Source organism: Ostrea edulis, chromosome 8 (assembly GCF_947568905.1).
Source record: "Ostrea edulis chromosome 8, xbOstEdul1.1, whole genome shotgun sequence".
In the NCBI taxonomy this organism is placed as follows: Eukaryota; Metazoa; Mollusca; class Bivalvia; order Ostreida; family Ostreidae; genus Ostrea; species Ostrea edulis.
In genome coordinates this window covers 24,310,012-24,598,369 of record NC_079171.1, presented here as the reverse complement: position 1 = coordinate 24,598,369, position 288,358 = coordinate 24,310,012, and the positions used below count along the sequence as shown (strand labels likewise).

General features: G+C 36.3%; 11 protein-coding genes and 8 long non-coding RNA genes across 38 annotated transcripts; 12 read left to right on the top strand and 7 right to left on the bottom strand.

Annotated features, from left to right (window-relative positions):
* Positions 1-7,768: 7,768 nt before the first annotated feature.
* LOC125667214 (uncharacterized) lies at positions 7,769-13,462 on the top strand. Its single transcript, XR_007367093.2, has 3 exons — positions 7,769-8,062; positions 10,158-10,281; positions 13,192-13,462. It is a non-coding gene; the product is annotated as an uncharacterized LOC125667214 (long non-coding RNA).
* Positions 13,463-15,928: 2,466 nt separating this feature from the next.
* LOC125662166 (uncharacterized) lies at positions 15,929-58,156 on the top strand. The gene is made up of 4 exons (XR_008798009.1): positions 15,929-16,072; positions 52,147-52,341; positions 54,015-54,122; positions 54,554-58,156. It is a non-coding gene; the product is annotated as an uncharacterized LOC125662166 (long non-coding RNA).
* Positions 24,131-43,435, bottom strand: LOC130049494 (uncharacterized). 2 transcript variants are annotated; one of them, XR_008798011.1, is made up of 6 exons: positions 42,844-43,435; positions 39,116-39,264; positions 35,391-35,539; positions 31,668-31,816; positions 27,945-28,093; positions 24,131-24,370 (listed from the first exon to the last, which is right to left on the bottom strand). It is a non-coding gene; the product is annotated as an uncharacterized LOC130049494 (long non-coding RNA). The 2 variants fall into 2 exon arrangements; XR_008798010.1 differs by lacking the exon at positions 42,844-43,435 and having other exon boundaries at positions 39,116-39,707.
* Positions 58,157-67,034: 8,878 nt separating the features above from the next.
* LOC130049493 (fused toxin protein-like) lies at positions 67,035-79,145 on the top strand. The gene is made up of 5 exons (XM_056147242.1): positions 67,035-67,163; positions 68,346-68,397; positions 69,319-69,492; positions 77,089-77,164; positions 78,955-79,145. The coding sequence occupies exons 1-5, from the start codon at positions 67,116-67,118 to the stop codon at positions 79,028-79,030; spliced, it is 426 nt and encodes a 141-aa protein (XP_056003217.1). The 5' UTR covers positions 67,035-67,115; the 3' UTR covers positions 79,031-79,145.
* Positions 79,146-84,105: 4,960 nt separating this feature from the next.
* LOC125662949 (PI-stichotoxin-Hcr2i-like) lies at positions 84,106-91,133 on the top strand. Of its 2 annotated transcripts, none has more exons than XM_048895284.2 (5): positions 84,106-84,211; positions 86,848-86,941; positions 87,612-87,785; positions 88,372-88,447; positions 90,958-91,133. In XM_048895284.2, exons 1-5 carry the CDS (start codon positions 84,167-84,169, stop codon positions 91,031-91,033), a joined length of 465 nt encoding a protein of 154 aa, XP_048751241.2. In that variant the 5' UTR covers positions 84,106-84,166; the 3' UTR covers positions 91,034-91,133. The 2 variants fall into 2 exon arrangements, with proteins under 2 accessions (XP_048751241.2, XP_056003215.1); XM_056147240.1 differs by having other exon boundaries at positions 84,107-84,211; positions 86,848-86,899.
* A 5,294-nt stretch (positions 91,134-96,427) lies between these two features.
* Positions 96,428-102,829, top strand: LOC125661020 (kunitz-type serine protease inhibitor Hg1-like). Of its 4 annotated transcripts, none has more exons than XM_048892862.2 (5): positions 96,428-96,532; positions 97,998-98,049; positions 99,212-99,385; positions 100,559-100,634; positions 102,648-102,829. In XM_048892862.2, exons 1-5 carry the CDS (start codon positions 96,488-96,490, stop codon positions 102,721-102,723), a joined length of 423 nt encoding a protein of 140 aa, XP_048748819.1. In that variant the 5' UTR covers positions 96,428-96,487; the 3' UTR covers positions 102,724-102,829. The 4 variants fall into 4 exon arrangements, with proteins under 4 accessions (XP_048748819.1, XP_048748816.1, XP_048748820.1 ...); XM_048892859.2 differs by having other exon boundaries at positions 97,998-98,091; XM_048892863.2 differs by lacking the exon at positions 96,428-96,532 and adding an exon at positions 96,646-96,697.
* Positions 102,830-124,907: 22,078 nt separating this feature from the next.
* On the top strand, positions 124,908-129,179 carry LOC125661016 (uncharacterized). The gene is made up of 6 exons (XM_048892856.2): positions 124,908-125,595; positions 125,759-125,956; positions 126,167-126,302; positions 128,053-128,307; positions 128,704-128,775; positions 128,948-129,179. Exons 1-6 carry the CDS (start codon positions 125,583-125,585, stop codon positions 129,012-129,014), a joined length of 741 nt encoding a protein of 246 aa, XP_048748813.1. The 5' UTR covers positions 124,908-125,582; the 3' UTR covers positions 129,015-129,179.
* Positions 129,180-132,977: 3,798 nt separating this feature from the next.
* LOC130049492 (uncharacterized) lies at positions 132,978-137,034 on the top strand. The gene is made up of 3 exons (XR_008798008.1): positions 132,978-133,137; positions 136,112-136,171; positions 136,771-137,034. It is a non-coding gene; the product is annotated as an uncharacterized LOC130049492 (long non-coding RNA).
* Positions 137,035-144,792: 7,758 nt separating this feature from the next.
* LOC130049491 (uncharacterized) lies at positions 144,793-165,418 on the bottom strand. 9 transcript variants are annotated; one of them, XM_056147239.1, is made up of 3 exons: positions 165,312-165,376; positions 145,116-145,821; positions 144,793-144,992 (listed from the first exon to the last, which is right to left on the bottom strand). In XM_056147239.1, the coding sequence occupies exons 2-3, from the start codon at positions 145,818-145,820 to the stop codon at positions 144,855-144,857; spliced, it is 843 nt and encodes a 280-aa protein (XP_056003214.1). In that variant the 5' UTR covers position 145,821; positions 165,312-165,376; the 3' UTR covers positions 144,793-144,854. The 9 variants fall into 9 exon arrangements, with proteins under 9 accessions (XP_056003214.1, XP_056003208.1, XP_056003212.1 ...); XM_056147233.1 differs by adding an exon at positions 159,159-159,228 and having other exon boundaries at positions 144,793-145,821; positions 165,312-165,353; XM_056147237.1 differs by lacking the exon at positions 165,312-165,376 and adding an exon at positions 158,087-158,390.
* On the top strand, positions 146,273-174,692 carry LOC125661025 (uncharacterized). Of its 2 annotated transcripts, none has more exons than XR_007364629.2 (3): positions 146,273-146,979; positions 147,103-147,181; positions 174,073-174,692. It is a non-coding gene; the product is annotated as an uncharacterized LOC125661025 (long non-coding RNA). The 2 variants fall into 2 exon arrangements; XR_007364628.2 differs by having other exon boundaries at positions 174,066-174,650.
* A 4,238-nt stretch (positions 174,693-178,930) lies between these two features.
* Positions 178,931-179,850, bottom strand: LOC130049490 (uncharacterized). The gene is made up of 2 exons (XR_008798007.1): positions 179,373-179,850; positions 178,931-179,278 (listed from the first exon to the last, which is right to left on the bottom strand). It is a non-coding gene; the product is annotated as an uncharacterized LOC130049490 (long non-coding RNA).
* Positions 179,851-181,482: 1,632 nt separating this feature from the next.
* On the bottom strand, positions 181,483-185,926 carry LOC125661013 (uncharacterized). Its single transcript, XM_048892853.2, has 2 exons — positions 185,329-185,926; positions 181,483-181,997 (listed from the first exon to the last, which is right to left on the bottom strand). Exons 1-2 carry the CDS (start codon positions 185,741-185,743, stop codon positions 181,552-181,554), a joined length of 861 nt encoding a protein of 286 aa, XP_048748810.2. The 5' UTR covers positions 185,744-185,926; the 3' UTR covers positions 181,483-181,551.
* An 8,881-nt stretch (positions 185,927-194,807) lies between these two features.
* On the bottom strand, positions 194,808-207,152 carry LOC125661012 (transmembrane protease serine 3-like). Of its 2 annotated transcripts, XM_048892852.2 has the most exons (8): positions 207,029-207,152; positions 206,301-206,447; positions 205,709-205,797; positions 204,701-204,789; positions 203,507-203,775; positions 201,002-201,141; positions 199,190-200,610; positions 194,808-196,338 (listed from the first exon to the last, which is right to left on the bottom strand). In XM_048892852.2, the coding sequence occupies exons 1-7, from the start codon at positions 207,099-207,101 to the stop codon at positions 200,398-200,400; spliced, it is 1,020 nt and encodes a 339-aa protein (XP_048748809.2). In that variant the 5' UTR covers positions 207,102-207,152; the 3' UTR covers positions 194,808-196,338; positions 199,190-200,397. The 2 variants fall into 2 exon arrangements, with proteins under 2 accessions (XP_048748809.2, XP_048748807.2); XM_048892850.2 differs by lacking the exons at positions 201,002-201,141; positions 203,507-203,775; positions 204,701-204,789; ... (1 more) ...; positions 206,301-206,447; positions 207,029-207,152 and having other exon boundaries at positions 199,190-199,552.
* A 7,935-nt stretch (positions 207,153-215,087) lies between these two features.
* LOC125661017 (coagulation factor XI-like) lies at positions 215,088-222,566 on the bottom strand. Its single transcript, XM_056147230.1, has 7 exons — positions 222,391-222,566; positions 221,396-221,584; positions 220,429-220,514; positions 220,189-220,277; positions 218,555-218,820; positions 216,124-216,278; positions 215,088-215,302 (listed from the first exon to the last, which is right to left on the bottom strand). The coding sequence occupies exons 1-7, from the start codon at positions 222,446-222,448 to the stop codon at positions 215,138-215,140; spliced, it is 1,008 nt and encodes a 335-aa protein (XP_056003205.1). The 5' UTR covers positions 222,449-222,566; the 3' UTR covers positions 215,088-215,137.
* Positions 222,567-223,269: 703 nt separating this feature from the next.
* Positions 223,270-235,963, top strand: LOC130049489 (uncharacterized). 2 transcript variants are annotated; one of them, XR_008798005.1, is made up of 5 exons: positions 223,270-227,331; positions 227,718-228,082; positions 229,081-229,226; positions 229,353-229,413; positions 235,822-235,963. It is a non-coding gene; the product is annotated as an uncharacterized LOC130049489 (long non-coding RNA). The 2 variants fall into 2 exon arrangements; XR_008798006.1 differs by lacking the exons at positions 229,353-229,413; positions 235,822-235,963 and adding exons at positions 231,818-232,006; positions 233,318-233,525.
* Positions 235,964-236,840: 877 nt separating this feature from the next.
* Positions 236,841-238,521, top strand: LOC130049488 (uncharacterized). The gene is made up of 2 exons (XR_008798004.1): positions 236,841-238,105; positions 238,191-238,521. It is a non-coding gene; the product is annotated as an uncharacterized LOC130049488 (long non-coding RNA).
* A 1,113-nt stretch (positions 238,522-239,634) lies between these two features.
* Positions 239,635-249,289, top strand: LOC125662948 (allatostatin-A receptor-like). Its single transcript, XM_056147505.1, has 3 exons — positions 239,635-239,675; positions 241,103-241,128; positions 248,439-249,289. Exons 1-3 carry the CDS (start codon positions 239,635-239,637, stop codon positions 249,287-249,289), a joined length of 918 nt encoding a protein of 305 aa, XP_056003480.1.
* Positions 249,290-258,211: 8,922 nt separating this feature from the next.
* On the bottom strand, positions 258,212-274,187 carry LOC125661019 (biogenesis of lysosome-related organelles complex 1 subunit 6-like). Of its 4 annotated transcripts, none has more exons than XM_056147228.1 (7): positions 274,092-274,164; positions 272,439-272,545; positions 270,654-270,749; positions 270,425-270,599; positions 269,488-269,575; positions 262,955-263,041; positions 258,212-260,007 (listed from the first exon to the last, which is right to left on the bottom strand). In XM_056147228.1, the coding sequence occupies exons 2-7, from the start codon at positions 272,491-272,493 to the stop codon at positions 259,885-259,887; spliced, it is 624 nt and encodes a 207-aa protein (XP_056003203.1). In that variant the 5' UTR covers positions 272,494-272,545; positions 274,092-274,164; the 3' UTR covers positions 258,212-259,884. The 4 variants fall into 4 exon arrangements, with proteins under 4 accessions (XP_056003203.1, XP_056003204.1, XP_048748815.2 ...); XM_056147229.1 differs by lacking the exon at positions 274,092-274,164 and adding an exon at positions 273,945-274,084; XM_048892858.2 differs by having other exon boundaries at positions 270,425-270,749; positions 274,092-274,187.
* Positions 274,188-274,470: 283 nt separating this feature from the next.
* LOC125661014 (proteasome subunit beta type-4) lies at positions 274,471-286,364 on the top strand. Its single transcript, XM_048892854.2, has 7 exons — positions 274,471-274,638; positions 276,780-276,986; positions 281,819-281,965; positions 282,229-282,310; positions 282,660-282,776; positions 285,173-285,261; positions 286,223-286,364. The coding sequence occupies exons 1-7, from the start codon at positions 274,514-274,516 to the stop codon at positions 286,233-286,235; spliced, it is 780 nt and encodes a 259-aa protein (XP_048748811.1). The 5' UTR covers positions 274,471-274,513; the 3' UTR covers positions 286,236-286,364.
* Positions 286,365-288,358: the final 1,994 nt, after the last annotated feature.

Genomic DNA, 288,358 nt, shown 5'->3' with positions numbered 1-288,358 from the left:
AATAATACATGAACATCGGGTCATACAGCTTTAAAAAGAAAATGTTTTCCAAGTACTTGTTTCGGATCGAACGTATCAACAGATAATCTACACTCACTTAATGATGACAGAGCTCTATATCGTATTGTTTTTGTAAGACTTCATGAAAAAGTGAAGATAACAAATAGTGATCGATCTCATAACTCGTATAAGGAATATAAAATAGAGAGTGACTTTGGCAAACACGGACCCCTGGATATACCAGAGGTGAGAACAGGTGCCTAGGAGGAATAAACGTCCCTTTTAGATAGGGCACACCCTCCGTGAGTCCTATTTCTTGATCAGGTAAACAGGGTAATCCGTTGTTGGAATCAGTGTACCAAGAGCGGCATAAAACACGCCAGACAGCATTTGAACCAATGACAGATTGTAATGGCAAACTAGATCATTATCAAGACCATATAATTTGCGAAATGCTGACCTTACACGAGAATGTTGAAACCCCTGTAACATCAACTTGTTTGTCAGTAGCCTGTCTCGATTTAAAAAGAAAAACCTGTTCATACGCAAAACAAGCTCTTGCGTATCGAATCAGTCGAGAGATATATCACCATATGCAGGTGATAATGGAATATTGCTACACAAATATGGGAAGTTGACGATAGAGAAGCTGCAATAATCCCGTTTGTCATAAAGTTGAGTTGTTGGTTTGGCGTTAATATCTACATGTATTTTCAGTAATATATCAAAGTAAGATTGCAAAATTGTCAATTTCAGGACTCCTGCACCCGTGGGTTCATAGGGACGGGACAGAAACTGCCCAAAGTTGACAAAGTGTCAAAAATCTTCTTCTCTACAATCGCACATGTGTAAAAAAAAAAAAAAAAAAAAAAAAAACTAAATGAAAAGTGAAGTAGAGCAGTAAGGCCTTTATTTCATGATCCTCGGGGAGGAGGTCTGACCCCCAGAACGGGGCCAAACTTGGTATATTATAGTGTACATGTGTAACACACTTAAATAATATCTCTTTAGTGCTATTGATACTAAATTAAAACTAAATACATATTTAGAAAGAGTAGATAGTCCTTTACCAATAAATATATTTTTGATGATCCCAGGGTATGGGGTTTTGGTATCAGGATGCGGCAAAACTGGTCAGTTAATATGTGAACAATAGAACATTTATAAATTCGTCCTGATAATTACCATTTCAATTCCTTTCAAATATAGTATGAAGCATCTTTGGGACAAGGCGGGCATAAATAAAAAAATTCAAATCAAGTTTTTTAAAGTGCAATGTTAGTCTGGGCATGGATATAGTAAATATTGACAGTATCGTAAAGTCTTCTTTTAAAATCTGAAGTCCCGATGAATAGATTTACACTAATAACCTCAAGTAGCCGTCAATTGTCTAAATTCATGACATCTGCATCTTGTTTAACGTCTCACTCGAGAATATTCCACTCATTTGGAATCCGTACTTAGTACCTGCTAGGAAAATAATCAAGAAGATTACTCATTTCACGGATCTTATGAAAAGAAGTCTCGCGGTGTTTGTTTTTATTACCGGTCGCAGAAGTGGAGCGGCTGATTTATTTGTTATTGCGCATGGGGAAATGAGAAATCATTTTGTATTGTTTCGCTAGAATATTTCCTTATCGATAACATGCATAATAGTTCTGAATATTGCTTTTTTAAATATACATACATATAAGTTTTGATTACTGTAATAAATACGTTTGGATTTTATTCATCATGAAATAGATATGAATTTACTATTTTATACGAAGTTTTTACAACAAGTACTTCCCGGTTTGTTAGTGGGAAAGGCGAAAATAACGAACAGTGATCAATCTCACGATCTATAAGGAATACAAAATAAAGAGATGGGCAAACATGGACCAGAAGTGGGAGTTAGCATCCCCTGTCGACCTGTCTCACCCGCCGTGAATCCTATGTCTTGATCAGGTAAACGGAGTAATCCGTAGTCAAAATCAGAGAGTTATCACGGTGTAAAATATAGAAGCAACTCCTTATGAGTTTCCATATATCAATTAAATAAATTAATTCACAAATTACTATTTTTTGGTTTGAATATGCTACAGATGTATTGTGTATATATGTATATTATTTGCTTATCACTTTCGTTTAAAATCCGCGACGTTGCAGACATGCACTTCACAGTCAGTCCATCAAGTTATATGTGACAAAGGAACGGAGTATGTTTTGAAATTAAATTTTATTTATAAAGTATACAACATATTAAACCAGTGGCGGATTTAAAGGGGGGGGGGGGCGACGCGCACCCCCTAAACTTTTTAGATTTAATGTAAATCGCGGTATCTTATTTCAAAAATGTACTAAACAATAAAAGAAGCAATAATTTCCTCCACTCTCGGAGAAATAAATGACAAAATCTTTTGATTTCTTGAATTAATTTATTGGAAGAACTTAATTTTTTCCAAAAACCCTTAAAATTTGCGTCATTTTACTAATTTCACCTTATCAAAAGTGATAGAAAATAGTACAAATGACTTAAATAGGAGACATATTCCAAGCCCTATAACATCTGTAAAATCCAGGAGCTTCCGGGGGCGTTGGCCTCAAGGCGGTCCCCAGCTTCATAAAGTGCCCCCCCCCCCTAACTGCAATTCCTGGATCCGCCCCTGTATTAAACACACTTTGGACGCATGTTTAATATCAGCAATCTACTACTATTGAAATGCTTCATTTGCTTCAATTACATACTATGACGATGGTACTTCAACATTTTATAAATCATTTTAGCTTTTTAAATGCAAAATGCCTTATAAGCATGGATGGATTTAGGGTTTCAATTTAGAGCGAATGAAAAGAAAATCTCAAAGATCGCTTTTCAGTCCCCAGTTTGCCCTGATGGGGGCACAGCTCCCGGGACGTCCAATGTTTAAAATGAAACCTTGTATAAAACTCACTGAATTTTCAAGTACACAAGCTGCAATCTAATATATAATATGAAAATATCGATAAAAATCTTGAATAAATAATGTTTAAGTTTTAAAACTTCATCCAATCTGTTGAATCAATGTCCCCAGTATTTGTGTAATAGACAGGCTTGGGTGAAGTCCGTATTTTTGTTTGCTTTCTCTAAACCTCCTTGATATACATGTCGTAGCACTTGTAATTTTAAGATTTTTTGAGACGTTTTTTTCAAAATGTGTTATTTTAAGATTTGTTTCAATTATAACCGGATACATCCAATAATTAAAACCTTAATTATGAATATTTGATACAATTAGATGAACAATTGTGTAGTCTTTGAAACCTCTTAAGTGTTCGTTACGTGTATATGAATGATAGCACGTGTAATAATGCTTTTTTTAAAGAGTGCGTGTTCAAATTAAATTACTTCCTGATTTACAATTTCCGTTTGTTTCTTTCGAACTAGTTTAGAATATTTAAAATTTTAGCGGCTGCTTTGATGCTCTGCATCAAAATTATTTATTTCTGATAAATCTTAGAATATTAAGTATTTTAGATACATTTAGATCAACGAAATACATATCAAGGAAAGCGAAAATAAAAGTGTTTTTGATACTTGATTTTATTCATCAAAAGAAATTCAGTAAATAATCACCGACATTTTCATTGTAGAGATCAACGGTCATTTAAATCAATGCATGTATGAGTTTTAATCAGCGGTAATGTATTGTAAGTGTAAATTTAAGTCTACATCCTTTAACTAATTCAAGGAAACGACACAGAGGATGAAATAAAAGTTTCACTCCTTGCAACATAGTACATGTGTTTTAAAAAGAAAATAATTACTCGTCTAGAAAGACAGTATCTTTATGACGTTAACGCAGTAGGTAAGATACATTAGTTACACCCACCCAGTAAATTCAAACTATTTGTCCTATTGTAAATGTCGGTTTACACCCACCCAGTAAATTCAAACTAGTTTTCATATTGTAAATGTCGGGTTTACACCCACCCAGTAAATTCAAACTAGTTGTCCTATTGTAAATGTCGGGTTTACACCCACCCAGTAAATTCAAACTAGTTGTCCTATTGTAAATGTCGGGTTTACACCCACCCAGTAAATTCAAACAAGTTGTCCTATTGTAAATGTCGGGTTTACACCCACCCAGTAAATTCAAACTAGTTGTCCTATTGTAAATGTCGGGTTTACACCCACCCAGTAAATTCGAACAAGTTGTCCTATTGTAAATGTCGGGTTTACACCCACCCAGTAAATTCAAACAAGTTGTCCTATTGTAAATGTCGGGTTAACACCCACCGAGTTAATTCAAAATTCACAATATGACCTAAGGAAACAAAGTAAATTTACAAAATGCGAAAAATATTGAGTCCGCGCATATACATTTATAACGTAGCTGAGCTCACCTTAACGACCCGGTAGCACCAGCAGCGTTCAAGAGCGTACGAGTAACGAAATAACGTGTTGCATGTTTCTATTCTGACTGAATGCTGATTACTTACATAGTTTGCGTATCAACAAAAATCAAGTGAATAAACTGTCAATTAAACTTGTAACCCCACTCCGCGTGTAAACATATTCCTTTATCGCGTTACAAAGTTATGAAAGGTCACTTATGGGAAATGACTCTTTTTGATATAAAAAGTTAAAATTGTAACTTTTAGAAAAATATTCTAGAAGAATCAGGGTACGGTAAATCCTATAAGGTCGATGACGTCGTTCCGAAAAAGCGACCGTCGGAAGATAGCGTCAGAGTTAAGAATGCAATATTGTAACGTTATTTTCTCAATATCAGCCACAAGTAAATGGTACATGTTATATATGAATGAAACGAGAAAATTATCACCTTTCTACCTGCAAAATATGATCGGTTTTTGAAACGCGGCCAATTTTGGCCAATAACGTCCCTTGTTCTTTGTCATGGATGTATGTAAATTTGTCATGGATGTATGTAAATTTGTCATGGATGTATGTAATACATATTAGAACACGCCATGTAAGAAACACGCAGGTTTCGAGGCACTGGCTTTACATAAACAATGGAAATATGTTTTTTTAATAAATTAAATGCAATGTACAGTATTGTATTTAACTATTTTCAATAAATTTTCATGTACTGAACCATTTTAAAGTGATGAAAATGCACAGAAACTGGTAATTTCCTCTATAATGATAATAGTATGGGTCTATACCATACCAATCCCTAATAAGGGGTAATAATAAGTTTATTAGTAAGTGATATGGTATAGGCCCCTAGTATAATTATTATAAAATCACCGTTTGAACCGTTCCTTTGGGCCTAGATGCTACACGCAGACGACAAGCTCGATAGTGTTCGTACGCCTAACAGATATTTGCAGTTATAGGCAAATATCATTCAAAATTCTATAATGCATTTTAATACAGGATTAAACAGTAAATGTAAAATAGATATAATTATCGAATCATTGTATAAATATCCCAGGGGTAGTGTCAAAATATATGATATATGAACTGTTACAAGTCAATGATCCTGATATTGCAGCTTGAGACGACCTCTTTGTATATACGTACATGTAATATGTAAATTCATTTTCTTTTTCATTTAAAAATCCAAAACAAATTAGAAAATTGAATATCTAAATAAAACATGCATGTGTTGTATTGATAAGCGACCATACCACATGTATTTGAAGCAAAACTGAAGAGGTGTAATTTATCAAAATGTTGACGTAGAACAGTCTTAAAAAATAATCCGGGTATCGATAACCGTCTGTGGGAATAGAAAGAAAGTTGCAAAATCAATATCGTCGGTTGTTGTTGATTCAATGCAGGGTTTAGTGATATTTTCTTGACGTTTTACTAAAAGGTCGAACAGTTTTTTAAAGATAAAATTTTCCCCACGGTGGGTTGTAAACTAAAATTAATGATATAAACTGTATTTAAAAGTACAGTTTTGATATTAGGTGTAGATTTTCTTTTATTTCGTTGTATATGTACATACAAGTTTTATTCAAGGCATATGAGCGGCATTATGCGCAGAAGTCCCAAGTAGTCCACCGTCAATCAATCTCGCAATGACTAACTCAACGCAAAGTGTATTAACAATAAAGTTTTCGCGTTTTCTCTCTCAGAATTACTTTTTTCGACTTGTTTGTAATATTCCGACTCGTTTTGTTGTTTGCTTTCAAACAATCGGTCCCAAGTGTCATAGCGGGCATAAATACGGTCTACAATATTCACTAAACTTTCATCTGGTTCGTTGAACGTGTGACAACGTTCGTGTCACGTGAATAACGTTTCTTACGTTATTTGACATAATATGGGTAATTACCTTAGATACTTATGTATACTATTATAAGCTCCCAGAATAAGTATAAGTAATAACTGTATGGTATGTTTGGACTAATGAAATAGGTACTGAACAAATACCTACATAATAGTATCCTGGATCCCGTGGGGATCCGGGTTAGAATAGGTCCTCGTTACCCCGTGCTTGTCGTAAGATGCGACTAAATGGGGCGGTCCTTCGCAGAAAACCGAGGTCCCGTGTCACAGCAGGTGTAGCACGATAAAGATCCCTCCCTGCTCAATGGCCTTAAGCGCCGAGCATAGACCTAAATTTTGCAGCCCTTCACCGGCAATGGTGACGTCTCCATATGAGTGAAATATTCTTGAGAGGGACGTTAAACAATATACAAACAACCAATCACTATAGCATCCTGGGAAGTGTTGCTCAAAAGCGGCAATCTCTCACCAGAGGGCGTATTACGCTGCGCTAAAACACCTCTGTCAACGATTGAATGTCAAGATTCTTGGCAAAACTTATTTCTACCCATTGCATTATAAAGTATGATTTTACAAGTTTTAGTGTTAAGCATAAGATCTTACAGTAAGTTCACAAAAACAACGAATTCCATGATTATTCTAGTATTATTGGATGAATGAATGAATGAATATTTATATAAAACCTGTTAGGTGTCTCATATTTACCAGCTACTGCGTTTATAAAATCCAGACAAGTGTTTGATTTGCTCAGATATGATCATTACAGTTTGATATGCTAAGTTAGTTTTAGTACGTTTTGATATGATTTTTAGACGTTGACAGAGGTATTAGTGGAACGTAGCGGGAACTATGGAAAGCCGTAGGGTACCCCCACATTATTATTATTTTTCCCTATATAAAATACCAAAATTATAATCTCTTCCAAAAATAAAAAGTTCCCCCTATTTGCCGATATTATTATTATATCGCAGCGATAATACTAATCTGTCCCGAATCTCCGACACCAAATTATAATTTCATCCCCAAAAGAAAAATTTTCTTAATTTATGACATTATTTCAATTATAAATACTGCCGCAATAATTATAAAAACTGACTCGATTTAAAGTCACACATTATCTTTATGAATATAATCTTTCCACCACAATAATAATTACTGAACATCGCCTATGGAAAGCCGTAGGGTACCCCCACATTATTATTATTTTTCCCTATATAAAATACCAAAATTATAATATCTTCCAAAAATAAAAATTTCCCCCTATTTGCCGATATTATTATTATATCGCAGCGATAATAATAATCTGGCCCGAATCTCAGACACCAAATTATAATTTCATCCCCCAAATAAAAATATTCTTCATTTATGACATTATTATATAATTATAAATACTGCCGCAATAATTATAAAAACTGACCCGATTTAAAGTCACACATTATCTTTATAGATATAATCTTTCCACCACAAAAATAATTACTGAACATCGCCAACAATAATTATCTTTTTTATTTGAACGCTACAAAATATAATCTGTACTGACAATAATAATTCTGGACCAGCCAAAAAGACAAGATTATTATTTGGACGCTTGAAACAGAAAACGTTTGTCTGACTCGGATTCACAATAATAATCTCCGACTTCAGATTGGCAGATATTATATGAAGCGTGAAGGCAGATATTATTTGAAGCGTGAAGGCAGATATTATTTGAAGCGTGACGAAAAGAAGCACCCCATTGAGAGAGATTAGCATGTGACGCAAGCGGCACGTATGATTACAGTACTTCATTGTCTGACAGACCTAACCGTTATTCAACTTATTGACTCATGGATAGAGGTAAGGCTACAATAACATACATGTGTGATTATGTGCAACGGTCAGATACCTCATCATCTGTTAGGAGCTCTAAAAAGCTTAACATTGGCCATATTCTCAGACTAGGGTCATAGGGTCAGGTACAGGGACATTATCAGTGGGTTTTAATGAATTCATTCTAAATTCCCTGTTACAACTGATGTCACCAGCATCTTCCTCTTGAAAGAGTGTTCAAGTCATTGTAGCCCCATCATTTATTTGTAGCTTGAAAATGCTCCGATAGATAAATATGTATGAATCACTACATGTATATTATGACCCTATCACTGATAGAAGTATAAGTGACACAACTTAGTCGCTAGTAGTAGTAGCCTGTTGTCCTCAAAATAAAATAAGGCAAGGGTATTCAGACTGTCGCAGTCATCCAGTTGCTTTCGGTGGGGTCGAAGAATGGGGGGGGGGGGGGTGCAAAACATCTCGGTACAATTGTCTCTCTGTAGATCTATATAGTATATTATGGAGACACAATGATGATATTTTAGAATGTAATTAAATTGTACAATCCCAGGCACATAGTATTGGGGGAGGGGACCCTCCTATAATTTTTTTAACATAAAGATTAACTGTTACATTACTATGAAAATGTTCATGGAACCCCCCCCCCCCCCCCCCCCCCTTGGCAGTGAATTGAAATGCAGTCATGTTAAATGGAAGGAAAATAACTTTTGTTCACCAAATAATACCACTATCCCCCCCCCCCCCCCCTTTGGTCTGTAATGTTCTATGGTGATAAATGTTTAGGAAAGTTCAATTCAATTGTAGATATACTGTAGAATTCATTTGTTGTATGTAACTGATATTGCTCTCTCCTATTGTAGTTGCTTGATCACATTATACAATTATTGACTTTTAATGAGGTCTACTCGTAACTATATTGAACTAGTCGGGTATTGGTTGACCAAGACAGAGTAGACTGAATTCAAAGGTCAATAAACATTTTATTGAATAATCAGGAATTTTACAACATTTTTGACACTATAGACTATATAGTTCCCGCCTCCAGCAAATATAAACACAAAAGAAGATGTGTTGTGTAAAAAAAAAAAACCCACCATAATTACTGGGTATATGTAAACAGTTTCTGAATCAAAACTGTTTTTAAAAAGTGGAAAAGAGTATTATAACAATAAATATTCCATCAATAAGTAATAAAGGTGTTTTGTCTCTTTGATACTTGGCGTCTGCCATTGTGTATCTTCACAACGACACATCCGTTAAAATGTACAATTTGGTTGGTTGATAAAATTGTAAGCAAATCTACAGTTTCTTAAGAGGGGAACCCGAATAAACCTCCTGGAACTTCATTTGAGGTGAACTCACTCTGAGTTACACCCATTTGGAAAGAGAGTCTGGACCAATCAGAGAACTTCAGTTCCTGATAATTTGATAAAGTATCATAATCTTTAACCTCATGTTACACCAATGGCAAAAAATTGCTTCAGTTTCAATTAACAATATTTACTAAATATTAATGTCGCCACTTTATTAGGCAGGCGGTCTGGGGGCTGTCTTGAGGCCTCCAGGGGGTCCAAAGCAAAGCCCTGGTGGGGGCCCAGAGGGCAAAGCCCCCGAAGCTCCTGGATTTTTACAGATTTTATAGGGCTTGAAATACATCTCCTATTTAAGTCATTTGTACTATTTTCTATTTTTAATAAGGTGAAATAAGTATCAGTTTTATCGTTTATTATACTTTTCTAAACAAGATACCACGATTTACCTTAAATTTGAAAATTTATTGGGGGTGGGGGGCTGCAACCCCCCCCCCCCTTAAATCCACCACTGCCTTTGGATCCCCCCTCCCCCCTTAAACCCACCACTGCCCTTGGATTTCATAAGATAATGTTTTATATCTATAACATATATGTTCAACTACAACAGAATATAATTATTTCTAAACACTGAGAACTTGTTTTCCTTTTGGACCTGGATATAAAATGTATGGAATTACCCTCGACAGTCCCTTTACACAAGAATTGAAATGAGACAGAATCTGCTCTGATGTTAAAATTCCATGCATGGAAGTTTAAAGTTTGAGATTTTGTCATATTTTTTTAAGGGTGTTCTCAAAAGATCTGTGTGGATCCTGGAACAGAGAATGGAATCGTTGCAGCATTTCATTGAATCCTGTTTAGAAGGAAATGGCAATTCAGTTACTTAGGGAAAATCTGGAGCAAATCAAGGTAACACAAATAAAATAGTATTAGTTATACAGTTAGTTAGTGACCTGATACGGAAAATTATCACGCCTCAGACAAAATTGTTGAAATCTGATTGGTCAGATCTTGGTCACATGACGCCGTGAAAAAAACCGTATCATGCGAGTAAAATCCGTATTGGGCGAGTAATTTTATTTATCGTCGGGTTCGACTTGCAGGCATTTCAAAAGGAAAGACATTTGACTAAGTTGTATGATATAGACTCCCACATATACAGTTAGAGGTCTTCGACGTGATAAATTCGTTACACAGTCATTTAGTGACCTGATACGGAAAAATACATGGTGTGAAAAGAAAACCCGTATCGGGCTCGGCTTCGCCTCGCCCGATACGGGTTTTCTTTTCACACCATGTATTTTTCCGTATCAGGTCACTAACTAACTGTGTAACTAATAATACATGGTGTGAAAAGAAAACCCGTATCGCCTAGCCCGATACGGGTTTTCTTTTCACACCATGTATTTTTCCGTATCAGGTCACTAACTAACTGTGTAACGAATTTATCACGTCGAAGACCTCTAACTGTATTTGCGGGGGTCTATATCATACAACTTAGTCAAATGTCTTTCCTTTTGACACGGCTGCAAGTCGAACCCGACGATAAATAAAATTACTCGCCCAATACGGATTTTACTCGCATGATACGGTTTTTTTCACGGCGTCATGTGACCAAGATCTGACCAATTAGATTTCAACAATTTTGTCTGAGGCGTGATAATGCTACATGTATATATCTATGTGAGATTTTACGCACACAGGGACATGATATATTTATTATTAGTAGATCAAGTGAGCTTTTCTGACCCCCTCTTGTCTGTTATTTGTCTGTTTGTAAACTGCATTTTATCTTCTCTAGAACCACCTGGCCAAGTTCAATTAAACTTGGCACAAATAATCCTTCAAAGTTGGATAATTGGGATGTTTAAATGGAGGTTCACCCATCCTTCAAAGGGGAGATAATCAAGAAAAGGCAAAAATAGGTGGGGTCATTTAAAAATCTTTATCTTGAGAACCACTGGCTAGACAAGTTGAAATGTTCATGAAAGCTTGACGACATAGTGTAGATTCAAGTTTAGTCGAATTGTGGCCCATGAAGTAGGTTTATGCATTCAGAAAGGAATATCTTTTAAAAAGGTTCTTTTCCAAAATAGCAAGGTCATGTTTGTCATATTGATATTGAGGCATACCCATGATACTGTAAACCAACTTTTATTTGCATGTGAGAAATTTTCGTGAAGTTTGCGAGAACTTTATCATTAATGTATTTTGTATTTGTTTAAGATTATCTTGGTCGCGAATATTGGTCACAGAGAACCAGTTGTAAATTGCTAAATTGTCAACTAATCGTCATGAATAGAAGTTGGTATACAGTATGTGAATTGAAGTTAGGTTATGTCATGACCCTTAGGTTGGAATTACAATGAAAGGTGATGAACGAACAGTGATCAATCTCATAACTCATATAAGTAATACAAATTAGAAAGTTGGGCAAACACGGACCCCTGATACTAAATTGGTTGTCGTCCGCTGTCATGTGTTAACAATTGAACATTTTTAACTTCTTCTTGATAACTACCAGTCCAATTCTTTTCAAATTTAGTATGAAGCATCTTTTGGACAAGGGGGACATAAATTGTAAATTTTAGGATTCCTGCACCCCTAGGACCTTAGAGGTGGGGCAAAAACTGTCCAAAATTGACCCATTTTCAAAAATCTTCTTCTCTAGAACCGCACGTTTAGGAAAAATTAATGCATCAAGATGTGCAGCAGGAAGTCTTTACCACAATTGTAAATTTCATGGTCCCTGGGGTAGGGGTTCTGACCCCAGGGTGGGGCCAAACTTAGAATATAGTGTTTATGTGCAAGTTTGCTGATACTGTAGAAAATCTAAATGCATTTATACCAAGGAATAGCAGAAAAAGATGTACAAAAAATGGTGAATTTCACAACCCAGGGTTTTGACTCTAGGATGGGTCCAAATTAGTATAATCTTTTAATGTTGATATACCTATTATGCCCCCCTTCAAAGAAGAGGGGTATTTTGCTTTGCACCTGTCATTCGGTCGGTAGACCACATGTTGTCTGCTCAATATCTTGCGAACCATTCACTTGATCATAATGATATTTCATATGTGGGTTGGTTATGAGAAGAGGACCCATATTGTTTTTCAGGTCAAAGGTCAATCTACTCTGGACATAGGAATATACTGTTTGCTCAATATCTTGAGAACCCTTTGCTTGACAGACATCAAACTTGGTACACTGGTACATCCTAAGGAGTAGATGACCCCTTTTGATTTTGAGGTCAAATGGTCAAAGGTCAAACTGGACATAGGAATACACTGACCACTTAATGTTTAGAGAACCCTTTGCTTAACAGACATCAAACTTGGTACACTGGTATATCTTCAGAAGAAGATGACCCCTATTGATTTTGAGGTCACATGGTCAATCCACTCTTGACATAGGAAGATATTGTCCGCTCAATATTTTGCATTGATGATACTACTATCAATTAAATGATGTGTGTGTATAACTCTTTTCAATTTTGCACCCTGGGGGCATATGTGTTTTACAAACATCTCTTGTATTATTAGAAGCCTTTCATCAATGTGTGCACTTTTGAGGGCATTGAAGTTGTAAGAACACATCTTGTTTTATACTTTTGCTGAATGTTAAAATTTAGATTAAATTTCAGAACAGGAAATTATTTCTAGATTCCATAGCCCTTGGGAGTAGTGATAATTTTTCACTAGTACTCAGGTGACCGATAAATTTAGGCCTGTGGGCCTCTTGTTCAATTTATATACTGGGTATGTTGAATATGTCTAGAGATTCATTGTACAATTATAATATATTTTTTTTCTATTTTAGGTGCTTCACAATACTTCTATGCAGTTCAACAAAATACAGCGCCTCATTTACAGAGACTCGTATTTAAACAATTTCCAAGATATTGATGAAGATTTTACATGTGTGGCAACATCTATTTTGCATCAGCACGATCTGCCTTTGCCTGACACCTTGAGAGACTGGACCTCTGCTCATCATCTCTACATATATCTGAGGGAGTGCATGATGGATTTGATGATTCTTTAACATCATAAGATGTTGTCGAATATACATTTGTGTCCATGACTTTGTACACTTGTTTTTATTGCCAGCTGATTTCTGTTCCATAGTTTTATGTATTTAACTAATCAGATACATTTTCATGTATTCACATTTTCTGGGGGTGTTTTTTTAATCCTTGAAATATTTTAAATGTGGAGCTTTACACAATTTCATTTGGTAAGCTTTCTCCTTGTAATCCTAAGGATATGTACAACAATATTTTGAAATTGAAAATTTTCAAATTTACTTCATTTTAATGTCAAAAATGCAGTTTTAGTAGAAATCTGGGGACTCGAACGCACAACCTACAGCTCAGCAGTCAGTTTGCTAACCTACTGAGCTACTTGGTTAGGTAGTACCAAAAAGGAATAGATGAATGTTGCTGATACTGATTTTTTTCATCCATGTTTTAAAAGGAAAATCAGTCATTATGACGATGTAAGGTACCTCCTTAATTATACATTGTATGCACCCTTGGATGGTTTTGTGAATAGCTGGGAAACAATTAACTACATGACGTATGTGTACTTAGTACCACCTTTGTGAATTATCTAAGCAGAAGGATGGTCTATGGCACGCCAAATTCACAAAAATGAGCTAAACATAGTTTCACAGTTGATAAACTATAGTTTACGGACCGTAAACTATAGTTAACGACGTTAATCTATATTTCACATCAGTAAACCATAGTTAACAGATAATCTATGTTTCACAAGCGTGAACTATAATTAACAATGAAAACGATCATTAGCGATTGCAAAACATAGTTTATCTGATAAATACGGTTTCACGATTGTAAACTACGGTTTACAAGTCATAGTTTATCTAATAAATATAGTATCACAATTTCTGAAACTAGGATTAACAATTGTGAACTATAGTTAACGAATGTAAATTATAGTTTACAAATGTGAATATGTATTTATCAGCAAAATCTATTGTTAACGTTTATTTAAAGACAGATAAACTTGGATTAGCATTTGTAAACTATAGTTTACAACCGTTAAATATAGTTTAACGGATGAAAACTATAGTTAACGAATCGTTAACTATAGTTTACAGTTCGTAAACTATAGTTTACAGTCGATAAACCTAGTTTATCAACTGTGAAACTATATGCTTAGCTCATTTTTGTGAATTTGGCGTGCCATAATGGTCATGTATACAAAATGATGTGGGATTTAGCGGTGGAGGTGCTACTTAGTACTGACACGCCCACTCCCCGGATAGGGTTGTTCCTGTACCAGAAATGGACACCTCATGTGATGACACCCTATTCAGTACATTAAGAAATCAACATAAAACACAGATTAAAGAGATCCATGAAAGGTGAAGATAACGAACAGTGATCAATCTCGTAACTCCTGTAAGCAACACAAAATAGAAAGTTGGGCAAACACGGACCCCTGGATATACCAGGGGTGGGACCAGGTGCCTAGAAGGAGTAAGCATCCCCTGTCGACCGGTCACACCCGCCGTGAGCCCTATATCATTTTGCGTAATTAAGCCCTGTAGTGGCCTGTGTTACGAAAAAAAAACTGCCTGTGCAGCTGGCCAGTGTGTTTGATAAAATTCCCTTTCTATCTATCATGTCACAAAGATATAAAATTAATGTTATACTCCAGTTCCAACAAAGATTTATTCATTGAATTATTCACATTTATCATCCTCCAAAAGAAACACATACCAGGATACCTTTTGGACAAACAATCATTTCCAAGTCAAAGTGAAACTACGTCACGTGATTTCCCTCTCGACCAACCGCTTGCACAGTCACGCATGAAATAATATCTGCCTTCACGCTTCATATAATATCTGCCAATCTGAAGTCGGAGATTATTATTGTGAATCCGAGTCAGACAAACGTTTTCTGTTTCAAGCGTCCAAATCTTTTCCACCAACAATAATAATCTTGTCTTTTTGGCTGGTCCAGAATTATTATTGTCAGTACAGATTATATTTTGTAGCGTTCAAATAAAAAAAGATAATTATTGTTTGTTGGCGATGTTCAGTAATTATTATTGTAGTGGAAATATTATATTTATAAAGATAAAGTGTGACTTTAAATCGGGTCAGTTTTTATTATTATTGCGGCAGTATTTATAATTATAATAATGTCATAAATTAAGAATATTTTTCTTTTGGGGATGAAATTATAATTTGGTATTTGAGAATCGGGACAGATTATTATTATCGCTGCGATATAATAATAATATCGGCAAATAGGGGGAAAATTTTATTTTTGGAAGAGATTATAATTTTGGTATTTTATATAAGGAAAAATAATAATAATGTGGGGGTACCCTACGGCTTTCCATAGGGAACGATAACTCTGGGTAGAGATTGCAAAAGCGGAGGAGCTAACTTCCTTAAATTTTGTTTATAGAACATAAAATCGGACTTCACATTAACACGTCTTCACCAGTTGTTTTGACGGTTCAAGTTTATATTTTACTTTGATCATTTTAAATGCCAAAAAAAAATAAATATCGATACAGATAGTCTCGTATAAGCTTGATCAATTGTAAGGTATATTTTTCACAAAGTAGCAAGACAATGCTGCTCGCTATCTCCAGGAATTCATGTATAGTTCACTATACCCTAAGGAAACTTTACTTAATACTACTACTAATCAATCCAGGTATGTTATACATATTTTTTTCGCGATGGAAATGATCTAAATTGAACAAGCAGTAACATGTGTATTGAGATTATGAATTTACTTTCGTTTTCCATTATGCGAACAGTCGAGTAATATGTCATTAACCGACTTCTTCGTCTCATAAAAATATATACAGCAATGAAATTATGTATCAACGCATAGGTAAATACATTTCAAATGCACATTAGATACTTTTGAGGAATTGAAGTTGTCTTCTGTTCGATTGAAAACCACCACTAAACCCGTCATCATATAGGTGATATTCGGGAATACTCATCAGTTGATGTCGACATTTTAGGGTTATCATCAACTATTATCATAAACAAAACAGCCTTCGATGAAGGAGTGTGCCAAGGTGACCCGATTCATTTAAGACTTGTTGTTGGATGCGACATGATTAAGACATCTGTCTATATTGACGGGGGACCTAGCGATGGAAACGAGATAGCATCGTGTTTGGACTCTGTTCATTGTCTTAACGGAAATTACAGCGAGGTAGGCAAAGTGCTACACGTGGATTTTGTTGTTACATGTAACTACCAGCAGCATATTGGAAACTTTCTGGTATCACAAATCACGTGTCAGAATGGAACACTCCTCGAAGACAGGGTTCGAATGGTCCCTTGCAGTAAGTCTGATTTTTATTACAATAATATGTAGAGATCGCTCATCAACAGGTCTAATCAAAATTCAGTTTACAATCTTTTTATAAAAAATAATTTCGATACACTTTTTATGTTCCCCAAACAAAGTTTGGGAACATATTGTTTTTACCCTGTTTCTTATTATGTCTCCGAACACAAAGTGTCGGAGACATATTGTTTTTGCTCCGTTTCTTATTATTCTTATTATGTCTCCGAACACAAAGTGTCGGAAACATATTGTTTTTGCTCCGTTTCTTATTAAGGTCTTCCGTCTCCTGCGGAAGACCTTACTATTATTGTTCGCGTTCTTCTTCTTCGTTAAGGTCTTCCGTCTCCTGCGGAAGACCTTACTATTATTGTTCGCGTTCTTCTTCTTCATTATTATTATTATTATTTTCCTTGGTAGTACACGCGTTTTTCTCAGCCATTTTTCGATCGATTTTCACGAAATTTTCAGGAAAGATGTCTTTTGGTAACGAGACTTTGCTTGCAAAATTTCGTGCTTGACGTCACTTCCGGTCAGGAGTTATCTCCCCTTCAATTAGGGATCTACAAGGGCTCAAAGTCTAGATCAAATATCTCAAAAATCGTTAATATTTTGGTATAAGTCAAAGAACAAAAAATGTTCATCTCAACAATCCAAATCTATTCATATAAAAATTTAGGTCATATGTTACGTAATAAGGGATTTTAAGGGCCAAAACCATAAAATTTTTACCCCTTGTATCTCGAAAACGACAAATATTTTGAAAAGCAATAAAGAACAAAAGTTGTTCAGAATGATGATCTGAACAATATGCATATTTCGTTATTACCCTATGTGGCCCCGTTAGGGAGCTACAGTTTGGCCCCTAAAAATTACTTCTAGAAATAACTCGAGAACGGTAAAGAATTTCTAAATACTTGTTGAACAAAAAATGTTTGAAATGTCATGACCTTTCTTACGATATCAAGCAAAAGGGGCTGACCCTTTAAATTAGGGGCCCAGAAGGGTCCAAAGGTTGATGAGAATATCTCAGAAACTATTAATATTTTGTAATAAGTCATTGAAGCGGAAATGTTCATCTAAACGAGCTTGTTCTTATCAAATCAAAAAGTAGGTCATATGTTACGTAATAAGGGATTTTAAGGGCCAAAATCATAAATAATTGACGTCTCATATCTTGAAAACGACAAATATTTTGAAAAGCATTATTGAACAAAAGTTGTTCAGAATGATAATCTAAACAATATGTACATTTCGTTTTTTCCCTATGTGGCCCCGTTAGGGAGCTACAGTTTGGCCCCTAAATATTTCTTGTAGAGATAACTCGAGAACGGTAAAGAATTTCTAAATACTTGTTGAGCAAAAAATGTTTCAAATGACAAGGCCTTTCTTACGATATCAAGCAAAACGGGCTGGCCCTTTAAATTAGGGGTTCAGAAGGGTCCAAATGTTTTTGAGAATATCTCCGAAACTATTAATATTTTATAATAAGTTGTAGAAGCGGAAATGTTCATCTCAACGAGCTTGATCTTATCAAATCAAAAAGTAGGTCATATGTTACGTAATTAGAGATTTTAAGGGCCAAAATCCTAAATATTTGATACCTCATATCTTTAAAACGACATATTTTTTGAAAAGCATTATTGAACAAAAGTTGTTCAATGTGTCATAACCTATCGATCAATATCAAAAAATGGGTCTGTGGGCCTCATGGCTCGCCTGTAGAGTCGATTTTTGTCGATATCAGTCAATTTCAAAAACTTGTAACTGGTAAATATTTTGTAAGGACATATTGAACAAAAGTTGTTCAGTTTATCGAGATCTATCGATTGATATCAAGAAATAGGCCTATGGTCCTAATGGCTCGCCTGTAGAGTCGATTTTTTTCGATATCGGTCGATCTCAATAACTTTTTACAGGTAAATATTTTGTAAAGACATATAGAACCAAAGTTGTTGAGTCTATAGAGGGCTAACAAATGACATCAAGAAATAGGCCTTATGGCTCGCCTGGAGAGTCGAATTTCAAACGAATTTCACCGCAACTTTGCTTCAGAAGCTTATGATATGAAAAATTGATTATATCTAAAGTATCTTAAAGTCGGAAACTAAATTGTGACTCATTTGTCTTTTTTCTTTTTTTAACTCCGAGTGCATCAACAAATCGGACGGAAGACCTACTCGTTGCTCACAACGAGATCGTGTCTAGTTATTATTATTATTATTATTTTCCTTGGTAGTACACGCGTTTTTCTCAGCCATTTCTCGATCGATTTTCACGAATTTTTCAGGAAAGATGTCTTTTGGTGACGAGACTTCGTTTGCAAAATTTCGTGCTTGACGTCACTTCCGGTCAGGAGTTATCTCTCTTTTAGTGACTTTTTGAAGGGCCTTGTTGTCCACGCATCTCCTCCGTTAGTTTTGAAGCTAGAGTCTTGAAATTTCTACACAAGATAGAGTAAACATTTTAGAAGATTTGTGGGGGATTCGATTTTACCGGAGGCGATTTGCCTAAACGCTCGCCTGGACCTGAAAAAATGGATGCCAAAAATTTTCGCCGATTTCGGCGATTTTTGACCTTTGATCTCCAATATCTTTTTTCTTGCAAATATTTTGTTAAGACATGTAGAACAAAAGTTGTGCACATTTACGAGATCTTTTCGAAAATATCAAGATTTAGGGGCTAGCCCCTTCAATTAGGGATCTAGAAAGGCTCAAAGTCTAGATCAAATATCTCAAAAATCGTTAATATTTTGGTATAAGTCAAAGAACAAAAAATGTTCATCTCAACAATCCAAATCTATTCATATAAAAATTTAGGTCATATGTTACGTAATAAGGGATTTTAAGGGCCAAAATCATAAATAATTGACGTCTCATATCTTGAAAACGACAAATATTTTGAAAAGCATTATTGAACAAAAGTTGTTCAGAATGATAATCTAAACAATATGTACATTTCGTTTTTTCCCTATGTGGCCCCGTTAGGGAGCTACAGTTTGGCCCCTAAATATTTCTTGTAGAGATAACTCGAGAACGGTAAAGAATTTCTAAATACTTGTTGAGCAAAAAATGTTTGAAATGTCATGACCTTTCTTACGATATCAAGCAAAAGGGGCTGATCCTTTAAATTAGGGGCCCAGAAGGGTCCAAAGGTTGATGAGAATATCTCAGAAACTATTAATATTTTGTAATAAGTCATTGAAGCGGAAATGTTCATCTAAACGAGCTTGTTCTTATCAAATCAAAAAGTAGGTCATATGTTACGTAATAAGGGATTTTAAGGGCCAAAATCATAAATAATTGACGCCTCATATCTTGAAAATGACAAATATTTTGAAAAGCATTATTGAACAAAAGTTGTTCAGAATGATAATCTAAACAATATGTACATTTCGTTTTTTCCCGATGTGGCCCCGTTAGGGAGCTACAGTTTGGCCCCGAAATATTTCTTGTAGAGATAACTCGAGAACGGTAAAGAATTTCTAAATACTTGTTGAGCAAAAAATGTTTCAAATGACAAGGCCTTTCTTACGATATCAAGCAAAACGGGCTGGCCCTTTAAATTAGGGGTTCAGAAGGGTCCAAATGTTTTTGAGAATATCTCCGAAACTATTAATATTTTATAATAAGTTGTAGAAGCGGAAATGTTCATCTCAACGAGCTTGATCTTATCAAATCAAAAAGTAGGTCATATGTTACGTAATTAGAGATTTTAAGGGCCAAAATCCTAAATATTTGACGCCTCATATCTTTAAAACGACATATTTTTTGAAAAGCATTATTGAACAAAAGTTGTTCAATGTGTCATAACCTATCGATCAATATCAAAAAATGGGTCTGTGGGCCTCATGGCTCGCCTGTAGAGTCGATTTTTGTCGATATCAGTCGATTTCAAACACTTGTAACTGGTAAATATTTTGTAAGGACATATTGAACAAAAGTTGTTCAGTTTATCGAGATCTATCCATTGATATCAAGAAATAGGCCTATGGTCCTAATGGCTCGCCTGTAGAGTCGATTTTTAGTCAATATCGGTCGATCTCAATAACTTTTTACAGGTAAATATTTTGTAAAGACATATAGAACCAAAGTTGTTGAGTCTATAGAGGGCTAACAAATGACATCAAGAAATAGGCCCGCGGGCCTTATGGCTCGCCTGGAGAGTCGAATTTCAAACGAATTTCACCGCAACTTTGCTTCAGAAGCTTATGATATGAAAAATTGATTATATCTAAAGTATCTTAAAGTCGGAAACTAAATTGGGACTCATTTGTCTTTTTTCTTTTTTTAACTCCGAGTGCATCAACAAATCGGACGGAAGACCTACTCGTTGCTCACAACGAGATCGTGTCTAGTTATTAGGGCTTTCCACCTTTCTGTGGAAAGTCCTATTGTTATTGTTCTGTTTATTAGGGCTTTCCACCTTTCAGTGGAAAGTCCTATTGTTATTGTTCTGTTTATTATTATTATTATTATTATTATTATTTTCCTGCCGTCAAAAAAAATCTTCGTCTTAAGACTTATCGAAAAACTTTATAGTCCATCATATAGTACTTCTTGAGAAACGAATACAGTTCACCCTGCGTAATTGAACTTTGACCCCTTACGGAGTTATTTGACCTTTCGCAGAAATCATTGTTAGCACTTCTACTTTGTAACCGTAAATGATAGGAGGATGAAACCTTTTCTAAAACATAGAGGGTAATTAGTAGAAGCGAAGAATTTCAAATGAAGGGGTTCGGTGTCCCCTAAGGGGAGTTAATGCCTCTTTATGTTTTGCGATTTATTCGTAAAACATGTCGAGCTTGAGCACGGTTTGTCGTAGAGACATGGGACCAACTAGAATAGGATCGGTGACCTTTGGCCTTGAAAATTAGGTCGAGGTCAAAGGTCAAGGTCATCAGAAAAGAGGAAAAAATAGCACTTTTTATACTCTCTTTCCTGCTTAAGATAGCGTTGAAATATTATATGGGTAAGTATTGACTTCTTGATTGGTTTTGATAGTATGCATTACAACTTTGAACTTTGACCCTTCTGTGAATTTCGGAGACTCGCGTCGAAAACCTTGTTATCGCTACTCCTACTTAAAGGAAAGTCATAGAGACACGAAACCTTCGCTAATGAATTCACAGTAAAACCCTCTTGCAAAGAAAAAATAATCAAAGGGATACGAAAACCCTTAAGCATAGTTATTGCCCCTGAAAGTCTCCAATATCATTATCTAAGCCTATAACTTTTATATTAATATAGATAGAGACATGAGACCACTTGCATTAAGACCGATGACCTTTGACCTTCAAAATGAGGTCAAGGTCATAGGTGAAAGTCATCATCAAAATTTTTTTTTTTTTCCATTTTCAAGGTCTTTAAAAGTATTTTTATCATTGATAAGTTAACCGAAAGTAACCGAAAACCCCTAAAGAAATTATTGCCCCTGAATATCTTGATTAACATTTTTTTAAGCTAAAAGCTTTTACATTAATATAGATAGAGACATGGGATCACTTGCATTAAGACCGATGACCTTTGACCTTCAAAATGAGGTGAAGGTCAAAGGTCAAGGTCATCGTGAAAATTATTAATGAAATTTTCTTGGTCATTTTGAGTTTCGTACATCATCTTAAATATTCTTAAATGTCTTTTTTAAAATCATTGCAGGTGGAAAGCCCTCTAATTGTTCGCGAACAATTAGGATCACTAGTTATTATTAGGGCTTTCCACCTTTCAGTGGAAAGTCCTATTGTTATTGTTCTGTTTATTATTATTATTATTATTATTATTATTATTTTCCTGCCGTCAAAAAAAATCTTCGTCTTAAGACTTATCGAAAAGCTTTATAGTCCATCATATAGTACTTCTTGAGAAACGAATACAGTTCACCCTGCGTAATTGAACTTTGACCCCTTACGGAGTTATTTGACCTTTCGCAGAAATCATTGTTAGCACTTCTACTTTGTAACCGTAAATGATAGGAGGATGAAACCTTTTCTAAAACATAGAGGGTAATTAGTAGAAGCGAAGAATTTCAAATGAAGGGATTCAGTGTCCCCTAAAGGGAGTTAATGCCCCCTCATGTTTTGCGATTTGTCCCCTACAAATTGACGACTCCTAAAGTCTTCGTCGTAGAGAGACGGAACCCACTGGGACGGGTTGGGTGACCTTGACCTTGAAAAAGTAGGTCAAGGTCAAAGGTCAAGGTCATCCAGAATGGCCAGAAAATGGCACTTTTTATACGCTCTTTCACGCTTCAGATAGCATCGAAATATCACATGGGTCAGCAAGGAATTTTGGACCGGTCTCGGCATCACGAATGTCAACTCTGAACTTTGACCACTCTGCGAATGGCGGCGACTTAACGTCGAAAACCCCGTTATCGCTACTCTCACTAGACCGCAAGTCGTGGAGAGGCGAGACCTTCGCCGATGAATTCCAGATGAAACGCTCTCGCACAGAAAAGTTGACCGAGGGAAACCGAGAACCCAGAAGCACGGTTCTCGCCCCCGAAAGTCTCCGACGTCGTCGTTCGAGCCCACAACTTCTTCACGGATGTAGATAGGGATGCGGGACCACTTAAACGAAGCCCCGTGACCTCTCTGACCTTCAAAATCAGGTCAAGGTCAAAGTCACACTTTCTCCCCCATGGGTTTTTGAGGTTTGACCTTGAAAGTGGGTCAAGGTCAAAGGTCAAGGTCACGCATCCAGGGGCCAGTCTCCACGAGTAAGGCCAACCCACCCATCACGCCTGTCGTCCCCAAGGAAGAAACCCCCCACCCTTCAAGTGATCTGTCTGTCCTCAGCTGTTTATAATACACTATTTTGACCGGTTTCATGCCCAACAACAGGATTTTTGAGGTTTGACCTTGAAAGTGGGTCAAGGTCAAAGGTCAAGGTCACGCATCCAGGGGCCAGTCTCCACGAGTAAGGCCAACCCACCCATCACGCCTGTCGTCCCCAAGGAAGAAACCCCCCACCCTTCAAGTGATCTGTCTGTCCTCAGCTGTTTATAATACACTATTTTGACCGGTTTCATGCCCAACAACAGGATTTTTGAGGTTTGACCTTGAAAGTGGGTCAAGGTCAAAGGTCAAGGTCACGCATCCAGGGGCCAGTCTCCACGAGTAAGGCCAACCCACCCATCACGCCTGTCGTCCCCAAGGAAGAAATCCCCCACCCTTCAAGTGATCTGATTGTGATCAGCTGTTTCAATACACTATTTTGACCGGTCTCATGCCATGCAACAATTACAGGATTCTAGCTAATCTGACCTACACCTACACATCTGACCTACACCCACTTCTTCCATTTCTTGACTGTCTTGTCAATCAAACATGAATTCCATTTACATTCATGAAAAGACATAGGCCAGATTCAATTGTCTGCCTGCATCAACATAAAGACTAAGTTGTTTTTTTTTATAATGATGATGCAACTTTACTTGACAGTTGAACTCATTGACATTCCATCCTGACTGTCATTGTAAACAAATAAACACTTACCTGCAGGATCAGATGGGATGCAGTACTCCTATTCTCCGTTCAGATATCCTACATGCACTCAGACACTTTCTAATTCACCGGCCGCCATTTTGGTTGTTTGTTGTCAAAGCCTATCAATCCGTATATGCATGCCTCCTTGGGTGAAATGACTGAAAAACATTGTCTCCGTGAATTAGAACACATAGGATGAGCCATTACAAACTGTATATTCAATTCCACAATCCACAACACACACGGTCAAATCCAGTGCATCTTCACAACATCTGACAACATGAGGCTTGTATAGACTCCCAGCATGCACCAGCAGTTACTACAATCTAGGAAAATGGCACATCCGGTTTCTTTGCACCTCCAAATATCACATCTAACAGGTCTAAAGTCACCCCAAACACCTGCACAAGTCCCATTACACTTTTACCTGATATGTGCATATGTGCTGGCTACCCAACACCCACACCCCTTTTCTCCCTCAAATTTGACGGGTACTTAATGCGAAACCAAGCATTGAACACACCTCAACACTCAAATTTAGGCGGCAAATTTGAATTTCTTTTCTAGCCAAATCAATTTTTTTTTTTTTTTTTTTTTTTTTTGGGGTGAGGGTGGGATGGGGTAGGGGGGGGGGCTTTTAGCATTTCAACACTACTGAAAAACCGCTAGAAGGTGGGAAGCCCTCTAATTGTTCGCGAACAATTAGGATCACTAGTTATTATTATTTTCCTGCCGTCAAAAAAAATTTCGTCTTAAGACTTATCGAAAAACTTTATAGTCCATCATATAGTACTTCTTGAGAAACGAATACAGTTCACCCTGCGTAATTGAACTTTGACCCCTTACGGAGTTTTTTGACCTTTCGCAGAAATCATTGTTAGCACTTCTACTTTGTAACCGTAAATGATAGGAGGATGAAACCTTTTCTAAAACATAGAGGGTAATTAGTAGAAGCGAAGAATTTAAAATGAAGGGATTCAGTGTCCCCTAAGGGGAGTTAATGCCTCTTTATCTTTTGCAATTTATTCGTAAAACATGTCAAGCTTGAGCACGGATTGTCGTAGAGACATGGGACCAACTGGAATAGGATCGGTGACCTTTGACCTTGAAAATTAGGTCAAAGGTCAAGGTCATCAGAAAAGAGGAAAAAATAGCACTTTTTATACTCTCTTTCCTGCTTAAGATAGCGTTGGAATATTATATGGGTAAGTATTAACTTCTTGATTTGTTTTGATAGTATGCATTACAACTTTGAACTTTGACCCTTCTGTGAATTTCGGAGACTCGCGTCGAAAACCTTGTTATCGCTACTCCTACTTAAAGGAAAGTCATAGAGACACGAAACCTTCGCTAATGAATTCACAGTAAAACCCTCTTGCAAAGAAAAAATAATCAAAGGGATACGAAAACCCTTAAGCATAGTTATTGCCCCTGAAAGTCTCCAATATCATTATCTAAGCCTATAACTTTTATATTAATATAGATAGAGACATGAGACCACTTGCATTAAGACCGATGACCTTTGACCTTCAAAATGAGGTCAAGGTCATAGGTGAAAGTCATCATCAAAATTATTTTTTTTTTCCATTTTCAAGGTCTTTAAAAGTATTTTTATCATTGATAAGTTAACCGAAAGTAACCGAAAACCCCTAAAGAAATTATTGCCCCTGAATATCTTGATTAACATTTTTTTAAGCTAAAAGCTTTTACATTAATATAGATAGAGACATGGGATCACTTGCATTAAGACCGATGACCTTTGACCTTCAAAATGAGGTGAAGGTCAAAGGTCAAGGTCATCGTGAAAATTATTAATGAAATTTTCTTGGTCATTTTGAGTTTCGTACATCATCTTAAATATTCTTAAATGTCTTTTTTAAAATCATTGCAGGTGGAAAGCCCTCTAATTGTTCGCGAACAATTAGGATCACTAGTTATTATTAGGGCTTTCCACCTTTCAGTGGAAAGTCCTATTGTTATTGTTCTGTTTATTATTATTATTATTATTATTATTATTATTATTTTCCTGCCGTCAAAAAAAATCTTCGTCTTAAGACTTATCGAAAAGCTTTATAGTCCATCATATAGTACTTCTTGAGAAACGAATACAGTTCACCCTGCGTAATTGAACTTTGACCCCTTACGGAGTTATTTGACCTTTCGCAGAAATCATTGTTAGCACTTCTACTTTGTAACCGTAAATGATAGGAGGATGAAACCTTTTCTAAAACATAGAGGGTAATTAGTAGAAGCGAAGAATTTCAAATGAAGGGATTCAGTGTCCCCTAAAGGGAGTTAATGCCCCCTCATGTTTTGCGATTTGTCCCCTACAAATTGACGACTCCTAAAGTCTTCGTCGTAGAGAGACGGAACCCACTGGGACGGGTTGGGTGACCTTGACCTTGAAAAAGTAGGTCAAGGTCAAAGGTCAAGGTCATCCAGAATGGCCAGAAAATGGCACTTTTTATACGCTCTTTCACGCTTCAGATAGCATCGAAATATCACATGGGTCAGCAAGGAATTTTGGACCGGTCTCGGCATCACGAATGTCAACTCTGAACTTTGACCACTCTGCGAATGGCGGCGACTTAACGTCGAAAACCCCGTTATCGCTACTCTCACTAGACCGCAAGTCGTGGAGAGGCGAGACCTTCGCCGATGAATTCCAGATGAAACGCTCTCGCACAGAAAAGTTGACCGAGGGAAACCGAGAACCCAGAAGCACGGTTCTCGCCCCCGAAAGTCTCCGACGTCGTCGTTCGAGCCCACAACTTCTTCACGGATGTAGATAGGGATGCGGGACCACTTAAACGAAGCCCCGTGACCTCTCTGACCTTCAAAATCAGGTCAAGGTCAAAGTCACACTTTCTCCCCCATGGGTTTTTGAGGTTTGACCTTGAAAGTGGGTCAAGGTCAAAGGTCAAGGTCACGCATCCAGGGGCCAGTCTCCACGAGTAAGGCCAACCCACCCATCACGCCTGTCGTCCCCAAGGAAGAAACCCCCCACCCTTCAAGTGATCTGTCTGTCCTCAGCTGTTTATAATACACTATTTTGACCGGTTTCATGCCCAACAACAGGATTTTTGAGGTTTGACCTTGAAAGTGGGTCAAGGTCAAAGGTCAAGGTCACGCATCCAGGGGCCAGTCTCCACGAGTAAGGCCAACCCACCCATCACGCCTGTCGTCCCCAAGGAAGAAACCCCCCACCCTTCAAGTGATCTGTCTGTCCTCAGCTGTTTATAATACACTATTTTGACCGGTTTCATGCCCAACAACAGGATTTTTGAGGTTTGACCTTGAAAGTGGGTCAAGGTCAAAGGTCAAGGTCACGCATCCAGGGGCCAGTCTCCACGAGTAAGGCCAACCCACCCATCACGCCTGTCGTCCCCAAGGAAGAAATCCCCCACCCTTCAAGTGATCTGATTGTGATCAGCTGTTTCAATACACTATTTTGACCGGTCTCATGCCATGCAACAATTACAGGATTCTAGCTAATCTGACCTACACCTACACATCTGACCTACACCCACTTCTTCCATTTCTTGACTGTCTTGTCAATCAAACATGAATTCCATTTACATTCATGAAAAGACATAGGCCAGATTCAATTGTCTGCCTGCATCAACATAAAGACTAAGTTGTTTTTTTTTATAATGATGATGCAACTTTACTTGACAGTTGAACTCATTGACATTCCATCCTGACTGTCATTGTAAACAAATAAACACTTACCTGCAGGATCAGATGGGATGCAGTACTCCTATTCTCCGTTCAGATATCCTACATGCACTCAGACACTTTCTAATTCACCGGCCGCCATTTTGGTTGTTTGTTGTCAAAGCCTATCAATCCGTATATGCATGCCTCCTTGGGTGAAATGACTGAAAAACATTGTCTCCGTGAATTAGAACACATAGGATGAGCCATTACAAACTGTATATTCAATTCCACAATCCACAACACACACGGTCAAATCCAGTGCATCTTCACAACATCTGACAACATGAGGCTTGTATAGACTCCCAGCATGCACCAGCAGTTACTACAATCTAGGAAAATGGCACATCCGGTTTCTTTGCACCTCCAAATATCACATCTAACAGGTCTAAAGTCACCCCAAACACCTGCACAAGTCCCATTACACTTTTACCTGATATGTGCATATGTGCTGGCTACCCAACACCCACACCCCTTTTCTCCCTCAAATTTGACGGGTACTTAATGCGAAACCAAGCATTGAACACACCTCAACACTCAAATTTAGGCGGCAAATTTGAATTTCTTTTCTAGCCAAATCAATTTTTTTTTTTTTTTTTTTTTTTTTTTGGGGTGAGGGTGGGATGGGGTGGGGGGGGGGCTTTTAGCATTTCAACACTACTGAAAAACCGCTAGAAGGTGGGAAGCCCTCTAATTGTTCGCGAACAATTAGGATCACTAGTTATTATTATTTTCCTGCCGTCAAAAAAAATTTCGTCTTAAGACTTATCGAAAAACTTTATAGTCCATCATATAGTACTTCTTGAGAAACGAATACAGTTCACCCTGCGTAATTGAACTTTGACCCCTTACGGAGTTTTTTGACCTTTCGCAGAAATCATTGTTAGCACTTCTACTTTGTAACCGTAAATGATAGGAGGATGAAACCTTTTCTAAAACATAGAGGGTAATTAGTAGAAGCGAAGAATTTAAAATGAAGGGATTCAGTGTCCCCTAAGGGGAGTTAATGCCTCTTTATCTTTTGCAATTTATTCGTAAAACATGTCAAGCTTGAGCACGGATTGTCGTAGAGACATGGGACCAACTGGAATAGGATCGGTGACCTTTGACCTTGAAAATTAGGTCAAAGGTCAAGGTCATCAGAAAAGAGGAAAAAATAGCACTTTTTATACTCTCTTTCCTGCTTAAGATAGCGTTGGAATATTATATGGGTAAGTATTAACTTCTTGATTTGTTTTGATAGTATGCATTACAACTTTGAACTTTGACCCTTCTGTGAATTTCGGAGACTCGCGTCGAAAACCTTGTTATCGCTACTCCTACTTAAAGGAAAGTCATAGAGACACGAAACCTTCGCTAATGAATTCACAGTAAAACCCTCTTGCAAAGAAAAAATAATCAAAGGGATACGAAAACCCTTAAGCATAGTTATTGCCCCTGAAAGTCTCCAATATCATTATCTAAGCCTATAACTTTTATATTAATATAGATAGAGACATGAGACCACTTGCATTAAGACCGATGACCTTTGACCTTCAAAATGAGGTCAAGGTCATAGGTGAAAGTCATCATCAAAATTATTTTTTTTTTCCATTTTCAAGGTCTTTAAAAGTATTTTTATCATTGATAAGTTAACCGAAAGTAACCGAAAACCCCTAAAGAAATTATTGCCCCTGAATATCTTGATTAACATTTTTTTAAGCTAAAAGCTTTTACATTAATATAGATAGAGACATGGGATCACTTGCATTAAGACCGATGACCTTTGACCTTCAAAATGAGGTGAAGGTCAAAGGTCAAGGTCATCGTGAAAATTATTAATGAAATTTTCTTGGTCATTTTGAGTTTCGTACATCATCTTAAATATTCTTAAATGTCTTTTTTAAAATCATTGCAGGTGGAAAGCCCTCTAATTGTTCGCGAACAATTAGGATCACTAGTTATTATTAGGGCTTTCCACCTTTCAGTGGAAAGTCCTATTGTTATTGTTCTGTTTATTATTATTATTATTATTATTATTATTATTATTTTCCTGCCGTCAAAAAAAATCTTCGTCTTAAGACTTATCGAAAAGCTTTATAGTCCATCATATAGTACTTCTTGAGAAACGAATACAGTTCACCCTGCGTAATTGAACTTTGACCCCTTACGGAGTTATTTGACCTTTCGCAGAAATCATTGTTAGCACTTCTACTTTGTAACCGTAAATGATAGGAGGATGAAACCTTTTCTAAAACATAGAGGGTAATTAGTAGAAGCGAAGAATTTCAAATGAAGGGATTCAGTGTCCCCTAAAGGGAGTTAATGCCCCCTCATGTTTTGCGATTTGTCCCCTACAAATTGACGACTCCTAAAGTCTTCGTCGTAGAGAGACGGAACCCACTGGGACGGGTTGGGTGACCTTGACCTTGAAAAAGTAGGTCAAGGTCAAAGGTCAAGGTCATCCAGAATGGCCAGAAAATGGCACTTTTTATACGCTCTTTCACGCTTCAGATAGCATCGAAATATCACATGGGTCAGCAAGGAATTTTGGACCGGTCTCGGCATCACGAATGTCAACTCTGAACTTTGACCACTCTGCGAATGGCGGCGACTTAACGTCGAAAACCCCGTTATCGCTACTCTCACTAGACCGCAAGTCGTGGAGAGGCGAGACCTTCGCCGACGAATTCCAGATGAAACGCTCTCGCACAGAAAAGTTGACCGAGGGAAACCGAGAACCCAGAAGCACGGTTCTCGCCCCCGAAAGTCTCCGACGTCGTCGTTCGAGCCCACAACTTCTTCACGGATGTAGATAGGGATGCGGGACCACTTAAACGAAGCCCCGTGACCTCTCTGACCTTCAAAATCAGGTCAAGGTCAAAGTCACACTTTCTCCCCCATGGGTTTTTGAGGTTTGACCTTGAAAGTGGGTCAAGGTCAAAGGTCAAGGTCACGCATCCAGGGGCCAGTCTCCACGAGTAAGGCCAACCCACCCATCACGCCTGTCGTCCCCAAGGAAGAAACCCCCCACCCTTCAAGTGATCTGTCTGTCCTCAGCTGTTTATAATACACTATTTTGACCGGTTTCATGCCCAACAACAGGATTTTTGAGGTTTGACCTTGAAAGTGGGTCAAGGTCAAAGGTCAAGGTCACGCATCCAGGGGCCAGTCTCCACGAGTAAGGCCAACCCACCCATCACGCCTGTCGTCCCCAAGGAAGAAACCCCCCACCCTTCAAGTGATCTGTCTGTCCTCAGCTGTTTATAATACACTATTTTGACCGGTTTCATGCCCAACAACAGGATTTTTGAGGTTTGACCTTGAAAGTGGGTCAAGGTCAAAGGTCAAGGTCACGCATCCAGGGGCCAGTCTCCACGAGTAAGGCCAACCCACCCATCACGCCTGTCGTCCCCAAGGAAGAAATCCCCCACCCTTCAAGTGATCTGATTGTGATCAGCTGTTTCAATACACTATTTTGACCGGTCTCATGCCATGCAACAATTACAGGATTCTAGCTAATCTGACCTACACCTACACATCTGACCTACACCCACTTCTTCCATTTCTTGACTGTCTTGTCAATCAAACATGAATTCCATTTACATTCATGAAAAGACATAGGCCAGATTCAATTGTCTGCCTGCATCAACATAAAGACTAAGTTTTTTTTTTTTATAATGATGATGCAACTTTACTTGACAGTTGAACTCATTGACATTCCATCCTGACTGTCATTGTAAACAAATAAACACTTACCTGCAGGATCAGATGGGATGCAGTACTCCTATTCTCCGTTCAGATATCCTACATGCACTCAGACACTTTCTAATTCACCGGCCGCCATTTTGGTTGTTTGTTGTCAAAGCCTATCAATCCGTATATGCATGCCTCCTTGGGTGAAATGACTGAAAAACATTGTCTCCGTGAATTAGAACACATAGGATGAGCCATTACAAACTGTATATTCAATTCCACAATCCACAACACACACGGTCAAATCCAGTGCATCTTCACAACATCTGACAACATGAGGCTTGTATAGACTCCCAGCATGCACCAGCAGTTACTACAATCTAGGAAAATGGCACATCCGGTTTCTTTGCACCTCCAAATATCACATCTAACAGGTCTAAAGTCACCCCAAACACCTGCACAAGTCCCATTACACTTTTACCTGATATGTGCATATGTGCTGGCTACCCAACACCCACACCCCTTTTCTCCCTCAAATTTGACGGGTACTTAATGCGAAACCAAGCATTGAACACACCTCAACACTCAAATTTAGGCGGCAAATTTGAATTTCTTTTCTAGCCAAATCAATTTTTTTTTTTTTTTTTTTTTTTTTTTGGGGTGAGGGTGGGATGGGGTGGGGGGGGGGCTTTTAGCATTTCAACACTACTGAAAAACCGCTAGAAGGTGGGAAGCCCTCTAATTGTTCGCGAACAATTAGGATCACTAGTTATTATTATTTTCCTGCCGTCAAAAAAAATTTCGTCTTAAGACTTATCGAAAAACTTTATAGTCCATCATATAGTACTTCTTGAGAAACGAATACAGTTCACCCTGCGTAATTGAACTTTGACCCCTTACGGAGTTTTTTGACCTTTCGCAGAAATCATTGTTAGCACTTCTACTTTGTAACCGTAAATGATAGGAGGATGAAACCTTTTCTAAAACATAGAGGGTAATTAGTAGAAGCGAAGAATTTAAAATGAAGGGATTCAGTGTCCCCTAAGGGGAGTTAATGCCTCTTTATCTTTTGCAATTTATTCGTAAAACATGTCAAGCTTGAGCACGGATTGTCGTAGAGACATGGGACCAACTGGAATAGGATCGGTGACCTTTGACCTTGAAAATTAGGTCAAAGGTCAAGGTCATCAGAAAAGAGGAAAAAATAGCACTTTTTATACTCTCTTTCCTGCTTAAGATAGCGTTGGAATATTATATGGGTAAGTATTAACTTCTTGATTTGTTTTGATAGTATGCATTACAACTTTGAACTTTGACCCTTCTGTGAATTTCGGAGACTCGCGTCGAAAACCTTGTTATCGCTACTCCTACTTAAAGGAAAGTCATAGAGACACGAAACCTTCGCTAATGAATTCACAGTAAAACCCTCTTGCAAAGAAAAAATAATCAAAGGGATACGAAAACCCTTAAGCATAGTTATTGCCCCTGAAAGTCTCCAATATCATTATCTAAGCCTATAACTTTTATATTAATATAGATAGAGACATGAGACCACTTGCATTAAGACCGATGACCTTTGACCTTCAAAATGAGGTCAAGGTCATAGGTGAAAGTCATCATCAAAATTATTTTTTTTTTCCATTTTCAAGGTCTTTAAAAGTATTTTTATCATTGATAAGTTAACCGAAAGTAACCGAAAACCCCTAAAGAAATTATTGCCCCTGAATATCTTGATTAACATTTTTTTAAGCTAAAAGCTTTTACATTAATATAGATAGAGACATGGGATCACTTGCATTAAGACCGATGACCTTTGACCTTCAAAATGAGGTGAAGGTCAAAGGTCAAGGTCATCGTGAAAATTATTAATGAAATTTTCTTGGTCATTTTGAGTTTCGTACATCATCTTAAATATTCTTAAATGTCTTTTTTAAAATCATTGCAGGTGGAAAGCCCTCTAATTGTTCGCGAACAATTAGGATCACTAGTTATTATTAGGGCTTTCCACCTTTCAGTGGAAAGTCCTATTGTTATTGTTCTGTTTATTATTATTATTATTATTATTATTATTATTATTTTCCTGCCGTCAAAAAAAATCTTCGTCTTAAGACTTATCGAAAAGCTTTATAGTCCATCATATAGTACTTCTTGAGAAACGAATACAGTTCACCCTGCGTAATTGAACTTTGACCCCTTACGGAGTTATTTGACCTTTCGCAGAAATCATTGTTAGCACTTCTACTTTGTAACCGTAAATGATAGGAGGATGAAACCTTTTCTAAAACATAGAGGGTAATTAGTAGAAGCGAAGAATTTCAAATGAAGGGATTCAGTGTCCCCTAAAGGGAGTTAATGCCCCCTCATGTTTTGCGATTTGTCCCCTACAAATTGACGACTCCTAAAGTCTTCGTCGTAGAGAGACGGAACCCACTGGGACGGGTTGGGTGACCTTGACCTTGAAAAAGTAGGTCAAGGTCAAAGGTCAAGGTCATCCAGAATGGCCAGAAAATGGCACTTTTTATACGCTCTTTCACGCTTCAGATAGCATCGAAATATCACATGGGTCAGCAAGGAATTTTGGACCGGTCTCGGCATCACGAATGTCAACTCTGAACTTTGACCACTCTGCGAATGGCGGCGACTTAACGTCGAAAACCCCGTTATCGCTACTCTCACTAGACCGCAAGTCGTGGAGAGGCGAGACCTTCGCCGACGAATTCCAGATGAAACGCTCTCGCACAGAAAAGTTGACCGAGGGAAACCGAGAACCCAGAAGCACGGTTCTCGCCCCCGAAAGTCTCCGACGTCGTCGTTCGAGCCCACAACTTCTTCACGGATGTAGATAGGGATGCGGGACCACTTAAACGAAGCCCCGTGACCTCTCTGACCTTCAAAATCAGGTCAAGGTCAAAGTCACACTTTCTCCCCCATGGGTTTTTGAGGTTTGACCTTGAAAGTGGGTCAAGGTCAAAGGTCAAGGTCACGCATCCAGGGGCCAGTCTCCACGAGTAAGGCCAACCCACCCATCACGCCTGTCGTCCCCAAGGAAGAAACCCCCCACCCTTCAAGTGATCTGTCTGTCCTCAGCTGTTTATAATACACTATTTTGACCGGTTTCATGCCCAACAACAGGATTTTTGAGGTTTGACCTTGAAAGTGGGTCAAGGTCAAAGGTCAAGGTCACGCATCCAGGGGCCAGTCTCCACGAGTAAGGCCAACCCACCCATCACGCCTGTCGTCCCCAAGGAAGAAACCCCCCACCCTTCAAGTGATCTGTCTGTCCTCAGCTGTTTATAATACACTATTTTGACCGGTTTCATGCCCAACAACAGGATTTTTGAGGTTTGACCTTGAAAGTGGGTCAAGGTCAAAGGTCAAGGTCACGCATCCAGGGGCCAGTCTCCACGAGTAAGGCCAACCCACCCATCACGCCTGTCGTCCCCAAGGAAGAAATCCCCCACCCTTCAAGTGATCTGATTGTGATCAGCTGTTTCAATACACTATTTTGACCGGTCTCATGCCATGCAACAATTACAGGATTCTAGCTAATCTGACCTACACCTACACATCTGACCTACACCCACTTCTTCCATTTCTTGACTGTCTTGTCAATCAAACATGAATTCCATTTACATTCATGAAAAGACATAGGCCAGATTCAATTGTCTGCCTGCATCAACATAAAGACTAAGTTTTTTTTTTTTATAATGATGATGCAACTTTACTTGACAGTTGAACTCATTGACATTCCATCCTGACTGTCATTGTAAACAAATAAACACTTACCTGCAGGATCAGATGGGATGCAGTACTCCTATTCTCCGTTCAGATATCCTACATGCACTCAGACACTTTCTAATTCACCGGCCGCCATTTTGGTTGTTTGTTGTCAAAGCCTATCAATCCGTATATGCATGCCTCCTTGGGTGAAATGACTGAAAAACATTGTCTCCGTGAATTAGAACACATAGGATGAGCCATTACAAACTGTATATTCAATTCCACAATCCACAACACACACGGTCAAATCCAGTGCATCTTCACAACATCTGACAACATGAGGCTTGTATAGACTCCCAGCATGCACCAGCAGTTACTACAATCTAGGAAAATGGCACATCCGGTTTCTTTGCACCTCCAAATATCACATCTAACAGGTCTAAAGTCACCCCAAACACCTGCACAAGTCCCATTACACTTTTACCTGATATGTGCATATGTGCTGGCTACCCAACACCCACACCCCTTTTCTCCCTCAAATTTGACGGGTACTTAATGCGAAACCAAGCATTGAACACACCTCAACACTCAAATTTAGGCGGCAAATTTGAATTTCTTTTCTAGCCAAATCAATTTTTTTTTTTTTTTTTTTTTTTTTTTTGGGGTGAGGGTGGGATGGGGTAGGGGGGGGGGCTTTTAGCATTTCAACACTACTGAAAAACCGCTAGAAGGTGGGAAGCCCTCTAATTGTTCGCGAACAATTAGGATCACTAGTTATTATTATTTTCCTGCCGTCAAAAAAAATTTCGTCTTAAGACTTATCGAAAAACTTTATAGTCCATCATATAGTACTTCTTGAGAAACGAATACAGTTCACCCTGCGTAATTGAACTTTGACCCCTTACGGAGTTTTTTGACCTTTCGCAGAAATCATTGTTAGCACTTCTACTTTGTAACCGTAAATGATAGGAGGATGAAACCTTTTCTAAAACATAGAGGGTAATTAGTAGAAGCGAAGAATTTAAAATGAAGGGATTCAGTGTCCCCTAAGGGGAGTTAATGCCTCTTTATCTTTTGCAATTTATTCGTAAAACATGTCAAGCTTGAGCACGGATTGTCGTAGAGACATGGGACCAACTGGAATAGGATCGGTGACCTTTGACCTTGAAAATTAGGTCAAAGGTCAAGGTCATCAGAAAAGAGGAAAAAATAGCACTTTTTATACTCTCTTTCCTGCTTAAGATAGCGTTGGAATATTATATGGGTAAGTATTAACTTCTTGATTTGTTTTGATAGTATGCATTACAACTTTGAACTTTGACCCTTCTGTGAATTTCGGAGACTCGCGTCGAAAACCTTGTTATCGCTACTCCTACTTAAAGGAAAGTCATAGAGACACGAAACCTTCGCTAATGAATTCACAGTAAAACCCTCTTGCAAAGAAAAAATAATCAAAGGGATACGAAAACCCTTAAGCATAGTTATTGCCCCTGAAAGTCTCCAATATCATTATCTAAGCCTATAACTTTTATATTAATATAGATAGAGACATGAGACCACTTGCATTAAGACCGATGACCTTTGACCTTCAAAATGAGGTCAAGGTCATAGGTGAAAGTCATCATCAAAATTATTTTTTTTTTCCATTTTCAAGGTCTTTAAAAGTATTTTTATCATTGATAAGTTAACCGAAAGTAACCGAAAACCCCTAAAGAAATTATTGCCCCTGAATATCTTGATTAACATTTTTTTAAGCTAAAAGCTTTTACATTAATATAGATAGAGACATGGGATCACTTGCATTAAGACCGATGACCTTTGACCTTCAAAATGAGGTGAAGGTCAAAGGTCAAGGTCATCGTGAAAATTATTAATGAAATTTTCTTGGTCATTTTGAGTTTCGTACATCATCTTAAATATTCTTAAATGTCTTTTTTAAAATCATTGCAGGTGGAAAGCCCTCTAATTGTTCGCGAACAATTAGGATCACTAGTTATTATTAGGGCTTTCCACCTTTCAGTGGAAAGTCCTATTGTTATTGTTCTGTTTATTATTATTATTATTATTATTATTATTATTATTTTCCTGCCGTCAAAAAAAATCTTCGTCTTAAGACTTATCGAAAAGCTTTATAGTCCATCATATAGTACTTCTTGAGAAACGAATACAGTTCACCCTGCGTAATTGAACTTTGACCCCTTACGGAGTTATTTGACCTTTCGCAGAAATCATTGTTAGCACTTCTACTTTGTAACCGTAAATGATAGGAGGATGAAACCTTTTCTAAAACATAGAGGGTAATTAGTAGAAGCGAAGAATTTCAAATGAAGGGATTCAGTGTCCCCTAAAGGGAGTTAATGCCCCCTCATGTTTTGCGATTTGTCCCCTACAAATTGACGACTCCTAAAGTCTTCGTCGTAGAGAGACGGAACCCACTGGGACGGGTTGGGTGACCTTGACCTTGAAAAAGTAGGTCAAGGTCAAAGGTCAAGGTCATCCAGAATGGCCAGAAAATGGCACTTTTTATACGCTCTTTCACGCTTCAGATAGCATCGAAATATCACATGGGTCAGCAAGGAATTTTGGACCGGTCTCGGCATCACGAATGTCAACTCTGAACTTTGACCACTCTGCGAATGGCGGCGACTTAACGTCGAAAACCCCGTTATCGCTACTCTCACTAGACCGCAAGTCGTGGAGAGGCGAGACCTTCGCCGATGAATTCCAGATGAAACGCTCTCGCACAGAAAAGTTGACCGAGGGAAACCGAGAACCCAGAAGCACGGTTCTCGCCCCCGAAAGTCTCCGACGTCGTCGTTCGAGCCCACAACTTCTTCACGGATGTAGATAGGGATGCGGGACCACTTAAACGAAGCCCCGTGACCTCTCTGACCTTCAAAATCAGGTCAAGGTCAAAGTCACACTTTCTCCCCCATGGGTTTTTGAGGTTTGACCTTGAAAGTGGGTCAAGGTCAAAGGTCAAGGTCACGCATCCAGGGGCCAGTCTCCACGAGTAAGGCCAACCCACCCATCACGCCTGTCGTCCCCAAGGAAGAAACCCCCCACCCTTCAAGTGATCTGTCTGTCCTCAGCTGTTTATAATACACTATTTTGACCGGTTTCATGCCCAACAACAGGATTTTTGAGGTTTGACCTTGAAAGTGGGTCAAGGTCAAAGGTCAAGGTCACGCATCCAGGGGCCAGTCTCCACGAGTAAGGCCAACCCACCCATCACGCCTGTCGTCCCCAAGGAAGAAACCCCCCACCCTTCAAGTGATCTGTCTGTCCTCAGCTGTTTATAATACACTATTTTGACCGGTTTCATGCCCAACAACAGGATTTTTGAGGTTTGACCTTGAAAGTGGGTCAAGGTCAAAGGTCAAGGTCACGCATCCAGGGGCCAGTCTCCACGAGTAAGGCCAACCCACCCATCACGCCTGTCGTCCCCAAGGAAGAAATCCCCCACCCTTCAAGTGATCTGATTGTGATCAGCTGTTTCAATACACTATTTTGACCGGTCTCATGCCATGCAACAATTACAGGATTCTAGCTAATCTGACCTACACCTACACATCTGACCTACACCCACTTCTTCCATTTCTTGACTGTCTTGTCAATCAAACATGAATTCCATTTACATTCATGAAAAGACATAGGCCAGATTCAATTGTCTGCCTGCATCAACATAAAGACTAAGTTGTTTTTTTTTATAATGATGATGCAACTTTACTTGACAGTTGAACTCATTGACATTCCATCCTGACTGTCATTGTAAACAAATAAACACTTACCTGCAGGATCAGATGGGATGCAGTACTCCTATTCTCCGTTCAGATATCCTACATGCACTCAGACACTTTCTAATTCACCGGCCGCCATTTTGGTTGTTTGTTGTCAAAGCCTATCAATCCGTATATGCATGCCTCCTTGGGTGAAATGACTGAAAAACATTGTCTCCGTGAATTAGAACACATAGGATGAGCCATTACAAACTGTATATTCAATTCCACAATCCACAACACACACGGTCAAATCCAGTGCATCTTCACAACATCTGACAACATGAGGCTTGTATAGACTCCCAGCATGCACCAGCAGTTACTACAATCTAGGAAAATGGCACATCCGGTTTCTTTGCACCTCCAAATATCACATCTAACAGGTCTAAAGTCACCCCAAACACCTGCACAAGTCCCATTACACTTTTACCTGATATGTGCATATGTGCTGGCTACCCAACACCCACACCCCTTTTCTCCCTCAAATTTGACGGGTACTTAATGCGAAACCAAGCATTGAACACACCTCAACACTCAAATTTAGGCGGCAAATTTGAATTTCTTTTCTAGCCAAATCAATTTTTTTTTTTTTTTTTTTTTTTTTTTTGGGGTGAGGGTGGGATGGGGTAGGGGGGGGGGGGGCTTTTAGCATTTCAACACTACTGAAAAACCGCTAGAAGGTGGGAAGCCCTCTAATTGTTCGCGAACAATTAGGATCACTAGTTATTATTATTTTCCTGCCGTCAAAAAAAATTTCGTCTTAAGACTTATCGAAAAACTTTATAGTCCATCATATAGTACTTCTTGAGAAACGAATACAGTTCACCCTGCGTAATTGAACTTTGACCCCTTACGGAGTTTTTTGACCTTTCGCAGAAATCATTGTTAGCACTTCTACTTTGTAACCGTAAATGATAGGAGGATGAAACCTTTTCTAAAACATAGAGGGTAATTAGTAGAAGCGAAGAATTTAAAATGAAGGGATTCAGTGTCCCCTAAGGGGAGTTAATGCCTCTTTATCTTTTGCAATTTATTCGTAAAACATGTCAAGCTTGAGCACGGATTGTCGTAGAGACATGGGACCAACTGGAATAGGATCGGTGACCTTTGACCTTGAAAATTAGGTCAAAGGTCAAGGTCATCAGAAAAGAGGAAAAAATAGCACTTTTTATACTCTCTTTCCTGCTTAAGATAGCGTTGGAATATTATATGGGTAAGTATTAACTTCTTGATTTGTTTTGATAGTATGCATTACAACTTTGAACTTTGACCCTTCTGTGAATTTCGGAGACTCGCGTCGAAAACCTTGTTATCGCTACTCCTACTTAAAGGAAAGTCATAGAGACACGAAACCTTCGCTAATGAATTCACAGTAAAACCCTCTTGCAAAGAAAAAATAATCAAAGGGATACGAAAACCCTTAAGCATAGTTATTGCCCCTGAAAGTCTCCAATATCATTATCTAAGCCTATAACTTTTATATTAATATAGATAGAGACATGAGACCACTTGCATTAAGACCGATGACCTTTGACCTTCAAAATGAGGTCAAGGTCATAGGTGAAAGTCATCATCAAAATTATTTTTTTTTTCCATTTTCAAGGTCTTTAAAAGTATTTTTATCATTGATAAGTTAACCGAAAGTAACCGAAAACCCCTAAAGAAATTATTGCCCCTGAATATCTTGATTAACATTTTTTTAAGCTAAAAGCTTTTACATTAATATAGATAGAGACATGGGATCACTTGCATTAAGACCGATGACCTTTGACCTTCAAAATGAGGTGAAGGTCAAAGGTCAAGGTCATCGTGAAAATTATTAATGAAATTTTCTTGGTCATTTTGAGTTTCGTACATCATCTTAAATATTCTTAAATGTCTTTTTTAAAATCATTGCAGGTGGAAAGCCCTCTAATTGTTCGCGAACAATTAGGATCACTAGTTATTATTAGGGCTTTCCACCTTTCAGTGGAAAGTCCTATTGTTATTGTTCTGTTTATTATTATTATTATTATTATTATTATTATTATTTTCCTGCCGTCAAAAAAAATCTTCGTCTTAAGACTTATCGAAAAGCTTTATAGTCCATCATATAGTACTTCTTGAGAAACGAATACAGTTCACCCTGCGTAATTGAACTTTGACCCCTTACGGAGTTATTTGACCTTTCGCAGAAATCATTGTTAGCACTTCTACTTTGTAACCGTAAATGATAGGAGGATGAAACCTTTTCTAAAACATAGAGGGTAATTAGTAGAAGCGAAGAATTTCAAATGAAGGGATTCAGTGTCCCCTAAAGGGAGTTAATGCCCCCTCATGTTTTGCGATTTGTCCCCTACAAATTGACGACTCCTAAAGTCTTCGTCGTAGAGAGACGGAACCCACTGGGACGGGTTGGGTGACCTTGACCTTGAAAAAGTAGGTCAAGGTCAAAGGTCAAGGTCATCCAGAATGGCCAGAAAATGGCACTTTTTATACGCTCTTTCACGCTTCAGATAGCATCGAAATATCACATGGGTCAGCAAGGAATTTTGGACCGGTCTCGGCATCACGAATGTCAACTCTGAACTTTGACCACTCTGCGAATGGCGGCGACTTAACGTCGAAAACCCCGTTATCGCTACTCTCACTAGACCGCAAGTCGTGGAGAGGCGAGACCTTCGCCGATGAATTCCAGATGAAACGCTCTCGCACAGAAAAGTTGACCGAGGGAAACCGAGAACCCAGAAGCACGGTTCTCGCCCCCGAAAGTCTCCGACGTCGTCGTTCGAGCCCACAACTTCTTCACGGATGTAGATAGGGATGCGGGACCACTTAAACGAAGCCCCGTGACCTCTCTGACCTTCAAAATCAGGTCAAGGTCAAAGTCACACTTTCTCCCCCATGGGTTTTTGAGGTTTGACCTTGAAAGTGGGTCAAGGTCAAAGGTCAAGGTCACGCATCCAGGGGCCAGTCTCCACGAGTAAGGCCAACCCACCCATCACGCCTGTCGTCCCCAAGGAAGAAACCCCCCACCCTTCAAGTGATCTGTCTGTCCTCAGCTGTTTATAATACACTATTTTGACCGGTTTCATGCCCAACAACAGGATTTTTGAGGTTTGACCTTGAAAGTGGGTCAAGGTCAAAGGTCAAGGTCACGCATCCAGGGGCCAGTCTCCACGAGTAAGGCCAACCCACCCATCACGCCTGTCGTCCCCAAGGAAGAAACCCCCCACCCTTCAAGTGATCTGTCTGTCCTCAGCTGTTTATAATACACTATTTTGACCGGTTTCATGCCCAACAACAGGATTTTTGAGGTTTGACCTTGAAAGTGGGTCAAGGTCAAAGGTCAAGGTCACGCATCCAGGGGCCAGTCTCCACGAGTAAGGCCAACCCACCCATCACGCCTGTCGTCCCCAAGGAAGAAATCCCCCACCCTTCAAGTGATCTGATTGTGATCAGCTGTTTCAATACACTATTTTGACCGGTCTCATGCCATGCAACAATTACAGGATTCTAGCTAATCTGACCTACACCTACACATCTGACCTACACCCACTTCTTCCATTTCTTGACTGTCTTGTCAATCAAACATGAATTCCATTTACATTCATGAAAAGACATAGGCCAGATTCAATTGTCTGCCTGCATCAACATAAAGACTAAGTTGTTTTTTTTTATAATGATGATGCAACTTTACTTGACAGTTGAACTCATTGACATTCCATCCTGACTGTCATTGTAAACAAATAAACACTTACCTGCAGGATCAGATGGGATGCAGTACTCCTATTCTCCGTTCAGATATCCTACATGCACTCAGACACTTTCTAATTCACCGGCCGCCATTTTGGTTGTTTGTTGTCAAAGCCTATCAATCCGTATATGCATGCCTCCTTGGGTGAAATGACTGAAAAACATTGTCTCCGTGAATTAGAACACATAGGATGAGCCATTACAAACTGTATATTCAATTCCACAATCCACAACACACACGGTCAAATCCAGTGCATCTTCACAACATCTGACAACATGAGGCTTGTATAGACTCCCAGCATGCACCAGCAGTTACTACAATCTAGGAAAATGGCACATCCGGTTTCTTTGCACCTCCAAATATCACATCTAACAGGTCTAAAGTCACCCCAAACACCTGCACAAGTCCCATTACACTTTTACCTGATATGTGCATATGTGCTGGCTACCCAACACCCACACCCCTTTTCTCCCTCAAATTTGACGGGTACTTAATGCGAAACCAAGCATTGAACACACCTCAACACTCAAATTTAGGCGGCAAATTTGAATTTCTTTTCTAGCCAAATCAATTTTTTTTTTTTTTTTTTTTTTTTTTTTGGGGTGAGGGTGGGATGGGGTAGGGGGGGGGGGGGCTTTTAGCATTTCAACACTACTGAAAAACCGCTAGAAGGTGGGAAGCCCTCTAATTGTTCGCGAACAATTAGGATCACTAGTTATTATTATTTTCCTGCCGTCAAAAAAAATTTCGTCTTAAGACTTATCGAAAAACTTTATAGTCCATCATATAGTACTTCTTGAGAAACGAATACAGTTCACCCTGCGTAATTGAACTTTGACCCCTTACGGAGTTTTTTGACCTTTCGCAGAAATCATTGTTAGCACTTCTACTTTGTAACCGTAAATGATAGGAGGATGAAACCTTTTCTAAAACATAGAGGGTAATTAGTAGAAGCGAAGAATTTAAAATGAAGGGATTCAGTGTCCCCTAAGGGGAGTTAATGCCTCTTTATCTTTTGCAATTTATTCGTAAAACATGTCAAGCTTGAGCACGGATTGTCGTAGAGACATGGGACCAACTGGAATAGGATCGGTGACCTTTGACCTTGAAAATTAGGTCAAAGGTCAAGGTCATCAGAAAAGAGGAAAAAATAGCACTTTTTATACTCTCTTTCCTGCTTAAGATAGCGTTGGAATATTATATGGGTAAGTATTAACTTCTTGATTTGTTTTGATAGTATGCATTACAACTTTGAACTTTGACCCTTCTGTGAATTTCGGAGACTCGCGTCGAAAACCTTGTTATCGCTACTCCTACTTAAAGGAAAGTCATAGAGACACGAAACCTTCGCTAATGAATTCACAGTAAAACCCTCTTGCAAAGGAAAAATAATCAAAGGGACACAAAAACCCTTAAGCATAGTTATTGCCCCTGAAAGTCTCCAATATCATTATCTAAGCCTATAACTTTTATATTAATATATATAGAGGCATGGGACCACTTGTATTAAGACCGATGACCTTTGACCTTCAAAATGAGGTCAAGGTCAAGGTCATCATCAAAATTAATTTTTTTCCATTTTCAAGGTCTTTCAAAGTATTTTTAGCATTGAGAAGCTAACCGAAAGTAACGAAAAACCCCTAAACAAATTATTGCCCCTGAATGTCTTGATTAACATTTTTTAAGCTTATAGCTTTTACATTAACATAGATAGAGACATGGAATCACTTGGATTAAGACCTATGACCTTTGTCCTTCAAAATGAGGTCAAGGTTAAAGGTCAAGATCATCGAGAAAATTATTAATTAAATTTTCTAAGTCGTTTTGAGTTTCGTACATCATCCTAAATATTCTTAAATATCTTTTTTTAAATCATTGTAGGTGGAAAGCCCTCTAATTGTTCGCGAACAATTAGGATCACTAGTTATTAAGGTCTTCCGTCTCCTGCGGAAGACCCTACTATTATTGTTTGCGTTCTTCTTCTTCATTATTATTATTATTATTTATTATTATTATTATTTTCCTTGGTAGTACACGCGTTTTTCTCAACCATTTCTCGATCGATTTTCACGAATTTTTCAGGAAAGATGTCTTTTGGTGACGAGACTTCGTTTGCAAAATTTCGTGCTTGACGTCACTTCCGGTCAGGAGTTATCTCTCTTTTAGTGACTTTTTGAAGGGCCTTGTTGTCCACGCATCTCCTCCGTTAGTTTTGAAGCTAGAGTCTTGAAATTTCTACACAAGATAGAGTAAACATTTTAGAAGATTTGTGGGGGATTCGATTTTACCGGAGGCGATTTGCCTAAACGCTCGCCTGGACCTGAAAAAATGGATGCCAAAATTTTTCGCCGATTTCGACGATTTTTGACCTTTGATCTCCAATATCTTTTTTCTTGCAAATATTTTGTTAAGACATGTAGAACAAAAGTTGTGCACATTTACGTGATCTTTTCGAAAATATCAAGATTTAGGGGCTAGCCCCTTCAATTAGGGATCTACAAGGGCTCAAAGTCTAGATCAAATATCTCAAAAATCGTTAATATTTTGGTATAAGTCAAAGAACAAAAAATGTTCATCTCAACAATCCAAATCTATTCATATAAAAATTTAGGTCATATGTTACGTAATAAGGGATTTTAAGGGCCAAAACCATAAATTTTTTACCCCTTGTATCTCGAAAACGACAAATATTTTGAAAAGCAATAAAGAACAAAAGTTGTTCAGAATGATGATCTGAACAATATGCATATTTCGTTTTTACCCTATGTGGCCCCGTTAGGGAGCTACAGTTTGGCCCCTAAAAATTACTTCTAGAATTAACTCGAGAACGGTAAAGAATTTCTAAATACTTGTTGAACAAAAAATGTTTGAAATGTCATGACCTTTCTTACGATATCAAGCAAAAGGGGCTGATCCTTTAAATTAGGGGCCCAGAAGGGTCCAAAGGTTTATGAGAATATCTCAGAAACTATTAATATTTTGTAATAAGTCATTGAAGCGGAAATGTTCATCTAAACGAGCTTGTTCTTATCAAATCAAAAAGTAGGTCATATGTTACGTAATAAGGGATTTTAAGGGCCAAAATCATAAATAATTGACGTCTCATATCTTGAAAACGACAAATATTTTGAAAAGCATTATTGAACAAAAGTTGTTCAGAATGATAATCTAAACAATATGTACATTTCGTTTTTTCCCTATGTGGCCCCGTTAGGGAGCTACAGTTTGGCCCCGAAATATTTCTTGTAGAGATAACTCGAGAACGGTAAAGAATTTCTAAATACTTGTTGAGCAAAAAATGTTTCAAATGACAAGGCCTTTCTTACGATATCAAGCAAAACGGGCTGGCCCTTTAAATTAGGGGTTCAGAAGGGTCCAAATGTTTTTGAGAATATCTCCGAAACTATTAATATTTTATAATAAGTTGTAGAAGCGGAAATGTTCATCTCAACGAGCTTGATCTTATCAAATCAAAAAGTAGGTCATATGTTACGTAATTAGAGATTTTAAGGGCCAAAATCCTAAATATTTGACGCCTCATATCTTTAAAACGACATATTTTTGGAAAAGCATTATTGAACAAAAGTTGTTCAATGTGTCATAACCTATCGATCAATATCAAAAAATGGGTCTGTGGGCCTCATGGCTCGCCTGTAGAGTCGATTTTTGTCGATATCAGTCAATTTCAAAAACTTGTAACTGGTAAATATTTTGTAAGGACATATTGAACAAAAGTTGTTCAGTTTATCGAGATCTATCGATTGATATCAAGAAATAGGCCTATGGTCCTAATGGCTCGCCTGTAGAGTCGATTTTTTGTCGATATCGGTCGATCTCAATAACTTTTTACAGGTAAATATTTTGTAAAGACATATAGAACTAAAGTTGTTGAGTCTATAGAGGGCTAACAAATGACATCAAGAAATAGGCCCGCGGGCCTTATGGCTCGCCTGGAGAGTCGAATTTCAAACGAATTTCGCCGCAACTTTGCTTCAGAAACTTTTGATATGAAAAATTGATTATATCTAAAGTGTCTTAAAGTCGGAAACTAAATTGGGACTCATTTGTCTTTTTTTTTTTCTTTTTTTTTTTAACTCCGAGTGCATCAACAAATCGGACGGAAGACCTACTCGTTGCTCGCAACGAGATCGTGTCTAGTTATTATTATTATTATTATTAGGGCTTTCCACCTTTCAGTGGAAAGTCCTATTGTTATTGTTCTGTTTATTAGGGCTTTCCACCTTTCAGTGGAAAGTCCTATTGTTCTTGTTCTGTTTATTATTATTATTATTATTATTATTATTATTTTCCTGCCGTCAAAAAATTTTTTCGTCTTAAGACCTATCGAAAAACTTTATAGTCCATTATCTAGTACTTCTTGAGAAACGAATACAGTTGACCCTGCGTAATTGAACTTTGACTCCTTACGGAGTTATTGGACGTTTTGCAGAAATCATTGTTAGCGCCTCTACTTTGTAACCGTAAATGATAAGAGGATGAAACCTTTTCTAAAACATAGAGGGTAATTAGTAGAAGCGAAGAATTTAAAATGAAGGGATTCAGTGTCCCCTAAAGGGAGTTAATGACTCTTTATGTTTTGCGATTTATTCGTAAAACATGTCGAGCTTGAGAACGGTTTGTCGTAGAGACATGGGACCAACTGGAATAGGATCGGTGACCTTTGACCTTGAAAATTAGGTCAAGGTCAAAGGTCAAGGTCATCAGAAAAGAGGAAAAAATAGCACTTTTAATACTCTTTTTCCTGCTTCAGATAGCGTTGAAATATTATATGGGTAATTATTGACTTCTTGATTGGTTTTGATAGTATGCATTACAACTTTGAACTTTGACCCTTCTGTGAATTTCGGAGACTCGCGTCGAAAACCTTGTTATCGCTAATCCTACTTAACGGAAAGTCATAGAGACACGAAACCTTCGCTAATGAATTCACAGTAAAACCCTTTTGCAAAGAAAAAATAATCAAAGAGATACAAAAACCCTTAAGCATAGTTACTGCCCCTGAAAGTCTCCAATATCATTATCTAAGCCTATAACATTTATATTAATTTAGAGACATGGGATCACTTGCTTTAAGATCGATGACCTTTGACCTTCAAAATGAGGTCAAGGTCAAAGGTCAAGGTCATCATCAAAATTCTTTTTTTTTCATTTTAAATGTCTTTCAAAGGATTTTTAGCATTGAGAAACTAACCGAAAGTAACCGAAAACCCCTGAACAAATTATTGCCCCTGAATGTCTTGATTAACGTTTTTAAGCTGATAGCTTTTACATTAATATAGATAGAGACATGGGATCACTTGCATTAAGAGCGATGACCTTTGACCTTCAAAATGAGGTCAATGTCAAAGGTCAAGGTCATCGTGAAAATTATTATTTAAATTTTCAAGGTCGTTTTGAGTTTCGTACATCATCTTAAATATTCTTAAATATCTTTTTTTAAATCATTGTAGGTGGAAAGCCCTCTAATTGTTCGCAAACAATTAGGATTACTAGTTATTATTATTATTTTTTCCCTTTCGTCTCCGAGACCGTTGGATGGATTTTCCTGAAACTTTCACAGGTTATAGGGAACGATGGTACCTCGAGGCATTTTTTTCATTTTTTTCAAAATTCACTTCCGTTCGTGAGATACGTCCGATTTTCCGGTTTTTGAAAGAAACTTTGTCCGGGGGTAAACTTGAAAACCACTAAAGATAATCGAATGAAACTTTCAGGGATGATAGATCTATTTTCTCTATGGTGCCTGCACGTAATATTTTTTGTCGCCGTCACTTCCGGTCGTTCTAATTCTCAAAAAATGTTGACCCCACCGGAAGTTGAATCTCCAACTTCCGGTTATATAAAAAAAAGACTATTCATTCTCTCATTTTTCAGTGCCATAAATCTCGGTCATGAAACTAGTTAATGAGTTGAGTTTTATATATATTATAGTCACTATAAATGTCTAGAGTAAGTCAAATATTTTTGTAAAATTCACTTCCGGTCGGCAAATACGGCTTATTAGCTGTTTTCGTTGTTCAGCGTTTCTTTCAGAAACGGTAAAAGATAGAGTCATCAAATTTTCAGAGTGAATAGATCTCACTTTGTAGGCGTGCAGTAGGGGGTTAAGAATGTCAGCCGTCACTTCCGGTCGTCACCGGAAGCGATTAAATGAATCATAAATTTCAAACTTTTTTCTTCCAAATTGAAACCTATATCGGTTTACTAGGTCTCGTTCTAATTCTCAAAAAATGTTGATCCCACCGGAAGTTAAATCTCCAACTTCCGGTTATATCAAAGAAAGCCTATTCATTCTCTCATTTTTCAGTGCCATAAATCTCGGTCATAAAACAAGTTAATGAACTGAATTTTACATATGTTATAGACACTATAAATGTCTAGAGTAAATTTATATATTTTTGTAAAATTCACTTTCGGTCGTGAGATATGGGGTGGACATATTCAAACCTTGTTTTTTCAGTTTCTCAATAATGAATATAGATAGACGCTTGAAACTTGTAGAGTTGATCAACTAACATTAGTCCATTGTACACATACATTCAATTTTTTTATCCGTCACTTCCGGTCTATACCGGAAATATTCGAAAAAATGTCGATTTTCCGATTTCTTCGAGTGATTTCTCAGAGATGGCTGGATATATTTTCTTGAAATTTTCAGGAATAATGTCTTATGATATGACCTTGCTATAATTATTTTTGTTTTTACAACATTCACTTCCGGTCGGAAAAAATGGCCGATTTTCTGTTTCTCAAAAGGAATTTTGTCCAGCATTTTTCTTGGAAAAGGTAAAATATAGGTTCATCAAATATTCAGGGGTGATCAATCTCCGTTTGTAAGCGTGCAGCAGGGGGTTGAACATGTCGACCGTCACTTCCTGTCGTCACCGGAAGTGATGGAAAGAATCGCAAATTTCAAACTTTTTCCTTTAAATTGAAACCTATACTAGTTTATTAACTCTCTTTGAAAGTGTCAAAAGAATATTGACTCTGTCGGTAGTCAAAACGACTACTTCCGGTTTCTTGATAAAATATCTTTTTACTTTTCGTACCTTTGTCCCCATAAATCTCGCTTATATTTGAAGTCTTTCATATGATTTTCACATGTCTTAATAAAAGTATCAACTTCTAAAGTTTTGATAATTTTGTTTTTCAAAATTGACTTCCGGTCGGTAGTAACCTACTACTTTTTCTTTCTTTAGTCTACTTCTTTTTGTTGAGAACTCTTTCAGATAGAGACGTGAAATTTTCAGGGAATATAGACAGTAAAGAGTCGCTGTCATTTATAGGAAAACGCATCTGAATAGTACTTCCGGTCGTCACCGGAAGTTACGAGAAAGGAGTAAAAAAATTCAATAATACATTTCTCATTCATTGTTAAGGCACATTTTCTGATACATTTAAATGGTTTTCATAGGAATAGAAAGCTCTTTGCCGGAAGTGGTCTAACGGAAGACATACTCATTACTAGTAATGAGTGTCTAGTTATTAAGGTCTTCCGTTTCCAACGGAAGACCTTCTAGTGATTCTACTGTTTATTATTATTATTATTATTATTATTATTTCCCTTTCGTATCCGAGACCGTTGGATGGATTTTCCTGAAACTCCTGCGTGCACGTGCATTACAATTTTGGTACAAAAAATGGAAAATCAGAATATTGAAGGAAGCGATATAAAACCTAAATAGGATGATAGTATATCATTTGTACATATGAAAAATAATAGTTATTTTGTCAGTACGCACACGCATGTGCGTGCACGCGCATTACAAAATTTGTACACTAACTTTGGAATCAGTCTAACTTTTTTGTTGTTCATTGAAATGGCTTGAAATTCAAATCATAGGTAGATATTGAGACCCTTAACTGATCTGCGTGGTCAAAATTACCAATTTGCACGCGCATGCACGTGCGCTTCATTTTGATTGGATAATACTAAAACGTTTGTAACTATCTTATTTATGAAGCGAATGAGATGATATTCACAGAATACGTAGACAAAATGAGTATCTATATATTGGTGTAACTAAAAATGCCAACGCACACGCGCATGCGCGTGCAACGTTTTTTAAATGTTCTATTTTTAAAGGACGATAACGTTTTTGTTTTTCATCAAATTCTATTGATATTAATGGTTTAGATGTGTCTTGGTACTCCTTACAAATTGCTTTGGTTAGAATTACTGCTCAACACGTGCATGCACGTGTTCTGAATTCTGATTGGACGATTTTAAAATCGTTATAACTTTCTTATATTTGGTGGAAACGTTATGAAATTCACACTATGGGTATATGATACAAATGCCTGTTGAACGACATCAACAAAAATTCGGAATCATACACGCGTGCGCATGTATGCGCGTGCAACGCTTTCTTTCATTTTTTGGTACTGAAATGACCATATTGAACGTACTACATGTAATTAAAGGCTAAAATAAAATGATTTTTTGCTATAGATTCACAAGGACATCACTTTTTAATTGGGGGAGGTTTGGGGAACATATGTAACGGTCCCCGTTACAATTAGAACTAGTTTAAACAAGTGATGATTTTAAAACTTTTTGTGTTTGTAAAAATGGCGAAAACACTTTTGTTGAAGATACCTAATGGATGCTGACTTTTGAAATATTCGTTTAGTCACTGATTAATTCTTGTGTATATTGCATTTTTCAGTATCGGTAATTAATTAAGAAGACTCTAAAGACTTTGTAGAAATATTTCGACCGTGGTACCGGTCTTCTTCAGTCGTGTTTATCTCTCATAGCAACGTAACGCAAGACTTCCGGTCTTCTCCAGTCGTGTTTATATCCCATAGCAACATAACGCAAGACTATGAAATTAAGTCTTGCGTTACGTTGCTATGAGAGATAAACACGACTGAAGAACACCAGTAAAAAGTCTTGCGTTATGTGTTTAGAGTTTTCTTTATATTTTATTTTGAAAAAAGATTATATATATATATATATATATATATATATATATATATATATATATATCCAAATTGTGTTTTTAAAAAAATCAGTGTCCGGTATAAAATATTAAAAGAAATAGAATGAACAGTACACAAAGTTAAAAATTTAACGCAAACGCTTTCATTTTATAATCCTCAGGCGTTACATTTTAAAATAGTTTTGAAATGGTCTGACGTCAAAACTATTTTAAAATGTAACGCCTGAGGATTATAAAATGAAAGCGCTTGCGTTAAATTTTTAACTTTGTGTACTGTTTATTCTATTATATATATATATATATATATATATATATATATATATAGATAGATAATTTTTCAGAATCGGGTTTTTTTAAAAGGGATGGAACGCGTAATGATATGCACGTGTCCATCTCTTGTGAACACACCTCCTACAAGCTGTCCAGCACCGGCATGATGATAATCGACAATGGGAACAACAACACATTGGCAACATGTAGATGGAACGACACTCTACACAAATCGCAATGTGTACAATTCTCAGGAACTGAATCCAGTTAGTGATTTTAAGTTCTATTTTCAAAGGTCACAAATTTGGATATCATTTTGGTCGATTTTTCTTTTTTTTTTCGTAATGTGATAAATTCTTGCAAACTTTCAGGTTTATTTCAGGAATACCAACCATGTCTTTTGTATTATCAAGCCTTAAATCCATAACGCATGCTGTTCTATTATCCTTTATGTTCACCACAACACTGCTTTCTCTGTTATTTATACCTAGGAACAATATAGGAACAAACGTGTCACACACTAAACTACTCAGCTTTCTATCACACCTCGGTCTTATTTTACCATTACCCTTACCCCGCCGAGACCCTGCTATATGAGAATGGTTGCCTGCGTGGGATTGCTACTTTAGCTCAGCTCAGAGGCAGTCATATCGCTTGGGTTCGAATATACTATTAACGACTCTTTAATAGTTAATGCGAACCCAAGCGATATACGGGGTGGGGAGGGGGGGGGGGTAATTTCCAGAGGCTCAGCTTATTACTGGAATATTGCATTGCAAAGAAGGCATTTATGCATGTCACTCACTGCCGAATTTTCTTTTTAAAAATCTAAAGAACTTTTAGTAAATTTGAAATCACAAAACATTTCTCAAATCACAAACATCAAAACGTATGGTTTTTCAACACTTTACACATCCATTCCTCACGATGAATTAAAGACTAGGCTTTTTTGACTATCAAAATGGAAAAACAATATTCATATTTTGTGTATCCAAAACATTATACCACTCTCTGTCTTTGCACACGTTCTCTCCAGTTGATGGAGAAAGGATGCTGGAGTTCCACGTTGACAATATTTTCGTAAACCTTAGTGATTATGTCTTCCAACAGTCTGTTGGAATTCCCAAGGGCACAAATTGTGCTCCTTTGTTAGTTGACATATATTATATTCTTACGAGTCAGGTGTCTACAAGAAAAATATCTTACTGTGGCCTTCAACTCGATATCTAGACATTATACATATATTTTATTGCCAAATAATGGGGATAAATATTGAAGACAGATGTTAACGGTAAACTACATGTAACAACTAAGCTTTATGAGAAAGGGGTGAATTCAGCTTCTCCATCGTCAACTTCTCATATTTATATTCCAACATGATCTCCATATGGTTATTGTCTCTCAACTGATTCGATACGCAAGACCATGCTCTGCGTATGGTCAGTTTTCGAATCAAGGCAGGCTACTGACAAACAAGTTGATGGTACAGGGTTACAGTATCGATTTAAAGTCAACATTTCACAAATTCTGTGGTCATTATAACGACCTATTTTACAAATATAACCTATCATTGGGTTAAATGCTGTCTGAAGTGTTTTATACTAATTGTTAGGTCGTTCTGTACACATTGAATTTGACTGCGGATTACTCCGTTTACCTGATCAAGACATAGGACCCACGACAGGTGTGACCGCTCCAAAGTGGATGATTGATCCTTCTAAGCACCTGAGCTCATCTCTGGTGTATCCAAGATTCCGTGTCTGTCTTACTCTTAATTTTGTATTCTGTATAGGAATTATGAAATTGGTCAAATAACTGTTTGTTATTCTCGCCGTGGATAATTACATACAAAATTAAATTTGAATGTCATATTCTATGATCATAATAAAATTTCAGTAATGAAATGTTTTACATAATGCTCACGCACATGTACATGTAGGTGCACTTAAGAATGGTACGCATGTTACGCTGCCCTATGAACCGGATATGACGGTACGTTGCGTAATGGATGGACAGTCTGTAGAAGTGAATATTACACGGAAACAAGGTGCGTACGCATTTATGAAACTTAAGATATTTGTACTATTTCGGAAGCTTTGTTGAATATGGAAATTTTATCGTAAAAGCAAGATTCTAGAAGAAGACATAAATCCCAATACTACATGTAGTTATATTTGTGTCTTGGGGTAGAGGATGGATACCGGAATAGGTATGTCTGCCCATGCAATATAATTATTACAAATAAATTGGGTGCACGCAAGCGCACAAATATACATATAGCTCATGAAAGCAGTATTTTTCTGCCAGAATCGTAGTTCTGGAGTGTGAATGGAATATATGATGATAGCTGTAGTGCACACGTGTATTGGCGTCAGCTGATTATGAAATGCACCCCCTTGTGTAAAAAAAAAGTTTCAGTATTAAAATAAATTGAGATTATGCGATTTTAAATATAGATTATCTTTTTTTAATTTGTAGTCGCAAACACTGGAGGTCAGGAGATGAAAATAATCAACAGCCCTATGCTTGTTATATCCGTATTTCTTGTGATAAAGTTCTATATCTTATAGCTCGAACAATTTACGAAACTTAACATCGTAAAAAAAAAAAAAGAGGTGCGTTAACATTTCCCCACATATTTTGGATTGTTATGCAATTCAGAACTGTTTTTATTGTACAGAAATCGGACTGTCATTTTAATTATGGTAATGGTTTTCAATGGCCTGTTTTAACACCAAAAATTCTTTGCTATGGAAAAGAAATCTTAAGTAGATATTTCGATTGTGCAAAACACAGAAAAAGCTCATCCAAGTATCAAGGCGAAGTGAGAACAAATCAGCTATTCACGGTTTTGTGCCTCTTGCTTTCGAATGATATTCAATTAAATCCTGGACCTACTGGTACCTACACCTGTATAGGTTGTGCGAATAATAACACGTCGGATGTTAAGTTTAATGGCAATGAAAATATTGAATGGATTTGTGATTCGTGTATCAACGACATAGCTGAAAACTTCTACAACACCGAGAAAATAGAAGAAAATGATATTAATCTCCCTAAAGGTACAAAATTTGCCCATGTGAATCAATGTGGTTTAATGAATAAACTGGACCAAATCAGAATTTTACTGAAAGATGGGATTTACGATATTCTGGCAATCTCTGAAAGTAAACTAGATTCAAATATCACAGATTCTGCAATACGGGTAAACGGGTACCACATTGTACGCAGAGATCGCAATAGACATGGTGGAGGGGTCCTAATGTACATTAAAGAGAAATGGGCAATTAAAAACTTATGCAAGTGTGAAATGTTTGAAATGCTTACTGTGGATATTAAATTAATTAACTCTCCAACAATAAATATTGGGGTTGTGTATCGACCACCGGATTCAAACACCCAATCGCTAGAAATTTTTTAGGAGTATATCGAAGATATAACAAGTAGTGGTCATGAACGTGTAATAATGAGTGACTTCAATATTGACCAACTGAAAACATTAAATGTCAAACGATCCATGGAAACTTTAGGTTTAGAACAGACTATTACGAAACCCACCCGAGTAACAAAAGATTCAAGCACGCTCATCGATCACATCTACGTAAACGTGCGTGAAGTTTACAGCTCATCCGGTGTAGTGCCAATAGATCTGAGTGATCATCACCTGGTGTATGTCGTCCGAAAGAAAAATAAGCGTGACACACAAACTGATCATATATATATGAAATACAGAGATCAGAAGAAATTTGACGAAAATGGTTTTCTCAGGGATCTGCGGGGTGTTGAATGGAATGACATTAAATCTTTTAACAACGTAAATCAAATGTGGTCAACATTTAAGAAGCTTTTTATGGAAATAGTTGACGTACATATGCCAGTCAAAAAGCGCCGTATCAGGGCCGATTCCGAAAAATGGATTAACGACGACGTTCTATCTGAAATTCGTCAAAGGGATTTTCTCCATTGGAAGGCTCTAAGATCCAGCCAGGAATCGGACTGGGCCTTATATCGATCAGCAAGTCGTTTTGTAAAAATAATCGGTGATGCTAAAAGGGAATTTGTTGACAATGCGATAAATCAATGCAGTGACAAACCTAAGGATATGTGGACAAGATAAAAGCAATTTCTATTATCTAAATATGCAGGCGCATCAGCATCCTACCTAGGAATTGATGGCGAAGTAATTTCAGACTCCCATAAAATTTCAAATGCCTTCACTGATTTTTTTTTGTGGCATAGGTCATAAATTTGCGACAAATTTTGATGATTCGCTCCCGAAAATTGAACAACTAATGCCGAAAGCCTCATTTACAATTGCAAATGTATCTACAGGATTTTTGAAGAAAGAAATTAAAAGCATGTCAAGTTCAAAAGCTACAAGTATGGATGAAATTTCTGTAAAATTACTGAAAGTGAGTATTGATGTTATAGCTGACATATTGTGTTTCATCATGAATTTCTCTATACAGGAGGGTGACGTTGTAAATGAATGGAAAAAGGTTAGAGTCACCCCGCTTTTCAAATCTTGGGACAATTTCCATGTTGATAATTATAGACCGGTATCTCTTTTATCTATCAAAAGTAAAATTGTGGAAAGACATGTTTTAACACTATTTACGAGTATTTGAATGCAAATAATCTTTTAACAGAGCATCAATCAGGTTTCAGACCAAAACATTCTTGCTAAACTGCTTTACATAATATCATTGATAAATGGCTTGAGAACATTGATAAAGGGAAACTTACAGGTGTACTTTTTAATGATTTAAGCAAAGCATTTGACATAGTTAATCATGATGTATTGATGCACGAATTTTTATCGTATGGTATATGTGAAAAAACTTTTAAATGGTTTCATGCTTATCTATATGAAAGATCGCAATGTGACAAATGGAAAGGGACCATCTCAAAGGAAAAAGATGTTACAATCGGAGCCACTCAGGGTTTTATATCAGTCCTCTGTATTGTATTCTGTTTGTAAATGACTACCCAACATGTCTCAAGCATCCTACAGTCAATATATATGTAGATGATACCACGCAAGATGTTTCGACAAATCTTTAGATGTTATGAAAAAAAGTTAAAGGATGATCTTATAAATTCTATGGAATGGATGCATAAAAACAAGTTGACAATAAATTTAAAGAAAGCATAATGTATTTTAATAGGAACGTCATAGAAATTATCGAAATGTAGAAACCTTTGTATTAGTGTTGGTGAATTTTTTATAGAAAATGTCAAATGTGCCAAACTTGTAGATGTTTACATCGATGAATGTCTTACGTGGTCTTACTGCACAGATGCCTTATGTAAAAAAAAAAAAAAAAAAAAAAAAAAAAAACTTAGTCAGAAACTAGGTGTTTTAACGAGATTGAGTACTTTTATGTCAAAGGAGGCACTACTCAAAATTTATAATACTATTGTTTTTCCTCATTTTAATTATTGCTGTACAGTATGGCAGGATACAAAGAAAAAGACAAATATTGATAGGCTTTTTAAATTACAAAAGAGGACAGCAAGGATCATTTTACATACCAAAGTACCTCATTCAGTGTCAACCTCTTTTCCATGCCATCAAATTTGAGATTGATGCCTTTGATTGACTATTTCATTTATCGAAATATTATTCTTATGTTTAAAGTTTTACATCATATGACTCCAGAGTATTTGCATGTTTTTAGATTTGTGAATGAGGTAAACACTAGAAATACAAGACAGAGCTCTACTAATTTTATTTATTTTAGAAGAGCCAAAACAGAATATTTTAGACGATCTTTTATCATTTCAGCAGCAATTTTATGTAACTCATTAGCAGATTTCATAAGAAAATGCACAACTACCACATCTTTTAAATCAGCCTATCTAAAACATTATTATGACCCTCAATGATACTCGTGTGTTTAGTGTCTCTTTTCATTTAGTTCTTATCTGTATGTATATAAATTGTGATATTTCCATGCTATGTGATATATGTTCTCGATATGTACATGTATATTTATAGACATGACCACAATGTAAACTAGTTCATACAACTAATTGTGTAATCATTTATAAATAAACGATATTATTATAACAATTAGAGATTGACTTGCTGATCAGTTGTTTGTTCATTTTCGATTCGTGCCCCTTTATCAGGGGAGATAAATAGCAATTTGTCAAAATAGGGCGGGTTAATTGTAAATTGTTCACAAGAACCACTTGACCAGCGGAGAGAAAACGTATGTGAAAGATTTATTAAAGAGTACGGATTCGAATTTGTTCAAATCATGTAGAGTGGGAATCGGTAGGGGATCAACGTTTTGAATAGAGATATCTAGGGGAAAATCTTTTAAAATGTTCTTCTACAGAAGAGAAGAGGCCTTCGTGGCCGAGTGGTTAGAGCACCGCGCTCAAAATCACACGGCTTCTCACCTCTGGTCGTCGCGGGTTCGAATCCCGCTCGCGCCGGTAAGTGAGAAAGTTTCCCAGTTTACTTTCGGAAGGTCGGTGGTCTCTTCCCAGGTACATTGTATCTGGGTTCTCTCTTCCACCAATAAAAACTGGGCGCCACATCAATCAATCTAAAGAAGAGAGGAGTCTTAATAACACATATTGATATCCAAACATCCTGTGGTAATGCAGATTCAAAGTTGCTCAAATCATGGTTCCTTGTTTGCCCCCCTCTTAAAGACCCAATTTTAAGTTGACACCCCCAAATTGTAAGCTGCCTGCCAATCAAATATATAACAATAGATCTCAGGTGGAGTGACATCTGCAGACAATGTGGTCTGGGGCTACCCCAGAGAGGTGTTCTGATAACAATAACAGCCAGTATCTACAGACATTCTTTACATCTTGAGGAAGCCCAGAATACCTGAGTTTTGATAGCAATAACCTGTCCACAACTGCTATTTTCTTGTATTTCAATTGTTTTTAAAAAGGCCCTGAACAATGCAATTTCAATATAATTGTAATTGTTCCCCTCTATATACCTGCATTATTTACACAATCAGAAATCACACAATAATTTGCACAATAATTTCTAAATCTTGTAACTTATTGAAATAATTTATGTCATCAATTTATGATACCTCTATATTTATAACAGAAATTATTCATTGAGTCAATGACAGAGAGAGAGAGAAAGAGGTGTGGGTGTAGAATGTGTGTCAGCTACCCTTAGGAATACAACCATTATTCAAACACTATGACCACAGAAACTCTGCAGAGGTCCCTGAGACAGGTCCTGTGTATATCAAAACTATATATAAAAAAAAGCGTGGACAGGTAGATTTCTACCATGTTCTGTCTCTGTGTATTTCTTTGAGTGTCATGGGATATAGCAATTAACACCTTGGTAGACCCTGGCCACTCCAAGTAAATAACATCTGGTTAGATTAGGCTCCGCCTACATTTTCACTGACCGTACGGTCATGAGATGGGTCTTTAACAGGAATCATGACATTGATCACTATTCGTTATCTTCACTTTTTTCTGACAACAACCGACACATTTCATGAAAATGGGTTCTTCATGGTATTGTTTTAACTGTTGAAATTATACAATATGATGACTGTTGCTGTTTTACAAATTTGTTATGTTCTGTACAATATTATTCAATCTTTTATCAAATTGACTGTTTTTATGCTCTGGTATACTTTGTATTACTGTTTATATCTAAAATGTTAGTGAAAAACGTAGTTTGAATATTCTCTTATTGTCTATTTATTAAATTATTAAAATGTAAAGAAGTATTTCATGACCAAGATTGCTATATGAAAATGTGAGTAATTTGCTTAGGGTGATTATATGACTATAATGGACTTCGATATTGACTTCGACTTGCATGATCGATATGTGTTGATCAGACGGACCATGTCATGTGATATTGACCGAACACCGGATGTGATCTCAACCTTGCATGCTCGGTCTATATCACTATCTGCTTTTTTCGTCAATATCGCTTGACCTGGGGTCAGTTTCACAAAACTAACTTACGACTAAGATCTAACTTAAGACATAATTTTTTCCTAAGTTCATTCCTTATCCGTTTCACAAAAGGTGTCGTGTATCTTAGGATTTTCATAAGTTCTTTCGTAACTTTACGACAGGTAAGTACGTGTCTCAAGTTCAAACTAAATATGGCAGCGGTCTTTATTTTGCTGTGTCGTCGTCAGGTTAGACGAGAAAGGCAGTTCAGACAGGGACGAATCCAGGAATTGTGGTTACGGGGGCTCCACTTTATGAGGCAGGAGGTCTGGGGGCAAAGCCCCGAAAGCTCCTTGATTTTACAGATTATATAGGGCTTGAAATATATCTCCTATTTAGTCTTTTGTACTATTTTCTATCAATTTTTTATGAGGTGAAATTAATAAAATGACGCAAATTTTAAATGTTTTTGGAAAAAATTAAGTTCTCCCAATAAAGTAATTCAAAAAATCAATATATTTTGTCATTCATTTCTCCGGGAGTGGAAGAAATTATTGCTTCTTACATTGTTTTGTACATTTTTCTAAACAAGATACCACGATTTGCGTTAAGTTTGAAAAATTTAGGGGGGAGGGGGGGACGCCTGCTGCGCCCCCCCCCCCCTTAAATCCGCCACTGTCAGAGATGGAAACAATCCTTTAGATTATATGAACGACATGGAAATTGTTTCAATATTTGAACTACCACTTCATTTGATCATCGACTTATGCCAAATGATGGAAAACGATTTGAAAAGAATCACTCGTAGGCCCCAATCATTGCCAACATCGTTACAAGTCCTGGCTGCCCTCAGGTTTTATGCCACGGGGAATTTCCAATTGGTGACTGCTGATCTCCACGGCATCAGTAAGCCCAACGTTTCCAGAATAGTTAGAGACGTTTCTTCTTTACTTTCAAACATGAGCCCTAACTACATCAAGATGCTTGAAGGAGATGTAGAGGGCTTAGTGGAACTTGAAGGTTCCTTATCGAGAGTATCAACCCCACCCGAAATCCCAGAAACGCACGTATTTCCAATTATAGCTTGGATTTTGTCCTCTATTGGAGTGATTTCTACTTCTCTGGGCAGGGGGCCACCGCGAGTTTTTCGCTGTTCTCACCTATTTAACGCTATCTCCCTTTTCGTATCGTTCGTTAAGCAGCTCCATTTCTTTTTAGCTCATCAACTGTCCTTTTCTGCGTTTACCTTTGCTGCAATTTCTTCCCGTTGTCTTTTTATACCCCGAGATCGAAGATCAGGGGGCATATTGTTTTTCTCTTGTCTGTCATTCTGTCTGAAACTTTAACCTTGCTAATAACTTTTGAACAGTAAGTGATAGAGCTTTGATATTTCACATGAGTATTTCTTGTGTGTTTCACAAACACATCTTCTATTTAGCTGAATTTGTAACGCTGGAGTACTGTTTGGAAATAACACTTCATTTCTTTTTTCTACCTCCTCAGTTAAATTTTCTATTTCTGCCGTTGAAATATTAGGATTTCTTTTTGACTGCAACATGTTTACATTTCGAGCATGGCATGGGTTGTGTGGCTCTATTTATTCGTTGAATTGGATAGTGTGTTGAACAATAAAATCATTGAAACATGACAGACCGTCAATTATTGGAAATGTGTTGAATTTGTACATGTAGTTGCAATATCGGGCTGAAACAGGTGACACCCCCCCTCCCCCTCTCTATGAAACCATGTACCAATGTCAAACTTAATTGTTTGTAGTGTGTATCTAATAAGGTTTTATATCAATTAAAATTTTTTAATGATTAATTTACACAAGCCATTCATTCACTACCGGTATTTAAACTGTAAATGCAAAATCTGAAAACACTGATTACCTGTTTTGATATACACATATTTAAGATATATCTTAGGAAAAGAGATTTCTTATGAACGTTTCGTGAAACTGTTGTGGATATTCTTAAGAAATTCGTAAGTTAGAACTTAAGAATATCTTAGGACATATCTTAAGATATATCTTAGGAAAGTTTTATGAAACTGGGCCCTGGTCCTTAAAACACGCTTTCGACCAACGTTGTAGTCCATAATTGTATGATCACACTTTCATGTTGTGTAATATATATGCATAAGTTAAGATTTATTTTTAAAGACTTCGTCATGTTAAAATTTACTAATGCAGGGTGAAGATAACGAACAGTGATCAATCTCATAACTCCTACAATATAATTCATGGCACCTTAGTGTATTGCAAATCTGGCCAACATGAAAGCATAACAGAAAAGCTTGTAAAACAAACCCTACATAAAGTGGGAAGAGGCACAACTATAGCAATAACGTCACACGAATAAATACAATAATAAAGATCTAATACCAAACAAGAAAGTAACCTTGATATATTGTTCAGCGTCTTACATGTTAGTAATCATTCTATGTTGTGTATAAATAAAGCATAGTGACAAAAATGCAGGTGAAAATAAAATGGTCTAATTTCAACAAATTATTTAGCATATAACTGCATGTGTGATTTTCCGATGTTGACATTTACTTCTGTTTTTGTATGTCCAACGACTTTAAAAGGTGGTGACATATACACTTTCTTTGGTTATTAATTAAATTAAATTACAACCATTAATATTGACAAGTCACACGCGGATGGAGCTACCGTAGATTTGCTATTTAAGTTATCATACACCGCCCATATAAAATGTCATTTTCAAATGTTGGTAACAAAGTCCAAAAACAGCTAGCATTTTTTCAACCGTGATTTTTTAAAAGCATTCTGCAACTGAATGTGTGAGAGAGGAGATATTTCTAATTTTGCATTGTCTACAGTGTAAAATACAGCAGACTTATATAAGTTCAAGGGAAACTTAATGTTAGCGTGGACTTTGAAACACAATGGAATTTTAATGGGTTTTACAGGGCAACTACATCCTCCAAATTGAACGTTCTGTGGGCATCATATACACAGCATCACATATATGCACTGCCTGTGATTGATTGATTGTTTTGATGTTTTCCGCCACACTCAACAATTTTTCAGTTATATGTCACTGCCTTTGTGTATATATATACTACTCAAAAATTTAATAAGGATTAATAGGTTATATGTGTGTAATTTACCACTAACATAACAAAAGACATAAATTTGACTCAGAGACGTGTTTACTCAGGTTATGAATAAAAATTCATGAACGGCATGAACTTTTATCAATACGGAATGCTTGAAATCTGATAACAACACCAAAAGGCATTTCATTACAAAAAGTTAACAGCGAACCAGAGAAAGAATTACACAGTTTTTGGAGATAGTCCATCATTACACTTAGTCGATAAAGTGTCAGTACCGGGTATGGCCTCCCCTTGTATCAATGACGGCTTTACAACGTCGAGCCATGCTGTCAATAAGCACCCGGATGTTTCCAATGGGAAGGTTGTTCCACCCTTCCACGAGGGCGTTTCTGAGCTCTGTCAAAGTCGTGGGTTGTGTTCTACGGCGTAAAAGGGCAACCTGCAGCATGTTACATACCTGCTCAATCGGGTTCAAGTCCGGCGAGCGCGCTGGCCAGTCCATACGGACAATTGTCTCCTGCTGAATGTACTGCTCCACCACCCTGGCGCGATGAGGACGGGCGTTATCATCCATCAGGATGAACTCAAGGCCAACAGCACCAGCGTAGGGTCTGACGTAAACATCGAGGATCTGATCCCGGTACCGCACCCCCGTCATTGTTCCTCTCTCCAGGACATGAAGATATGTTCTTCCATCCCTGCTGATTCCACCCCAGACCATGATGGAACCACCACCATAACGGTCATGTTCACATCATGGAAATGTTCACGCTGTCGTAGCCACACTCGGTGCCTCCTGTCTGTAAAGTCCTAACAATACCTGGACTCATCAGTGAACAGAACTTGAACCCAATCGTTCTGTGTCCAAGTGACATGATCTTCAGCCCAGTCCAATCGCTCCCGCCTGTGTCGAACAGTCAAAGGGACTCGAACACATGCCCTTCTCGAGTTGGGACCTGTATTGTGAAGTCGATTCCGTATCGTTTGAGTGGACACATTCACCCCCGAGGCGTTCAGGAGGTCGTTACGTAGGCTGGTTGCTGTCCAGAAGGGATGGCGTCGTGCCTGAAGAGCCACAAAATGGTCTTGGTGTTGGGTTGTCGACCTCTGACGACCACCCCCCATGTCGGCGTGCTGCTGTACCAAAAGTTTGCTGTCGGTTCCGGGCCCTGTTTACAACGCTCTGGCTGACGTTTAGTGCATTTGCAACGTCACGTTGTGAATAACCTGCGTCAAGCATTCCAATACATCTGCCCGTTCTGTCGTCAGGCGACGCCTTACACGTTGAGGGGGCATTGTGTTGATAAACGTAGTGTAAACACTCAAGTGAGTTTGAAATTTTAGAAAGAATCAGACACCGATGCCTGAGTGAAAATCGTGCAATGGTAGCAAAAGCATAAACTGTGATGAGAAACGCATTTCCCATGGCATGAAATGCGCGTGCAAGTTTGTTGAAGACGTTTTTGATTTCACTTGGACACAATATTGCCAGTTATGCAGTTATCGATTTTTTTAACAGAAAAATATCTATGATCCTTATCAAATTTTGAGTAGACAGTAGTATATATATGTATGTGAATCAAATGAGCAACATGGCTCACGGAAATAAAGAAACTGAAACAGAAACCATATCAATTATCCTTAGGAATAAATCTTTGTGTCTGGTAACATTTCTTTAACAAATGTTAAAACTGTCTACAAATAAAAACGGTATATGTGTTTTATAAACACTGTTCATGTAAACAATAAAATCAAACTAGTTTGTGTAATGTTATAATACGAATATATCTAGGTACGATTGATCCTAATGATGTACGAGTTAATATTATGTTGTGTCGTTGAATAAACGTTTTCATGTTGAACACACGTGTTATGAATCCGCAAGTTCCATCCCAGGAACTTACTATATAAACTTATCGTAAAACGATACAGTTTGCTTTGTGTAAAACCAAAATAGGGTTTTTATATTCTTGCAATCAAACAGAAAATTTCGCAAAACTTGAGGTAGTCTCCCCCATTCTCGTAAATATACACAGCATCGAACGAAAGAAATCCCAGTTGTAGCTTTAGGAGACTCGGACTGGCCGATCTATTAATCTGGGAGTAAATACTGCTTTAACTCCTCCCCCCACACACAGATGGCAGCACTTTATGTAATTGATGATAATCCTAAATAAAGAGAATGGTATTTGTAAATGAGAATAATAAAACATATATATAATATATTATGTTGAATTATTTTGTGATTTATTTCTAGATTTTTATTTTTTTATTTTCTGCACACGGCTACGCTTACAGGAATACAGCTGTTTACATCCTCCGACGTGCTGTAACCATTATATCGTAATTAGATAACATTTAAATCCGCCACACTCATTACTTATTCGGACATTTTTGAAGAATGGTGCAGCAACAGATGGAAATCACATATCCCCGTAATGAACTGCAATAAATGTGTCTCAATTTAATGTTTAAAAGAAACAGTGGGTTTAGTAACATTTAGGGTGAAAAACTAAAACAGAAACAAAACTCTGTAAACAGCTGAGTAAGTATCGATACCTTATATTAGAATCTACTGGCATTGATGTCTCTATATAAGCAATCATTTCTCGAATGTGACAAAAACAATAAACAAATTTTAAGACAACGAACAAAAATAAACAAACAAAACGAAAAAAAAAAAAAAAAAAGAAGAATTTTGTGTGTGTTGCACGCACACTCCACGGAAACCTAATTAAATAATTAAGAAGTCAAATCGAATAATACACGATGAAACTGACAACCCATGGAGAAAGCAGATGGTGAATACGACCTTAGTCATCTAAATTACAGATAAACACATGACGCGGTCGTTAAACCACCGCTCATAAAGTGCATGACAATTTTATAGAAATTCAGACCTTCATCAGAGGAATAAAGCCTATCAACAAATATTAAATATTATTTTAAAAGCAACAATTAGTGTTTTATTGATGAAAGCGATATTCGGACCTTGTAGAGGACGTGTCGCATATATCTAATAACACGAGTAATGAGTTAACCGAGCGATGTCCTAACTTGCGGTAGCAATATATCCCAACACCCTGCATGAATGGACAATTGTTTGTGCAAAAACCAAGGCGTGAGTACACAGAAATAAGGCTGTGTATGCATTATTTAAGCATCATAAGGTGTCACGTCACAGACAGATGACAAAGATTCAGATTCTTTATTTCCTCATTGGATATCATATACAAAAATACAATTATAAAACAAACAAAAAGGGCATTGTGGAGAGCGAGTAGACAACAATGTCACACCCATGTACGATTTAGATTAAACAAATGATATCACACCATATGAGAGGTTTTTTTTTTTAGCTTAGTAGCATACTGTAAAAAAAAAAATCCAACATTAATGACAAAGGAGGACAATGATAATATCTTTATTCTCTTAAACTGATTTACAGTGTAGAGAAATAAACAAAGACAACGTAATGTAGATGTACATGTAAGTCATGGGTAAAGGTACATTTTGAAAGAGAGAGAGAGAAAAAAAAAACACCTAGAATACAATGTTTTCAGTGGGTGGATTGATTTACCATGATTTTGATAAACACTTTAAATTGATTAATTTACTTCTGAACAGGATGCGTATAAGAATCTTCAATCTTATTTTTCGATGATGCTAATAATTACCTCCATATCATGAAAGTGAAATAGGAAGTACATACATTCTCCTTCTATAGTTCATGTTTTGTAAGAGCTCAATTACTCGAGTATATTTCCCACGAACAGCATCATATATGTAATTCATTTACACAGGGAACTAAAGTAAGATATCTAAACGTATTGTCATGTCTCGTAGACCTTCCTCTGTACTGAATACATTCCTCCATTGGAATTCCATAATTTAATTCCAATTTTCATAACACACCAATTTCCTCTACGCAAAATGTTGCATTTCACCGAACATATGTTCAATCACGTGATTTGTTATACTAGAACATATATAAAGTACGCAAGAGATTGAAAATTATAACAAAATACTGCAACACTGAAAGGAGATGATGGGGCGATTTCCTTTAATGGTGGCCATGCTGGTGTTATTAATGGTAAGTTTGTTCTAGCTAAATTGTACATGACTGGTCAACTGAATAACACATAGTTATACAAATAAACAAATGTTTATCATCATCGTTCGGATATCAAACGTTTGATTTTAATTATTGATTTACTTTTTTTAAAAAATGCAAGAGCTATAAATTAGCTTCTCTCATCTAAAACGTTGACAGTATTAAAATTTTCTAAAGACAGTTGGACACAGATACTATGCATATCTTTTTACATTCATCTATAAAATGGTCAAGGACATTTCAGCTGAAGAAAAATATCGTGTTCATGCATATCAATTACCCAGCAGGTGTACGTAATTGTAATTAGAACAATAACTCATCATAAGAAATAAACGAAGAATGTGAATTGAACTAATTATATATTTTTGTCAGGTAATAATTCAGATAGAATAGAATAATACTGACCTAAAATGGGGAAACATCTAGACATTGCATGGGGCAAAACAGGTATTGATTTATAATTTACTGTTGATATATTTGTTTTACATGAAGGTCATTCTCAATGAATGTGTGATATGAGTGCTAGCATTAAATTTTAATCTCGTTAAAATTAAAGTTATTTGCCTCTTAGTTTAACGGCATTTATTTCAAAAACATATACCAATAGAATTACATGTACTTGCATGTCCCAAGCTTGCACAATGGACCATTCTGGTCATATACAGGTAATTACTTACATGAAGATCGCGTTTATATACATATACATGGTAAAGTGTAATGTAGTTCATTTTATTTCGTTAGTTTAAATTGTCCGTGTTAAAAATAAACTTTTAATGGGGTTACTCAATGTCTCTTATTTGTGAATTATTTAAATTAGAATTCATGGCCGTGTTCATGTCACAAAAACAATAATAATCATCCAATTAATGTCCGGAAAATGTTTGTAAAAACTTTTTTAAATTACCATTGTCTTTTTAAAAGATAATCAAATTTGCATTCAATTAGAATTATGGACATTGTTGATTTTCTGCAAGCACTTTTAATTAGACAATTTACTGTTGGTCACATAAGTGAATACATTTCATAAATAATAAATGTACAACTGCAGTCAAAGGTGATTAATGAGTATAAAAGAACTCACATTGGCGAACACACAGCGTTAAATTTGCGATATCAGGAAGATTTTGAAGATTGTACCGCTTACATCTTAACTTGTTTTAGGTGGTAGTAAACGGAAGAACATATGGAGATCCGCGCCCGACTAACCCACCAGGTAAAGAAAATATACTCATGTTTATCATGCTAGAAATTCTGGTAGATGATAAAGGATTTTGTATTCACAAGTCTCCTAAACATCAGTATTTAAACAGTGATTGTAACACAGGACGAAGTTTTGTTAAACATCAGCTACTGACTAGTATTTAAACAGTGATTATAACACAGGACGAAGTTTTGTTATTTGACATATACAGGTAGAACTTATATGGTACCAATTTTGATACACCAGATGCGCATTTCGATAAATAATGTCTCTTCAGTGATGATCAACCGAAATGTTTGAAATCCGAAATAACAATAAACTTGCTAGAGCTATTTTAGGGAAAAACAGAGTGCCGAAATCGTCTAAGGATAAGTAAGAGCTATGCATGAGGGGGATAATCCTTAATTTTAAATTTTATCACAGCAATTAAATATACATCCGTATTTTCAAGCTAGTAACGAAGTACTAAGCTACTGGGCTGTAGAGACCCTCGGGGACTAACAGTCCACCAGCAGAGACCTCGACCTAGGAGTCATAATGTAAAACTTATACGGTACGAATTTTGATGCACCAGATGCGCATTTCGACAAATAATGTCTCTTCAGTGATAAATACATTTTTACAACAGTGCATATTTTTGAGGCGTTACAAATAAGGAATTTTAAAAACAGACCAGCAATGCGATTGTGTATATAGAACCCTCTTCTGCGGACAGTTTGTCAGTGGTATTTTACCTGGCTAACTCACAACTTGCATTGGTTTTATATTTCATTTAGGTAAGTCGTGTGCATTCAGATTTATCATACAGTTCTTGCATATTGAAAACAGGAAGCTGGAATTGAAATGAGAGTCGCGTCAGTACTGCTATGACCATGATTTATTGTTGTTGTTGTTTTTTGGTGTGTTTTTTTTGTTTGTTTTTTTTTTAAATAGCATACAACGTCTGCACACTGCCTCTCAGAGTTGGCCGATGTCGGGGTCGATGTCCACGCTATTACTACGACAGCTCAGAAAGAAAATGTCTCCGATTCAATTACGGTTGTTGTGGAGGAAATGCCAATAATTTTAAGACAAAGTCTCTTTGCCAGCGTGTTTGTATGCCGAGAAGTGAGTATAATTCACTAAGGTAACAGCTTAACGAGAGGAGATTCAGCTGTTCCACTGCTTTGATTAATATGATGAGAATGCCTTGAGTTTTGAAAATTCAAATCCGAATGAAATTTTAACCTTTATAGTCATTATTATTCCGGAGAACGATATCCTCCCACTTTTAGTATAAGAACAGGTAAACGGCATGTAACAGTGAAAACACATATAGTGCATGAGATTTATCCAAAAATGTAAAGTGATATGGTCATTCATCATGTGTAATATTTAATGAATTATGATTTAGAAATTTCAAATGATTTATATGAATGTTTCATTGCAATACTCAATTACACGACCTTTATGATTAATATCGGATATAAGCGCGCACGTGTAAGGAGATAGAAATGGATATTTTGGGATACTTGAGCGATTCAAATTGTAGTTTGTTATGCCTGTGTCACATTACTAGCGGGTACCGGGCGAGGTATAGGTATCGGGGGGGGGGGGGGGGACCTGTCAAGATCTAACACCGTAGGGACACATTTCCAAGTCTGCCGGGTGATTAGCTTTCCTCATATACCGCCCGCACCTCGGGCGGGACAAGGAAGGCAGCCGTATGTTTACCGGGCGGGGAGCGTATGGAATGATGGTGTTGGTGGCCGCCCGATATCCGTAAGGTTATCGGTAGGTAACCGGAAGGTAACCGGGAGGGGTACGTCCGGTACCCATACGGACATCGTACGGACTAGGTACCCCCGTGCGGTCACCGCTCGGACACCTGAGGGGTATCGGATGAAGCCAGGACGATGTCCGTTCTGAGAACATCCGGGTATCGTTCGGTGACCTTTGCCTTTTCATGCGTGTTAAGTGCAATTAAGGCAATTGCAAACTGGTGTAAATATACCTATCGTCATCGTCATCATCTCCAACATCATCATCGACGCTGTTGCCATCAACATCGACATGGCCAATCCTCCGAGTCATCTGAGACTGCCGTTCCTACGTCTACAACTCGCTGAAGCACGTGAGCGTTATCTTACTATCTTGGCAGCTTTAATAGCTGAGGAAGAAAGGGCAAGGAGACGTCAGAGACGTCGACGTCGGTGGTGGGTTAGACCATGGCTAGAGAGGGCGTCATGTATGGTCAATATGAGACATTGATGGGAGAACTTGAGAGGGAGCATGAAGGAGACTTCAAGTCCTTCCTCCGAATGGAACCCGCAATGTTCCATGAACTACTGCAGCGGGTGGGACCACGCATTGAAAAGCCAGACACGTAAGTGTTATAAAAATACTATTATTGTTAAATTATTGTTATATTTTTAAATTGTTAAATGGTTACATAGTTAAATTGTATTTGAAAGGTTCTATATTTCTGTAGTAAAATGTTATCTTTTTTTATTTGTTTACAGACAGCGGCCACCCTTGAAACCAGACTTAAAGCTAGCCATCACCCTCCGCTTCTTGGCAACCGGGAACTCGTACAAGTCGCTAGCCTTTGATTTCCGTGTTGCCCACAACACGATTTCCCTGTTCGTGCCAGAGGTCTGTCGAGCTATACTGGAAGAATACCGTGACGAGGTCTTCCGCACGCCACGCACACCAGCTGAATGGGCAGTGGTTGCTCAACGCTTCCAGGACCGGTGGAACTTTCCGCATTGTTGTGGCGCAATTGATGGCAAGCATATCGCCATAAAGAAGCCACCGCAGACAGGCACCCTATACTACAACTACAAAGGCTTCTTATCAATGGTCCTGCTAGGAGTGGTTGATGCAGACTATAAATTTTTATGGGCTGACGTTGGGCAAATGGCTCAGCGTCAGATGCAGGTGTTTTCAACGGATCTGTTCTGGAGCCCGCGCTTAGGGAAGGGAGGCTTGGGTTCCCCCAACCCGACCCTCTGCCAAACGATGACAGAGACACGCCATACTTTATAGTGGCAGACGATGCCTTTCCCCTGCGACCCTACTGCATGAAGCCATTCTCCAAGCGTTACATGCTCCGAGAGGAAAGGATCTTTAACTATCGGTGTTTACGGGCTAGGAGGGTGGTGGAGAATGCTTTTGGAATTTTGGCCAACAGGTTCCGTTGTCTGCTGACAACAATGAACACTAAACCACCAGCAACGGTATGGATTGTTACAGGCTGTCTGACATTGCACAATATCATGAGAATGCGATACCCTAACCTACAGAATGCCGACTTGGATATAGAAGGGGACAATCACAATATTATCCCAGGAGCATGGAGGGATGGCGCAGTCATAGCAGAAGTTGAGGCTGCTGGTCGCGGACCAAGGCAGACTGCAGAGGGGAAAAAGCAGCGCCATTACTTAATGAAATACTTTAACAGCCCTGCTGGGAGTGTTCCATGGCAGGATGCTGCTATTGATAGATAAGTTAAGGTCAAAGGTCATGTTTGAAAAAGAAAGATCATATATGATTTCCTAATAATCTCCTTGCTAGAGGAGTTTGCTAATCATTTGGCCTTGATATGAAAGTTAAAAGGTCACGGTATGAAAAGAAACATCATATATGACTTCCTATCTGTCAGTTGAAGTAACTTGTGTTTTTTTGTTAACACATTTAATAATCAAGTTTTGTGACCCGTTAACACCTATTTGTGTTGTGTTCTTGTTATTTGTATTAACTTTTAACAATAAAGTTATGTTAAACCTTAACAACTGTTTTTGTTTTTCCTGTTGTTTGTATCAAGTTAACAATACAGTTGTGTTAAAACCGGAACCCCTTTTTTTTTGGGGGGGGGGGAGAACTTTGGAGGGAAAAGAAATATAACCAGGCCATTCCTACTAAAATCTTATTTGTTTTCTCTCAAGAGTTCTAGAAAGAAGTCATGAGGTTTCTTGTGTGCAGAAGTTTACCACCCGAAAACACAATATTTCACAAATTTCACTCAAGAATATTTCAGAGAAAAGGAACAGAAATTTTTGTCACTTGAAGATTACTGTGCCTTTTCTCTAAAAAATTGTTCAAGGAAAGTTGCCAACCCAAACACATAACATTCTTTTCATCTGAAAGGAGCCATAAAAGCAATAACACATTTGGATAAATTTTCAAGACTTTATTTCCCCAACAACTCAAGACACATAGTACATCAGTGATAATGACCCAGTGTTAAATCTCACTGTTCAAAACTTTATTTTCCCCCTCAACTCAGGTACATAGTACATATTAGAGTATGACACAGCATAATGTCCCAGTATCTCTGTCATTTCCTATGATACATCCTTTTTCACACAAAGATATATCTCAGTCCGACCCGGTGGTTAATCCGGTATCACAGTTTCTCACACAAACACATATTATCACACAAAGCTTGTATCTCATTCTCATACACTAGACGTCCTCCTCTCCCTGACTACTTGACGACGAGTCCCCTGATGCGGATGGTTCCGGGTGTACTTCAGCCGGCACGTACACCATTTGTTCTGCACTGGGCTGAGACAGTGTGAGCTGTGCATCCCGTAAAGTCTGTGACACTGTCTCAGCAGAGTCTCTGGGTGCATAGGACGGTGGTGTATCCAGGGCATCGCCAAAGGTGAGTGACGTTCTCGGGCGAGGGGTGAGGGGGGTGAGGGGCTGGCGCTGACCCTGACTGCTCTGTTCACTCTGACTGCTCTGCTTTGTACTCGACTGACCCTGAGTACTCGACTGACCCTGACCCTGGCCCTGGCTGCTTGACTGGCCTGACATTGACCAGGCCTGGTTGATTAATGATGCGCTTCCAGCAGCATAGTTGCTTGCCAGGGTGTCCCATACGGGTGGCGCCGAGTGTGAACGGTGTTGGAAGCTCGCCTGAAACATAATCAAAAGAGACACTGCACATAAATGTTTTAAAAAAATATTATTTAGTGGCATCAAGTCTTAATTGTAAATAAAACATGTGTGGAGCATTTTTTTTAAAATAATGAACTACAGGAACAAAAGTTTTATGGAATAAAAATAAATTGTACCTGTTGAGGAGATGGCGTACTGCGTCTCTGCATTGGTGGGGTGGGTGCCAGAAACTGGGGCTGCTGCGTTGCTCCCTGCTGTGGCGTAAAGGAAGTCTGTGGCACAAACTGAGGTGACTGCTGCTGAGGATGAGGCATCTGCGGCTGAGGAGGCATCTGCTGCTGGTGGGCCATCTGCTGCTGATAGGGCATCTGCTGGTGGTGGGGCATCTGCTGGTGGTGGGGCATCTGCTGCTGATCGTAGCCAGCCGCTAGCTGAGGGGCGGTGAGGCAGTTCATGGCCAATCTAAAAGTCTGTTCCTGGAAGTGGCGCCACTGCTGTGGCACTATCTCACGCTGAACAGAAAGCAGCCACTCCCCCCACGCGTCACGCTCACAACGGCCCTGACTGGCACTTGAGAACTGCAATGCATAAAACATAAAAAATTGTCGTGAAAGGTGCATGACAGATACAACAGGTGGTCGGAATATGTAAGAGGCGTACAACCAGAAAATATTTTAGAAACAATAATTTGTACACTGTAATTTAATAAGTTTGAACTTGTGGAAGATTAGGAAATGACACTTTTTTACATTAACAAATTATGTATGTTACAGATTGTTCAAGTTTAGCATATAAAACATAACGAGTAAACTATAAATTCTTACATTTTCTCTGGCCGACTTCACTTCCTGTCGTGACTCCTCTAGCAGGTTCGCCAGCACGTCTGACACATCCCGGTGTTCTTTCTTGGACCTCTTCCTCTGGGCCCTGGATGATGTGCCTCCAGCCGCAGCAGAGGTGGAGCCCAGGGAACTGGTAGAAGCAACAGAGCGAAAGCCCGGCGATTGGGCCCTCTCACCACCCCCTCCACCTCTGGACCTCTGGGCCGATGAGGTCCGCGAAGCTCTGTCGTCCTCAGACGAGGAGTCAACCCTCCCCTCGGACTCTTCACCTGCAATCTGAAGCATAAGGAAGAAAAGTTGTAGTTGGATAAAGAGGACCAGCATAGCAGAAAAACTTGTAGATTGGGATAAGAAGTCATGCAATGCTGATAAAAGTAACATTGGCAACACAAAGGTAAAAGAATAATATAAAAAAAATGTATTTCCTAATCTTCCACAACTTTTAAACACATTATTTTGTAGTGTACATAATTAATGTCTTTAAAATATGTTTTTTTGGCAGATGCTTACCATGCCAAGAGTCTCAGTCTTGGTGGGGGGCTTGTAGTGGGCATCCAGGAACCGATAGGCATTCAGATTGAATGTCTGAAGTGGTGTCTGTTGCTTGGCCTTTGACCCACTTTTCCCGGTTCTGCCCTCCTTGACCATCTTGTTGTGATCTGTCCTCATCGACACAAAGCGTTGCCACACCCAATCAGCTGTACCCAAAAAAAAGTTAATTTTTAATAATTAATACGCTTGGTGGATTTTGTGACATGCAAACTTTGTAAATGTTAAATGTTTTCCTACAGTCAAATAATTAATGTACATTTTCTCAATTGTAATATTTTAATATTTCTATTTCAATTTTTCATTTCAGCTTTCTATTTTTGTCCAATGTCTTTGTACTTATTTTGTTTGTAAATTTGCCACAAATTTTTTTTACCCAGATAAATGCCAAATGAACATAGAATGATTTTAAGAATTTATTTGGAGAATTCATACGGAAAATTTGAGAAATGTAAATACTCACGATGGAGACCCTCGTCCATGCCAAAGTCTAGCAGTTTGGCGTTGCGGAGTTGTGTGTTTTTGTGGTTCTCGTGGGTGATGTCGTAATACAGGGGATGCCCCTCGAAAAATGCTGCCACCTTCTCATCCACTTCAATGGGGACCGTCTCCAGCTTTGTGTAGTACTTGAGGTGGCTGAGATCGACAGCGACTCCATGCCTGACCCACTGTGTGGCTACCCGGCTGGCCCCCTGGCTGGCTCCCCGGCTGACCCCCGGCCTGTTCCCTGGCTGGTCCCCGGACGGGTCCCCTGGTCTGTGTCCCCTCCCCGATCGCCAACGTCCTGCCCCTCTTCGTCGGAAGGGGTGGCGGGACATCTTCCCCCTCCTCTACTGCCACTGCCCTCTCCTTTCTGGGAGAAGTCCTTGTCCTCTTCCCTTTCTTATCCTTGTTTGCTTTCTTTGGGGGCATGTTAACTTTGAAACTTTGCTCAAAGTTTTCTAAAAAAACCTGTACAAAAATGTACAAAAAGTTGTGAAAGTTCTGTGAAAGTTCTGACATGAAACGACCTACGTGCTGTACAAACTCAAAGTGTGGGAAAGGGCGCTCGGGCGGTCTGTTTCATAGGGCCCCAGGTAGCCGTACGGCGTCCATCCGGGCACCTTTGCATCATCCGGGCATCTGCCGAGCACCGAATGGACATCGGTCGAGCATCGGACGGGCGCCGCCAGGAGATCGTTCGGATATCGGTGGGAAAGTTCCCGCCATTTTACGAACTGCCTATCACCGGCGTGCAGTGGTCACCGTTGGGTGTCCGGCAGGCCACGTAAGGCATACTCCGGTGAGCCTTGCGGTGGACAAACGATGGGGTTGACATCGCCAGGATTTAACTCCGCGCTAAAAGCTGCCGGTGGGGTATACGGGCCCTGAATGGCGTGTTCTCACCGCATGGTCCCCGGCCGGACACTTTTCAGATTTTGACATTCTCAGGCCGCTCAGAACCCGCTACCTAGTCGGATACCTAATCGCAGTGTAATGTGACACAGGTATTACTCTTAAGATTTACCATGAGATTCAGCACTGTTCGTTATCTTCACTGTTCATTATCTTCATTGTTTGTTATCTTCACTGTTCATTATCCTCACTGTTTGTTATATTCACTGTTTGTTCGTCATCTTCACTGTTCGTTATCTTCACTGTTTGTTCGTTATCTTCACCGTTCATTATCTTCACTGTTCGTTATGTTCGCTATCTTCACTGTTCGTTATCTTCACTGTTCGTTATCTTCACTGTTCGTTATTTTCACTGTTCTTTATCTTCACTGTTCGTTATCTTCACTGTTCATTACCTTTACTGTTTGTTCATTACCTTTACTGTTTGTTCGTTATCTTCACTGTTCGTTATCTTCACTGTTCGTTATCTTCACTGTTCGTTATGTTTGCTATCTTCACTGTTCGCTATCTTCACTGTTCGTTATCTTCATTGTTCGTTATATTCACTGTTCGCTTTCTTCACTGTTCATTATCTTCACTGTTCGTTATTTTACTGTTCATTATCTTCACTGTTTGTTCGTTATCTTCACTGTTCGTTATATTCTTTATCTTCACTGTTATTTATCTTCACTGTTCATTATCTTCACTGTTCGTTATCCTCACTGTTTGTTCATTATCTTCATTGTTCGTTATATTCTTTATCTTCACTGTTATTTATCTTCACTGTTCGTTATCCTCACTGTTTGTTCGTTATCTTCACTGCTCGCTTTCTTCACTGTTCATTATCTTCACTGTTCATTATCTTCACTGTTTGTTATTTTCACTGTTCATTATCTTCACTGTTCGTTATCTTCACTGTTCATTATCTTCACTGTTCGTTATGTTTGTTATCTTCACTGTTTGTTATCTTCAATGTTCGTTATCTTCACTGTTCACAAATCCGGTCTGTGTAATTTCGTTGCTGCATACTTTAAGAATTTTGTTATTTGTAGTTTGTCCAGCTATAGCTTGTTTTGCCTCTCCCTGCCAAGTGGAGACCTGCCCAAATTACCCAGAAGCTTCTTGTCAGTAAGTAAATAAAAATGTTGCCAGCACAATAAAACATAGGTGAAATTTACAGTAATGTAGCGACTTACGATCTTTTCAAAGTAAAGGTTTCGTCATCCCTTCCCAATGAAAATTTGTCCTCAGTTCGTCTTCTTTGTAAACTTTGCACTCCCGTCTTCAGAACCACTAGACCACGTTCAACTAACTTGTCACATGGAACTCTTGGGTAATCGAGGCTTAATTTCTTTTTATTTACAAATGAACATTTCTAAAAAGTCGTATGAATTTAGAAGTTTGGATTTGTGCTCGTTAAAATAATTTTACATGAACATACATTCTACCATGAAGCCGATGCTGTCTGATTTGTCTTATATCAATTGTTAGACCTTTCCTTACATACTTTAATACCGATATTGACTTTGGATTATCCCCGTTTACCGGATCAACACAGAGAGATCGGGGCAGGTTTGACCAGTCAACAGGGGATGCTTATTCCTCCTAGATACTTAATTCCACCTCTCGTGATTCCAATTTTGCCCTCTTCTCGTTTTTGTATTCTTTATACAAAATGAAAGTACTCACTGTTCGTTGTTGTCACTTATTTCTTAAGCATTTCTGAACCATAACAACCAAGACATGTCTTTAAACTTCTTCATGTTTGTTCAAACCATCGGTCACCTGGCCCAATTTGAAGTTAACCAGAGGCCTTTATGCCTTAACGATCGCCTGGATATTATGTGTCGAAACTTTAAACATATCTCGTTTGCAATCACAAAACTCCGTGTTATTTACAAGTTTGGCCCCATATCATAGGCCCACCTTACCCCTCTCCACCCCGGGGACTTGAAAAAACTTGAATCTATGTTAGGAAGCTTTCACATAAGTTTCATTTTCTGTTCCAGTGGTTCTTGAGATGAAAAGTTTTAAATGACCCCCACCTTATTCACGCCTTTTCTTAATTGCCTTTTGCCTTCTCTTGGCATTGCGCTTCATTTGAACAGTCATGGATCCCTTCACAAAGGATGCTTTGTGGCAAGTTTAGTTGAAATGGGTCCAGTAGGTCTGGAGAAGTTGAAAATATGAAAAAGTTTACGCACAACTGATGCCGCCGGACAAAAGCAGATAAAAATTAATCAGTTGAGTGAATAACAACATTCTAATCGAACTGGTTTTATCTGTATTTTGTTTGACTGATGCACTGATACATGCATTGGAGTCAGTATAACGAAACGGAAAGCTTTACATTGTGACGTCATAATAGAATAATGCAAAAAGGAAATATCAAGCGTAAACATTTCGTGGTGTATTTCATTTCACACGAAAGCAGAACTCAACAAGACATATATATATATATATATATATATATATACATCAATCAAGATGCTTAAATGGCATTAGAATGGTAATAAACATATTCTGTATTATTACATGTAGCTGCGACCGTTTATGTATCCGTTTTACTGTCACTTGTACAACTCAGTTTGCGCAACTAGCAAATGGGAAGATAAATGTTCCTTAAAGAGCATTTAGTTATGCCCCAAATAATTTCTAGTCACGATGCCATTATCTACATCTGGCGTAATATTACGATTTTCGAAAAAGGTGTAATGAATATAATCATAGTTGACAATCATACATTGAACATATTCGTGTTTTCTAGTTTCTGACCATAATCAGTAAAAAGTCTTCTATTTCACAAAATTAATTTTAATAAGAAAAACACCACGTGCTTAGAAAACCCACGATAATAGATTGTTATTATTTGAAGTGCAAAACTAATAAGTTTAATCAGTGTATGTATTTGTTTGCAGTCTTGTGTGTCCATGTGAGTCTATGTGGCTGCACGAGGGAGAAGACGTAACTGCCCGCTGTCGCGACAATTACTAGAAGACGAACGACAAGCTAGAAAATGGTTCAAGGAAATCTGTACAAACGTCCATGTTAATTACATAGCCCAATTTTATTTCCGGAAAGGACATAAATTAAAAGTAATTTCACTGTATATTTTTCAAGTTATATGTTGTATTTCATTCTATTTAGGACTATTTAGTATACTGTGGTAGGAATAGTTTTTTTCTGTCACCAAATACTAAATATTAGAAGTGAGAATCACAGGTCCTTCTGATATAACAGAAAAGGAGACCCCTTGTTAAGGTAGACGTTACATGTATCTCAATCAAGAATCCCCAGTGCTGAGGAACTTCAACTAAATCCAGTGACGTATCTACACATGTATATATCTGCAAATAAAAATATATCAAATGGGACATTAAACAACTCACAACAAGAAATGTTTGAGAAATGAAAATTTCAATCATTTAATTGATAGCAGTATTGATTGATTGATTGTTGTAATGTCTCATCGAGAATTTGTCACTCATATTGAGCCGTGAAACGTGATGGAGCCTCATCATAGAGGTATATGTTGCCATGAATGAAAGATGAAGATAGCGAACACGTGATCAATCTCATATTTCAGTTATTCCCGAGCAAAGTCCAAGAAAAGCAACATCAGAATTTGATTTCCCTGGGGGGAACAAATGCACCGCATGTAAAACAAATGCGAAGCATTTAGATCTGTAATAATGATAATTCAACTGTAAATATGCATTTTACAATCCTTGAAGTTTTCAAAACCAGATCATCGGTGGCAAGTATTCGGAAACGAAAGCAGAAACCTTTGCATACATTTTCATCAATTTGTATTTGAGAAATCATGGTATCAAATACGGTAAATTGTATTAATTTTACTTATAAAAACATAATTTAGTTTTCATCATGTTGAAAATAAATATAGCACGTGTCGTTAACTGCGGACCTACATTATAAAACTATAAAGTTAATTATGAAAAGATAAAGATAATGAACACTAATCAATCTCATAATTCCCATAAAGAATACAAAATTAAGGGTAGGAGAAACAGGTAATGCTGGATGCACCAGAGATGGGATCAGGTGCATGGGAGGAGTAAGAATCCTTGCCGACCGGTGTTGTAGTGTGAGCCTTCCCCCATAATAAGACTTCTCCCCGGAAGCCCGGCTCTAGAGTGAGCCTTCCCCCGGAAGCCTGGCTCACTCCAGAGCAGGAGAATCCTCGGGGAAGCCCCACTCTAGAGCCAGACTTCCCCGTAGGAAGACCTACTCTATCAGTAGTTGTAGAGTCAGACTTCTCCCCAATAGCAGGACTTTCCCCTTCATTCATTCCTGGTAGACTACTATCACATTATGGAGATTGTTTAGATACCAAGACATTTTTCAGCAGGGCATTAAATGATTTTGCTTAACTCGTTCATTAAACTCAAGAAAAGAAAACGGTGAATAAAACACATTGGAATTAAATGTCATTTTCTTTGACCCATAGACCTTGAATTGTGTCCCACACAATACCTATGCCTTGGTTAGTTTTAGAAGATTGAAAAATAAAATGAGGAAATTTCGAATTTATGTTTTTCCCATCTGCGTACAAATATCGGTTATGCTTTTAAACTTGTACAACTTCAGGTAGGTAGGTAAGTAGAAAGGTAGGTAGGTAGAGAGGTACGTAGATATAGGTAAAAATTCCCTGTCCGATAAACTAAAATTTATTTCCTAGTTTGCGCAGGAGGGGATGAAAGCGGGGGCGTCCTTCTAGAGCGAGACTTCAAGAGGGTTTTATGGCTCTAGAAACTTCACCATGGGAGTAAGGTTTATTTTAGAGCAAGTCTACTGGGGAAAAGGCTCACTCTAGAGCCAGACTTCCGAGGGGAAAGGCTCACTCTAGCGCCAGACTTCCGCAGAGGGAAGGCTCACTCTGGAGTCAGACTTCCGCGGGGGGAAGGCTGGCTCTGGGGGGAAGTCTCACTATGGGGGAAGTCTGGCTCTATAACATCGGTCAAATTCGCAGTGAGCCCTATATCTTGAAAAGGAGTAATCAGTAGTCAAAATAATGTGTATAAAACGGTCTAACAATTAGTATGAATCACGTCAGACATAAATTTATCCAATAGATGTTTTGCACACTCATGTGTCATGCTGGATCAAAAGGTTATAGAGGGAAAACTTACATCTGGGGTCCTTCGTCAATGTGAAACAGCGAACGACGACGGCTACTCAGCAACTTTTATCACTGTGGCGCATATTTTATTTTAGCTTGTAAGTTGATAATATTATAACAATCGCACAAACTACACATTACAGTTACCTCTACAAGTTGTAGATTATAAAGCTTCATTTATGTTTATTTTATTTGAGCTGTTGAAGTATAGGTTGCATGTGTTATGAAGATGTCTGCTCGCTACTTTCACTTGCGATTTTTTTTTATTGAATTAATTGACTAGCCCTCTAGAATTATCCCTCTCATATGTGGCATATAGTACCAAGGTTGAAATGCAAGTTTGAATCGATTAATTAAGCCAAAAATCCCAAGTTAGGATTAAAGAACGTTCTATGTGTTTTATTCTTTTTTTAATGAGTTTTATTTCTGTAGGTCGTAGTAGGCCTGATTGCCAATACATTTTGTCAGCTTCAACACCCCCTCCATTTTGAAAAGGGATGCTACGACGTGCCTGGATAATAATGCAATAATTTACATATTCATTGCGGTTATAATTTATTATAATTCATTTCATAGGTAAAATTACCATTGTTGATACATGTATATAGCTATATATATATATATATATATATATATACCCTCCCTCCATAAAAAAAAAATCACCACACAATTAGTATGTAGAGGGGTGTCACTGCAGTTTTATATTTTTGTACGATTCAGAATTTACAATTAGACAGTAAATGATTATTCTATTGTGAAGTGGGATCTTCATAACATGGGTATGAAAAGAAACTAAGTGAAAATAAATAGTTTCTCAAAGAAATTCAAGAAAGGAACTTTGCATAAAAAACCTGCTTAAGTAAACGTTTGGTCCTCTGTATCCGTTATGGAAACAAATTGTGTTAAACTATTAGGGGGGATGCTTATTAAAAAGTCTGAAAAGAAAGTTTATCTCTCGTTTATTTCTCAAAACGCTGCGTTCATGATTTCCCTCTTTGGCCTTTGATACATATATAATTAGGTAATTAAATATGCGGGCGCGGAGTGTACAAAACATCTGACAGGTGGTATCGCTTTAACGACCAAAATATTTGCGAAAAGCAAAATCGTCATTTCTATTTGATTACTGTAGTTTAATTATGGTATTTTTTCTGCGAATCTAAATGTTGATGTTATCATGATAGGGATCCGTATCTGAAATTTGTTGACTCGTAATATTGATTTTCGTACTGAAAGAAAAATTCTAATACCCTGTGCTCATCCTTCAAATTTTCGAATTTTATAGCTTTTAATTTCTATTCATCACACACTTTATTTCATTGGTTTTGTTTTCAATATCCCTTTGATTACGTTTCGCTTTCTTCCTCTGTTTTGGCAATATATTCATGTGTTCTTCTATAAACCAAGACATATCGTTCGCTTTTAGTACGCAAGTTTCAAGTGTATTTATCAATTAATGTCTTCAACTTTAAAGCTTTTGAATCATTAACTAATACAATTCCATTTCAGTTTTGTTTTTATTATTTGCATACTGGCTTGTTGAATGCATTTAATATTAACCGTGTATGCATGTCGTGTTTACAAGATATTTGAAAAGTTTGTGTTCTGCATTTTAATTATTGTATATTACTTGAATCACATTTCATATCTATATTAATTTCCCTTTAAACCTACCTTTGAAAACTATTTCAGAGGACTAATGCATTGGGTATTGTTTTCAATCTTCAAGAGTTATTACAATCGCTTAGTTACACAGACCCACGGGTTAGAATAGGTCCTCAGTACCCCTTGCTTGTCATAAGAGGCAACTGAATGAAGTGATCCTTCGGATGAGACCACAAAAACCGAGCCCCTGTCTCACCGTAGGTGTGACACGATAAATATCCCTCCCTGCTCAAAGACCGTAAACGCCGAGCATAAGCCTAAATTTTACAGTCCTTCACTTGCAATGGTAACGTCTACACAAGAGTGAAAAAATCTTGAGGGGGACGTTATGCAATCAATCTTAGTTACATATGTTAATAAATACACGTTTAACTAAACGTTTGTTATAGCTTTTGAATACTAGTGTCGGATCTAAAAAGATACAAGGCTAGAAAAGAAATTTATAAAAGCACTGAAAAGACTGTTGGTTATTTAATCCTCAAATTTTCGACCCAACCCGCGTCTTTATCGAGATACATATATTACATAAACACATAGCATACACCACCAAAAAAAAAAAAAAAAAAAAAAAAAAAAAAAAAACTAAAAACAAAAAAACATTACAAATTACAAATATTAAAAATCAACTTTGTTAACAAAAAATGATGCACTGATGTACGGAACTGAGAAAAATGGTTTCGTTGTAAGTGTCTACAGACGACGGTGTAGAGAGTTTGTACCACCACAGGGTCGGACTGAAAGTAGATTTTTTTTTCAAAATTATAGAAGACAGACTAATTTAGAGAGAAAATTTCCAAACAACGTGATTGTGAAATAAATTGGTGGGAAGATGATGATTTGGAGTAGTTAAATGAATTTATTTGGTAATCCGTACCATTGTGGATTCGGATATGGTAAACAGTGCCGACAACAAAAAATCAACAAATCCAAAAGGGGAGTGGGAGAGAAGACTAAGGAAAAGATAGGCTGTGTTGATTTTGTAATAAATATATGCATTGGATATTTTATGTGATGATCGGTTACATTTGTGTATATAAACACAAATGGGCGAATTTATATGGGTTGACAACTTATCAAGATTTAAGAATTAACATTATATACTTGATAACTATATGTGATATGGCTTACTGACTTCTGAACACTGTTTAATATTCTTTTTGCATCCGCATAGGGATTCCAGAATTGAAATATAATATATGTAATTCCTTGATTTACTGACCGCAAAATGTTACCTGTGTCCCATCACGTGATTTTTTCTGGAACTTACATAAAGTACGGAGAAGATTGAAAATTGCAATAACGCACTACAACACTGAGAGGAGACAATGGGGCGATTTCCATTACTGGTGGTCATGCTAGCGTTTTTAATTGTAAGTTTGTTCTGAATTTCCATCACAGATTTAATTACATGCATTATATTTTGCTATCATTGTATTCTATGGAGAAAGGACTACTTGCAAAAAAATTAAGCTTGCGTTGTGGTCGAAACAAACCCCTCCTCTTCAAAGAAGAGGGACATATTGCTTTGAACCGGTCGTTTGGTCAGTAGACGACATGTTGTCCGCTCAATATCATTCACTTCATCGTAATGATATTTCATAGTTGGGTTGGTTATGAGTAGTAAAAGACCCCTATTGATTTCCAGGTCCAAAGGTCAAGGGTCAATTTCCTCTGGACATAGGAAGATGTTGTCCGCTCAATATCTTGAGAAACCTTTCCTTGACAGACATTAAACTTGGTACACTGATACACTGTGAGGAGTAGATGACCCCTTTTGATTTCGAGGTCACATGGTCAAGGGTCAAATTGGACATAGGATTATACTGTCTGTTCAATATCTTGCGAACCCTTTGCTTGACAGACATCAAACTTGGTACACTGGTACATCTGCAGGAGTAGATGACCTTATCGATTCTTAGGTCACATGGTCAAGAGTCAAGAGTCATACTGGATATAGGAATATAATGTCTGTTCAATATCTTAAACCTTTACTCGACAGACATCAAATTTGATACACTGATACATCTTAAGTAGATGAACACTATTGATTTTGAGATCACATAGTCAAAGGTTAAGGGTCAAACTGGACATACATAAATATTGTCTGCACAATATCTTGAGAACCCTTTGCTTGACAAACATAAAACCTGATACACTAGTACATCATATGAAGTAGATGACCCTTATAAAATCTGGGTTCATATGGAAAAGGCTCAACCGTTAAACTTGACAAAGTGATATAATATCCCTTATATTTTAAGAATCATTTGCTTGATTGACCCAAACTTGGTACACTGGTCCATCATAAGGAGTAGATGACACCTATTGATTTTTAAGTCACATGGTCAATTCACTCTGGACATAGAAAGATATTGTCTGTTCAATATCTTGAATTGGTTTGGCTTTACTATCAATGAAATTGTGCATGTATGTAACTCTTTTCAATTTTGCACCATGGGAGACATGTATCTTTTACAAACAGTTCTTGTTTTATTAGACACTATTATTGACCTTAGTGAATCAAAGTACTTTCCTAGTTTCATCTTCCCAAAGAAAGATTTCAAGTTAGGTTCGTAAGATGAAAAATCAAAAGGAAATTTGTATGACATTGGGTTTTGAAACGGTTGGATGTAATACATCTGATTCGTCAAGCCTCTATGCTAATTATTTTTTTTTAATTCATACTGATTGCTCTCAATGACATTTTAATTGTTCAGCAGATACATGATATAAAATGGAAAATTAACATAGACATTTCAACACTGTTAGTAACCTATGCCCTGATCCAATAATATGCAAGTTCCTCTTTAGCAAGTTTTACTGTCAAATTATTGCTCTCTTAAATTGAATGACAGACTTCAGGGACTTTACTGAATATCTTTAGATAATGAATATTATAGAAGTAATGGTAGCTGCAATTCAAAATAACTACTTTTTTCAAATAACAGACATATTACAGATTTGTATAAGAATATTTTTGATTATATTGCAATAAATGATACCATTAGTTGATTGAAACTTAATGAAATCATGAAATTAGGCTAAAAGAAATAAATGTTAACGGGAAACTAACTCAACTTAATGACAAACAGGGTGATTGCAGCTTCTTAATCGTCAACTTTCCATATTTATGTAGCCATATTCCATTATCACCTGCACATGATGCTTAAGTCTCAACTGATTCGATACACACGAGCTCGACCTACGTATAATCAGGTTTTTAATCGGTGCAAGCTAATGACCAACATCAATTGGGTCAAATGCTCTCTGACGTGTTTCATACCAATTGTTAGGCCGTTCTTACCTCGTTTACCTTATCGAGATATGGGCCTCGCGGTAAACAGGGGATGCTTACTACTCCTAAACACCTGATCTCACCTCTGGTATGTCCAGGGGTCCGTGTTTATCCTACTCTTAATTTAACTGTTAGTTATATTTACCTTTAAATGTACATATGTATATCAATAACTGAATGAGGAGTTCCTGAATTAATGTGCACAGTAACAAGAAGAAAATATTATTTCAATGAGGGAACCAAAATTCAATTAATTCAATACTTTGATAATCAGTAGTGTAATCACTGGTATTGGATCAAAGTGAATCAATTGAAGAAAGGAAAACCCAAAGCATGCACAACTGTTAAACAATGGGAATGTATGCAAATTCTAGTAATATGTTGAGATTACGAGTACAATTATAATATTTTCATCAAATATAGACAATCTTCAATTTGTCCCTCTCCCTATTTTTCAAAATATCGGAATACCATTTTACTAGTAGTTTGAAAGACCTCTTTTTAAACTTTAACTTAGATTAACGGAATATTATACAAAAGTGAATATTTTATGAAAACCAACTATACAATTGTCGTCAAATGTAACACACAAATGGATATGTACAAGATTACTAAAAGTTCGGATATTTACGACATATAATCAATAACAGTTCAGTTAGTAATATTATATAGTAAACAATTCAAGACTGCAGTTTAACGTGATCTTTTTAGGTGGCAGTAAACGGAGGACAATACGGAAAACCACGCCCACCAAATCCACAAGGTAAACAAACATACTCAAAACCACGCCCACCAAATCCACAAGGTAAATAAACATACTCAAAACCACGCCCACCAAATCCACAGGGTAAATACACATACTCAAAACCACACCCACCAAATCCACAGGGTAAAGAAACATATTTAAAACCACGCCCATCAAATCCACAAGGTAAACAAGACTCATGTTTATTATGATAGAAGTACTGATTGACAAGAAATTATTTTGCTTTCTCACGTCTCCGAAACATCAAATATATATTTCATCTGTATTCACCTAGGGATGGATGTTAAAATCTAGAAAGTGCTTGTTTATTAATTATACTTTAAAACTGCATATTCCTTGTTGCTTTGGCACACTTACTTTCGTACAAAGATGCGACTCAAAACAAAATAGAATCAAATTTCTAGTAATTGGCTGTCTACTTACCATTTGTTTTAGTTCGTCCTGCGTTCCCCGGCTTCAATCTACCTCCTCCTCCACTGTTCACTAAGTTTCTTCACTATTCATTTGGGATTCTCTCCGCCTTTCCCACAGTGTTCGGTGTTCAACATCGTTCAATGTTCATTATGCTGTCCAGCTTGAGCAGTCAGTAGCTGTTCTATCACTTTTCAGTTCACTGAATGGCATATAGTTTCATCCTGTAGATGGATCTGAGTTTGATTCCAAGTCGCGACAGATCTGTTCTAACCATGTTTTCTTGCTTTCTGATCAGCATTTGGAGTCTGCGCACTGCCTCTCAGTGTTGGCCCGTGTTGGGGATATTGTCCGCGTTATTACTACGACGCCAGGCGAGGAAGATGTCTCCCATTCACTTACGGGTGTTGTGGAGGAAACGCCAACAATTTTCAAAGACTATCTCTTTGTCAACGTGTTTGTGAATCGAGAGGTAAGTCAATTCTTACAGTCAAAACGAGTCAAAGCTACCCTATAGATCTGATAGAATTGATGTAAATATGGTGAAAGTTCGGTAAATGAATCAGTCCTTCATTCACATACTTAAAACAAAACGTTATTTTTACAGTATTAGTAACATATAGCTGATAACTATGGAACAATGTGTAAAAAAAACAAAAAAACAAAAAAAAACAAAAAAAAAACAAAAAACAAAAACAAAAACAAAAACAACAAGCGAGAATCATCAAAAAAAAATATTGTAGTATGATTAGATGCGTTATAAAGCCTGATTTTACGTGAAAGATAGTCGGCAAAAGCTATTAAATGATTTCTCTGTGTGTTTTATTATAACGACAGTTATATATCCATCTTGTGTAAAACAGGATATCAAGTTAAGAACCATAGCCCTGCATTCGGAAGGGCTCCAATAACCCAAATGTATTTTTGTAACGCCAATTTAGGAATTAGGTCATGTATATATATATTTTTTTAAAAAAACACCTGATATGTAGCCATTCAGCCATTGTGCAATTCTCCCAGATTGATGCCTACTACTCTGATGATTCTATCATTCACAGCTTGTCCTGCTATAGCCTGTTTGGTGAATCCCTGTCAATTTGAGACCTGCCCGAATGTTCCAGGAGCCGTTTGCCAGTAAGAAAATTCAAATATCACACCATAATAACACACTTAGACGAATAGCACTTACTCCTCTTAGGCACCCGACCCCCTCCTCTGGCGTCTAAGGGATCCGCCGTTGTCCTGTTCTTGTCTTGGTTGTGGGATTATGAGATTGGTCAGTGTTTATTCACTTTTCTATGAAGCCTAAAATGACTTAAAATGCAATCCATGGAAAGGTGAAGATAACGAACAGTGATCAATCTCATAACCCATATAGCGAAAACAAAATAGCGAGCTGGGCAAACAAGGACCCCTGGATATACCAGAGGTAGGATCAGGTGTCCAGGAGGAGTAAGCATCCTCTGTCAACCGGTCACCTTTTCATTTAAATGATTTACACATACATGAAATACTGTATTTGATGTTTGACCCTATCCTAGAGTCAGAACGTCTACTCGAATATCATGAAAGTTACAATTGCGGTAGAGGCCTTCCTGCTCTACATGACTATGCATTTAGTTTTTCTTATATAAATGTGGTTGTAAAAATGGTTTCTACAAAAAGCAAATTGGTCATTTTTGCCAGTTCTTATCCCACCCCTAAGGCCCTGGAAGAGCGATAGCAAAAGCCCTAAAAATTATAATTTATGTCGACGGAAGGCGTACGATGACGGACGCAGGCTAATAACCATTGAGTGACTCATGTGACCAAAAAAATCTTCCGCATTGTCTGAATAACAACAACTAATACCGTGGTTTTCTAACTGTGGGTTGGGTATAAACTCTCGCAATACCTGGATTTAGTACATTGATTACAGTTATGGCATGGATTGAATTTTACATATCTTAGCGCCTGAAATGAAAATAAGAATTTTACGAATTTCCAAAAATAAGTGTGTTGCTAAAACGCGGAGCGGCACAGAGTTTAATAAAGAATTAGAATGATCAATGTAGATAAGATAGCACCAAAAATCGGGGGGATTCATTTTGAGTAAAATCAACATTTGGGGATGGTTTACAAGGGATAAAACAACTTTACCTTAAATTTGTACATCAATTGATTAAGCAAATGAAGTTAAACGTTTCTATCAGAATTTACAAAGCGTTTTACAAGGATTTTGAATTTTCGGCATTAACAGAGGTGTTAGCAAGCAGCGACACCTGTGGGAGAGAGAATGAAAAGAACACACGTGGTTTACACCCCCCTGGTAAAACATCATTAACGTACATGTACATGTATTAACACATCACACCGTGTATATGTGTACTTACAACAGAAAGTGTGATATGTATAAAACCATAATAATTCATCATCTTATTAAGTCAATAAGTTAAACATCTTGTGTTTGATTTATTATTTTTTACTAACAAAGTGCCCACTCATTCCAGTCCTAAATAGAGGGGACTTCTGGCAGTTCATTTCTAAACTGAATACATGGATCTTTACATTTAAGTTAATAATTAGATGACTTTTAATTTCATTAAATCTGCTGTGATTCATCTTATTATGGAGCGTATACTTTACCTTAGTTTTCATTGCTACTATTTCAATCTAGCTGTATCTCTTCAGGTTTAACACTAATCTAAAGGATATCTGTAAATGTACGAACGTTCACATAAATTCATCCCAAATGAGGCAAATATTTGTACACACTGGACTCGTTTGCTTTAGAATTTGATGTGATGCATGAATGTATATTGTACCAAGTGTAGAACTAAAGTCAAATTCAGTTCTCTTAAAAACATCTTGTACGATTAAAAGCACATTCGATTTAAAATAAATGTATTTGAGGAAAATTGTTAAACGAAATTATTTTATCTTTTATTATTGTTTTCGGGGGGGGGGGGGGGGGGGGGAGTACCTTTATTCATTGGATATGCTCATAAAATCTTTTTTAAGGTAGTAACCAAATAAAGATATAAAATTTGAAAGGGGTTAAATTATAATTCAAATCTTTTCCGTATGTTTATTTTTTTCTTCATATGCATCTTTAGTAACCAAACAAAGAAATAAAATTTGAAAGGGGTTAAATTATAATTCAAATCTTTTCCGTACGTTTATTTTTTTCTTCATTTGTGAAACAACATACTGTCACAATCGGGGGTGGGGGTTACAAAGCCGGAAAACGGATGGTACCCACAGGCGCTTGCTTAATATTTTTACTACAACTTACTATGGAAAACATTAAGCAGGCGCCATTTGGTTAATTCATCTACAAAATCCACCGTTTTGAAATACATATGCATTAGTATGAAACGGTGAATTCTGAGAACGATTTCCTGTTCTAGCTGTATTGTCTGCTTCCCTTGTTCATAATAAGCCTTTCTATTTTAAAAACAGCTGATCTCCTCACAATGTTATTGCATAAATTATTTTCCGTTCCGTTCCGCCTTCCGCTATGTTTTTCGTTCCATGTTTTAGCAACACCCCAAAAATAAAGTCCTTAGAAAACTAACAAAATGGATTATGTTTGACGCTATTCAGAATTAATAGTGAGGTTTTATGAGTAAGTGATTTTTGATGTATGGTTGGTTTTTTTCCAGTTCAATATGTGCCTGTCAGTCTGTTTGGCTGTACAATGGAGAGGATGTGTCTGGTTTTTGTCATCGCCGTGGCTAAAATGGGACGAACAATAAATTGGAATATATAAGAAATATCAATTAAACAGCCAAATGCTATTTTTGAGGATTTGTATTAAAAATTGTGTATCCTACTTTAATCAATGTCGTGTTGTAATTTTTTTTCTCTTGGTCTTATCGCATTCATGTCCTTAAATTCTGTTCGGGGCTAGTGAGGGGTTGTCATTACTACTTCAAAAACATTGTAGAGTTCTAAAAATGCAAAGAAAAGAAGAAAAAATTGTTTTGCAGATTTTGACAATGTCCACTGAATGCAAGTACGCAAGCAAGTCATCATTTTACCCCGTACATATGTGCAAACATCTGTTTCCAAGATGTGTCTAAATGTTATTAGCATATCAATGTTCTAACTTGATTGAAGGTGAATCTTTGGACCAGAAGAATACGGATTTGATTATCAATTCAAGTAATATTCAATCGGCTTCAGAATTTATATTTAAAGTACTGTGTTGTATGTTGTTTTAAGTCCCGCTCGAGTATTCTTCACTGATATGGAGACGTCACCATTACCGGTGAAGAAGGGCAGCAGAATTTAGGCCTTTGTTCGCCACTTGTGGGCTCTGAGCAGGGAGGGATCTTTATCGTATCACACCTGCTGTGACACGGAGCCTCGGTTTTTGCGGTCTTATCTGAAGGACTGCCTCATTTAGTCGCTTCATACGACAAGCAAGGGGTACTGAGGGCATATTCTAATCCCGATCCCCACGGTTCCCATGGGTATGTAAATATTTAGAGCACCAATGGAGATGTTCACGAAAATGTCTTTATATCCCCCCAGATACAACTTAAAACATATCCTAGTATATATCTTATGAATATTGTCGAGACATATCATCCGATGAAAACAAAGGGTATTTACCCATTCTTAACTTTATATTCCTTAAAGGAGTTATGAGATTGATCACTGTTCGTCATGTTCACCTTTTCATTTGAAACATACATGTATCATATCTGAAGATGTGTAATGGTACATGTATATCCTGTATTAATAAAACTAACTTTAAAACGACTTGCATGTTAAAATTCAACATAGAGTAACAAATTAACAGTTTCTTAATTAGAAAGGTATATAATTTATTTAAAAGTTCATTTTAAATAATTGTGCTTATTTACACCTTTGTAAAATCCGCCTATATAAACTTAGAGTTTGAAGCACCCCATCCATTATATTTGGTCAATTGGAACCCATTTCTGTTTGTGATGACACCCAGGATAAGGAATCACAATTTTTCTTATTTGGTTGCGTTTTTGGCCTCGTCGGCCCAGGCCCTACCCACTGACGACTCTTGAGCTTTATTCTCTGGCTCATAATAATGAACCCAAGTCTCATCTACATTCACCAGACGCAAAAGAAAATCATCTTTTGGCCTAAAACGCTTCAACAAGGCACTGCCTACTGGTGCTCTGGTTGCCATTTGTTGATCGCTAAGAAAGGGGACCCAACGGGCTGTTAGCTTGCATATACTTAAACGATCATGTAAGATTGTCGAAACGTTGCCATGTGAAATGCCTATTTCTTCCACCTGAATTCGCCTACCAGAGTATACCAGATACCGAACTTTCTTACAAATTTCTTCATCGGTGGCATCCAGTGGGCGTCCAGACCTGGCTTCATCTTCTAAAGACGTTCTACCGCGTTTGAATTTCCCTACCCAGAATTTAACCTGAGCATAAGATGGTGCGGGAAACCCATAAACATCGGCTAACTCGTCGTGTATTTCCTTGCCTGGTTTCCCTTTCGAATACAAGTACCGAATTATAGCACGGTACTCAACTTTAGATGAAAAGCACGCCTTTACATCACTAGCCATGTTTGGCATTCAATATCTTATTAAAGAATGACTCGATACGCGTGTAATTTTTTACCCAGGTATACAACATGTATTGAAACTAGGCACAAAAATCGTGAACGTCTCGGTCAATCGGAAATGGGATAGGCTGGTTACTTATTGACTCGCCCTCGTATTTCCTGTTAGTTTTGATAAAGGGAAATCAATAAAATGATGCAAATGTTAAGGGTTAAGTTCTCCCAATAAAGTAATTCAATAAATCAAAAGATTTTGTCATGTACAGCTGTATTGCTCTGAGAGAAGAAGAAATTATTGCTTTTTAATCGTTTCATTTGTCTAAACAAGAGACCCTGGAAAATTTAGAGGGGGGATTTCTCCCCCCTTTAACCGGCCACTGTTGTGTGGGTGCGCGCGCGCGCGCGCGCGCGCGCGTGTGTGTGTGTGTGTGTGTGTGCGTGCATGTGTGTGTGAAAAACATACAACTAAATCCTTATTCCAGAATGTAAGTTACAAATCCTACCTCATAATATGAACAGTGTAAGGCATGAATTAAAGTGTTCGGTAATCTTCGCTTGACTGATGAACTCGGTCACCAATACATAACTGTGGACTTGGACTGTGCGTGACGAGGTAGACATGCTGTTAGTGATACGTGATGGAGCCTCATCATAGAGGTCGATGTTTGTCGCTCCCTATGTTACCATGGATTTCAGTTATTTCGGAGTAAAATCTAAAATTAAAACCAAAAAAAAAACAACAACAGAAAAAAACATAAAAACGAAAAAAACATTAGAGTTTGATTTCCCTGGGAGAACAAAAATGTACCACACGTAAAACAAAATGCGAAGCGTTCAGATCTGTAATAATCATAATCCACTGGCAGGTTGTCGGAAACGAAAGTAGAAACCCTACTGGTGACCATGGTTATATCAACAGCTAGGAGGCGGGCGAGTTTTGCTGTGGATTTGGAAAGATGACGTTATTAAAGATACTTGATACCAATGAAATGGATGCATGGATTGGTATATATTTTGGCTTTGTTTCATTGTAATAAGTACAGATATAAAATTCCTTAATCAGTTAAACTTGTAAATTTTATGATGTTCAAAAGTTGAACTATGTTACACTCTTATAAATTTTCATCAATTTGTATTTAATTGAGAAAGCATGGTAATAAATACGATGAATTATATTCATTTTACTTCTAAAAACATCAGTTTCATCAGTTTGGGAAGAAGAAAAAATATTTGTAACACGTGTCCTTGACTGTGGACCTACATGTACACTATAGAATTATAAAGTGTATGTAAAGTGATATCAGTCTTTTGATTTTATTGACCATCTACTTTTTTTCTTCTAAAATGGCAAAGTACTTTGATTTATCGGGTGCCCCCCCCCCCTCTCTCTCTCTCTCTCTCTCTCTCTCTCTCTCTCTCTCTCTCTTCTGCGGCATGCAGTACCGAGATTGTAATGCAAGTGTGAACCACAGAGGCTAAGCCTGTTTTGGTCCGAACTTTGTGATTCCATAAATATAAAAAGGGGTCTAACTCTGACCCAGATAAAAACAAAACTACCCACTCGCTTGATATTCATAAGAAATCTTAAACTAGATGCAAATATGCGTAATTTGCCGGTCTCGTTGCATAGATTAATGTTTGAACTACATGTATTTGCCAAGTTTCAAGCTATAGGTTCGTAAAATAACCGCAAACGAACGCTGGGGGAAGTTTGGTTTTTTACGTTAAGCATATTATGACGTCATAGAAAAATCACCACACTACATGTAGTTGTCTGTTGAGGGGTATCACTGCAGTTTTACATTTTTGTACAATTCAGAATTTACAATTAGATAGTAGATGATTATTTTATTGTGAAGTGGGACCTTCATAGCATGGTTATGAAAAGAAACTAAAAGAAAATAAATAGTTTCCCAAAGAAATTCTAGAAAGGAACTCTGCATTTAAAAAAAAAACCCGCTAGAGTAAAGGTTTGGTCCTCTGTATCCGTTATGGAAACAAATTGTGTTAAAATATTAGGGGAGGGATTGATGATTAAAATGTTTGATAAGAAAGCAATACAAGTAAGTATATCGTTTATTTGTCAAAACGCTGCGTACATGATTACATCATTTCCCCTATGACCTTTGACACGCATATATAATTAGGTAATTAAATATGCGGGCGCGGAGTGTGCAAAACATATGACAGGTTGCATCGTTTTAACGACCAAAATATTTGCGAAATGGAAAACCATCATTATTTTATTACTGTAGTTTAATTATGGTAATTATATATACTTCATCACGATTTAGATAAAAAAAAAACGGGGTTTTTTTCTGCGAATCTAAATCTTGGTGCTATTTTCATAAAGATTCGAATCTGAAATTCTTCGACTTGTATTATTGATTGTCGTACTGAAAGATAAATATTAATACCTCGTGCTCATCCTCCAAATAATCTAATTTTATAGGCTTTATTTTCTCTTTATTATACACTTTATTTTATGCATTTTGTTTTTCCATGGGGATCCGGGTTAGAATATGTCCTCAGCACTACTTGCTTGTCGTAACGGGCGACTAAATGGGGCGTGTTACAGCAGATCTATCCCTCTTCAAATAGCGTAATCACCGATCATAGGCTTGCATTTTGCAACCTTTCACTGACAATAGTGACGTCTCCATATGACTGAAAATTTCTCTAGTGAGCCGTTATATAATCTACAACCCATTTGATTACGTTTTGCTTCTTCCTTTGTTTTGGTAATATATTCACATTTCCTTCTAAAAGCAAGACAAATTGTTCGCATTAAGTATACAAGTTTTAAATGTATTTATCAATTAATGTCTTAAACTTGAAAGCTTTTGGGTCATTAACTAAAACAATTTCATTTCAGTTTTCTTTTTATTTGCTTACTGACCTTAAATATTAACCTTGCATGTATGCATCTCGCGTACATTTGACTGCTTATCGAATGACTTAAACATTAACCTTGTATGCATGTCGTGTATAAAGGATATTCGAAGAGTTTCAGTTATGCCCATTAACTATTGTGTATTATTTGAATCACATTTCATGTTATATTAATTTTCCTTTAAACCGACATATATTCTTGAAAACTATTTCTGAGGGCTAATGCATTTGGGTATTATTTTCAATCTTCAAGAGTTATTGCAATCGCTTAGTTACACAGTCCCGCGGGTTCGAATGGGTCCTCCGTTACACTTGCTTGTCGTAAGAGGCAACTAAATGAGGTGATCCTTCGGATGAGACCGCAAAAAACCGAAATCCCGTGTCACAGCAGGCATGGCACGATAAAGATATGGGTATTTCATGTTATGATCGGTTACATTTGTGTATATAAACACAAATGGGCGCATGTATACATGTATATGTTGACAATTTACCAAGATTTAAGAATTAACATTATATAATTGATAGCTTTCTGACTTCCTGACACTGTTTAATATTCTTTTTTTTTTTTTTTGCATCGGGAAATCCAAAATTGAAATATAATGTATGTAATTTCTTGATTTACTGACCGCAAAACGTTACCTTTGTTCCATCACGTGATCTGTTATCAAACTGATATAAAGTACGGAGAAGATTGAAAATTACAATAACGCACTAGAACACGGAGAGGAGACAATGGGGCGATATTATTTTCCGGTGGTCATGCTGGCGTTATTAATGGTAAGTTTGTTCTGAATGGTTTCCATTTCTGGTGGTCATGATGGCGTTATTAATGGTAAGTTTGTTCTGAATGGTTTCCATTTCTGGTGGTCATGATGGCGTTATGAATGGTAAGTTTGTTCTGAATGGTTTCCATTTCTGGTGGTCATGCTGGCGTTATTAATGGTAAGTTTGTTCTGAATTTCCTTCACAAATTTAATTATATACATTCTACTTTGATATCATTGCATTCTATGGAAAAAGAACTACTTGCAATAGATTTAAGCTTGCGATGTAGTCCAAACAAAATATTTGTTTTATTAGACGATGATTAACATTAAAGAATTAAAGTACTTTCCTGGTTTCATGGCTAGGTTCGTAAGATGTTTTGAAAGATTTAAATAAAAAAAGTTTCGTATGACATTGGCTTTTTTAGATACGTAAGAGCGTGTCCTGCGTATAATATTTTTTTTAAAATCGAGACAAGCTAATGACAAACAAGTCGATGGTGCAGGAGTTTAAATAATCTCGTTTAAAGTCAGCATTTCGTAAATACTATGGTCGTTATCATGATCTAGTTTGCCAATGTATCGTGTCATTGAGTCAAATGCTCTCTGACGTGTTTCACACCGATTGCTTAACCGTTCTTTACACACTGGCTTTGACTGCAGATAACTCCATTTACCCGATCGAGATATGAGATTCACGGTCATCAGGGAATGCTTACTCTTCCTAGGCACCTCATTCCACCTCTGGTGTGTGGTGTGTCCAGGGGTCTGTGTTCGCCCAACTCTTTCTTTCGTATTGCTTAAAGGAGTTATGAGAGTGATCACTGTTCGTTAATTTCACCTTTATAAATACAGATATATATATATATATATATATATATATATATATATATATCAACAACTGAATGAGGAATTGTTAAATCAATGTGCACAGTAACAACAAGAAACTATTATTTCAACGAGAGAACCATGCATCATTTAAATTTAATTAATCCACTACTTTAATAACCAGAAGTGTAATCACTGATAATGGACTAAAGTGAGTTAATTAAAGGAAGGAAAATCCAATTCATGCACAACAGTTAATTGTAAAGCATGTGCATTCAGAGAATGTATGCAAATTCTAGTAATATTCTGTTCAGAATATATGTACAATTATAATATTTTGAACAAAAATAGCATCGTTCATATTGTTGTCCATAGATAACCTTCAATTTGCTCTTCTCACTATTTTTCAAAATATCAAAATGCAATTATACTAGTGGTTTTAAATATTACTGAGATTAACGGAATATTTGTCATGCAATTGAATAATTTATGAAAATCAATTATACAATTGTAGTCAAACGTAACACACAAATAAATGTGAACAAGATCACTAAAGTTTCAGATATTTAGGAAATATAATCAATAACAGTTCAGATAGTAATATTAGATAGTAAACAATTGAAGACTGCAGTTTTACTTGATCTTTATAGGTGGCGGTAAACGGAGGACAATACGGAAAACCACGCCCACCAAATCCAGAAGGTAAACAAACATACTCAAAACCACGCCCACCAAATCCACAAGGTAAAAAAAAACATATTCAAAACCACGCCCACCAAATCCACAAAGTAAATAAACATTTTCAAAACCACGCCCACCAAGTCCACGAGGTAAAGAACACTCATGTTTATAATGATAGAAATTATGGTTAATGAGATTGATTGATTGGTGTTTTCCGCCACACTCAACAATTTTTTCAGCTATCTGGTGGCGCCCAGTTTTTTAATGATGGAAGAGAGAACCCTGATACAATGTACCTGGGAAGAGACCACCGACCTTCCTCAAGTAAACTGGGAAAAATTCTCACTTACAGGCGCGAGCGGGATTCGAACCCGCACCGACAGAGATGAGAGGCCGTGTAATTTTGAGCGCGATGCTCTAACCACTCGGCCAAGGATGAGAATTGATTTTCCATTTTCACGTCTTCGAACCATCAAATATAGATTTCATTTGTATTCTGATATCTGTGGATGGGTGTTAAAATGTAGAAAGCGCTTTTGAATTGAGTATACTTTGGAACTGCATTTATTCCTTTTTGATATATATACTGTATGTGCTCTGAAAAGGCGTCAACCCTGCTCGCTATTTAAACTTTCAATTTTCAACGCAAACAGTCCTTTTAAATTTCATTTGGGCGTCGTATCATTTTAGATCCGACACTTTAAGAAGGGTGTTGTTGGGTGTTCATACCACACACACACACACACAGACATCTATTTATTTATTTATTTAGATGGATAGATAGATAGATAGATACAAAGGGTTGGGGTTCGAATCCCGGCCATGGCAGACCAAAGTCGTTAAAACAGGTAGTGACAGTTCCATCACCAAACGCTCGGCATTAGGTATGAATGTCTCGGGTCCTCGCAGATGACCTTAAAAACGAATGTCCCCTGTCACAGTAGGTGTGCCACGTTAAAGAACCCTCACTGCTCAATGGGTGTAAGCGCCGAGTATAGCCCTAAATTTGAAGCCCTTTAACGGTCTTGGTGACTCTGAATATGATTGACAAATTATCGAGAGGGACGTTAAACGAGATACATTTAATCAATATATCACTTAATGACATATAGTTTCATCCTGTAGAGGGATCCGGGTTTGATTCCAAGCCGCGACTAACCATACTTTATTGTTTTCTGCTCAGCATATAACGTCTGCACACTGCCTCTGAGACCTGGTCCGTGTCGGGGAAGTTGTCCACGCTATTACTTCGACTCCAGGCGAGGAGTATGCCTCCCATTCACTTACGGGTGTTGTGGAGGAAACGCCAACAATTTTCAAAGAAGAGTTCTTTGCCAACGTCTTTGTGAACCGAGAGGTAAGTAAAATTCTTAAAGTGACAAGATTGATACGCGTAGCCAATTCCCCTACCGTTTCAAAAAAGTTAAAGTGCAAAAGTTTCATACTTACTTACATAATCCTTTATGTGCTGGTCAGCACATAAGGCCGTCACCAGAGACTTCCATGCTGGTCTGTGTTGTGTCCATCTCTGGACCGACCCGCGTCCAGTTCTCTTTCATTTCTTTCTCCACCGATCTCTTCCAAGTCTCTTTTGGTTTTCCTCTATTCTCATAGCTCCTGCAAAATTTGTAGAATCAAAATTGCGGTAGAAAATGATTAACTACATATTGTGACCTACAGTTCTGTAAAATTTGAACAAAATCCGCACAGCGGTCTCTGGGGAGTTGCGCCTACAAAGTGTTTCTATAGTGTAGAATGTACAAATTCAACAAAGTCCCATAACACCTGTAAAATTTCTTGAATTAAAATGGTGGTGCAATATGATCAACTACATGTAAATATTGTGACTAAAATTCCTACCAAGGTTTAACAAAATCCGTTGACTGGTTTCGGAGGAGTTGCGTCCACAAAGTGTTCATTTAGAGTAGCACGTACAAATTCACCAAAGTCCAGTAAATGACGGCGCAGAAATTTGAACAAAGTCCGTATAGTAGTCTCTGGGGAGTTGCGTCTACAAAAGTGGAAAGGACGGACAGACGGGTGGAGTCACACACGGACACCAGTATTTCTGTGTTCCCTTCCACGTTGCGGAATTTAAAGTGGATGTAGTGAAAGCTTGGTGACTGCATCCGTCCTTTAATCACATGGTTAAAAAAACCACAATGCGCTAGTAGCAGATAATTATGCAACAATGAAAAAAAATATATTCATCGAAAAATTGTAGTAATATGCACAAGTATAATTAAATGGGTTAAAAATCCTTATTCTACGTGAAAAAGGAAAGACAAGAACTGTTAAATGATTTCTCTGTGTGCTATTCTATCTTTCATGAGTAGAACAGGATATCAAGATTAGACGCATACTACAAAGGCTACAAAACCCAAAGGTATCTTTGTAATACCTCATCATTTAGACAATAAGTTACATGTATAGGCTAATAAGTAGCCATTTGCCAATAGCGGGTAATTCAGTCACTCATTGATTCTCATAGATCGATGTCTACTACTTTGATGTTTTTTATCATTCACAGGTTGTCCTGCTATAGCCTGTTATGTGCCTCCCTGTCAGGTTGAGACCTGCCCGAATGTTCCAGGAGCCGTTTGTCAGTAAGAAAATACAAACACAATATCACACTTAGGCGAGGAATGCTTACTCCTTCTAGGCACCTGACACCATCTCTGATGTTTTAGGGTCCGTGCTTATCTTATTCTGATTTTCTAGTCTTTGTGGGTGTATGAGATAGATCACCGTGTCTTCACTTATCCATAAGGCGTATTGTGACTTACGATGTAATAATGCAGTTCGTACGTAAAATGCTTGCTCTATAGGAATGTCAAATTTTGAAGCATTATCAGTAGAAAACAGGTTTGAACAAAATTTTAAAGTTGAATTAATTTCATTAAACCAGGTTGTCGATCAAAATGAAAAGTATGGTACTTTGTGTAACAGGGACCATTTTGCCTTAAAATCCTGATCCAAGCGAAATTTATAATGAGATTAAGGATTGTAAGGGGGGGGGAATGCCCACAGACCTTATCATTCACCTGAGCATTAGTTAAAAGTATGACTAGTCACAAGAGCTACACAATCTCTAAAACAATTTCCTGCTCTGCATAGGTAAGCTAAATTCTAATACTCAGCAGAGGTATCACCACAAACCCCCCTATAGTACTCATACTAAGAACTTTACATAATATAATAGTTACATGTACAAATGAACATTAACACTATATCATTATTTTGGACCTGCCTTAGGGGCAGAAGCCCAGGTTACGAAATTCAAAATTTCTGCTTGTCATAAAGCGCATTTAGTTTTTATTCATGTATAGTATCAAAATCAAACAAGTATTTCAAATGATAAAGATATTCAATCTCTATGACCTACTTACCAAAACCTCTACCCCTAGTCTGGGGACATGAAAGTTACAATTTTTGGCAAAGGGCTACCTCCTCATTGTCAATAACCCATTTGGTTTTAATTTATTATGAATAGCAGTAAATTAGATGAACACATAAATGCCATATTTCATGCTTGGCCCCCACCCTGGATTCATAACATCGAGGGTCATGAAATTTACAACTGTGTATTTAGTTTACGTATATATGGTTGTAAAGAATATTTTTGAAGAAAGAAAAAAAATTATTATTTGGCAGTTTTTACCCCGCCCCTAAAACTCCGGAAGTGCAAGGAACCTGAAATGTAGACTCCATGCCCCCAACGATGCTTCCTACCGAAAGAATAGGAGGCATGATTCTCAAGACGAAGTTTAAAATGGATGACGCATAAAACACGGTGACGGACTCAATAACAATAGGTCACTTGAGTGACTCGGATGACCTAGAAAAAGCTTTTATGCATCGCATTAATATCAAAAAGTAAAACTAACGCTTTCTGACTGTGAATTCAGTATAAACGCTCCCAGTCCCCGGGTTTGGTATATTGAGCATGGAATTTTATATCTTGTAACCTCTGAAATCAAAATAAGAGCTGTTTTATGAAAAGGTGAAGATAACGAACAGTGATCAATCTCATAATTGAAGTACATACATACATACATACATACATATACACACTCTTTTATCGGGGTAAAATTTAACACCAAAAAAAAGACTCTAAACCTTCCTGAAATATTTCGACCGTGTTACCGGTCTTCTTTTGTCGTGTTTATTTATCACTAATAATTCACTGTAATGATACTCATAGTGATGTCATGTAATGATACTCATAGTGACGTCACAGTACTTTTGTGTATGCAGTCTTGCGTTACGTGAGCACTATGATAGAAAAAAAATCACGAGTGAAGAAGACCGGTATCATTCTCTCTCTCTCATTCTCTCTCTCTCTCTCTCTCTCTCTCTCTCTCTCGCTCTCTCTCTCTCTCCATGTATATTACTTCACGAGAGTATAGAGAACAAAGAAAATGAATTCTGTTTTATGCTGTTTATAACTAATTGTAAGCTTTGTTTTTAAAGAGTCAGTGATTTTAAAAGAGTCAGTGATTTTAGAAAGAGACAACGATTTTAAAAGAGTCAGTGATTTAGAAAGAGACAGTCATTTTAAAAGATTCAGTGATTTAAAAAGAAACAATGATTTTAAAAGAGTAATTTCTTTCTTGCAGTCATGTATGTCCCTGTCAGTCTGTCTGGCTGTACAATGGAGAGGACGTTTCTAAGTTTTGTCGTTACGACGGCTGAAATGGGGCGAACAATAAACTGGAAAATGCATAGAAACCTTCATAACAAATAAACAGCCAAACCCTATTCCAGAGGATTGGTATTAAAAACCATTGTATTCCATCTTTTACTTTTGTCAATCTTGTGTTTTTGTCTACTCTTGTTCCTTTCGAATGTAGCCGATAGTCAGCGCCACGGTTGGAGAGAGTCCACAACAAACGTGTCACTGAAATACTCTTAAGCTTTATTTCCCCGAACACAGGCAATAAACAAACTAACAATATGGCGCCAAGCGGGCGAAATGAATGCCCGTATTCCGAGCCCGATCATAACTCAACCAACACAGCTGATAACCGTGTTGGCGCAACTTTTTCTCTTAATAATGGGTTGTGATTATACAGTAAGACAAAGAAAATAAGCTTTAAGGAACTGGCCAAAACAATTATAAAACACACAATGCAATGTAGTCATCATAAGACAGACTATCCTCTGACTGCTTGGGGATTATTCTGCCCCTCAACACAAATAAGGTAATACTTATACTACAACTGATTAAAAATAACACTGAGAAAGTACAACAGCTACATTTCAAAATCTTGGTACCGACTCGGTAGACATATAGAACAGCGGGGGCGAGTAGTAGGTTTGCTTGTCGGTGCAGAACATGATAGACTATCTGATGGGTCTAAAGTACCGGTACGCTCCAGAATATTTGAGTCTGTGGGTTCATCCTCAAGTGTGTTATTATCCGGTAGGGGAGACATAATCTCTAAGGGCGTTGGAGGAATGCTATAAGGATAAGAAGCATTGTCCTCTTTTTTTCTATGGTGGTGTAGTATCTCACAAAACTCTTCCTTCTCAGAATCTGAATCAACGGCATATGATGGGTCATGAGATGGTGAAGGAACGTGATAGCACTCAGACTTCTTAACCTTGTATGATGACTGTCGTAACTGATTGCCCACACATTTTCTTATTTGACACCATTCTCCATCAGTTGACACAACAAGATAACGGTTCCTGGCTTTGGACTTGTTTCTATCACAAAATAGATACACTAAGTCTCCAACCTCAACCGTGGGTGTGGGAGGGTAATTCTGACAAGGGGCCTTAGACTTCTCACTGCTTGGGTGCTTTGCGTTGCGAGATAGATGTTTCTGCAAAATGCACTCCCGATCTGATATAGGCAACTGACGGTTGGTGAACTGATCTCTCTGAGTTAGCATCTCTCGTGCAGATAGTCCACCTTGACGAATAGTACAGTTGACAGACAGCTAGTGATAACACAAGAGAAGAAACTGCTCGTGCTGTAGGGTCAATTCTCAGTATGTGCTCACGTAGTTCTTGGACTGCACGCTCTGCAATTGGGTTTTTATTGGCATTTTTAAAACGTCCAATTTCAACTGAAACACGGTGGGACTGTAGTATCTTGTCATTCACAAGAGCCTGAAACTCTGGGGCTGGGTCAGTGCGGATGACTGTGAAGGGTCCATCCATTGGTCTAAGCTCTATGCAGGACTGGATAACTGCAGTACGGAGAGTGTCCGCTTTCTCATCCTCAATGATTCGTGCGGTGGTGTAAGAAGAAATGCACTCACGCATAATAAAGCTGTTTTTCTCGCTTCATAACGTCAGCAGCAAATAACCCTCCTATAGTCTCAGGAGGATCTGATGTTGTTTGCTCAATAATAAAATTTGGAACCTTCTGAAGTGCAGAACACTGTGAGCATGCAGAGGTGATACAGTCAATCGCTTTGTCCATGTCCAATGTGAAGAAAAACTGTTTCATGATAGTTTTCATTTAGGTGGCACTGGGGTGGGCGAGCTGTAAATGAATCGATGTAAGTAGTCCATGGTGTACTGATCGAGGGATTATGATTAACTCTTTAGATGACACAAATGGGTCATTCCGCTTAACTACTAGTAATCCGTCAGAAGCTATATTAGCGACACTGAGATGACGTTTAATATCTTTGATGTTGGTTGCTTTACGGGAAGGACGTGTACCCTGGCGAAGGTGGGAGCAAGTCCTCCTCAAGTCAGAGCACTCTGGTTGTATTGCTAACCAAGCAGATCTCGTTGTGAATGGTAACTTTGTGGAACCATTAAGAATGTCTGATACGGATGTGCTGCGGACAACAGAGTCCATAGACTGTGCGACAAAAGAACAGATTTGGCAGTTAGGTTCTATGCACTCAGGGGCGTTGCGACTTGAGTGGTCCGAGGGTAGGATGGCTGCCCCAGCAACGTGACGAACAGAAACCTGGTACCTGCTAACTGTTGACAAGAATGTGTACACACGAGGACTGGCAGAAAACTCTCCACGACACAATTTGTCATACGCCATCACACATTGTTTACTGTCTATGAGAACACAACAGGGTCCTAATGACTGAACTATGTAAGGGCTGTAATGTTTGACAGCAGTCCCAATTGACAACGCTTCTACCTCACATGGAAGCCATGATACTTGGCACTCCCGCAGTTTGGCACTGAAAAATCCGGCAAGAAGTAGCTTGTTGTCACCTCGTGAGATGTACAGCGTGGCACCAATGCCAGGCTTGTGCAAAGCACCGTCTGTTACTATCCAAAGAGTGTTCTTTGGATGTGGTATGTGAATGGTTTTGGTAGCCTTCAGGGCTTGTTGGGCTAGGTGAAAAGCATGGATCATATCATCAGACCACGAAATGGTGTCTTTGGAGTCTAAGCCTGCAATACACTCCTCCAATGGGGCTAGCAATGAAGAGCAGCCTGGTATTACTCGAGACAATACTTTATAGGCACCCAAAAAGCTACGCATGGCTTTTACCTTGGAAGGCATTTCACAGGATGCTAGAGTGGCTGTGCGATGCGGGCTAGCACTAAGGGTTCCTTGTTGCCAAATCCATCCCAAGATTGTTGTTCTGAGGGGTGCTATAACTGTCTTTCAGGCTGATAATTTGAGGTTGCATTTGTTCAAGGCTGTAAGAACCCTGGAAAAATTCTCAAGGAGCTGGTCTGGCGTGTCTGCTCCACAATAAAGATCATCTGCTAGCTTGTCAACTATACCCTCTTCAAGCAGGTCACCCAAAACACGGCATGTAAGCTCTTCTAGAGCTGTCTCAGATCCAGGCATTCTCATAGCTGAGCGGGTGTAGACACGGACGCCTCGGAATGGTGTAACAACTCCACAGTATTTCATGGAGCCTCTGGCAAGAAGGATTTGATAGAACGCTTTGGTAAGGTCTGTCATAGCAAGGTACTTCCATTGGCCAATTTTCCACAGAATAGAATCAACATTTGGCATCAAGGAGGGTTGTGGCTTGCAGTAACGGGCTACCTCAGAGAAGGCAGTCACAAGTCGGAATCCACCAGATCCTTTCTTAACAAGAAATGAGGGGTTTAAGTACTCAACTGTGATCCCCAGCTCTTCGGGTTTCTTAAATACGCCCATGGCTTCAAGTTCATTAAATTGGGTCTGAAGTAATTCGAGTTGATTACGAGAATGTTGCGGCAGTCGACCCTTTCTCTGTGGGGGCATGACAGGTCCAATGTTTACCTCAGCCTTAAAGGATCTAGCGTATCCATTATAACCATCTGAGACAGGGCTAAAAACCAAGTCATTCTCTGCAAGAATATCCTTAAAGGCTTGAACGGTCTCTGAGGGAAGAACGCCATCAGGATGTACTGTGACTAGTGATGAGTATGGTGTTAAATGTCTGGAGTTGCTCTCAGAACTAGCATAGGTATCTGTCGACATGATGGGCACTGGCTCTGTTGATGGAACATAAACCTGCCGGACATCACAAAGGTGTTCATGCTTGCGAACTGTTACAGGATCACTGCTAGTATTCTCAATGCGAATCTTGTTACCAACACTGTGTACAATGGAAGGGGTAACAAGGGATCCTGAAAGGTGAGGTTCAATGGCAAGTAAACTATCACGCTTAAGTACAGACCCTGGAATGTCTACCTCTAGATAGTCTCCTGGCCACACGGTTGTAGAGGCCACTGTACGAAGAACATGTGCTTTGGTGCTGTTTAGGGCAGTTCTGTTAGCAGTGGTAACTGATCCATAAGTGTAAATAGTGTCATTTCCAATCAGTACTTGACGTTTGGATGGTCGAACAACTATGTCGTTTGCCTCCATAAAAGGAATACCCGCAAGAACATTTACGTCTAGATTCTCGATCACTAGTACTTCAAATAAAAAAGAGTGGGAATCTCTGGAGAAGAACAACTTTGTTTCACCCACAACCTTTAATGGTGAAGAGCCATCGGCTTGATGAGCTGATTGGTTGGTGGGGCTGACTTTTCCATTCAAGTTAGTCACAGTTGATGCTCTTATCATGTTCCCTGTAGCTCCAGAGTCAATTGTGAGACGAACATGAGTGTGTTGAAAGAAAACATCTAGGTACGGTGACTGTCGAATAGACACACGGTTGCTAACTAAACTAACATTAGGCTCAACATGGGAATCCTCATCAAGGTTATCAATGTCAGAGTCAGTGTATTGATCTGCATCAAGGATGCCAAGGATTTGTCTCGCTTTTGCCATGTATCTTCGGTCACTGTCTGGTAGAAAACGGCACTCGCTGAGGAAAAAAGTACTGGTGTGCTTCGCTTGTTTACATAATGGGCAGGAACGGTTTTATGATTTCATCGGTGGTCTCTGACTATGTGAAGTACGAATATCCTTATGAGGTTGAGTGAATGTGCGGAATGATCTGGCATCCTCGTTGTTGCGAATTTCCTCAAGAAGTGAGGGGAGAGCCTGAGATATTTCAGGCTTTATTGATACCAATGTACGCACCCTAAGCTCTGTGCCATAGCGCTGCTGGACAAGTTTAGGCAGTGAAGGGTTTATTAAGCGAAGCCAGGTCAGAACGATGAGGTTCTCAACTGTGGGCGACATTTCATCTTCGTCGATGTCCACGCCATGGTGTGTGATACCACCTTCTCTTTTGAGCAGGTTGTCATCAAAGAAGGCTAGAAGTCTCTGATAGAGATCCTCAGGACGCTCATCTTGGCGCAAAGTGATATCATTAAAATCGAGGATATGGGCGCCGGATGACTGAAAACCAAAGTGTAACCTTATGGACTGCCATATTTGCTCCAAAGAAGTCGAGTTCTTCACTATTACATTGCGGGATATTACAGTACAGTAATTGGCGATCTGACCAAGCATAAGGTCTAGAGTGGCTGACTTTTGCTGTGCTGTCCGGCGTTGGTTCTCTGGAATCGGGTCATCGTCATTTACAAAATCCCGATTCGGGTTAGCTTTCGATTTTTTGGCCCATTGTGCGTCATGAGATAAAAATGCAGCAAAGTTTGGATCAAGGGATAATGAGTATATTAAGTTTTGCTTCCAATTCTCGAAGGAATTTACAGATTCAGTTTTGGAAAGACACCATTGTCTGGGTGCTCTGTTTGTGTTTGCCATACTTGTGCCAGGTAAACACGTTGTCGGGTGCGTGTAGAACTACTTACACGAGGATCCTTGTTGTTTACTTCCGGAGACGTAGGGTCGAAGTCGCTGCCACCACGCCACGGTTGGAGAAAGTCCACAACAAACGTGTCACTGAAATACTCTTTATTTCCCCGAACACAGGCAATAAACAAACTAACAATATGGCGCCAAGCGGGCGAAATGAATGCCCGTATTCCGAGTCCGATCATAACTCAACCAACACAGCTGATAACCGTGTTGGCGCAGGTCCTTATTACGACTTGGAAAAAAACCTTTGTACGGTTCTAAAAGTGCAAATAAAAGAAAGAATTCGTTTTGTAGAATGGAGGTACGCAACAAGTCATCATTTCACCCTTTCTGTATGTGCAGACATTTGGTTCCAAGAAATCGTTAAAGGTTACTGGTATATCATAGTGAATTTTCAAGCTTGATCAAACGTAAACATTTGATGAGCTGGATCGCTGTTCGTTATCTTCACCTTTCATCAAGCAAAATTAATTCGTTTTTGGCCGTCTGGATAAGGATGTGATTATCAATTTAAGTAATATTCAGTCGGGATCAGAATTTAGATATGAAATACCAGGTTTCCATGGTTATGTAAATGAAATGTCTTTTAATTCTTTTCAAAGATACAACATACAACGAGTCTTATGATATACATGTATCTTATGAAATTGTATTGACATATCGCTACAAAATTAATTTAGGCCTAAACTCAGCGCTTATAGCCTTTAAGAAGGGATGTATCTTTATCGTGTCACATCTGCTGTGACATGGAGCCTCGGTTTTTGCGGTCTGATCCGAAGCCCCCCCCCCTCCCCCCGCCATTTAGTCGCCTCTTACGACAAACAAGGGGTACTGAGGACCAATTCTAACCCGGAGGACTCTATCAACAGTAGGAGTAAAGTCATAGCAGTGAATACATGTAAAAGTTAACAAAAGGATAGCTTTGTCAAGACTTAGACAGTTTGCCATATATTGAAGTTTATTTCTAACCACTGTTGTAAGCGTGTTTAAAGCGGATTTTAACAAAGTCAAATTGACCAAACAAATCCTGACGTTAATAACTTACTACCGGCAAATACAGGTATTTAAATTTCGGAGGCTCGGGTCACTAAGTTTGCTGAATGGGTTTCCAGATGTTCGGTTTTTGAAGATATATGCGCTGTGATATTTTACAACAAGGTTTTGCTGTTGTGTAAACTCTTGAAGGGTAGTCAGACAGGAGTCATGTTTTGTTTGGGTTTCTGTAAATGTTTTTGCACATGTACATTCTCCAGTGATGTAACATACATCAACTGTAAATCACCCCCTGTGTTTCGATCAGCAAATTCGTCATCGTAAGAAATGTTCGTAGTGATGTTACAAGACATTTCTGTAGGACTACAGGGGGTTGTGAATTGATTGGTGGTAAAGAAGGAAAATTTGTGTCACCAAAGTCCTCGTTGAAAGAGTTCATATTGGTGTCACAAAACAGAAGAGAATTTAGATTTTCAGTAGGACTGCAGGTGGGTTCCTGTTTCACGGGGCGTAAAGGAGGGACATTTGTGATGTCCAGATTAATGGCCTCTGACATTGGAACGAAGTGATGTGGTGTTTAAGTTCCTATTCCTCACGTTCATCCACCCCACATAATTGTTATGAATTGTTTTCCCCCCTTTTATATGGGGATGAAATGTTCTGTGGAACAGAGCTACTCAATTAATTATCCATAGGTACATCAAGATCTGGATCAACTGACAGAATAGGTTTCCGAATGATTGAGCATATAGCATGCATGAACCAAGCTGACTACTAAGAGCCAGTTACAGCGCAGTCACATATATATGTGTCAATACTTTTACAGCATAACTCAAGATTGGCATCTTAGTTCTGCATGGAACGTCTTGTTCTGTACTAGTTCTCTTGCGGTAGGAAGTCACAACTCCATGGCATGATGTTTGTGACAAGCGATAACTACGGATATTGCATTGTGCAGAGAATTGCCATCTCGTCCAGAAACTGGAATGAGGTTCTTGCATTTTTCTTTTAGTAGTGATGCTGTAGTCAGATCCCTCATCAATGTAGTGATGCTGTAGTCAGATCCCTCATCAGTGTAGTGATGTTGTAGTCAGATCCCTCATCAGTGTAGTGATGCTGTAGTCAGATCCCTCATCAGTGTAGTGATGCTGTAGTCAGATCCCTCATCAGTGTAGTGATGCTGTAGTCAGATCCCTCATCAGTGTAGTGATGCTGTAATCAGATCCCTCATCAGTGTAGTGATGCTGTAGTCAGATCCCTCATCAGTGTAGTGATGCTATAGTAAGATCCCTCATCAGTGTAGTGATGCTGTAGTCAGATCCCTCTTCAGTGTAGTGATGTTGTAGTCAGATCCCTCATCAGTGTAGTGATGCTGTAGTCAGATACCTGATCAGTGTAATTATGTTGTAGTCAGATCCCTCATCAGTGTAGTGATGCTGTAGTCAGATCCCTCATCAGTGTAGTGATGCTATAGTCAGATCCCTCATCAGTGTAGTGATGTTGTCTGTAGTCAGATCCCTCATCAGTGTAGTGATACTGTAGCAAGATCCCTCATCAGTGTAGTGATGCTGTAGTCAGATCCCTCATCAGTGTAGTGATGTTGTAGTCAGATCCCTCATCAGTGTAGTGATGCTGTAGTCAGATCCCTTATCAATCAGTGTAGTGTTGCTGTAATCAGATCCCTCATCAGTGTAGTGATGCTGTAGTCAGATCCCTCATCAGTGTAGTGATGCTGTAGTCAGATCCCTCATCAGTGTAGTGATGTTGTAGTCAGATCCCTCATCAGTGTAGTGATGCTGTAGTCAGATCCCTCATCAGTGGAGTGATGTTGTAGTCAGATACCTCATCAGTTTAGTGATGCTGTAGTCAGATCCCTGATAAGTGTAGTGATGCTATAGTCAGATCCCTCATCAATGTAGTGATGCTGTAATCAGATCCCTCATCATTTTAGTGATGTTGTAGTCAGTTCCCTCATCAGTGTAGTGATGCTGTAGTCAGATCCCTCATCAGTGTAGTGATGCTGTAGTCAGATCCCTTATCAATCAGTGTACTGATGCTGTAATCAGATCCCTCATCAGTGTAGTGATGCTGTAGTCAGATCCCTCATCAGTGTAGTGATGCTGTAGTCAGATCCCTCATCAGTGTAGTGATGTTGTAGTCAGATCCCTCATCAGTGTAGTGATGTTGTAGTCAGATCCTTGATAAGTGTAGTGATGCTATAGTCAGATCCCTCATCAATGTAGTGATGCTGTAATCAGATCTCTCATCAGTGTAGTGATGCTGTAGTCAGATCCCTCATCAGTGTAGTGGTGTTGTAGTCAGATCCCTCATCAGTGTAGTGATGCTGTAGTCAGATCCCTCATCAGTGTAGTGATGCTGTAGTCAGATCCCTCATCAGTGTAGTGATGCTATAGTCAGATCCCTCATCAGTGTAGTGATGCTGTAGTCAGATCCCTCATCAGTGTAGTGATGTTGTAGTCAGATCCCTCATCAGTGTAGTGATGCTGTAGTCAGATCCCTCATCAGTGTAGTGATGCTGTAGTCAGATCCCTCATCAGTGTAGTGATGCTGTAGTCAGATCCCTCATCAGTGTAGTGATGTTGTAGTCAGATCCCTCATCAGCTCCCAGTTATTGAATGTTCGTTGGATTCGTTATATTGGAATTTTGGTTGTTTTCTTAGAAAGATACATGTATGTTGCATTTTAACGAAATCTTGTAGTTTCTTTTTGTCCATTCTGTGCACAGCCAACCCGCAAAGTGATAAAGTTAAAACCAACATTTTTACCCAAGGTACATTGCTAGTTAAGAATTTGAAGTCTGAAGATTGTAAACCTAATCACATGTAATGCAAGTATTGCATTCAAAGGCTAGTTGTATTCGGAGCGCCCGAGCGTCAATCGTGGCCAATGTTTTCCAGTATAATTTGTTGTGGTGATCAACACTCAATTGAACTTGATTTTCTTTACTTTTTAGTTGTCTCACAACCAAACATATTTCAATTAGTTAACCGCCATAAAATGATTGAAATATTGCTAAAACGGTATAAAGCCATAATCGATCAATTTACTTTTTAGCTTTATCGCTTTTTTTTACGGAAATATCTTACGCGAATATTGAGCCCTATCAAATTTTTTTTTCAAAGATATTAAACTAATGATAATTAGTGTCATTTAGATATCGATATGTATTTTGCCCTCAACTTTTTATATTTATATTAGAATTCCAAATTTTAGGTGCTAGGATACAACACACAGTGGTTCCCAATTTTATGACAAATAATTATTTACTAAATAGATAAGAGTCCCTCCCCAGTGTCTAATATTAATCAGCCGTCAGATTTCCATCAATTGTTATGTACATAAATCCTACTCAAATTGTTAATATCATATTTTCCAACATATTTACCTTGCCTAGGCCCATTTGAAGCTAGAGCCCCAACCCCTTCGTTCCTTCATTACAATTTCTCTAAATACCATAATATTAAACAGAAACCGCGCATATAAGATCCTAACTGGTACTTGGTATATTCGGAAGGGAGTGGTACAATTTTAGATAAACTGGCCACTAACTGCATTATATATGATAATGGATTTGATTTATACATTGACGTACAATTCTTTAGAATTAATCCATGTTGAACCTTAGACCTTCGGGCATGGATTATACACCTCCTCTGTCTTATTTTGTGGCTGATGTGGAATTAACACTTTTATTTTCTTTTTATACTTATTTGTAAATATACAAGATGATCGAAATCTGTTACGTATTAGTGAATATCTCGTTATCGGTGTTGATCTTTCTGTTTACAATTTTTTTTTTATCTTTTATTTAATTCAATATCAACAAATATATAAATAATTCATCAACATAATGCAATTTCATGCAATAAAGTTTACAATAGTTAGATTGGATTGTCAAGTCATACTATTCATAAATACACACACACACACACAAACACACACACACACAAAAAACACTATTATTTATCGCATGGAAGGCTACCCTTGTTTACCTGTTAGGCACATTACCACATACACGAAGAGTCCAATTGCCTCTAGGTAAACAAAATGTGAAGGAGCCGTCTCCCTCCACATCGGGCCTCTCATATACAAAATTCAAATCAAGAAGTATCAAAATTTGTACAAACTTTCTTAAATATATTTTTAATACATACATTTGAATACGATTTTTCTGCAATGTATTGATATGTATTTAAAGCCCGTTTCACTGAGATATATAAATTTTCACTGTTTCAGTTAGTCTACATTTCATTTTATATTTATAAATCTTCAGTGCAATGAAAGAAATAAAAATATTAAGAGCCTCTGATAGATTTGTTTCATTATAAAAGCCTATGACGATATGTTTCCAAGAAATATCAAGATTTAGTACATTATTAATCCTTTTTCATATTCTTTTAGACGATCTGCAGGCATATATAAGGTGTTCTATGTTTTCAATTTCACTGCAGTTTTCACAATATTTTTGTATATTTGGATTAACATTCAGATTATTATTCAAAAGTTTATGTAACAATTTATAGTTAAACTCTGATATTTGTTTATCTGAAATTTTTGCGACTTTTAAGAGATAAATTGTCTTCTATAAAGATTTCGGAATGTCAAACTTTTCCGTCCAAAAGTTTTCTGTGATTGGTGTAATGAACTTGTTATCAACTAATATGTTATAGAAGAAAGATGATTTGATATTCAATATATTTACAAAGTTATTTCCTTTAAATAATACATGCATGGTGTTCTGCAGTCAAATATACGAGTAAAGCGGTTGAACATTGTTTTTAAAATATAGTATTCACAGAAAATATTGTTTCTATGAGAGATTGAATCTTGAAAATATTTTTCTTTTTACAATTGTTGAAAATGTGATTTATTACATTTTAGATGATATTCAATGTTATTTACAATGCATAAGTAAAAGAAGGTTAGGAGGGGGACGTGTTGCATTAACCATCATGCCTCAAGTGCTTGTCTATATATTGAAACTATCTCTATTGTGACCTCACCACGTGCGACTTCTGGTTAATTATCGAGCCCGAAAGGTACGATTACAACTAAGCGATATATTTTATTCAGAAAAATTGTGACACGCAGGCGTGCCGAATACAACTAGCCCCCTCAGATATTTCGTCACAGATTCCACAAAGAGGTTCAACATTCCGCAATGCCTGGGTGGGTGACATTTGTATGGAGGGCATTTCATATGTTTAAGGACAAACAAAAATATTGGATACATGGATGATTGATGTATGAAAGATGAAGATAACGAACAGTGGTCTATCTCAACTCCTAAAAGGAATACAAAAAAAGAGAGAGTCTGACAAACACGGATCCCTAGACACACCAGAAGTGAGATCAGGTACCTAAGATGAGTAAGCATCCCCTGTCGACCGGCCACACCCGCCGTAAGCCCTATATCTTGATCAGGTAAACAGAGTTATCACTAGTCAAAATCAGTGTGCGAAGAACGGCCTAACAATCGGTATGAAACACGTGAAACAGCATTTGACCCAATGATAAGTTGTACTGGCAAAGTATAGCGTTATAACGACCATAGCATTTGCGAAATGCTGACTTTAAACGAGACTGTTGGAATCCCTGCACCATCAACTTGTTTGTCAGTAGCCTGCTTCGATTTAAAAACTGACCATACGCAGAATAAGCTCTTGCGTATCGAATCAGTTGAGATATATAAACAGCACATGCAGGTGATGATAGAATATTGCTACATAAGTATTACCATACCCCATTCTTCATGTTCGTATCTTTTCAATGAAACAACTTTCAATGTAACTGATACAACATTCGGAGTTCCATTTATAGTTAAAGTTTTGAATCGAAGAGCCCCATTTAATCCATTATAAGCATTTCAAGAATCTTTGAAAATCACAAAAAGTCCACTTTTTCACTTCAAAACGCAAAGGATACAAAATAACGATCACTAATTCCAGCATCGGAAACGGCAAATTGACATGTGTTTTTCCGGAATCTGTTCACAGATTTATTGAATTATTTTTCAAAAAAGTTCGTTTTTTAATCAAAACCACCGTTGTCGGCATTTGTAGCATTTCTGCTAAGAGACATCTACGGGGAAAATTAAGTTTAGAAAATGCAGTCATGCCCATGTATTCATTTTACGAATAGAAATGTCATGTTTCTGTCCTTGACACTTGTACTGGCGTCATGAGGCTCTCTAAAGGGATACCTACAAAATGTTTAAACCAACATTTATGTAATATGATGCTTTATGGAAACTTGATGCATCTTCAAAGCAAAGGAAACGTTTATGAGTGAATATGTATTCGTACCTGCAGTTAAAATAAATATCAATACTTGAGATAGAATTGCCTGGTAGAGGTGGGATCGCCCGATGGTGTATGTTGTTGACTAAGGGGGGTGTGGGGGGGGGGGGGGGGGGGCTATGATATGTGCATTGACTTATCGAACAGGATCCTCTCTGTGTAATTACAAGTGGACAAATAGTATATTTTGCTTTTAAATTCATCTTGTGTTTCAAATACTGTGTTATAAAAACTTTTCAATTTTTTAAAATGAATTTTTACACCACGAATTGCCATTAAATATACGCGATAAAATAACTTCTGATAAAGTTACACGTTTAATGAATATTCATAACCTCAAGATCACCTGATATCATGCATCCTCTGTTTAATCTGAATCATTTAAGCGCTTCAGGTATACTGAATAAGATGTTATAACAAGTACAGCTTTTTAACAAAGCTTGCCGTCTTTAGGACCAACCTTCTACAGTAAACTGATATAAATGAATCATATGCTTTAAGTATTTATATCTTTTTCAAATGACCAGATAATCAAACTTTTCTAGAATGGTAAAAGGTTTTTAAATAACATCAGCTAGAATGAAAAAAAAAAGTTTGGAATCAAGTGTGTGACGTCATTGTTGATGTACGTCAAGTCCCTGACTACCAGGGGTTAGATATACTTCTATGTTTACTGTATTTACATATTCATGTGAATGATCAATGTACCGTGAATCTGTCGACACGGAACACGACACGGTCTATTGATTTGACTGGTTCCTTGACGGCGGAAGGTTGACAGGTGTAAAGTAGCTAGAGGAACTATTCGGCGTGTGTGAGAACAAGCTTGTTAACACGTGTGTGTATGTACCGGGAGGAAGTCATAGCAAGGAATTTACTACAATTCATGTTCTGAGAACAAAAGTGAGTAATAATATTAAACATTGGTTTTCTTTTAAGGTTTTATGCGTAATATGCCGTAATATCAACTACACTATACTAAAGGCTTTAGATTCCCCCTTAATTTTTATACATGTTTTTATACAATTTATGAAATGTACATATCTTTTATTTTATCTATCACGAATGAAATCATAAAAAAAAAATACGAGCATTTCATATAACCAAACTATTGTATAAAAATAACAAGTTATAGTATAAAAATAACGCAATTTTGTTTACAAATTATATTATTGTATGGAAATAACCAAATTTCAGTAGGATTATTTTATCAAAATCTCCTTTCCGAAAAGAAATCTATTTTAGGTTGGTTTTTTTCTGTCTTCTATCCTCGAGTAAATTAGTGAAACATTGTCATAATCTGTATTGGTTTACTTTTCTTCTTTGGAAATAAAATACCGTGTAGTATTACATGTAGGACGGGTCCGCCCAGTGCATGTACCCCGCGGTCGGTACACCTCACCCTAAACCAAATACAAAGTCAGCAGTATGCCTATACATGAATATTAAACATATGACAAAAGGAGGGGCGGGGTTTTACCCAGCAACATTCAGGTATTTTATTCTAGTAGTTTAATAGAATGAGGCACCAGGCAGTGTCCGTCCGTATATAAACGAATTAGAGTGGCGCGCGTTAGGATTAACTGGACACTGTATCGATGCATGGTGACCATGTTTCATGGCATATATTTGATTGTTAAATGATATTAACTAGTTTGGGTACCAGGAATTATCATTTTTCTTTTATCTTTGATTTACTATCTAAAATAAATTGTTTCCAGATATCGGGTTTTACTGTGTAAATGCTAGTGCGTAACATGCTCGCGACGTCCTAAATTATGTGCATTCTTGTGTATGAAAACTGATATATGCACTTATTTATTAGCTGTTTTTTCGTGAAATGCCTACATTTAAACATTTATCAAACCCTGCAACTTTGACCAGAAGCCGTTAACAGGCTATGATGAATGAGACTCGCCGGGGGCGGATCACAACACGACCGCCATTTCTCACCCTAATCGGTTTTGTCAACGCTAAATAAGTGCTTGTGTGTCCATCTCTCGCATTTCAACAAACTGCACGTTCATCTTCTGTCATGTCTACGGCAATGTCCGAGGTCCATTTTCACACGCCACTGGCAAAGAATTTCCGGTCAATACCTCTGGATTCTTGAATAGGTGCGAGATGACAGGTGTTTTGTCAGTTTATCAAATACGTACTGATTATGTATACTTTGCCATGTTTACCTCTCACGAACCTGCATTGTCAAATTAGTACTGCTTCCCTCCAGTTACTTTGACAAGATTTTAAGTGAGGGTCATTTGTATGTTATATGCATGTATAATCATTGATTTCTGTCCGTTTTTAATTATGCTAGTCTAATTAATTAAAGTCATCACAGGTTTATAATTCTAAGCATACTGTTTATATATAATGATTTGAAATGAATCCGACCGAATTCAAATTCGGCGATATGATTTTGTGAGGGACAAATTAGGCCATTATAATTCAATGTATACATTTAACATTTTTTTATCTACACGCGTGCGTACTGTAAACATCTATTGCCCATCCCAAAAATTTACATCAGCTATAAATAACCTGCCTTGTTCTGTAAATAATTCGTAAACACAAAACAAACAATCACCACCCCCACCCCACAAGCTTTATAAAAAAAAAACGTTAATCCACCTCCCATCCCACCCCCAAAAAAGAACCCCACAAGCTTTACAATAAACGCTGATATCTGACCTGGGCCCTTATTCACAAAATATCTTACGACTAAGATGGAAAAAAGAATTCTGTTTGATAATCACAAGATCATAAGTATGTATTCAACTTTTATCAACCATGGATGTACTTTACATGTTAATTAAGAAAGTCTACAAGAAATGAAAAATAAGAAAATTACAGTGTTTGTAAATTTTGAACTTAGTCGCAAGACATTTTGTGAATAGGTGCCCTGTTCTCTAATGGGATAACCTTTCGTAAACGTTAATAAAATGAATGAGTAATATATTAGCCAGAAATTGATTGATACCCGATCGAAGTTCGTTTTTTATATCTTTAAGATTTTTGATTTCATAAAACGAAGAGAGGTGAGAAATAGAAAAGTAACCAGTCCAGGCATTCAGAAACATAATCATGCTTTGTACGACGTGGTCAGTTTTTCATCATATAAATATTTTCATAAGAAACAGTAAGTATACCTTATGTTTCCCGGTCTGGTCCCCCCCCCCCCATTTCAATCCATGGATATCTGGTTTCAAGAATCTCATGGGATTTCGGAAATAGCGCTAAAACTCTTGAATCCATGGATCGATTGATATCTGGTTTCGAGAACCTCATGGGATTTCCGAAATAGCACTACAACTCTGGATGTACAGCTTAAAACGAATATACATGAGAGGGGGTACAGCGGTCCCCCTTTCAACAAATCGACTATTTGAGTTTAGGTAAAGTACTAAAATAGTTCTCATGTGTATTTAAACAGAAGTTAAAATACGCCGGAGCCTTAAAATACATGTATTTTTAAACATGTTGTAACTTAATGACATTACGTGTAAGGCACACGGGCGGGAACTTCGTATAGAAAGAATGAAACCTCAATTCTAAACTGAAATCCTTGAGAGATTTGATAATACCAGTAAAATGAGTTGTTCATGCTATTAAAAAACCTAGGATGCAATAGGGGGGGGGGGGTGATATATGTCCCATGTAGGAAATACGGAATACAAAGAACAATGGTTATCTTGAGATTGCGTATGATTTTTACACATGGGACAAAAACAGATAAGGAGGACTTTGTCCCCAGTACCCGGATTGCATGTCGCATTCAACCCTCAAATTGTTCTGTCATATTGTGACTCAAAACCATATCATTTATCATTTATATTACTAGTAGATACTCTGTAGGATATACATGTAATAAGTTATATCAATATAACTTTAAAATGATATCGGGGTTACCATTAATGTTTCATTACCATACATGTAGGTCGGAAGTGCAAACTGCTCTCTCTCTCTCTCTCTCTCTCTCTCTCTCTCTCTCTCTCTCTCTCTCTCTCTCTCTCTCTCTCAACCATCCCCCTTCACACCTCAGCCTCCGGTATAAAGTGAAACTTTTATGTAGTCTTTGAAATATCATTTCACGTATGATTAGGACATGTAAATACTACCGCTCCGATAATATCGTGTCACTTCGCATGATCGAGCGCGCAAATTTCTGGCGAGGCTCTTCATATATTTCAACGAAACGAGCCCAGTGATCAATCGTAGCGTAGTCATCCAAATCTCAAATTCATTTTTAGCTCACCTGAGCTAAAAGCTCAAGTGAGCTATTCTGATCACCCGTATTCCGGCGTCCGTCCGTCTGTAAACTTTTAACATGTTTGACTTCTTCTCAAAAACAACTTGGCCAATTTCAACCAAAGTTGGCACAAAACAACCTTAGGTAAAGGGAATTTTAAATTGTTAAAATAAAGGGTCATGCCACCTTCCAAGGGGAGATAATCAAGAAAAGGTAAAAATAGGGTAGGGTCATTAAAAAATCTTCTTCTCAAGAACCACTGGGCCAGAAAAGATGAAATTTATAGATAAGCTTTATTAGGTAGTGCATATTCTAAATTGTTAAAATCATGGCCCCCAGGGGTCGGATGGGGCCACAATAGGGGGTCAAATTTGTTTGGTTTATTTTTTGTTTTTTTTTTATATAGTGCAGATTCAAGTTTGTTAAAATCATGGACCCTTGGGATCGGATGGGGCCACAAGGGGGATCCAAGTTTTACATACAAATATATAGGAAAAATCTTTAAAAAAAACCTTCTTCTCAAGAACCACTGAGCCAGAAAAGCTGAGATTTATATGAAAGCTTCCTGATATAGTGCAGATTCTAAATTGGTAAAATCTTGGCCCCCAGGAGTCGGATGGGGCAACGAAAGGGGGTCAAAGTTTTACATACAAATATATAGGAAAAATCTATAAAAATCTCCTTCCCCAAAACCACTGAGCCAGACAAGCTGAGATTTATATGAAAGCTTTCTGATATAGTGCAGATTCAGTTTGTTAAAATCATGGCCCCCTGGGGTAGGATGGGGCCACAATAGGGGATCAAAGTTTTAAATACAAATATGTAGGGAAAATCTTTAAAAATCTTCTTCTCAAGAACCATTGGGCCAAAGAAGTTCACATTGACATGAAAGCTTTCTGACATAGTGTAGATTCAAGTTTGCAAAAACCATGGCCTCCAGGGGTAGGTTTGGGGCCATGATAGGGACTACGGTTTTACATGCAAATATATATGGAAAGTCTTCTGATATGGACCAAGGTGACTCAGGTGAGCGATGTGGTCCATGGGTCTCTTGTTTCAAAACTGTACAGTCAATCAGTGAGTGAAATTTACATGTTCAATCAAGCGAAGTGACACACTGTAAAGTGACAATAGTACTGTGGATGTACTGTGGATGTACATTCGCTGATGTTTACGGCGAAGAAGCACTCCGCAGTTTTAAAATAATGCGATTTTCATCACGAAATAGCTTTTCAAGAAATACTTCATGACAATGTTCCATAGAACGAAATCATAAACTGCAAAATGCTTTTACATGTAATAATATATACATTTCCATTGGTTTTACCTTCGATATCTTTACCGATTAAAATGAAAGCCATTTCCTCATGAATATAAACAACGTGTGTATGAATCTTTATAAATATACATCTATTACAACTATTTTAACGGCTGGGAATATTTCGACAGAAATGAAAGTAAAGAAGAATATTTTTTTTTTCAATTTTGAAGATACACAGTGGTATGGAAAATGACGCTTCACGCCAGCTAAGATGAGCATGCTGGCGTAAAGCGTCACATTTCATGCCCTCACGTAGTTTTAAACAACATGACACTTTCTTCCAAAAGATATTCGGTGTCAAAATATAAACAGTTCCTTTTTGGTCTAGAAAGTACAGAGTTGCCTACCATTTATGTAACAGATAAATGTAAATTATATAGTTATACAGCCCCCCTCTTTTACTGAATGCACTGTAGACAACACATGGAATTGTTTTTCTTCTACAAATTAAAATTTTCCTAAATTTCTAAATTTAAATTTTTCTATCTGATGGACCATAGTGTTATCATTACTCAATCTATCTTTTATATATACTCTGGTCTCAAATATTGGCATTCAACTACACAATAGATATATATACACTGGTCTCAAGTAGTGGTATTCAGCTACACACAATATCCTCTCATTAGTGAGTCATTTGTTATGTATGCCTTAGTCGATCGTCTTATGTCGTGGTTATGATGTTATGATCACAGGGAAGTACGGACTGTGAGGCCCGCGCCAGGCACACGGAAGTTCTGACACACGGTGCACAGGTAGACGTCACTCTCTATAACACAAAAAAGATGCTTCTTTCATTTTGTTTGTTGATAAATCATTTATAAAGCGATATTCAAGCATTACATGTTCATTTTTCTTCTTCTGCACATATATTTTGCTATTATCACGCAATAATGTGCAGGCGAATTGAATAATCAGCTCATTATCAGCACAAAGAATTATATAAAAAAGAAGCATTGAATTTCTTTATTTAAATTAACTTCAGCTGTAAGTGTTTTTAAATTTTAACATTTCCTTGTATGAAACTCTTTATGCTTGTCAGTAAACAAATTGAAAGTTTATTCGGTATATACATATATACAAACCCATGATAGCTCGATTCAAGCTTGATTTCCACTGGCGTCATTTGATGCACGGATGTTGATGTTCAGGGTCATTGTGTGGGAGGAAACTGAAGTACCCGAAGGAAACCCACGTGTCCGAGCTGGCGACCACCAAACCCTCTCACATACCACCACTGCCGTTCACGGGGACCGAAATCATGTCGCAGCGGTGAGAGGGGAGAGTGTTACATCTGTGCTTGCCAGTAAACAAAGAACTATCCATGTTAACTCTGGATTCTCGCCTACATTTTTATTTGTATATTTTCAAAAGCTTTGGAATTTTGCCAATGAGATTTTTTATGCAAATTAGAATTCATCCCACAAACCCAATATCTAACCCGGAGCTCGGTATCGCACACTACCCGATATCTAACACAAAACTCAGTATCCAACGCTCCCATTATATCTAACTCAAAGGTCGGTATCCCATAATTCCCTATATCTAGCCCAAAACTCAGTATCCCACAATTCCCTATATCTAACCCAAAACTCGGTATCCCACAATTCCCTATGATTAACCCAAAACTCAGTACCCCACAATTCCCTATATCTAACCCAAAGCGCAGTATCCCACAATCCCCTATATCTAACCCAAAGCTCGGTATCCCACAATCATCTATATCTAACCCAAAGCTCGGTATCCCACAATCATCTATATCTCACTCAAATCTCAGTATCTCACACTATCCTCTATCTAACCCCTGGATACACTATAATCCTGTGTGTATCCTATGCTACATTTCCCACAAATACTTACCTTCCCCTGTGTATCAGTGCATGGTATAAACCTGTCCAGCATCACCTGAATTTCACCTGTCATAAATATATATCCAACTAGAAGTATGTCCATAGGACATGGATGACCCGCCCAATGTGACATTTGTAATGCAATATGAAAAAAAACCCACCAAGGGTTTAGCGGTGCATGCTCAAGGCTCGGTATTCTAGCAAATTCACAATGGAAAATATATTATTTTTAAATTAATTGTCCTTTTGATTAGGGGGTAAACAAATCTGTTCTGATTTATTTGTATCTATTTCTGCGTTTCAAAACCTGTTCAAAGGACAAAAATTTCACTCTAAATCATTTATCTATGCTTCTTCATGTAACTGTGTTTTTCTTTTGATATGCAATGACGATATCATGTTTTATCGTGACAATGACTGGACAATTTCTCATGAAGCCTCTGGTACAATCGTTTTTCCTGACCATTGCACTCATTCGTTGGCGGCCAATCGGTTTTCCCTGTCAATCAAGTAGAACCACAAATAGTTATAAATAGAAATACTTATTGGCAGTTGTTGTTAGTAATAACTCTCTATGTGTACCTGTCTAAAGTTGGTTGTATATTGTTTCACGTTCCGCTCGAGAGTTTCTCACTCACATGGAGACGTCGCCACTGCCGGTGAAGAGCTGCAAATTTACGCCTATGCTCAGCGCGTACGACCTTTAAGCAGGGAGGAATATTTATCGTGCCACACCTGCTGCACATGAAATGGGACCTCGGTTTTTGCCGTTGTATCCGAAGGGCCGTCCCATTGAGTCGCCTCTTACGACAAGCAAGGGGTACCGAGGACCTATTCTAACCCGGATACCCTACTAACTACATTTTGTAAAGTCTTGGATATGATGCGCTCAAATTAGATACCAGAGGTGTATCAATATTTCACACACTTCGTAAAGTTTGTATGATCTTAGTGAAAGTGACAACTCTTTTAAAAATTGCAAATTTATTTATTCATTTTCCTTTAAAAATGACTGTCTATTAGAAGTTCGAAGAAATAAACTGCTAAGACGTAAGTTTACGTGTAAAAACCACAAAAATTGAAATCCCAGCTGCGTTGATTGTATATTATTTAACGTCTCACTAGAGAATGTTTTACTCATAGAGACGTCACCAAGACCAGTGAGGGGCTTCAAATATAGGCCTATGCTCGACGCTTACAGCCATTGAACAGTGCGGGATCTTTAGCGTGTCACACCTACTGTGACACGGGACATCCGTTTTTATCTCCGAGGACCCGTGACATTCACATCTGATGCCGAGCGTTTTGCGATGGAACTGTCACTATCTGTTTTAACGACTGAGATCTGTCGCGGCCGCCGGGGATTCGAACCCCAGCCTTCTGCATGCGGGGCGAACACTCTAACCTCTAGACCACCGCGGCGGTCAACGGTCCGTTGCATTGAAAGTAACATTTGTGATTATAGTGTTAAACACATTGTCAAGGTTTTAATTTACGTACATACTTGTAAGTTTTATAAGATGTATATCCAATTATTTTAGTTCCCCTGAGCTAAATTTGAAGTGCGCGTTCCTAATTAAAAACTGTAGCAAGAATTAAGTTTCTATCGACTTCTGAAAGACAACAAACAAAAACTGGTACAAATTAGTCGTCAGTGACTGGGCAGATGAAATACATCTTACATTGAATATTAGTACGCAAGCATCCGGATGTAGAGTAAATTCAACTTTCTTTAAACTATGATCATTGGGTTTGAAGGTGGAGTTACAAAAATGGGTAAAATAATTCAGCGGCTAAAGTGAGAGATGTGAATCACAGGCCTCATCTTTTAGAATGCTGTAGTTTCTGTGTAACTGCTCAATATCGATCAGGAAGATGACGTTTTCCAGCATACAAACATTATCATCTCTATGTCACGCTTAGTACAAGTGCACTGTCTTCACATTCTTCCATTTTAACTCCATGTTTTTAATCTTTCAGGTTATGCATCATTGATAAGAAGTGGTGAAAACTCCACACACAGAAGGCGTAAATGATTCAACATGAAGAGGACTGACTTGTCGAACATATAGGCTCTGCTGAAACTTTAGACGTTACACGGCTGTACTGAAACTTTACACGGCTGTTCTGAAACTTTACACAGCTGTACTGGAACTTTACACAGCTGTACTGAAACTTTACACGGCTGTACTGAAACTTTACACGGCTGTACTGAAACTTTACACGGCTGTACTGAAACTTTACACGGCTGTACTGAAACTTTACACGGCTGTATTGAAACCTGTACAGGGCTCTGCTAAAACTTTACACGGGTGTATTGAAACTTCTACAGGACTCTGCTGAAACTTTACACGGCTGCACTGAATCTTTACACGGGTGTATTGAAACCTCTACAGGACTCTGCTGAAACTTTACACGGCTGTACTGAAATATAACACGGTTCTACTGAAACTTTAGACATTTCACGGCTGTACTGAAAATTTACACGGCTGACATTTTGAAGCATAACACGGTTCTGCTGAAACTTTACACGGCTGTACTGAAACATAACACAGTTGTACTGAAACTTTAGATGTTTCTCGGCTGTACCGAAAACTTTTTACGGCTGTATTTAAACTCAACACAGTTCTACTGAAACGTTACACGAACTTAACATTAGTGATTAGGCGCCATGAGTATTTTAGGTGGGTTTCATCTTTGAATTCTGTTTCTTGTGCAACACGTATCTACCAACGTTGTGTTAATCATTTGATGTTTTCACTGCCAGTACTCAGTTATTAGTTTAGGTTCTATTTTCGATTAGGATATTTTTTATGTAATACTTCAGAATATTGTTATTTTTTGCAGAATGCCCACCATTGCTAAGTCTACCAAAGACGGAAACATTACATGCGACACCAGAGATCATCCTCAATACACGTGATCGATATTTTGGCGCGGAAGTGACAATTTCCTGTCCAGACGATTACCACGTGGTAGGGGAGCACGCAGCCATATGTTTAGAATCTGGAAGCTGGGATCTCGAAACACTGCCTCACTGCTCAGGTAATTTTGACTTTCCTTCTAGTCCTGTCCAACTTCACCACTACACCGGCTTCAAACAAACTTATCAATAAATATTTAATTACGGATGCATTTTGATCGCAAGAGTTTCGCCCACTCTCTCATAATCTTGACTAAGAACAGAACCAAGTACACATACCGAAAACAGCACCATTCGCCCAATATGATTAAACACCGATTTCAATCTTGTAGATGTAATGTATGGGGTCCCTGATTCAACAAAGATCTACATCGCTGTCTTTGCCAGCTGCGGAGTCCTGGTCATTCTCTCTTTCGCCATCCTCATTGCCAGAATACTGTGTGTTTTTCGAAGGCCTTTAGCACAAAGGTAATACATTATTATGAGTAACAGATAGTCATTAAGTGGAGTTCCATTACTCAATTTTTTAAAAACGTTACGGGTTATTGTGCATTGTATGGGATTTGTTCTGCTGAAACGTTATAATAATAATAATAATATCCTTTATTTATACAGGATTGCGCAATTACTTATATAAACTAGTTTACATATTATTCCTTTATGTTCTAATTCGTTACACTCAACCGAACATAAATAATTTATACTATAAATAAACAGTGTGTAGGTACAGAAGCGCTCTCAAGAGTGCAGTTTATTGACATCAGAAATCAAATATTGTATATAATATCTTCTTAGAAAAATTACATCTTCTGTTTTCTACAATGAGAAAATAAGATCGGTAATAAAACAATTCATAAATGCTTTGTGGGTGGGTGGGTGGGTGGGTGCCATGTCAAAACGCACAGGAAGAGAGCCTTCGAATGGGGCCAATTCCTTACTTGCAAAATCACGAGAAGCCGTGCTTCACTAATTTAAATACCTGTATAACAGGTAACAGAAACTTCAATAGAAACCAATGGAATTTTGTTTTCGGTATAAATATAAAAACAAAACACGTGTTCGATAGACACCCATGTAACTATAACTACAATAAATACATGTCTACGTTCTTTCAGTTCTTTTGTTCGTTATGGTATCAATGTCAACCTCACGTGACACAGGGTCAAGGTTTTAACGTAAATCAAATTTACAAGACCCGCGAGTTTCATATTTAACGTCGAAGGGGCAGGTCTTTTGAGATAGGGAATAAAAATTTAGCCCATAACCTAGAGACAGAGAGAGGGAGAGAGCGCCTTTGAACTACCATGGCTGTGTGTCATAATACTGTGTATTAAGTTAATCGATTTCGTCTCCATGCGGACGAATTTATGCGTCTAGAAAACCGGTTTCCTTCGTATTTGTAAGATACCGTTTCAGTTTGACATTATTAATCTTAAATTCTATGTAATTGAATATTATCGTTATCCAGTTGCAATCATGTCATTTTATAGACGATGTTTGTAAGAGTTGTCCCGCTTTGTACAAGTATCAGAATGCTTGAAAGAAAAAAAGAGTCTATTTGATTTATTTCACCTAATGAAATTTATACTAATTTTATTGAACATGTTATATTACTCAGAAGCTTTGAATTGTGATTATCATTTTATTAATTTACATTTTTGAATTTGCATGTACAAAAACGATGCATTGTGACATCACGTTACTTAAGTTACCGACTTCAGCGGAGTGAACACAAAACACCGACTTGTTAACCAATCAAAACTCGTGTTAAGAATTACATATGAAATGCATTGTTTTAATAATTTGTGACCGGTTGTTCGTGGGTTCGAGTCACGCTCGTATTTTGATGGCGTTAAACGTAAGACATTGAAATAGGTAAGGACTAATCATTGACCAGATACTCAAACATTTGGAAGTGCGAGTCACGAGTCTTTCCGATGAAACTTAATAACCACGACTTCTTGTCACAGCAGGTGTTAGCACGAGAAAGAACATGAAGGGACATAACACTAAATGGAAAAAAACCCAAAATGCAATGATGATATTTGCTGCTGTACAGCGATATCAGGCCTCCAAGTTATAGGTTACACTCCTGAGCACTAAGCCTAGGTCTAAATTTGTGACGCCTCACCTACCGCAGATGAAATCTCAATATGAGTGAAAATTTCTACAAGTGACGCAAAGGAAGTAAAAAACTGTCCATCTTTATTTATTTAAGCTCCAGAGACGAGTTGGGTAAAAGCACGGAGTCCGTGGCGTCCATTCGGTACTTCCCACAGGAAGCTCAATACCAGGAGACCGTGGTAGACATGCCGCATAAAAACGGGATGTTTGAGAGCTTCTGTAATCCCGGCTACGTCAGCAACGAAGTACATCCACAGACACGCTGGTACAACGAACAAGCACACAACGGCTGGACGGGCAGACAGACAAGTTACGACAGTTCCTTTGATGGGGAATCTTTAGGCTACATGTAAGTTACGACAGTTCCTTTGATGGGGAATCTTTAGGCTATATGTAAGTTACGACAGTTCCTTGGATGTGGAATAGTTAGGCTATTTGTAAGTAATGACAGTTCCTTTAACTTATATGTAAGTTTCAATAGTTCATCCTTTGATGATCCTTGGGATATATGTAAATTACATGTACGACAGTTCCTTTGGTGGTCTTTAGGATCTATGTACATGAGAGTTACATGTACGCCAGTTCCTTTCATGAGGAATCTTTAGGCTATATGAACATGTAAGTTATAGAAGCTCAACACCGAACATTTTCTATTTCAATGTATAGAGCTTTTGGCATTCGCTGCATTACAAGGTGTAAAAAATTCAACATATTTATTTTTGTTGTGTTTAAAAAATATTTTCAGAGTGGACGAACCGGATGACGGGCAGCGAGCGTGGAGTTCTGCCGGAAGTACGGATATGTATGAGAATGACAGGTATCTTGTATTTCTTTGCTTTATGCTGAATTTCGTGGGAATTCAATCTTTAAAATAGAATCAGATTTACTGTTTCGGAAATTATATGTGAACCTCGAATTGGAATGTATGCTTAACGCAATCTGTTATTGACATCATGTATTTACTTGCTTGTATTCGTTTCTTATTTCAGATACAACAGATTATCTCGTCAGTCGCGAATACAGGAAGTGGTGGAGGATGATAGGACGCCATTTTGATGTATTTTAACGATTAGTAGAGGAGATCCCCATTGAATTATTTATTGTATTTTATGTTGAACTGTGATATTCCTAGAGAAATTGTTACATACATGTATATATTGCAAGACAAAACTGATTGATGAAAATAAAAATGCCAAATGAAACTTTGATGAGTTACAAATATTGTCCCAATACATTCAAACTAAAATAAGTCACGGTGATGGATCTAGAGGGGATAAGGTTGTCCGTTTTCCGAAGCCAATTAGATACAGTTTATTCTGAATTTACAATGTACATGTGTGAAAAGAAATATTTCTATTTGGATGAAAACAGTTCGCTCTGGATATCAAATTTGAATGAATAGAATTCACTCCGCAATATGATGACAAACACAGTTCAAAGCTACATGTAGCTTTAGCTTTAGATATATATTTTACTTTTCGTTATCGCTTATTGGTTAGGAGACTCGCTCCGCCAACGAGGGATCCTTGTTCGAATGTCGATATTTATTTATGACGTCACGCATCTATGATCCCAGATATTTTTATCTTAGATATACCAGGGTGTCTTTTATGATTTTCTTTTTAAAAAGTACATGTCTGCATCTACAATAAAAGTACAGTTTATATATAATTCTGTTTTATAAGTAGATATCACTTTTTAATTTTGTTGGCTTTATGTAAACGTGTCAGCCGTGTACACGAACAACCCCACAACCGTTTCCGCTCCTCTTCCGTTGTCAGATTTAAACCTGTAAAGGAAACAGTAAGTGTTCGACTTAATTGTTTGTATGTGTGTTTGTGAATTATTACATTCTAATGATATTTGGTCAGTCGTATTGATATAATATTTATTTACATTTCTTAAATGATACTGTTACATTTATTGTTGTGCGTGTATTCAGTTTTAATTTTTCAAAGAATTGCCCATTATTACGTGAAGTAGAATTTAGTCTTATCTCAACATCGGGTGAGATTTTCAAGAAGACTTGCAGTGGCAAATTTAGAGGGGGTGGGTGGGTGTGACCCCTCACGTTTTGTTGAAAATTCTTAGAAAACGTTATCAGCTGCTCGCTTGGTCTCGTCACGTCTCCATTTTGCATGGCGGATAAGGTACAGATATGGGTTCCGTTTGAATATTTTCTGGTTTCTCCTCTGATCTACATCAGACATGCATTAATACACATCGATATCAGAATTAGTATTAAAACTTCAAAATGAAAAATTACCAAAATGAATCTCAGTATTTTTGTATGCACAGCGCTGTAGCCTTGAACAGTTTTACAGAATTGTGAATTTTAGACCATATGCTTACACTATAATACTATACGATTTTCATTAGGAAATATTGTCAACACATCTAACAGAAATATTACAATTATCCACGTAAAACTGAAAACATCAGAAAAAGTTAGGAAAACTGTTTGTGTTTTCTGAAAATACTGAACTAAGCGCTTTAATATATCCACCTAGATTCATACTATAAATGTGATCCATGTTGCAAAAATAATCCGCTCGGGTTGAATAAAAGATGCTTCAAAGGTAAAATAGTTTGAACGAATATCTTTAAACCCTGCTCTTGTTCTGTTGATTTCTTCAATCAAATCGCAAGATTTGCCATTCAGTACACTGAAAGGTCACTGAATGGTTACTGAAAGGTCACTGAAACGTAACTGAATGGTTACTGAAAGGTCACTGAAACGTAACTGAATGGTTACTGAAAGGTCACTGAACGGTTACTGAAAGGTCACTGAACGGCAGAGCTGTACCGTTCTGTCACTTGTCCAGACACATGTCAGTCGACTGAATGGCACAGTTTTATTTTGTGAATGTCAGGAGTAACATGGATTGCTTGAAATCTTGATTTTGCAAAACTACTTATATACATGTACATATCGCTTGCGTAGCAGGCATGTTCAGTTGTGAACAGCTGTGTTAAATCACGGACTTGCCCAGATGAATGCGCATTTTAAAGGAGCATAATAAAAAAAAAATTATCTAAGTAGGATGATTGATAAAACTTGAACCGAACCATGTGAACCGATTGCTAATATAAAAAAAGTTCTACTATATTAAACGATTTGGTCAAAACTGAACCTAAGTGACAATAGAGAAAACTAAACAAATAGCTCATTTTCGCATTTCCAGGACGACAAAGTAAAGATAACGAACAGTTATCAATCTCACAATTCCCATACATAATACAAAATTAATGGTAGGCTAAACACGAACCCCCAGACACAAGTAAGCTTGAATCAGATGCCTAAATTGAGTAACCATCCGATGTTGACCGGTCCTACTCACAGTGAGCCGTATGGCTGATCAAGTAAACGGAGTAATCTGTAGTCAAAATCAGTAGATATTGTTAGATATTCGACCTAATGAAAGGTTGTGAAATTCCTGCAGAACAATCAAATCGCAATCATTCAAATCTGAAGTCGATCCACATTATCAGTCACATTCAGTTCTCTATTTCTTTTTACATTTATCCAGTATTAGTTGTCAGTTATATATAAGTAACTTTAGTGTAACATTTATCCAGTATTGGCTATCAATTACATACAACTAACGTTTGGGTAACATTTATCCAGTATTAACTGTTATTTACATATAACTTACTTTTGTGTAATATCTATTTAGGGGTAACTGTTATTTACATATAACTTACTTTTGTGTAATATCTATTTAGGGGTAACTGTTATTTACATATAACTTACTTTTGTGTAATATTTATTTAGGGGTAACTGTTATCTACATATAACTTTCTTTTGTGTAATATTTATTCAAGGGTAACTGTTATTTACATATAACTTACTTTTGTGTAATATTTATTTAGGGGTAACTGTTATTTACATATAACTTACTTTTGTGTAATATTTATTTAGGGGTAACTGTTATTTACATATAACTTACTTTTGTGTAATATTTATTCAGGGGTAACTGTTCTTTACATATAACTAACTTTTGTGTAACATATATCCAGTGTTAACTGTCAATTACATTTAACGAACTGTTGTGTGGTTTAAGTGGCTTTTCAAAGTCCACTGCAAACTAGATATTTGGCTATTTTACCCGAACATCATCAACTGATATCATTTCAGAATGACAGAAGTGAAATTAGTCGAATGAGCTGTCATTAAAATATTTCAGTAAGTAAATTAGTCAAGTCAAAATAAAATTTTAAAAAAAAATGCCCAGCCTCGTTTCGTTTGGGGATTTTTTTCATGGCACCTCGGAATTCTTTGAAATTAAGAATGACATTTTTTGGTATCGAATTGTTAACACATACAATGATAAATGGAATTTTTTTTTCGTTTGTTGAAAGAACATCTGATATTACTGTGATTAATCCCTGGTTGTCGTTATTTTACATCCTTGCTTAAAGACAGAAATCCATGAGGATTTTTAGTCCATAATTACAAGCACCTTGTCGGACTGGTGTGGTTTAAGGTTACAAGCAATGGATAAGAACAGGCCTACAGACTCGGAATATATTGAAATGGCCAGCCACGGTCTTGATATCAGTATGGACAATGATTATGACGTCATTCCCGCAGATTATGGTGTTCAAGCGCAATCTACCTCACGTAAAATTGCAGGTATCAATTATTATAGTGGAATGAAATCATATAAAGTTAGACACATTTTCAAATATTTAAAATTTACTTATTTACCTGATGAATAGAAAATTGGTTTTGAAGTTGGTTTAATTTTCTGATGAAGTGGAAGCGGTTTCATGTGATGAATCAAAAACAATCGATAATTGATATAAGCAGGACTGATCAATCATTTAGCCAATTCATCCAAAGACAACTCATCCATTTTAAAAGCAATATACTGTGTGAATATCGATCTCATAGTAAACATACGAAGGTTACAATATCAGTGCCTCGCACACATTCCGGAGAATCGTTAGGTCATATTGTAAATTTTGAATTTTCTGCCAGATGATGGGAGTTATCTTGCTCCCGTCCCCTCCAATTCCCCTATTGGCATAGAAACAGCACAGAAGAATGTTGACGGAGGCCAGAGAACCGTGAAACACGTGGGAGGATCTAAATGGAGAACATATTTCCGGTTGGGACTCGGAGCGGCTCTCGTCTGCCTTTCTGTTGGTGTAACTCTCGTGATCATTTATACAGGTAAAGTGATATACTCATAATGAAATTCTAAATATTTTGTGACTGGAAAAAATATGCGTTTCATCCATTTTCATTACGTGATACATTTTAACACACGGAGCTCTAGCGAGGGGATAGCAAACGCGTGTGATATCCATTCAAAAAAGTTATATTGACCACTTGCTTACAGATGTATTGTCTTGTATGGTGGTTTCTATTTCTATTTCCACATTATTCACATTCGGATTTCAAAGATTTCGGTTGAGCATCACTGAAGAGACATTATTTGTCGAAATGCGCATCTGGTGCATCAAAATTGGTACCGTATAAGTTTTACATTCAAACATGCAAGTACAACATTTCAAAGTGTTTAGAGGAGGTGGGATGGGGTCAAAAGATACACTTCTTATAAAAAAAAAATTAAACGTATGTGAATTAAAATTAAATATCCAAGCGTTAGAGGTGGAACAGGGTAGAATACTACGTGCCTGCCCATCGGTAATGTTTCTGCATCTAATAAACCACATTGATAAAACATCACGCCTAATGTAATACCGATAACATGCGCGGATTCGGTACTATTTTCCAGGTCGATGTGTGTCGAACGTTTCGGGAAAAGCGCATCCCTCTCGAAACAATGAGTCCATGATTCTACAAGAGTCAACCCGGTCCTGGTGGTCTTCAGAAAAAGATTCTATATATCAAAAAGAAATGTCATCCTCTTCATTTCAACGATCTCATGCCCCCACCCAAGCTAAACGACTCCATGCGTTAACTCGACTTGAATCCGTACAACACAGAGGTGCCTTATATTCATGTAAATTCTTATCCTCGATTTTAGCCCTTAGCACCATGGTCCGTAGTTTGTTAAGATAAAAAAGGAAGATTTACGAAATTTTCCCATCCTGCTGAATTTGAGAAACATGTAACATTTTTAAAGACATATTCTTACATAAAGTCAAAATCGGGGAGAGGAATAGGTCATTGATTGATTGATTGATTGTATCTTGCTTAACGCCTCTCTCGAGAATTTTTCACTCATATGGAGACGTCACGAAGACCGGTGAATGTCTTTAAATTTAGGCCTATGCTCGGCACTTAATGCCATTGAGCAGTTCTTTAGCGTGCAACACCTACTGTGACACGGGACGTCCGATTTAAAGGTCATCTCCGAGGACCCGTGACATTCACACCTGATGCCGAGCGTTTGGCGATGGAACTATCACTACTGTTTTAATGACTTTTGTCTGTCGCGGTCGGTATTCGAACCCCGGCCTTCCACATGCGGGGCGAATGTTCTAACCTAGATAGGCCACCGCGGCTGCAGCGGGGTGAGTGGGTGGGGATGGGGTGGGTATTTCACTACCTGGAATTAATTCATTGGTTCAAACTTAATTTCCATGATCTTTTATTGCATGTAGTTGCCAAAAAAGGGGGATAGATGGGTGTTTCAAACTCTGTATGCACATATAATATATAAAGGTCTTTGCATGATGAAATAACGGGAAAAGTATATTGTCCGATAAAGTGCGTGTCTAATTTAGCCAAAGAGACTTGGTTGAAATAATCCACCCTATCAAAAGATTGTAGAATTTCTTTCCGATCAATTTCTACTGATGATTTATGTAATGACAGTTTATACTCTATCATCTTCTCTGGCTACGCTTACTGAGTCCGAGAGTACCTACCCTACCTCAAACCTTGACTGTTTGATCTACGAAACCATCGATTCCAATGAATATTCATGAAGTCACACATTCATTTATTGACCAATCACAGTTACAATGATAGATTTTGATATGTTAATGGCTACACCCATGGCTAAATCGTGTAATCTTACACATGACTATTTTACAAGCAATTCAAGGATAAGACCATATGTCAAATGAAATCTGCCTTGAAAACAGAGGCTAAACTTGTAAATTCTATATCATTAAATTCATTTCAATTAGCTATAGTATCAGGGTTTTTCCCCCAAATCGACAATCCTCGGATTATCCCGCTACATACTGTACGAGTCACGCGGTGATTTGCGAGGCTGCATCCTAAAAAAAAATATGGTTGACGCTTTTTCTAAATAATATAGCCACGGCTATAACGTAATGTGAACGGAGACAATTGGCCTGGTGTATGACGATCAAACTATACCGCGGTCAATGGCTTTAAGAAAATGTTGTAACATACAATTTACATTGTACATACGTTTATAATGAAAGGTGCAAACTTTAAATGAAAGAAGGCTATAAAAGCATATTGCTTCAGTTTAAATTCCTTTGAGAACATTCTGTGAATGCTTTTTAATGGTAATTTTGTTATTTTGGCTTTTTCCCCACTACTTAAAATAGCGCACATGTTATATTTATGCAAATTCCAAACCCCTCCCTCATTCTCTAGACATGCGCATGGATAACGGGCTAGACAATTTTCACTAAGCATTTATTGAACTTTTAAAAGGGTTTGTATATAAAGTTTATGACGGATCTATGGTAGTGTATTTCTGCCCCGTTGCTAGTAATGTCCCGGCAAAGAATGTCGACATGCAAAATGTTTATGTCGATATATGTACATGAAAGTTGGATATATGATTGAATAAGAATACAAAACAACCGAATAATTGAATATCGCCCAGATGTGCATGGAATGGGAGATGTTGACATGCAAAATAGTTAGGTTGATATGCAAGATAATAATAACAACCACATTTATTTACAAAACTTGTCAGATATTTAAAAAACAATAACAACATGATATCACATTTAAACTGCTACACTTTTTACACGTGTGCTCTAAATGTCGCCCTTTTTGGGTGTATAAGTGAAGATAAAATATCATCAGGAGGTTTCATGACGGTAAGTCCAGTTACATCAACATTTACCATACATGTACATCGTAAACAATTCTTAATTGGCAATAAAGATTTTTTTTTTAAAAATCAAATACTGTATACAAAGGTTTGATTTAAGAATATTTTTCTCTTTGTTTGTTTCCGGTCTAGTGTATGCCGAGGTGGACTACTGGCAAGAAGACCAAAGTGAACCGTTTAATAGGAACTCAGGTAAATATATTGCGTCATTTTTTTAGCATGAATGAGAGAGAGAGAGAGAGAGAGTTTGAGTTTCTGTCTACAGACACAGTCTGAAACACTTTCTACACGGTATGCAAGAAAAGGTCTCCCACTCCATGTTTTCGCCCCACTCGGGAGAGTTCAATTTGTCATGAAAGGTGAAGATAACGAACAGTGATCAATCTCATAACTCCTATAAAAGCGAAGATAACGAACAGTGATCAATATCATAACTCCTATAAAGGCGAAGATAACGAACAGTGATCAATATCATAACTCCTATAAATGTGAAGATAACGGACAGTGATCAATCTTATAACTCCTATAAGCAATATAAAATTGAGAGATAGGCAAACACGGATCCCTGGATATATACGTACCAGAAGTGGGAATCAGGTGCTTAGGTGATAAAAATTGTAACACATATCACAAAGGCGCGAGTCCACAGCCGAGGCCCGGGACTCTGAACCCATGCGTGATACATGTAGTGGTTAAAATACTTATACATACAGTATAACGAAATATGTTTTGATCCGCTCAAGTAAAGACTGTGCAGTAGACCATTGTCATCTTTCTTTTTTTCTTTGCAGGGACGTTTGATACGTTCTCCTCGACCCTGGACATCCGGACACGAGTTACAGCAACATTGACTACTAATGCTGAACAAGGCTCTATCGTTCTTCGCCTCAGTCCAGCTAATGGCAATCCGTCGGATTTTAGTTACGTCATACTGGATGGAATTCTGTATCCATTTCGTGTGAACAAACGTGGTGTCGTATCAGTTGCCGGCATATTGAAAGCAAAGAGATACAAGTTTGTCGTGAGAGTTACTGATCCCTGGACGGATCGCTTTGTGGACGTAACAGTCGTGATTATCTGTAGAAATCCTTCAATTTCCATTACGCCGTCAAAATCAGACAATATTGGAATGAACAGTGTCTCTGAAATTTACACGCATTCAATTTTTAATTCTTTCACAACAATACATTCCCACTGGCAAGTGTCTGAAAAAGCATCCATCACACCAACCTCCTCATCTTCAGTCCTGGTGTCTGGTTTCCAAACTCCTCCCAACAGGGACGCGTCCTCAAAAACCATGATCCACACCCAAACAGGGAAAGACGTTATAAAGACATATTCCGTTATAGATTTAACTCTCGCTCCGCAGGCTTCCACAGACCACATACTATCCCCTGGAATCTTGTCATCGTCATTTCCGGATTTTTCGACTGCGTTTTCATTAGTGAAGTATGTTTCCACGGAGCATGTAATAGTATGCTCAAAATGTTATCATTCATCTTTCTCGTCAACTCTCAATACACCAACAGAATTAATAACATACTCTTCTTCCAACTCTCTGACACCGGTGCTCTCTAGCTCTTTCCAAATTTGATTTCCTTGTATAATTCAAGTTTATCCAAGAATCAACTAAACTTGTCGGGTAAGGAGAGCAAAATACAATCATGCAGGATCTAATGAAATCGTAACGCACAAACTTACTCGCTCAGAAAGGGCGTACTGGATGTCGGTTTGGACAACCTGACACCGAAAGTCATTATCGATCCGTCTATAAGCTAAACAAGCTTGAATCTGGATAAAGAAGACTACGAACCGGTCATATATCATTATATTGTCTAATTGTTATATCTGTGTCACATATCACAGGCATTGAACTATCTTAGTTGGTCCAGTATTGATATATTGTCCTATTGTTATATCACTTATCCCAGTTGTTTAATTCTATTGCATTAGATCCCCGGCCATTCACTTTTATAACCGATTTACGCTTTCTGTATTATTTTCCTGTAGCAATACTTTTTGTTTTAACGATTTATATGCATGTACTTACAATCTAAAATGACTTGTTCTTAACTATGTGTGTGTGATTATCTGTGTGGTATCTTTGTGTTGTTGTTTTCTCGGATCAATTGATATACAGTTTTCAACACAATGCAATTTTGATTATAGTATTCCGGTGTATTTTCCCGTTTACCTGTTAGTTGTATATCCCACTGAGGGGCGGATCCAGGAACTAATGTTAGGGGGTGTGGGGTGCAACGTTATAAGGTAAGGGGATTGGGGCTCCTGGATTCTATAGATCTCATTGAAATATCTCTTCTATGTAGTCACTTTAAATATTTTTGTCCATTTAATGAGGTGAAATTAATATCATGACACATTTTGCCCTCGAATAAATATGTTTTCCAGAATGTATATATTAATTTATTAAAACTTTAATTTAGAATCGTGTGAAGAAGATTGGATAATGATTGAGTACACAAAAGCTATAGGACACATGGTGTTGCAGATTTACTATAAATTATGTAATTTCTTTATCTGGTAGAATTCTCCCAAATTCGTTTTAAGGAAATATCATCATATAAAAATAATAATAGTGGAAACTGCATACCACACAATTATAGATTTAGTACTATTTTTAAAATCCACTGGAAAACCTTTCAACACAGTTTTAAATCAACCACTGTTTGACCGTATTTTCTGATATTGATGGGGTTCTTCAAGAAAAACAGGCAGGATTTTTATATATAAAAGAATATTCAACTTTTGACAATTCTTTTGTACATAACTCTTGAAAACAAAGAAACGGAAAGTTGTACATTAAAAAAGCATCTGATAATGCCTTCAGAAATGCTTATGGTTTAAGGTATGTATAGTTAAATCAAGTCCCGAATTTTTTATGAAAATTAATACCAGATTTATTCAAATGTGAAGACGGCGTTCGACAAGGTCAAAGTATGTGAGCGTTTTTATTCTTAATGTATCTAAATGATTTTCATGATTTGCTAAATGTATTGATATTGATATAATATACATGTATTAGCCAATTCAAATTCCGAACGGGATCAAAAGTCTGATAAATGCCGACAAATGAACTATACGTGATAATCAACAATTAGTATCAGTTCGAATCAAAGTATCATTGTGATAGTTAGAAATGAAATGACAAGAATGGTGTAATAATGATAAAAGTGTAAGAATATTGGTTGATATTTTCCTGACAACGATTATGACACGAGTGGCAACTATTTTTGTTTAAATTTGGAAGCATAGATGTGAATAAAACATCGACACATTCAATGCTTTCATATTCTTATTCGGCAAATTTTATTCAAAGGCTTCTATATTATATGAAGAAAAAAAGAAAAATCTTCCTGGGTCCTTCAATTTGACATATAGAGACATCAACTTCGTTTTATTAACAATAATCGTTTTCATTCATATGTCGATTCCATGTATCCTAGTCAACTCATATAACACACATCACAGATTCCCCCGCCGTTAAATGGCGGCAATATTGCCAAAAACGGCGTAAAACATCATTCAATCAATCACAGACGCCTTCATATCTGCTTTGTACTAAGATGTTCTATTGAAAATAGATATCAACGGCACCTAACAACTCCACTTGTAGTAATATTGAATTATCATCTACGTATGGTGTTTTTTATATCTCCCATCTGATTCGATATGCAAGAGCTTGTTCTGCGTATAATCAGTTTTTAAGTCGAGGTAAGCTACTGGCAAACATATTAATGTTACAGGCTTTCAACAGTTTCGATTAAAGTCAGCATTACGTAAATTATATTGTCGTTATATCGATCTAGTTTGATAACAGAACCTGTCATTTGGTCAGATGTTGTCTGACGAATTTCATACCAGTTGTTATACCGTTTTTTTGTACAACGATTCTGGCTGCAGATTTCTCTGTTTGCCTGATCAAGATATAGGGCTCACGGTGGGTATGACCGGTCGACAGGGTATGCTTAATCCTCCTAGGCACCTGATCCCGCCTCTTGTGTGCCAAAGTATCCGTGTTTATCCAACTCTTTATTTTGTATTCCTTATAAGAGTTATGAGATTGATGACTGTTCGTTATATTCACCTTTTCATAAAGTCCCGCAAGATAAAAAAAAAAAGCTATGGACTGTACTTAATGTGTAACATGTGTATCCGTGTGATTTTTATACGGTACTCCATCTTGTACTTTCTATTAGGTGATAAGTATATAGGTCAGAATAAACCTTATCGTGACCTGCAAAAATCAGTCACAAAGTTGAAACATTTCAAAAGATTTCACAATTTAATTACAACTATATACAGAAAAACATATCAATATATAATATTACTAATCTAATCAACTTTCATAAAGTGTCCGATGCTGGTTTAACACAGAGCTGAATTCACACACAAAAATATAAACTGTCATTTAAATCAAATCAATTCAAAGATGTCAAAAAATCCAAAAATAATTCTTTAGAGCGCCTATAGAATGATTTACAGGTGCGTATCACCAAAACTATTAGCAGTTTTTTACACTAAAATGAGGTTTCAGGACCTGGATAAAACACCTACAACATCCTTATGATTTGTGTACACCGTTGTACGTCGGTTTACACCTCATAATGAATTGTAAAATTTTTGGTGTAGTGTAATATTTTCAATATGGACGTTCAGCAGCTGAGGAGATCCTTCTTTTAGAATTTAGGCAAATAATTTATAAAATAAATGGATTTTTTCAAAAAAGAAAATGTATGCCTACATAGATCTGAAAAATATCAAGTCATACTCCAAAATAGTTGTTGAATATTTTGCGACGAACTTGTTTTTTGTTTGTTTTTTTTTTTAGGATTGTACGAATCGTTTTCATTTATTCTCTAAAATACATTTTAAACTCTTGTAAATAAATAGATACAGTACACCTCATATAGTTAACAAATTAAGAAGAGAAAAATCGGCAAATTTACCGCCTCAGCATTTTTCAGCCCTATTGAATTTTTCAATTCATTTATGAACACATGCCCCATACAGGGTGCAAATCCTTTTCACTCGATTACGGAAAGGTGTACACTTTGTGATCGCTGTATACAAATCAAGCGCCCCCTTTTAAACTCTGCCAAACATCGTTCTAATAATAGAACGTCTAGAATCGTTTGTAGGTCACAGGTGTCAATCAAGGACAAAGTGTTACACAACAGTATACAAACACAATTTTGAATTCATTTAAAGGTAATTAAGTTTTATCACATCACAGCAAAATGCGATTTTCTATTTGAATGCAATATGCATTTTAGGGTAGAGGAATTTTTAATTTTCAAAGAGGGGTCATTGCTCAATATACATAATTATATAGCCCCTCTCAAGGGCCTGGACCCTAAACCCAAAGGTCATGAATTTCACAATTTTGGAAGAGGATCTATATGCTGGGGTTCTTCATTGACACTATCTTCGTGGTCTTTGGTGATCAAGTCTTCCAAAATTATGTTGGAATCCCCATGGGCACGAATTGTGCTCCTTTGTTAGCTGACCTGTTTTCATATTCATATGCAGCAGAATGTATTCAAAGACTTCTACGTGAGAAGAAAAAAATATCCTGCTGTGGCCTTCAATTTGGACATTTAGATATATCGACAATGTATTAATTATGGATAATAATAATTTTCATTCATATGTTGATTCAATATATCCCATACACCACGGAGTCGTCCACTTCTGCTTCATATTTTGATATTTTATTGAAAGTAGATATTAACGGCAAACTAACAACTCAACTGTATGACAAACGGGATGATTTTAAGTTCTCCACCGTCAACTTCCCATATTAATGTAGCAATATTCCATTATCACCTGCATTGGTGTTTATATCGCTCAAAGGTTATTTCTACTATATGTACAACAAAAAGAGAGATATACTATGGTGAGATTACTTTTGTTGATGTTATAGAAAGATTGCGTTTTTCAGTTTTTGTGTTCATCTTGAAATCAAACATGATCAAATCACTCATTTAATACAGTAGTTTGTCGTTGAACGGTCTATTCAGTAGTGGTTATTTCTTCTCCAAGTTGCCAAGACAGTCTATTCAAACACACTCCATTGTAGTTGTTATTTCCAAAAAATCAACACTATATGAAAGAATCCAGGTTACCTGAAAAGTTGAAAACATTTTGCGCAGTACATATTCTTACAACTTTTTGGGATGGGTGGGAAGGGAAATTAAAATGGTCTCAATTTTTCTCTTACCTTTCTTCCGGTATTTAAAAGTATTCATGCTGCCCTCTTTTGCAGATTGATTTTTTCCCCTGAATATAGTTGATTTTGTTTGTTACACCAAACAGTATAGAAGTAAGTAAAATGTGGAAAAACAATACTCTAAAAACCTTGATAACTGCATTTGGTGGCATAAAATAACCCACTCTCTTAAGTACAGCAAGTTTTCTTACAATTTTCTTTAAAATAAACTCCACGTGTGGATGCCATGATAAAGTATTATCTATATGCATGTAAACACCTAATAGTTTAGCTTGCTTCACAAATTCAATTTGTACACCATTAAAATCTATATTTGACATTCGACATTTCCGTAACCTCTGAGTGGTAAAATAGAAACTGTATGAGTACATTATGATTTTTGAAGATTAATACTGAGTTTATTTTTAAGCATCCATTCTGCACCCAACTTAAGGTCCTCTTGCAATTTTGATTCAATTATATCAACACATTTATCACTCACGTCCTGTCAAGTGTCGTCTGCATACACTGTAGGCGAAGAGTGTTTAAGACATTTTGGATAATCATAAATGTACAAAAATATAAAAACAAAGGATCCTAAATTTGACCTCTGAGGAACTGATAAGGATATACTTTTTTTCTCTAGATAACACATCTCTCCAGCTGACACATTGCTTATGATTTGTATGATATCATTGAAATCATTTAAAAGTATTGTGACAAATTCCTAGACATTAGTTTATGCAAAAATACTTCATGGTTGACTGTATCAAAGGCCTTTTCATCGTGCATGTTTTTGAACCATTTATCATTAAGACCATTCAACGCAGTCTCACATAAATGAACTTGGCGTAAATTCAGATTGACTATCTGTAATTGATTTGTTTCTGGATAAATATTCATAAAAGGAATTGAAGATATGTCGTTCAATAATCTTACTGACGACTGGTAAAATAGAAACTGTAATTACAGTATTTACCGAATGTTCGTCACCTGCTTTGTACAGTGGGACTACCCTAGCTCTTTTCCAAGCATCCACACATGTGCACGAAGATATGATTTGTTAAAAATAAAATGTAAAATATCAACTATATGATTAAATGACAACTTTAAGAGTTTCACAGAAAAACATCAACACCTGTGGCTTTCGAAGATGACATTTTGATAATTTTATTTGCAATAAACTCAATTGTAATTTCTGGAATTGCAAATGAACCTGGCGGTTTTAGATGTTCGACATCCGGTAAAGAAGAATCAAAATGCTTTCCTATTGCATGTCCTATATTACAAAAGAAATCATTAAAATAGTTACTAGTAGCCATTGATTCAAAAGAGGTAAAGGTACCGTTGTCAGTTTGTAAATGTGTACATGCTGTCGAATTATGCTTCCATGCTTGCTTCCTTTGGTCGAGTGGTACATTGATCAACTGCCTCCTCCACTGATCTTAAGAGTGACACAATTTCTGCTTGCTCTGTAGAGAGCCCAATCACCCTCTGATTTAGACCGTAATGCTCTTTCATGTACAGTAGGTACTCACGATTATGCATCTCATTCAATATTTCGTCATTTATCCATTCCTCTGATTTAACCTTTATTCGTCTATCTTTAAAAGGAATATGTTTGTCAATGACTTTGACGAAACAAGAGTTGAATTCACACCACATTTCATTGACATCACTAAAAATTTTGGTATAATTCCAATCGACAGCATCGAGGTCACGATAGAATTGGTCCTCATCTAAATTCCGGAAACTGTTGTATTTTACATCAATGTGACATTTTGCACAAGTTTTTATTTTCCCACGGACAGCATAAACTAGATGATGGTCACTGTTGCCTATGTGTATTACGCCAGATTTACAAATATTACTTGGTTCAGACACATATATATGGTCAATGAGAGTACTGGAGTTCTTTGTTACTCGTGTGGACTCTTTAATTATTTGAAGAAGTATGTACGTATTCATTAGGTTTTTATCGAAATGAATTGCAAGAAAGTACATGTTATGCACACGGATTTCAATGGCCTGTAATTAAAAAGCCTACAAGATTCGAACTGGATTGATTGATTGTGATTGCATACTGTTTCTATTGAGAATTGTTCACTCATATCCGGACTGGTCCCGAGGGGATCCGGGTTTAGAATAGATCCTCAGTACCCCTTGCTTGTCGTAAGAGGCGACTCAATGGGGCGGTCCTTCAGATGAGACCGCAAAAACCGAGGCCCCGTGTCACAGGAGGTGTGGCACAATAAAGATCCCTCCATGCTCAAAAGCCTAGACCTAAATTTTGCAGCCCTTCACCAGCAGTGGTGATGTCTCCATATGAGTGAAAGATTCTCGAGAGGGACATTACACAATATTTAATTAATCAATCATATCCGAGACCGGAGAACACTTACAACTTGATAACCTGTATGCAGGTACATTACGTTCTTGTTGTACTTCCGCCATTTCCTTAATGGGTTAATTAAAAACTTAATTGATTACTTTAAAGTAGCAAGAAACATACACCTTCCGGCAAATTTGAACTGGACGAAATTACTTTTCAATGTGCATGGGCAAAAATAATACGGAACGAAAATTTCACAAAATGAGCATAATATATTTTTAAACAAATTACAATTCAGTCACGAATCCCAACTCTCAATTTATTTTTTTCCTCTTCCATGCTTCCCAGATGTGGGGGTATTCGTACTCTATCTCATGTGTTCGCGCCAGAAGTCCACGTAATCGACAGTAGCGGCATATGTAATTCCCGACCGTTGGAACGTCATGGTGCGGCTGGAATTGAATGTGATCAAACTTTTCAATAAGATTAGTAGATATTACTGTCTCTAAAATATCGAACTCGCACCCCTCACAGTTGATGGTCAGCAGATCAACAGTATTACAACCCACCCCTACCTGTACGAAGAAGTCCACGACATTTACAATCTTAATCCTCTCGGTCTTTTTCGATGGTAAAGTCTGAAAAATGGAAGTTCCGTCTCCCCGGATATCGACAGATATTTCTTTGTAAGTTTTCCCGAGACCAAAGTTGTACGTTTTCACTATTGAATTTAAATTCAACATATCAATGTGCGTGTTTAACTTGTCAAAAAAAGAAGGAACTGGTTCCAAAACAGCGTAAGTCTTCGCTCCAGTTATGGGTACCAGTTTCTGTAAAAGCTGGCCAGTGAATCCCCCGATTTCAACGACTACGACGTCGGATTTTCCTTTGAGGAAGGAGAAAAATTTAGACGTGATATTTCTGTTTAAACGTTCGAAATAGTATTTCAATAACCTTTTGGGATATGCATTTTTCCGGATACAGTGTTTGAAACCGTTTTCTTCCGCTTTTGAAAAGTATTCAAGAAATTTCCATTTTACAGTTTTTATGCATTTATCTGTTTTCGTTTCAGGAAAGATTGGTGTGGCTTGTAAATCTGAGTCCATAATCTGGGTCTTCTCTGTTCTGAAAATATTCTCTAAATTATCACACGTGGTAACTGTTCCTGAATATGTTTCAATTGCAGGCGAATGCATATATTTGACAAAGCAATAAATTGCAATGATCAAAGCCAGAAGAGTTCCGCCACATTTCCAATGCATCCGTCTTTGAGACGTCATGCTGTAAAGAAAAAGAATATGAAACAACAGGCGCCGGACGTTACAAAACCTATCACATCAGTTAGAAATCATGGACCTACGAAAAATACTACAAGGGGTACCACCGACTAAAGGGCTACCACGAATCAGAAACGTTTAGAATCGATTTCAATTCATATACACCTTGGTTCTGATTAATTTCATGTTGATCCTATGAAGTAGAAAAAATATCAATTAAATCTTTCAAATTTTTCTAATTGACATCTAGCATGTGCTACTATCTATCTATCTATCTATTGTGTCTGATCCACAACATGGATACAAGGTCAAATACAAAAAAATTATACAAAGCACTAAAATGACCAACGACACGAACAACGAGATTTAAAATTTTCGGGACGACCCCTCCCTTCTTCAGGACAAACGAAAAGAATTACATAATGTGGGCAATATCAACAGAGAATAATAACAAAAAGTACATATAAATACATCTAGCACTACAACTACACTTATCTACAAACGTATTTTCAACGCAGACTACATGTTTGTTTTTTGTTTGTTTTTTTTTTGGTTTTTAGGCTTGCCAATCAATGTTAAAAGTGGAGCGAATTAGGACATGCCTTATTCGTCCAAAGAGCTGAACCAAAATGAACGAAGTGAACACGCGGTCACACCAATGAGTCACTGGCCTTCGCGCCGACAAGCAATGCGAAGTCACGCGGACACACTTTTACACATTGGGAGCCAAATAGAATCTCAACCGGCCTTTTCCGTTAAGAAGAGAACAACTTCTCAACTTAACGGAAGCCTTTTAAATGTTTCTAAACAAAATTTGTCATCATCTTAATAATATCACATATTTGTCAGTTTTCTTTTCATAAGGATCGTGATAAAATTCATGTTTAGAAGCTCTAAGGTCAATAGGTCATGGGACATAGTCCTCGTGAGATGACAAATTTTAGGCCTCATGCAACACATTACATATTCGTATGATTTTGTACGAATTACATGTGAAATGCGAGAAAAGGGTCGATATAATCATTAACAATCATGGTATCGGGAAATACATACTCTCTAGCAAACAAATCAAGTAGGCAAAGAGATGAAATGACCAAGAAAGATGGGTTTAAATCATCAAATTCAACACTGTACACAGACCTACTAGTGACACGTGTTTGGGGTAAGTACGGGTTTCTGAAATTTCGTGACATTCGATTGATCAAGATATATCTACCACACTCTATGCAATATGATGTTTTCAGAAATATTGTGTATTTCATGAGGAAATTGTTTTCATTCTCAGTGATTCTGCGTTTTGGAGCCGAACCCTCGTGATCCACAGTGACGACTCATCGATTTCGACGTTGTATACGATGAGGAAGGTATTTTGAGAGAACTACTGATACATTTAGAGCTCTTTGGTAAAAGTAAAAGTAACAATATTACAAATTCCACTCAGGATGGTGTTGCAAGACTCTCGTAAGTTCATGCCTTACTTCTGTACAAGTGTTATGATAAGTGTGTAATGCTCATATAAGAATGGGAATAGCTTAACGGAACTCTCATTTAATCAGATACGTACTACAAGAGTATAACATGTTGCCCTTTAACCTTAATATCCCCTTCCTTTATCAAGAAAAAAGGGAAAGGCTTGCAGAAAATAAGGTTAGCGGATGTTTAGTCAAAACATCTCAAGAACGTTTTAAGTGTCATTGTCTGTAACCACTTTAACATTTATACATGGGTTCCGGTATACAATACCACCGATTTTTATTTATTTTTTAAATTCGTCACATCAACTTAATCTAACATAAGTAATGTAAAACCATCATAGTTTCGTTTCTATGCAACTCTGTTGTCATGGTAATACGAGCATGCAATTCAGGTAAATAAAAGAGTCAATTTTTACAGGGAAAATGACATTTTTTATTCAACAATGCTGGATTTTCTTGTTAAATCATCATAAATTTATAATATGTAGCATTTTTATTATTTACCTTTTTTAATTTATTTCTGTCTGAAAAAGAGGTGTGTTTGATACATTTTGAAAAAATATATTTTAGAGGCAAATTTGAGTAATGGATAAAAATTCCCTCATTCAGCTTGAAGTATATGAATAAAGAGACATGTTTGGGAAGATACCTTCTAAGTTGTATTTCAATGGCAACAAACTGATGTATTTCGTCATGACAGTAGAGGTGCATTTGTCAATGTAATTTTCTCTGTATTTAAAGAATATAATTTTGATAACTGACTGCTATTGATTTCAGACTTAAATTTCAACAAATGTAATATGAGAATTAATGTTGGTTGGCATGTCACATGGTTGCTATGATAACAAAATCTTACAATACATCAAACTTATATATCACATTCTATTTCAAGTAAACGTCATTTTATTACACACCATACATGTTCTTCGATAAAAAAAAAAAGCTTTTTTTTTCACTTCAAATGTGGATGATACCTTTATACATTGTCGATATCTTAATTAGGAGTTGTATCGATATTCATCAAAATTACACCGTACTACCATATTTAGAAAATGCATATTTGAATACGTATAGTATCTCACTTTTTTTAAACTATCTCTAGATAAAACCCCGCGCAAGCGCGGGAAATCAGAATTAAATGACATTGCAAAGGGGAAGGACTTTTGAATGCGAGCTTGAATTGTTGAGCCCATTATATTGAATGAACGATATTTTTAATTCAAATGAATTCAAAAATAAGAAAAAATATTTGAATAGTTGCTTACATTAGTGATGTTGTATTTATTGATATCTTATACAGTAAATAAAACTTGATTATAAGGAAGTCACTCGGAGCTCCGAATCAAATATTCTTTATGTAACATACCGGGATAATGGATCTTTTTCCGTACTGAAAATGAGATAATGATTTTACGAACGCAATCGTAATCCATCATGCCGAATAGTTTACCAAAGATAAAATGAACGGTCGCTAATAATTTTAATATTTGAACCTTAGTTTTGTGAATGTGTTTATACATTTGGTAGTTTTTGTCCAATTTTAAGGGCAAAATCATAAATGCACATGTCGTTTCTTCTCGTCTAACGCGATAATCGAAAGCGTAATGCATTATATGAATGACAAACAGAAAAACTGCTATACTGTAAACAGTGGCCTGATTTCTGGGACATTGTCAGGTAGTGTACAACCTAATTCCGGTAAGATGTTTTAACGTTATACCTGTGTCACATTACACTGCGATTAGGTATCCGACTAGGTAGCGGGTTCTGAGCGGCCTGAGAATGCCAAAATCTGAAAAGTGTCCGGCCGGGGACCATGCGGTGAGAACACGCCATTCAGGGCCCGTGTACCCCACCGGCAGCTTTTAGCGCGGAGTTAAATCCTGGCGATGTCAACCCCATCGTAAGATAACGCTCACGTGCTTCAGCGAGTTGTAGACGTAGGAACGGCAGTCTCAGATGCCTCGGAGGATTGGCCATGTCGATGTTGATGGCAACAGCGTCGATGATGATGTTGGAGATGATGACGATGACGATGGATATATATACACCAGTTTGCAATTGCCTTAATTGCACTTAACACGCATGAAAAGGCAAAGGTCACCGAACGATACCCGGATGTTCTCAGAACGGACATCGTCCGGGCTTCATCCGATACCCCTCAGGTGTCCGAGCGGTGACCGCACGGGGGTACCTAGTCCGTACGATGTCCGTATGGGTACCGGACGTACCCCTCCCGGTTACCTACCGATAACCTTACGGATATCGGGCGGCCACCAACACCATCATTCCATACGCTCCCCGCCCGGTAAACATACGGCTGCCTTCCTTGTCCCGCCCGAGGTGCGGGCGGTATATGAGGAGAGCTAATCACCCGGCAGACTTGGAAATGTGTCCCTACGGTGTTAGATCTTGACAGGTCCCCCACCGATACCTATACCTCGCCCGGTACCCGCTAGTAATGTGACACAGGCATTAGGCGCAAACTTCCCAGACCATTCCCGGACCATTCGATATCTGACATATTGGACAGTTTTCGACTTGTTACTATTACTCTCAAGATCTGTGTCGTCACAAAACATGTTCAACCCAAAATAAAAAAAAAAACAACCTTTTTGTTTGTACATATCAGCAGCTGTTAATAAATCATAACCATATGTCGCGATCGTAACAGTGACTTTTATAATCATGGAAAAAAATAAGAACATTGGAAATACGAGATGAATATTTAAAAATTCATCAATATGTCAGATCGGTGGTCTCGGGAGGGGTGGGGTGGGGTGGTGGTCCTTCGTTGAATGAGATATATATTATTAAAATAATTATGAATCTTCGTAAAATGATAAATATGGACCTAGTCAAAACTATTATAAGTATAAGTATACTATCACTGAAAAACTACACAATTTTATGCTGATCATATTGTAAACCAATCGCATAGTCTCGGCTTGCCTAAAAGGCCCGAGAATGTGCGAATGGTATGACGTGGCCGTGCTTCGTTCCATTCTCTCACCAGAGGGCGCGTTATGAACGGAACTCTGGGTGGAGAATGGTTTCGTTCTGTAAATTTCCACAAGGCTGATTCAGTATTAAAACAAGTAAAGCTTTTTAAACAAGAGGTATATGTGCCACATCACTCACCTGAGTCACCTTGGTCCATATCAGAAGATTTTCCATATTTATTTGCATGTAAAACCGTAGTCCCTATTATGGCCCCAAACCTACCCCTGGAGGCCATGGTTTTTGCAAACTTGTCAGAAAGCTTTCATGTAAATGTGAACTTCTTTGGCCCAATGGTTCTTGAGAAGAAGATTTTTAAAGATTTTCCCTATATATTTGTATGTAAATCTTTGACCCCCTATTGTGGCCCCATCCGACCCCCGAGGGCCATGATCTTAACAATTTATAATCTGCACTATATCAGGAAGCTTTCATATAAACCTCAGCTTTTCTGGCTCAGTGGTTCTTGAGAAGAAGATTTTAAAAGATTTTTCCTATAAATTTGTATGTAAAACTTTGATGCCCCCCTTGAGGCCCCATCCAATCCCCGGGGTCCATGATTTTAACAAACTTGAATCTGCACTATATAAAAAAAAACCCAACAACTTTGACCCCCTATTGTGGCCCCATCCGATCCCCGGGGGCCATGATTTTAACAATTTAGAATCTGTACTATATCAGGAAGCTTTCATATAAATCTCAGCTTTTCTGACTCAGTGGTTCTTGGGAAGAAGATTTTTAAAGATTGTCCCTATATATTTGTATGTAAAACTTTGATCCCCTATTGTGGCCCCATCCGACCCCCAGGGGCCATGATTTTAACAATTTACAATTTGCACTATATGAGGAAGCTTTCATATAAATCTCAGCTTTTCTGGCTCAGTGGTTCTTGAGAAGAAGATTTTTAAAGATTTTTCCTATATATTTGTATGTAAAACTTTGATCCCCTATTGTGGCCCCATCCGACCCCCGGGGGCCATGATTTTAACAATTTAGAATCTGTACTACCTAATAAAGCTTATCTATAAATTTCATCTTTTCTGGCCCAGTGGTTCTTAAGAAGATTTTTTAATGACCCTACCCTATTTTTACCTTTTCTTGATTATCTCCCCTTGAAAGGTGGCTTGGCCCTTTATTTTAACAATTTAGAATTCCTTTTACCTAAGGATGTTTTGTGCCAACTTTGGGTGAAATTGGCCCAGTGGTTGTTGAGAAGAAGTTGAAAATGTGAAAAGTTTACAGACGGACAGACGGACGGACGCTGGAATACGGGTGATCAGAAAAGCTCACTTGAGCTTTCAACTCAGGTGAGCTAAAAAACTTGCCGTCTTTAACAGCAACTCTATAGAACGAAGTTGAATTATGTCCCTTGTCTTCATTATTGAATTGAGGTAAAATAAATAATCTCACGGACACTATGCCTACAAAGCTGTGTCCTGACTCCCATTGTAAAAGTTTATATTTATGAAGGGTATATGTACTGGAAATCAAAATCACTGTTCCCTGTATTAGCACTGATTAAAGCCTCTATATCAAATGAAACTGAGATTTTCAGTGTGTATATCAAAATATTTATTTTTAAACAAAGTTATGAAACAAAACAAACTAAAAAGATTTAAATTGCTCAAATTTGCATAGAAATTATTCTTGCATATTGTACAGTACAACTGCTTTAGAAATTAACCAGGATAAAGACCTGAGAATATTGTAATAGTTTTGCCAAAAATTATATCATAAAATACCTAGAGTTTGATGGAAAAGATTAATAATTGTTATTCAAATTTGAGCAATTGTAAGGGGAAAAAAATATTCTGAAGGAATAGGATAGTTTTAGAACAGATGTGTAAAAAAAAAAAACAACTTTAAGTTTACCTGATACAGACAATCTAAACTTACAGCAGGGGTAATTTTAAGCAACATAATATGTAATGAAATGTTACTATCCTATTCCTTCTTAAGATTAGCAAAGTTCTCAAATGCCACTGATAATACAAACAAAAATTGTTACATTGGAATCACTGATTGTCAATTAAAATTATTCTAAATGTCTACTTGCAACTTATTTTAATAATATGACATACAAACTAAAATGACAAGTGAATATTGTAATTGTCTAAGATTAGACAGCAATTTTTTTTTTTAATTTGTGCATGAAAAACTTACAACATAATCTAAATGTATGCAAAAATGAAAACATTGCTGTAAATGAAGTAACCATAGAAATGTTTTGTATTAGTTGCTTTAAAAAAAAGTAATGAGTCAATTTCATGAATTGCATTTTTCTTTTGTTCGTTTTGTCGATTTTTTTAAGATTGAAAATCTTGAAAAATTGTTAAGTCGTACGAAAATTAGAACACCAGAAAATTATCTCCCTTGCCTTGAAGAGCATTTCAACCAATGAAAGAATTGAAAATTTTCACTTCATACACTTTCTACCAATGAAAAAAGAGAGGAAGTGCAAAGTCCGAAGACTGTAAAACACTTCAACTCTGTATACCGTCTTTCAAGACGGTAATCACGGATTGTAGAAACGAACAGGCATATTTTTGTATTCAACAATTATTAAAACTTCTTTCTTCTGTAAGATCAAAATCAAGCATCGATAAACAACGAATTAATTTCATACCATTAAAAAAACAAAAGGACGAAAACTGCTTTAGATCCGCCACCTGTCTTTCATTTTTGCAATTCCAGGGTAGTTTATCGAAAACGAAAGTACATGTAGGTTTTTAATTAATATTACAATATTTACTAATCAAGTAAGATTCTAATATGTATACGGTGTGACCGTTGGACCGAGCGAAGCATGAATTGACCATTGACGTGTCCCAAGTGATAATCATAATTCCATTAAGTACGCTAAATCATAATTCATTTAAAAATGCATTTTATTTATGAAATTCCCCTTGCACTAAACACCCAGTAACATCTAAATATGAAAGGGGGCATATGAGGATAGACTAAGGATCCGCCTATTCATTTAACACGGGGAATATAACGGCAGCAGACGTAAACCGTGCGTTCTGATGTCACATTTAGCCCCGAATTTTTTCTCTCTTTCAAATCAAACAATTATAAACAACAATTCATCCCGTTTGCAAAGAACTAGAGCCACGAATAGCCAAAAATGGCCCTTAGTCAAAACTTGATATTATTCTCGGGGACAGAAGCCAAGAATATCTATTTTTCAAATATGTTATCCTTTTTCCGATATCTTTTCATTTTTTTTAGTTATTGACGTTCAAAGTACCCATTGTTTTGGCCAGATCGTTATTGACGCCGCAATTTTGCTACGTAACGTCACAATTTTACAACGTTTCATGTACATTTACGTGAAAGTTCTCTAGCTATAAAAGTGAAACAAAAACACTATTCAGTTAATTATAATATAGTAAATATCTAAATCTGTCTATATTAATTTTATATTAAAACACACACCTATATAGTATACTCGTACATCTCTTTCTCCCCTCACTGTTTGTCTCCTTCCCTCTCTTTATATTTTTTATTTTATTTTTATTTATATGCAACCATTCAACAGTTTTAAAGTGATATTAATTCCATACCTCTTTACTTAGCTTTGTTATTTAAGTATGACATGAAGATAAACCCAGTCCCAATATTTTAACTGTATAACCATTTATAGCACATACCGATAGTTTTCGGGGGGGGGGAGGGGGTGTTAAAATGTACACGAAAACATGGTGGATCCAACCGTTGACTTACGAATAAGATCTATTGACCTATGTATGTGCGTTTCAATATTACATGTAGTTTATGTTGCATATTGATCACTTCTTTTAACAATCTTTTATAAGTTTGCGGATTCTTATTTTTATTTGTTTGGGGGGGGGGGGGTTATTATCCCGCATGTACATGTAAAGACGCCGAATACAGTAGTAGCCAGGCTTCGGACAGCGGCGTTATTTCAGACGCACGTTGCTACATGTACAAGTTTGATCCTATGTTTCACATTTTTATTTTGTGTCTTGCTATATAGGGAGTTACGTTTATGATGTGTGTGTGTGTGTGGGGGGGGGGGGGGGGGGGGGGGGGGGGGGGGGGGGGGGGGGGCTGTTACAAAAGTAGCCGTACATGTACAGAATAACACATGGACATTTAGTTTAGCCAAATGGAGATAATTTATTTTACATTAGGCTAAGAAAATGTTCACGTGAACTCATCATCAGGTAAAATATGTTCCATTTATCTAATTTCATTAGTTTCCTATCCGGATCATTTATTACAATAATATCTAGACCTATGTGTATTTCAAAATGCCTTAATTATTATCATTAACTCCATAACATCTATGAAACGAATTCATTAATTAAAAAATCTTATTCTGATACTGCTACATATAATAGAACCAAACTCCATCCTCGCATATTAGTGTGCAAACAAAATTAAGCGGATGTTATTTTCACATAAATATAAACAAGAATTTTATCAATCAAGGGGTTAACTCCATGGTGAATTAAAACATCTGTAGTTTGGCATCCACCATAAAATTTGCTTATTTTAACACTTTCACATTTCTTCCTGTCATTAGGTTTAGTTTTTATCTTATATAAAATACATGACGGAAACATATTTCCGTTTTCAGACACTTCCTCCATGTTACAAACACTCAAACTAAATTAAGTAAGACAGTGTAATTTAATAATGTGTTCAGTTCTTCCTTCTATAATGCTTAGTAATATTTTACTTAATTATGTAGGATAATATATTTGAAAAATAAATCCATCAACTTTTACTTCAGGAACGAGTGTTATTCATATAATCACCTCTATTTTAAACAGTATTAATGATATCTTCTTCTTTTTTTCCATTTGTCATTTTTATTTTGTTATAAGATTTGTGTTTTGAATATTTGCTGTTGAGACTTAATTTTCAATGATAAATATAATTGAAACAATGAAATATACACTATTTTCGTTAACATTCTTTTTGCATTTTTTTTTCATTTTCAAATTATTCATTATTATTATCCCTTTTTATTAACTGCCTTGTATTTTTGCTAATTAGATCAAACCAGGGACCTATATACAATGAATTTCATTTAAAAGAAAAACAAGATCCATATTGCTAGATATATTTTTCGTATTCATATTTGTATGTATTTCTATATATTGATTTCTGACAGATGAAATATGCAATGGACCGGAATAGCTGTGTGTCGAAATATAACGGTACCCGATGACGTATGTTCAAATCGGTTGACACGTACACAACCTAACGAATGTTGTAGATAGCTCAGAGACTTGTACTACAAGTTGTAGCCTACAGTCTATCCTTTGTATGTTTATGTGGACGCCTAATTTTTGACTGGTACCCATATATTGTACTATAACTTTAGAAACCATTAAACAATAAGGGATAGGCCAATATATCTTCGCATCTAAGTAGACTATCGAGTTAGGCACCCCTCGGCTCTCCAAGTCTTTTTAAGGAGGTATGCTACACCAGAGAAATTTGATGTAGATGAAAAGTGGAGGACATGTACAACAGTATTTTGAAGTTAAAAATGTTCAAATTTACTTTATTTTGTCAAAAAATACAGTTTTAGTAGAAGGTAATCTGAAAAAAATTTAAAACCCCTGTTGCACTCGAACCTGCGACCTACAGTTCAGCAGTCGGTATTCTAACCTACTGAGCTACTCGGCTAGGTATTTAATTGGAAATGGAAAAGTCAAATATTGCTGATATCGATTTTTTTCATCCATGTTTTTAAAGGAAGTCAGCCATTATGACGATGTAGAGTACTACCTTAAGTACTGCGACAGCGATTTCAACATGCTTACCAGTGCCAAGAAAACTGAATGCATGGAGATGAAACACATGAAGCCAGATATTTATTAAATTCAACGGCCTTCGGATAATTAAAATATATATAGTGTGATAACGTATATAGAAAATGTGTGGAAGTAAAGGCGCGGGCAGACGATGGGTGGATCTCGATTGTATCTGGAGTGGATTGGAGGACTTAGCTTCGTAATTGTTTGATCAAATAGCTAAAACTGTTAACTAGTACAAGGGTTTTGTAACTATCCCTAACATGGTTACATATATATTCAAGTTCATAAATTGAGCATATAATCTATTTGAAATTTTGGGGGCAAAATCGACTGATGTACGTAGCCCAATTCCGACGATGGCGCGGATCCGGTTTTATTTCAATAATATTGTTTGAAATAATCATATTTTATTAACTTTGAATAATTACTGGTTTCGTAAAAAGACAATAGAACAATCCCCAACTATAATATTCAAATATTACGATTTATATTAAACCTAGTTTGAAAAAGTATTCGGATTTCGTGCATGGAATGTGAAATTCCGGTTATTTGCAGAACATAAAAAGTAAAAATTCACTTATCCCCCCAGGCCTCGATCCAAAAAACCTCTTAACTTCTATGCAGTATGTAATATACTAATTTACAATATTCATTAATATTTAATGGATCGAGGCCTGGGGGTTATACACATTTTTGGTGCATATTGTTGGATATTATCAACTTTTACAAAAATAACACAACTGTTATGGGTTCTGCATGCTATAATTTCTATATGCGTGAATTTTCGCGGAAAAAACACACTGGATTTATAAAGTCGAAGGTCTAAGCTATTTCATACCATGATGAAATTTTGCAGTGAAGCTATTTTATTTTACTCAAAATTACAGGGCCATTTTTGGGTATTCGTGGCTCTTGTTCTTAAAAGACAGTTAAAACTAAAAAAAAAAAAAAAAAACAATTCAAAGGGGTAAAAACATAACGCATATTTTTTATTTTAAAAAACTCGTGAACTCGTTCATCTATTTAGTCGTATTACTCTTTTCCTATTTGACGATTGACTAAAAACTGTAACAGTAATCAGTATCCCATTCATTTTTAACAAACTAAGTGTTTGAATTACAAATTGCACGTTAGTCTTGTATTTTTTGGCATTCCAAATTAAAACACGAATAATCGTAGAAGCAACTAATGAGCAAAACAATATGGCGACGCCCATATGGATCACAAAATTTTCAATAAACGTATGTAGAGATAATCTTTATTCCTTTGCTAATTTTCTCATTTTTTTTTCTTTTCCATACGTGTTACCTTTACAGCCTTGCTTCGCGGGCGGGCCTTCGACCCGTCCGAGCTTCGCTCGGTATTATAGCTCACATATGAAACAATATTAAAGCAGTAACTCTGGAGCAAGCGTTTCGGAGTTTATTAGCAAAAATGGTTAATTTATAAGTATAGATGTTCATTTTTATACGCCCGTCAAAGACCTGGCGTATTATGGTATAACGTCATGTGTCGGGTGTTATTTTATCTTTTTATACGGCTCATAAGAACAGAAAATTCGTCGGTGAATTAACAGCGAGGACGATAGTAACGGAATGAATGATGATAGTAACGTAAGAACTTTCGTTACTATCACCCTCGCTGTTTTTTTTCAACGACGAATTTTCTGTTCATATGAGCCGTATAAAAGATAAAATAACACCTGATCGTAATTGTTGCTAGTGTATGATATTTCTTACCTACATATCATTCGCAAATAAACAATACAAATAGATATAATAAGTAAACCTGGTCTTTCCAGAATTTCCTTCCGCATATCATTCGCAAATAAACAATGCAAAATAGATATAATAAGAAAACGTGGTCTTTCCAGAATTTCCTTCCGCCATCTTGGAATGAGAGTAACGATCGTTACTATCATCAGTTTAATACCAGTGAAGATGATGGACTAAAAAAAAGATTTCACCATGCAAAAATATACTGCTTAGATACAAACCCTGAAATGTACCACTACCTTAACTTCGCTTTTTTATGGTTTCTTGGACAGAGCGCTGTACGATTTCACCAGCGCAGTGAGAGGCACGCTGATAGCTACGTTTTTCTCTAGATCTCAAAATGAATGTCCGCGTTATGTAAGATTTACACGCTGTGTAAAGTATTTCGAGCGGTTTGCACTCGTCTTCTTTATGTTCGGCTCGATTCGGATTTACTCGGGATTTCCTGCTGTCAATTAAAACTAATTGAACTTTCCTTAAATAAAGTTAATGCAAACTCCTAGTGCCGGTACAATGCTTCACTGCCCAGATAAAAAAAAACTTATAAGGAAAATTCGAGAATAATTTGATTGCATAATTTAGATTTTTTGTAGAGATATGTATGATATATGGTTTGGAGCGATTTTAATAAGGAAATGGTGTGTAGTATTATTGAATTCATTTTAGAAGTACTGGCCGTGGTTGTAATTTTTTTCCGGTTCATGTTATTTATCTATTACACTCGATAGAATGGATCAGAGTTTAAAGCTGATATGAATTCTTAAATAATTGCGCTGTTCTCATTTTACCTGTCATCTCTCTCTCTCTCTCTCTCTCTCTCTCTCTCTCTCTCTCTCTCTCTCTATATATATATATATATATATATATATATAGAGAGAGAGAGAGAGAGAGAGAGAGAGAGAGAGAGAGTGAAAGCGATTATCCTAGGTACACAGATGTGCGTGTGTTTCCTTGACGACCATGTCTTGCGCATTACTAAAGCATCATTTTATACAGATTTGAATATTGCTTGAAGTGAGAGATGTTAAACTCTGTGTATCTTTTTATTAATTACCAATAGATAATTGTTAAATGATAAATCTGTGTTTATTTCGTTATCTATATGTTTACTGCCAATATTTCCATACACATGTAAGTATTCAAGAAAAGCACACACACACCCCACCCCCCGATTTTTCGTCTAAAACGTTTTAAATGTTTTACTAATTTATGATATAAAATATAATATTGAACGATACATGTTTGACATGGAAATATCAATTGTTTCTCTTGCTCTATACATCTGTATATTACTTGTGGAGATGTGCACAGGTCGAGTCTGCCTAGGAAATCACTCTAACAGATGGAAAACATTCTCTTTATTCTGTAAATGCATAAAACAAAACCTTAAACACAATCCTACAGCAAACACGTTGTCACTCCATACTACAGAGTGCGACACACTTAGCTCGCGTCAATCAGGGGAAATATAATTTAAAGTAGAATATTTTCTCTGCATTGCGTGTGAATACTTTTACATGTACTACATAATTTCCAGATCAGGAAACTTGATAATCCACAAATATGTACACAACTGTGTATCTTATCTAGATACAAGACAACACCGGTCCTTATAATTGATTTTAATTTGTTTAAAATACTAACAGAAATTAATTTGTTTGGACTTGTAAATACTCAATTTTAAATTACCGAAAGTCGATCACTTGCATGACATTCTAATTCGGACAATTCATTCTTGATATTCACTCATGTCAAGCGCTGTGTTAAAATAAAATGCTTCTGAATGACACTTAATTTCTAACCATTCTCATAATAGAGATATGATATTTATTGGCTTCATGACCATATACTATCTAGTACATGTATATTGCCATAAGTAGTATGTGGTCAATCCATAAGTAGTATGTGGTCAATCCGGGAAACATTAAATTTAAGGTTCATTTGAAAAGTTTCGAATATTGCTTAATTATGCTTACTATTATATTAGTAATTAGTCCGTAATGTACCTTGCGCACTTGCACTCAGTAGCAGATCCATCGCGAGAAGAAGAAGAGGGGGTGGGGGTGGGGGTAGGGGGGGTGGGGGGTTGGACTCCCTTTACTTCCTCTAGAGTTTCTGAAACCCTATGTTGGTATACTGAATTTTCCTCGACTTGGACTGGACTCCCTGGATTAAGTGCTGGAAAGATCGGACGCCAATTCGAAAATTACTTGATCCGCGCTTTCCGTATATGTACAAGCTTGTATTTTATTGTTGTTGATTTTTTCTCAATGTTAAAAGAGGGGTGAAACACACTTGATCATGGTTCACACTTTATACCTCGTAAGGAGGGTTATATCATCCTTTTTAGATGCGTTTCCATTGCAAATCAGAGTCACTTCAGTACATACATGATATGTTGAGAAGACATCATCTATAATTGAAGAGGGTGGTAATTTTGATGGTTGTTTGTCTCTTGTTGAACGCTCGAGAATTTTTCACTGAAATGGAGACATCACCATTGGTGATAATTTTGATGGTCTCTTGTTGAACGTTCCGCTCGAGAATTTTTCACTGAAATGAAGACATCGCGATTGCCGGTTTAGGGCTGCAAGATATTATAAGCCTATGTTCGGCGCTTACGGCCTTTGAGCGGAGAGGAGATATTTACCGTGTCACACCTGCTGTGACATGGGGCCTCGGTTTTTACAGATTCATCCGAAGAACAACTCCATTTCGTCGCCTCTTACGACAAACACGGAGTAATGAGGACCTATTCTTAACCGGATTTCCACGAGTATAGAAGAATTAAATGGACGAAAATGTAGTTACTTCCACTAGTGTTCTGGTATATTACAGAAAATTTGAAATATTTTATGATTTTATCTTGAAGGAAATATAATTGACTCAATTAACTACCGTTCAAGCTTGTGAAAGATTTATGAAGAAGCGAAATAATATAATATTTTGAGACAACTCATATGCTTGTTTGTTTGCATTGAAGGAGGTTCTAAATATTTTTGTACTTGATTTATGTAAATTTCTATAAAAAAAAAAAAAACCCACAATATTCTAGTCTTCCAGAGACGCGAGTCCCCTATTGCACTTTACAAGCCTCGTGGTGTCGTGCGAGATGATGACAAAAAGCACGGACAACATAGAGGTGACGGACCGTTGCACGGGTGCCTGCAGTGTAAACGAGACTTCCGGACAACCCTAACCTCTTGTATTTTTCATCTTCCATTGTCGTGGGTATTTAGAATATAATTTCTTTTTTAAAAAACTGTTTTTATTCCACGATGCCGGGCATATCCCCTTGGAATGAGGGGTGATGTTAAAACGCGGAACGGAAAACGGAACGGAACATATTGTATGCATTAATGTTATGAGGAGGTCAGTATTTCGCAAAATAAAAGGTTTATCATGAACAAGGGAAGTAGAAATTACAGAGAGAGCGGGAAGTCATCCAAGAATCCACCGTTTAATATACTTAATACTAATGCATATGTATTTTAAAGTCATTACATTACCATGGAAAATATCAATGAAGAAAAAAAAAATAATCACACTGAAAAAGACCTGAATTTTCAAATTTTATATCCAATAAATAAAAGCCCCCCCCCCCCCCCCCGAAAACCACATTGTTAAAGATAAAATAATTTTTTCAACAATTTTACCCGAATATAGCCTTCTTAAATCGGACTTACTTTTATTCGTAATTTAGTTCTACACCAGGTATATTACATATGCGTATTTATGTATCACATAAAAATTTTAAGCGAACAAGTCCGTTGTGTATAAAATATTTGCCTCATTTGGGATGAAATTATGGGAAAGTTCGTACATTTACCGATATCCTGCGGTTTAGTGTTGAACCCGAAGAGAAACAGCGAGAAAGAAAGATTGAAACAGAACCAATGAAAACTAAGGTGAAGTTTACGATTCATAATATGAGGAATTAACAGATATGAAATAGTTAAAAGGCTAACAGACAATTTATCCTTGAATGGAATTAAAAGGTCACCTCATTATTAATCTAAATATCAAGATAAACGTATTTAGTTTAGAAATAAATTGATAGAAGTCCTCCTTGTGCCGCGGCCACAGAGTGTCTGTTACTTAAAAAATAATATATCAAACACAAGACGTTTAATTTTCTGACAATACGATCACGAATTGTCGTTGTTATATACATATCACACTCCCTGTTGTACATGAAAGTTTACACATACACGGTATTATGTGTAAATTTACATGTAAATGTGCGTTAATGACGATTTGTCACGGGGGAGGTGGGATATTTAAAGTACGTGCGTTCTTTGCATTCTCTACTTATAGGTTTCACTGCTCGCTAACACCTTTGTCAATGCCGACCATTCAAAATTCTTGTAAAAAGCTTTGTAAATTCTTCAATGGGATTAAAATCAGCTCCTCGATCCGCTCCTCTTTTTTATCCCACTACACGTGTAGCGACATAAAAAAGAAAACAGGGTTACACGATCGGGCGACTTCGGTTCGTACTCGTGTCCGAACTCGGGCTACCCGAACTGTAACCGAACGGAGAGAGTTTCAACTTATATATGGTGTATTGTGACATTTGAACTCTACTCAACTAGCAACTAACCCTGCCTTCTTTGAGGGTTAGTGTGGTAGCAATATGTCGGTCTTGGAATCATACTGTGCATGTGTCAGTTTTCAAACGATGGATGTGATTGGCTGGAGTATTATACATGGAAGTAAGAAAGAACATTGGAATATTTACTTTACTAACTCGGGTATGAACCGAAGTCGCCCGTTGTGAATGTCACTTAATGAATGGTATAAAGTTTATGCCGTGTACTTGTCAAGAATATCATACAGGTAAATCGTAAACAATGATGTTAAGTGAAGCGTAGCAACCCCAACCCCCACCCCACCCCTTTTATACAAACCTGATACTTATAACAAGCAAATGCTCAAATAATATGGCGGATAGATAAAGATACATGTTGATGACGGACACTGAAAATTCTAGCATATCCATGAATTTATGTTGCACATGTATCCGAAATATAACAATATTCCGATTTCTGTTAATTGTGTGCAATATATATCACAGGGGCTTGTCTTCCGGATTATGGACAATAAAAAATGAAATAAAAGTATGAATCCTCACCAAAAACCCCTATAAAGTCGTTTTGATGAAAATGCCGACACGTTTCGGCAATTCATGCATCGTGTAAGTCCCCCTCCCCCATTTTACAAGTAGTATCATATAAATACAAGGGACGAAAGTCGCCATCTTGGAAAAAGTACCCCCACTCAGTTCAACACCCGTTTCTGTACTCTAAACTAACAAGTTATTGGAATATCGTGGCAAAATGTGCCGAAGTGTTAAAGCCATCTTTTAAATTAATTAATGCTCTCGGTAACCTCGGAGTACAATATTTCTGAATATGTGATATCAAAGAGCTAGATCCAAGAGTTCAATGCAAGTAAAAAAAAAAGGGGGGGGGCATGGAAAAATTCTTGGGCGAGCGTTTAGGGTGACGTCCAAACATCTATACTGAGCCCGCTGTCCCAACGACTAGAGCGCGCGAAAAACTCCCGAGTTGAAGCTGCGCATTCGTATAGAAGGTTTGTTTGAAGTCAAAATATCTTACATACATGTATAGTCACATATCCCCCATGCAGATAGCAATCTAATTAAAATATGAACCTATGATCCGCTCATCTACTATCGCTACACATATGGATCATAGGATCTAATTTTAATTAAATTGTGTAGATTACGAACTTGTGGTCCCCATACACAATACAGTACACCGCATTAGGCCTGTAATGTTGTATAATGAAATGTAATACCATGGCAACACGATGTGTGCGTGGCGCCATGACCTTCGTTTTGGCGCTGTGGCGGATCTAATTAAGGAGTAAATTTACCCACAGGTATCTGAATTTTAATCAGTAAATAAATTTTAAGAGTTTTTACTCTTTTTCTATTTATATCTATTTGCTGATTAAAATTCAGATTCCTGTGATTTACCAAACACACACATGGCGATTAAAAATTTACTATGATAAAGAAATTGATTATTGCATACGTGTCCAATTATTGCCTATTTGAAAGCATTTGACAGCAATTAAATGATCGTGATCAATGTTATTGATTCAAAGCTTGCGAATGGATTTAACTGTTTCATTTATACAACGACAAAAAGGGGAGAGGGGTGTCAATCATGCAATTTAATAAATTTACTATTACAACGATTGATGAATTATTTGATTATTATGTGAAATTCAAATATCGCATTTGCACAGGCGGATCCAGGAATTTGTGAAAGGAAGGGGGGAGGGGGCAAGCACTTGATCTTTTAGGTACTTTACACAATCTCCACCCCACACCATTTACACCTTTGCTTTTGTTCATAACAGCCAATTTCATGAATGAAAATATTTACTACTTGTTCACCAAGATCTAGTCATTCTTATCGTCACACTTAAATCTGACTTTGAATAATTAATAAAGTTGATCTAAGGGTTACTCCTAATAGGTCGGGGGGGCGGGGGAGGGGCTGGGGGCAGCCTAGACTCCAGAAGCTCTGTGGTAAATGATGTAAATTCTTGCATTCTGAGCATTGCCTGGCACTTCCTTTTCACGTTTAAATTGTTTGCTTCTTAAACAAAACTTTTATGTTAAATACATTTTTTTTAAATCATACTTGTATCTGACGAAAACATCGTAAATATATATCAGTGTTTCGTCTTCTTTATCCTATAAATAAATGATATACTGGTGTTAATAAATTGAATAATGCAATTACTTAAGGAATGAAGCTAATTTTGACCTATGTTATACGATATAATGTAACTTGGTGCAGTAAACTAACATAAGTCAAAATTAGCTTCATTCCTTATAATTTAATGTAAAAAGAAAACAAAACAAAAAAAAAACCAAAAAACAAAAACTACTCTGTACAAGTCTTCATTTATACAAAAAAGTGAACAATCACTTAGAAATTTATAGAAATCACTTGAATCGCACAAAGATTCACTTAGAAACAGACTGAGGAAGCTTCGAATGAGAAAACCGCCATCTTGGTTCCATGCATAACCGGAACATGTACATTATTAATCAAATTTGAAAACGCAAGGTGGTGTTTTGAACGAATCCTGATATAGAAGATATGTGTAGGCTACATATGTAGGCTTAATGATTACTGCGCAGCGCAAGACCGACTTTTGGGAAACTACAACAGAAAGTACTGGAAAGTTTATATATATATATATATATATATATATATATATATATATATATATGTGTGTGTGTGTGTGTGTGTGTGTGTGTGTGTGTGTGTGTGTGTGTGTGTGTGTGTGTGTAAAAATCTAAACCGACATCACATGAAATACGTCATGCGCCAGAAAATGCTACATGAATTGCGGTTCCTTGACTTTATAAAAGTTTTAAACTAATTTATGATAACTTACAATTTCAGATGCGGAATTGTCGCCTATTAAATCCGACACGGTAAAATGTAAACAATAGGGGCTGTAAGTCTCATTTCTTGTTACTTCCGGTGAAGCGTTTCCGGTGACAAGCAAATCCGATTCAGGGATTGGGCCAACTACACGTCCGAAAAAAAACAAAAAAAAAACACGTATGCGTTGATCAGAGAACGCTGTGTACCACAACCATTCATTATGTCCCTGTTTAACAACTTCAAGTACATTGTCAATGCAGTGGTTCAATTGTCGATGGAGAACAAGTTGTATATAGTAACCAGGTAACTGTGAGGATACGTTCATCTTCAACTTCATAAATCATTTATATATTTAATTCAACTCACTTCTTCTCTTTTAATTCAAACAACTCGTCCTATTATTGTTGATGATTAGACATACAGATGTACAATGTAACTCAAGTAGATAATTTTGTGATGTGGTTAAAATTGAGGGGAGGGGTGTTGTGGTTATATTATGGCCTATTACTTCAGTGTTGTTGTTGTTTTGTTTTTTTTGTTTTTTTGTTTTTTTTTTTTTTGTTTTTGGTTTTTTTTTTTTTTGTAAATTATCATGAATATTATTATACATGTATAAGGTAATTCCCCATACCACATCTTAATATTGAAAAAACCTACAGATTTCTATCAGCATTTGCATGTATTTTGTCGAGGATGAATATTGACCAAATTCCCGAAGAAAAATATGTTTAGCGGCCTTTCCCAGAGTACAGCCACTTCTAAAAATAGAACACATCACTTTAAAACAAGCAGTGTTAATATACATACATTTTAAGGCACTATCTTTATTTAAACGATAGAAATATGTTTCTTTCATATGAATTGAAGAAAATGTATTGCATTTGACTGTTTTCAATAATTTTTCATCTACTGAACCATGCTTTTGGTTTCAAGGTGATGAAAATGCACGTATAGTGGTCAAATTTTGACTAATAATAGCCTACCATATCTGGAAAATTGTGTTTTCAAAAACCTTCAGATTTTTTAAACATTTCAATATGTTTTACCTTTACACTCCAGCAATCATTTGATATAAGAAGTAGATAGGGTATCGGATAATTTGAGAGCCCAATGACCCCTCTAGGTTCAAAACCTTGAAAAAACGCATATTGGAAAATGGTGTCTAAAATTCCTATCTCTGCAAACATGTTTCATTCATCATTTACATTATTATATTACCATTTCAAGAAATATTACAGGGTGGAATTTGAAAAACAGTTTAAAACATTAAAGCTTCAATCAGCTAAAAACCATTTTCATTGATTGCCGTAAGCTTCAGGGATCGGGCTTGAAGTTAGAAAAATCCTAACTTTACTATGGATCTTACTAAATCCACCATCGGATCACGCGCTCGTCATTTTCCGTAACCGGTAAGAAGACTCGGACGTGGATCGGCGCAAGAATTGCATCAAATCGATGCATTTCTTCGCCGGAAGCGCGCCCGTGGATGAGTGTTAAAAGGCCAGAACCAAATCCTTGAATAATATGTTATTTATATTTTCACCACAGATTCAGTTTTGATATCATTAACGTCTTATTCACTCTAATACATAAACATGTAAGTGGAAATTGATAGTGGTACAATACCTTAGATGTGTATAATATCTTGGCATTATCCTGTTATTAGCACCGCGGTGCTAATAATATTTGACGTTGTTGACGTTATTGACGTAATTATGAATAAACTTTATTGATTGTGTTTCAATGAGAATTAAGCATTTATTTTTTTTTTTGCATTTGTTCCGATGCACTCTCTAGTTATATTTTTAGAAATTACCTTATTCTCAATGAAACTGATAACGGAATAAATGTATCCATAGAAACTAAAATTTGGCTTGCAGGAAAGTACCATTTATTCCGTTATAGACAAGAAGAAAAGTATCTTTAGAATTAATTTCGTAACGGAATAAATGCCATATACTTAGATGAGCAGTAATGAGTATTTCTATTTTATTCCGTTATAGGCCATGTAAAGTAATGTTTCTGTAGAGTAGATTTGATAACGGAATAAATGCCATATATTAAAATGAACACTAATGCATATTTTCACTTTATTCTGTTAAAGACAAGAGGGAATGTTTTTCTTCAGATTAATTTGATAACGGAATAAATCGCATGTATTAAGATGAACAGTATTGCATATTTGCATTTTGCTTCGTTATAAACAAACATAAATGTTTCTGTACAGTTTATTTGATAACGGAATATAAATTCAAGTTGAACTTTAATGCATATTTGCACTTTATTCCGTTATAGACAAGAAGAAATGTTTCTTCTAAAATTATTGTTACAACTGAATAAATGCCATGTATTAAGATGAACAGTAATGCATATTTGCATTTTACTCCGTTATAAACAAAAAGAAATGTTTTTGTACAGTTAATTTGATAACGGAATATAAATTCAAGTTGAACTTTAATGCATATTTGTACTTTATTCCGTTATATACAAGAATAAATGTTTGTCTTGAAATTAATGTCGCAACTTAATAAAGACCACGTATCAAGATGAACAGTAATGCATATTGCATTTTATTAAAGGGGGAGGGGCGGCTTTGACTTAAATTGCGATGAATAAATGAAGTCCTATACACTACCTGTACCTTTGATGGAAGGCATTCTATTGAATGAGTCGCAAAGCATGACCCGTCTACTACGTGTTTACATATGGCTTTCGTACATTTGAAGCTCACAAGAAAAAGTACATTTTCTTCTTTATCGTCTCTCTATATATACTCCTGTGGCATAATCATGTTATTCACTCCGCGGGATGAATTCCCCCACCCCACAAGATTGTTTTAATTTATATTTCTTTCACCTGTGCCATATGCAAATGTTTGAAAATTTGCATATTCCTATAGTAATTTAACGGAATAAACCAAATTTAAAGAGCAAATAACTCTTACTAAAGGAAAAATAAATCTTACACTTATCGCAGAGCGAATACAAGATTATGCCTGTTTTTCTTCAGATTAATTTGATACAGGAATAAATCGCATGTATTAAGATGAACAAGATTGCATATTTGCATTTTGCTTCGTTATAAACAAACATTAAATGTTTCTGTACAGTTTATTTGATAACGGAATATAAATTCAAGTTGAACTTTAATGCATATTTGCACTTTATTCCGTTATAGACAAGAAGAAATGTTTCTTCTAAAATTATTGTTACAACTGAATAAATGCCATGTATTAAGATGAACAGTAATGCATATTTGCATTTTACTCCGTTATAAACAAAAAGAAATGTTTTTGTACAGTTAATTTGATAACGGAATATAAATTCAAGTTGAACTTTAATGCATATTTGTACTTTATTCCGTTATAGACAAGAATAAATGTTTGTCTTGAAATTAATGTCGCAACTTAATAAAGACCACGTATCAAGATGAACAGTAATGCATATTGCATTTTATTAAAGGGGGGGGAGGGGCTTTGACTTAAATTGCGATGAATAAATGAAGTCCTATACACTACCTGTACCTTTGATGGAAGGCATTCTATTGAATGAGTCGCAAAGCATGACCGTCTACTACGTGTTTACATATGGCTTTCGTACATTTGAAGCTCACAAGAAAAAGTACATTTTCTTCTTCATCTTTATATATACTACTGTGGCATAATCATGTTATTCACTCCGCGGGATGAATGCCCCCACCCCAAACCACAAGATTGTTTTAATTTATACTTCTTTCACCTGTGCCATATGCAAATGTTTGAAAATTTGCATATTCCTATAGTAATTTAACGGAATAAACCAAATTTAAAGAGCAAATAACTCTTACTAAAGGAAAAATAAATCTTACACTTTATCGCGGAGCGAATAACAAGATTATGCCTGTTTTTCTTCAGATTAATTTGATACAGGAATAAATCGCATGTATTAAGATGAACAGTATTGCATATTTGCATTTTACTCCGTTATAAACAAAAAGAAATGTTTTTGTACAGTTAATTTGATAACGGAATATAAATTCAAGTTGAACTTTAATGCATATTTGTACTTTATTCTGTTATAGACAATAATAAATATTTGTCTTGAAATTAATGTCGCATCTTAATAAAGACCACGTATCAAGATGAACAGTAATGCATATTGCATTTTATTAAAGGGGGGGGGGTGTTTTGACTTAAATTGCGATGAATAAATGAAGTCCTATACACTACCTGTACCTTTGATGGAAGGCATTCTATTGAATGAGTCGCAAACCATGTGTTTACATATGGCTTTCTTCTTTATCATCTCTCTATATATACTCCTGTATATACTCCGCGGGATGAATTACACCACCCCCAACCACAAGATTGTTTTAATTTATACTTCTTTCACCTGTGCCATATACAAATGTTTGAAAATTTGCATATTCCTATAGTAATTTAACGGAATAAACCAAATTTAAAGAGCAAATAACTCTTACTAAAGGAAAAATAAATCTTACACTTTATCGCGGAGCGAAAAACAAGATTATGCCACTCCTGTTATTAGCACCGCGGTGCGAATTAGTTTTGGCCATTCCATAGATGAAAACGTGCCATTTTTACAGTGATAACCCCCAAAAATCTCCAAACCCCATTTTTTGTTGTTAATGAAATCCCCCAAAGAAACCCTACTCCCGGGAATACTTCCCTTCGTAGAGCTTATAATCTTGATTTTTAAAACATCGTCTCTCTATATATACTCCTGTTATTAGCACCGTGGTGCGAATAAGTTTTGAGGTATTTATATGAACGTCGTTTCTCTATATATACTCCTGTTATTAGCACCGCGGTGCAAATTAGTTTTGCGCATTCCACAGATCAAAACGTGCCATTTTTAGTATGGGATGACCATTTATTTCAAATACGAATAAAAAATTAAATTTTAAATTTTCTCTGGATTTTATTTTAAACAGAAATTTCATTAGAAATCATCAAATAATGATATATCTATAACTTTTAACGCTTCTGACGTTACGTAAAAAAACGTCAAATATTATTAGCACCGCGGTGCTAATAACAAGATTATGCCAATATCTTAGATGCATTTGAGTGTTCACGTTTCATAGTGTAACGTTCGACTGTGACGTCAAAGTTACGTTTATGTATGCGTAGCAACCAACTCTGATGGCGTCGATCCACATACGAGGTTCATTTGCGGTTACGGAAATAGCCGAGTAGTTACGATTGACTAAATCCATAGCCTACGTCACATGACAGGGTTTGACATTTACTTTTCTGAGCACTAGACCAGTCGGGCTACTTCAAACGATTTTTGCTAGACCTGACCTTAAATCCACTAGCCCCGACCAACTTTCCAGAAACTGATAGTTTTTCCATATTTAAATGTACTTAATTCAAATGTCAAACATTAAGTTTGCATGAACGAAAACGTACTTAATTGTCTCAAAAAAAAGAGCTTTAGTTTCGTCTTTCAATTTAATACTCTCTCATTTTGACCTGAACCGTTTTTTAAATTCCTATTTCATAAGCCCTGCTTTATTTCTTCCCAACCTTTTACTTTTTTTCTCTTGGGACATCTTTTCTTGAGGACGAGAAGTCGTATTTGAATATAGAGACATTCCCGCACATATGTCAACACCGAAAAATGGCTGTTTGCGACGTAATTTATTAATTTGATAAACACTTTCTTATATTTGATTCAAATAAATTGGGTTTTTTTAAAATGAAAATAAATTCGTCAAAAGCATAACTTTACACACATTAACATCGAGTAGATGTCGTAAAACATCACTTCCGACCGCGACTTATTTATTAGAACTAAAACTTGAGATTGTGTCATCATGCGGCTCGCAAACTCTACAGTTAATCTTTTTAGAAGACCAGTCGGACTAGTAAATCTACATTTAGTAGACTGAGTCGGTCGGACGTGCCTTAGTGTCAAACCCTGCATGAACACTGACATGACGTCACAATAGATGAAAAAAATAAATAAAATTATGTTGCCAGATCTAGTTGGAACAAAGTTATGTAGATCAGAATGAGTTGTGCATTTTAACGCTCATCCAGAGAATGCTAACCTATGCTGAAGTTACAAATTTTGGGAAATTCGAATATTCTAAAACATCCGAGTTCTGCATTCCTTTGGTAATTTTTATTTCCTGGTAGTTTTTAACAATACGACACAACCATGCGATGCGAGTCTTAACAACATGAAATTATCGCGTACATTCCGAGACGTTTTAATCAAAACATCAGTAAAGGTCATGTCCGGCTAGAAAAAGAAAATTACATTACAACACCCATGATCTATACTGTATGTACAAGAGCACAAACGTACGACACCTAGACATAGAAATAGGTCCTACACATATGTGATAAATCTGTCAGCGTCTGATCTAAATTGAACACCCTGATATCATTAGACACAACGGAGATATGCACATACATGTTCATGTAAATGCACATTTATTATGGATTCGGAGGGCCCCAAAAGCGATTTTTGTCGTGTAAATAAATATTTAAAGAATTACGAGGGGGGGGGGTACAATGTCAGTATAGCTTTAGATTATCCATATATTCTATTAAGATCTTGACGATATCGATCGTATTCTTTCAGGTTTATATAAATTATAAGGAAAACATTATATAAATATTGCATGTAGTTGAGGGTAACATTGAAAATTTTCACCCCGAGAAAACCATTGTCAACCGAGGCGTAGCCGAGGTTGACAATGGTTTCTCGAGGGGTGAAAATTTCAATGTTCCCCTCAACTACATGCAATATTTGTTTTATCATACCGAGCGAAGCTCGGACGGGCCGAAGGCCCGTCCGCGAAGCAAGGCTCTAAAGGTAACACGTATGTAAAAGAAAAAAGTCAAAATCAGCAAAAGAAAAAGAGATAATCTCTATATACGTTCACCGAAATTTTCGTGATCCATATGGGCGCCGCCATTTATTTTTTCATTACCTGCTTCAACATTTATTCGTGTTTTATTTTGAATGCCAATAATAGAAGACTCTGACGTGCAATTCGTAATTTAAATACCCAATTTGTTCAAAGTGAATAGTATAATTATCATTGTAACAAGTTTTAGGAAATAAATACATATAAAACCGTAATACGACTAAATAGATGAACGAGTTCATGAGTTTCTTTGAATAAGAATATACGATAAAATTACGGTTACTTTTTTACGATTTTGAATTTATTGGTAAATTTTGTTTAGTTTTAACGGCCTTTTTCATTGCATACGGAATGTATTATTGTTGTTTATAATTGTTTGCTTTGAAAAAGAGAAAAAAGTCGAGGCTTAATGTGACGTCACAATGCACAGTTTACGTTGCGTTTTATTTCCCGCGTTCAATGAATAGGCGGATCCTGTATAACTGTTGTCCCCAATATTGAGATGTTACTGGGTGTTTAGCGCAAGGAAAATTTCATTCAAAATATATATTTTTAAATGAATCATAATCTACCATACTTAACGGAATTATGATTACCACTTGGGACACTCCAATGACCATTACATGCTTCGCTCGGTCCAACGGTCACACCGTGTACATATTACTGAATGTTATGTTAACTGGAAAGCAGAAAAACTTACGTCTGTTGACATTTGATCAATCACTGCCATGCGATATTTCGTACTCGCGTTTGTTACAAACGCTCAAACGACGTCGTCTAGCAATCTACGGCGAACCGTACGCGCATAAATTTGACGCATGTGATAATTTTTTATAATATCACCCGTTGTCAAGTACTGTTACCCGTTGCTAGATACTATCACCCTGGGGCGCGTGTTTTTTGTTCTCAGAGGGTAACAATATGTTTTTTCAAATGCTTCTCGACCAATCAGGTTCGAGTATTTTACATGAAAGTATAATAAAACAAAAATATATGACTGTCAGTACATGTAGCACACAAAAATTTGCATTTTGTTGAATAGGAGATTCGATATTTCTACCTGTCATTAATTATCAGAAATCACACAAAAGAAATGGCCTACAATAGATACAATGAAAATTGGCAACACGATTTAACATCATAATCTGAAATATATGCAGAAATCTCACGGAAATTACTGAACGACTGTGTGTCATTACACAATGTGTATGGAGAGTTTACGACTTCGCGATGTATATAACTATTTATAAGCATTTTCTCTCCCGAGCGTTTTCTTGTATAAAACCGGCTTGTTTGCATTATTGCAATTCGTACAATGTATGTTGTTTTTTAATTCTAAATTTTTGTTATTTGCTTTCAAACAATCAGTCCTAATACGGTCTACAAAATTCACCAAAATACCATCGGGTTCGTTGAATGTGTTATAACGTTCGTGACTCGTGAATAACATTTCTAACGTTATTTGACGTGGTATGGGGAATTACCTTAATATGTATAGCATGCCTATTATATATGATAAAGAACTGTAGATTACTTGTTTTACATGTCGAGTACTCTTGAAATGGCTCGTATAAGTCAAATTGTGAGAGCATAAATTCATGAGTGAAATTGGTAATATTAAGATAACTTGATTATCTATGGCTTGATTAACTTTGTATATATTTAGCAAGAAATTACAGGGCGGGAGGGGGGGGGGGACTTCTTGTCTACGGATATTAGGAGGCAAATGTCGGAGAGAGTAATTTCAGTGGTTCCAATAGTGCGATAGAGAATTTGTAGAATGTGTATCATCTGTATAATTGACGCCTGTTTATTGTGGATTTTCTTTTTATAGTCTTCACTGTACATTATATTATAGACCTTTTGTTACATTTAGAATACAGGAAGAGTATTTTCTCCCTCAAGTCCAGCCATCCTTACTATCACCAGAGGGCCGCTTTTGTGCAATATGAATTATTGTGTTTCGATTGTTGGGACTATAGCCGACTGCATGCAAAATTATCCGGATCATCAAGAATTCTTAGTGGACAAAGAACATTGCATAGTGATAGAATTTTATTGCTGCAACTTTATTATTTGGACAACAGCTGACTGCCGAATTATCCGGGATCACAAAGGACTCTGAATGGACACATAACATTTACAAAATTATACTTTCAATATTTTCATTCCTGTATGAATTCGAAATCAACATGTATTAATAAAATATACTTACTAGTAAAACAATAACAATCAGTAGTGCATTTTTATTTATACTAAACTATTTGACATACAAGTTTTATTTTATTCATAAAGGTTTTGTATGGCGTGTAAAACGTTGCACAATTATACTAATCTTGTTATTCATATTCGAAAACTTGTAATTTATATTCTAAAGCATATCATTCATATTCGAAAAGTTTTATTCATATTCGATAATTTTATCATTCATATTCAAAAACATGTTATTTTTATTCTAAAACGTGTTATTCATATTCAAAAACATGTCATTCTTATTCAATAAATTGTTATTCATATTCTAAACTTTTCATTCATATTCAAAAACATGTGATTCATATTCGATAATCTTTTCATTCATATTCAAAAACATGTGATTCATATTCGATAATCTTTTCATTCATATTCAAAAACATGTGATTCATATTCGATAATCTTATCATTCATATTCGATAATCATGTCATTTATATTCGAAAATTATGTTATTTATATTCGACAATCATGTCATTCATATTCGATAATTTTGCTATTCATATTCAAAAGCATGTAATTCATATTCGATAATCATGTCCTTCTTATTCGATAGTCATGTCATTCTTATTCGATATTTTTAGAATTCTTATTCAATATATTTGCATTGTGGGTAATATTATCTCTTTGTAAAGTATCTGCTCATTGGGTACATGCATGTGAAAACAAAAGTAGATTATGGTGTTACCATATTTGGTGGTAAGTGTACATTCTTTATGTTAGTTAGTGTAATACGATGAACATTTACCAAAAGTTTATCAATCAATAGACATTCATTAACTATCAATGTGCTGCGTACACGTGGTCCAGATCGGTACACAATCTCGATGAATATAAAACCATGAAAATATTAAAATTGATTTATTTCACAACTGTAAATAAAGCGTAAGGAAATTCGAACTCGATCTGTAGTTTGCCACTCTGAAACTACACTGTAAGTTTCAAATAAATCCTCGAAAGCATAGTGGAAAAATGTCTGGAAAACCAATGGTACAGACTGACTGACAGACAGAGGTACGAGCAGACGAAGAAACCTATAGTCCCCTTCCGTTTTACAAAACGCTATAGTCCAGTCAAAATGACCCCAAAAATGCCAAACCGTGACAAAATTGCAACAGAATGTTTGTTATTATAAATCAAATCTACATGTATCGAAGTAACATATATAAAAAATCTAATGATTTCTGACTTAGGGAAATATTATAAATTATCATATAAAGTTTTCGTATTTCAAAGGAAAAATCGTTGAAACCATACAATGACGGACAAAATTCTGTGCTGAATAGTTAAACAAATGAAATTGTCCCGATATCTTTTTCGAAACACACATATTTTCTTCAAATATATTTTATCATAATATCAAATAAATAGCAATTGCAAGAACATTTAGAAACAGTAATCTGAATTTCCTCTGCAAAATGAAAATATTTTTAAAATCTTTGAAAACCACTTTTTAAAATTGCATCAACTATGATGTATTTCTAAGTTACGTCAAATCTTAATGAACACTGTTGTGAAAAGTAATAACACCTTGAGTGTTCGAGGTCATAATTCACAAGCAAGGTCAAACTCGCATGTTGAGAAGCAAAATAATATCCACAGCGTCTAAGTATCACAATGCATCTGAAATCCTGTGTGAAACACAGGGCCAAGGTTAACAGAAGTAAAAATCTGCAAGGATATTTCTCGATCCGTTTATAATTATATTACAATAAAAATATATTCAAACCAATGATATTACCAAACTGATGATACTTTGCAGAATATTCCAGAAACTTGCAGTATCCACCTTCAATGGTTTTGATACCAAAAGATTTACCTCGTTTTAGAAGTTAACCTTCTGCAGAAGAAAAAAACCCATAACTGAACAATACATGTAGCCTAGACTACGTTCAAGATACTAGCAGCTACGTAATGCTAGATTAATGTAGTGCTACTAAGTTGAGCATACGTCTATGCTACCTCAAAGTATGGATAGCACTAAGCGTTCATTCATACAGTACGTTCAATAAACCTAGGAAGAAATCTAACTTAGTTACGATCTTGAATGCCACCTTGTTATAGGTATATATATAGAAAAATATTTCAGTTTTTGAAAGTATATCAGATACAGATACCCCGAGCCTCTTAACACTAAACGCGCTGTGAAGAGTCTCGAGGTATAAATGTACAGTCATGCATCTCATAAACTTTCAAAAACTGAAATTTTTCTTAAAGTTCTTTTTTTCTCGAACTAATATGTTTAATTAATGCATCCATAATCACGTTATATCATAACGTATGGAAATGTAAACTATTTGATTTTATCCCAGGTGAAAAAAATGATTCTTCATTCTTGATTTATTTTTACTTTCTGAATCTTTTTGTAATGTATGCATTTCGCGTACCTTCTTTACATGAGGTCAAAAAGAAAACAATGGTAAAAAGAAGTTGGATTTGCACAGATCCAAGGGTTGGTCAATGGTAGAGCGTTCGCTTCATAACCGGGAGATTGTGAGAATTCGAGCCCCATTCGAGATAGGGCCATATCAGCCTTATAGAAACATAGACATGGGTAACTGATTGCTCTTTTGCCAAACGCTCGGCATCTAAAGGTGAGAATCACGGCTGGTCTTTCGAATATGACTTTAAAACCGGAGATCCCGCGGTGTTGCTGCATGTTGGTACGTTAAAGAACTCCCACTGTCATGGCCCTGTGTGCTAACCATATACATGTAAAGGTCTAACTTTGTGATACTTCACCTACCGCTGGTGCATGTCGTGACGTGTGTGAAAATTCTCGATGAGACACAAAACAACCAACCAATCAAGAGTTGGTGAGAAAATAGCACACCAGTGGTATTGCTGATAAAACAGTCACGTGGTCAGCACTCAGCAAAGAGTTGTTCTTAAAGCTGTAACATTTATGCAAGTATATTCAAGCATAATCATTAAATGCACATTGCACATTTCCCAAAAAGGATCTCTGAAAAATAGAGATTCAATTTCAACTTTTGGATTTCTTTTTCTTTATTTTTTTCCGTTATCTTAAATGATTATGAAATTCCATGCTTTTCAATTGGCCAAAATCGAACTGAGAAAAGTTAAAACGTTACTTGCATTCGAGGTGAATTTAATTTCTCCAATATCAGACCAAAAATAAATAGAGAATTTCAAAATTAATATGATTAATTTTCTTTTTGGTAACTCAATGCAGACTTTCTACTCAAACTATCTTGCAATAATTGTAAGGAAATGGTGACTTGACTAACTACCTCTATGACGAACCGGAGTAACAGTTGTTGATTTCTGGTAGTACTTATCGAGCCCTATCTAAAAATGACCGAGCATAGGAATCTATGACAACCGCACATTTCTAATCACTTTCGACTAAGTTTTGCGTTTAGATGACGAACCAGGTGTAGTTTGTTTCTAGGATCTAATAACCAGTTTGGATATTTTGAAAATTATTCAGTAGAATGATAAAACAATTATTGACATTTTCTCTGTCTATAAGATGCTTTACCTACTTTCGAAGTACAATATTCATATATATATATATATATATATATATATATATATATATATATATATAAATATATACCTCAAATAGCAAGAATAACGTACTGATCTAAAAAAAAATATATATATATATATATGCATATTTACATTTTTTGTGTTCTTGCCTTTGATATCTCTACATATTGTAATGATAGCCATTTCCTCATAAATACGATGTAGTTGTGACCAATGCGTGTATATGTATCTTGATAAATACAGGATGTCTATTTTAACACCTGGGAATTTCTACAGATATGAACTAAAATGTAGATATAAGAAATAAATATCATTTTTTTTTTTATACATGAAGGCGTGAATTGCAACACATTGTTTCAACATACTTTTAATACATGCCCTAAGTATGCCGCCTGGCGTAAATATGTCCTTATGTATTTTTAAAATTAAAAGAATTTTATTTTGTAAATATCTCAATCCTGGCTCAAGACATTTAGTGTAAGTACATGTACATGTAGTAGTTGTTATTGTTAACGTCCAGTTTAAGAATTTTTCACTCATATGGAGACGTGACCATTGTTGCTGAAAGGCTGCAAAATTTACGCCTATGCTCGGTGCCTTTGAGCAGGGAGGGATTTTTATTGTGCTATATATATTTACATTTGCCAATGCACTTCCTTATATGACAGTACTATTGAAATTGATGTTCAATTTCGTGTAACATGAATTTGGTCATGTGATCAGTTTGTTCTTGCGTATGAATACAATCACCGCTTCAATATTTTCACCTGGCTTCTTGCTTATGCAATGCAGTGGAGGATTTTGACCCCCTCCCCCTCTCGCCACAAATTTAGATAATAGAAACAGTGTGAGTAAAATTCCAGATGGGCACCCAAAATGGCTAAGCATTTTGGCTAATACTTGACTTTCACACACACTCTTTCGTAAACCCTGGATCCGCCACTGCAATGACATCATAACAGAAATAAACGCAGCAGGATATTTATACAGTTTATTTTATAAACAAACAAGAATTTCATCAATTTATAAAATAGAAACATTAAACATATATCGTTCTGTTGTTTCATTTTATACAGTTTTAAACACCGTCTGCAACTTCTGCATGGCGAATTTATAAAATAAAGTTCTATGATATTGGAAGCGAAAACATGTAGGCAGAGTTATAAGCCTACATGTATTTACTTCATGATGGTAAGTTAACCTGTTGTTTCCTGGCAACTTCCATCACGGCTATGACTCGGCATGATCATAAGCGAGGCTGGTTTCGAGGCTCGAAAAATTTACATGTTCATGTCAGGGTACCGGTGCGAGTCTTCATTAAAATCCTACAACAGAAATCTCTCAAGTGAACAAAAACTCCGTCAGTTCGTTTTTATTTTAATTTACACACACTGAAGGTAAATAAAAGACGCATCCTACCTGCACTTGGTCTAAATCTGTCCTACTGTCTTGAATCGTCTCCTGCATGGCTACAACCACGAGTCCTAACGATGAACATAGCGTTGTTTCTTTCCAAAAACCTGACTAAGAGCTTCACGGTAACTTTACCCATCATATCCACCATCAATTCTCTCAAATCCTTTGAATTTCTGTCGAAATCTGTGATCAACAATTGCGTTTTCAACTTAGTAAGCTAGACCGACGCCGCGCCAGTTTCTCCATCGCTGATCGCGACCAAATCACACCACAGATTTAGTTTACTCCGCTCTTCTTGTCGTCATTTCAGTTAACTTTACGCTCTAAATTACCTTTATTTTTACACATGTTCGTCTTTTTTTCTTTTTTTTTTTTTAACATTTTCAATTAAATTTCTGTATCTTATATTTTCTTTGATATCGTTCCTAATTTTTTATTCGATAATACTCTTACGAACTATATTTTGTGTTATACGATCGTTATTTTGGTCATCTGCTACATAATCATGGAAGCTCGCTAAGAACAAAAATCAAAATAGAGAATATAAATATAAGAAATAAAATATCATTTTTGAATGTTATTGGGATATGACAAGAAGTTGGTACGTGATCAAATCTACTATAACGCCCTTCGGGCGTTGTAGGATTTGATCACGTGACCAACTTCATGTCATATCCCAACAACATTAAAAAATGATATCTTATTTCTTAAGTGACACGGGGTCTCATCCGAAAATACCCGCCCCCATTAGTCGCTTCTTACGACAGGTAAGGGGTACTGAGGAGCTATTCTAACCAGAATCCTCACGGGGTTAGTGTAAGTAGTGACTTTCTCTTTGTCACACTCCTGGCATTAGAAATGAAAGTCATGTGCCGGGATTTTAAAAACGGAGGTCCCATGTTATGGTCAAGGCGATGGCCGGATAAAGAACCTTCACTCTAACTGTTACGAATACGTATGTAAACAATATTTTTTTCTTTTTGCATGATTAAAAATATTGAAATGCATTTTATGTTTGAATCGTACCCGTGAAGAACTACATAAAGTCAATTAAATAAGAAGTCAAACTGTGCAGGTCATGTCTACCGTTTTGTGGAACATCGTGCAGAGCATTCACTAGGGGGGGTGGAGGGGGGGGGGGGGGTGCCCGTGCATGCAAACCGTTATTTCAACTCATTCTATGTAAGTGGTGAGGTATAATTGCGTTTCAAGGCTTACAATTTTATGCATAGAACATTGAAAAAAAATTGATGCGCAACTTCATGAAGATTTCCTTGATAATTAAATCTGACAGTCAATTTTTCCAGTTGCATGGCTTTAGCGAGACTGCTATTTAAACTGTTCTCGGAGACCAAATGATTTGTTATTGACTGATTTTACTGTTTTCAGATGTACAAATCAATTTTCAAATTATTTAAGTACAAACATAAATTAAAACGTTTGAAAGGCCAATGTTGATATTATTTTGTTTCTAATTATTTAATTTTCCTCCATATGGGCTTCCATAGCAATGAAATCGCAAGCGTAAAATTTCGATAAAGGTCAGTCTTAAATCGAAAGTAATTTTAAAATCAATCTTCCGGTCATTCTCTCAATTCACGTCTTATAATGTTTTATGTCTGCTCGTATTACAATCTAATGCGAAATTGTTTAGATTTCTGAAGGAATCTAAATTCTGAAATGGGCTTAGCAGACGAGAAGTGTGTCATACGCAACACCTTTATTTTGATGTACATGTAAGGATTCTTCAACAAACCTACTATGTTGATATTATGATGTGAACTAATATACCCTCGCCACATACCATGAAAAGTGCGTGGAGCATGCAGAAATTGCGGTTTGTTGTGAAATGTTGGCGTGGTAGCCAAGTTAACGTTGTCTGTGGAAGCCTGAAATTGCAACGGTGAATTGTTTTGGCATGCGATAAATTAAAACACGATATTTTGGACTTTCCCCGCTGTAGATTTCTTTAGATTTTTGATATGTTGTACAGATATTTGTATCTATCATCATGTATAATGATATGTGATAGAAATAAATTCTTTTGCAGTTTTGTCCCGGTTATATTTATTTTGACTGGACTACTACGGGCCTAATAACATATGATAAAACCTTTTGGTACAAGCAATTTACTGATTTTCAATGGCTAACCCATTGGGCGTACAGGATTCCAAGATGACCTCTAACCAATCATCCAACCAGCAAAATAAGATCTACCTATATGATCACTTATAATGTCCCCAAGATTGTCGACATTGGTCGTTCGAACAAATACATCATCACTTTGGTCAACATGGACAACCACCGTTCCGCCCTCATTTCCACCAACACCACCTTCAGCATCGAAATAAATGGCACCTACAGCTAAATCGTTGATGATTAGTTCAGTGGATATATGCGCATCATTTTGAATCCTAAAGGACCAAGTGAATGCATAAGTTCCAGTACGATGAGCGAGGAAAACTCCGGAATGATGATCGTAACCGTTTCCAACATTGGTAATCACAGTGTCAAAGACCAAGACATAGTGTATACTTGGACTAGGGATTGTACGAGATAGATAAGCGTAGAAAGCTACCGCGTTCTCCGAAGGCTGTGAGGATAACCGCTGTGGTGCCAGCAGTATGTCTGTAACGATATTGACAATTAATAAAAAATACTTTCACATTGAACTGACCGGTAACGGCAGCCTAGTGGTAATAGAGTGTTATGCCCACTTTACACTGTAACAGGAAGGGAGATAATGCAATTAACCAGACGGGGATTATATATCTGTAACCTCGTCCCCAATCGGAACTCCTCGAATGTCTCGCTCACTCGACATATATCTCGGATGTAATACGGTGGCATCCATGAGTGAATTTGATGCATTGTCAATTGGCAATGCATCAAATTCACTCATGGATGCCACCGTATTTCATATTCAAGGAAGGAAGAATGTAGGGTCAGACTGATTCGATCGCCGGTGGCCAGATAGCTCAGTGTGGTAGAACACCTGACTGGAGATTCAGGGGGCCCGGGATCAAATCCTAGTCTGGTACGCTCTAGTTTTTCGCAATCCTAAGGGGTTCCGGGTTAGATCTCCGATCCCCTCGTGATTGTGCCTTTGCTAAACATCTGTCATTAGAAACGAGTCATTGGCCTTTCAAATGAGACCTAAAATCCGAGGGGCATATGTCACGATAAAAACAACCTACTGCTACGGCATTGAACATCCTGCATAGGTCAAAACTTTATGGCACTTCACCTACAGCTGGTGACGTCCCCCGACTGTTTGAGTGAAGTAAATCTCGAATAGGGCATAAGCAACTCTACGAGATGTCTTGATGGAAATTTGTGCATTGTCCAACATACTAAACAAAATCGTTCAAACGCATCAAAGATGCGTATAGCCGTGTTGCAGTCTACGATATTATGCAAGCTTGCATTCTCGAAGTAAAAACATGCACGAATTTAATATAGTTTATAAGTATGAAGCTTTGAATGGCCACAATATATATTTACTGTGATAATGACCTTGATCTTTGGCCTTCGGATTTACAAAAGTTAAAGGCAGGCTCAAATCTACAGTATATAGTGAAAAGGAGACTTTGACCTTTTGACCTCAAAATAAATAGGAACCTTCCTCTTTTGGATGTGATCAAAATATGCAAGTCTGACAAAGACGCACCAAGTAGTATGAAAGTTAGAGACCGGTGTAGCGGTGATCGCTGTCGCTGGTGATCAGGGTCGCTCTAAATATAGCGGTAGCCCTGCTGTTCGATGCTCGCATAATTCGACCCATAGGTAATTGTAAACATTTTATATGGTTGTAATCAGTAATTCTCTTGAAGTATGGTGATGAAAAAAAAGATAATAAAACAATTTGTATTATTGAATTATTTTGTTTTAAAAAACCAGAAAATGCTTTGGTATTCTACATTTGAAAATGTGATCGGCATATGAACTTCATTTATGTACATATTTTAATGAGAAGACGTGCATTTTAACTAATATATTAAATTATATAACTAATGCAGCTCCTTTAGAAAAATAAAATCAACAGAAACTTACTAATAATTATTCATTTTACATGCAAGAATCATCGAGATCGACATCCCACCAATGCCGTCCTGTACTCGAGTCTCGACTGATTTATTCCATTATGATTATGATAACAATACCTTGAAAGTAAGATAGTGGTTTAAAAAGAAAAAGTAAATATTATTGTTTATATTGTCGATGATTTAATTGCTAGTATGAATAAATGCGAATCATGATCACACTCTACCAGTCTAATTCTAAACAAAGTTTTGACTCGAATTTCCTTTATTGTGTTTTTTAATATGGAAAAGCAATTACCTTTTTCATATCAACTATGTCAATGAAATATTGTTATATAGGTGTTGAAATGCTTAGGTATTTACTTTTAATTTTTTGCGTAATTAGTTATGAATTTAAAGCAGATTTTCGGCATAGTTTGTGGTCAGAATAATCGATGCACCATGGCTAATTTTCATTTGTAATTAAATGAGCTCAAAGCAGAACTAGCCAATCCAATAAACTTATCATAGTTATGTAACACTAACCTGACTAAGAATATAGGTGCCTGTTTTTGACCGACTCAGGTTTACATTTCTAGGTAAACATCAAATCTATAGATATCTAGTGTTTTTCAATGATGATATCAGACATTCAGTATTCTAAAATGTGGATAATTCATGATGAATTAATGTTAAGAATGGATCTGTGGAGTTCATACTCCATTAAACTAATTTACTTCACGTAGTTGAAAACACGTGAAATTAGTTTAAATTCATTTCTTTGAAAACATGCTAGAAAAAAAGGTATACTAATGCAATAATCAGTTATATTTGGAATGAACAATATCAATTATTTACCCTGTGAAAAACGAACAGAAAACATCCTATATATTGGACATTCTCGAGCATACATTAAAAACGTGCATAATCATTTGCATGAGATTTATATATGGTAGAGCCCTGATATTTAGAAGTCAAAGGGCAAGTATTATGACATCATTTGCTGATCCTTTTAATTCTTTCTGCATTGAACTTGTCAATTCTCCAAAACATCCCAATTTCCCTCATTGTGACACATTTTAATCTGTGATCCATTTCAATCAGTCTGTGATTTTTTGTTGGATTTGAATTATACATTTTTTTTCGAAGAAATTTTTAGTGTAGCATAATTTCATGTGAATTTGCAATTCTTGAGCTACGTCTGTTCTATTATAACATCAGGTTGCACTCGAATACAGTGGCAGATCTTTACCTTACTGTGGGATTGGGGGGGGGGGGGGTAACCCATTTGAAAAGAATGCTTTAAAATGGTGCATTTTAATACATTTTAGACTGAAATTATTGTTCTTTCTTCCCTTCATTTGTAGTCACCACATCTTTTATATGTTTGGGTGTGGTAAAACAAAAAAGAAGACACCCCCAACCCGCCACTGAAATATACTGGTGTCAGTATATTTTTCTGAATTATAGTAACAGAAAAGCAGTGTTCGAAATTGGTTTAAAACTTAGTACAGACTGGGATGAACTCCGACTGAAAATCCTGAAAAAGATAGAATGCTGGAGATGATTTTTCAACCTGGAAAGAAAAGGGTGAATTGCCAATGAGGATGGTTGGCTGTGTTGGCAATTCATCAATGGCTAGCCGAAGGTCCGAGTTTGGCAAATCCCTGTGTAAAGAAATTAATAGGAACCTTCCTCTTTTGGATGTGATCATGTTATGTTACTTATGTAAGTCTCACAAAGATGCACCAAAAAGTATGAAAGTTAAGAGACCGGACAAGCTAATTGTGGACCCCGCCCGCCCGACTGGACGCCCATCCTTCGCCAATTTAAAAGCCGAGATTTGCTACGCAACTCGGCTAATAAATTTCGATTGAAATCCAGTTGTAATTTCGTGAAGGCTCTCGTTGAACGGTATTTTTTAGCTCATGAAATACCTTTTCGAAACAGTGATGAGGAATCTGGTGTGTGAGTCACGGTCGGGTGGATGGAAGAAGTATTCAGGTCCGATGGCTGTCCTCCTATCAACGTTTTAGTGAAACCGAGGAGATTTTCGAATTTCCTCGCGTTTTCTTCACATACGCCTTTCATCTTAATCAAGTTTAAATTCTCCTCCTCTTGTTCCTTCATCTTCTGTGTAAGTACTGCGATATCTTTTGACTGTTTTTCGTTCATGTCTTCTAATGCTCGTGCTCTGTCCTCATTTCTCCTTTTCTGGTATGATATGGTGTTCTTCAGTTCCAGTACTAATTCTCGCAATGACAAGTCCTCATTTTCGGTTTGTAGATCCTCAAGACCGGCACAAGTACCAGACAAATAGCCCAGTAAAACCACGGACAGAATCAGAACCATCTTAGTCAATGACAATGCTTCTTATCAGTAATTACTTAGTCAGGTCAATAGGACAAAACAGTTTACATCAAATATTAAAGAGGTACCTCAACCGCCAGCTTCAATTTTCAGGAGAAGTATATTTTGGCACTATTACTCAAATGAAACTACACACAGTATCCAAACATTTATTCTCGCTAATTCAGTGAGGGTTACAAAAACTGGAACACTGTGTCTTATCTGTATTCAGTACTTTTTAGGTAGACAGGACAAGTTGCACGTAACAATATTTACAAGAAAATTCTTCGTGAAAGACCTTATAAACGGCTCTCTCTCTCTCTCTCTCTCTCTCTCACACACACACACATTCCACACACACACACACACACACACACACACTCCTCTCGCACTCGCATCCGTTTGCTTCACGTATGGAAGTTTTGATCTACACATATCCAAACAGATGACCTGATATACGGGATATCGATACTCTGGTACACCAATACTGAAACAAAACAAAATGCAATACATGGACCATAGGCATTTGTTTTTAACAGAAAATTAATATCCTTATTACAGTATATTTACATTTCCATTTTTTACCTTCGATATCGTTATCTAATAGCTATTCCCTCATGAATGTGAACAATGATTTTAGCGAATTTAAAGCACTTCATAATGTACAGTGTATGCTGGCGTAAAGCATCGCAGTTGAGCATGCCCTAATGTATTTTCAAAAATGAAATTTATTTCTTAAATTAACCTTATTGCTAGTAATGATATATATACATTGTATATATAGGCCTAATGGATTTGAAGTAGATGTAGCTTTGATCTTTAACCTCATAATTAAGGGTCATGGGATATGTGTTCGATCTGGATCTTACAAATTCAACAGGGGACACAATCGGTCTAGATAATAATGATCGAGTTTCATACTGTGATGATTAACGGTCGGGCTCGGAAAAGTTGGGCTCGGGTGTATCTAGCTATTACGTAAGCCGGGTTTTATTGCTGTGCATTACGAAAGCGCCCTAGGTTAGTTCGAGTGCACATCAGTATATAACGCGGCGATAAGCGATATTTGCCAGCTTTTGAAGAAATCTGTAATCTTGAAGTAAACGTTGTATGGACATTCGTACCTAGTATTGTCATGGATATAATATATTTTATTCTTTTAAACTTTGCTTCACTATTGATTGTCACATATATAGTCTTCTTTCCATCTTTGTTTTTCATTTAACAGGCAAACTTTGTAAAAGCATATATAGCAAGGAACGCAGTATTGAATAGAATTATCTCCCCTTTAATCATTGGCTGATTATGTAAAATAAAGTTTATTTCATAATTAATATGTCTTACGGCATGACCGTGTTTGAGGGCGAAGCAAAAAAAATATTGACATTAGTCTCTAGATCCATAACAGGGCAAACATATCTCGAAAAATTAGAACCTAACGTGTGAGGACAGAGCTCAATCAAAGTATTCTAACTTTAGACATTTTTGATCCGCCTATTTATTGAATGCGGGAACCGCTATGCAACTGATGTAAACAATGCATTGTGACGTCATATTCAGCGTCGGTGTGTAGCAAATACACAAACATAGGGAGACGTTGCATTGTACAATCACGTTTCAAATCGAGGAGTGATTATACATGATTTTTTTAAAAATAAGATTTACATGCGTTTACGGATTTCATGTAACATTTCAGAACGGCGTTAACTTGGGTACATGAGATTCAAAATGGAGAAATACATGTCCACGCGCTAGTATTCGAATCGACGCCATTGGGGCCAAAATTTTCAAGATCCATAGGTATGGTTTAATTTTTCATTAGTTTTCCATATTTTCCTTTTAAACATGTATATACATGTACCTATAGGGAGAGCTCCGCCGTGAGAGGGCTTCGCCCTTTAATATTTCAGTGACCTCGTCTCGCAAGAATTGGTATTGTGCATTTGGGTGATTCGTGAAAGTAAAACAAAGGGTTGTACGGGTATTATTTATTAATTATGAAAGGGATGTTGGTATGTCCTTGTACTTAGCGTTTGCGACAGGTGTTGGTATCCGCTAAATATGTCTCTGTAGACTTGGTGAGTTTTAAGTGAGGTTTTGTGACCGGAGAGAAGCAAACATGAAGTTGACATAGCGAAGATCATGCAGACCATTTATATACGTTGCGCATATTTGAATATTTTGAAGGGCACCAAGTTATCCTGAAGATCAGTTAGACCTATTGAGAATACGTTTCGCCAAGCTCTCTGAGGTCTGCTACTACGCAGACTCGGTGCCACGATATAAGGCAGATAGACAGTCTGACACCCTAAACGTTACATATAAATTTGGTGACAGCGGTGGGATACAGAGAGTAGTGATACACAAGCCAGTGACATTTTGCGTTAACATCATGGATGATTTTTAGAGAGATTACCATAATTGATGCAAAACTCAAGGAGCTGCAACAAAGTTTAGTAGTGAAAGAAGAATTTGACCATTCCTTTCCTATGCACCAGACTACTACAAAGCAGTCATCCTTATATAATTCAGGGATTGAGACCGGACTCCTGTCCATGTTTCCAAGACAAAGTGCATCATCAGTACCAAGCTCATATCCAATGTTTGAAGGTAGTATGCTTGGTAACAATGATGACAGAGGCTCCAGGTCTAACGAAACTATGTTAAAAAGACAGTTCACGATGATGATTATTTGATATCAGGAGTAACGACTATGAGGCCATCAAGAGTGAAGTTTTCTTCTTCCAAATGTTCGGAGGTAGAATTTAATCGAACCCTCCACAAGCCCATGGGGAGCAGAATATTTCTTGTGCGTAAGAAGGATGAGACAACACGCTTTTGTGTTCATTATAGGAAACTAAATAAGTTGACCATCCAGGATTGGTATCCACTACCTGACATTGACGAGTCGTTGGATACCTTGTCTGGCAATGCGTGGTTCTTGACCCTATATCTCTTCTCTGCATATTAGCAGGTATCACTCAAGCCAGAGGATCTGGTCATGTACTCTCTTCGCAAGGAAAGTGTTGTACTTGGGTCATGTCATATCTAATAAAGGGATTGCAACAGACCCTGAAAATGTGAAAGCTGTTAAATAGTGTAATGTCAGTGAAGTCCGATCGCTCTTTGGTCTATGTGGTTATTACAAGCGCTTCATTCCTGGTTTTGTTGAAAGAGCAAAACCATTTACAAAGCTCACAGAGAAAGGTAGTGCAATGGTATGGACAAAAGAATGCCAGAAAGCTTTCCTTGATCTCAAGGAGAAGTTCTTTTAAGCAGGAGTTTATTCTGGACACGGATCCAGCAATTTGTCAGTTGGAGCTGTTTTATCTCAGAAAACGAGGACAGACCAGTATCATATGCCAGTTGCACAATCTGGAGAAATGTCCTTGAAAAGTCTTCATTAGAGGGACAGAGCATAAGCTATTGTTAAAACATGGGTAACAGAAGGAAAGAAATCTCGTTATTCCGCAGCGAAGGTCGAGTTCTCAAGTCCTATGGTCTCAGTTTGAATTACTGAAAGTGGACAGGAGCATCCTGTACCGAAAAGGGATAAACGGTAGAGATAAAAAGCTTCAGACAGTGGTACCATTAATGAGAGGCGTACGATCTTAGCCCAGTATCATGCCAATCGATCATCTGGACACCTCGATGTGTCTAAGATCAGCCAAGGTTATAACTGGCCAGGGCTTCAGGTAGATGTCCGCGCACATACATGGCTTGATATGACAAATGTAACAAGAGAAATGGATTCGAAGTAAACGCGCCCTTATGCAGCTAATTCAATCCAGTGCTACAATGAAACGCATAGCCACCGATATACTTGGAAAAATGCCCATAACAGATAAAGGGAACATGTATATCTTAATTGTATCAGACTACTACTCCAAGTCACTCACTGTCTGACCAGTGTTTTCCCTAAGAACCGGCCGCCGGCCAAATTGACCGCTTCAAACGATTTTCTGGCCGGTTCAAATATAAAAAAATCAAAAAATAATATGTTGTCAATTTCAGTGATGTTGATTTACTCGATCGATCTTTGCAAAGAATGTATGCAATAGCAATTGGTTGGCTATAAATATCTTTCATATTTCTTCCTTGTTTATGTTTTTATCGAGAGCTTTTTGAAACGGCGATTTTGATTGGACGATATTTTAAACTCTCATCTTGCACGTATGGCAGTGAAAAATAATGAAGCGTCGAACGAATACATTACATGATTTCTTCCAGTCAAAACATCGGAAAGGTGTGTATTTCACACCACTGTGACTAACTTGTCTGAGGTAAAAATGTTCAACCCTTTGGTATATATTTAAAAATGTAGGTTAAAAAGTGGCATATGACACTGCATGAAATTTGGCGTTTACAGATATTATATTTCATTAAACTTATATTATTCGTGAAGTCTCAGATTTAATTGGAGTTTACAGTAAATTTATACGTGTCCGTAAAATGAAATTTAATTTCCAATTTTATTCCATGTATAATGCAGATTTAATGTTAGTAAATTTCATATATAATATGAGTTTAATAACCATTTTAAATTTTATCCCATATGACACAAACGTATACGTTTCTATCAAATATGTATGATTTCAAGTAGATCTTACACACGCGCACTGCTTGTACAATATTCATATTCTACTGTCCAGGCAGTCCGACCTGCACTACGCAAATGTTGCGAATAAGTTACATGTACCCCCGCTTGATAAATACAAGAATTTAAAATATTTTAAATACTACAGAATGTATATATGAACTATACACAATATAAACGAGTATTCAAACCCTGTTGTCAGTTTATAATTCTAGCAAGAATCCAAGTACAGATTTTCTATATCAATTTCACAATGAACAAGCCTTGGTTTCAGTGTTTATTTGCAACGTGTGTTATTCCTCCGTGCAACCGATCAAGAGGAGATACGTGCTCCTAATTAAATAAGCACCCGCCCTTACCTCTGTTGTGTCCAGAGGTACACGTTTGCCCTACTCTTAGTACTCTTTGTGGATTTATGAGAATAATCACTGTTCATTACATTAACTTTTTCATGCACCATATGCTTTAGCAATGGGTTCAGCATTAGCGTTCATATTCCTAAAAAAAATTCACCTTGCTAGTAATAATCACATCACAACAAGTATAAACAATGGTTTATTGCACATTTTAATAGTTTTTAAAAGTATATATATCATAAGTATAAATTACTAATCGTTAATAATCACAAGTGTAAATGTTCAAATGAGTTCATTTGAAAAGTTTTGTATTGATATGAAAAAATCTCAGAATACATCCTTCCATTCAACTGGCAAAGGACGAAACATCCTTCCTAGAGACATTTGTCAACCGGCATAGGACGAAACATCCTTCCGAGAGATATTTATCATCTGGCGTAGGACGAAACATCCTTCCAGAGATATTAGTTAACCGGTGGATGACTATAAATGAACATCTTCAAACATTACATTGTCAATTACCACAAAATGACAAAACTAACTTAAAAAATCTTTCAAGTACTTGCTAAACAAGTATACGTTACTGAAATGAACACACTACATGTACATTATGAAATATTGCTTTAAAACATCATATATTCACACCTTTGATATTGGGACAAATGTAAGAAACATCTTTATTCTGAACCCTTCCATCTGCACAAATATATTTACAGTTGATTCTCTGTACAGGAATAAATACAGATGGTCCAAAAGTGTCATATAGGTCAAGGGGTATATTTATTTATTAATCTGGTCTACAGGGAGGATAAACAATTCTAATAATTAAACATTATAACTCATGATACCATACAAATGTATATCCTTTATGCATATGATCGTATAAGGATTTCTATATTGACATTGGTCTGGACATTGCTCATAATAATACCGATGGCAAATGCATTGCACAACAAGTATGCTATATATGGGAAGTGAATTGAAACAGTATAAAATGTCCCGAACACAGAGGGTACCAAGGGTAGTGCCTGTGCCAACTGCCAAGTCAATCAGACTGGAAGGCTTGTACATGTACCCTAAGTATTCAAGACAGCTTATTTATAGTAAATAGGCATGCATGTGACACGAAAGTGAACCAATGGACACAGATAATTCGTAAATTACTTCTCTCCATTTATTTTCATTTGAACCTATTCTATTGTATAATAGAGCTACATACAAATGGATTGGATACGTACAAGTCCTTGCAATTTAATGATTCTCTCCAATATACTTCAACACAATGCGTCTATAAACTAGAAGACTGCCATTTATTTTAATATTGTATGTATCACCAGCTGTACATAGCACTGCATCACGAGTCTCCTTTATTATCCCCCACAATATTTATTGTGAGCGGGGAAAAGGTATCAACAGGACTGATTCGATTGATTTGATAGTTCACATTTAGTTTTATAATCAAGTGTAGGACAAACCAACTAATAAGCTTTCGCAACAAATTTTTGTGAAATTCGAGAGAACTTTAATGTGACAAATATTTCTCTTCATATTCTGTCCTTCATTTGCAAATAAAAAATGGTTACCAGTATCATACAGCAATTTATATATTTATGAAAGTGTTTCACTAAGCTTGCATCAATTTTTTTATAGAATGAAATCATACAATATTTATGCCGATTGAAAAAAAAATTGATGATCTGGCAAAGGAAGTTAAAGAAATTAAGGAGCAGACAAAACAAAAACCCGAAAGGACCCGAAAACAAGAGTCCAGCCTCTTTGTACCTCCACACATAAGAGTAAGTGTGTATATATATATATACATGATACCAGTACTTTTATAACAGAATAGAGGTTAGAGCTAGGGGAAAGTCTATACAGTAGGAAAACCATTTTTATACTAGTCAGATAGCATGACTATGTTGGGCCAACGTTGGTAAATGGTTGTATTGTCGGCCGATGGTTGGCGTTGGGCATACAACGTTGGCCCAATGCTAACATGCTGCTTTTTAATTTTCATCACACTTAAGTCGGGAAGACAATGTTGGCCCAACAACGGCGCTATGTTAGCAATGTGCGCCCTAGAGTATTTTTTTTTTTACGTTGGAATAGTTGTGTTGGGCCAATGTTGGCCCAACGCTTGAAATGTTCTTGATAACTGACATTACACAGGATATCGGCATACATCTATTTTAAAAATCGCATATAATAGCGATAAATTAACACGTAAATAATTTTTTAAATACATATATATGTGATATCACAAAGATTGGATATCTTTTATAAATATGCTAGAACATGAAATAAGTTGGGGGGGGGGGTGTTAAAATTAAACAAATGAAAAGACGCCAACACTTAATCTGTTAATAGACCTGTAAAATCTTAGAAATATCGATTACATAATTTCGCTAAAGTGCAGATTTTAGGGGGGCATATTCCGAGATAAGAGAAAGTTTCTCTGTTTAAGAAATTAGGTCAACATCATCAGTGCTTCTCACAGCAGGAGACTGGCCAGTTTCCTTGGTAACTGCGAAATCTAATATATCGAGATGGTCAACACGTGTATCCATTTCACAAATTTCGCATTTGAGCTGCTTAATTGGTGCACACGGAAATTTTTGTTGGATTAAAGAACGTTGGATATACTACTTCGCAAGACAATATGTAAGTACATCTTGTTATTCAATGTGTGATCTTTCTAACTTTTTTTTTACTGAAATACACGTTCCGGGCTGTATCTACAGTATATATCACAATATATATATATATATATATATATATATATATATATATATATATATATATATATAGCTTTATGGCAATATCTTGTCAACAATGATGTTTGATTGGAGTTTGACCTGGTTTAAAAAAAAACCTGAAGTTTTTATATTTTATACATAGATTCTTTATGTCAAGACCTTGTTATACTGAAAGTTTGACCCACTTTTAATAAAATTCCTAAACTATTCAAGGAATTAAAAGCTTCTGTGTTTTATATATAGATTTTTATGGTACTTGAATGACTTCAGTGTTTGACCTTGTGACCATGACCTGGACTACTTTTGATAAAATGCTTTCCTATTTCATTTCTCCTGAACTATTTGAAATAGAGTTTTCATAGTTTGCATATAGATTTCTAATTGCAAGGTCTTCATATCATACCACGATCTATGACCTGCCTTGGTCTTATCTAGAACAGCAAGATCATGTTGGTGAGATTGGTGTTGAGGCATCTATGTGTCAAGTGATTCATTTTCAGTTATTTTATAATCGCATGGTGCTAATTTGGGGCCACAATATGGGATCAAAATTTTCATGGGAAAATGAGATTAATAAATAACAATTTTAAAATTCACAACAGCTGAACCACGACAGGATCAAGGTTACTCAGGTGAGCGATGCGGCCCATGGGCCTCTTGTTCTTTTAAACTATATATGTAAAGAACACAATTTTAAACTGAGGTCCACCTTCTATGGTAGATTTAGGAGGGAAATGATTTAAATGGTATGAAACCATTATTTTCATGTAAAGATGCGGTATGATTGGATTTCACTGACGTCATTGTCATCAGTGGCGAAGTGCAGCCGGAGATAGGCCGGATAGTTTTCTTCCTTGGAATATTTAAACCTTTTAATTAGATGATACTGAATCATTCATGAAAGAGTTCTCATTTCCCCATGCGCACTTCCTAAAATGAAAGCACAAATGAATCGACCGCACCCGATAATGACTGCCAATATCTTGTTTTCAAAATACTACACTGCGTGTTCGGTACATGCATAAACGTGTCCTTGGAGCAAAGGGTGATCACTCCTAATGTGTTTCTAGTGTTCAGTGGTAATAGTACATGGATCAGCTAACTCAATGTCGGATTTAAAGATGCAGTTATAGGGGTGGTCGTCAAACATATTTGGCAAAGAAAGTTTTTTCGCCATTTGCGTCTTCATCCCCCCTCTTTGAGCGGCAAATGTACAAGCACAGACTTTGTCCCCCCTCCCCCCCCCCCGTCTTTTTTCTGGATCTGAGTCCGACCCTGGCATAACGGGTTTTGATCATGGCATACACCTTTCTAAAACCAACAACAATAACCGATAAAAGAAACACACAAAGAAAACACTGGATACAATATTTATATAGCATTGGAAAAATTAAACTGTTTAGAAATAAATAAAAGATATTTAATTTGGTGTTTTCACGATTATCGACAATACTTTTAAAAACATTCAACAAATACCACTGCTTGAACTGTGAACGTAGAAAATGATGGTCGTCTGGGGATATCTTTGCGATGATGGATTTATGGCAAAATTAAACACTACACAAAATACAAATTATCGTATCATATGTAATCTGTATGTAAATCCTTTATACTGTATTAGCAAAACGTACATGTATCTCCTCTCCTTGCGAAAAGCGTTGATGTTCATACTTGAAATTAGTAATTGTTGTTTATGAATACATCGTAATAAGTACTAATAAATAATTAGTTTTAATCTAAAATTGAATAATTTTCAATGATCATTTTGAAATGTACGCGTAAAATTTTTCAATTCCGAAAATGTCAATACGAGTTTCTTATCAGTATTCCTATTTTTCAAATTACATCGTGTAATTTGCCGCCAAGACATTGTCATATGATCTAAATCTTCTTCATGGATTATGAGAAATTCGTTATGGCATCCTTTCCCAGATAAGTTCTCCCCAACAAATTTGACAATATTCCGCGGAAGAATTTTAAGATGGAACAAAAGTTGTCCAACGTAAACATCCTCTAGACGGAAATAAGGGACCTGATCTACAGCCTGGAAAAGACTTCGCGCCACATCAACACTCATGACGTAAGCAGCGGTGGAACACATGGGCGGGTAGATATCTAAATTGTATTCTCGTCGTGTGACGTAAAACGGAGAGACTTTGTTCCGGTTGGGTTTTGATACGCCCATGCAACTTCCACCGAAGAAATGTGCATCCGGAAGTGCCGATGGTAACATGTTAAACCGTAAAGTATTCACAAAAATATCACCATGCACCTTTGTTATGTACTTAATGCCTTTGCAATTCTGGATAACCCATTCTAGTCCGAGAAGTAAAAGCTCAGACGTATTCTGTATGCTGTACTTTACACTGAAGCTTAGAATATCCATGTATTGTAATACCTGATGTTCGGGATTCCAAAAATCTTCCCCCGTTCCAATAAGGAAAAGATAACCGATATTTGAGTCATTTTTCGATAAGTCGGATACCCAACTGTTTCTGACAACACTTCGGGCGTAATCTTCCAACGGTGATGTCACGATAATTATCACATTTTGAACCCGATCGGATTTACATGCGGTAGTTGGAGTATCCAACGCCCGATATTGTTTTTCCTGAACCGAAATAACCTCGGAATTTTCCGCGATGAATATTAAAGGGGTGTCCATGTATTCACCTCTCCATGGTTGTGTTGTAGATATATCTGCTTTGTTTAATGTTTGAGTGATGTACAAGACATATAGAAAGCACACACTACCGAACAGAATCACCAATGTTTCTGTTTTTAACCTTCGATAAAGGCGACTCGCCATTTTGGTCAAATTGTTGTCCTTTGTCTCACAAGACTGTGTTCCAATGGCACTGCTCTTTTTGCGATCATTTTCAAGGGAACCTGCAACACAGAATTAACATCATCAATACAGTGTATCGTTTGATATGAAATGCACCTTATGTCAGAAACTGTGTCAACTTGTTTCCTCAGAGGACGAAGTTGTTATGATTAATCATCTAATTAGAATGACTGGTAATTTGTATTTTACTGTGCAAACAATCTGTCTGAATACGATCACTTCCATGTCAAATCAATTCCAAACCACATGTCAGTTGCAATACGTTGATCATGATCACATCCACGTCATCGATATGTTTGGAACTGTAGCAGCAAAATCATTTCCTCCTTTACTTTACACTTTATGTGGATTCCATGAATGTTCAATATTCATGCAATTTCATTCAGGAACCTTTGGCCTTGAAGCTTGGACAGGATTCTTCAAATATCGAATATCAAACTCATCTTTACAGAGATCTAGTTTGTCAGTAACAAATTTAGAGGGGGGGGGGGTGTCAATGGTTATGTCCCCTCTCCTCCCCTTTATTGAACATGTTCAACAAATGTGGTCTTTATGACATTTTGAGCACAATTTCCACGCATAAAACTTATTTCAAAATCATTTATATATAAAGCAAAAAGTATAACACTTCACCTTGCATAAGCCCAGTTTCGTTATTGAAATATTCACTCAAAAATCCATCGAATTTAACACATAACTTAACATGACTGTAAAGCGACTTAATGACTGGGAGAAAATTTCCCCGTATACCAACATTACATAGTTTGGACCAGAGTTTTGACCTATTCACAGAATCGAAGGCCTTCTGGAAATTTACAAAGCAACAATACAAACGCTTTTTATTATTCAGAGTTTTGTTAATCAATGATTGTAAAACAAACATGGCGTCAACTGTAGAACATCCGGATCTAAAACCAAACTGCGCATCTGTGAAAATAATGTTCTCTTTCTCCCATTCCAACAGTCTGTTATTTAAGACACCAGTAAACAATTTTCCAAAGCAACTAACAATAGAAATGCCACTGTAATTATTGACATCATTAATATCACTTTTTTAAATAACGGAACAATACAACTTTTTGTCCATACCTCAGGATATAAACCGGACTTAAAAATTTTATTAAACAGCTTGTATAATATAGGCATCAAAATATCTTCACAAACAATAAAAACTTCGTTCATTATAAAGTTCTCGCTACAACTTTTGTTTAATTTCAACTTTCCAATTTTTTTTTTAAATTTCCTTACATGTGATTTCTTTGTCCAATTCCTCATACACAACTTCATTATTATTTGCAGTGCTAGTGTTATCCGAAGAATCATTTATATTGTTTTGGATAAGTTCCTTGAAGTGTGTGTAGAAATCTTCATTAGTTAGGTTACGATTTTAAACGTTTGGTTTTTCTCCTTGAAATTACACTATCTGCTTTGGATTCCGTTTCTTCAAATACTCTTAACATATCACCCTCATGCTGTTTATATTTCCGTTTGAGTTTGAATTCGTATTTTTTATACTTTTTCTTGGCATTCAAAAAAATTATCCTATTCTCATGAGATTTACATATATTATAATTGTACATACGTTTATACTCTTTCAAAAGGTTCTTACACGTATCATCAAACCAGGGTTTACCTCCCTTACCTTGATTACGAATAACAATGTTCTTATTATTACAATTACCTATTGTATCTTTAACTTCACCATAAGGCAATTCACAGTCATTTAGGACAATGTAAATATTAACAATACATGCATCTACATCTGTAGAACAATTAAAATCAACATCTACAACGCTTAATTACAGGTCACGATTACGTGAAATTTCGTTCGAAATGCAATGCGAGTTGTCTTGTGTCCCAATTTGTAAAGGACAAAGACTACAAGTAATTACAGAACTGTGTAATTCGAATGGATTGTCGTGGGCAAACTGAAATGTTATTGCCACCCCGTAAAATCAGAGTTGTGAAATGTTCGTGTGACAGTTTCATGTAGACTTTACTCTGAATTTAAAAAACCTTTTGAAAGTATTCAATAGACAATCTTCCCTTCCTCTCTTTTACCTAATGTTTCTAGTGGTCAAAACTATTGATCTAAATTATATGATCGGGGTCAACCTCTTGCCGTTAATACAACCCTCGATAAAATGCTTCATCGCATGTACTGAATCTTCATTAAATGTGCGGCGCCTGGTACAGACGTTTTTAATCAAAGTCGCTCAATTTCACGGTCATGTAGGGATGTCTCGTATTATTTTGGATATGACGTTAGGAAGTGTTTACTTTAAAAGTGTTTAATATTTTATAAGATACAGTAAACTGAATTTGCGAAAATCCTATTTTACGTTACAAAATATCAAAGTATTTTCACACGTTACAAAATATCAAAGTATCCTCACACCTATGAGGTTACGTGAGGGTGGAACTACCTTAATTAAGTTAGTATTGGTGTGTTGTTCGTTTAATCGGAATTTAGATCTGAAAGCACATGTACACTTGTTTGGCCGTGTATACGTCTTTTAGTCAATATTTCCTTTTCAAAAGCTATTTTTCACTTGGAATTTACACTCCTTTGAAGAATATTTAGATCCACCTATTGATTTCATGAATATTGATTTGCAATAGAAAATAGGACATGAAGCATAGAAGACACTTCACAGAACCTGCCCAGTGCATATACTGTAACGGCCCACCGCTATTTCATCACACGGTAGTTGCATTTTATTGTCGAATGATATTATCATCTCTACGAGGCATTATCAAATATTATCCACATTCGGTCTCAAGACAACGCATAGGGTGAATATCTAATATGTAATCTTTATTTAGATTTTTTGGTTGTACAATATACCACAATACAGTAAATAATTATTAGAGAAACAAATATAACATTACCTCCATTGCGTTTCATATCATCCATCGATAGATTTAATTAACATCCAGAATATGCCTTTCAAACATATTTGCAGGTGCCCGGTTGGAAAAAGAACCCACAGTCGATAAAACGGAATTATTTTGTAAACACGGGTCTATAAAACTGATGCATTGCTGATTTTATACCCTTATTTTTAAAGGTGTGTCTAAATAAACAGCATGTTAGAGTACACGCAAAAATCAGCGATTGCTTTTATGCAGGGTTCAATGATTTCGACACTGACGCACACAGGCATTAAGAAATCAATTCTATATAGATTTACTTTAGACGATTATTTTCATTTAAAAAACACGTCAACATGCCCTGTATGCATGTCTAACTGTGTCTATTCGTATATCTATTCATACAATCGGATTAAATCTTACACTGACGTTTAGTCTTGCTGTTGCTTTTGAAATTAATTAAAAATTGAAAACATGAGAATTCTTCTGCGATCTCATTCTACTAAGTTGATTCTTTTATAAGACTCAAATAATTTTCAAGATTTGTTTAAACAAGGTCTATCCACTGCTGCCTTCTATAAAGAAAGTGGACGCTACCTTGTTTGTAGCATTTTTATTAACTTCCTGATGATAGATACTTATGTAAGCATGCACAGGATGCAGGGTGGAAAATGCTTAGCTCGCTTCAGCTGAATCTACATATCTGTCATCAACTTAGCTGTCTGACGTAATTTCGACTTCTTTTGAAGGACAACTGGACTAATTACATCAATGTTCACACAAAATACCTTTGTTTAAAGGGAATTGAACTTTTCTTGAGTACAAGATATTTTACTCTCCCAAAGAGGTAAAAATAACAGTGGTCTAAGGCTGAGGTCTTTTTAAAAATAAATTTCAGGACTCACTGAACCTGAAATATTTCTTTGTATGATTAAGATTGAAGTTTGGTCAGCTTTTCATACCCTGACCTCGGCGGGTTGTACACAAGTTGTCAAAGTCTACAACCCGTTATATAAATTGTACCTCAATGTGCTTCCTCGTTCCAAAAAAATCAATCTTAGTCATAACTTCCACCGGCAGTGGTGACGTCTCCATATGAGTGAAATATTCTCGAGAGGGACGTTAAACAATATTCAATCAATCAATCAATCTAGTGTAAAAATCTGAACTTTTATTTGTAATATTTAACACATGTGATTTCGCGTTTTTCCACCGGGCAACTCCCGTTACACGTAGTTGATGACATGTCTCTTCCCGACGACGGACGGAGAAGGTCCCCCATAGTACGCCATGACCTGATGAATCCAGTCTAGATAGGACTGTACCCTGGTGTAGACCCCGGGCTGGTACGCCTCAGCACAGGAGTACCCCCACGACACGATGCCCACTATATTCCACGTGCCGTCTTTGATGCAAACCATAGGCCCACCGGAATCCCCCTGAAAGTGAAAATCCAGTGTAATGTGTATTGCGGGTTACAATCATTAAGTGAAAATCCAGTGTAATGTGTATTGCGGGTTACAATCATTAAACAAAGTCTAGTAGTTTGTCAAACGTGGAAGATAATTGAGTTGATGGTGAAAATAATTGAGTTTGTGGTGAAGATAATTGAGTTGGTGGTGAAAATAATTGAGTTTATGGAACCAGTTGTGGTTTATTGCGGACAATTGTGGCAGAAAATCTCTGGAATGAAAAAATTCATATCAAGCCATTTCAATGGAAGAAATAGGCTGGTTATTTTGAAGTAAGCTTCAAAACAGTTCCAGTGTACAAAAAAACCCGGATACCACATAAAATGGTAGGTATTTTGTGTATGTGTTTACACTCTACCTGACAGGAGTCCACACCGCCGTGTTTCCTTCCCGCGCAGACCTCAGTGTTTGGTATGGTTCTATCCATCAGATAGGAGCAGACGGCATTAGAAATCAGAGGAACGTTAGCTTTGTACAGGGACCGCGTCCCATGGCCGCCTATCAATAGATATACATGTATCAGAGATGTTTTTAGGGTTTCTACAGGTACGTGTACGTATTTATGGCCATCTTAATGAATGGCCGTAAATTAGAGTGGACAGACACCGCGAATTCTATGACGAGTTTTCCCCCCCTTTTTAACCGTTTTAAAGTAGCTCATTACACCGAAATTTTATTTAATGGCTCGTTAAAACATCTCTTATGAAGTATGATTTCACCATCGAAAGAGTGATACAAGTTCTCAATCATTTTTTTTATATTTATTTTTTGTTTGTGATTTTTTTCCAGAATGATAAAAAGATACTTTAATTTTGTTTGCAAATAAGATATTCTAGAGTCCAACTTTCGCTGTTATTTGTCGCATAATATGAATATCTACTGAAACATGCCTAATCGACTCAGATAGACGGTCTAATTTTTTAAAAAATAAAACGATATTTATGAAAATAGAAAAAAAAATATATTGATATTTATTTTAATCTATGGATAAAATTTTCGAAAATATGTCAATTAGGAAAAAAAAGATACACTGGAGAGAGATAATCTTAAAAGAATTTTTTTTAAAATTTGAACTAAGCCCGATCGAAATTTAAAAAAAGAAGTGATAGAGAACATTATAATCAGAAAACTTCGTTCCCTTGATGTATTTGTTCTGATTATAATGTTCTCTATGACTACTTCTTTCCCTTGATGTAATCCCGTGGGAGTCCGGGTTGGAATAGGTCCTCAGTACCCCTTGCTTGTCATAAGAGGCGACTAAATGGGAGGTCCTTCGGATGAGACCGCAAAAACCGAAGCCCCGTGTCACAGTAGGTGTGGCACGGTAAAGATCCCCCCAGCTCAAAGGCCGTAAACGCCGAGCATAGACCTTAATTTCGCAGCCCTTCACCGACAGTGATGACGTCTCCATATGAGAGAAATATTCTCGAGAGGGACGTTAAACAATATTTAATCAATCCCTTGATGTAAAATCAGATGGTTTACAAATGAAACACAATTATAAAGGAAACTAACTTCTCCAAAGAAAAGTGCATGCAATTCGTAACAATATGATTATTTTAGTAATTTCTATCATTTTTTTTTATCGGAATCGGTACTTTTTCTTGTTGTTTGATTCAAATCTAAAATATAACGACATATGTGAATTTTTTTTTCCTTTCATTTCAATTTCTCTTTAAAATATAGTCACCTGATATATCTTTTTTCCTGATTGACAGGTCTTTTGAAGATTTTATCCGTAGACTTACAAAATATTGACAGATAACGTTTTCAATTTTCAAATTTGTTTGTTTAAAAAATAGAACGTCTATCTGAATCGTTTAGGCATGGTATATTAGATATTCATATCATGCACCACATCACAGTGAAATTTGGACCCAAGAATCTCTTACACCTTTTTTATTATTCCGGAAAAATTACAAATAAATATAAAAATCAAATAAAGTATATGACGCGCTTGTATTACCTTTTTGATGGTGAAATAATGCTTCATATGAGATGCTTAAACGAGTCATTAAATTTTATTGTAATGAACCACCTTAAAGCTAAAACCAGTTTAATCAACACAAATCTAAATTTACATTTATAAGATATCCTGTATATTTAGTGAAAATTCAAATGATGTCGATTCTGCTTGATGCAAATTTTTCCACCAACAGACGCACATACAACATAAACAGGCATACTGCAACACAATCCAAACAGGTACTTAACAAATACATGTGTCTATGAGTGGCTAATGATGGATACTGCATGGTGATGAAAAGCGAAGATAACAAACAGTATACAAACCATTAAAAACTTACAACACTTAAGGTAGTTCAAATGCTTATTTCACTGTTATTCACACAATCTAAACTGGTAGGATTTTGTTTTGTTTGTTTCGGGTTTTAGAACGAGGCTGGGATATTTCAATCACTTTTTGGTCTTGAAGTGGGATCCGTATCTGGTTTCCAAGTTTTAAGGAGGTATATTACATGTATGTCGTCATAATGGCTTCCTACCTTTTAGAATAAATATCAGCCAATACTTATCTATTCGTTGTAGATTTCAATACCTGAGTACCTCAGTATGTTATTGTGCTGACTACAAATCTGTAGATCACAAGTTCAAGTCCATCAACGGTTTTTCAATTTTTGTTTTTAAATTTCAACTAAAACTGCATTTTTTAATGAATAAGGTAAATCTGAAATATCTAAATTTTTAAAATATTCTAATACACATCCTTCACTTGTCATCCATACCAAACTCTAGTGTAGCATACCTCCTTACGTCGTCGTGACACCTTGTAATATTAACACAATGACGACGGGTCCTAAAGTTGTTCCCATGCATATACAAGTGTATGTAAGAAGATATTCACCGCTATATGCAGCACCCCACCCAGTAATGGTACAAATTAGTCCATCGTAGCTGTCATTGGATGAGGGTAGGCAGACTGGTCTCACGTATTCGGTGTAGGCAGGGACGGGATTCCCTAACTTAATGACGGCAATGTCGTTGAAGTACTGACTTGGGTTGTAGTGAGAGTGAACGAATAGAGTGTCCACTTTTTCTAGAATCTCGTGACCCTCTAACACCGCACGGTCATTCTCTCCCACAACCACCGTCCACGCGTAGGGGTTTTTGTTTCTGTGAAGGACAAACGTTATGGAATAATTACTTATGATTTAAGAAACGTTGAATACCGGTAATTGACAATGTATGACCAAATACATGTAATTATTCATTTTGTCTGTCGGGTAGATTAACTCGAGTATCAAATATTCCTTGTCTTTGTTGTACATAGTAATGTTCGTCGCTCAGTAACTTAATTGTCTAGTTCCCGGTCAAAGGCTGTGATCTCAGTATTTCAGTGTTGATTGACTGTTAAAACACCCGACAAGAAAAAGAAACTTTAAAATGCTATTGCATATTTATCGAAACAGGTGTTTTGAAGGTTATCGGGTATGTTAGAGCGCACATTTCAGATATTTCTATTGGTCCCTAGGCCTGTTTCAGAGAAAAAGCTCGTTTCTGTCTTCAACAGCAAGATCAGTAATAATACTACCTCAAAATCACAGGAATATCTTAAAAAGTGATTATTTGTAGTCCTACTGATCCCCTGAGTTGTCACCAGAATAGTGACGACGTCCACTAAAATATCATTGAGTTCACATTATTACTCATGATTAATTTAAAAGCATTCAGCTAGTTATAAAGCAGCATCATCTCTCCCTTATCAAGTCTTATTTCAGGAAGTCTCTTTCTCATCTTGTTGGCACAGACCGCAGGCGCGGATCCAGGGAGGAGGGTAACCGTTAGCCCACTCCTCCGTGTCCCTGATACTGATCATCATACATATTTGTGTCTAATACAATTTCAAAACGAAATACTAAATTATAGATCTATTAAAAACTAAACGTTAAATTCCTAGATCGGAAGACTTTCAATGCCTGGGATGGATCAACATACGCAGAATATGTGTGATCAGAGTCCTTACCCTTTAAGTTTCTACAGCTACACATAGGGTCCATATTAAGGATTTTTGAAAAAAGTGTTTCGATATGAAGCTTACTCGTTGAAGCAGTGAGCAGCAGTCAAAACCCATTGGTCAGCGATCAGAATTCCTCCACAAACGTGGTGTCCGTTAGATCTCATCGATACCTAAGAATTGGAATAAATAATGGCCCATATCAATATTCGTGAGATAGTGTTTGACTAAAAGCACATTTCATGTTTTATTTGGGTAACATGGTTCATCAAAAGTAGCATGCGGTATCATATCGAAGGATTTATTAAAGTTTTTGGTACTGCATATTGAATACTTATATGGCTCTATTTCACCTGCAGTTTAATTATTGTTATTTTTATGGTGAAATAACGGTTGAATAAAAATTAAAGAATTAACATAACCGTAACTTTATATTGCATGGACAGAAAAGTACATGGGAATACGACAGTTTCGAGATACGAACTCTTCTGTATAGGAGGTGAATTTAGTGGAACTTTGAAGGCCTAAGTGGGACAGAGTGGATCTACAGTCAACGAGGAAGATGATGAAAAGTATTAAAAGCTGCTTCTCTTTAAATATATAAATGTGGGAAATACAAAATACGATCGAAAGAAATGTTTTACCGAAGTGGAAACATAAACAATGTCATATTCCATATTATAGCAAAAAATATCTTAGATATGGTACTTATGACCAACGAAATAACGTGATAGGATAAGAATTCTATGTATTTAATTACTCCCTAAATACTTATCTCTTACTTAGTTTGTGTATCAGTCGAATTCGGGTGATTAAACATCGTATGAGAAACTTTCTGAGTACATTCACTTACACAGTGGTGAATATTTGTCCCACCCCACTCCCGCGTGTAAACAAAATCTTTCGCGCCTTACTATGTACGAGAGTTCTCCAAAGGGAAATAACTCGGACGTATTTCGAAACCAGTGTATTGATTCAGAAAGAAAACAAAACACACATATACCATGAACATATTCTGAGGTGAATTCAGTCACTGCATATAGTTTTCAGACTCAATTGAGATGCCTCTTGAAAACAATTACAATTATGTACCTGCCATGGGAATTCGCCAGGCTGAGCCCTTGTGCCGCCTACTATTTTATACTGATGTGTAGTCACTGGTGTACTCAGTCCGCACTGACCTCAAGAAAGAAAGAAACGAATCATGACATTATATACATGTACTAGTATATACTCTAGTGCCAAAATACTTATCATACTGGTGATTATGTCTTGTTCTACTCGGAATTTGACCCAAGATGGTGATGACCTTGGTACATACCTACAGGCAACCCTGTATGATTTCCACAGGCAAGCACAGACAAGATGGAATTGACAGTCTTAACTTTCAAAAGTGTGTCAGAAAACATTTTACCATTTAATGGGGATGTATGATAATGACAATTTCATTGGCACATGATGACTCTAGTATAAGCCGAATCCAACCCTGTCCGGTAACCTACATTTCCATGACTAAATATCATAAGATCAACATGCACAGGTCAGAATTGTGGTTCGTCACCTACAGCTGATGACATCTCATGATGAGTAAAAAAAATTCCCAAAGAAGCGTAAAAAAAAAAAAAAAACAACCCAACCAAACACAAGTTTGTTTTATGTCAGGAAAGTATTAATCCAAACTCACCGGAGTGAATGGGCGGGGTCAGTTGGAACTTGGGAGGAATGCAGCACATTTCCTGGAGGCCACACCCATTCCTTGTGTAGGAGTATCCAGATAGACAGGAGTTGTAGTAGTAATTCACACACGTCCCTCCATATTTTGTGTGACATACTGGAAAAGACCCGCTTCCACGTCAATAGTAATCAGATTACGTGTGGGTGTTACAATTACTGAACCCATTGATTGTTTTGTTTAAGTTTTATTTCTCTGCATGAGTCTTGAAAGTTCTTTGAAGTCTATGTTAACTATTCAACCCGTATAACGTGTTTCATCATCAATGGTTCTTTTCAAAAGCAATACTAACTGTCATATTGCTGTCGAAAATGTTTTGTTGAACAATTTTAATTTACTATCACAATGGTTTTTGTTATTAATATTTTGTCTTATAAAACCTATCCAAACGCTCTGCATGAAGCAAAGTTACATTACCGTCTTTCCGTACAAAAATTGATTTCCATATAATGCTGTATATTCAACAGAACCAACATCTTCATTTTGATAAATTCTTAAACTTACTTTCAATATCAATGACTATGGTCAAAGTTACACACAAAACTATAATAATTGCACCTTTTTTTTCAATATAAGAAATAAGATAAAATTATCAGATTTAGAGCTGATATTGCTTTAATTCGTGAACTGTTTTATACAGAAAATCATTATATAGTAAAAAGAGAGAAACTTTTACGTACAGTCTTGCAAGGCCACTTCTTGTATTAGCAAAAACAAAACACCAATAAATGAGCTCACAAACATGACAGCCATTTGTTACGAACACTCCTGAGCGATAAGATCTTGTAATGGACTGGTCCTCAACACCAAATGATATAATGGGATTGTCCAACAGCGTGACCTGAGTACAAATCTGATAAAATGTCTATACATGACACACAGAGGGACGATGTATATGCATTCAGTGTCAGTTGTTTAAGTTCACCTTATCTGGCCCATTGATCTGCAATGGGAAGACCCTATCGGACGGAAGGTTCTAATTTATATACCATATAATTCCTGCAATTTTTATTGATAAAAAATCCTAGGTACAATGTTTGTCAGCATATAATTTCACCAAAGCTGAAATCGACAGGATGAAAAAGGGCCAATAACGCACTCATAAATCCTATAAGGTATACAAAATTTATAGTAGGGCAAGCGTAAAAGCTAAAGGTGGATTCAGTGCCTATGGGTTGTTGATCTGTCACAACCACCGTTAGCCATAATCTTAATCAGGTAAACGGAGTAACCCGTAGTCAATTTCAGAATGTAAAGAGCGGTCTAACAATTAATACAAAACACGTTTCACTATTTTGTTTGTTTACATAAAAAGATTTGAGTCTTTATTTACATAACACAGAATCAAAGCAAAACTATTACTCTTATCCCTGCATTCAGACGGTCCAAATTTTGGTTGTTAACATCAAATGAGTCATATTTTTAATTTTGAACATAAAATATGAAAAATATTTCTTTCGAAAAACGTGAACAGGACAGCTGATAAAGCAGCACGATTCGCGCCCAAAGGAAATCTCAAAGATTGTTGGAAGACTTGACCACCAAGGACTACGTAAATTTGGCCAATGAGAAACTAATTAAAAGTATCTTTGTAATATCAGTGTACTTGTGGGTAGAATGAAAGTGATGTCTAATAATGTGACTTTTTGCATGATTCCTCATAAGAAATGAATATCATTGTATTCCATTTTTTAGATAAGCAGCTATCTGTGATTTCAAAAAGTTTTGATAGTCATTATTAAACATGTATGTCAGCCTGGATAGAGTGGTTAGAACATCTGACTTCATATAGTTCGGTTCACGCTCAAGTCAAACATTTCCTCTTACATTTAAATATGGAAATGCAAATACACTGCTAACAGAGCATGACTAAACAAGGTACCCACAGACAGCGTGCCATCGTACGATGGATACGTCCGATTCTCAATCGCTATATTAATATATAACTGACGTTTGACATACTCGTCAGTAAAAACAGGTGATCAACAATTATATGAATACTCAAAAGAGTGCAAAAATAATAGTAAGACACACGAACCTATAGAAACATTTGACGTTGGACCATGTATCTTGGAGGATTACGCATCCCCTGTTGATTCGCCACATCTACCACGAGGCCCAAATCTAATTCATCAGGTAAACGGAGTAATTCGTAGTCAAAATCAGTACATAAAGAACCGTCTAATAATTGCTATGAAAAATGTAGCTTTACTCTCATTGTAGATTTTACGCTTGCGTAACACTTTTGAACTACCAGTATGCACGGGTTTTCAAAATACAAGGTTTTGATTAGGTGTCACAATTGTGGCCTCTTACGTGTAGCCATGCACAACACGAAATTTAGCCTCGTGATGCGTGTTTAAGGGGAATGAGTCATCGTAATAATGGCGGTAATTCCGGTGAAACTCCATTGTCTTCGGTAAAAAAAAACTTATTTACTCGTGTAACATAATGGCTTAGGAACCTGTAAACAGAACTCTTCTTTTCAAGAATGTAAATTTAGTTGAAGTTCTTTTCAACGCTTGATTGAAGGGGATACATCTGAAGGAGACATGAACGCTAAAATAACTTGTTCATAAACAAAGCGATACCGTTAGAAGCGCAGGAAAAACGTGAAAAACCACAGGCCAAGTGCTAAGTTTCTTTACCATACCAACGTCTGCCGTGACACGGGACCTCCGCTTTTAAAGTCATATCCTAAAAAACCGTGGCTCTCGCTTCTAAATGCCGAGTATTTGGTGAAGGAGTAATAGATCTAACTACCAAAACTTTACATCTTATGTTTGACGAGGACATGGCATCAGTAGAGCTCAAACACACGACCTCTAAGTTACGAAGCAAGCGCTCTACCCCTGAGCTACCGCGACCGGTCAAGAAACGAACGTAAGCTCACATGATTTTATAATGCGGTGTATTTTAAGCAAACCTTTTATTTTATCATTTTTATATAGAATAAACGAATGGTTATCATAAATTCATTCTCAATATCATTGCTTAATTAATTGAATTCTAAAAATATACATACATGTATCATGTGTAAGGAGAGGAATACGTATAATGCTACATGTATGATTGTCGCCGTGTCCTTATTATTGAAAGTACTTGCATATGAAATAATGTTTTTGATTTTGAAAGATATATTTTGTACGTGCTTGTATACGAATTTCAATTCTGTTTATATCATAAAAGGAAAGAGAGATTGTCATGACAGATTAGAGTGCTACATGTAAAAACACTCTGTTTCATTTCAAGTTTAATGGCATAACATCAAAATCAGGTAAATAGTAATGCTGTAAAATAGAAAATTGCAGTCACTTAAAGTTTCCATTAAGTAGTCTTTGCTTTAGTTTGTTTGAAATATTTGTTGCTTGCATAATTTTTCTATTTCCTCAATTTCTTTTAAAAGTATTTATACTACTGCTGTATATTATGTTGACAATATCATACATGCACATGCATTTTATTTTACAGCTTTGCTCATATGCAAATGTATGAATGAATCAATTCCGATGTGCAATAAATTTCTGTACAAAAACTTTATTCTTATAATAACATTGTATAGTTTTCTTCCTGTATCATTTCTCACTTATCTGAGAAAGATTGTATGACTTTTGGACGGAAAGTTATGCCAACTGTATAAATTTCTTTTAAAAAGGACCAGGTTGTTTGGATCTTGCTATTTTAGGAAAGATAACTCTTCCATCCGGAATTTCAAAACAAACAATTTTTATAAAGTTTTTTTTTTTAATGTATGGCTGTAAAGAAACTGTTTTCAATTTCACCTTTTCATATCAATTATATACATGTGTATTTTCTATTTACAGATGTTGGTACATATTTAACCAACAGTTTTCACGAAATTGAATTTTGATGTTGAAAAACTTTCTTCCCTGAAATAATAATAATAATGAAAATATGATGACTAAAAATATTGTTTTGTTGTATTTTAATTCAAACATCGCAAACAGGAATATCTCAAAAGACAAAATGGGGAGTTCTGGAGTATGCAATTGTGGACTGATGAAATTCAATTTTCTTAAAACAAATGAATTAAAAATTGTGAAATATAAACGACAAATACTATTACAGATGTTTCTATAAATGTTTGAGGAATTGGTACAGGAAAAATAACCCGGTGCATCAATCCACCTTAAATCTATACTCACTCTCATGTTATTTTAAGGGGGTATTCTACATCGTTATAATGGCTGACCTCCTTTATAAACATGAAGGAAAATATAAATATCAGAAATATTCATTTAGAATACCATCGCCTAGCTGAATAGCTCAGTAGTTTAGCACGTCGACTGCTGAACTGTAGATCGCGGGTTCGAGTCCAGCAAGGATTTTAAATTTTGTTTCAGATTGCTTTCTACTAAAACTGCATTTTTCGACTAGATAATGTAAGTTTTCAATTTCAAAATATTGTTGTACATATCTTCCATTTTTCATCCATATCAAATATCTCTGGTGTAGCATACCTCCTTAAGATATTCCTCTATATATTTCCTTTAAATCCGTAAAAAAGTATCTCACAGCAGGTGGATTGAATGTTTTTTAATGTCCCTCTCGAGAATATTTCACTCGTATTAATACGTCACCACTGCCGGTCATTGAAATAATGAGATTAATAGAATCATTCATTATTACGAGTGTGCGATAGTGAAATTCCACCTCGGGGACAAGATTCACGGTCTAGGACGAAGCTATGCCGCGGGGTGGAATTTCATTATCTCACAAGAGTTTATAATGAATGATTATTTCTCTCACTCCACATTATTTGACCCAAATTAACTGCCTCCCACCAGCATTTAAAAAAAATACATATCTTATTTCAAATCCTATCTTAGATTTAAGTATTTCATCATATAAATCGTACTTGAAAATAGTTTACACCAAGATGTAAACTTCAAATTCTATTTCCATCTATTCAGATCATTTTAATTTAGGATTAGATCATTTTAATAATGTCAACACGGGCATGATCAAATTCCCCTTCGGATTGTTATTCCGCGACCTACATATAGTGCTAGTCAAGAAGTGAACTATAGCAACAAATTTAAGAGAAAATATAACTTAAATTTTAATCAGTTGAGCAATAATATTCGGAATACATTGAATAATTTCAGACATGATGAGACATTTTTAATTTGGATGGAAATTTGACGTCAGAAATTGATCTACATAGTGTAGGTCATTCACATTCCTTTGTGTGACGTAGTCATGCCTGTTTATGTAACATGTTTTAGTCCGAGTCCGATTCAATCAGACGGATTCGTTTCCTGGATTGATAGGTGTTGTTCGTTATATTGATGGTTACAGTGCCATAAAGTCCACCTCTAAATATCGACCCCGTGGAATGCTGAGCATTCGTTGATGTAGATTGGTGTGCGACCTGGTTTGTTTGAGTTTGAATGGCGGCATTTTCTGAAAACGGTGTGTCCAAGTCGAAGGTTGGCTGGGATACTGTGAAGCTAGGTAGGGCCCTGACTGCCGATGCTGTTTCAAAACGAGAGCTGTTTTGTGTAGAAGAGTTTGGGATTTGAACCAAAGAAGAAGTATTGGATGAGGATGTGGATAAAATGTTGCTGATTGCGAATTTCTGTGAATCATTTATTGTGCAGTAATTGTTCAACGATTGAATGTTTTTTAAGGCCCGTTACATACACTTGCAATGTGTCAGTGACATTCGAATTCGTCATTCTCTGGACGAGGGTTTTACGGGCACTTGAGTTGGTGATTTTCTTATTATCAGGTAGGCCAGCATCTTTTGACATTCTTTTCATAATGTCATTGAGTTTATTGACGCCGATAGGACTAGATATAAACCATCGGCCCTGCATCCTCAGGCGTTTCTCGTTAGTTACAACAAAAATGTAGAAGGGGTCTTCTTGTTTGGAATATCCCTCGGCGTTTAGCTTTGTACAACATGTAGATTGATACCGGACATTTTTCAGGGTCATGAGGGGTTGCATATGCGAGGAGGGCACGCCCAACTATCAATGACATCGACACCCGTTCTAGTCTTGGTGGCCCTCTCATGATACTCTAGATAGTCGAGTTGAAATCCCTCATCTCTTTTCAAAACAACATCACCCCATTTCATTGTATGATGTTCGGTCCCCCCCCCCCCCCTCGTATGCCAAAATACAATGTGTTGTTAAACCACAACGTGTTTATCAAAGATGTTGGTGTAGTTTTTCCTAATTGTTCAGTTGTGTAGAGTTTTTCAATTTCGTCAGGTGTTAAAGAGTCAGACCTTCGAGGTTTATTTCCACGTCCCTGTGCTTTTAAATCTTTTTGTTCTGCCTTCAGGGCGTCTCTGCACTGAGCAAATTCGAAGCTAGTATTTAACGATTATTGATAACAGTAACGTTTTAAGTGCCTTTCGAAACTCCCTAACATCCCTCCTCGAGATGAGGGCTCCATTCTTCACCGATTTGGTTCTAACGCTCACAATAAAGTTTGCCAACAGAGGGTCCAGCTCAATGGAGAGGGGGATATCACGAATTTCTCTTGACTCCCCTTCCAGTTCAAAATACTCACGTAAAATGTTCAAATGACCCATTCTTTTTCGTAGTGTATTGGAATTTTCCTTAACCTCAATGAAAGTAGATGTTTCCACACGTTTAAATCTAGTACTAGTACCATTTGCACCCTCCATGATTTATTAGATCTATTTAGTTTTTGCAGACGATTTTTGTTTACGTTTTAAAAGTAAAAGTGACTTTTAAAAGTAAAAGTCACGTTCGCGGCGTAGTAATGCACATTGTAAGACAGCAAAATCTCACACTGGTGATAATTTGAGAAAAAATAATCAAAACGAAATAAAGAAATCCTCGACCAGTGAATATATACTCCATTCCTAAGATAGAGTTTTAAATCCTTCAACAATAAAATTTGGGGAGATAACTGGAATTTATTTACGTTACAATTTTGTTAACGCGACAGAAACAGGTAACCGATAGCCATCCCGCGGTAGAAACGCGGGTTACCGGGTATACGGTGTACCTGTAAAATATAATGTTGAATTTTCCCCGGGAACGCAGTAAACAATGGATGTGCGTTGCCTCTATTGTATTCTTATATAAAACTTTGATTCCCTATTGTAGGGACTACACCTGCTACCAATATTTGAAGAAACCTTAATCTGTATTATCAGAGCGTGCTTACATGTCATGGCAGTGTAGTTTTAAAAAAAAAATGATTTTTATTTCCTATATACTCATATGTAAAACTTTGAACAATTTAGAATCCTCAATATGCCAGGAACTTCATATATGTGTAATCTTTTATAGCCCAGTAGTTCATGAAAAGATATTTAAATGACTCCATCCCATTTTTAAAAAAAAAAAAAAAAATATCTCCCTTTTTAAAATTTGACTCCAAATATTTACCAAATGATGCTTCCAACCAAGTCAGGTTGAAATTGTTGATTGATTGTATATTGTCATAATATCAGGTGGTCAGGTGCCTAGGAGGAGTAAGCATCTCCTGTTGACCGGTCACACCCGCCGTGAGCCCTATATCTTCCTAAGGTAAACAGAGTAATCAGTATTTAAAACCAGTGTGTAAAGAATTGCCTAACAGTTGGTATGAAACAAGTCATACAGTATTTGACCCAATGACAGGTTGTATTGGTAAATTAGATCGTTACAACAGCCATGGAACTTGTGAAATACTGACTGTAAACGAATCTGTCGAACCCCTTAAGACAAATGTAATATTAAGTCAACGCTAATTTAACATTAGAATAACGTTAGCTGAACGTTAATTACTTTTAAAATTCATTTATTGATAAATTAATGCTAGACACAGATGGCTATTATTATTTTTAAAAAAAATGAAATCCATGTTCGATATTTCCAGATATGGCAGTTTGACTATAAATATAGTTCATTTTTCTGATGGCTGCTCATGACTAAAATTGTCCAATAGAAATAATTTCATGGTAGAAATGTATGATTTGAAACATAACAGTCATTGCATTGCTTGGGACACTCCTACACATCTTTGACTAATCTTCCTTTTAAATTTGTTTTTATTGATTCATTCAGAAACAAAGCTGATTGACATCCTCCGTATGCCCAAGACACACTTTTGAGTTTTGATATATTGATTTTCTATTCCTTATGAAATTGATCACTGTTCGTTATCTTCATCTTTTCTTCAACACGTTTAGCAATTTTGTTCGTACATAAGTAATTAGGTATAGGACTTATTTTATTTCATCATGAACGTCAAATTTAAACTGTTATATGCTGTAGCAAAATTCCTCCATTCATCACTTTTATGTCAATTTTCATCCAATTTCTTTGAGCGTTCAATGCATTTTTAAATCGAGGTAAGCTACTGACAAACAAGTTGATGGTACAGGGGTTTCAACAGTCTCGATTGAAGTCAGCATTTCGCAAATTCTATGGTCGTTATAACGATCTAGTTCGTCAATACAACCTAGCATTGGGTCAAATGTTGTCTGACGTGTTTCATACCGATTGTTAAGGCGTTCTTGGCACACTGATTTTGACTGCGGATAACTCCGTTTACCTGGTCAGGATATAGGGCTCCCGGCGGGTGTGACCGGTCGACAGGGGATGTTTACTCCTCCTAGGCACCTGATCCCACCTCTGGTGTGTCCAGGTGTCCGAGTTTGCCCAACTATCTATTTTGTATTGCTTATAGGAGTTATGAGATTGATCACTGTTCGTTATCTTCACCTTGCATAACAACAAACAAACATTAACTCGGAATCTTTATACCAGAAAATATTTAAGCACATGATCAGAGATCTAGGGGTGGGCGGCCTTTTGTTGACTGATCCAGGAGAGGAACGATGCCACCCGCGTGTACACTCCAGGGGCGTTCCTGTCTCCACATCCATAGCCCCAGGAAACGATTCCAGCCAATTTCCACACTCCGTTACTTTTACAAACCAGAGGACCGCCACTGTCTCCCTGACAAAAGTTAGTACCACTTGTTTTTATGAAGCGATCATAAAATTGTATTCATCAAGAATGCATCTTAATTAGCGTTACGGATAGGTCAGATTCACTTGCGAATGATTTTCAAATCGTATAACATACTAATGTAAAACTTATACGGTACCAATTTTGATGCACCTGATGCACATTTCGACAAATAATGTCTCTTCAGTGATGCTCAACCGAAATGTTGGAAATCCGAAATAACTATGAAGTTTTAGAGCTAAATATAGCCAAAAACAGCGTGTCAAAAAAGTGGAGCCAAATTCGTCCAAGGATAAGAGCTATGCATGAGGGAGATAATCCTTAATTTTGAAATGAATTTCTAAATTTTATAACAGCAATTAAATATACATCCGTATTTTCAAGCTAGTAACGAAGTACTAATATATTAAACTATGAAAAGTAGCATATAACAGTGTATACATCATTTTTTTAAAAACACAATTGAACTTGAGGGGTGCATATAGACACACGAGCAATTGTTATTATTAACGTAGTCGAATTATGTCATGCATTAACAAACGAAATTTCAACATCGACAGATATATACACAATTCTTACCTGCTCCTATACACTTATGAAAAAGCCCTTTTTCAAACCATTTAATAAAAATGAAAGCAATCATAATCTCGCAACTTGCAAACAGAATACTAGTATACACCAAAACCTAATCACAGAAAGGGAGACAAATCTTCAATAACCGTCCGATTAATTTGGTTCACACAAGCTAAAGAAAAGAGGCAGAAATCGCAATATCACAAACAAACATTTCACCACAAGATCCTACAAACCTGACAGGCGTCTTTTCCGCCACTGCGCAAGCCTGCGCAGATGTTACTGTTGTGCACGTGATTTCTACCCAAGAAGTACTGACACTGGGAGTTTGTCATTGTAGGTACATCAACCTTTCTTAAGTACTGCGAACCAGGGGCGTTACCATTCTGATCTGAATGTCAAACGAACTTATTAGGTAGAGTGTTCTAAAAGAAGTCATTTTTAAAATAAGGAAGCTGGACATCAAGCAGGACAGTGACGAAGCATGGTCAGCATGGTGTGTCCCACAAAGAGTGAGTGAATTGTCAGATTCTGTTAATGAAGTAGTATATGATGAGCCACACTCGAATGTACGTACATGTATACAATTTATTTACATCATAAAGGGATCCATGTGATCAATTCAATGGATGCACAAACGTTTTCTTGTTCCCAAATTGGCCATCTATTTTTGCAAGCAAAATGGAAGGAAGCATTCAAGCAAAAACATAAAGATTAAATGTTGAGAATCCAGCATATGTATCACCAAACACACCAAAAAGCACGTAGAGTTTACAAAGCTAAAATCAAAGCAAGGAGAACAGAATTTTCAGTAAACCCCTGCATCCTTTCACAAAGTAGAACCACAAAACAGTCGCATGCCATCATTTTGCTTGAGATATTCCTTGATAAAGATCAAAAGGTCAATAGTGAAAATTGATAGTGTATCGATATACCAAATAAACATTTTCTTCATTCATATAGATATTAAATACGATAGAATGTAACAGACTAGGTATGATGTACATGTAGCTAGTCCTGTAATGGGATCTATAGTATACAAACTACCTATTACCTTAGATATTCATCAATAGCACTGCACCTACTACGTACCCATAACTAAAAAGACTGGTTCCCTCAGTAATCAACAGATAACTAGTTTATTACCTGATAAGCATCCTTGTCACCCAGACGTAACCCTGCGCAGCTGTAAGGCATATTTGTAAATATTGCTTTCATACTATTACCTGACAAACATCTTTATCACGCTGACGTAAACCTGCACTGCTGTTCCTTTTACTATAAGAAGTATTTGTAAACACTGCTTTATACACTGTTACCTGACAAGCGTCTTTGCCACCTTGACGTAAGCCTGCGCAGATGTTGCTGCTGTGGACAGTGTTACCGAGGAAATATCGACAGTTAGAGTTTGTCATTGTTGGCACGTCTACTTTGTGTAGATATCTGGTTCCTGGAGCTCCATTCTCAGCTATGTGATGCAAGAGAGTTTTAAAGCGACGGAAAACATAGTGAAACCTTATCTAAAAAGAGTAAGTCGTCCCTGAATGGGACTCTCATCTGATTCATTTTTATATGTAATCCAGGCACCTGTAGATATGTGGGATGAACAAGGGCCCCATCTCTTCCACTTACCCTTTCTTCTTTTTATTTCTCTCTTCCCGTCCCCCTCTCTTTCTTTTCCCTGCCATGTCGCATCTTATTTCCTACCCTACCCTTGTCACCTCCTTCCTCTCTCAATCCACCTTTTGAATATCATAACCCTATCATTGGTTTTCGCATATTATACACAAATATTAATTTATCATGTCTTTCTTTTACACAGTAACGTTCATTTTCCTTAAAAGCACTCTGATTTTTCAAACACGTATGCACGGAGAAACAGAATCATTTACTGTTTCAGTCTTATTCAACCGAGTCATGCTTATATGTGATTTCTTGGAAAAACATTATTGGTCATTGTAGGGATTATATTAATAGAATTTTTACTTTGATTGTCTGGTTTGATATATTATATTTTGAAATACAATATGCTCTGATGAGACGGGTTTCACTGTAATACGTATCTTAAAACTACACTGTATATCATCAGAGGGATTGTGAAGGGTTATTACGTCATCGACCCCATGTCCTTAGAGAGGATCACTAAGTAATCATCACGATGACGCTGTAAGACATTTTAAAGCGAGAATGTAAAAGCGAACAATAAAAGAATGCTTACAAATACAAATCGTAATGAGCAATATCTCGTACATACATTTAGCAAAAACAATGAACACAACACAGTGATTTACTATTCAATATCATGTACCATATTTAGAAAATAAAAATAGATGTCAATGAAGATAAGAAAGCAACTATTTTCGTACACTCAAGATTCAAATTAGCGCAGTTTTATATAAGGGACATCACGATCTATTGTGGACGATAGGGGATAACGATCTACTTATGTACCATGCACGACATCGCTGTATAAGGAATTCACAGTATGTAAAGCATAGTGTTGGCTTTAGTAATAAATCAAGCGAATGTTGCCACTACCCAACAAAGATGCCAAATATAAACTCCAATCAAATAGTACTTATAAAATCCTTATAAATTGTATACTTTTATTATATCTTTCATTGAAAAAAAAAGATACGAAAGTAAAATAGTTCTTCAGCAACGTACCAAAATATGTCGCTCCCCATCCAGTGACCGTGCAGGTCATTTGATCGAAGTTATCGGAAGTGCTAGGTAAACATGCGGCCCGGGTGTATCGAGTGTTGATGTCCACCGGTTTATCTAGCTTCATCAGAGCGATATCATTCAGGTTTGTTCGCGAGTTGTATCCACTGTGGACGATGAGGTTTCTGATGTGATGGACCTGACTCGTGTACACGTGGTGACGATCTTGCAGGCCCACGCCTACCGTCCAGTAACGGGCATTGTTATAACTTCAAATAGAAAATGGCACCTGCAGATTCCTCTAACGTGGTGCATTAATGGGAGTTTAATATCAACAGCACATGATGTACTGTTAATTACGTCACACAGTTAAAATATCCCGTTTTCGAAATCTAATCTCGAATTATAATTTCTTTTATTAATGTTGATATAATATGCATATGAACACTTCATCGCGAGTTACGTCCCTTTGTGAGTTCAGCCAATCAGTGAATAACTAAGTTTTCCTTATTTACCTTACCAAATGTAAGAGACTACAATTATGAATTATAGTTATTGATTAAGTTTTCTTACACGTTCATGGATAGACTAAGCGTAGGACATTGTCGCTGCAATGATGTAGCCCTCTCTGATTTGGGGGTGGGGGTGTAGAACTCCTTATGATATCCGTAGTGGTGCAAATGCGGGAATGATTCACTCTTGAAACACTTTCAATCATTAAGCGTAGGACATTGTCGCAGCAATGATGCAGCCCTCTCTAATTTGGGGTGGGTGGGGGTGTACAACTCCTTATGATATCCGTAGTGGTGCAAATGCGGGAATGATTCACTCTTGGAACACTTTCAATCATTCTAAACATTCGCTAACCCTTTTTACGGAAATAAATTGATATTCTGTTTCTTAGTCAAACAACCTGCAACTTACGATTTGTAAGGCTCTATTCTACCGTTATCAACAACTTATATATACATGTACGTATTCTAATTCCTCGATTCTTATTTGGGCACCATGTTTGATGTGCTGAAGTTTCAACTTCCGACTGACAAGTTATTTGTATGTGTCATATAAGGTAGTATTTACATCAATGTCAATTTCTGACAATTGTTACCAAAGGTATTCGCCGCAAGATGGCTGGCAAGGGACGTAACTTGTGCGAAGTGTTGATACCAGTATTTGGTAGTGTAGAATCCAGAATCATAGGGATGTTATAATGATGATAATTCTAGAGTTTCACTCAGAGGACGTCGAAGTAAATCATTTGCTAGATAGATTTATTTATAATGTCTGTTTACAACAAGTATGAAGGAGAGAAGATTTATTTGAATAATTTACTCTTCAACTATAATTTATCTATAGTTGTGAATTAAAATCCTACTCTAGATCGACAAATTTCCGGGGGTTGTTTTTGTTAGTTTTATTCTTTTTGGTGGGAGGGGAAGGGTCCTATTCTACATAAGCGGTATCAAATAAAATGTGATCTTTAAACAGATGTCCTTGCTTTGCTAGTTTAAGTGTGAAAAACACTGCTAATTTTCAAGGGACCAACGGCAAGGAAAATACATCCCCCTTATCGAAATTCTGCAGTAGGTATATGTGTACGTTTATATGAATAATGTATAATAAAGTTTAATACTCACTCCTCGAAGCAGTGAGCGGCAGTAGCAACCCATTGTGAATCAATAAGAGTACCACCACAGACATGACTTCCGCCATACATCAGCGACACCTGCAAAACCGAAAGTTTCATGAATTGTCATCTGTTTGATGCATAAACGACGTAACTGTATTGATAAGACACTGCTGGTTGGTTCATATGTCATGATGATAATGAATTATTGTATAAAAGTAATTTTGTTATATCGAAGAACTTGACGAACCTGCCAAGGGAATTCCCCATGTGATGCAGTAGTACCGCCCACTATTTTGGTATGCGTGGATCCAACCAATGATGTTCCGCATTGTGCTGTCAATCAAAACATGACACGTATTTAGAATTAGAAATAAGGTTTGTTTTTTATTTACTTTATTCTTAATCTTGTACAAAATTTTTATGAAGAAGATAAATGTTTTTATATCCTATATTTTCTCTTTCAACGATATGAATAGCAGAGGTCATAGCTACTGCAGATTCATTTAGCATGCAATAGAATGATTATGGGTAGACCATTAACGCGGACAAAATAAAAATGTTCATTTTTCAATGGCATATTTTAAAATGGAACTTAGAGGGGTATGAAGCCTGAAGCCATTGTTGCAACGAAACCACAAAACACCAACAATTTAATATGCAGGGTCCAAATTTGTTTACAAGGTTCTGTCAATTTTCAAGTCATATGTAAACTATTTGAACTTAAAATATAGTTGTGCATAACAAGGTGAAGGTGCAGACATATTCTGACTAAATAGTTTGTTTTGACTTTGTTGTTCTTGATTGGCTTTGACTAGGGTCTGTAATGCCACTAGTAGTATACATGTCTAGACACGTATAGTACTGCCACTAATATAATGTATATTACACCATCTAATACGTCACATATCGTATATAATTTCCCCAATATTAGGAAATCCATGTCGCCTTCTAAATGACAAGATGCTGATTTCATGTAATGCACATGTGTATAACACAATACAATGCAATACAATACAACACCAGCTTTTATTTCCAATCAGATGTCCAAGAAAGACAACGCGATCAAAGGCAATGATGCAGATATCAATTCGCATTACTACAAAGTGTTTGACAAAAGGAACACGAACAAAATATGAACAATTTAGTTAACAAATTTCAGACACATTGATACACCATCGTTTATAGCACTTTGTTCCAGAGTAACATACACCCACCGACATTATTGGTGGAGACACTTCCGGATCCGTGGTGAGGCGCCGTGGTTGTTTGGGTATGTGATGATGTATGCTGCGGAGGGATACAACATTTCTGTAGGAAACCGCAGAAGTTGTATGTGTAGCCTTCTCCAACGTTACATTGGTTATATATAGTCACACATCGGCCATGTAATGCCGTGGTGCATGCTGGGAGATAACAGAAAGTGCACGTGTACGTAAAATGTAAAAGAAAAATGCACATGACGGTAAAAAACCAGTAGAGTGAAAGTTGGATTACATGTAGGTGGACATTAATATAGTTTGTTTCTACTTTCAACCATTAATAATAATAATAAGTAACATGAGAGTGATTCAAAACCGTCTGTATAGAGTGTATCATCCTTTGCACTAAAAATGTTTAAACTTCGATTGTTCCCTTCGCAAGGTTAAAAAAAAATGCGGTTAAAGACGCATCAGTTAGGTTTAAATTTCATAGTGAAGAAAAACAAATATATATTTAATATATGGTTAAAAAAATTAAGGTATCTAATATGGATTTTAAAGTTTTCTGATATATGTGTGCTAAAACTGCATTTTTGACTTTAAAAAACTATAAATTTTAAAGTTTTCAATTTCAAAATATTATGATACAAATCCTCCACTTTTCATCCGTATCAAATTTCTCTGGTGCAGCACACCTCCTTAAGCTTTACACAACAATGTTCATGAAGATATCAGCAATTGGTATAATCCCCGACGTTTAAATTAACGTAACTATATCTAACATCAAGTCCATTAATTCTGTCGTAGTGTTCTACTCAGCATTCAGTGCTGTAGATTTCTATTGAAAGAATACCACTCTTATGAAAAACTTCTAAATTCCGGATAGTTACATTTCTAAGGTCACCAAAGTTTAAAAAAAAAAAAAACAAATACAAATCTCGGAAATGAGCGAGCTACTGTACATTATATGATTATAACACGGATATATTATTGTTATAAGAGCGTCTTACTTGATGCCGCTGTGTACTGAATTCCTAAAGCCAGAAGACAACTGTAGAGAACCCACATTGTGACTCGCGGTGTAACTGAACGGGACACTTGTGATGATATACGTGAGAATGAACAGCCTTGTCTCTCTACGATAACGGGACAATCAGATGGTCGAGCACTAGTTCAGGATTAAGGAATGAAATCTAAGGCCATTTACAAGGAGAAATTACAATATCTTGACAATATGTTTGTGTGAAAATTTGTTTTTGTTTGTATATACAGATACACTGTTCCTATTCTGAGTGTCCATATTCGTTCATAAAGCGTCAGATGACTATAACTTGATTTCAACGCGGGAAGTTTATTGGCAAAATTTGATGTAAAAAAAAACCCCACCAAAAGTAACAAGAATATATTTAGCTAGTACTATTCTTCGATATGATATTAGTAAAAAATGTACCGTTGACACAAAAACAAAAACACTGTGAAACTAATTAAGTAAACCTATATAATTTAAAGACGGACTAGTAAGAAAAAGCCAGTTTACAGGGGCGGGTCCATTTTTTTAAAGGGTGAGTTACGTCACCCCCCCCCCCCCCCCCCCCGTTATCACTGTTATAAAAGTGTACTTAATAGAATGTTACATGTAGATCGACATTTCATGGAAAAGTGTTGCGATGATTTTATTTGCAATCGTGTACTGTAGGACAAATTTTTTCTCATTTTATTTATGAATGCTGGGTCATATTCCTAATGTGTCTCACTGTACATTTTTGTGTGTGTAGTAGCGCACTGTAAATGCTAATGGAAACAAATACATAAAGTTCTCCAACCAAGATACGGACCGGTATCTGATTTACGCTGTGTTTCTGTGGGATGAAAATGTTTTCTGCGGGATTTGTTAATACGTTTTTTTCGATGGTAAAGGAAATTCTGTTCCGTCTGATTAAAGTTCATATTAAATATCACTAATCAATAGCAGTAACGTTTTAAATAAATATTCAAGGTGTATTAAATGTTACGGTAATTCTATATACAGAATCAACAACACTGCTACTGATGAACCCACATATGGCACAACAGAGTGGGAACGCTCATCTAAAGCGTGATGGGCTTTATCGCGAGTAGCATTTCAATCACAAGACAAAAATGAGGATACTGTTAATTTACCTAGATAATCAAATAATGGTGAAAAGTAAGAAGTTATTATCAACATTTTTTTTTAATTTTTTTTTTTTAGATTTCTACAATTTGTAAACAACTATTCGGAAGTGACTGGATACGTTCATCCTTATTTATAACAGCTTGTATCGGGATCTGCCTTCAAACAGTTTGTTGCCACGTTTTCTTGCAGACAAAAGAATAGTTTAGATAGGGCCATGGCAATTCATTAAGCCGTCTCGCTCATAGATTTGCAGAACCTGCAGTTACTAGTGATATTTTTTTCCGGCCTACATGTATTTGACGCTTGTGTCAATACGTTTTCTGGTGATGTAATTGATGTAGACTTCGTGTGTGCTTCGTGTTCAGACCACAGTACTTAGACTAATGCACTCCGTGACACAGGACAGGTTATCAGTATGTGAGGTGAGGAGTTTAATGTGACAACGTCCGTATGGAGATTAGGCAAACCAGGCACCATGAACAAGTTACAAAAACCGTAGAGAGATTAAATTGTATATAATTTTTTGTTTGCAAAATGGGATCGCAGTGTCTTTCGATTGGTACAATTAGTAAGCTGTCAAGGGGCATCATATACAATTGTACTTTCATTTTTGAATCACTATGTATCAATGAAACCAGGTTTATGGTTATGTATACAATCAGACGGAAATCGACACACGAGGTACATGAAATGAGATTAATAAACCCCAGGATGTGAAACCCGGAAGCAGTTTACTCTGTGATTGCGCAGGTGTATAAATATCTAGCTGTTGCATGCATATGACTGGCTAAAACCAAGAGTGAAATTATTAGGAATGAAAAGAAATAGCATAGGGATTTGGATTAATTTTTGGGATGAAAAAATATCGCACAGAATTGAGAAATGACTGAGGAAATCACTGTAGTTGGGATGTGTTTGAGAGGAAACAATGGGACCCTGTATATTCTTTGTGGTTTGAATTCTAATTTGCGCTTGGAATGAATTTTCAATGGTTGGCGTGGATTTGTCTAAAATCAATATAATTAATAAGTGAGAGGTTGGTATTAAGGTCTATGGAAATGAATTGGTACTCTTTCCCCATATGTACGAGACACACGACGAGCTCCCAGTGATCAGGCTGAGTTACAATGGGAACCCTGAAGAATATAGTGCAGATCATCAGAAAGTGTTTGGTTTGCTTTGTGGATTGAATCTCGGGTTAATTCTATAAAAATAAGGGGAAACTCTTAAACTCAGCAATCCGCCATATCAAATACGAGAAGACATTACTTTGTATCTATCAAACTGCCATCATCATAACAATATATTGCACGCAATAAAATCTAATTTACATGTTAACTACAAAATTGTAACAGGGTGTTGATTGCGAATAGTTAATGATGACCAACTCCTGTTGAGGTTCTGAACAAGGCGCTTATTCAGCAAAGTATATATAAAGTTGCTTGAAAAGAAAGCCCTGTAACAATTGTATAACAATAATCAAACATATGTATAAATCATAAAATACAATATTATTTTTTACAGACTAATTGATATCAATATTTTCAATTGAGCGTTAACAAGATTTCATTGACGTATTTACTCATGATTAATTTTTCTTCATAAACGTTAATGTAAAATCAATGATTTATTTAGATTTATGCATGATAGGAATATAAATTTTGTTGGAGTCTTTTCCTATAGTTATTGTAAAAAATCCTGTTAAAAATAAAATATTTCAAAAGTCTAAGTTGTAGATGAATAATCAATGATACGTTTCAAATTATTGAATCCAAGGGCAATAACTCTGTTTCTATTGATTTCTTTATCAAGTCTATTATGCGATGATTTCCTTAATTGTTTACAGAAATTTTGTATATTTTTGTGAAGATACAGTTTCATGAAATTGTTATTAATGCTACTATATCGTCATAACCAGTTGGTATGGAATTTTAATAACGCTGTTTAAGGAAAATTGCAATTTTCTGACAGTGATATATGATTTTGTTTATGTACGTCTCACATCTTAAAAAGTGTGATGACCTATGTATCTTATTTATTAATTTGTTAGTTTTAACTCTAATGAATGGAAATAAATACAAATTTTAAGCTTGTATCAGACAAAACTGCGAATATGGAGTTACCTTAAATTACATGTACATGACGTTTCCAACGAGAGTTGGTACTTTCTGTTTAGCATAAAATCGATGTCCGTGAAATTATATTCTAACAATCCATGATTATCAATCACACCCATTGCAAAGCATAAACTACTACAATTTATGATAATTGATGTAATTGTATGCAACATTTACTATTATTATTATGTGACTATCTCTACATGAAAAGGCCAAACCGTTTCCCTATTGAGCAGGTTTACGCGGTAAGCATCAAAAGATTGCACGGACGCCTCGATCGTCAGATTAGGTAGATAAGGAATATACAAGGACTAGTAACTAAATGTCCATCGATTTCTAGCATCTAATCTTAAGCTTGATTTTTCCTGATTGACAGGGGTTAACCGACCAGGTAAATTTGAAGGCGTTGCTTATTTTCTCGGTCTTTAATTTCCGCAGTTCCCGCTGTAGCAGTGGAAATTGCCACAAGACTGTATTACATGTATTATGGAGTTAAAAACAACAGATGTTCTCAGAGTCATTACAGACAAAACAGTTATAAATCTAAATGTATCAATGTCCTGTATTAAAATTAACAACATATGCACTGCCTGATTTGACTGCACGACTGCCGTTACACAAGGATACCGATTGTCGCCTACTTTATTCTCAATATTTGTAATTTGCTTGGTTAAAGAAATCATTTAATATCTTTTTAAAGTGATGACTTAACAATGATGCTGATTGAATGAAAAATTCGCTTGAATTCGTAGTAAAAAAAAAATAACCTTCCGGTGTTCATCTGCACTAACCACGCGGGACTACTTTTCTCTGGAATGCGTCTTCCCCGTTCTAATTTTAACACTATTTATGGAATGGGAATTTCCAACACAAGCATTGTAAACGAAATGTATTCGTTTGATTTATTTCATTGCTACCAAAAATAAACGCAACCAAAGATATAGATAAAATACAAAATTGATTTAAAGAAACAAATCACATAGTGATTACGTGGCAGAATAGTCAACTTGATGAAGTAGACCACTGACTGGTAGAAGCAGAGATATACACGAGTTCCCGGTATGTATCGTCTGCTTTACGGATTCGATAACATGACGGGGGAAAGGGCGACTTTTGATCTTGCATCGTCGGAAACCCACGGTTGATTACACTGCGTTCCTCTCTACATCACCCATGGGTCCATTCATTCCTACTCGCTTGTTCTCATGAATAAATATTTAAAAATATCGTCCAATCAAAGTAATCGTTATAGTAACGGAACTTTTCTACTTTTCTGCTTTTAAAGGTACCATCAACTAAACTTTGCTATCACAAGAATTGTATACCGAAATTGGGCTGAAAGCGTCTTGTTGATTGGACAAATTCGCTCAGGGATCACAGTCCCCCATGACACCTCATCCATTCCCCTCTCTTTGGCTACACCAATGAATATACCCATTTTATGTTTGTAAGGTTGCATTGTACATAACTTTGACACATTGGATCTTTAATGTGTCTTTTGATTATAGTAATAAATATTACATGCTATAAAATGTCATGTATTTTAGGGCACGCTAGTCTTGTAGGAATACAAACAGGGAACATTGTTAATGCAACGACCAAAAAGTGCAGCACCTGCCACTACTACTCCGGGAGGAGCGAGACAGTCCCTAACCACAATTGTAACTCAAACTGGAGAGGTATTTTATTGTTTTATTTGCAATATGCATTGTAAACATATACATGTATTGACATATTTTGGTAGTGGAAGGTCAGGGTTCGAATCCCGGCCGCGACAGACCAGGTTGTGACAGTTCCATTGCCAAACGCTCGGCATCAGGTGTTAATGTCACGGGTTCTCGGAGATGACCTTAAAAACGGATGTCCCGTGTCACAGTAGGTGTGGCACGTTAAAGAACCCACACTGCTCAATGGCCGTAAGCGCCGAGCATAGGCCTAAATTTGAAGCCCTTCATCGGTCTTGATGACGTCTCCATAGGAGTGAAATATTCTCGAGAAGGACGTTAAACAAGATATAATCAATCAATCATGAAAAGTTATTCAAACCATTTTTTGTATGATCTAGTAAACCCATGGAGCCAAAGGTTATGAAGTTAAAACTTTTCATGGGGACAGTGACTCTACAACAATGGCCAGAATAAAACCAGATTTCAAAGAATTGAAGAAGAAAAATTGACAAAAATTACTTTAAGAAGAATATTTCCAAGTACCTTTATAAACTTTCTCACAAACACAAAGAACTGAAGCCATGCAGCAGGAATAATTCCTTATTTAGCCCGTTGCTGTATGTACCCAATATCCAGCAAGTGTGCTACAGCAAAGGGATCTTGTAGAAGAGTTGGAGATAATTGTACCACATGTGTATGGAGACCACTCTCATTGTCATTCTGCATCCTAGTGCACTGATCACAAGTCACCATTAACTTACAGGTTAGACTATTCATGTTTTTATACTGTCCCTAAAGGTGACGTACGGGTATTTTTCTGTCTGTCTCAAACTGCATGTGGTCTGTAGATGTCACATGTCTATACATGTATTCATTTATCACACAATTAAATATAATTTCTTTTCCGTGACGTTCCATGTTAAAATTTCTGATCTTGCCAGTTTCCGGAATGATTGATTGTATCTTCCTTAACGTCTCTCTTGAGAATTTTTTCACGTATATGGAGACGTCACCAAGACCGGTGAAGGGCTTCAAATTTAGGCCTTTGATCGGCGCTTACGGCCATTGAGCAGTGAGGGTTCTTTAGCGTGCCACACCTACTGTGACACGGGATATCCGTTTTAAGGTCATCTCCGAGGACCCGTGACATTCACACCTGATGCCGAGCGTTTGGCGATGAAATTGTCACTTCCTGCTATAACGACTTAGGTCTGTCGCGGCTGGGATTCGAACCCCGGCCTTCCGCATGTGGGGCGAACGGTCTAATCTCCAGGGTTTCCGTAATGTCACGTGGTAAAATAGTCTTATATTTGAATAAAGTGATCTCTAAATGGAATACATTTTTCACAATGCAACGCGAGTTATTTTCCCCTGAATACAGGGGACACACAACACCATGCGGTCATCAATTCATAGCGTCAATATAACCAGTTCAGGGATTTTTCTGTAATTAATGAAACTGATATGTGACTGTAAAACAATTTTAGTCAATGATTTTATTCATGGGTTCATTGTGTGATTTTTGTGTAGGAAATATTGGGTCATGATGTAACAAATTCTGTAAATATTAGTCATTAAACCCATGAAAACAATATGCTCGTATCAATAATAATAATAAAAATACACTTATATAGCGCCTTATCTAAAAATACTCTAAAGCGCTGTACAACATACTAAAATTTACAATTGATAATTAAAAGAAAAACCATAGAATACACAATCAATGTTTTATTAAAATATACAACTGAATTTGTTATTCAGGTACAAGCATCTAACACAAGGTAAACCATTCCATGAGGAGGCATTGGAGATTGGTTGGACTGAGATCACCAAAAATTCCAGAATAGGACATTAGAGGCAAATGAATATTTTAGCTACATTGTTGCAACTTAAACACCAAAGAATAGGTATGATATACATGAATCTTGAAAAAAATCAATCTGTGTCTTACCTTAAAGATTTCCCATTATATGCATGGCACATATAGTTATCTAATTTTATTGTCATATTTTCAAATCTTATGGAAATATTAGGGCCAACCGAGTGTCGGCTGCAGTTGTACAAAAGAATATTGAATTTACATGTGTCACCAAGGTATAGCAATATATATGTACTTTTAGACACTTTTCTTTTAAAGTTGCTCAAATTTATGGCATTACAATTAATGACTGAAGGGTTGCTGCCCTGTTAAGATTTACATCAGACTATACAGCTCTTTCCGAAATGTCAAATCATATCAGAGCATGTGACAATACAACAATTATAAGTAATTTTGTGCATAAGTAGCGAATTTATCACGTCGAAACCTCTAACTGGAGGGGGGGGGGGGGGTTCTATATCATATCACGGCTGCAAGTCGAACCCGACAATAAATTACTCGCTCCACACGGATTTTTCTCACAGCGTTATGTGACCAAGATCTGGCTAATTTTAAATTCAACAATTTTGTCTGAGGCGTGATAATAAGCTGTATGAGAGTAACCGCCACTACTGGACGAAAAATATTCTGAAAGTGTTTTTAATTTAAACATATTTTATTGAGAAACGCAATATGATCGGGCAACAGGCATAGCCTATGTAGGCCCTCTCCCTCATTCTGATAAGTTCTGCTAATTAGTGATATTTTTACTGTTGGTACTGATAATTGCTGTTGGTGCTGAGAGTTGCTGATATTCCCTGATCAGTGTTGAAGAAAGTACTCTTGGTACTGAGAAGGGCTACGGCTATTGGTCACCTTGTAGGAGGTGTGAAAATGGGCTGGGGGCGAAAGAAACTTGGTAAGGGTGGTCTTTTGTTTAAAAAAAACCCCAGTTTTATTTCAAAAACAAACTTTCTTCATATGTGTATATTGATTTTCAGCTTATTGAGACATTTCAGCAATGTCCAATACTACAAAAATGTAGATATGTGTATGAGAAAACCTGAAATTTCTTGCTTAAAGATATGTTCATTCACATTTAAAAAAAAAAATAACAACATATATCTAATTACCATTCTTTCTTGTCTCATTGATACGAACGAAATCATATAATGAACTATAATGTATCATATGAAAGATTAAGAGTCAATCTCAACTCCTATAAGTAATACAAAATAGATAGTTGGGCAAACACGGACCCCTGGACACACCAGAGGTGGGATCAGGTGCCTAGTAGGAGTAAGCATCCCCTGTCGACCTGCCACACCCGCTGCGAACCCTATATCCTGATCAGGTAAACGGAGTTGTCCGTAGTCAAAATCAGTGTGCCAAGAACGGCCTTACAATCGGTATGAAACACGTCAAATGGCATTTGACAGCATTTGACCCAATGATAGGTTGTATTGACGAACTAGATCGTTATAACGACCATAAAATTTGGGAAATGCTGACTTCAAACGAGACTGTTGAAACCCCTGTACCATCAATTTGTTTGTCAGTAGCTTGTCTCGATTTAAAAACTGACCATACGCAGAACAAGCTCTTGCATATTGAATCAGTTGAGAGATATATACACCATATACAGTCGATGATGGAATATTGCTACATAAATATGGGAAGTTGACGATGGAGAAGCTGACATGATCCCGTTTATCATAATTATAGTTGATTGATCAGTTTGCCGTTAATGCCTACTTTCAATAAAATATCTAAGTATGACGCAGAAGTGGAAACTGGCTGAATTTTGCAGTTGAATTAGTCTTCAAAGACTGTTGTCGGTGTTCATGACAACGGATAATAGAAATTTGATGGTGGGGTTAGAATTTTGGAAGATAGCTCAAGTAAAGTTATACTATGAAAATCAAAGAAATCCGTGACATTGAATGACCAGACCCCATCTGATTTCTGTGATTTTTACATAGAATTGATATTCAAAAAATTCATACACTACACATCTTAAATGGATACTAACAAGTATACCTAAATTAACGATTTAGATGTATATTCTTTTCATTTCGTTTTTGGTAACACCCTACGAAAGCAATAGAATAAATCAGAATATGTTAAAAGGAGCTTAATCAGGGCCCCATCCAGGCACCTCACTTGACCTTTGTCATGGTCCCATCCAGGCACCTCACTTTTTCAAAGAGTTCTTTAAGAATTCTATGTATTGTTATTGTATAAGGAAATTTGGAAATATATTGATAAACAAGGATTCTGAGATTATTGCATGGCAATACATAGTCCCCTACCGGTCGCAAAAATCACTGTACCACAACAATATTCAAAGTTCATTATGTAGGTTATGGTAAAAGGGAATATTTGGGGAACCAGGATAGGAATGGTTGGAAATCAACTACTATTCGAGTAGAGACTAGACCAAGAAAAAGAAGACAAATTTATAATTAGGTTTAGGTCTTTAACCAAGTCAATAAACTGTGACATGTAGATGATCATGAATAATTTAGCTATATTTTAGTGTTACTATGCTAGAAGTTTTATTGAGTGTAGTATTCTTAATTCTTATCTACAGAGATAAGAAACTTGGATGTAAACTAACAATTCATGCTATTTTTCCAGGTCCAAGGGCCATAACTAAATGAAAAATCAACGGACCGAGACGAACTTCAAACTTGATCTGTAACTTGTTATGGCAAAGCCACATACCAAATATGAAATAGATATCTGCAAGAACAGAGAAAAAAGTGCGGAAAACTGGACTGACAGACAGAGCGCAAACCTAAAGTTAAAGTCCCCTCGACTTAATCGGTAGGGGATTAATAAGAAATGAAAATATTTTGACATCAATTAACACCCGTTGCTTCTATAGAGGATGGGTCTAATTTGTTTGTGTCAATGTAGCAGAGGCACGTGGTGAACAGCGCGTTCTGTTTTGGCTTCTGTAACAGATTGAGTTGTTTGTTCGCGTCGCAATGAGATCACTCCAACGGTTGCACATTTGAGACACGTAATTTGCTCTCCATCAGTTGAAAAATGATGAAGATTGTTGTAAGAAAAATTTCCTTCATGCCAAAAACATAACATAAACAGGATTGAACAGCAGGCACAATGCCTATTATTGCTCTCTACTTAAAGATCAAGTGTAGTAGAAATAGAATAATTTTATTGAAAATAAAGTTTACAATTCATTAAAACCCGTTTTGAAAACTTTATTGCTGTGTTTGTTTGAAATATCCAGGTAAATGCGCAAAATACCTATTCAAAAGTTGTTATTTATAGAAACGAATAAAGTAATTATCGCCCTTTCCTATGACGTCATCTGATACAATTGTAGTTGCTTACGCATATTACACCTCTATATTGTCGTTTTTACTTCTGTGAGAAAGTTATACTATGAAAATCAAAGAAATCCGTGACATTGAATGACCAGACCCCATCTGATTTCTGTGATTTTTACATAGAATTGATATTCAAAAAATTCATACACTACACATCTTAAATGGATACTAACAAGTATACCTAAATTAACGATTTAGATGTATATTCTTTTCATTTCGTTTTTGGTAACACCCTACGAAAGCAATAGAATAAATCAGAATATGTTAAAAGGAGCTTAATCAGGGCCCCATCCAGGCACCTCACTTGACCTTTGTCATGGTCCCATCCAGGCACCTCACTTTTTCAAAGAGTTCTTTAAGAATTCTATGTATTGTTATTGTATAAGGAAATTTGGAAATATATTGATAAACAAGGATTCTGAGATTATTGCATGGCAATACATAGTCCCCTACCGGTCGCAAAAATCACTGTACCACAACAATATTCAAAGTTCATTATGTAGGTTATGGTAAAAGGGAATATTTGGGGAACCAGGATAGGAATGGTTGGAAATCAACTACTATTCGAGTAGAGACTAGACCAAGAAAAAGAAGACAAATTTATAATTAGGTTTAGGTCTTTAACCAAGTCAATAAACTGTGACATGTAGATGATCATGAATAATTTAGCTATATTTTAGTATTACTATGCTAGAAGTTTTATTGAGTGTAGTATTCTTAATTCTTATCTACAGAGATAAGAAACTTGGATGTAAACTAACAATTCATGCTATTTTTCCAGGTCCAAGGGCCATAACTAAATGAAAAATCAACGGACCGAGACGAACTTCAAACTTGATCTGTAACTTGTTATGGCAAAGCCACATACCAAATATGAAATAGATATCTGCAAGAACAGAGAAAAAAGTGCGGAAAACTGGACTGACAGACAGAGCGCAAACCTAAAGTTAAAGTCCCCTCGACTTAATCGGTAGGGGATTAATAAGAAATGAAAATATTTTGACATCAATTAACACCCGTTGCTTCTATAGAGGATGGGTCTAATTTGTTTGTGTCAATGTAGCAGAGGCACGTGGTGAACAGCGCGTTCTGTTTTGGCTTCTGTAACAGATTAAGTTGTTTGTTCGCGTCGCAATGAGATCACTCCAACGGTTGCACATTTGAGACACGTAATTTGCTCTCCATCAGTTGAAAAATGATGAAGATTGTTGTAAGAAAAATTTCCTTCATGCCAAAAACATAACATAAACAGGATTGAACAGCAGGCACAATGCCTATTATTGCTCTCTACTTAAAGATCAAGTGTAGTAGAAATAGAATAATTTTATTGAAAATAAAGTTTACAATTCATTAAAACCCGTTTTGAAAACTTTATTGCTGTGTTTGTTTGAAATATCCAGGTAAATGCGCAAAATACCTATTCAAAAGTTGTTATTTATAGAAACGAATAAAGTAATTATCGCCCTTTCCTATGACGTCATCTGATACAATTGTAGTTGCTTACGCATATTACACCTCTATATTGTCGTTTTTACTTCTGTGAGAAATGGCCAGTTTTACCAACACCGTGGAAAGTGACGGTGAAATACCGGAGGTAAACTTGAGTTTACGGATTCCACCTTATATGTTTGCACCTGCACCCGTTTCGATATAATCAGATAGTAATACATATGCATGTATATGTTCAACACATATCTCATCGGAATCTCAGCTAGAAATTATTTATCGGTCCAGCCCATAAAAATTGAGAATGATATTGGAAACAAATGTTCTATCAAAAGATGACCTTTCTATTTTACAAGGAAATAAACCGAACAGTTGCCAACTGTTGGCATGGAAACCGTAATCTACGTGTAGCGATCGCGGGTGCATGAGCAGATCAAGGAATCTAATTTTAAATAGACTGGGAAAACCAACACCTACAAAAAAAACTTACAAAGAAAGATACATTCCTGGATCCAGTAAGTGCTCTACCAAGCCTCTATCTTTGATCCTCTCGAAAATATTAACAGCTGTGAAGGAGAAACTTCAAATTCACTGTGCGACTACATATGCCCGAAGTGATGTTAATCAAATGTGGATTCTAAAACATTCTAAAGAACTTTTAGTAAACTTGAAATCGCAAAACGTTTCCCAAATCAGTAACATCAAAACCTATGACTATTCAACACTATACACGACCATTCCTCACGATAAATTAAAGACTAGATTTTTCGAGATCACAGACAGTTGGTTCTTCAACAAAAATTGAAAACGGAGTTATTCATGTCTAATGATCAGTCGTAAAAAAAAAAAAAACTACTTTGTGCAACACCACTTTGATCCCACGCACAGGTACTCTGAAGTTGAAATAAAAATATTCTAGAGTTCCTCAGTGACAATATCTTCTTGGTCTTTGGTGATCAGGTCTTCCAACAGTCTATTAGAATTCCCATGGGCACGAATTGTGCCCCTTTGTTAACTGACCTGTTTCTATACTCATATGAAGCATAATTTATTGAAAAACTTCCACGTGTGAAGAAAACGTCTCTTACTGTGTCCTTCAATTCGACATTTAGATAAAGCGACGACGTTTTGTCTATAACAATAATAACTTGAAGTAAATAGCTCGTAAAGGTCATTGCTTTTTAATGTTTTATTTATTTTTCTATGTATTATGTGTATAACATTCTGTTGTAAGGTATATATGCATTGTAAAGCACCTTTGAGCGTACATAGTGTATGAAAAGGGTGCTATATAAATATGGTTTTATTATTATTATTATAACTTCATATGTAGATTCGATATATTCGTATGAGCTGGAAATAAGACGCCACAGAGTCGTCCACTTAGATATTTCGTTATTACGATCTAGTTCGTCAATACAACCTATCATTGGGTCAAATGCTGTCTGACGTGTTTCATACCGATTGTTAGGCTGTTCTTGGCACACTGAAATTGACTACAGATAACTCCGTTTACCTGATCAGGATATAGGGCTCACGGTGGGTGTGACCGGTCGACAGGGGATTTTAATAAATTTCTAAGAATTATCTAAAATCCTATGCATTTTGTAGTCTTGGTATCCATGCAGCTTTTAATTTGCATTCTACATCTACTATTGATAGACCTCTTCTTGTCTCCATTCAGAGTATTTCGCTTGAATCTTTCTGTTTCATCCCAGATGAAGTTGAAAATCAATCTTTGTAATTTTTAATCTTTTTATCAGGAACGATACATGTATTTATCTTGAAATGAAAAGTGTTTAGAATATGCATGCGTGTGTTCATTTTCTTCTTTTCCAGGACTCAAACAGTTTTTCCATTTCATCAGGATGTCGGGATATTTCAACACGTATTATACATGTTTTCAAACCAACTTTCACTTTGTAAATTGTCAGTTTGTCAAGTATCTTATTCATACATTGGACTCTAAAGACAAAACACTTTAACACTTTATATCACAATATATATATATATATATATATATATATATATATATATATATAATTTTAGAGCTTGTATCACACTTTTGATGGGGGATACCATGCTCTATACGATGTGTTTTAATGCGCCATTAAGTTATAGTTTGGTGTAATGAACCGTCTTTGTAATTAGATGGATTAAACGTTACTTATCCAAGTCGTTCAACGATTAATGATTGTGTAAAGTGTAGCGGTCACGCAACCAACTGCTGATAACGCTCGCCATTGCTTAACATGTGTGATAAAAAGAGACACTTTACCACATCACTAGAAATTCTACCTCTCACGTGAGGCAATATAAGTCCCCACTTATACTGTCCTCTACAATTCCCTCCGAAGCTTAGTATGAGTCCTCTCTGAGTATTAAGCACCTGCTCAGTAATGACATCATCCGCTCCCGACGACAATTACCGTCGTCCCCGTACGAATCCACAACCTGAATCAGGTATCCCGCTAAACATGGTAGTCACTACGCTGCCACCAATTTAACGTTAGTGTGACGGTTATTCAGCCAAGTGCTGATCATGCTCGCCATTGCTCAACTTGCGTGATCAAGAGCGAACCTCTACCACATCACTAGAAAAGCTAGCTCACTAGCGAGGGTGTATAAGTTTCTTCTTATATTGCCCTCTACAATTGCATTCTGGCACTGGACTGAAGGAATGTGCAGTATTTATCTTGCACTATTTCCCCCTCTCCCTGGAATCAAGTGTAACGAACCACTCTTTTTAATAAGATTAATATACAATTTTTCACCACAAGAAAGCAATACGCCCCGTGTCGTAAGTGTAGATCATGACAGACAAGTCACGCTTAAACATGTTTCTTAAAACACCTCCTCTGATTAGCTATTATATTACATGTACATATTAGTCAAGCATGAAATATTCTGTTTTTAAAACGTTTGGACATCGTCTGAGAAAAACGTAGAAAGTCCCTGAGAATTATGTTGTTTGTGTCGCCGTTATTAGGGATTATTTGTACACTCATTACAATAAGATTTAAAGTTTCTCCACAATCATTCTATAACTATCACTTTGCTAAATCAATAATAAAGCTGATCACCAAATTTACATTGCTTGAGTGAGTATACATCATAAAGTCAACGTTACCCTACCGACGTTTTTCCAGTTTATTCCGGTTTATAGACATGTTCCATTTACGTTTTCTTAAAAGTTAGTTCTGGCAATGTTCCCATTCGGCAAACATCGGCAGATTCCGGTACCCTACATCTGAAGGTGGAAAAGTCGTGTTCATTATCAAGAAAATAAATAAAATGTGCTTCCCTGTCGAGAATGTCCATACTTAACATGTACTTATACTGTAGACATTTAATCCGCCTATTCAATGAACGCGGGAAATAGAATGCAGTCGATGTAAACAGTACATTCTGACGTCATATTAGTTGTGGGTTTTTTTTATACCCCCCGCAAATGAAGTTTGGGGGGTATACTGGAATCACTTTGTCCGTCCGTCCGTCCGTCTGTCCGTCCGTTTGTCCGTAGAAGCAATTTGTCCGAAGTTTATTTCTAATACCGCTGGACATATTTCATTCAAACTTTATGCACATCTTCTATATATTATGTAGTTGTGCATTTCCTATTTTCATTGAAATATTTTAACAGTTATAGAAGTTACGCACATTTTCTTTTCATTTTGGGGGTTGCGCACTTTGTCCAGAGTTTAATTCTAATACCGTTCAACAAATTTGATTCAAACTTTATTCTCATCTTATATATATATAATGTAGTTGTGCATCTTCTATTTTCATTGAAATATTTTAACGTTTATGGAAGTTACGGACATTTTCTGATTTGGTTGTACATTGTATATTGCTATCGGAGATGTGCACTGGTCGAGTCCACCTAGAAAAATTCACCCAGGTGTGACAATCACATTTGGGGTGCATACGGGTAGAGTAAATTAGGCTACCTGAGAGAAATATAGCGGATAAGATGAGAAATGTGTACGTATTTATTAATTCATGTTAGCTTTTAGCTCTTCGTCAGGTTTTTGCAAGTTTTGGATGGGAACAACGTCATGTTCCTCGTTAGGACTCGTGGTTGTAGACATGCAGGACAGAATTAGACGAAGTGCAGGCCTAGGTAAGCTGCTTTTTCACCTCTAGTAAGAGAAAATAAATATGAACTGAAGGATAGTTTTTGTTCACTTGAGATATTTCTGTTGTAGGATTTTAATGAAGGCTCGCAGTGGTGCCCTGGCATAGTTCTTCATAAATTTTTGAGCCTCAAAACCAGCCTCCCTCATGCCGAGTCATGGTCGTTGCCTGGAAACAACAGGTCGTCATCATAAAATCCTATAGATATAGCTCGTCTCCATTTCTTTGCTTCCAATATCAAAATCATTGTATGAATTCGCCATGTTGCAGAAGGCCTAGTTCTAGTAGTTGCAGACGGTATCTAAAATGAAACCACGGTTTGTTTAATGTTTTTGTCTTATTGGTAAATTAAATCCTTGTCTGTTTACAAATTAACCTCTGTATATATATTCTGATGCGGTTCTTTTATCTTGTTTCTGTTATAATGTCACTGCAGTGGCGGATCCAGGGTTTCCGAAAGGAAGGGTGTGTGTATGTGTGTGAAACTAGGGTAAATAGCCAAAATACTGAGTCATTTTGGGTGCCAATCTAGACTTTTATTCACACTATTTCTATTTTTTAAATTTGTAGCGAAATGGGGTAAAAATCCCCCACTACATTGCATAAGCAAGAAGTCAGGTGAAAATACATGACTTTTGAAGCGGTGATGGACTTTTGCGAGAAGGGCGGATACTCTACGGAAACCCTTTCGTGACATATCTGTATACATGAATAAGTGATGAACCGATGCAATGTACATAAATGTTAATTGTCTAGACAGTATTAAGTTGTTCCGGTGTTGTATAGTAGCCTTTTCCCCATAGTAGAACCCCCCCCTCCCCGAAAAATGGCTATATAGTAGCATTTTCCCCTAGAGGGAAAGACTACTATATAGTAGATCTCCCAACATAGCAGGGTTACCCCCCCCCCCCCCCCCCTCATGTTTTTGGTTTTGATTTTAGAAAACCGACAATGGAAAGGCAGTCAGGCTTTGTACAACAAATATTGATATTGCAAAGATCTGAGTATCAAAAAATGTATGTTGCCGATAGTTTGAATGTAGATACATATGCATTTTCATAGAGAATTTTTTTTTTAGAGATAAGCAACCCCCTCTCCTCCATATATATATATATATATATATATAGAGAGAGAGAGAGAGAGAGAGAGAGAGAGAGGGAGTTCACAATTGTAATTTGCATTCTCATTGAAAATATCTCTGTATTAGAGAGTACATGTACAATTTTAATTTAATTTGTTGGTATTTCTAATGTTATATCCATATTTGAACACATCTGATGAAAAACGCATAAAATTATTAGAATTTTTTAATATCCTGAATGGACAAAGTTTACGGGCCTCCACGAGGCGGTCGGTATGGATACGCAAGTTTTAAGTAGCTGTGCTTTTCAACTGCGCTATTTTAACACATCGTTTTTGAATTAGAAGTGTTTCTTAGCAAAGAATTTGTTAATGTATTAAGAAAAACTTACAAGTAAGAACAAAAATAAAGAAAGAAAACGTTTCCTGATAACCATGGTAATGTACAGTCTGAACTGCGGAACAAAAGACATTATGTAAAAAGAAAGATTGTATGTACCATTATTTTACGTACCTTTTATATTCTCATGAGGAATCATTTTCAATGTTTTGAAATAGTGAATGCACAATGCATTATCATTATTGTGTAAAACATGTTTACTTCGAATTTTTTGATGGAACAAATGGTTTGAGGCCGTTCTTTTGACACATTGATCATTTTGTTTTTTCGTTTGTATATGTTGATCATTAGGGCATCTGCAAAACCACGAAACGAACTCGAAACGAGGCTAGGCCTAAGTAGGAACGAAACAAAACCAACCTAAGCCAGGGATGGATCCAGGCAATATATCCAGGGGTCCAAATATTTTAGGTATAGACCGAATTTGCCCTGGTGGTCGAACATTTTTGATGGTGCAAATATTTAGGAAAAATTAAAATTTCAAAATTTCCATTGGGGGGGGGGGGGGTACTGCGCAATAGAAGGTAATACAAAATGGACGAAATATTACCCCGAATCTTTGTTTTCATTTTTAAAACAATATAGGATCTTTTAGGATAGCAGATATATTGTATGTAATATACATGTATGATCATGTACATGTAATAAACTGAGATGGCAAAATGAATAATAGCTAAGCTTTCAGCTCATGTGAGCTAAAAAGTTTTAGGAGTGCATGTTAAAAATCAAAATTTTTCCAGAATATTCTTCATATGGAAATAAAGTATGCTGATGTTGTCCATCTGTCAGATTCAAAATAAATTCATCTTTGGAGAAAGTTTGTAAACGAATACATGTATGTATAAATCAGAGTACTGACAGTACAGCTGGGAGTTACACCGCCTGGAATAGTTACGATTATATGATTATATCGATAACATGTTCACATCTATTAATCCACCAATGACCCGAGAACAGTGATTGGGGGGTTGGGGTGGGTGGGTGGGGGTCTCTCTCAAAAACCTTTAATTCAATTGAAAGATCCCACTTTCTCCTAATGAGGTTTTAAGAATTATGTCTAGTGAGAGAGCGAGTTGATTCCTTAGTAGCGGCAATTTTGAATCAGGGGTAGACAATCAACAGAGTTGTAGAATTCAAGTTTTACTCCACTATCTGTATGAAAGTTTCTGTGTTAGTCAAATGGAGAGAGACAGTTTTTATTTCTCGTACGATAAATACTTATTTGTTAAACTAACAAATTCTGAGTTGCCTAAATAGGTGCTGTGTTACAAGCACGAAATATTCTGATTTTACATTCTAAATATATCATTGTTTTACATAACATTTGACTGAATGAAATGTTTGTTGAATAATAAATATTTCCAAAAATCCCAATCAAGGAAATTCGGAAATTAACTCTCCATTTAGGATATATAAGAAATGAATAGCCAGAAAAGGATTAATTTCAGGATGGAAAGAATATGTATGGGAATTGTCCGCCGTAAACGTAACCGGAATGTAAAGAAAGGGGGAAATCTACTATATAGTAGGTTTTCCTGGGGGGGGGGGGGTCATCTGGCTATAAAGGGGGACCCTACTATATAGCCATTTCCGTGGGGGAAGATCTATTATATAGCCATTTTTCCGGGGGGGGGGGGGGGGGGTGGCTATGTGGAAAGGCTAGGGGTCCGTGTTTTGCCCAACTATCTATTTTGTATTGCTTATAGGAGTTATGAGATTGATCACTGTTCGTTATCTTCACCTTGCATATAACACCGGCTCATTTCCATACTTGTACGGTTTCTGGAAAAGTAAAGTCTATGTGACCTAATATCCCCATAAATATTTTAGGTCACCTGACCTATTGCAAATGGTCAGCATCCATCGTCGTGTGCCGTGCGTTAACAGTTGACCATTCTTAAATTCTTCTTGATAACTACCATTTAATTTTTTGTTCAAATTTGGTATAAAGCGTATTTGATATAAGGGGGCATAGAGTATAAATTTACTCCACCACCCCTGGGGCATTAAGGATGGAGCAAAAATTTACCAATGTTATATCTTTCCTACAACCTCACATCTGTAAGAAAAACTAAATGCATAGATCTAAACATGTAGAGGTTGAAGGCCTCTACCGAAATTGTTAATTTCATGATTTCCGTGGTAGATGTACTGACCCCAGAGCGCGGCCAAACTAGGTGTATATAATGTTTATGTGTAAACCATTCTTAAATAATGTCTTAATGTTATTGATAGCATAGATCTTCTTTAATGCTCTGTCGTGGGCCTCTTGTTAGTTAAATGTTTTAAATGAAATAATGCCAGTTCCATCCCCACTAAGTTCTGTCAGTATTGAAAAGATTAATCGGGAACGGGAACCAGACTGATGGCTTTCATAACGTACTAGGATTACTTTGCAATATTTACATCCAATATTCGTGTTTATTATAAATGAAAGGTGGAGATAACGAACAGTGATCAATATCACAACTCCTATAAGCAATACAAAATAGATAGTTGGGCAAACACGGACCCCTGGACACACCAGAGGTGGGATCAGGTGCCTAGGATGAAGACCGCATACGTACTCCATATTGGATAGAATGAATAGATATAAAAATCAACGGGGTTCGAATTCACTGCTACTTGTACTTAACACACGGATAGCTCTACAAACGAAACCATTTAAAGTTGTGAGTTTTCGGTTCGCATGGGACTTTAATAAATGTTTGGACAGAAATATACTGGGAAAATATGTTAGAATTATTTTATATCATGCTGCAAGAATACAGTGACCTGCGCCGTAAACCAAAGGTTCTTATAAGGAGTACAATGTATTTTCCCAGAGAGCTACACGTCCGCATTAATGCAGATGCACATGTATTTCCGAATTGTCGGCACGCTTCGCATTCTCTGTGTTGTATGTGTGTGTGTGTGTGTGTGTGTGTGTGTGTGTGATTGAATAGAGCTGTATAAGATATTCATACATTTTGATAAAAGAAAACGCAGAGCTCCTGCATAATAAACTTACATGTGCATTCGATTTATCATTTTACGATGACGTTTTGTAAAGTTTAAACATGAATTAAGGTAGCTGTGCGAGTTAAGATTTTACACCTAGGTATGCATGAAAAAATGAAATGAATTAATAGCATTGTTTTTTTATTTTTTGATAACTGTCAGATAGATGGAAGAAGCTCAGGTGATTTGAAACATAACAGACCTACTATAATAATATTGTAACGTGCAGTGATCTGAACACGATCATTGTTGCTTAGAGAAATACTACCATATCACTAGAAACGCTAGCTCTCTAACGAAGCAGTAGAAATTCCCTACATACTGTCTGCTACACTTTCCCCGCTCAGGGAAGCTTCGTCCCGTAGCTTAGCATGAGTGTTCTCTGATTGCAAAGGCATCTGCCGTTCCCGACGAAAATCACCGTCGTCCCCGGACGACATCACATGCGGACATAAAGTCCCAGAGTTTCAGATACACTCTACCTGAAGCAGGCCTCCCACCAAACATCAGTCACTACGCTGCCACGATTTTGTGATGGGCAGCGGTTTGAACACGCTTGCCTTTGCTTTACTTGCAAGATTAAGAGAAATCATCAACAACAAAAAAAGCTCGTACATGTAGCTCAAGAGCAGTAGAAGTACCATACGCAGGTTTAAATGTCAAAGTCAGTCGTTGACTGTGAAAGTCTGCCCTTCTCGCAAAAGTCCAGTATTCATACGCAAGGAAAGACTGATTGCGTGACCCACTTCATGTTATAAGAAATTGAATGTCAATTTCATTAGTATTGTCATATAATGACGTACATTTGGAAATATTAATATATAATGATTTACACGAATGTCGACATTTAATCCGCCTATTCAATTAACGCGGGAATTGGAATGCAGTCGATTTATAAAGTACATGTACATTGTGACGTCATATTAGTTGCAATTTTTTTTCTTTCGAACCAAGCAAAATTATACCCAACAACAAAACGTATCAGACAGCTTGCCTGGAATTAAAAAAATAAACGTTGGTGATATACTTTCCAAACAGTTTATCATTCATTTTATCTACGGGGTTTTCAATGAAGTATACAACAGTGACGGCGACATTTTTCTAGAGAATGATGGGTAATCTTCATCATTTTTTACCTGATGAAGAACAAATCACATGTCTCAAACATGTAATCATTGGTCCGCGTTTTATCGCGAGCTTTGCTCGCTAATATATATTATTAACATACAACAAACTGAGAGAAACGTAGTGTGTGGATCGCACTGCTCATCACTTGCGTCTGGCAAACTCATACAAACAAATCAAGTCCGTCCTTTTAAGAAGCAGCTGACGTTTGCTGATGTCAGAATAGTCCTTTTATTTTCTATTTTATATTTTCAGCATATTATTTCCAGATTACATTATACAATACAAACACATCTTTAAAAATCTTTGTAAAATGAACTGCAATGGATGGGACCCTGATCAATATCCTTCTAATATACAATAATTTAATTCTTATTGTATCCTTGTCTCTGATTGGTCAAATTCCAATTGAGGAACACAGGTTATTTTTGTATAACCTGGTTTGGTCAGCTGGTTTGGTATGGGGACACACTCCCTTGACAACCAAATGTCGGAACTATTTTTTTCTCTCTCTCTAAACTTCTATGGAATAGAAAGTCAACGTACACAATAAGATACTTCGGTTTGATACACATGTTGTTTTCTCGTTGTCAATATTAGCATCTAGGCCTACTTGTACGCAAATCACTTTTGTTAAACATCTTTCTCTGTATGTATGGTCGAATAATACTATTCATAGATTAAAATAAATATATTATATTCGAATTAATGATTTGCCAAGTAAGCATTACCCTGTTCATTTTGAAATACATTTCTCACTGGGGAAAAGAAGGGGGGGGGGGGTTGCGTTGTTTCATTCCTTGATCCGTCTTTCAACAAAGCAAGCAAAAATTCATACGTCACATTTTATCACATGACGTCAGACACATTGACATGTGGGTGCTATTTGCTACTTGCTTACATATTTTCTTGTGTCGGATTTACTATTAGCGATAGCATTGCATACAAGGGTAAGTTTTCATTTAGTAGAAGTTTTCACAGAGTTAAAAGCCATTAATTATTGCATTTTCTGATATTTGAAGATTTATTTTGGGTAGGCCTAAACAATGCAATTTCCCGTATTTTCTCAATCTGTCGGAGATGAGCGACTTCAATGTCGATCTCTATCTCTAAAGGGCAGCGAAATACGCATTACATGGATAGTCTACACATATTTTCTATCATAATAAACTTCACTTTCGATACAATATTTTGATAAATGGCTAGGCTCCGTAGAACTAAGATTAAAGATGGCGACCTTTGGCTTCGCAGCTAGATCTAGACGCTTCGTGTCACTGTTGCTAAGTAAATCATTGCGCGGCTTGGTTGACTTGTATTTTTCTGAGTGTATGTACATTTTGATAAACGAAGGTTAGCATCTTTGTCTCTTGCATTAAATTATAAGGAATGACTTTAATTTTGGGGCAAGTTATACGAGTATAACATGGTTTGGGTCAGTTTACGATTTTTTATAATCCGCTACACCACGCAGTTGATGTAAACAGTACATTCTGACGTCATATTAGTTGCGATTATTTTCTTTCAATCCAAAGCAACATTATCAACAACAAAAAGTATGAGAAAGGTAGTCTGGAATTTAAAAACATTTGTGGTACTTTCCGAACAGTTTATTTATTCTATTCACGAGATTGTCAATAAAGTATACCATAGCGACGGCAATATTTTTGCAGTGCATTGTGGGTAATCGTCATTTTTCATGTAATGAAGAGCAAATCACGTGTTTCAAAATGTGTGATCATTGAAGCCGTCTCGTCGCGAAGATTGCTCGCTAATATGTAGAACCTAATGTGTAAAACGTGCTGTTCATCCCTTGATACAAACAAATCAAATATGTCTTTTTAAGAAGCAGCTGGTGTTAATTCATGTTAAGATATTTTTTTCCCTATTTCATATTTTCAGTGAATCATTTCCAGATTACCTTATACAATACATACATATCTTAAAGAATTCTTTGTAAAATGAACTGCCAAGGATTGGACACTGATCAATCTCCTTCAAACATACAATAAAGTATTCTTTTACACCTTGCAGGGTGTTAAAAAAAAACGAAATAAAAAAAATATACATACACATTATTAATGTACATAAACTTATAATTACCAGTTGAAAATGTGTACTGTATGTAATCTAAACAGTAGAAAAAATATTGAAAATGCTATAAACCATGTAGTCGTAATTCAGTTTTGGTTAATTATGCACATCAGTGGTTGAGAATTTTTACACATTCTACATGTATATATATCGGCATTAAGCGTTTTACAAGAATTATATCAAATTTCAAGTAAGGATCCCTTCGAATTTAGTAGTCTTGGTATCCATGCTGCTTTTATGTGTTTCCTGACGGCCCCAAGTGAGCTTACTCTTGTTAGAAAATCAGGGAAACGATCTTTTACGTCCCAAGGGGGCTGTGGTCCTTGACACGAGGCACCCTATAACATTCCCGACGACGGATGTAACAGTTACAAATACGTAAACATATATATCATTTTGTGTATATAAACAGTTATTGAAGATCTATCTCGCTACTCCTACAAGGAATACAAAATAAAGAGTTGGACAAATACGGACCCCTGGACATAGTTGTATCATAGGTGGGATCAGGTGCCTAGGAGGAGTAAGCATCCCCTGTCGACCGGTCACACCCGCCGTAAGCCCTATGTCTTGATCAGGTAAACGGAGTAATCCGTAGTTAAAATCAGTGTGCCAAAAGCGGCATAACAATCAGTATGGAACATGTCAGACAGTTGATATTGTTGAAACCCCTGTAACAACATTAAAATATTTACATTTCCAACTGCTTTCTTTGTGACAACCATTTGATGTAAATTTCTCACTTGCATGAAATGAATGACATCAGAGGGTAGGACTATGACAATTAACATGGAATCCAAAGCATATTTTAATTTCTATTGAGAAAAATGTTTGCCTGATTTTATATCTTAATTTTTATTTGAAATATAGATATTGTCGGGCAGTTGAAATGATTAATTACAAAGAGAAACCTGAAAATTGTATAACGATTTCACCTTGATACATGCACTGTAACGTTTTTGGTTGTAGTTCATCATCTGACATACCCGTCATGTTTTCCATCATACATATAGTTAATAAACTTACATACCCAATAACTAAACGGCGATTCCTTAAAAATAATCCTCCTGAGGAATTTACGGTCAACCATCCTCAACGTTTCCTAAGATCTGAACATTCACTGACATTAATTAGACCAACATCGTCCACATATGGGGAAAGGCGTTTGGACGTGGCAGCAGCTACTCTCTGGAACTCTCTACCTGATACCCTCCGTCTTTGTCAGAGTTTGGAAACCTTTAAAAACACTTAAAAACACATTCTTTTTAGACTCACTTATTATTGATATGTCGGTGATAAAATTCTTATGATTTCATGAACAATTTTTATAGGACGTTTTATGCATAAAATAGTTTCCTTCAACTATTGTATTTTAAATCGTTTATCGGTATGGTGTGGAACTATCCATTTAATCATTCTAATTTACTTTTATTCATTGATGTTTTGCTAATATAGTTTTAATACTATCTACCATATAACCATTATAATTTACTTACATTACTATTATAACGTGCCATATAATTTTTATTGTATACAGAGCTTTTGAGTGAGTATTCATAATCATGCAAGGTGAAGATAACGAACAGTGATCAATCTCATAACTCCTACAAGCAATACAAAATAGATAGTTGGGCAAACACGGACCCCTGGACACACCAGAGGTGGGATCAGGTGCCTAGGAGGCGTAAGCATCCCCTGTTGACCGGTCACACCCACCGTGAGCCCCATATAAGGCACTATATAAATAGATATCATTATTATCATTATTGTGATTAATGATTGGTGTATCTCATCTTGAATTGTCACATTGAAGTCTATAGGAAGGGTGCATTTTGTATTTTTTATTGAAATATTTTTAAAAGAAATTGTATTTTTATACAGATCTCTTTGTACACTGTACAAAATTGCGTAAACTTTCTCCTTACCAAAATATATCGGCTTTTAATCATTTAGCAGTCATGTGACCGCCCATCATTACTTGATTTATATTGATTTAAATTGATCAAAAATATTCTATTTTCCTTTCGTTATACAAATACTTTGAGTAACTTCCTTGGCAGATTGGATGGGAATCACTAGAAGTAATACCATTGGCATCCAGCAGCTGTGAATTGTTGCTAATTGATATTTTTCAAACGACCCTATAAATACCTCCATGAAATGCTGAGTCTTTTTATCTATCATCAGATGTCGTAAGTATCACATTTGCTTAAGGCTACTTTAAAGGATTTCTTCGTCGATATATCGTTTTGCGATGATTATCTTTTGTTAGAAATTCAACTTATGTGTATACTGTTGCTTTAAGTGTTAAATATTGGTGTGTAATGTCTTTGTTTTACACAACTATGGTAACAAAAGAAATATCAAATGATTTTTTTCATGCTACATAACAAAACTACCATACGTATGTGTATTTAGTATAGTTTACAGGATTTAATCTTGAAATTATATCTTTTCTTCAGATTTACTTTCTTTCGCTCAACGACTTCTGATTAAGCAATGCATAACGTCTCGTGCAACAACGAAACGATCTCTGAAGATCCGGGATATGTCGACATCGAAAAGTTCTTAAAATTCGAAAATCTTGTTCGATATCTAATTCCAATAACATTTGCATTAATAGCAGTATTGGGAATTGTAGGGAATGCAATCGTCATACATGTGTTTGTGATCTTAGCGAAGAAGAAATCACAAAACACGACTAATATCCTGATTGTCAGTCTTGCCGCCGCTGACCTTCTTTTCCTTGTGTTTTGTGTACCGTCTACAGCAGCGAATTATGCTATGTCCTACTGGCCATTTGGGAACACGTGGTGTAAAGTAGTGAACCTCATGTCGCATACATGCGCATATGTTAGTATCTGGACACTGGTGCTTTTGTCGCTCGATAGATTCATTGCTGTTGTTCATCCGGTGCTTTCAAAACAAATAAGAAATTGTCGAAACACTTGTCTTCTGCTCTCTATCACATGGACTATAATCCTTTGCGGCAACGTTCCGGTTCTTTTGCAATATGGCGTTTTACACTACCAGTGGATGGGTTTTGACAGGTCGTCCTGTTTGAATCTGGCGGGTCTTAAAAGTAAATATGTGTTAAAAGTCTTCTACGGTTGTTTCTTTGTGTTTGGTTACGTACTCCCGCTAACTCTGATATGTGTATTGTATGGTTTTCTGCTCAGAAAAATGTTGCACCGGTCTACCGCAACTAGGCACCAGAGAAGGAGGAGCCTCCACAAAAAGAAAAGGGTGATCAAAGTTGTGATCGCTTTCATCGTATCGTTCGCTATTTGCTGGCTACCGATACAAGTGATATGTATTTTTGGAAGTTTTACTCACCATGAACAGACGATTGGATCTACGGCTGTTTTGATGGTCGCCAACTGCATGTCGTATATCAACAGCTGTATCAATCCGGTATTATATGCTTTTCTTTCCAAGGACTTCCAAAGAAGTTTTTTGTTGATCAGAAAATAAATATTGTGAAAGGACATATCAAGCCGGAAGTGAGACACAAGAAACGAAGACCTTAATGAAAGCTCAAACAGTACAATAGTGCCTTCTGTACGCCTCAACAACTGTACATGGTTATGATATGAGAGTTTTTGATATCAATGATCGTTTGTCTGAAGGAGTATCATGACTCAAGAAACGTAAGCGTAAACATATCATTCATCTGATCTTTTAGTGTGAAAGTTTATTAAATGAGAAAAAGAATTCTTTGCATTTCAATTGCAGGCAGCTTTTAAGCTCACACAACTTAAGTTAAGAGAATGTACAGTTATCTTTTTTTGATGAATTGGCGTTCTTATGAAATAAAAAATTCGATTGTATTTAATGGAGTTTTTGTTTCTGCACTTGGTTTCCATATAGATCTGTGTTGAAAACTTCTTATGAACGTGTTACTTAAGAGAACGGCCTGTTATTATTCATGCTAAAAAGCAATCGGGATGCGGAGAAAAAAGAAGTGGCCCTCTTCTTTGTATTTTTCTTTATTCCCTAAGAAGTGATTTCAAAAACGAATGCTGGTCAAACAAACAAGGACACCATGTAAAAGGAATAAGCCCCACTAATGTGTACCTGTTGTAGAGATACCATAGTGTGTGGCTGTACCGTATTCTTATACTTGTTATAGAGATATGGTATGTAACGATCAGGGTGGACTGTTTGACAGCCCCGCGGGTTTGAACCATTGATAAAAACGAAAACCTTGATATGATAAATTTCTCAATAAACATTTGAATCCCCCTAGATCACTCCATCTTGTCCTTCTGTTAAACATTTACCATCATACCAAAAACCCAACCTTAAGTACCTCTTTTCGTTTACTACGAGAAAATCACTGGATCAAGACTCTGGGCAATGAATTTCCATATGGGTGCAACAACTAGTCCACTACGAAATATCGTGAATGTGGTGAAATATCGTGAATGTGGTGAAATATCGTGAATGTGGTGGGACTTTTTCCAAATACACAAAGCAGCAAACGCAGTCCTGGACATCGTTCATAAAAAAAAACCTAATATAAATAATGTCACATTTGATTCACATTTACCTTACGTTAACAGACAATTGAGTCCACATCGTATTCACACAAAGCCTGTTCAATTTTGAATATGTTATTTTAAGAAGCCAAAGCTAATCCATACTTGCAAAATGAAAATTTAAAATATAGTCTGACCTTCCTTAATTCATATCACAGGCAATTATATCGCCTGGGTTCGAATTTACTATTGATGAGTAAAGGTATAGAACTCTAAATAAAGCTACTCAGGTTCACAATAAACCAAATGGCATAAAAGTCTACTCTGTGTTCTAATATATTCATACGTAATCAATGTACATTACTACCAAAGTTCATCCCGAATTTCCGTATACTTACTAAGATATGCAGAAATGAATTCGGGAAAATGCCTATTATTTTTTTGGTCGAATTTTCGCTGGGCCCTGGCACTGTACGACTATATAGAGTGTTTGAGTATTACAACAAGCTATTACATAGAATCTGCAACATTAGATATCCTTTTTAAGTTGAATTATTTACTCCAATTCATGACCTGAAGTCCGTATTAGCTCCCAGTGAGTGAAAATTGTAAAACCGTCTGCACTTTCACTAAATACAGCCAGTTTAACCGGTGCAACTAATTACCAAAAAAGGACTAAAGGACCCATCGCGATTTAGAGATTTCAATACTAATTTTTATAAATATTGATTCTTTTATTGCATAAATTACATGTATGTTAACAACAAGTCTTTATAAAGATACAAATGTCTCATTATTTCTATTTGTATCCAATCCACATTAACACAGGTGTTTGATGATTTATAATAATGATGTTAATTTGGATAGTAAAGTGGAAAAACTGTATTCAATTTCACTCAATGTAGTTAAATTTGATTAATAACCAAAGAAAATGTGTATGCAGCCACCTTTTTAAAGATGTCACATACAAAAACAGAAGTACATGTTAACATCAGAAAATCAATTATTTTCGTTATAGAAAATAATAGTAAGAGTACCGCGAACTGTACATAATACGCCCGTGGAAAGATAATATAGTGTGTTGTTTTCTTACACCATGATTTGTAGAAATTGGTTTCAGGTAGTAATAGCAATCATCAAGGTTTGACATACTCGCTTTGCATTGTTAAAAGCAGACAACTCATGCACTCACTATGTAATATTTTCACTTGGCATAAAGTGTATGTGTACCAGGTATACCGAGTTTGACTGATACTACAACCTTGATCTTTGACCTCTGACCTTGAAAAACAATAACCATACTCCTCTTATCATGGTGATTAAATGTACCAAGTTGTATAATTCTGGAGCTTACAGTTCGGTCTGTATCCTGTCTACAAGGTTCGGGAGGACAGACAGACGGATGACGTCATACCTTGATACATCCCGTATTCGATAGGCGTATAATGATAGATAAAAACTTGTTAAAATGACAAATTCTAAATGTCAACAGTTTAAAAAAGTGCTAACTAACAAATACGTATAAATTGATAGTGGATGTTGTGGACAGTATTGAATGATAGACATGCATTAGAAGAAATACCAGCATAGGAGTTGCCCTTGACAACATATTCTTAAATATAAATAATCGATTATCTATGGAAAATATATACCTTTTCCAGTATCAATAGTTTACCAATTGTTTTTCTATGCAGTGGATAAAATTGTTCTGAAATATTTATTTCTATTATGCGCAAGGTTTAATTTAATAAAGATTTTTGCAAAAACGTATGACATCACACGAGGATCGATCAACCTTAAAACTCTCATAGGAATAAGTTCAATCCAATAAAATTCAGGAAAAATTACCTGTCTAATATGAGATCTTTCAATATTTTTCAATCTTTGAATTCTTTACGATTGATTTCTGCTGAGTTTAGGGTTCATCGAGGCTCGTAAAGGATAAAGAATTAACGTATTTTTCATGATTTGCATTTCATTTATATGAGTTATTGAATTTCATAGCCAGCAGAATGTAACATGTTTTCAGTCATCGATTTTTTTAATTTGCCGAATATTAAAGTTTTCGATGATTTGAGAAAGGATGAATTGATTAGATTAGTTTTACACTTAGTGTTAGAGGTTCAATGTCCATAAAAAGGAGATAAGAATGAAGGTTGATATGATGTAGGGTCGCTTCCAACTTGTTCTTATTGTAAGTAAAAAAGGTGAATTAGTGAATGTTTTAAGCTTAACAGAAAAGATGAACTTGGCAAATCACAGCCACATGCTTGTACAGCATTTAGAAATGACAGGAAAGCCTTTGTTTCGTTTTGTTTTGACACTTCTGTTGTTCAGGGTTCAAAGGCCAATTCTGTTAATTCTTTTTGTCTCACGAATTTGTTCCTGTTAAGATTTTGAGAGATACTGACGCTGTCCATACTTCGTTATCAGTTATTGTTTTAATTTGCCGAATGTTTCTGATGATTTGAATAAGGATTAGTTTATTACATTAGCTGTACACTTCGGTTTACAGACCGGTCGCAGCAGCTTAGTGGTTCGCTTGATAACCAAGAGGTCGTGAGTTCGAGCGCCGCTCGCGACGACACGTCAAACCTAAGACGTTAACAGTTAACAGAGGTAGTGCTTGCTCCCTCGCCAAACACTCTACATTTTTCAGTGAGAATCACGGATATGACATTAAAAACGGAGGTCCCGCGTCTCGGCAGGCGTTGGCACGTTAATGAACCCTAATTGTTACGGCCCTGAGCGCTAATCATAGGTCTAAATTTGTGGCACTTCACCTATAGCTTGTGACGTGTTCATATGAGTAAAATATTTTCGACATGACGTAAAATATACGAACAATCAATCAATCTGGGTTGAGAATAAAACTTCTACGAAAAAAAGAGAGATTGATACAGTTAAGTTTCCCACTACACTTTATAGGGATTTTTTTAAAACATGGTTTTCCAATACGAACAGTTGAACCAGCGAAAACGATAAAATTTTAATTTCAGTTAGAATAATAAGAAATAGAATCATAAATAGAAAATGAAGCTAGAAAACGAAAGAGCAGAGATAGAAAATGAAGATCTGAGACAGCTTCGCACACTGATTTTGACTACCGAGTACTCTGTTTACCTTACCAAAATGTAGGGCTTACGGCGGGTGTGACCGGTCGACAAGGGATGTTTACTACTCCAAGGCACCCGATCCCATCTCTAGTATATCTAGGGATCCCTGTTTGCCCAACTCTATTTTGTATTCCTTCTAGGAGTTCTGAAATTAATCACTGTTCGTTATCTATCATCTTTTCATCGATGTTTTCCTCAATTTGCGGAAGTTGCAGAACATTTGAAATGGCCACCGCATGTTTGGTCAACTTTGTTACAAGGTGTATTGGTCGGTAAAGCGGATGATGTACACTCGGCCTTGTCCATAGCTGAGATTCAGAAAGACCCACGACCTGTCCTTGTCACTAAGGAATCGGACAACTATGTCTTGTGGACCTCTTGTGGTATCATTTCCTCTCGGTGGGCATCCGACTCTGTGCGTTCTTTCGATGGCCATATTCTTCGTACCATCACTAAGAATGAGGTTATTAATGATATTCCGGATTATATGATCACACTTTTGATTCTTGGAATCCAGTATTCCGCAAAATTTCAAACAAGTTCTTCGAGAGCACTGTTCTATTTCGTCCATGCATTTATCCTTGCGCTCCTTGTGATCCACCTCTTTCTTTTCCAGTTTGTACACCTTACTCACCAACGTCTATGATATTACATTATTTACGATTTATTGATTGATTGTATCTTCTTTAACGTCTCTCTCTCTCTCTCTCTAGGGAATGTGTCGCTCATATGGAGACGTCACCAAGACCAGTGTTCAAGGGCTTCAAATTTAGGCCTTTGCTCGACGTTTACGGTCATTGAGCAGTGGGGGTTCTTTAGCGTACCACACTTACTCCGACACGGGGCATCCATTTTTAAGGTCATCTCCGAGGACCCGTGACATTCACACCTGATGCCAAGCGTTTGGCGATGGAACGGTCACTACCTGTTTTAACGACTACATCATTTATGATCTCAGCAGTTCCCCCATACATTCTTCATTTTGAGAAATCGCTTTTAATGCATAGAGTAGATTATGGAGCTTCTGTGTTTTACCCTAGATTTTAGATTGAGTAAAGAATTGCTAGAATTTGGTTTGTCTTATTTCTCATTGTTTGTTACGTTTTTGTTTTGAGATATTTAGCCATTTCAAACATCAACAAACACGGCAGACACTGTACGTTTATACACTGAAATGCGGAGTAGTGAACTAGCGAGCTGACCTCACTCACAGGTATATTGTAGATAATTCAAATATCTTCACTTTTTATACTTTCAGGTCAAGGTCAAGCTTCACGAGAAAATAAGGTCTTGTCATAAAGAACTGACATACGAAATATGAAAGCCCTACCTTAGGTAGTTCAGGAGATATTGAATGGAACATGATTTTTTTTAATAATTAGGTCAAACACCAAGGTTAAAAGATTGAACATTATTGCATACAATGTCTTGCCATAAAGAAGCTGTATACAAAATATGAAAGTTCCACCTAAAATGGTTTCGAATGTATTTAATAGCTTAAGTTTTCCTATCAGTGGGTCAAACTCCGAGTTCAAGGTCACATGACCATGAAATGAAAGGTCTTTTCATCAGAATATATATACAAGATAATATTATGAAAGATCTACCTTAAATACAATGTAGTTCAGGACATTGCATTAGTAAGATTTTTATTAAAAGTAGTCCAAACTTTCAGGTCAAGGTCACATAATCATACACCATTGCATCACGTGAAAGGAAAAAAAATCAAGAATATCAGCATACAACACTTTATTCCCCTGAGGACCATGAATTGCACAAACTTAGATTTTCTCTATACAGTATTAGGAAACGTTCATGTAAATTTGAACTTCTCTGGCCTAGTGGGTTTTGAGAAGATTTTCCCTATATACTTGAATGTAAAAGTTTCATCCCCTATTGTGGTCCCACTCTATTCCCAGAGGCCATGAATTGAACAGTCTTCAATCTGCACTATGTCAGGAAGCTTTCATCTATACTTAAACTCTTCTGGCCTAGCAGTACTAGAGAAAATTTATATATTTGGATGTAAAACGATGACCCCTATTATGGCCCATCATACTGCAGGGGCCATGATTTGAACAAACTTGAATTTGCACTATGTCAGAAAGCTTTCATGTAAATTTGACTTTTCTGACCCAGTGGTTATTGAGAATAAGATGTTTAAAGATTTTCCCTATATATTTGCATGTAAAACTTTGACCCCCTATTGTAATCCTAAAAACAAATGTGGCCCCATCTTATCCCAGGGGTCATGGTTTAAATAAAATTGAATTTGCTCTGTCAGGAAGCTTTCATGTAAATATCAATTCTTCTGGTCCAGTGGTTCTTGAGATTTTCAAATGATTCCACTCTAGTTTTGCATTTTCATGATTATCTCCCCTTTGAAGGGGGCATGATCCTTCATTTAAACAACGTTAATCCCATTCTCCCATGGATGATGTGTTTTAAGTTTACTTGAATTTGGCCCTGTGGTTCTGGAGAAGATGAAAATGTGAAAAATTAACAGACGGACGAGTAATCAGAATAGTATAGCTCACACAAGCATTTAGCTCACCTACATGCAACTGAACATCCGACTAAGGGGGACATGCAAATAGCGCTAAAAGTCTGGATGGACACGATCCCCATTCAACGGCCACACTTACTACATGTATATCTTGTTAATGAACTATGTATACTTGGTGAACCTTGCAGACATTCTGTTTCGGAGAGTAAATGATTTAATGAAGCAAACGTTAATTTGGTTTTCTACAATATTTTTTAAAATTCATTATTACAATGTGCTCACTATCAATACATGCGACAACAATACAATAGATTTGTACATGTTAGCTATCAGTCATGGAAAATCCGATATCTTGAAAAATAAAATCACAATGCGATGAATTTACATGTACATAAATGTATGGAGATGGTGGTATAATGTTAAAAATATTGAATGAATAGAATTAACTTAAGAGTATTTTACAACCAATAATTTTTAAGCAATATTTTCATCCTAACAAAGATTTTATCATAAATATGTTCTCCTATGTTTCAATAAGCAATTCCAAATCACTTACCAGACTGAGTTTTGTCTAACGATAAAGTAACAAAATTTATTACGATTGTTTTGAAAATGGACTAAATGGGATGAAATACCTATTTGATAAAAACATGGGACTCTTCGATAATTATCCTGTAATTCAATGATTTCTGAACATCGTCACACACTTTTAAACATGCAAAGAAATTAACTCCATGCTTAAAGTAGACAATGGACTAATCAGGTGAAGAAAATTCATTGCTGTTTGTGTGTGTTTATGTATATTTTTTAAAAAATTACATGAAAAAAGAACCCACGGCTTGGATTTCATTTATAATTTCTCAAAAATCGCTAAAACGCATCAAAGATGTGTTTGGCCGAGTTGCAGTTTGGAAAATTATGCAGCTTGCACTCACGGAGTAAAAACATGCACATATTTAATATAGTTTATAAGTATGGAGCTTTGAATGGCCGCAATAGGTATTTAGTGTGATAATGACCTTGACCTTTGGATCTTAAAAGCAACACGAATCTTGAATGTCATCAGGATTTGAAGTCTGATAAACATGCACCAGCAAGTACATGTTTAAAAGTTAGAGGCAAGCTCAAATCTACAGTATATAGTGAAAAAGAGACCTTGACCTTTTGACCTCAAAATAAATAGGAATTTTCCTCTTTTGGATGTGATCAAAATATGCAAGTTTGACAAAGACGAACCAAGTAGTATGAAAGTTAGAAACCAGACAAGCTCAAATATATGGCATTTAGTGACAAAGTGACCTTGACCTTTTGACCTCAAAATAGATAGGGACCTTCCTCTTTTAGATGTGATCATGTTATGTAAGTCTCACAAAGATGTACGAAGAAGTATGAAAGTTAGAGACCGGACAAGCTAATTGTGGACGCCGCCAACCCGGACGCCCATCCTTTGCCAATTTAAAAGCAGAGATTTGCTACGCAACTCGAGTAAAAATAAACTTTTAATGACTGGAAAGTTAGAGCTGATCAGACTGTGGGAGAGGTGACCAGGATCATGGATCTTCAGTGGATCGAGGTCTCTGATTGGGCATGCTTTCTTATAACATCAAGCACACTTAATGAAAAAACAAGAGGTGTTTGTGAAACACAAATGCCCCCCGATAATGGCCAATTCCACAGATGGCCATGCAATGTCACAAGGAAAAATATCTTGGTACCAGTAGAATTATTTTGTTACAAGAAATGCTCATGTACAATATGAAATCTCTAATATTTACCATTTAGAAGTTATGACCAATGTCAATTTTTTGAAAGTAGGTCAAAAGGTTTAGTATCCACAGAAAGGTCTTGTCACAAGGAACACTCATGTGAAATATCATTGCTCTAGCACTTTCTGTTCAAAACTTATTAGCAAGGTTAAAGTTTTCAAAAAGTAGGTCAAACGGTCAAATATTTTGGTACTCATGCAAAGGTCTTGTCGCAAGGACTACTCGTGAAATATCAAAGCTCTTACACTTACTGTTCAACATTTATTAGCAAGGTTAAATGTTTTAAAAAGTAGGTCAAACTCCAAGGTCAAGTTCACAGGTTAAAAAATTTTGGTAACCATGGATAGATCTTGTCACAAAGAATACTCATGAGAAATATCAAAGCTCTAGCACTTACTGTTCAAAAGTTATTAGCAAGGTTAAAGTTTCAGACAGAATGACAGACAGGACAAAAACAATATGCCCCCCCCCCCCCCCCCCCCCCCCTGATCTTCGATCTCGTGGACATAAAAACTCAACTTGGTTAATGACTTTTTTGCACAATTTGGCAAATATGTGCATATTTTTCCATGAAACTTTTATTCATTGAACATATGAAATAAGCAAGAACTTTACAAAATTGTGCCATATGTATAAACTCAAATACTAGAGCTGAAACGAAACTCCCTCTTCACGATACCATAAATGTTGCAATACTTATGCCACGATTTCAATACAATACAAAATTTACACAAGAAACCAATAATAACATTGAAGAAAAATTTAAATACCAAGATTCAAAATCATAATTCTAAAAAATGTTTCCAAGCTGTCAAACGGCAAGATGTCTGTTGGCTCTGTAGTTTAAACTGATAAAGTTCATAATTATTTTTGTCAGTCTTGAGACAAACAACGTTCTGAAATTGATATATTGAATAAAAAATTGATATTTTCATAGTAGTTATTTTCACACTGAAAATAACAACCAGAACTAAATGTACTTGACACAGTATTCATCAGCGATATGCAAGATCACTTTCACTTTACATTAAATATAATAAATTTTTCATGTTTTTTGTTTTTATTTGAATACCAAAAATAATACTGAATCATCGTTGTCTTTTTATTCAAATGTATTGATTTTTAAAAAAAATATTTTGCATATTTCTTAAGATATATTCTCTGCACAATATTGTTTTGAACGTCAGCACAGGCACAGCTAAAAGTGCTTAAGAAAAAACTGAAGAAAATGTGATAAACATAAAATTTAAAGTTTTTGTTGCTGGATATAGAATTTATTTCACTCGTGAGACAGGATTTTTTTGTTCACTCCTGCTTCACACTCGTGAAAATATTAAAAAAAAAATCTTGGTTTCACTCATGAAATAAATTTTATATCCAACATGAAAACATTGAATATCCTATATATACTCACTTGGCACTAAAGAAAAAAACTACAATAAGTGAATCCGGGAGAGATCACTTGAAGTCTTGTGTATTTCCTTGTGCAACGTAATGGGATTTCTTAAATTACAGTATCTATACAAAATATCACATATCATTCACATTTATATCCAATGCAATGACAAGGAAATGATAAAACTACATGTACATCTACTACAAACCTATTCTCTTTCATTGTACATTATATCTCCTTACAATTTTTTCAATAAACATAAGATGTAAGCTTTAGACAGCACTACCATCTTTATCATGTAAATGACCTTTCAACCAGTCCTATATTCATGACAAATAAAAGTCAAATTACAAAGATTAATTCATATAAAGCAAAAGCTGTCCCTAGTCAGTTTGTTATACACAATAGAGTGGAAATTTCTCCCTTAGATAATCAAGATATGTCACTCTATCATAATGGTGAACAGGAATGAGTATTGCATGGACCCTTGCATCCTTTGTGTGGACCCTATGATGATTTTTTGACGACCTCTAACATGTTTTCCCTCTCCTGTCTCTTGTTCCCTACTGGTAAGGCATGTAACTAATGGCGAATGTGAATGAGTATATTATGATGGTGACTTTTTGACGACTTTGGTCTCTAACATTTTCTCCCACTCCTGCTCTCGTTTCCGTTGTGTCAACCCTATGATGACTTTCTGACGACCTTGGCCTCTAACATTTTCTCCCTCTCCTGTCTCTTGTTCCCTACTGGTGAAGCATGTAATTAATGGTGAATGTGAATGAGTATATCATTGTGTGGACCCTATGATGACTTTTTGACGACCTTGGCCTCTAACATTTTCTCCCTCTCCTGCTCTCGTTCCCGTTGGTGAACTCTCTGAAGATCCTCTTTCTGTTTTTGTTGCTGTAATTTCACTGCTCGCTTCTGTAAATGGAAATGTCACTATTTATAGGAATGCAAACTAAATAATAATGGTATTTCGCTTTTGTATTGTTTTGTTGATTACTGCTCATTTTGTTTTGTTTTGGTTAAAATTTGTTGGTTAGTTTCTTTTTACTTTGATTTGTTTGTTTTTTTCTTGTTTGTTTGGGCAATCAGCACATTTTGGTAAAGTCAAAATAGAATATGAAAGTCAAATGTGAGAAAGGCCCCACAATGAAGACAATGCCACACATAATGAATGACAATGTTATACATGCACAAAATACAACAAATCCTTATGCATCTGTGCTATACTGTATTATTACCTAATCTACAATATAGATTTATATTGCATATATTTTTCTGTTTTCCAACTTTAATCAGCAGAGAAAGGTACACAAAATGAGTAGGGGTGAAACTGTTCATCATGTGACCTACTATTACCTGATCACATGACGAAATGTTTCCCGGTTACATGACGAACTGTTTCCCAATCACTTGAGAAACTCTTACCCGATTAGCAGATTAGGTAATAAAACAATTATATCATGTCCACTAGGGAAACAGTTAAAACTATTGCCTCTCAGTAGTGATGAAGACCCGGAAAACTGTTGTCCTCGGCCTACGGCCTCTGACAACAGTTTCCCGGGCTTTCCCCACTACTTTGGGACAATAGTTTTAACTGTTCCCTGAATAGGCATGAAATAATTGTATACTACTTTCACCATGTAACAAGATGGCACTACTCATATAAGTTGTGTAAAATATGAAAACAAAAATATGGACCGTGGGGACCCTGGTTAGTATACATGTAGGTCCTTAGTACCCCTTGCTGTAAGAGGCGACTAAATGGGGCGGTCCTTCGGATGAGACCGCAAAAACTGAGACCCTAAGTCACAGTAGGTGTGGCACGATAAAGATCCCTCCCTGCTCAAAGGCCGAAAGCACTGAGCATAGGCCTAAATTTTGTAGCCCTTCACTAACAATGGTGAAGTCTCCATATGAGTGAAAAATTCTTGAGAGGGACGTTAAACAAAATAAAATCAATCAATAAAAACAAAAATATTTTAATTACATATGGCTTGAGAACTGGTTTCATACAATTTGCACCAAATTTTTATGTTCACAAGGAATAACTCCCAAGAAAAAAAAAATTAATAAGAATTTCCTGCAAAAATGTACATTTATAAAGCATGTCCTTATTAACTACAAAGATTCATGAAATTCTGTTCTGCGGTTTCAGCGTTGAATTGACAAATATTTTAGTACTATATTCAATTTTGCCCAAAGAATCTGAATTTCCTGCATATACACACATGTACACAGTATGTCCTTATTAACTACAGTCTCATGAAATTCTGTTGAGCAGTTTCAGAGGAGTTGTGCTGACAAGAACAGGACTGATAGAGGCCAAACTTCTAATCTAACAAAAACAGAACTGGCAGACTGACTGAAGGATGGACGGGTCAAAAGCATCTTACCCTACACAACTGTCTCTAGTCACATTTGTAACCTTCAGTTAACAGATGTTCTAGTCACATTCGTAACCTTCTGTTAACAGATGTTTTAGGGGTACCTGTAAAGTGCGAAACGAAATCGAAACGAAATCTACCGAAATGAAATCTACCGAAACGAAACGAAACCTACTGAAACAAAACGAAACCCACCGAAACGAAACGAAACCTACTGAAACGAAACAGATTGTATAATCGAAATCTTTTAATTATAATAATTAAAAATGGTATCTTAGGCCCTTGTTAAAGTTTACACATATAAATAAAATTCGCCTCCCCTTTGATGTAGGCTTTCGGTTTGACTGATACAAAGTTTTAAAAGTTGGAAGGGGGGGGGGGGGGGGGGGGGGGGGTAAGCACAAAGTACATAAATATCATGTGCAATTAGCTTCGGATCCATAAATTTCAGAACGGAAGGTTACAGTCTCACAGGTCAGAGGTCTGGGGAAACACACTAAATGAGGGATGGGGTCGCCGGCGTTGGATCAGCTTTTGGACATAAATACATGTTTCAGTATTTTTTGCTCTAAAGACAAATATATGTATACATGTGGATATTGTGTATTTGTATGTAGTATATCAAACGGTGGATTCTGAATATGCCCTCCCGTTCTCTTTGTGATTTCTGCTTAAAATTCCCTCGTTCTTAAGCCTTTTTCAGTTTACAAAATGCCGACCTCCTCCTAATATTATTGCATTAAAAAAATTCCGTTTTCCGTCCCATTTTCAATTCCCCGTCTTAGCAACACCCCAAATGTATAGAGTTTTTCCATTATTGAAAGTATTCGCACCTCAGCAGTTAGAGATAAAATAAGAGGTTAAGAGCTCTTCCTGCTTTCAATTTTCTCAGACACGAGCTTCTTCAAACAATGTATCTATGCCCAAAGACGGATCCAACGTCGGCGATCCCACCCCTCGTATAATGTGTTTCCCCAGATCTCTGAGACTGCAACCCTCGGTTCTGAAATTTATGGATCCAAAACTAATTGTACATGGTATTTAATCAACTACGGATATGTACTTTGTGCTTACCCCCCCCCCCCCCCCCCCCCCCCACCCTTTTTCCAACTTTTAAAACTTTGTAACAGTCAAGCCGAAAGCCTACATCAAAGGGGAGGGGAATGTTATATGTGGTAACTTTCACAGGGGCCTAAGATACCATTTTTAATTATTACAATTAAAAGAGTTCGGTTATACAATCTGTTTCATTTCGTTAGGTTTCGTTTCGTTTCGGTGGGTTTCGTTTCGTTTCGGTAGATTTCGTTTCGTTTCGGTAGATTTCGTTTCATTTCATTTCGATTTTGTTTCGCACTTTACAGGTACCCATGTTTTAGTCACATTTGTAACCTTCTGTTAACAAATATTCCAATACTTTCTCTGTTAAGTTCCAGGTTTTTTTCTGTTACATTCTGTTATGTTCCACTTCTCTCTCTTACCTTCAACTTGCCAGATTTGTCTGACAAAGCATTCATCTCCTTCTTGAGGTTTAACAACTTCATTTGATATCTCCTTGCCTGGGACATCTACGACAAAGTGTAAGTTATCAGTTGTCTGCATATTCAATTAATTCAATTCCTGTGTACGTCAAATCTGACTTAAAACAAACAAGATTCACAGAAATTTTAAATTTCATGTAACAATTTTTTTTTATAAAAACAAAACCTTTATATATTCAATTTGAAAAAGATATCCAACTCAAGCTGTAATGAGCCCCTCAGCCTTTATCATATGTGATTACCAATATGTCAGATTTACATTTAAACAGTCATCAAATTTGCTATATGAATGCACATCAACACATTACATGTGCTTTAATCAGCAAGATGCATTAAAACTAGAAAGTTTTCAGTTAATGATATGAAAGACTTACGATTACATAGAAATCATATAAGGCATATAAACCTTTACAGTTTGCAGTTAACGATATGAGAAAGACTTTCTTGAAAAACATATGAGTACACATAAATCATAACATGCTTATATGTACATGTATTTTGATTGTAGTTATGAAGTGAATTGAAACGCAGTATTAAGTCTTCCCCGGAAGACATGTGTCGCCTGCTAGTTCATTCTATATGTAATATATCACGTATAATGTTGAAAAAGTAAATTATTGAAATGGTTTTTGTCACTAAACAGGAAGTTGATAAGCAACAGATTCGAAAATGTCTTACACAATACAGTTGGCCACACTGATGCTCTGTGCCAAATATCAGGGAGTTGCCCCATGTGGTTCTTGAGAAAACTGTGACAGAAATTTTTTTGCTGTAAAAAATTCTAAGTCCCGGCAAACAGGAAGTTGATAAGCGACTGATTCGAAAATGTCTTACACAATACAGTTGGCCACACTGATGCTCTGTGCCAAATATCAGGGAGTTGCCCCATGTGGTTCTTGAGAAAACTGTGACAGAAATTTTTTGTGACGACGACGATGCCAGACGACGACGCAGGACGACGCAAGACGATGGATAGTGATCCCTATATGTCGCCACTGCGTAACGCAGGCGACACAAACATGTACCACCTATCATGGACAAGTCTAGAACTTCATGTGTAAAGAATGAGAGAAATGTGTCCTTGCAGGTAACTAAGTAAAGCAACCAATAATTAAACTACTTAAATTTGGAACAAGTGTCTAAAAGCTCCTATAGTGACCCTGACCTTTGATCTTTTAACTCTAAGATTCTTTCTCTCTTGATAACAAAATTACATACAAAATATCAAATTAATTGAGCAAAATATGTGGCCTGTAGAGTGTTTACAAGCTCAGTGTTACACACACACAAACTCACCCACACACAAACAGTTCTGTCACTGTATCTCCTCTCTCAATGAACTGTGACTAGTGAGGGGATAACAAAAGTAAACTTTGTTTTGATACTCGTCACATGTGCTCACTAAAATCAGTCACATGATCAGTCACATGACTGCCTATATGGGTGTTGTACGGTTCATCAGTTTTTTAACAGTGATACTATATATTGTATTGTGTCAGAAAAAAAATTCATACTCACCATATGTATGTAAACAGTGATACTATATGTATGTAAACTGTGATAATATTTCATATTGTGTTAACAGTGACACTATATTGTGTTGTGTTAACAATGATACAATATGGTGTTGTGTTAACAGTGATATAATATCGTATTGTGTTAAAAATTATACAATATTACGTTGTCTTAAAAAAAGACACTATCTCGTATTGTATTAACAGTGACACTATATTGCGTTGTGTTAACAGTGACACTGTATTGTGTTAACAGTGACACTATATTGTATTGTGTTAACAGTGACACTATATTGTATTGTGTTAACAGTGACACTATATTGTATTGTGTTAACAATGACACTATATTGTATTGTGTTAACAGTGACACTATATTGTATTATGTTAACAGTGACACTATACTGTATTGTGTTAACAGTGACACTATATTGTATTGTGTTAACAGTGACATTATATTGTATTGTATTAACAGTGACATTATATTGTATTGTATTAACAGTGACACTATATTGTATTGTATTAACAGTGACACTATATTGTATTGTGTTAACAGTGACACTATATTGTGTTGTGTTAACAGTTACACTATATTGTATTTTGTTAACAGGGACACTATATTGTATTGTGTTAACAGTGACACTATATTGTATTGTGTTAACAGTGACATTATATTGTATTGTGTTAACAGTGACACTATATTGTGTTGTGTTAACAGTGACACTATATTGTATTGTGTTAGCAGTGACCCTATATTGTATTGTGTTAACAGTGACCCTATATTGTATTGTGTTAACAGTGACACTACATTGTATTGTGTTAACAGTGACACTATATTGCATTGTGTTAACAGTGACACTATATTGTATTGTGTTAACAGTGACACTATATTGTATTGCGTTAACAGTGACACTATATTGTATTGTGTTAACAGTGACACTATATTGTATTGTGTTAACAGTGACACTATATTGTATTGTGTTAACAGTGACATTATATTGTATTGTATTAACAGTCACACTACATTGTGTTGTATTAACAGTGACACTATATTGTATTGTGTTAACAGTGACACTATATTGTATTGTGTTAACAGTGACACTATATTGTATTATGTTAACAGTGACACTATATTGTGTTGTGTTAACAGTTACACTATATTGTATTGTGTTAACAGTGACACTATATTGTATTGTGTTAACAGTGACACTACACTGTATTGTGTTAACAGTGACACTATATTGTATTATGTTAACAGTGACACTATATTGTATTGTGTTAACAGTGACACTACACTGTATTGTGTTAACAGTGACACTATATTGTATTATGTTAACAGTGACACTATATTGTGTTGTATTAACAGTGACACTATATTGTATTGTGTTAACAGTGACACTATATTGTATTAACAGTGACACTATATTGTATTATGTTAACAGTGACACTATATTGTGTTGTATTAATAGTGACACTATATTGTGTTGTGTTAACAGTGACACTATATTGTATTATGTTAACAGTGACACTATATTGTGTTGTATTAACAGTGACACTATATTGTATTATGTTAACAGTGACACTATATTGTATTATGTTAACAGTGACACTATATTGTATTGTGTTAACAGTGACACTACATTGTATTGTATTAACAGTGACACTATATTGTGTTGTATTAACAGTGACACTATATTGTATTGTGCTAACAGTGACACTATATTGTATTGTGTTAACAGTGACACTGTATTGTATTGTGTTAATAGTGACATTATATTGTATTGTGTTAACAGTGACACTATATTGTGCTAACAGTGACACTATATTGTATTGTGTTAGCACTGACACTATATTGTATTGTGTTAGCACTGACACTATATTTTATTGTGCTAACAGTGACACTATATTTTATTGTGTTAACAGTGACACTATATTGTATTGTGTTAACAGTGACACTATATTGTGTTGTGTTAATAGTGACACTATATTGTATTGTGTTAGCACTGACACTATATTTTATTGTGCTAACAGTGACACTATATTTTATTGTGTTAACAGTGACACTATATTGTATTGTGTTAACAGTGACACTATATTGTATTGTGTTAACAGTGACACTATATTGTGTTGTGTTAATAGTGACACTATATTGTATTGTGTTAACAGTGACATTATATTGTATTGTGTTAACAGTGACACTATATTGTATTGTGTTAACAGTGACACTATATTGTATTGTGTTAACAGTGACACTATATTGAATTGTGTTAACAGTGACACTATATTGTATTGTGTTAACAGTGACATTATATTGTATTGTGTTAACAGTGACACTATATTGTATTGTGTTAACAGTGACATTATATTGTATTGTGTTAACAGTGACACTATATTGTATTGCGTTAAGAGTGACACTATATTGTATTGTGTTAACAGTGACACTATATTGTATTATGTTAACAGTGACACTATATTGTATTGTGTTAACAGTGACACTATATTGTATTGTGTTAACAGTGACACTATATTGTATTGTGTTAACAGTGACACTATATTGTATTATGTTAACAGTGACACTATATTGTGTTGTGTTAACAGTTACACTATATTGTATTGTGTTAACAGTGACACTATATTGTATTATGTTAACAGTGACACTATATTGTGTTGTGTTAACAGTGACACTATATTGTATTATGTTAACAGTCACACTATATTGTGTTGTGTTAACAGTGACACTATATTGTGTTGTATTAACAGTGACACTATATTGTATTGTATTAACAGTGACACTATATTGTATTGTGTTAACAGTGACACTATATTGTATTATGTTAACAGTCACACTATATTGTGTTGTGTTAACAGTCATACTATATTGTATTGTGTTAACAGTGACACTATATTGTATTGTGTTAACAGTGACACTATATTGTATTGTGTTAACAGTGACACTATATTGTATTGTGTTAGCACTGACACTATATTGTATTGTATTAACAGTGATACTATATCATATTGTGTTAACAGTGACACTATATTGTGTTGTATTAACAGTGACACTATATTGTATTGTGTTAACAGTGACATTATATTGTATTGTGTTAACAGTGACACTATATTGTATTGTGTTAACAGTGACACTATATTGTATTGTGTTAACAGTGACACTACATTGTATTGTGTTAACAGTGACACTATATTGTATTGTATTAACAGTGACACTATATTGTATTGTGTTAATAGTGACACTATATTGTATTATGTTAACAGTGACACTATATTGTATTGTGTTAACAGTGACACTATATTGTATTGTGTTAACAGTGACACTACATTGTATTGTGTTAACAGTGACACTATATTGTATTGTGTTAACAGTGACACTATATTGTATTGTGTTAACAGTGACACTATATTGTATTGTGTTAATAGTGACACTATATTGTATTATGTTAACAGTGACACTATATTGTATTGTGTTAACAGTGACACTATATTGTATTGTGATAACAGTGACATTATATTGTATTGTGTTAACAGTGACACTATATTGTATTGTATTAACAGTGACACTATATTGTATTATGTTAACAGTGACACTATATTGTATTGTGTTAACAGTGACACTATATTGTATTGTGTTAACAGTGACATTATATTGTATTGTGTTAACAGTGACACTATATTGTATTGTATTAACAGTGACACTATATTGTATTATGTTAACAGTGACACTATATTGTATTGTGTTAACAGTGACACTATATTGTATTTTGTTAACAGTGACACTATATTGTGTTGTGTTAACAGTGACACTATATTGTATTATGTTAACAGTGACACTATATTGTGTTGTGTTAACAGTGACACTATATTGTGTTGTGTTAACAATGATACAATATGGTGTTGTGTTAACAGTGATATAATATCGTATTGTGTTAAAAATTATACAATATTATGTTGTCTTAAAAAAAGACACTATCTCGTATTGTATTAACAGTGACACTATATTGTGTTGTGTTAACAGTGACACTATATTGTGTTGTGTTAACACTGACACTATATTGTGTTGTGCTAACAGTGACACTATATTGTATTGTGTTAACAGTGACACTATATTGTGTTGTATTATCAGTGACACTATATTGTATTGTATTAACAGTGACACTATATTGTATTGTGTTAACAGTGACACTATATTGTATTGTGTTAACAGTGACACTATATTGTATTGTGTTAACAGTGACGCTATATTGCATTGTGTTAACAGTGACGCTATATTGCATTGTGTTAACAGTGACATTATATTGTATTGTGTTAACAGTGACACTATATTGTATTGTGTTAACAGTGACGCTATATTGCATTGTGTTAACAGTGACACTGTATTGTATTGTGTTAATAGTGACACTATATTGTATTGTGTTAACAGTGACACTATATTGTATTGTGTTAATAGTGACATTATATTGTGTTGTGTTAATAGTGACACTATATTGATTGTGTTAACAGTGACACTATATTGTATTGTGTTAATAGTGACACTATATTGTATTGTGTTAACAGTGAGATTATATTATATTGTGTTAACAGTGACAATATATCATATTGTGTTAACAGTGACACTATATTGTATTGTGTTAACAGTGAGATTATATTATATTGTGTTAACAGTGACAATATATCATATTGTGTTAACAGTGACACTATATTGTATTGTGTTAACAGTGAGATTATTTTGTATTGTGTTAACAGTGACACTTTATAGTATTGTATTAACAGTGACACTATATTGTGTTGTGTTAATAGTGACACTGTATTGTATTGTGTTAATAGTGACACTATATTGTATTGTGTTAACAGTGATACTATATTGTATTGTGTTAACAGTGACACTTTATCGTATTGTGCTATCAGTGACACTAAACATATTGTGCCAGAAAAGAAATTCCTACTCACTATTTGTCTAATTTCCTCCATGTCTTTACAGTCAGTAAACTTGGCGTTCTCCTGCTGGACAGTCTCAATAAGGAACTGCTGGTTCTGTCTGGTAGAAGGACATGATGAACAGTTAATTCATTCATTCACTGCAGAATCACTGATCACTGACAGGTGCTTTATTTTGGTTTATGTATTGATGTGTTCAATAATTTTATACACTGATACATAAAATATAAACGTTATGAACCAGATAACCTAAGAACTCTTCCTTGTAGGGAATTAAATCCCCAAGAACAAAGTTTCTTTCTTTTTCAAATTATGAAAAAAATTATCAACAAATCTACATCTTCATAATTCTGCTGAGCATTCATATGGTCCTGTAAAGACATACAAGGAAATTATATTTTGTGTACTTTTGTTTGTGACGCTGTCAATATTTCCCACAAATAACGTTGCAGTGATGCATTGTGACATCATCAGTTTCACAGGATACTGATACAGAATCAGAAAACCACGGTGTGGTGATCCAGAAAACCGGATCACACGCTGTGAAATCCAGTATCAACGAACGATACATTGATGGGTATATATTAATAAGAAATAGTCTACAAGGCTCAACGTAAGCGCTCTTCATTCCTAAGCTTTCCAGGTGTACATCACACCACGTAATTTTAAGGCAGAGAAATAAGTGAGGGAACATTGCTTTAAGGTTTTACATTTCCTCTGATCAAATATTTTTTAATTTCTCCAAGGAAGACAACCATGCTTTTAACTTTTCTTAATTTCAGTTTGGAAGTCAGTTTGAACTTAAAAAGTAATAAATAATGTGAGATATATGTATAGTAAGTACTCAGAAAATGTATCCTAAATTTCGGTTTGTATTATAAACACTACACTAATGATGTCACACGTCTCATCATAACTAAACATCATTTGCAGCTCTTGTCAAACTTACAAAAGATCATCCAGCGAACTCTTAGATTTCTGTAAGGATGGAAGACAAATTTCTAGTAATCCTAACGACAACTTTTCCACTACTGCTGGATCAATGCTGGATTTTTCCTCCTCCTCTCGATCTGCTGTAGAATGTTCATCAACATCTGGATCTGCTGTAGAATGTACATCAACATCTGGATCTGTTGTGGAATTTCCATTTAGATTTGGATCTGCTGCGGAATTTCCACCAAGATCTGGATCTACTGTGGGATTTCCATCTACTCCTTTCTCAGCAGGCTTGGATTCTGTGACATTATCCTCAAGATTTCCCTCATTGTTGTCATCTGTGAACATCAATGACAATATTCAATGTCGATGGTAATAAAAAGGTGTCTGAATGCACATGACCATGAGTTCAATTCACTGCGACACTTGCACAGTAATTGTAAAGTGGTGATGACTACAGCTCACTGGGTAGAGCATGAATTCATATGCTTAAGCCATATCATTAAAAATATTTTTGTTTGATAAACTCTGACCCACATTTTTCAAGATGGGTCGGTAGGTAGTTTTTTTTTAACGTCATGAATTTTTTAAAATATTTTCTTTTAAAATAAGGAGAATTTTCTATTTTTCAAGGGAACGAAAAAAAAAAAAAAAAATGAAATTTTAAATTGCTGAAAAAAAAATTATTGGGTAGGAACAAATTTGTACATCAAACAAATCAATTTTTATTTTGGCCTTATATGGACATCCAAAGTTTGATGTGTAAAATGGAGGATGGCAAAAAACAGTGGGGGAGGGGGTAGGCTGGCAAAACATTACTCTTCCATAACATTTCCACATGAATTTGTTTTTAAAACCATTGCTCCTTGTATTTCAATAGGCCTGCATGCAATGTATATGTACAACTTCTAATCATAGTATGGTGAAATATTTCTTCCATCTTTATCCCAGATACTATCTTTCTGCTGATACATAATTCTCTTTAGAGAAGTGGACAGGTATAGCCTACATCTACTTCTATAAAGAGAATTTTTTAAATCATTATGTCAGACAGCATTTTCTTTATAAGCAAAGATAATTTTATCTTGTCAACATACTTAAGCATGATTATGCCTCAACTGTCATCCACTGGTCAACATAATTCTTTGGCAAGTCAATATCATGACCTAATAATTCAACATAACAAGCAATCATGTTGTTGTACTATATATAAATCATGCTGACTAGTCAAAATATTAACTTGAGAAGTGGATGGTACAAATCAGGAATTTTCAAGTCCCGTAGACAAAACTTTTGACTATAAGGTTAAGTTCCTTAATGTTAGTTTCTATCATTTAATATCATACATGATCAAATTTGTTGTATGCAATGGACCTTTGCTTGATTTCTTTGTACTGTAGTAGTTGGACATTCTGCCACTACTATTGATATGTTCTTTTTACTTCGCGTTGTGTTTTTTTTAAATGATGATAAGTGTTATATAAAGTATTCAACCCTTTAGATATTTCCAGGTAAGTTTGAGTCCGCCTAGAGTATGGCTAGCAACAAAATACTAAATAAAGTTTTAAACCTTTAATAAAGTTCGACAATTGTATGATAAATACCAAAATAATAATCCCGGGGAATGAATGTGGCTTGAGAGAAAAATATAACTAAATAGGAAAAATAAAGAAACAAAAATCAAAAATACAGGGTGAGGTAACTCCTGATATTTACCTTGTTGCAAGGATTGGCTCAGCAGAAGCCCCGAGCACGGTTGTGCTCGGGTTTAAATACTATTCTTAACAAAAGAATGAAAGTAAAAGTTACCTGTAATGTGATTTGATAATAAATCTAGAAGTAACCAATGAAAAGTTTTGTAATAAAATACATTTGAAAATAAAAGATAACTCTCTTCCTGTTTCATGAAATAAACAACTCAAATACGAAGATAGGAATTTACGTAGACAAGTAAGTAGAAAATAATGAAATGGAGATAATATAGACCGTATCACAGTACGAACAGATAATGTAGATCTTGTATTTACCTTTATCACTGTTCTCTTTAATGTCGGATTCTTCTTTTTCTGCAATGTCCGACATCACTAGATTTATTGGATGATGATGATTTCATGCAAAATTCAGATTGTCATCTCTGCAAATGGATATAAACATCAGTACAATTCATGTTTAAAACACTGCTGTATAGATCTAGCATATATATACATGTACCTATATAATATATAGACTTCTCCCCGTGTCTAGATCTAGCATATATATACATATACGTATATAATATATAGACTTCTCCCCGTGTCTACTTCTACTCGTTGAGTGGCTACTGTCATTCTAGGTTAAAGGGACTGGTTCACGATTTTTGATAAAAATATTTTTCATTTTCGATATTAAAAATATTACTCATTCAATGTTGACAGTCAAAATTTTGACCTTCTGAATGCAAGAATAAAAGCAATATTTTAACCTTAAATTTGTGTTATGTAAGCAAAGACTTGAGTCTTTTTATGTATACAAACAAGTGAAATATTGATTTTGTAATATAAAGCATTTTAATTTTGCATAGTCACAAATCTTAACTTTTAGATGACATATTTTACCCTAAAATGCTTGAAATGTGAAAGAAATGATAAATTTAGATCGATATCTATTTCTTTTGAAAATTTTGTAAAACAGACATACCGTAATTTTTGTTTACAAAACAAATAATAAACTCTCTAAAATGAGCTTCTGTGATAATGTATAGCCTTAATTTTTACGTGAAATCTTTTAAACACATTAGACAGTAGATTTTGATCATTAAAAGTGAAAAAGAAAATATTGTGGAAAATCGTGAATCAGTCCCTTTTTCATGATGTGCACATGAACAGGTTGGGAACATTTCCCCTATAGCGAGATATTCTCGCTAAAACGTGATTATCCCTCTTTAGCGAGAGAGTAAACATTACCATAAACAGGTATTTTGGCGTCTTTATTGAAAATAATGACAAATCCCGTGCAACGCTGAATAAGTGCGACACACACTCAACATGATGTGAATTGTTTCTATGAAATTGACAACATAGTCAAGAAATTGCATATCAAAGTTGCTGCATAAGAGGGAGGCAGTCTGAAATCCAATACACATCATGAGTGTTTTTGTTTTGATTAATATATTTGCAGAAGTATCAGACATTTTAGCACTTTTTCTCCTTTTCACATGAAACACGAAGAGATGTACTCTACGGGTGTTTTTCGCGGTTGTACGGGATAAATTTACTCTCGCTAGAGAGGGATAATCGCGTTTTAGCGAGAATATCTCGCTATAGGGGAAGTGTTCCCAATCTGATGAAGTGAAAATGAAATCAAAAGGATAGAAAATAAATAAAGGCGTTGTACGTGAATTTAACAGTGAGTAAAAATATGGCTGCACGTTAACTTAACACGGTTAAAGCAGATGTACATGAATATAATAGATATATGAACTGCTGGTTTATTCGTGGTCACAAGCGCAAGCCTTATGACGGATTCAAGGCCAGGCCGCTACATTGTTAGCCTACACGTAGCAGATGTCACCGGGTAAGGCGTTCCTATTGTTGTGGTTTGAAGATTCCTATACCCATGCAAGTGTGTGATATTGAATTTGACGTGTCTGTGACAGTACTAAGAAATATGAACCATTAAATCTCAGGGAAAAAAATACTAACCATCGTCTTTTTACACCCCCAAACGTAACGCATCTAGGTTTATCATGTCAGTCGAGGTAAACCGAAAGTTATTAAGACTCTTGAGCCCGATTAAAATACCATGACAAATCGGTTGTTAGGGGTTTCGACCCTTATAAAGTTCGATCCTTATTTTTTCGCTCCATAAAATTTCCACATTAAAAAAAAATAGAAATGGTCCCTTGATTTATGAACAAACTCCTGGCTCGCAGGAAAGGTATGAGGGTATATGTACGAAGTTCAATTTAAAATCCTAGTAGTTTACGTTAACTATCAATATTGTAAATGAGAAATATCCAAGCGCGAACTTGCATAGGGCCGAAAATGTTGTGGGCCGAACATGAAAAGGACCGACGGCGTTCATTTACAGATCGGGATCAAGATTCAATATACTCAGAGAAATAATGGAAGCCTCACTAGTATCCACAGCATTTTGGAGAAATGGACCACAACCTGGCTCTTACTACAATTTCCCTGGTCAAATAGATACAAACCCAGCTTCACAGATCGGAGCAGCGAAAAGGACACTGTAAGTTTTAGGTCACCAAGTGGACGTAGCAGAAGATAACTGTTTCACGGGGTTTCTCTTTTCTGCTGATTCATTTGTTCAAAATTTTAGTCGAAATGAAAAACTGAAACTTATTTACTTACAGTAGGGGTGGTATAAAGGAGAAATCAAATTGATTTAGATTAGGATTTGAAACGGTTTTTATTAAGTAATTAATCGGATTAGGAAGATATGAAAATCTAGTCGCAAAGGTAAACAGAGGAATTTCGAAATGCTGTACAGTACAGTCAACAAAATGTTCAAATCTTGGAAGTTATTAGACACCGATTTAGTTTGAAGTATGACTCTTCTCCCTAAAATAATTAGATATGGTGTTTGGTTTTCGACCACGTATATAACTGTATCTCAAAGTTGGCGAAAGAGCATAAAAAACTACCAGACATGTCCTGTAGATTAGGGATAATTTAGAAAATCTACCAGACAAGTTAAAAATTTATCCGACAGAATAAAAAGACCCTGAGATTGTTTCACCTATTTTTTATTTTCAAGCCTTGCGTGTGACAGATTAAAACATTTACTTGTGTTTAACAGCTTTCTATGTTTTGACTACATATGAATTAAACTTTCTTATCAATTTTGTTGTAGTTTGACTTTCATCCTTTTTTTCCATAGACCTTTGCTTGTGGATATAACCACCTAAACTGGAACCCCCAGTCTGCATCCCCACCCCCCAGTTTACAAAAAAATATCTATAGAACAAATATAACCATTTTCATTTCGTTACTTGCTATTTTTAGCATCTTTGGTTGAAGACTTCGAAAATGAAAGTAGATAACCCCTTGGAAAACTCCATACAGTACCAGGGCTTGAAGCTAACTTTTTATGTCACCAGTCCAGCCGGACTGATGAGGTATAATTTCAACCAGTCCTCAGAAAAATTTAATAGTCCAACAGAGTTTTCAAGAAATAATAATTAAACATATTTCGTTAATGTTATCAAAATGAAATTTAACTCAATATGCCTCAGACAATATTGTAACACTTATGTGGGATTTACATTTACGAATTCGTCTAATATCTACAGAAGCATGCCAAATGTGTGTATAAGATTTCATAAGTATATTTTCCAAAATGATGCTTTTGAAGATTAACCAGTCCCATCGGACTGACTAAAACAAATGTCATTCAGTCCGTCAGACTTTTTACCAGTCACAGACTGACGGGCATATGTTAATTTCGAGCCCTGAGTACTAATAAAGACAAGTATATGTGGTGTAGTTGTTTACTCACTCAACCTTACAATACGTAATATTTACGTGATTTATTACATACATATAAATTTCAAAATTTGTAACTGACGAAAATCTGAGGTATTGCTACGGAAGTGAATAATCATATTTTAAAAATATTTGTTGTAAACTAAAGGGGAGGAAGATAGGCGATCATGTTGACATACTGTTCTAGCACCTGTGTTTACACATGCAACTTTCTTTTTAACATCTGAACTACAATTTTTTTACAATGTGATAGGCCACACAATCGAAAGTAGAATGACATGCATGATATTAAAAGTAAACCCATGGAGTGGGCTTATGATTTATGGGAAAGAACATTTGTTGTACAAAAGCAAGTTATCTATAAAGTTTTTGTTTTCATAAAAGCCAATATAAACAATGCAGATATGATCCCTGTTTTGTTTGCAATATCTACCGGACAGTTTGTCAGATAAGTTTCTAAGTTTTACCGGACAAATTGAAAATGTACCGGAGACATCTGGTAGTCCGGTGCCTTTCGCCGACTCTGGTATCTGCCCACCAGTAAGAAAGAAACTGCCTACACTTCACCTAATATCATCATTATGATTACTGTATGTATTACATACATAGACTCCTAGATAAACATTGTGTTAGGCTAAATTAAATTTTTGCAATTGTTGTTGATTATTTTGTGATTTTATTATCATCATTTGGCATAGACAAATTTGGCTACTTCATTCAAGTGTGGCTTAGTCTGACTTCGTTTGATGTAGACTATGTCTATATTGGTCCACCATTACACCATTAATGTCTTGACATGTTTGTGATTTTCAGAGCTCCTACAGACTATTTCTATATTGGTCCACCATTACACCATTAATGTCTTGACATGTTTGTGATTTTCAGAGCTCCTACAGTCACCGGTACCTCGGTACTAGGTCTGTGTTTTGATGGAGGTGTTATTATTGCAGCTGACATGCTTGGGTCTTACGGCTCCCTGGCCCGCTACAGAAATCTCTCCCGTGTGATGAAAGTCAACGACACCACAGCGCTGGGTATAAGTGGCGACTATGCGGATTACCAGTTCATGAAATCCATAATTGAACAAAGAGTGTAAGTGCAATGGACTATATACAGGGCTTGAATCTAACTTTTTACGTCACTAGTCCAGCCGGACTGATAGGTTGTAATTTCAACCAGTCCAAAGAAAAATTTACCAATCCACCAGAGTTTTCCAGAAATAATTAAACATATTACGTTAATGTTATTAAAATAAGATAATGGAATTAAACTTGATATGCCTCAGACAGTATTGTAAAACTAATTAAATGTGAGATTTATATTTACTAAATGGATTCATCTGATATCTACAGAGGAATGCCAAATGTGTGTTGAAGATTCCATAAACTTGTATGTTTTCCAAATTGATGTTTTAGAAAATTTACCAGTCACATCGGACTTACTGAAACAAATGTCAGTCAGTCCGTCAGACTTTTAACCAGTCACTGACTGATGGGCATGTGTTAATTTCGTGTCCTGATATAGTACATGTATAAGAAAAGCTCAGAACTTATGGTTTTTAGCTTACCATATATTCAAAGATTCAAGTGAGATCTGAGGTCTCGCTTCTCTAGAATTGGGAATGGCTGAAGGTCTCATTGCAGATGTAAATTTTTTTTATATAATATCAGATCTTTATGATGGAAAATTGTGTTATAGAACTCTTTGGAGAAATACTCAATTTTAATTAAATGAAATACAATGAATTCTTAAATGATATGCAAATTCTGAGATATCATCTCTTCTGTGATGGAGGTATGTTCAGTATTTTATTGTATGTTTGGCTGGGTACTGGGTGTACTGTACACTTGTTATGTTGATGACAATAGATGTTTTGAGTTTTGTTCGAATATCAGGCAATGTTATCAAGGTTATGGTTAAACATCAAACTGGTCATACAAGAGGATTGTTTTTGAATTTAGCCATTACAGCAGGTTTTTTTCCTTCCTTATATAACTGGTACCGATAAACGGTACCATTCCCAATGCCAAAAAACTTTGATTTTTCCCAATTTCGAAACTAAAAATTCCCAATTCACTTGCCAAAAAATAGACTGCTGACATCGTAATTTACTTAGTCTGAAACGTTGTACAACTTGACTAAAATGTTCACTTTCGGTATTAAATTGAAAGTACAGACCTGCATGTGTTGTAGAGCTACGACGAATGTTTTGTTCTTTGTTGTTTTTCTTTTAGTTGATATCATTTGCCGAAACATCGGTAGAAAATTCACAATTTGTTAGATTTTGATGCTATTTTTCCCAATTGAATGGGTACCAGTGGGTAGAAAAAAATCCCTCTGCATTTACATGAAATATCAGTCTTCACGAAAACCTTTGTGAAGCACAGGCCCTTTGGGCCTCCCAGTATAATAATTTTGCAAGCCCGAACAATATTTTAAGTGCCCAAAATATTTTTTCTAATTTGACCTCTTGTCATTTGCAAGGTGTTGCATGCTAATTCTACACTATAGATACATGTATGTTCTACTGTAGGAAAATACACAACTGACATTAAAAGGATTAAATATCTTATTTTATTTTTCAACATATTAATCTCACAGATGACATCAGCAGCTCATATTCTACTTTGTAAACACCACGTACAAAACATTTTGTTTTCTCCAGAATTAGATCTTAGCGTAGGCCCACCCTCGGTCCAATGGGGCATGGATTTTTGTTCTCTTTTCTCCTTGTACGACCAGTTTTTTTTTTTATTTGGATTTGATGGTTGTCATTGCGAAATACACTTGTGAAGTTTTGAATTTCACGGACGAGCCCCCTCCCTACACGGGTGCTGGAAGTTAATGTAAATATATAGTATGTGCACGTATTTTTTATACATGCACATACTATATATTTACATTAACTTCCAGTGCCTCCCTATACTTCAGAAAAGGTAACATGGTTGATCGTTTTTCGATGCGAAAGTCATTTTATTTGTAATATATACAACACATACAATAAAACATTTACAGGCCCGCTTGACTCCTGGGTTAAATATTTTAGAATCCCGATTTTACTGGCCTCGGGCATCGGGCCACCGGTTAACGTCAAAGACTGATATTTTCTCTTCAACATGATCAATTCTATTTTTACAACGAAAGATGGTGAATTTTAATTTATGTTTTAGCCATTGTGTTGTCAAATACTCTTATTAAACTTACTAATTTCCCCCTCCCCTGCAGTTCAGAAAGTTTTATAGGAGCTGATAATCATCATTTAGGTAATATATATGTATGAACACCTACTGTGTGTGTAAGAGAATATTTTATGCACTCCGTCATACATGAGAGTTCAACAAAAGAAAACAAGTATTATTACATATTATGATACTCTTACACACAAGAGCAAGGCACCAATAGTCAGTAAGAAATGTCATTGTTTCTGCTGTGTGCTCTAGAGACGTGTATTGAGGGAGATAACTCTTAATCAAACTCTATCGTGGTACATACTGTACTGTACTCCAACCAACTAGAGTTTTAATGGTGATACTTTGTGTATTGAGGGAGATAACTCTTAAGTAAACTCTATCATGGTACATACTGTACTGTACTCCGGCCAACTAGAGTTTAATGGTGATACTTTGTGTATTGAGGGAGCTAACTCTTAATCAAACTACTCCGGCCAACTAGAGTTTTAATGGTGATATTTTGATACTGCTGACTTTTATGTTAGATATGTAAATTTTTGTAATTTAATTCAGTACATTGTAACGATTGTTATGGATTCCCAGTCATTAAGAAAATCAAATTCCAAGTTTTGTCTGGCATCGAAGATATAGATTGGAACAAATATTGGGAGTAGGATGCCATACTCAATAATTCATATGTTTAGGGCTGAAATGATTAACCAAAATATCGATACTGTTCAATATAAATGCTCGATTCAATGTTTGATTCATTGCCTTGATAATCGGTTTAATGTGTTTTTATGGCGTCGAGCTTTGCTCGAACGGCATCTAGTCAGCGTGTACGAATGAATCAGCTGAAAAGTTTACGCGACCGAAGGTGTCAGATTATCGATGCTTCTGCGGAAAAATCCCGCGCTTTTTGTAATGGCGTATGAATATCTGTACTGTTTAATGATTTACGACATTTTAAAGTTGTTAATGAGAAACAAATGAAAATTATCACATTGATTTACTTTAACATATAAAAACTTTCACAAAAAATAAAAACAAATCAAATAAAAATTCCAATTTCAATGCGAACTACATTTGCAAAGTCAAGTGATGTCTGAAATGATAGCGTGTCTAGACGAAAGATAGCGTGGGTTTTGTTTGTAAACATTGCGTGCTGTTGGAGAAATTTAAACTGAGAAATAGTGTATCGCGGATTATTTATGGTCATTATATTTTAGGGTAGGTAATGTTTATTTGACTGTAGCATTCTCAGTAGGGTATTAACGCATCTGTAGGTTTGCAAATCATTGGTCAACTCGGTATATAAACACTGGCACGTGTTAATGTTATTGTAAACAAACCAAGCGCGGAAGCATTCATTATTATAAGGCTTTCAAGTAAAGGTTTTTGTGGAGGTAAAAGTTACTGAATTAACAATTTTTTTTTTTTAATCTGACTAGATTTTCATCTCTTGAGATGCTAGCAGTGATATATACTACAAATGGTCCATAGTTGTTTACATTGTTGCACATATTTCTTATTAAAATTTTGGTTTAAAACTTATTTCTTGTTTTTATTATGTTATCAACAAGTACATGCAATGCTGCCCTTTACAACTATTAAAAGGAAAGTTCTCACAACAGTTGACTTTTTCACTAAATATCTTAATGCACAAATTTTCAGTTCTTTGTGAATTACATCTGTGCCAAGGATTGTAGAGTACTCCCTTGGCTAGCAAAGATGTGTGAATAATTGAGAGCAATGGTTGATCACAAAAATCTTCATTATTTAATAACATTAGATATTGTAAATAATCCTTTGAAAAATATTCTGAAGAAATGAATGGAATTGTAAAAAAATATATCTGTAATTGAATTTTTTTGTGAAAAGAGCTACTGTACAGATGTATTAGAAGCATTATTCCTGTATGAAGGATAAATATTCTTGGTATTGCTTGAATTCAAAGCTGTATGTGTGTTTTTAATACATGTACAGCTAATCTTCGTTATCGGGAATATGTAAATAGAGTTGCCAGTCCAAACCACTTCTTTTTTGTGTGTGTGTTATCCTTGTTATCGCAAATCCTTGGATATCTCAAATTTAATTTCAGTCCTGTTGAATTTGCAATAACAAGGTGTGACTGTAGTCAATGGCATCAAAATATTCACAGGTAGAAGACTCCATTGAGATTTATATAAAGCTATATCTACTCTGTGTACATACAATAAGGGATGAAACATTGATAAACTGGACAGTACATAGTTTCATTATAATCTTTGCTTTCTTAGCACGACGCCATTGTGGCCCTTCAGGCCTTTGATATTTAAATGAAGCTAGTAAAATACATCAAGCTTGACCTGTACTAATTATTTTTACATGCTTGAGGGAAAACATGGTGTCTGATAACAATCAGACTGTATTTAACCTTAAGTCTGACAAAAACAATAATGAACTTAATCAGTTTATACTGTAGACCCAACAGGCATCTTACCGTTAGGGAGTTTGGAAACAGTTTACTTTTGAAATTGTGACTGAATCTTCGTAATTAAATTTTTCATCAAGGTTATTATTGGTCTCTTCTATAAAATGTATCGCCAATCGTATCAAAAATATTGAATCATGGCATAAGTATTACAATACGTATCGTATCGTGAAGGTGGCGTATCATTTCAACCCTACATATGTTATTTCCGTTTTAAAGCAAATGCATTAAGAAAAACATGTTCATTGATATTGAAAATGACATTGGTGGTTTGTTTACAGTATAGATGAGGAGTGTTTAAATGATGGATTCCAGTACACCCCTAAGAGCCTGTTTTCCTGGATGACGAGAGTTCTCTACAACAGGAGGTCCAACTTCAACCCCCTCTGGAATACGTTTGTTGTCGGTGGAATACAAGATGGAGAACCGTAAGTAGATAGAGGGAGGAAAGGCAGTACAGATGTATTGTCTAGTTGTACTACTAAAACATCATCGGTGCGGGTCTACTGGGTTCGCCTTTTCTGTCTGTACATTTGGCTGTCTGTGGATAAGTTATCTTTCTGTGGAATAAACATAGTGAATTTAATAATGGTCTAGGCTATTGATACATCTAGATTGCCCGGTGAATGGTTGCTACCACAGCCAGTAAAGGATTTGTTAATAACATGTATATTTATCATTTATTTTTCAGGTTCCTTGGTTATATAGATAAAATTGGAATAGCTTTCAATGACCCAACAATTGCATGTGGATTTGGAGCTTATATTGCAACAGTAAGAAATCAGTTTATTAATTCCTTCCTTGTACAGGGTCTGAGGTATTCTGTTTTGAGAGGCCTTGCTGAAGTTATCTGTCCTACTGTTTGTGTCAATTCTCATGCACTTGTTAATCTCGAACAAAGCTGAGAAAGATAGTAATTTATCATATTTTCTTAACTAATATAAATGAGGAAAATTTATGGTGTTTGCATATAATACAATTATTCAATGAAGAGATGTGTTGAAATTAACAACCATTTCTTTTTTCCACAAAACACTTTTCATCATGTAAGTCCTCAATAAAGAAATCTGTTCCGGCATTCTGTTTACTGAATCACAAGTCCTTTGATCTGTTGCATTGTAGCCCCTGCTGCGTGAAGCCTATGAAGCTAATCCTAAAATGTCTCTATCTGAGGCGGAGAAGAAGATTGATGAATGTTTGAAAGTGCTGTACTACAGGGATGCAAGATCTTTAAACAAGGTACATGGATAGCTTGTACAAAGTATATTGATAGTCTGTACAAAGTCAAGGATAGTTTGTACAAAGTACATAGATAGCTTGTACAAGGTTCATGGATAGTTTGTATAAAGTACACATATAGTTTGTATAAAGTATTCAGATAGTTTGTATAAAGTATACAGATAGTTTATACAAAGTACACGGATAGTTTGTACAAAGTACACGGATAGTTTGTACAAAGTACACGGATAGTTTGTACAGAGTACTAGGGCTGGGAAGATTCAGAGTAACTTGATTCGGTTCGGTTTTGATTCAGAACAGCACGATTCGGTTATTTTCATTTGGTTCATGTTAGGTTCAATTTATTTAATGACAGCACAAAAATTAACAATTCTATTGAGTAGCATACTTGATTTAATTTTATTCAAGTTGTGGTCATTTGTAAACATCATATCTATTTATAACGGCATTTTATAACTGTCATAGAAAAAAGAAAACATTGGCAGTCTATTAAAATTTGTTACATTAATGTGCTGCATAATTTTTGGATTATTGAACAAATCTACAGTCAGTCTAAAATGTATATGATATTGTTTTCATGGATATGTAAAAATTCAACAATTCTATCAATTGAGAATCTTTGAAAATCTCTCCTTTATTGATTTACTTCTCGCATATTAACTGTCAAAACAATTAATCTGTGTCATTATCTATGATGCTGATTTCACTCCAGCACTGACAGAAATGATATATATATGTCATGTAAAGATAAACATCAGTGATCTTGTGGACTATATTCTGTTAGTATCTGAGCGGTGAAAATGTTAAATATCAACACCGTAGTGATTTAAATCTCTGTTGCATGAAAGTCCACATGTTCTTCACATCACTCGGACACCATATTTGTTGTTTTTGGTGTTAGTAAAATATAAACCGAAATTTTGAATTTGTTATCGGTGCATTGAATCGAATGGTATAAATTGTGGTGCACCGAAAATTTCGGTGCATCTCAGTCCTATAAAGTACACAGATATAGTTTGTACAAAGTACACGGATAGTCTGTACAAAATACACGGATAGTCTGTACAAAGTATACGGATAGTTTGTACAAAGTACACGGAGAGTTTGTACAAAGTACACAGATAGTTTGTACAAAGTATACGGATAGTTTGTACAAAGTATACAGCTAGTTTGTTCCAAGTACACGGATAGTTTGTACAAAGTACACGGATAGTTTGTACAAAATACACGGATAGTCTGTACAAAGTATACGGATAGTTTGTCCAAAGGACACGGATAGTTTGTACAAAGTATACAGCTAGTTTGTTCCAAGTACACAGATAGTTTGTACAAAGTACACGGATAGTTTGTACAAAATACACGGATAGTCTGTACAAAGTATACGGATAGTTTGTACAAAGGACACGGATAGTTTGTACAAAGTATACGGATAGTTTGTTCAAAGTACACGGATAGTTTGTACAAAGTATACAGCTAGTTTGTTCCAAGTACACGGATAGTTTGTACAAAGTACACGGATAGTTGTACAAAGTACACGGATAGTTTGTACAAAGTACACGGATAGTTTGTACAAAGTGTACAGCTAGATTGTTCAAAGTACATGGATAAAGTATACAGATATTCTGTACAAAGTATACGGATAGTTCAAAGTACACGGATAGTTTGTACAAAGTACATGGATAGTCTGTAGAAAGTACACGGATAGTCTGTACAAAGTACACGGATAGTTTGTACAAAGTACACGGATAGTTTGTACAACGTATAAAGATAGTCTGTACAAAGTACACAGATAGTTTGTACAAAGTATACAGATAGTTTGTACAAAGTACATGGATAGTTTGTACAAAGTATACAGCTAGTTCAAAGTACACGGATAGTTTGTACAAAGTACACGGATAGTTTGTACAAAGTACACGGATAGTTTGTACAAAGTACTCGGATAGTTTGTACAAAGTACACGGATAGTTTGTACAAAGTACTCGGATAGTTTGTACAAGGTACACGGATAGTTTGTACAATGTTCATGGATAGTTTGTATAATGTACACATATAGTTTGTACAAAGTATACAGATAGTTTGTACAATGTACACAAATTGTTCGTAAATGGCAAATTGATAGATTGTTAATCACTTTGTCTCTTGGTTTAGACCAAAAATGGTAAATTAAAATTTTTACATTGTAAACAGTTGATGTACGAAAATGTGGATTATATGATTTAATTTCTAAAACAAAAACTATAATGTAGAGTAAAAGATACTTGTGAACCTCAAATTTTCACTATATCTATTGTAACATAATTCATCTTGAATTTTAAAATGTTTATGGGTTCTGCTTTACTTCAATCACTTGTTATCAATAAATTTGATGAAACTTAGTCCAGCGATACGTTTTGTAGTATGAAGTTGTTATTGTCACAAAAGACGGCACCATGGTGAAGTCGCCCATCGTATCAGAGACAAATTGGGAAATAGCTCACCTGATCAAGTAAGTTCCTACTCCACCAACAGGAAAGGAAAACAATATTTAATATTGTTAGTGAAATGCAATATGTCTCATATGCAAAACAGTTTTCATTTCATTAAGTGATATAAAAAAGTTTATGATTATATCTTATGTATAAAATAGATCCATTCTAAAACAGATCTGATAAAAGGTATTCTAGATTTCTCTCCATGTCTGTCTTAAAAACAAATCATCTACACAAGACTGTATTGATGGCCCTTGCCACCCCCACCCCCTGTTTTGTGCAACTGGTATTTTCAGATTCATACAAATTCAATTTTAAGCAAGAGACTTATTATGACATAAAGCACTTTAACCCCATCTTAAGATCATATGAACAATTTTAAGGTCACTGAAAGAAAAAAATATAAATTCATGCAAAGAGCAGAAAATCAAAGGAAATGAATTTTGGACAGGAACATGACGCAGCCTAGGTGGTCATCAACAACCTTGGTGTCCACCGTAAATGTCTAGACATTTTCTGCTCCAAATATTTTTGGTTTAAACAGAAATGATGGGGGGGGGGGGGGGGGGGGGGGGTTATTGTGGTAATGTTTTATCAAGTGGGTTTAATCATCAGTGGCTAGATAGCTCAGTTACTAGCTGATTAGAGGGGGGGGGGGGGGGGGGGGGGGTTCTGAGTTTTAATTCTGGTCTTCTTACTTGCTTTTTTAACACACCCCTTTACATTTGACTCTTAAGATCTTGAATTCAACTGGTGTGCCAGGGGATAAACATCATGGAATTTGTGTCTTGGAAAGAGAACAAATTTACCAGGGGGAGGAATGTGGTAGTCAGCCGGCAGTCCGACTGACTAGAGCATGGAGTACAACTTTGAATCTCAGTCTAGTCTGTTGCATTTCCTCTCTCCCCCTCCCTTTGTATCATTTTTGTACAACTTTATCATTAGATACACTTATAGTTGAATTTCTTTCTTTTGTAGGGGATATGAATAACACAGATATGAAGCCCACATCATAGTGATTAGTGAATGGACTTTTCATAAAGAATCGGACTTATGAAGAATTTCATTATTTTAAAAAATAAATGTGACATTTTCATTGAATAAAAATACCATCCACATATCAGTTTGTTATGTACTTTTAAATCAAACAATCATAGTCATTGTAATTCAGTTCTGTTTTACTTTAAGAAGATATACATTTTTGTAATGCTTGACTTTTAAAACATGTACATGAATGAAAATATGAATAGCAGCAATATTTGTATATTCCTTTTAAATCTAATCAACTAGCTGGGTAGCTCAGTGGATTAACATATTAACTGATTATTGTGATGGATCAAGTCCAGCTGGTTTTCTAAGGGTCCTCTGTGGCCGAGTGGTTAGAGCATCGCGCAAAAAATCACACGGCCTCTCACCTCTGTCGGCGCGGGTTCGAATCCCGCTCGCGACGGTAAGTGAGAAAGTTTCCCAGTTTACTTTCGGAAGGTCGGTTATCTCTTCCCAGGTACATTGTATCTGAGTTCTCTCTTCCACCAATAAAAACTGGGCGCCACCAGATAACTGAAAAATTGTTGAGTGTGGCGGAAAACATCATTCAATCAATCAATCAGATTACTTTCTACTAAATTTGCATTTTTTGACTGAATAAAGTATTTGAAAATTTTCAATTTCAAAATAATGTACATATCCACTTTTTATCCATATCAAATTTCTCTGGTGTGTTATTTGTCCCTAGATTGGAACCATTCATTTTCAGCTACTAATGTATTTTGTTTTTTGTCTAGTGTGAGTACACTTTAATGCATAGAGGAGGGAGCAACATGGTGATTCTATGTTATGATTAGTGCGAGTATATAAAAGTAACAGTAGGGTTAAAAAACAACTTTTTCATGTTTCACTTCGTAATCATTATGAAGTGAACATATTTTTATAAGGAGTAATATATGTACATGTAATCAATCTTTACACTGTGAATTTTCAGTGATGATTGATTGATTGTATCTTGCTTAAGGTCTCGCACAAGATTTTTCACTCATATGGAGACGTCACCAAGACTGGTGAAGGGCTTCAAATTTAGGCCTATGTTCGGCGCTTACGCCATTGAGCAGTGAGGGTTCTTTAGCGTGCCACACCTACTGTGACACGGGATATCCGTTTTTAAAGTCATCTCCGAGGACCCATGACATTCACACCTGATGCCGAGCGTTTGGCAATGGAACTGTCGCTACCTGTTTTAACGACTTCGGTCTGTCGCGGTCGGGATTCCAACCCCGGCCTTCCACATGCGGGGTGAACGCTCTAACCTCTCGGCAATGACGGAGGCATTTACTGATGCTGTTTCATTGCAATGTAATTCTCAATAATAATCACTGTGCAATGCACACATTATACATCCATTTCTCTTAGTGTAAAAAATGCACCCTTGTACCATTTTACTCAAGCTGCAGAACTGGAGCTCTTTGGAAAAAATGGGATAGACCAGAAATCACAAATCGATTTAAGGAAGAATCTTGAAATTGAAAATTTCAAAACTTTATTTAGTCAGAAAACGCAAGTTTAGTAGAAAGCAATCTGAAAAAAAAAAAGATTAAAACGCCTGCTGGTCTCAATCCCACGATATACAGTTCAGCAGTCGACGGCTTTTTTAATCTACCGAGCTACTGGGTTAGAAAAGTGGTTTCATACAATATTTTTATGACCCGCTATGAATATGGCCACGGCAAATACATTGTATTGTTTGCCATGTCCATCTTCCGTCACACTGCGTTTAGCTCAGTTTCAAACAAACTCTTCATGATATTTTTATCAAACCTTTATGCTGATACATATTGGTGACATCTATTCAATTGCATCAGTATTTTTTCACCTTGACATTTTATTTGACCATGATCTCACTTTTCCTTATCTCAGTTTCAAAGGAACTATATCAGCAATATTTTTAGGGAAACTCTTACACTGATAAATATTTATAAGTGAAGCTATTCAACTGTAGCATTAAATTTTGAATTTGAGCTTCTATGTGACCTTGACCTCACTAGTCCCTATTTGTTAGCTCAGTTTCAAAGCAACTTGTGGGGAATTTTTTTGCCCCTTTCTCAATATGGCCGGGACATA

Bases quoted from the DNA above. Each gene is read 5' to 3' on its own strand.
- LOC130049493 (XM_056147242.1), top strand. From the start codon at position 67,116: ATGATGGGGCGATTTCCTTTAATGGTGGCCATGCTGGTGTTATTAATG. The intron at 67,164-68,345 runs GTAAGTTTGTTC...AACTTGTTTTAG, and splicing joins CCATGCTGGTGTTATTAATG to GTGGTAGTAAACGGAAGAAC. The intron at 77,165-78,954 runs GTAAGTAAATAA...ATTTGTTTGCAG, and splicing joins TACCCAGAAGCTTCTTGTCA to TCTTGTGTGTCCATGTGAGT.
- LOC125662949 (XM_048895284.2), top strand. From the start codon at position 84,167: ATGGGGCGATTTCCATTACTGGTGGTCATGCTAGCGTTTTTAATT. The intron at 86,942-87,611 runs GTAAATAAACAT...CTTTCTGATCAG, and splicing joins ACGCCCACCAAATCCACAAG to CATTTGGAGTCTGCGCACTG. The intron at 87,786-88,371 runs GTAAGTCAATTC...TATCATTCACAG, and splicing joins ACGTGTTTGTGAATCGAGAG to CTTGTCCTGCTATAGCCTGT.
- LOC125661020 (XM_048892859.2), top strand. From the start codon at position 96,488: ATGGGGCGATATTATTTTCCGGTGGTCATGCTGGCGTTATTAATG. The intron at 96,533-97,997 runs GTAAGTTTGTTC...TGATCTTTATAG, and splicing joins TCATGCTGGCGTTATTAATG to GTGGCGGTAAACGGAGGACA. The intron at 99,386-100,558 runs GTAAGTAAAATT...TATCATTCACAG, and splicing joins ACGTCTTTGTGAACCGAGAG to GTTGTCCTGCTATAGCCTGT.
- LOC125661016 (XM_048892856.2), top strand. The intron at 125,957-126,166 runs GTAATTTTGACT...TCAATCTTGTAG, and splicing joins AACACTGCCTCACTGCTCAG to ATGTAATGTATGGGGTCCCT. The intron at 128,308-128,703 runs GTAAGTTACGAC...AAATATTTTCAG, and splicing joins GGGGAATCTTTAGGCTACAT to AGTGGACGAACCGGATGACG.
- LOC130049491 (XM_056147235.1), bottom strand. From the start codon at position 145,820: ATGACGTCTCAAAGACGGATGCATTGGAAATGTGGCGGAACTCTTCTG.
- LOC125661013 (XM_048892853.2), bottom strand. From the start codon at position 185,743: ATGGTTCTGATTCTGTCCGTGGTTTTACTGGGCTATTTGTCTGGTACT. The intron at 181,998-185,328 runs GTATTTCATGAG...ATATCGTTACAG, and splicing joins CTCATCACTGTTTCGAAAAG to ACATACTGCTGGCACCACAG.
- LOC125661012 (XM_048892850.2), bottom strand. From the start codon at position 199,214: ATGGATGATATGAAACGCAATGGAG. The intron at 196,339-199,189 runs GTAATGTTATAT...TCTGTGTTGCAG, and splicing joins TGATATGAAACGCAATGGAG to GTTCCCTTGAAAATGATCGC.
- LOC125661017 (XM_056147230.1), bottom strand. From the start codon at position 222,448: ATGTGGGTTCTCTACAGTTGTCTTCTGGCTTTAGGAATTCAGTACACA. The intron at 220,515-221,395 runs GTGGGTGTATGT...TTTGATTGACAG, and splicing joins TGTCTCCACCAATAATGTCG to CACAATGCGGAACATCATTG. The intron at 215,303-216,123 runs GTTTGTAGGATC...AACTTTTGTCAG, and splicing joins GCGGAAAAGACGCCTGTCAG to GGAGACAGTGGCGGTCCTCT.
- LOC125662948 (XM_056147505.1), top strand. From the start codon at position 239,635: ATGGTAATGTACAGTCTGAACTGCGGAACAAAAGACATTAT. The intron at 239,676-241,102 runs GTAAAAAGAAAG...CGGAATGTAAAG, and splicing joins TGCGGAACAAAAGACATTAT to AAAGGGGGAAATCTACTATA. The intron at 241,129-248,438 runs GTTTTCCTGGGG...TTGCATTAATAG, and splicing joins GGAAATCTACTATATAGTAG to CAGTATTGGGAATTGTAGGG.
- LOC125661019 (XM_048892858.2), bottom strand. From the start codon at position 272,493: ATGTCGGACATTGCAGAAAAAGAAGAATCCGACATTAAAGAGAACAGT. The intron at 270,750-272,438 runs GTAAATACAAGA...TGATGTTCACAG, and splicing joins TAAAGAGAACAGTGATAAAG to ATGACAACAATGAGGGAAAT. The intron at 263,042-269,487 runs GTGAGTAGGAAT...ACTTTGTCGTAG, and splicing joins TGGAGGAAATTAGACAAATA to ATGTCCCAGGCAAGGAGATA.
- LOC125661014 (XM_048892854.2), top strand. From the start codon at position 274,514: ATGGAAGCCTCACTAGTATCCACAGCATTTTGGAGAAATGGACCACAA. The intron at 274,639-276,779 runs GTAAGTTTTAGG...TGTGATTTTCAG, and splicing joins GGAGCAGCGAAAAGGACACT to AGCTCCTACAGTCACCGGTA. The intron at 282,311-282,659 runs GTAAGAAATCAG...GTTGCATTGTAG, and splicing joins TTGGAGCTTATATTGCAACA to CCCCTGCTGCGTGAAGCCTA.